This window comes from Mytilus galloprovincialis, chromosome 6, assembly GCF_965363235.1.
Source record: "Mytilus galloprovincialis chromosome 6, xbMytGall1.hap1.1, whole genome shotgun sequence".
NCBI classification, from domain to species: domain Eukaryota; kingdom Metazoa; phylum Mollusca; class Bivalvia; order Mytilida; family Mytilidae; genus Mytilus; species Mytilus galloprovincialis.
Genome location: NC_134843.1, coordinates 63,121,802 through 63,388,400, shown reverse-complemented (window position 1 = coordinate 63,388,400; position 266,599 = coordinate 63,121,802). Strand labels below are relative to the sequence as shown.

The following is a 266,599-nucleotide window of genomic DNA, read 5'->3' as shown; positions in this document are numbered from 1 at the left end:
AAATGCAGGGTTAATTTTCTACAACTGTCAAATCCAAGGAAATATTTTTTTAGACGACCTACTTTCGTATATAACCGGATGTGACGTACCATGATTTGGTGGTATTACACCTGAAGCAGAGTAAAAATATCACAACCTTTTTTTAACTATCTCATTACTAGTTTTCATTCTCGTAGAACATATAGAAAGTGATTTTTTTCAGCTATGAATGACAATTTTGTGGTTGAACTCGAGTAAGAAATTAAAACAATTGCTTGTATTCCAATACTATAAAAAATTGATATATGAAGATGTTTATTTTTCTCGCAATTTTACCCTGTGAGATGCACACACCGTAAGAATAAAATAAAACGTGTTTTATAATCTGTCAAATTAATTTTTACTTATACAGAAAACACAATTTGATTTATTGAAACAAAACTCTTAAATGTGAAGATTGACAAAGTAGTACATGTAAGTCATATATTCGATTTCAATATAGTTTTAAATTACCGATTGTTTGTGCAACGTTGACTGCTCTGGTAGTTTATTACAAACGATAAAGGGAAAATTTAGAACGATCGCAGAATACACCAACAAATACTGATAAGGAGGAAATTTGTTCCGAGCGAGTAACAGCTTTTGGTGCAGGGGAGTATATTATTCGATATGCACTACTATGTGCTGGATTTTATTTAAGATGTTTTATTTGAAAATCTGAACACAAAACTGAACAAGTGAAAAACAACTGACATATTCTTTGCTTGGTACAGATATTTTCCGATGAGAGTTTTTTTAAACCAGTGTAACACCCGATTTCTATGCCAGCAGTTTATATTTCATAAACAATAAACAATAAACAATCACTTCAGATGTAACATGTGTAAATACGTTGTAAATGAAAGCAACAACTCCCCTTATTGATTTGCCGTTTAACACAATTTCTCAGCATAAAAAAAACTTTACCATTGTAAAGTTGCAAACGATGTCGAAAATGAAAAGACAGAAATCGTTTTAAAAGATATGGATGTAGTAAATGCATATGATCAGAGGTTTCTGTATAACACTAGAGCATGCATAGCATTAGAAACAAGAACACGCGATAAGCGAATCGTTTCGCCTCAAGCATAACCGAACAGCTCATATATATCCAAGTGTCTTTAAGATTATAATCCTGATATTGCCCTTCATACTGCAGCTTTTTTGGGTAACAACGCAAAAACTGATTGAAAATTTTAAATAAAATGTAAAGGTACGCAGCTGTTTTATAAGTAGGAACTTCAAAATGTCAGAAAGATCAACTAATACGAGGTATAGTTCTAAGGAATAAATTCCGTCGATGCTTGTGGCGCGAACACTGTCAGTTGTTAGAATTAATCAATTGAATCAAATTTAAAAATCTTAAAAAGGGTCAAAAGATACCAGAGGAAAATTTACACTGATACGTTAACATTTAAACAGAAAAAAGGAAAAATAACATTGGACAAGCAATAGTACACAGAACATAACATGGAAAACTAATGACTGAGAAACTTGTACCTTAAATCAAACTCGGATGATTTGCAGGTGTTCCAGAATTGTGTGCAGATCCTGCTTCACATTTTAAAGGTATTACATGTTTAGGGTTATTGTTTCTTTTGTTAACATTTGTTTCTGGATATAATGTGTGCTTTGTTTTAAAATTAAAGGGGACAATTGATTAAACGGGATCAAAACTTTCGACATTTGTTTTCAGTGACGATACGTCAAAATAACTACTATAATTAAAAGGACTTGGAAGTTTTGAAAATTGACTATTGACTCCAATCAGTGTAGAATGCAAGTCGTAAATATACCAGGGGTTAAAGTAATAAAACTTTACTCAGTGCTAGGAGCACAAAAATCATGCTCGAATCATGAAATTCAGAATTTTAATTGGTTGATTTTCGAGTACGAGTACAAAAACTGACTCGAAAGTTATCTTTAGTAACACCTGGAAATTGACGATGAAGGTCAGTTGAGAACAAACAATTACAACAAAAGTGATGATTTCAGTTTTTCATTGTAAACCTTCCATTTCTATGTAGCAATATATCTACAGCACGTGCATATGGCGTATATATATATCTCTCTCAGTTGATACGATATTTAAGAACTTGTATTTTAAATCATGATCACAAAGATTGATGCTCACAAGCAATATATTGGACTGAGAAGCAGTGAAGTTTCAATCGTTGCTTTGAAAACTTTCACGAGGCCATCAGGACTTCGTTGGTCGTTATAGAATATCATTTTCACAGATGACGGATATGTTCTAATTTGTTTAACCATAATTCTCTCCTCTTTTCCTAAAATATAGATATGTTAATTTTGTATTTGATAGAAATTCAGTGATGATCATTTTAAAGCCGTTTTCGTCTTTATGCCTGAGGGGCATATATACTGACCTTCTATCTGATAAGTGTTATGTGTTTTGCTATTTTTGTTTATAGATTGAATTCAAGTTTAATTTAAAATTCGTGATAAGTTTAATTGATCATTATACGATTTTTGAATCTAGAGATAAGTATATTATTACAAAACAATGTGTTTCCTGTATTGCTATTGTTTAACAGAGACTGCTTAAACATGTTAAAGACAATGAAATGTGAGTTACTGTGTACATATAAGCTGAAATTCAACATATAAATTTCACACAATCTGTATTAAAACTTAACAATGATGGTATGTGTAGAAACAATATCATACCACATAGATGTACATAATTGGTGACAGTGACTCCTTTCTACAAACTTACAAGAAATCAATTCAGTGATGATATAAAATAATAATATGAAACTTGTCATAGACAATTAGAACCTTAAACATGTTAAAATCATTTATTCATTTATAAATAAAACACTCATTCACACCGGGTAACTTACATATAGACATGTTTACCTATACTTCTTTTGTAATTAAACCCTGTTTGAACCCATTGTATGAAATATTTTAATCTACGTGTTATCAAACAATTAAAATTTATTTATTAATCATAAGAAACACATATTCTTACAAAGTTACTCGAGCATTATCGGAGATATCTAACCTCGATAAAATTATCATCTCAAAGACGACTTTAAAACTGATAATTTACCTTTCTTAATTGGATAAATCCGATAATCCACTGACATCAATGTAAGAATCTATATATCTAATCTAACTGTTACAATGCTACCTATTATATTAAATTCAAGCCCTAGTTTTCTTTTAAAATTAAAAAGTTAAACAATATAAATATAAGTTACAATTTCATAAATTTTCAATGTGTCTTGCAATTGTCTGGAGGTCTTGTAGTTCCAGTTTGGCAAGCATATTGGAGACACACTCTTGACTTGAAAGAGGGACGACGAAAGATACCAAAGGGACAGTCAAACTCATAAATCTAAAACAAACTGACAACGCCATGGCTAAAAATGAAAAAGACAAACAGAAAAACAATAGTACACACGACACAACATAGAAAACTAAAGAATAAACAACACGAACCCCACCAAAAACTAGGGGTGATCTCAGGTGCTACGGAAGGGTATGGTAAAACCTATGGTGATAAATCTTGCCGCTTGACCGTGTATCCTTTCTAGCTTATTTATGTTAGTTACCATGTTGGGGTCCCATACTATGGCTCCACATTCCATCGTTGATCAACGAGCGAGATGTAAGCTGCTTTTTGCAATCTTGTGGGCAGTATTTCAAGTTTCTTCTTTGAAAGCCTAGTGTTGAATTTACTTTCTTTGCCACGAATAATATGTGGGTGGTCCATTTGAGGTCTTCCGAATTTGTAGGCTACGGGTTATGCTTGACTTGTTGTAGTATGTGTCCATCTAAACTGTAGATTTTATGGTTTTTGTTTCTGATGCTTAGGATGTAGCATGTTTTGGCATTGAACCGCATTCCCAAGTACATCCGTAATGTACAAGCTTCTGACAAAATGATGAGGCCTTAGAAAGTGTTATTTAAAAGTTATCCTATCTGTCCCTTCGCCATTCAAAAGCGCTTAAACTAGGTATCATAAGAGTCAATTTTAAGCTCGTCCCCCTAAACTGCTGCCTTAGTATATTGCACGTTTTACCCTCAGTTAGTCTTCCCTTTTGCGCAAATAGTTATTTTCTTGATTCGTTAACCATGTTAACCCCATCTGATAAGTTTGTGTGATCTTACAGTTAAGCCTCGGTGATTTAGGCTGATCAATCATCATTCTTTATGTCAAAGTCACATCTTCAATGTTGCTGTCAATGCGGTTTCGCTTTTCAGTGACCTAGGGGCAGACAATCTTTGGCTTGCATTTGGAAGTGGGAAAAGCTTCAGATATATATCTATCCATGACCTTTCAAATACACTAGGCATTGGGATATTACACGTTTTCTGGAAAAGGAACTACGTTGGTGACATGGATGGTGTTTAAAGATGTGACTCTATAATTTAGAATGATGATTGATCAGCCAATATCACCAGATATGGATTTGACAATGTCATTGATAGAACGATACGTTGTTTTGTTGTACGATCGAACAAACTTATCAGATTGGGTTAACGAAGCAAGAAAAATGTGTTTTTGGAAGAGGAAATACTTATTGAGGCTATTCCCACGACTCGGCCTAGTCTATTTCAGCAAGTAAAACGTGCAATATACCATGGCGGATGTGAATGAGTAACAAGCTTGGTATTGGTTCCTTTTCTAACTAGTCCATCCCTTATGAATAGCGAAGGGGAAAATATTATCCATGGCACCCTTTTCAACAACTCTTTTGTGAGGCCTCCTAATCTTATCAGGAACTAGTACATTATAGATGTAGGAACAATACCACGATTTTTGTAAATTTGGAAAATGAGATCTACGACTGTGAGTAAACATGTATATGCAGCCATAAATAAGTCATTCTAAAGATGTTTAACAACTTTAGTGATTTTATTTTGTTTTAATCAATCTATCCAAAACTCTACATCGAATAAATGGATTGAGGACTCATCTTTGTAATTTTCACCATATTGATTTTTTAACGGAAGTGTTAATTTTGTATTGAAACATATGCAGCTGAATAGAATTAGTGGTTTTGACGATGACTTAAAGCCAAAAGTTTAATGACAATTCCAAAGAAATCATTTTATTTACAGATTGAAAAAAATTTAATATAAAAAGGAAAAATTATCAATATTTCTATGTCCGCCATATTAGATATTACCGGAAGTAAGGGTTTTAAAGACATATGTCTTATACATTGTATCCTTGAGAAGCACCAAAGAAAGATTCCTGAACAATATAATGATAGTAGCAATACTTTAAAACACATTTCAATTATCCTCCCTAAAAATAAGCTTATTGTAGTACTATGTCCGCCATGTTTGATTTTACCGGAAGTAGGGTTTGTGAAGACTTCTTATCTATATCACATATCCAAAAGTAGTACAAAACAAAGGTTTGTACCAAATAGTATGAAAGTAGCATGTTAATAACACCTTTTCACATACCAGCCTTCGATATTGGGCTAATTTAAGTATGATGTCCGCCATTTTGAATTTTACCGGAAGTGAGGCATTTTTTTCAAATGCCTCCTTATCTGAAATGAAAGAGAAATAGTTGAGGAAGGTCTATGCCAAATTTCATACTTGTAGCAGGATGTGCACAATTTTTCACAAAGCTGCTGTACTATATGTATATAAAATGTTATTGCAATTTTACGATTTTCAGAAACTTTTTCAGTAGGGCAACGGTCAGAGTTTAATTCACAAGTTGCCTCTAATAATGATCTAAGCAATTTGTTTAACCAGTTACCAGAACACCTTCTTTCATCCAATGCTGAGAGTAGATATGCCTTCAATTCATGGTGTAAGTGGACTAGTCAATATTATTTTTCACCATTGCCGGCATCCGATTTGCATATTTCTATATATTTAATTCATTTGTCTGAAACTTTAAAATCTGTTACAATTTCAATGATGCCTTTTACGCCATAAAATGGGCATATAATTAAGCTGGCGTTGCTAATCCCAGTGAAAAAATCCAGTTGCATCTGTTCTTGAAGGGGCTCATAGAAAAATAGTTCATTCGGTTGTCAAAAGGAACTTATCACACCGTATATTTTGAAAAATGTTGTATGTATAATTGCTAATAATACTTATAATTTTAAAGATGTAAGAATAGCATGTATGTGTTTATTATCCTATGCTGGTTTTTTAAGATTCTTCGAGTTAGCTAACTTTCCCCCTACTTACCTTACACTATATTTAGTCAAAAGTAAAACTGGTGTGTTATCTAAAGTTAGCTAACATTCCGGAAGAATCGAATGAGTTCATCGTTAGATCAACTTGTTATTGTGAATCTTTGAACATGAAAAAAACTTACAAAGAGTAGTCATATTTCTTACACCAGAGCCCGTGAGTTATTTTTATCTGCACTTGACAGTTTAGGTCTTGATAAAAAAAAAACAGTTTGGCTTTAATACACAGTTTGAGGTCTGGAGGAGCTACTGCCGCGGCAGAAGCTGGAATAGATGACCGGTTGTTTGAGAAACATAGGAGATGGAAAAGTGATTAAGCCAAAGATGGTTATATTAAAGAGAGTATAAATAAAACAGATTGTCAGTCTCTAAGAATTAAGGCTTGTAATATATATTGTCCCCCCTTTTTCTATCTATCCCTTTCCTCATCAATCGAAGCTTTCTGTGCTGTCGGGGCGAGCTGATAACCAAATAACGGTGTTGAGTTTTACTTTATAAATGCTTTATGTTCGTTTGAAGTATTGAATAAGAACATAACTGTATTTATAAAGGTTATTCGGGAACACGTGTATTTGTTTATTTTAAGCATGTGTGTTCAAATCAAAACATGTTTAATTTGATTGGACAATCAGTAAGTTATTACCGGTTTAGGTTATATCAATCTTGATAACTTCATCCTTATAGAAAAAAATTCTATTGTAGATTGTATTTATATGTGATGGCAGCGGTCGATGACGGCAAATTGGACATTTGTTTATTAATAAGCTTTCTGTGCTGTCGAGGCGAGCTGATAACCAAATAACGGTGTTGAGTTTTACTTTATAATGCTTTATGTTCGTTTGAAGTATTGAATGAGAACATAAAGCCCGTAACAGAGAAGTGATCGAATTGATGTTTCTTTACCGTCAACATTAGCTACGTTATCGACAAACTTAATTGAGTAGTGACCGAACTATTGGTACTTTAACGTTAATAAGATTGACAATACTGACAAACTTTCATGTGTCGATAATCAAGTTTAATACCGATAATATTGAAAATAATTCAAATAATATGAAACAAAATATGTCCATGCACCATTTCGATTGGGCGAAAAGTAGTCATTTCTTCAAAGTCAGAACAGAAAAAAAAAGATTTATGGAGGGACGTCTTTATAGTATTATTTCCTTTACAATTTTACCCAAAACTAAAAGAAATATACTGGTAAACAATTAAAAAGGTGTTTGATAGGAATGAAGTCCTTTATTTTTTCGGACTACATTGTGTACCGTATGTGTGATGGATTTGAATTCAATCAATAACTTTGAAATGTTTTCTCATAAGTATACACAAAAGGAAGGACTGGTATTTGTACTTCTGTTAGAATGTGTCTTCGTCCGTTTCACATGCCAAACTTTTTTCTAGTACAGTTTAAACGGGAAAATTTTGGTGAGAATTTGTTTTTAATATGACAAAATAACGAGCATGTTTTAGAAGCAGTAAAAGACAGTAAATATTTAGGCGTAACTATAAGCCATGACCTTGATTGTGGAACGCATATAAACAATATTACCTGTAAGTTTTCTTCGTAGGAACTTGAAAAACTGCACACGTAAGGTTAAAAACCTTACGTACACATCACTTGTCCGTCCAGTCGTCGAATACTCTTCCCCTGTCTGGGATCCGTACAAAAACAACACATCACTCAGGTTGAGCAGGTATAGCGTAAGGCAGCCAGGTTTGTCTTCAATGATTATAAAGACAGATCACCTGGAGCAGTTTCAAATTTAATTAAATCATTAGAATGGGAAAATTTAGAGATAAGAAGGAAAAAAGCTAGATTAACTATGGTGTATAAAATAAATTGGGGGTTAGTTGAAGTTCCTAAGGACAATTTAACAATATCTGATAGACGTACTAGGGAGGGGAGAGGACATAAATTTAGGCAAATATCAACAAATACAGATTTCTATAAATTTGTATTCTATCCTCGCACTATTTCGGACTGGAACACACTACCTGAAGCAATAGGTATGTCTGACACCCTGGAATCCTTCAAAAGTGGCATATCCACTCTAACATTTGAAGGATCCACAGCAACTCATTAAACTACAGAGCCACTGTACATAATGTATATATGTTATTGTTAACTATTTTTTTTGTCATATTATTTTTAAATTAAGTCCATATGTACATAGCACACAAGTTCCGGGAAGTTTTACACTCCTACCTAGGAGTCTACTCCCGTATTCGGAAGAAGAAAAAGAAGAAGAAGAAAACTATTTCTTGCAATGGCACACACAGAGAATATTTTTCTTCAAAATATACCATGGCCAGGACCTGACTGATTTTAGCAGTGTACAAATGCAAATCGTCCGGAAAACTGCGCTTACTGTCATTTTAAGGTCGCACCAACTGTTTCTACAACTAAGATCAGTTACATAAAACATGATCTCGTCGATTCGCACGACGAAGACATTGTTTATGACAGAACACACATTCTAGATTATGTATTTTTGTTTCCGTCAGTTCGAAAGTATTTGATCATTTCAACTCCTTTGTATTTCATAATATGTGTCATGAAGAAAGACATATGTTCGATTGAATAATGATTTCCTTGTAACAAATGATAGAAATTTCGGAGATCCCGTATTTGATCCTTTACCGTTAAAATGAAAATGCCAATGATTGATTATAAAAAATGTTTACTGTGTTAAAAAAACTTCGACTTAAACAATGAAAACTAACACGTTGGACATCAAATATTTTGTTGATGAAGAAAATTAAATTATGTCACTTCTGAAATAAGTTTGTCGATAACGTAACTTATTCTGACGGTAAAGAAACGCGAATTCGATCACTAGTTTGTTACGGGCTGTAAGTACATATCTCCCAGTTAATACGATATTCCAGGGCTTTTAAAAAACAGGGATACAACATGTCCGGTAGAAGTACTTCAGCGTTATCTAAAGTTAGCTAACATTCCGGAAGAATCGAATGAGTTCATCGTTAGATCAACTTGTTATTGTAAATCTTTGAACATGAAAAAAACTTAGAAAGAGTAGTCATATTTCTTACACCAGAGCCTGTTGGTTATTTTTATCTGCACTTGACAGTTTAGGTCTTGATAAAAAAAAAAACAGTTTTGCTTTAATACACAGTTTGAGGTCTGGAGGAGCTACTGCCGCGGCAGAGGCTGGAATAGATGATCGGTTGTTTGAGAAACATAGGAGATGGAAAAGTGATTAAGCCAAAGATGGTTATATTAAAGAGAGTATACATAAAACAGATTGTCAGTCTCTAAGAATTAAGGCTTGTAATATATAGTGTCCCCCCTTTTTCTATCAATCCCTTTCCTTATCAATCGAAGCTTTATGTGCTGTCGGGGCGAGCTGATAAAACATGATCGCGTCGATTCGCACGACGAAGACATTGTTTATGACAGAACACACATTCTAGATTATGTATTTTTGTTTCCGTCACTTCGAAAGTATTTGATCATTTCAACTCCTTTGTATTTCATAATATGTGTCATGAAGAAAGACATATGTTTGATTGAATAATGATTTCCTCGTAACAAATGATAGAAATTTCTGAGATCCCGTATTTGATCCTTTACCGTTAAAATGAAAATGTCAATGATTGATTATAAAAAATGTTTACTGTGTTAAAAAAAACTTCGACTTAAACAATGAAAACTAACACGTTGGACATATAATATTTTGTCGATGAAGAAAATTAAATTATGTCACTTCTGAAATAAGTTTGTCAATAACGTTACTTATTCTGACGGTAAAGAAACGCGAATTCGATCACTACTCTGTTACGGGCTGTAAGTACATATCTCCCAGTTAATACGATATTCCAGGGCTTTTAAAAAACAGGATTTCTTTGATAGAGGATTACTGCTCGATAGTAAGCTATTCAACCAAATTACCAAGAGATGAAATATAATCAACAGCCCTGGAATAGTTGTGTCACAGATTACGACAAACATGTTCCAAATAATGCAACTACAACTCCATCACTTTGCCCTGAGTATAATCTGCAGAATTAAATTTATCACCGTATTTGAACTTTTATGAGCCAAAAAAAGTTTTTCATGATTTTGTGAACTTTTGTTTTTCTTTTTTCCTTTCAGTCATGGCATTGTCCGTTTTTGTATCTTTCTCTTTTTTTTATATCAACGATCCTTTTCTGTAAAATTAAATGGTTTTGTTCCCCAAGCAAGTTGTACAACGTATCAATTTTTTTTATCCAAAATAAGCATATTTTGCATTATGCTGCATACATTTTAATTGTCTATATTAACCTATTTATGCTGTTGGCTCAATTATTATGAGTAGGGTTATCGTGATGAGTATTTCCCTTTCAACACATCATTTTTTGTGATTGTAAATATTTTCTTCTTTGCCATACACGTTTGCAACTTTTTTTTTTCACTTCGTCATAGGTACATGTTTAATATCACTTTCATATAATTTATGAACTAATAAAGAAAAAAGATAATACCTACCTATAGGTTATTGTCTTTGTTCAATCTTACCAGATATATATGACAGCTTATAAATTATACAATATTTGCATAATATAACGAATACAACCATAAAAAGTTGACAAGAATTTTTCTTTACTTTTATTTTCACTAAATGAGGAATATCACGAAAGAAAAGGTAAGTAATATTATTTTGTTTATAAATGACTTACAATCGACATACGATTAGGCTGTATTGCTGAACCATATTTGATAGACTAATTAAAATTAATGTCTTTCGAAAAATTGACTCTCATCTCTAAAAAGCCAGTATCATAAGCATAGCGTTTTAATTTTTTACTCTCTCAAAATAAAATTACAATGCAGATCAAATTAATAATCATATGCAGGGCAGTACTAAAAGCGATACCCCGACGTGACTGGACAAATTTAAAGAAAAAACGATCAAGGGCAAAATACAAAATACGGTCTCGATTGTTCAGTGAATCAGTATATGCAATATCAGAGCATGTTTAAATTGCAAACATGTCTCACCAAAAGATGAATTGAATCAATTTACACTTTTGTAAAATGCGTTCTTCACAAACAATTAAATATTAAGTAGATCAAAATTTCTACATAATTTCATGAAAGTTGATACTTGTGTAAAATGTATACTAACCATCTTACAGCCAATTTTTTAACGTGCAGCCTAATATGGTTATATAAATAGTAGTAACTGAAGAGTTCTTAACAGCTGACTGATGAGTCAAGGCAATTCCAAGTTCAATGGTTTGCTTTTATTGTGTGGTGGTTTTTTAACTCCTCAGGACTAGTAGCAAGAATGAAAACTCTTAAATATTTTAACCAACAATAATCTTAAGTGTCTGTCATAAGTCACATGCCGATACATCAGTTGGATGCTTGTTGGCTGTCTTGCATTCCTGTTTTCCGTTATTAATTCTAGCATAGGATGCCTATTTGAGTTAGTCTATATGTGGTCATTCGATGTGTTTTACAGCTCCAAGTATAGTATTTAAAAAAAATTGAAGGCCGTAACGAATCCTATATCTGATTACATTCACTTTCTTTTAGTGTCGAAAATGATAATAATTGTCTCTATAAGCAATTATTTTTTACAGATTATTAAGCTTAATACTAATAAAAATTAATGTGTATTTTGAAACGGAAATCAATAAATGTATTTCGTATTATAATTATTTTACGATTCGTTTTTCGTCGGTGTTTTTTTACGCGTTATAGTGGTAATCCAGACGAACCTAATTACTTTTGCTAGATGTTTTTCAAGTCAAATTCCTCCTGGTGGAGTTATCAAAGTTGTTACTCTTTGCAACTGGACACACGATTCGAACTCAATTAACTACATTATGTACCGTTTGAGCTCATAGTTTCTTTGTGTAGGTGACAGAAACGAAAACAAATTCATTGGTATTTTTGTTTTAATTTCTACATGATTTCTCCAAATAGATGATGATCACTTATGCTCCAGTTGTTGCAAATCAAGCACAACCAGTACAAACGGATGTCCGAATGTCACGAATAAGAGCACTCCGGAACCTTGGGGGAGCACAGATTGGTCTAGGTGTTATATGTGTTATCATCAGTATTGTTGGAGTTATTCTTAGTAACACAGAAAAGAACAGTAATTGTTATAACTACTACTACAGCGATTATGTAACTGATAGTTCGTACTATCGTTGTAGGACTTCAACCGGTGATATTGTACTACTGTATTTGATTACCATGGCTTGTTCAGGTTGGGTAAGTCACACTATGAAATCCAATTGATTCTTCCATTTGATCTTTAAGTATGTTGCAATGCATTTGCAAAATGTTATGGTAACTGTATAATGGAACAGTCTGATTCAAATAATTTAGTTAAACTTTTAAACAAAACAAATCAATACTGGAAGGTCATTTACTTCGTTATTTTACTATCGGTGTTTCTTTAGTCTTGTGTAAAAAAGGAATATATTTAAATCGGAGTGACATTGTCATTAAAATTTCATTTTGATGAAACCGCTTAACACAAGGCTAAATCAAGTTCCATTTGGAGAAATCTCATCTGTTTTCTCTTTAGATCCACTCGTTAAATATTTGTACGTTGTAGTTTCCATAAATAAAGAAAAAAGTCTAGGACGAAGGATTTCTATGTGAGACATGTTTCTTATTCGGTTTTTGAAGTACTGGAAACTGTATAAGACATGTTAAAGAAAGAAAAAAAAACTGTTAGACAAAACTGAATTATATCTTTTAAACACACTTTACAAGTTATGAAGGGTAAACGACAGCGCCTTCCTGTAATGTATTCGGTTACTTGAAGTTCAACATTAAATACAAACACAAGTTAACATTTTATGGTGAATATATTGTACTTAAAAATATATTGTACGTCATAAATTCATTCCTATTTCGTTGATAAAAAGTGACAGTTGAACAAGATTTGAGTAGACGCAATTCATGTAAATGCATTCGGAGATTACCGATTGATGAACATGTCTTTAATGCTTCTGTGATGTCCATGTTATGTTAAAAAAATCAATTATGGACAATGTGATGCTTACAGTTTAATTCGACATCTTAAAGATACTTTTTCATTCAAATTAATAATCAGGTCATCATCAAACGTTTAACTACAAACAGAAAAGTTTTAATGTTCTTAAATCAATTGCTTTATCTTTTTGTGTACTTTTATCTGTTTTCAGTTTTTACTAACTGGTTGTTTTCCGTGTTGTATGTCTGCACAACGTCGATCAAGTTGGAGATGCTTAGTATGTATTTTATATAAATGTATTGTCAATTGTTTTGAGGAACTACATATATTGATTTTTTAAAGATTTTTAGCGAGATCACACATAATGTATTTTACTGCTTGAAGATCATTATCAAAACAGCTTCATGATACAAAACAGTTTTCTCAAACACAGCTCGTATTAATCATTGCTCTCAAAAAAGAAATTGTAGCTTTGTTGCTTCACAAGTACATGTAGTATTGATGAAAATCTATTTTTCTTTAGAATGTTGAAAAATCTCCTGATAATATTACAGAAGAGAATGAACGGCTACATTTCTAAATCAATCTTCATTAAAATACAGGACATCTAAAATAAAGGTCATCAGTGCATAAGCTATAATGTTAGGGAATTTTGCTTAAGATTTATAATCTGTTTCTTCAATCAGCGAATACCACAGATATAAATAGATATTGATTTAACATTAAGGCAAATGAGACAAAAATTCGACAGAGTATAAAGGAATTGGGTTTAAACATTTATACATCGATGCACGACCTTCAGATACAGGTGGAAGCTCTCCCATATTGTATACATAGTCAGCTAAGGGAGACCCTAATATGACGTATGGTGAAACAATGCATCTACTCAATGTCTTTGTTATTAGCAATTACAAATAGTTTGTTATTTATTTATTTGTTTGTATATTTTTCGATCCTATCAAATCAATCTATAAAGTTATATTATATCAAATTTGTAGACCGTAGCGTTTCTGGTTTGTAACATAATATCAGCGGTTGTATTTTCACCCACTGTGCTTACCTTGGCAATTGCCGGAGCAGTTCACGTGAGTATTATGAAACACTATGAAGTAGTCCATGTTATCACAGTGAAAACAGATCACAATATAATACAATCTCCGTACAGCGCTCGTTTCCTTTCCGTATACGTAGTACACTACACTACAATCGTATTAAGTGTAGGTGGCACTGTAGTATTTCCTGGCCCAAGGGAATAATGAAAGCTTTTTTAGATTTTTCACCAATTTCTAACACTGCGAAAAATTCTACATTCACAGTTAACTGAAGTACTTTCATTTTACTATTCAGAAATGAATTTGAATGTGTATCATGACCGTTTACTTTTTTTGCTATTTTTAAAAACCTAAGGCCAATATGGCTTTTAGGTCTTTTATCGTGCAGTGAATACAAAATTTAAAAAAAATTCCAGAAATTCATTTCCATCTGTATGTAAAATTATTTCATATTTTTCTACACCTGATTCATCCCTCAGTTTGGGAAAGTATGTTCAGTTGATACTATATTTTTTGTCCAATCACACTGTTCAGATACATTGACGTAGGTAGGGTACACAAAAGAGCAACCTAAATTTTGTAATGCAAATACTACCGTTCCATCTGTAGTGAAACGAAGTAAGTACGGAACGGATGTGAGCTCTGCGCCGGAGATTGAATATAACATTGCTCTTCCTAAAAACAAAAGAAAAATATGCAGTGTTATATTCATAAATCGGTGTAGAATAAGAGTGGGATGATATTGTAATATTGTCAAAATATCTTATTCTTTTTATCAAATAAAACATTTAACAAGCAAAAACAACAAATAAAAACAAAAACACGCAAGTACATGTATTCCCAGACGAGAGAAATGTCAATTGTCAATCAAAATACACAAGGAATATATTTTAGAAATGATACTTTACGGTTTAAGCGTTTTATGATGTGATTAAATCTTGTACGGAGAGATAATTCTAACTGTATTGTAAAGAATTAATCAATAAGCAGTGAATATTGCAAGTTCTAACTGATGTATACTGTTTATTCAACAAGAATTATTTTATTAAAACTTTTAACTTATACTAATTTGCATTGTACACACTTTGTTTCCATTTCATAAAAAGTATATTAAATAATTCTACTCCGTGAAGTTTGAATCTTTGTTCGACTTGCTTGCGACAACTCTAATCTTTCGAAAAATTGGCAATAGATGCGGGTTTTTTTGTGGCGTTTGTGATATGATTGAAATATTTTGGATTGTGGAAATAAGAAATCGTCGACTACTTTTTACAGAATAATTTATGTTTTGAAATCAAATAGATCATATTGACTTTAAATACAGTTCACGAATCATTGTTATACAATAAAAATATTGATTTTACGTGTTTATATACACTGTGTCCCGAATGATCCGCGATACGTATAAAATTTTGAACATCTCATAAAAACGTTGAAGAGATAAAATAATGAAAAGTACCAAAACTGTAGATAATAAAGACTACAGTCGTATACCGCTACTCAAAAGTCATCAGTTTAATGAGAGAAAATAATCCAAGATACAAATTAAAACCGTGGAAACACATCAACTATAACTATCAGAAACACTGAAGTGCAACAAAAATAAACTCCAACAATAAAATAATCGTACTATTTCATAAAAAATGTCATATTCCTGACTTGGAACAGGACATAACAAGACAATATGGTAGGTCGAACCTTTGTGTTATGGCTAGCCAAACTTCCTGCTCGTATGGCAATGTTAAAACACTACGTCACAAAAACACAGCACAAACAAACATAAGAACACTCATCACAGAGGAACGAAAAAATTGAATTATATAATAGTTGTTAAACATATTTAACATGTTCACCGCTGAATTACAAGGAACATCTTCCATCAACGACAGATATAATAGAACATCACAAACAGTGGCACATATTCGTAACGAATTTACACGTAAAATCTTGAAAGTCATATATTTTATTTTTACAATACTATTCCAAGTAATTATCGTGATAATGGCGTTATTGTAAGGTAATCTTAAATAAATAAAGTGACGAAGTCATACAATACACAATACTTTATCCGTAGAAATTGGATATTAACTCGACTATACTGAAAAAAAACAACAGACGGGAATGAACAGAAAGTACAGAATGCTAAACACAAACGATAAAACATAACACATTATCTAATCGAAACCACAACGGATATAAATACATCAAAAAATGTTGGATGTTTAAAATTACCGAGACATAAAAGTAAAATGACAAACCGTCAACATGATTAAAAGAAGAGGGACAGTCAAACTCCTAAATCTAAAACAAACTGACAACGCCATGGCTAAAAATAAAAAAGACAAACAGAAAAACAATAGTACACATGATACAACATAGAAAACTAAAGAATAAACAACACGAACCCCACCAAAAACTAGGGGTGATCTCAGGTGCTCCGGAAGGGTAAGCAGATCCTGCTCCACATGTGGCACCCGTCGTGTTGCTTATGTGATTACAAATCCGGTTAAATAAGATTAAGATGCGGTATAAATTCTTGTATTCAAAGCTTTTTGTCATTTGTGAATGTTATTCAGAAAAATACCAACATATCAGTACTAAAGTAATAAGCAAATGACTCGACAGGTTAAAATCTCAAGGAATCTAAGTAAACCAACAGAGACACCGACTTTGTATTGATTATAGCATAAAACATTACAATTAAACTGCAGCAGCTGAAATGTTTATAACCCCATGTTTTATTTTTTTTTGTTCTTTTTGACTTATTATTAAGCTATTTATATTATTTATAGCCTGATTTTGATACTGAAGGGTTTTTAACAGTGTGTGTCCTCCTTGCCATATTTTCCTTCTTAGAATTCATCATATCAATTGTTGCTGCATCACACTGCTGTTGTTGCTCACAGCTTAATACGGGAAATGTTAGTATATTTGTTTTTGTAATTTTCTAAGATCACGATGGTATATCCCTGAAAGATGAGTGATTAAATATGTAATTAGGTCTTTCCACTTTTCTGTGGAAAGACCTATTGTTTTTCTTCTGATTATTAGGTCTTTCCACTTTTCTGTGGAAAGACCTATTGTTTTTCTTCTGATTATTTTTTTTTTTTCTTCCGCCTAATTTTGTTCTTGCGATAAACATTTGTTTCGCAATATGTCGCTTAGATATTTGGTATATGATATCGAACAGTTTATGCGCTTTTGAAATTTACCCTGCGTAAACGAATACTTTTCTTTGTAGGAGTTATCTCCCCAAACACTGTTTTCCTTGTTAGCGCATCTCCTTCGCAACCGTAAAAGATTATGACAAATTTATTTTACAAAATTGCTCGTTATATCCTTGGCATGATTTGTCCTATTTTGACCGAAGCGATATGACCGCTCCATATGAGAGTTATTTCCCCTTATGCATCTGATATAAGTGATATGAATTTCTATCTTATAAATCATAAGTGATAGAGACCTAGGATCTTTTGATTTGAGGTCCTTGGTCCCAAAAAATGAAAATTAGGTCAAGGTCAAAGGTCAAGGTCATATTCTAATATTTGAATTTGGCTTATTTTCCCTTATATCCAAAGACTGTATAAGATATCAACAAATTATTTTTACTAAATTGTTAGTTGCGACATGTCGTAAGATGTAAATTTTGATTGCAAGCGTACGTTGAATGTAAAAGGGAGTTTTCTCCCCTCTTGTATTTAAAAATACGCGTTTGGTGATATAACTCATTAACTAAATATAATAAAGACCTATGGTCTTTTGATTTGAGGTCCTTGGTTTATGACCTTGAAATTGATCTCAAGGTCATAGCTTAATTTGACGTTCTAGATTTTGACCTTTGCTTTTATTCTATATGTATACATGATAAAGATATACAACTTTTAGAAAAAGGTATCAAACCATTTAACCTTGTAAAAAACAACCGGAAGTGACCTTTTGTAAACCGGAAATAGCTATTTTTTTGTACTTTATTAATATAAAAGTATATAGAACCAGATATTTTTGGAATCAGTGTCAAGTAAATATTCAAATATAATCGGAAGTAACATTTTTCAAACCGGAAGTAACAAATTATCTCCCTTATTTAAAAAAAATGTATGGAAACAATATATTTTTGGAATCAGCTTACTAGGAGCTATCATTTGACGATTGAAATGACATTTTAAACTTAGTTTCACAACTTTTCATATCAAAATACATTGTTTTGATGGAAAGACCTTCAATTGTTCTCTGAACAATTGGTTTTTAATTTTTTTTTTTTTTTTCTTCCGCCTAATTTTGTTCTTGCGATAAACATTTGTTTCGCAATATGTCGCTTAGATATTTTGTATATGATATCGAACAGTTTATGCGCTTTTGAAATTTACCCTGCGTAAACGAATACTTTTCTTTGTAGGAGTTATCTCCCCAAACACTGTTTTCCTTGTTAGCGCATCTCCTTCGCAACCATTAAAGATTATGACAAATTTATTTTACAAAATTGCTCGTTATATCCTTGGCATGATTTGTCCTGTTTTGACCGAAGCGATATGACCGCTCCATATGAGAGTTATTTCCCCTTATGCATTTGATATAAGTGATATGAATTTCTATCTTATAAATCATAAGTGATAGAGACCTAGGATCTTTTGATTTGAGGTCCTTGGTCCCAAAAAATAAAAATTAGGTCAAGGTCAAAGGTCAAGGTCATATTCTAATATTTGAATTTGGCTTATTTTCACTTATATCCAAAGACTGTATAAGATATCAACAAATTATTTTTACTAAATTGTTAGTTGCGACATGTCGTAAGATGTAAATTTTGATTGCAAGCGTACGTTGAATGTAAAAGGGAGTTTTCTCCCCTCTTCTATTTAAAAATACGCGTTTGGTGATATAACTCATTAACTAAATATAATTAAGACCTATGGTCTTTTGAATTGAGGTCCTTGGTTTATGACCTTGAAATTGATCTCAAGGTCATAGCTTAATTTGGCGTTCTAGATTTTGACCTTTGCTTTTATTCTATATGTATACATGATAAAGATATACAACTTTAGAAAAAGGTATCAAACCATTTAACCTTGAAAAAAACAACCGGAAGTGACCTTTTGTAAACCGGAAGTAGCTATTTTTTTGTACTTTATTAATATAAAAGTATATAGAACCAGATATTTTTGGAATTAGTGTCAAGTAAATATTCAAATATAATCGGAAGTAACATTTTTCAAACCGGAAGTAACAAATTATCTCCCTTATTTAAAAAAAATGTATGGAAACAATATATTTTTGGAATCAGCTTACTAGGAGCTATCATTTGACGATTGAAATGACATTTTAAACTTAGTTTCACAACTTTTCATATCAAAATACATTGTTTTGATGGAAAGACCTTCAATTGTTCTCTGAACAATTGGTTTTTACTTATTATTTTTTTTTTCTTCCGCCAACTTTTTTTTCCTTCACTGTTTTTTTGTTTCGAAAGATGTCGCTTAGATATTTGGTATATGATATCGAACAGTTAAAACGCTTCTGAAACTGACACCGCGTAACAAAAAACTTTACCTTGTAAGAGTTATCTCCCCGAACACTGTTTTTCTTGTGATCTCTAAGGCTTCGCAACCGTATAAGAAACCGACAAATTTATTTTTCCAAATTGCTCGTTATATCCTCAGGATGTTCTGTTTCATTTGGACCGAAGCTATCTGGAGACTCCATATGAGAGTTATCCCCCCTTTTATATATGATATAAGTGATTTGCAGTTCTAAATGGTAAACCATAAGTGATAGAGACCTAGGGTCTTTTGATTCAAGATCCTTGGTTAAAAAAAATGAAAATTAGGTCAAGGTCAAAGGTCAAGGTCAAATTCTAAATTTTGATTTTGGCTTATTTTCACTTATTTTCATTAACCTTATAAGATATTGACAAATTATTTTTACTAAATTGTTAGTTGCGACATGTCGTAACTAATAAATTTTGGTTGCAACAGTGCGTAGACAATAAAAGTGAGTTTTCGCCACTCTTATATTTAGAATTATGCGTAAAGTGATATTACTCATGAACCATACATATTAAGGAACTATTGTCTTTTGATTCGAGATGTTGAGTCTATGACCTTGAAATTGAGGTCAAGGTCAAAGGTTAATTAGACGTTCTAGATTTTGACCTTTTCTTTAAATTCATATTTATACATCATAAAGCCATACAAACTGACATTTTGAACTGAATTTTAATATTTTCATATCAAAATAGATCTTTATTAGTTGAAAGTCCTTCAATTGGTTTTTAATTATTTTTCGTTTGCTTTTGAAACAAAGCCGTGTTCTAATTCTTCCGGAACATAATAAGCTGAGCTTTATTCAAGTCACAGTTGCAATTGAAACGTAAGTTGTATTTTGAACAACGCCGGAACACAAATGTACAGTAGTGTTGGTGCTGCGTCCTAGAAATTTGAATACAACTATTCTAACTGTAACGTTACCTGTATCTGCTCATTTGTTTGTCTTTATCGTGATACGGTTAATTATTTATAACGCTTTGGTTTAATACTATCAAAATCCGGAGCACCTGATTTCACTTTAATTTCACTTTGTTAACTCCTTGGTTTTGATTGTTATTGTCTTTATCGTGATACGGTTAATTATTTATAACGTTTTGGTTTAATAATATCAAAATGAGATCCTTTTGAATGTGAATTTTATGTCTGTTTCGTTGTACAAACGTTATAGATTGTTTGCTATTAGAATCAAAAAAGTTTTATCACACCATGTGCTATGTTCATTTTAACATTGGTAGGCAATACATGTATATTTCACAATATTTTTCAAACGCTCGTTATAAACATACTGATATTTATAATGCTTAAGTACGATCAGAGAGCATGGCTTGACAACGCGCGTCTGGTGTACTAAATTATAATCCTGGTACCTTTGATAACTATTTTAATAAAAAAATTAACATAAGAAGTTTATGAATTAGTATGTTTATTTAAAAATAAAATGTTCACACATACAAATAATCATGTTACATAGTATCAAATCATGTAGAATAATTTCAAATGACATTTCGCAATTATTCAATCACTAAACCATACAAACCGTTATATAATACAATAAATTGTCTTTTCACTAGATACATCTGTTACATGCAATACAATGTATGCATTTATTATTTTCCAGCAACAAAGTGTCATATATATCCACACAGTACAACCTGGACTGATGCATAACATGCCAAACACGCAAATACCTACAAGGAACCAACACGAGTACGATCAATTATGGAAGCCCGAAATGGCGGGATATAATGGTCAACAACCAGCTTATATAACAAATAACCAACAACAACCAGGTCATTTACTAGGAAATCAGTTGCTGATACGAGACTATCATGGACAACAACCTCAACCATTTACAATGGCTAAACAGAAACAAAACATAAACACTCAGCAATTGGTATACTCACCAGAGACTGCTGCGTATACGACAATTCAAGAAGTTAATAATAATATTTAGCAATTCTTAAGTAGCTCAAATATTCCAAGTAACAAGTGCTACTTTTTTGGAAGATGAAATTGTATGACTGTTATGAAACAGAGTGAAAATATCACCACCCTTTTTTTATCTATCTCATTACTAGTTTTCATTCTCTCGTAGTACATGTAGTAAGTGATTTTTTAGGTGCAAGCTATGAGTGGTAATTTTGGGGTTTAATAACAGTATAAAATTAAACAATTATTTGTATTGAAATACCATGATAACATCAACATTAGAGGTTGTTACAGTGAGTTGACTGTTAGTGTTGCTCTCCACCAATTGCAACTCATTCAAAATTTTGACCAAATTGCAATTTGTTTTTTAAAATCAAATTGTTCAACTGGTCAGAAATTTGAACCAACTGCTGTAGAAAACCACAGCCAAGTCATGAAAGTGCAAGGTGATAATATAAAACATACTTACAATCCTATAAGACTTTAACTCCACTTTAATGATGTTGTGACAAAATTAGTTTATCAGTGTGTATAGTTATATTATAGTCATTTCCATGCTGAAGGGGAACTGTTTATTTTGAATTGCTATTAAATTGTCCAAACTAAGCTTTCATATAGTTTTTCTTTCTTAAATTATTCTATATTTATAAGAATCAGATATCATTTTAAATAAAACATCATATATTCAGTAAAATATGTGTGAAATAACAATATGCTATTGATAAGTTTTCAGGGGAGATAACCTAAAATATTATTCTTGAAACTTTGAAACTTTGAAACTTTTTATTTCACTAAAGGCCTCACATAATAGTACAATAAATTTAACAAACAATAAATTTAACAAACAATAGTATGCATGAACTAACATATATACATATGAAGTAGGTGTATGCAGATGAAAGAGTAATATACATATATTATCATTTAAATACAGACATAACAATTTTGCAAAATTTTGCCAACCCAACAAGTACATACTTATCTTGACTACTCATTAAATTTGACAAGCTTACAGTATTTTTGTTTTTATATATATGATCAGGTATAAACTTTAGTCTTTCTTGAGTAAAAAAGTTACAATTAAATATCTTTTGAATAAAGACTTTTTGAAAGAAAAGTTATTATCTCCCCCATGGAAACTTCCTGCAAACATATATTGCAATTTTACACATATTTTATGAGAATCAGACATTATGTGAATTAAAACATTTCATATTCAGTAAAATATGTGTAAAATTGAAGAAAAAAAAATAATATTTTAGGTTATCTCCCCTGAAAACTTATCAATAGCATATTGGTATTTCACACATATTTTACTGAATATATAATGTTTTATTTAAAATGATATCTGATTCTTATAAATATAGAATACTTTTAGAAAGAAAAACTATATGAAAGCTTTGTTTGGACAATTTAATAGTAATTCAAAATAAACAGTTCCCCTTCAGCATGGAAATGAATATAATATAACTATACAAACTGATAAACTAATTTTTGTCACAATATCATTAAAGTGGAGTTAAAGTCTTATAGGATTGTAAGTATATTTTATTTTGTCACCTTGCACTTTCACATTTTGACTGAACAATTTGTTCAATATTCTGACCAGTTGAACAATTTGGTTTAATAAAACAAATTGCAATTTGGTCAAAATTTTGAATGAGTTGCAATTGGTGGAGAGCAACACTAACAGTCAACTCACTGTAAATTTGTCGCCATTTTACCCTGTGAGATGAACACACCGTAACAATAAAATAAAACGTGTTTTATACTCAGTCTTACTTATTCTGAAGACAAAACTTTGTCTATCGATATTCGCTTATCTGTTACGTGTAAAGATTGACAAAGTAGGAAGTCATTTGATTCGTTTTCAATATAGTTTTGAATCACCGATTGTTTGTCCTATCAAGGTTGACAGCTATGGTCGCTTATCATAAACAATTAAGGGAAAATTTTAGACGATTGCAGAATTCACCAACAAATATTGATGAGTAGGAAATTTGCAACAAGTCCCTTTATTGATCTATTTAACACAATTTCTCGAAATAAAAAAAAACTTTACCATTATGAATCTGCAAACGAGGTCGAAAATGAAATAACAAAAAACGGTTTCACAGATATGGATGTAGAAAATGAATATGATCAGCGGTTTCTGTTTTACACTAGTACACGCGGTAAGCGAATCGTTCCGCCTCAAGCAAAAGAACAGCTCATGCATTCTATAGAAACGATACTCGCTTATCTGTTACGTGTGGCGATTGACAAAGTAGGAAGTCATTGATTCGTTTTTGATATAGTTTTACATCAAAGATTGTTAGTGCTATCAACGTTGGTAGCTGTGATCGCTTATCATAAATGATTAAGGGAAAATATTTGACGATCGCGAGATACACCAAGAAATATCGATAAAGTGGAGTTTTTATCGAACTAGTAACTGCGTTTAGTGCAGGGGTATAATATGTTATTCGATCAGCTATACTATGTGCTGGCTTTTGGTTAAGATATTTTATTTGATAATACCGAACTCAAAACTGAACAATTGAAAAACAACTGACATATTCTTTGCTTGGTACAGACATTTTCAAAAGACAGTAGTGACCGAAACTAGGTAGTGACCGACATCGCTTTAACAGGTATAAATGTAATAGACGAATATAATCAGAGGCTCTGTATCACACCAGAGGATGCATAACATTACAAACAAGTGCACGCCTCAGTATCTGCATATCAAAGTGTCTTAAATATTATCATCCTGTTATTGTCCTTCATAATGCAGCTTTCTAGGTTACAAATAAAAACATTTAATGCAAAAGCATCAACCAAATTTAAACAAATGTTTTATAACTATTTTGATCTGAGCGTCACTGATGAGTCTTATGTAGTCGAAACGCGCGTCTGGCGTATTAAATTATACCTGCTACCTTTGATAACTATTAAGGTACGCAGCACCTTTATCAGTGAGAACTTCAAAACATCAGCAAGATCAACAGTCCGTTAGGTAGGACGTTAGATGTGAGATAAAGGTCTTAGGAATAAATTCTGTCAATGAATGCTTGTGGCCCGAACACTTTTGGTAGTAAGAATTAATCAATCCAAACAAGTTTAAAAATCAATGTATTCAAGTGCATTCTAAAAAGGGTCATGATACTAGAGGGATATTCACACTTATATGTCGAAAATAAACAGACAACACCATGGCTAAAAAGGATACATAACATTAGACAAGCAATAGTAAACAAAATACAACATAGAAAACTAATACCTGTGAGACACGTATCCCACATCAAACTGGGGTGATCTCAGGTGTTCTAGAATAGTGATCAGATCATTCTTCCGATTTTAAAGGTATTAAGTTTTTAGGGTTATAATTTTCTTCGGGCAACATTTCTCAGTGACTATGTGTTTCTGAATATAACTTGTGCTTTGTAATGCTCTGCTAATATTATTTGAAAAGGTTAGTCTTCTAATAAGTAAAATGTATATTAGTGACGCATTTTTTAAGGTGTAGGTAATATAATTATTTTAAATTACTCTTTATTTTAGTTTAATCAGGAAGATTGAACTGTCTAAAATTACAGCGGACAATTGTTTAAACAGGATCAATACTTTCGACAATTGTTTTCAGTGACGACGCGTAAAAATAACCACGAGAATGAAAAAAACTTGGAAGTTTTGAAAATTGACTATTGACTCCGATCAATGTATTAGAATGCAAGTCGTATACTAGATGTGTTTGTTATTAGATGAAAATTGCAAATGCCAGAACATCATGAACATAAAGTAGTATGGTATTTAATAATTTTTTGTTCAGAAATAATTTTCGTTGTTAATTTCGGTGATACAGAAACGTGCTATTACTTCTGTTGTTTACATATATGGTCCCAAATTAATATGAACAGTGTATAGCTTGCTAAAATATTTTTTTTTACTTTTTCAATTTTTTTTTTTTTTTTTTTTTTTTTATCTAAACCTTAAATCCTTTTAAGAAGGAAATAGTAAGAAAAAGTATTAATGCATTATGTAGAATGTAAGGAAGTATGAATACATGTTAACATATTTAGATGAAGAAGTGAGTTACTGACCTTCTAAACATATATAATATGAAATAGTCCATATTTTGAGTTTAGGTTAATAGATTTTTGATATATTTTATATTAAATGTCCCAGAAGTGGTACATTAGACTGCTGAACTCTTATTGAGAGACATCAGGCGCTGTTGTTTTTTAATTGCTTTTATTGTCGGAAAAATGATAGTCGACTTTATCCAGCAGCTTCTTATGAAGAGTTAAAAGAAGTTGGAAATATCCTGATACTTCAGAATCCGCTATATAGATGATATCCTCTCTCTTGATAATTCAAAGTTTGGTGACTATGTTTAACGCATCTATTCCATCTAAATTAAACTAATTAAACTCATCATAGATACAAGATGGACGAGATACAGTTGAATCCGACTTATACATTTATTTTAAGTTACACCTGTAAATTGACAAAGAAAATCAGTTGAGATAAAAAAATTACAACAAAAGTGATGATTTCAGTTTTTCATTGTAAACCTTTCATGTGTATGTAACAATAAATCTACAAAACCTGCATATGGCGTATGTATCTCTTAGTTGATACAATATTTAAGAACTTGCATTTTAAATCATAATCAAGGAAGCTATTGGACCGAGAAGCAGTGACGTTTTAAACATTGCTTTAAAAACTTTCACGACGACATCAGGACTTGGTTGACCGTTATAGAATATCTTTTTTTTTTACATATGACGGATATTTTCTATTTTTATAACCATACTTATCTCCTCTTTTCCTAGAATATAGGTATGCTTCTGCTTATATGAGCAACACGACATATTTCATATGTAGAGCAGGATCTGTTGTACATTGCAGAGTACTTGGGATCCCCTATTCTGTTTTTGGTAAGATTCGTGTTTCTCAGTCTTAATTTTTTCATGTTGTGTTTTGTGTACTGCTGTTTGTCGTTTCGCTTGTTTGAAAGATTATTTCTGTAAATGTGGATTATGATTTGATGGTATCAATTTGTCAATCAGAGAATAATAGGAATTTTTTTTTATAGAAATTCAGCAATGACCATTTTCAAGCCGTTTCCGTCTTTATGCCTGAGGGGCATATATACTTACCTTCTATCTGGTAAGGTTTTTATGTTTTAATATTTTTGTTTATAGATTAAATATAAGTTTAATTTAAAATTTGTGATAAGTTTCATTGATCATTATATGATTTTTGAATCTAGAGATAAGTAGATTATTATAAACAATGTGGTTCATGTGTTGTCATTGTCATTGTATAACCGCCTGTTTAAAGACATTGAAATGTGAGGTACTCTGTACATAAAAGCTTAAATCCCTCATATAAATGTCAAACAATCTGTATTAAAACTTAACAATGATGATATGTGTAGAAACAATGTCATACCATATAGATGTACATAATTGACGACAGTGATTTCTTTCTGTAAACTTACAAGAAATCAATTCACTGATGACGTAAAACCATAACATGAAACTTGTCATAGATAATAAGAACCTTAAATGCATTTATTCATTTATAGATAAAACACTCATTAACACCGGGTAACTTACATATATACATGTTTACCTCTATTTCTTTTGTAATCAAACCCATGTTTGATTACCTTGTATATAAAAAAATTAATCAACGTGTTATCAAAAAATGAAAATTTATTTATTAATCATTCGAAAAACAGATTCTTCCAAAGTTACTCGAGCATTATCGGAGATATCTAACCTCGATAGTTAAATTATCAATTTCAAAGACGACTTTAAAACTGATCATTTAACTTTCTCAATTGGATACATCCGATAATCCACTGGTATCAATGTAAGAATCTATATATCTAAAACAATATATAAATGACCACAATCTTATTCATATTTGATACTTACAAAAAGAGCAAAATACACACTGCATGTTAAATGTTAACAGTTCTTAGCTATCTATTATACTACAAATATTTTTAAATTTCCTAATCTAACTGTTCCAATGCTACTTGACATATTGAATTCAGGCCCTTGTCTTCTTTTAAAATTAAAAGGTTAAACAATATAAGAATAAGATTACAATTTCATGAATTTTCAATGTTTTTGAATCAGTTGTGGTTGTCATTTATACCTATTATTATCACGTCTGTTTGTTTTGATCAAACATTCTTCTCAATATAATGAAATTTTATGAGACTGTCATAAAGCCACCATTTCCTATATACATAAATGCCTGTACCAAGTATAGAATATAACAGTTGTTTAGACTTTTGATTTTGCCATTTGATAAGGATTTTTTTTTTCATTTTCCTTGGTGTTCGGTGTTTTTGTTATTTTACTGTGTATGTCTATAAGAACGAGATTGATAAATCCTAACTTCGCAATTACTTTAAATTTTTCATTTGCACTGACCAATTTATTATAACTATTCCTTAAAGACCAAATGGAAATACATTGTCACGTGCACAAGTACACCTGAGGTCCTACTAGATAAATACAAAATATAAGTTCGTTATAGAATGTCGACAACAGGAAATGATTGATTGATATCTACAAGAGCTGCAGTTATTTTCTCGACAACAGGTAATACATACTCTATAACTGCAGGAGATGTAGTTTAATATACCCAGTGCTTCGAGATTATATTGTCGACAGCGGGAAATGCATACAACATATCTACAGGAGTTGAAATTTAATAGACCCACTGCTGTGAGTTGATATTGTCAAAGACAGGAAATATATACTATATATTTGCAGGAGGTGCAGTTGAATATACCCAGTACTTCGAGATTATATTGTCGACAGCGAGTAATGCATGCAACATATCTACAGGAGTTGAAATTGAATATACCCACTGATTTGAGTTTATACTGTCAACGACAGGAAATATATACTTTATATCTGACTCAGTACTTCCAAATGATATTGTCGACAACGGGAAATGCATACTATATATCGGTATGGGTTTAGTCATTGCTGACGGCTGTACAGTGAAAAAAGTGTTTAATTTCTATGTCATTTGGTCTCTTGTCGAAATGTGTATCATAACAATAATACAACATTTTCTTTTTTATGTATATGTTCTACATATATATAAATAAATAGAAATTGAATACAGAAAAACGAGGATATCAACCATAAGTAAGTAGTCATTCAATATTAAAGTTTTGCAAGGCAATACTATTTTATAACTTTAATCATAAGTAGAAAAATCTGTGAGTTCGCTGCATATTTGGAAATAAGTTATCATGCACGTCTTAAGCTCATGTAAAGTATGCAGGCAAGTCAATTGTTATATATTCACTTCTATTTGTTAACAGCTTATTATGGCTTGTTAATGTGTACATGGGAATACCAAGTAAGTTGATGTATTGTATTATATTTGAATAACTGTATGCTATGTTTACGAGCTTTTGATTGTTACATGTAAATGAAAAGACGATGCATTATACTTAAAGTGGTAATTTTTAAATTTTCCGAGTATTCGAATACTTGAGCGCCACAAAAAACTACAATCCTCAGCACATGTATTATAAAAACTGAATTTCAATTTACCTTGGGCAAAAGCTTCTGATAATTTAAAAAAACATTTATGATTGCACTGAGTTCAACTATTTCCTAAATTGGCATGCAATTTCGTCTCCAAGGACAAGAGATCTATCAATATCATTTTGTTACTTTAAATTTGAAGAATAATTATAATTAGTTTCCTGTAGTATTTTCGGCAACAGAAAATGGTTGATTTAAATCTTCATCAGGTGCACTTGGGGTTACCAGTTGCTGATTAGCCAATGTCCGTGATTGTAGTCGCTGTCCATTGCTTTCTTGAATTGGAATCCACATTTGGATGTATCCTTGCTGGTTCCCTGTTGGGATTCTATACATCAATCCAGATTGTGCTGTATGTATGACACCTTGGTTCTGTAAATATTGAATGTGTACTTATATAATGAATGTTTTACACTAAACTAATGAAAAGCGAAAATGAAGGAAACTTTGTTTAACTATCACTGCATTAGGAATTTTTGGTCCTCAATGCTCTTCAACTTCGTACTTTATTTGGTTTTTTAACATTTTTTTGATTCGAGCGTCACTGATGAGTCTTTTGTAGACGAAACGCGCGTCTGGCGTAAATATAAAATTTCAATCCTGGTATCTATGATGAGTTTATTTAGAGGTAGTTTCTCGATATAAAAAAGATGTGTAAGTCAGTACTAGCTTGTATCTTAAATTCGTACAAAAACGATTGTATGTACCATTTACCCGAGTAAAGGGCATATATACAAATTGGCAATCATCATTATTTATGCAGCATGCCAGATTTATAGTCAAGTCTTTTTTATTTATTCATATCGTTTTGTTAACTGCATTGTATTCATAATCATCTTAGTTTGTCCATGGGAACGCTAGTCCAAGTCACTTATTGCATTTTGTTACTGTTTGTTATAAATAGCAATTTATTTTCAATCTGATGTAATGGACTAATCATGAATGATTCTATACTGAGTAACTTGGTGGTGTTAACGTGTAATCTATTGCAAATTTATGCATTTCATACATAAAAGTAAAAATAATTCGCTTTATTCGTTATAAATTATTTATATACAATGTTTATTTTTTTATATTTACACACAAAATTATAGTCCATGACTTAGAGATGATAATGCATATACTTACAATGTCAGCGGAAACCTTTGAACAGCAACAACAATATGATGCAGCAATAATCGATATGATGAATTCGATGAAGGAAAATATCGCTAGAAGAGAAGACACCTCAAAAACACCACTAGTATTCAAACCAACCTTAAAAATTAATCTCTTAATAGTTAGTGAAAAATGTGCAAAAACATCCTTGTTAAATTTTTCCACTCCACTAACTTTGTACTTCGGTACTGATATAAAAATAACCGTATTTTTTATTTTTTTTAAAATGTACAATTGTAATAAAACTAGGAAAACGATTTAAATTAAAGAATGCATCTCACAAATTAAAATGACTGATTCTTTATTCTGGTCTTGCTTATTTTTTTTTTTATTTTTTTTTTTTTTGTGGTTATATTTAAAATCAGATCTGTACCGTTTTTAAGTTTTCGATTTTCAAATAGTGCTGTCAAATGCATCACTGACGAGACATTAGAAGCAGCCAAGTGCATATATTAACGTAAACATTATATCGTTTGAAGTTATAATATTATATCCAAACTGAACTAACAGTTCATATTATAAGTTTGATACTAAAAAGCTACTAAATGGACGATAAATAGACATATTGGCAACCATATTTGTTATACCTTTACATGATTAACAACTTCGAAACACAAACTAATTCGGGACAGACATTTTGTATGTATGTGCCTGTCCAAAGTCAGGAGACTATAATTCAATGGTTGTCGTTTGTAACTGTGTTACATATTTGTTTTTCGTTCAATGTTTTGTTTTTTACATTAATTAAGTCGTAATTTTTTAGTTTTTTCCTGTGAATTGTTTTACATTTGTGATTTCGGGGCTTTTAAAAGCTGACTATGCGGTTTGGGTTATGTTCATTTTTGAAGGCCGTACGGTGACCTATACTTGTTAATTTCTGTGTCATTTAGTCTCTGGTGGAGAGTTGTCTAATTGGCAATCATACTACATCTTCTTTTATTATATTTGAATAAGAGCGTCATACTATTAAATGCAATGAATATCTGTTACAACTACTCTTTTACAAATAGCAATACTGTTATTGCTGACGGATACCAAAGGATGGCACTCAATTTCCGATAATTTCCATTTATAACATTCGTTGCAAACGAAACAAAATTAATATGTTGTTGACCTTCATGAAACAGTTAATCTTTAATTTTAATGTAGTTTTATTTATTTACAATTAAAACTGACATCCAATAAGACTCAACTCATTTTTCCCAATGGAGTTCGAAGACACTGAATATATTGACTGTTCATTGTTTCTTTTTTTAAGGTGCATTTTTCTAACTAGGGCATTATATTTTTTTATCAATGGAGTTCGAAGACACTGAATACATTGACTGTTCATTGTTTCTTTTTTTAAGGTGCATTTTTCTAACTAGGGCATTATATTTTTTTGTTTGCTTTAGTGGTTTAATTATTAAAAAACAATACATGTACCAATTTGTGTCGTTACTTTTTATATAGTTTGCATGTTAAACGGAATTTGATATTGTTTTTGTCATATGGTTATTTTTTCTGAAATAAATTTGATTTCCCTTCTCGTAATACGTTAACAGATATTGATGACACAACGAACAGCAGAGATCTTCGATCAAAAAACATTAAAAACAGAAAAAAATCAATTTATAACTGAAGTAACAAGTAACTTATTCATTTTATGAAACTCGAAATACTCACAATTAGTGCGCCGGCAATTCCTAAGCCTATCACAGTGGATGAAAACACAGCTGCTGATATTATGTTGCAAACCAAAAATGCAATTTTCTACAAATTTAAAATAATATTCCAAAACTACGTAGGCTTACTCAGTCATTGTTCAAATAGCCACATAAATAACGGACTAAATTTTAGGCCATTCAGTCGCCGATACTTATTCAAACAAAAAGAGATGTGGAAATGCATTATTAAGAATGCTTCGAGGACACAAAATGCTAACGTCACAGTAAAACTGACAAAACCATGGCAAGAGAAAAGACTAGGAAAATACAAACAAGTCCACATTACACCATATACAAACTAAAAAATGCGTACTACGTACCACCTCAAACTAAAGGTAATCTTAGTTGAGATAGGAGTTATCAGATCCATATATCTACGGACAGCTGTCATATTGCTCATAGTAAGTACAGGTTCGCTGATAGGATTCGGAATGTTAAAATCGAGCTATAGAGGACGGGTTTAATTTCAAGAAATCAGAGCTAAGAGTGAAAGAGATATCATTTCGGAAATTGTAGCACTAAATAAGATTTTGATGATATGAAATGTGCAAAACATATGAATAAACGCAGGTGTAGGACAATAAGACAACAACCAAGGAACACAATAGGATTTCACATGAGACCAACATAGTTTCAATAAGTCGACTTTAACATAACCAAAATGTACATAAGTTTTGATTTTTTAAATTAAAAAAAACAGTAAGAAATATCAACAACTGATTAATTAAGGACTTGTCAGTTAAACGTACCTGACATGAAAACAACGAGTTTTATAATATGTAGACGTTCAAACTAATCGATGAGTAGCATGATACATGTCATATTTAGATTGAAAAATCGTAATATTTTCATCAAGGTGAAACACAGAACAGATGGACATGCCTTTGGACTCACTTCGAAACACAGCTATAAGTTAACCCAGCAAATGGTATTAGGGAAGGTGTAGAGAAAGGCGCATCTGGTGTACAAAAGTATAAGCCTGTTATCTTTTATGAGTTAATTAAATAAATCTAACCTGATTTCATGCAATTTGTTATCCAAGATTTATATTCCAGAGTCGATCTTGACGTAATTGACTTCTCAAAGATATAAGAATATGTGATGTGAGAGCCAATGAGACAACTCTCCATCTAAGTCACAATTTGTAAAAGTAAACAATTATAGGTTAAAGTACGGTCTGCAACAAGGAGCCTTGACTCACACTGAACAACAAGCTATAAAGGGCCCCAAAAATTACTAGTGTAAAACCATTCAAACGGGAAAACTGTTTGTTTTGTCATTAAACAGAGCTCCTGCTAATATATAACAGTTTTTATAATGAAATATGCACAAACCAGGTTGATTCCGAGGTCGCGAAAACTAACTACTTAAAACCTTTGCTTTTTCTATTAACAAATTCACCATAGAAGTAGCTATCAATATGCGTAAAAAATTTGTTGGATTTGTAGATTGATAATCAAACAGGCATTAGAAACTTAAAGTGCAGCATTGCTTGCTTGTCTGTTCTTTTGTTTATATGAAGCAACATAAATATAACACACATTTAATGCAATGCGATTTGTTTAAAACATTAGCTAAATCCTATAATTTCACATTCATATCGATGATGTCTTGTAAAGCATTAAATCATTTTTCATAAAATACAAACAACTGCGGCATCTTTGTGAGAGGCACTACTATTTAAAAAAGCATAAGAAACCTGTAAAAGGTAGTGTGGTTGTCTTTCGCCATCGTAGATTGTTAATAACAGAGAACCTAAGGTGCATATTTTCAATCAAGTTAGCAAAATTTGATGCAGGAACGAGATGACTAATGTGAATTTTCAATTAAAAGAACAAATTTATAAGATTCTAACTTTTAAATTTTAATATTTTTTCTAGCTTAGATTATTTTTGCTTGATTTTTAATGTTTTTAAATTAGCATTTTAAGGGAAGTACCTCTGAAATTGTACATTTTATATTTTTGCCGGACAAAACGTTCATGTAGCTTGTGAAAATGCTCGGTGACATATCATTTTTATTATATTTTTGAACATATCACAATATATACTACATTTGGCAAAGTATGAACAACATTTATACTCCCATGTCACCTTAATATCATTTTTTAAGACGTTGATGGACGATTCAAATTAACTTTATTGACACACTAGTTGGTTTAATCAGAGGTCGATCTTAACATTAGGCCAATCAGAATAATCTGTATTATAACCATACTATTTTCTAACATACTTGATGAATTACTGTGTTTAGTGTGATTTCCTAGTTGGTATACATTTTTTAGTTTTTTTTAAAGTATAGAAAATGTGTTTGTACTCTTTACAATTTAATGATTTTTTTATATATAAATCTGTTGTGTTACTATAACATGTATAATTTAAAAATTTGCAATGTAAGATTTATACTTACTAAACACCTCCAGCTTGATTCATGTTTTTCTGTCATGCAAAACGGTAAACAACCTATTAGTACAAACTGAAAGTAAAGAAACATCTATACACACAAACGTGCATTTAAACAAATAAGAGCATTCATTATTTTCTGTCTTTTGTTTATCAATGCAAAATGATGACAACATTACCAAAATTGATAAAACAAACGTAACCTATTGAAATATCGTATAAAAAGTATATTACAACGTTTTTTGGGGTTTTTTAATTTCTAATTATACAACTACCCATACGATTATTGTACACTAATCAAATACAATTTTGATTCAGCACTTGGTTTTTGAAACCACTAGTCAACCCATTCCGTTCTGAAACGGTCATTGTATCAACTATTGAACAAATAAAAGCAACAGTAGTGTACCGCTGTTCAAAAAACTGTTCAGTCATTTTCAGTCATTTAGTTAATTTTCAGACCTATCGACTTCGGCATCCACAGTAAAGATAATTCCCTTGCAGTCAATGCATACATGTTTTGTCTATATTCACATTGTTTAGTAGAAAAAACACTCTAAGACAAAAGAGATGATGTAAATTTTCAATTTTTATGTAACAACATTCCAGCAGCGCCTGAATATGGAGTATATATTCTCCTATATGATACGATATTTTCCAGTGCTTGCGATTCATATCGCGATTTCTTTGATAGAGTGTGGAAGATGACAAGAAAGCTTTTTAACAAAGAGTAACAACTGGTGAAACTCAAATCATTACTATCGAAAACTGTACGGACGCCATCGCAAGCTGGTTGACCGTTATGACATATCTGTTTTACAGATTAGGACGACTATTTTTCAATCGTCGAAACCAGAATTCAGTACTCCTTTTTCCGAGAATGTAACCTTTTGAATAAGACTTATCAGCGGGTTTGTAGTTAGACGAGCTACACGACGGGTGCCATATGTGAAGGAAGATCTGCTCACCCTCCCCGAGCACCTGATATCATCCCGGTTTTGGTGGATTTCGTGTTGCTCAGACTTAAGATTTCTATGTTGTGTTTTGTTTACTGATGTTTGTCGTTTGGTCGTTTTTGCCATGACGTTACAAATTAATTTTCGATTTGTAAGTTTGAGTATCCCTCTATTGAAATATAAAATGAAAGATATTAATGTATATGACTTATATATAGCAGTATTTTTTGATAAATTAGACCTACCCAACCTGAAAAAGCCAGGCTAATTAGATCCATTATAAATATAGTGTTTCCATCTCCACAACGATAGTATGTATAACTATTACTATATGTACTATAATAGTAGCCGCCGCTGTAGTCAAGGTAGTAGTTGATATAGGGAGTACAAAGACTGTCCATTTTAACCTTACTCAGAATAGCTCCGATGATACCAAGGGTACCACATATAACCCCTAGAATAATCTGTAGTACGCCAAATAATCGTAGTATTTTCGTCCGTGATGTGCCAACATTTGGTTGCGCTGTGAGTGTTGTGTCTATATCTGGGTGCACTGGGTTGGATGTGCTTTCATTTGAATGAACTGAGTGTGATGTGCCTATATCAGGTTGTGCTGGATCTGATGTGCCTACAGCAGATGGCACTAAGTATGATGTGTAATTATCTGAACTGCTAACACCTGGTTGCATTGGGTCTGATATCTGTACCTCTGGTTGTACTGGTTGTGTTTGCATAGGACCTATTCTATTCCTTTTCATTTTGACACTATATAAGAAGAATCGTGCAGACATTAACATGTTTTAGTTCGTTTCTGTAGCTTTATATAGAAATTTCTTTTTTTTTGCTGTTAATTTGGTCAGGTTTTCTACCCACATAAGTTTGAAGTCATGTTCATTTTGGTTTTCGGGCTTGATTTCGATTGTTTAATTGCAAAAGTTAACGATCAGATACATTGATACAATTTCGAACACAGATAATGTTTTTAAATGTTTATCATTTCGGCTATAATATTTAAATTTAAACAAACCACGCCAGTGGTTATCACTCAAAATCTGCCAAGTGAAAAGAAAATTTGCTCCGAACCAAAGCGATAATTCCAAATTTTTTTGGTTCCAATATGTCCCGTGATTTTGATGTCTCATGAGATCGGTTGTGAATATTTCATTTTACTTAAAACGTGTTTTCTATTTTTGATTGTAATTGTGTGTATGCCGAGGGATTTGGTTCAAAGTAATGAATACGTTTGCTTACTGTATTTGTGACAGACGAATGAAATTGTTCAAAAGACATTTCCTTTGATAATTTAAAGGAAATTTCCCATTCTTCTCTATGTTCTTGGCCAAGCATAACTAAATAAAGATGTATTAAAAGTTAATGTCCTTTGTAAAAGTAGTACATTGAAAACAAATGTTTAAAGAAGGTCATGCCACAAGATTACACCCATCTCCTTTACAATTGTCCCATATTCCCGTCCCTAACTCTCTATTATGTCGTCTATGAAACAAAATAGCTTTAAATATTTTTTTGATTTTTTTATATTCCTCAGTCAAAGAAAGAAGCGGTCCTTTGTATTTTTGTAAAACAAAAATTGTATAATAAACAAATAATTTTTAATGTTGTAGATTGTCTCGATGTTTTCAACTGTGTATATCAGATATAATTGAAATAATAATTATACTTTTAGTTTAGATTTATGATACAAATTAAATGACAGTGGTAGATAACATATGTATCTATACATTTTCTACTTGAATGAAGTTTTCAAAAATAAAAAGACCATGTTTTCTTTAACATTTCAAAGATTTGTTCAAAACATATTTAAATTAATATTTTTTTTAATTATAGATTACTAGAGAAAACTATATATTTTTTTAAAACGTTCACAAAGGATGTCGCAGTTATAGTTTTGCAGTTGTATACACATAGGAGAAAATTAAAACAAAACTTAAAAACTCTCATGAGTCCGAAGCGCTATTTTCTATTAATCTTCAGCAGGTACACCCAAAGCCAATTATATAAAATCCTATGATTTATCAGAACTGAAATAGTTGAAGAACTATATCAACAAAAATACGCAAAATATAAGCCAATTTTACTCAGATGACATATAGCTGTGGAAGTTGAAACTGTTGTTCTTAATAATTTTTATATATGACAATTTAAGAAAGATTTGTTATAAATCATGTCAGTACTAAAATATTGACTACTGAGATCTATGACTTTTCCAACTGCAGCAGTTTCGACCAAACACTGTAAAAAAGATTAAAAAAAAACCAACACTTTATTTAAACCAGGTTTAATCCACCATTTTCTACATTTGAAAATGCCTGTACCAAGTCAGGAATATGACAGTTCTTATCCATTCGTTTTTGATACGTTTTGGTATTTGATTTTGCCATGTGATTATGGACTTTCCGAATTGATTTTCCTCTAAGTTCAGTATTTTTGTGATTTTACTTTTTAATAATTTCGTGCGTCCAACATTGAGATGTGAAATTGCTTTCAAACTTACAAAAATTATTGTGTTTTCTGCTGGATTAACTCTTATCTGTAAAACCTATAAAAACGCATCAAAGATACAAGCCTTGAATTTTTGCATGCCAGACGCGAGTTAAGATAACAAAAGACTCATCAGTCAGGCTCGAACAAAACAACGTTCAAGTACTAAGTTTAGGGAGGTCATCTGTAAGCATAAAAAATGGGTGGGAAAGTGGTTAAATCCTATATAAAATATTGTTTTGTTTACTTTTGATTATCTTTTTAAGCTCCGGTATGTGATTGTGTCATTTTGAAAATCAAGTTAAATGTCGTATTGTATGCTGTAATGCGCGAAAACATTACTGTATTTATTTCAAAGCGGCTTCTAAAAATTATGTTTTATCAGGGTAGATATGAAATAAGGAGGAATTGGATTATTTATTTGTAACAATATATAATTCATATAGGTTGAGGAACATTTCATGTCATCCACCTTTTCGATTTTACGTCATTGCATCATTCAATGTCTTTTGTTTTGTTCATTTCATTACAATATTTATGATTCAGTAAAAGTCAATAAAAACTTAGCAAATGTATGCTGAACGCTCAGTGTATTCTTCATACAATGTATGTGTATCACGTGTAATCCTACGATTTTTATGGGTTATTAAGTTTTTTAATTAAGAGAAAAATCCGGTTTAAACAATTTCGTTTTATCTAACTGTCTTGAACTGTCTTTTTTCAATATGTGTATAACATTTGTTTAATGATAATTTATAGATATTTAATGACAAATATGTGTAATATTTGCTGTTTAAACGATTCAACATCGAACACTCTGTTATCATATCTGATGTTCAGCGTTTAACCACAAATATTTGTCAGAAACAGTTAAATATGTTAGTTTCCATTATAATGTGAGTGTGTTTAAGAAGATCAATTTGTTAATTTACCAAATTAATCAATTAAAAATGAAACGATATATGTGATGTATTATTAGTAAGTTCTCTAAATAACCCTTTATCGATAAACAGAAGATAAGACATTCTTAACCGAAGACCGAATCTTGCATAAAGTATGTGTATGTTACATTTGAAATATTTTTTTCACTGTACATTGTACTTCACAAATTGAGCAGAGTGGAAATTATAAACTGTCAAATACCAAAAAAAATCAAACACTTACATATTTATTCAACTATTTTCCTATAGTCCTTTAATATTGAATGATGTATATTTGTTGCTTCGGTTATTTGTAAAGAAATCATTTCACAATACTCTGCTTTCATTATTTGGTTGACAAGAACATACATGCGGAAGACGTTTCATGACAATTAAATTTACTATATAACTTGATAATCAACTAACTATATATGAAATATATTTAATGCTTTGCTCTATAGATTTTCACACTTTGAACCAATACCCCGTATCAATCGTCAAATGTAAAGTACGTCAAAACTGTCACGCTTCGCATGCTTCGTGAAGTTGAGTGTATTAATCTAAGTTAATCGTTAAAGATAACTTATAGGGAAAACCTTCTTTTGCTTTCAATGTGACTTATTTTGTACTCACTGCATAACAGTAAATTTAAATGGCTATTTTTTTTTAAAAGAAAGATTCGAACTGTTTGTACTGCAGTAAAAATAGTCCTCGATTTGTGTTAAAATATTATGTCAGAGATGATGCGTCAATGTTATGATTTTGTATTATATAAATAATGCGTTTGGAAGCCATCAAATGCTCCTTATTCCGCTTTACAAAATAATCATAACACTTAATTTTATTAAACAAATATATCCTTATACATTGACATAGTGTTTTTAAAATGTTCTTTCAGTACGTACTTGATAAATATGCACTTTTAGCCTAGGTATTCACATAAGCCTTGAAATTGCTTGGCAAGTCACACATATTCCAACTCGTCGCTATGAAAATGTTTGTGGTAACATCATAAATGGTAATGGTCGTATATATTCCATGTATCACTGGAAATTATAGGTATGGAATTTCGTAACAAAAATACATAAAACCTTTGCTTAACTCTTCATAGATACTTAGATTTCATTATTTACCAAACAAGTCAGAGTTCCTGCACACACTTGTCAAAAACAAAAGATCAGAGAAGCCAGATCATGCTAATTCCCATTCGGATATATTGATGATGTTCTTTCAATTAACAATCCAAACTTGGGTTCCACTAATATATCATTTTAGAACTAGATATTAAAGAAACAATAGACACAGCTTAATCTGTGTTTCATTTTCAGACTTTTTCCTCAAATTTAACATAAGTGGTCATCTATATACCATACTGGTCTTGAAGTATAGATTCTAGTTACTGATGTTGTTTGTCATCTTGAATACGTATAATAGTACTCTTTTTATTTGTCTTTGTATATTTTTAACCTTTACTGTTTTGTCCAATTCTTTTTGGCGTTGCTCGGTATGTTTTTGAGCAATGAAAATAAGAAGATCTAGTATGCTTGAAAATGAGACAACTATCCACAAAAGACTAAGAAGTTAATAATTATATGTCACCAGACTGCCTTCAACAATAAGCAGACCTCATACCGCATAGTCATATATAAAAAGGCCACGAAATGACAAATCTACAACAATTCAAACGAGTAAAACCGTGGATGTGGACGGGTACTTATACATCCCAAAAACAAAAAGACACTAAGTACAGATCTGAGAGTGCTCGAAGTTATTGACAGCCATTTCAAAGTCAATAACAACTTATAAAACAATCATGAATCTAAGACTAAAATATAAATCAGTACACATCCAACATCAAATGAATTTAGTGTAAAGACGTCATAAACATTACAGTCCCTTGTGAAGAGTTGTCTCATTGGCAATCAAATCACATCTTCTTTTATATAGAGAAACACATGACATTATGCAATGCCCAGATACAGGTATCGACAGATGCATTTTGTATTCTTGTCTTTCATTTTTGCTTGTTTGCTTTGTCTATAGAGTGATTTGGCTATATGTAAGGTCCTTTTTGGTTATATAGCTCTTCATCTGTTTAAGTTCTTGGACATCCTGGGCTTTCAAACATTCGTGTTTGAGTGTTCCTGTTTAAGGATAATCCAGAAAAGCGCTTTGGACGCATAAAAATTATACCATGTTTTTTTTCATTGTTTGTGCTTTGTTATTGTTTGGAACATATCATCGAATTAGCGTCATGTTATAAAATTTTACATGAAGTATGCCAACGGGAATCACATATGGAGTAGTAACTGCTCACCTTTCAATACCGACTTAGATGTCAATCTGATTCGTCGTAATAGTTAGTCATTTTCAATGTATGTAACTTGGTGTATTTAAGTACTTTTGAATCATTTCCATTAATCTTATTGTCAAATTTTCAATTATTGATTGTGATGTCACGTTCAACTTTGTTAATCTAAGAAAGTGTACATGTGGCATGAGGTTTAATATGCACAGTTTTGCAGTGACTACTCTGGTTTTGATGAACGTGATTTTATAACCAAAAAATGTTAACAACTTTAACATAAAAAATCAGCCTAATTTATCAATTTTAGGATTTATCAAAAAGTGTTATTTTGCATCAAATTTTTATTTTATTGAAATCGTACACAAAGCTTACACCTTTGTCAGTTTGAGTATAATCGATTAGAGCGTGCTTCGATTCTTCATCGTCAGCGGTTATTTTTCATTATGGTTTTTGTATTATTGTTCATTTCGTTCTTCTTTTAAAACTAATGCTGATTTTATCGGGATGGATATCTTAAATAAACTACTTGAACCCCTCCACATAAATATTCGCCTGCCTTACAAGGAAAATAAAAGGCACCGTAAATTGATTATTTGTTAGAAAATAGAAGAATGCAAATATTGTTCTGATTTTTAGAAAATGCGATAGATCCTAGATAATAGACAACATAGATTAACAGATTATCCTACATGACACGCAGGATTGTATATGTAATGATTGATTTTTTTGGTGACGTACTGCCTCTTGTGTGCATTCTTTAAATGCTTGATACCAACAAAAATGAAATGCTACGTGTTTTTGACGAAGGATTGATACTTCTTTTTGGTACATAACCGGAATGAAGAAAAAAGTAAACAACATATCGCTTGGGTGTTGAGACAAGGACCCGTCGTATTATTAAATCTTATTACTAATGATGACCGTGAAACGAATACAATTTTCATTCGGTCGTAACAGTTTTTGTGTACAGAGCACACCCTTAGTTTTAATGTTAAATAGAATTCCCAAATCGAATAAAATGTATTCCAATATATACCTGTGAGTTGGAATTACAATACTGTATGGAGAACAGTATTAAAAGAGTCATTAAGAAATAAGTTGACAAAGACATATGTTCACGTTAGATTGGAGTTGGGATAACAAAAAAAAGTGGATGAAGTTATTGTTTTTTCCTATTTAGTTTCTCTGTAGATCCTTTTGATTCACAAGTAATTGCATTAAGCCTTTCATTTAAAGAAGACAATAACATGACATGACTTGCGTTGTATATTTGGTAAAATGGGATAGATTGTAATCAATTCAAGCCCACCGAATACACCACTTTCACAAGCAAGTACGAACGGGTCATTGTTTGTATACAGTGATGGAAATTATTAAATCATTTTCAAATTCCATTATCAATTATCAAAGGGATATGTGTTCCTCCTGTACAACGCTTCGCCCAAACGTTAATACACTGTGGTTATGTCTGAATTTGAGAGTGATGTGTAGGAAATTGTAGTGCCCTTAATTAATGCTGCAAACTTGTGGCATGCAAACAAGTTCGGTGAAACCATTTTTTATTTTTATTTTCTTAAAACATATTAATAACCTATCATCTCATATTTTTATTTCAAAAGAATATCTCATAGATTTCTTTTAATGCACAAGATATGTTTTTCCATGATCAATCTAAGCAAATGTTGACAATTTGAACGACTCGTAGTTTGGAAAATAGCACCATGAATCAAACTTTTCATTATGTTATTGAAAAAAACATAGTAAACTCTTCATTTGGCAAGGTATAAGAAAACTCTATCTGCGAACATATATACCGATTATCTACCTTAAACGTAGAGTGTTTAAATATGTAATATTTTCATATAACGTTATTCTTTTACTTTGGATACAAAGCCGGTTTCTAAATCTTCTAGAACATAAGTTAATCGTTATTCTCGTCACAGTTGCAATTGTAACGTTAGTGGTAATTTGAACTACGCCGGGAAACAAATGTACATTGTTGTCGGTGTTGCTTCCTACAAATTTGTATATAACAATTCTGTAATTAAAGTTACATGTATCTGCTCATTTTTAATCGTGAAACGGTTAAATATATATTAAGTTTTGGCTTAATGATATCAAAAAGAGACCCTTTTGAACGTGCATTATACCATATAGCGGGTTATTTTCGCGGGGTGTAAATTGTCGCTTATTTTCCAGGATATATAAAAAATGCCAAAATAAATTCCGCCATTTTAAAAGTGTGCATGCTAAGGCATTGACACGTCCCAATTATTCAGTCATTTAACCACGTGCTAAACATATCAAACGTAACATAATACAATAAATGGTATTTTCACTAGCTATATCTGTTACATGCAATACATATGTATGCATTTATTTTTTTCCAGCAACATAGTAAAATCTTCATTTGGCAAAGTATAAGAAAACTCTATCTGCGAACATATATACCGATGATCTACCTTAAACGTAGAGTGTTTAAATATGTAATATTTTCATATAACGTTATTCTTTTACTTTGGATACAAAGCCGGTTTCTAAATCTTCTAGAACATTTTTTTCCAGCAACCAAGTGTTATCTATATCCACAACCTGGAATGGTGCATAACATGCCAAACACTCGAATACCTACAAGGAACGAACACGAATACGATCAACTATGGAAGCTCAAAATGGCGGGATATAATGGTCAACAGCCGGCTAATATAACAAATAACCAACAACAACCAGGTCATTTACAAGGAAATCAGATGCTAATTCGAGACTACCATGGGCAGCAACCACAATCATTTAAAATGGCTTACCAGCAACAAAACATAAACACTCAGCAATTGGAATACTCACCTGAACTATCTGCGTATACGACAATTCAAGAAGTTAATAATAATATTTAGCAATTATTAATTAATTCCAAAAAGTCCTACATGTTTTGAAGGAAATAAAATTGTATCACTGTAATAATAGCGAAAATATCCCCACATTTTTTTAATTCATCTCATTACTAGCTTGCACTCTCATAGTACCTGTAGTAGGTCAATATTTTGTTGAAGCTATGAATAGCAATTTAGGGTTGAACTGGAGTATAAAATTTAACAATTGCTTGTATTTCAATACCATGAAAAAATCGATATTAGAAGTTGTTCATTTTCTCACCATTTTACCCTGTGATATATTAGAGGTTGTTAAATTTGTCGCTATTTTACCCTGTGAGATGAACACACCGTAAAATAAAATAAAACGTGTTTTATAATCAGTCTTACTTATTCTGAAAACACAACTTTATCTATTGAAACTCGCTTATTTGTTAAGTGTGAAGATTGTCAAAGTAGGAAGTCATTTAATTCGTTTTCAATATAGTTTTGAATCACCGATTGTTTGTGCTATCAACGTTGACAGTTACATGTATTGTCGCTTATCATAAACGATAAAGGGAAAATTATAGACGATCGCAGAGTACACCAACAAATATTGATAAGTTGGAAATTTGCAACAAGTCCCTTTATTAATGTGCCATTTAACACAATTTCTCGAAAAAAAACTTTACCATTATGAATATGCAAACGAGGTCGAAAATTAAATAACAGAAATCGGTTTAAAAGATATGGATGTAGTAAATGAATATGATCAAAGGTTTCTGTATTACACTAGAACAAGTACACGCGGTAAGCGAATCGTTCAGCCTCAAGCAAAAGAACAGCTCATGCATATCATAGTGTCTTTAAGATTATAATCCGGATATTGTCATTCATAATGCAGCTTTTTTTGTTACAAAAGAACAACATTTTATGCAAATGCATAAACTAAATTCAAAACACATGTAAAGGTACGCAGTTGCTTTATAAGTAGGAACTTCAAAACGCCAGAAAAATACACAGTTTGTTAGGTAGGACGTTAAATACGAGGTGTGATTCTGAGGAATAAATTCCGGCGATGAATGCGTGTGGCCCGAACACTGTCGGCTGTTATTATTAATCAATTCAAATAAGTTTAAAATTCTTTAAAAAAAGCAGATACCAGAGGGACATTCACACTTATATTTCGAAAATAAGCACACAACACCATGGCTAAAAAGAAATTAACATTAGACAAGCAATAGTACACAAAACACCACATATAATGACTGAGAGACTCGTATCGTACATCAGACTTGGGTGATCGCAGGTGTTCCAGAATAGTGATCAGATCCTTCTTCACATTCTAAAGGTATTACGTTTTTTGAGTTATTTTTTTCTTTGGTCATCATTTCTCAGTGACTGTGTTTCTGAATGTAACTTGTGCTTTGTTATGCTCTGATAATATTATTTGAAAAGGTTAGTCTTCTCATAAGTAAAATGTACTGACGCATTTTTTTAGGTGAAGGTAATATAATTTGTTTTAAATTACTCTTTATTTTGGTTTAATCAGGAAGATCGAACTGTCTAAAATTAAAGCGGACAATTGTTTTAACTTTAAACGGGATCAATACTTTCGACATAAGTTTTCAGTGACGACGCATAAAAATAATTGCGATGATGAAAATAACTTGAAAGTTTTGAAAATTGACTTTGACTCCGACCAGTGTATTAGAATGCAAGTCGTATACTATATGTGTTTGTTATTAGATGAAAATTTCATATGCCAGAACATCATGAACATAATGTAGTATGATATTTATTAAATTGTTGTTTAGAAATCGTTTTCGTTAACGGCACACAAAAGGCAGCAAATAATTTTGGCTTTAGCTGTCAAACTGAGATACTGGCATTCTGAACATATGTAATATGAAATAGTCAATATGTTGAGTTTAGGTTAATAGACTTCTGATAATTTTTATAATAAATGTTCCAGAAGTAGTACACTAGATTGCTGAACTCTTAATGAGATACAGCAGGTGCGGTTGTTTTTTAATTGCATTTATTGTATGAAAAATAATAGTCGACTTTATCCAGTACCTTCTTATGAAGAGTTAATAGAAGCTGGAAATGCCTTTATACTCCAGAATCCGCTATATAGATGATACCATTTCTCTATATAATTCAAAATTTGGTAACTATGTTTAACGCATCTATCCTATCGAAATTAAACAAAATAATGTTCGAGCTACATTTAAATCCGGTATAGCTGGAAATTGACAATGAAGGTCATTTTATAACAAAAAATTACGACAAAAGTGATGATTTTAGTTTTTCATTGTAAACCTTCCATTTCTATGTAGCAATATATCTACAGCACCTGCATACGGCGTATATATCTCTAAGTTGGTACCATATTTAAGAACTTGTATTTTGAATCATAATCACGAAGATTGAGGCTCACAAGGAAGCTATTGGACCGAGAAGCAGTAATCATGAAGTTTTAATCATTGCTTTAAATCTTTCACGACGCCATCGAGACTTGGTTGACCGTTATAGAAATATTTTTTTTCACAGATGACGGATATGTTCTAATTTGTTTAGCCATAATTCTCTCCTACTTTCCTAGAATTTGAAGCAGGATCTGTTGTACATTCCAAAGTTCTTGGGATCCCCTATCCCGGTTTTGGTAAGGTTCGTGTTTCTCAGTCTTAGCTTTTCCATGTTGTGTTGTTTGCCGGTCTGAAAGATTATTTCACTAAATGTACATTATGTACCTTTTCAACTTTCCTAAATGATTTGATGGTATCAATTTGTCAATCAGAGAAAAAGTAAGAATTTTATTTTTTATTTGATAGAAATTCAGCAATGATAATTGTCAAGCCGTTTCCATCTTTATGCTTTAGGGGATATATACTGACTGATAAGGTTTTTATGTTTTGATAATTTTGTTTATAGATGATGTAGATATAATTCAAGTTGTGTTGTAGAACACACCGTGGGGTGTCGGGGTTGATCAAGTAAAAGAACGATCGTAGGGAGGTCCTTCTTTTTGCAATCCTGACACCCAAAGGTGTTTTCTACGACAAGAAAAATCTTAAAATTTGAATTATCTGACTTATATACCGGAATAACAATTATATCAGTTTTATAAAGATTGGCAAAATCGTGTATCCTATTTTACCGACTACATTCAATTGGGATATTCCTTTCTAATGCGTTCAGATTTTGATAAACCCTACGGCTCATTTTAATAGGATGTGATAAAACTCACTACTTAATCCAGATATATAAACCTTAAAAGTTATTATCAATACTCATATGAAGTAAGACACATGGGAATTGTTACCATACGATTACGGTGTATTGAAAATACAAGACAATTTGTAAGTAATTTATTGTACCAATTTAGATTATTGAAAGTGGCTAGTTGTTATGTTGTTGATTTTTCTATTTGTAAAATATTTGTCTGCCGGAAAAGTGATTATTTTTTTATTAATTTTATTTGGATCGAATGAAATATTTAGAATGATTTGGTTTTGAATAGCAATACATTTTTTACAGATAATCAGAATATGATATATACCCTCCCCAAAACACCCCCACCCACCAACCCCATTGTGAGGTACGTGGGTGTTATTCAATAGAATACAAGAATATTGTATTCGTTGATCATTTTATAGAGTAAACGGTATATATAAATGTTAAAAAGTAAAGAGCTGACGCGAAGGGAGCGTGCAATTGTGACACATGTACTTGTAACACGAAAACGTCAATGTATTTAGGTCAAAGTATGATTTTCTTTTCATTGTGGATCAATTAAAATTTCACAATCTTAAACACAAATATGTTAAACAAGCCTTTTTTAAAGTGTAATTTAATGTATCACATTAAAATTCATCTCATATAGTTGATAATGTCTCTGTATTGAAGCGATAAATTAACAAAACTTCACATGATTTTGTTATAAATTCAATGCAGGCAAGTACGATTTTTTTTTTAAAACTATCATAATTAAACTTTTTTTTTATTACCCCCTATCGGCAGCAAAAAAACTGTCAGACGTTAATAATGTTAAGGTAAATTATAGTTTGCACTTTTATCAATGAAAATAATTACCTCATTCATTTTGTGACTTGGAGCATATTTCGTTAACACATAGTATCGTCCGAAAGAATGTCCTATTGTTAAAAAAAGGAACTCCATTTAGGTATATAAGTAGTGATACAAAATAATAACATGAAACTAGTCATAGATAATCAGAACTTTTAATTAATTTATTCGTTCACAAATAAAGCACTCAATAACACCGGGTAACTTACATGTACATATGTTCCTCTATTTCTTTTGTAGTTTTCGAATCCATCGTTTAGAATTATCCAATCAACGTTACAAAAGAAATATTTATCAACTATCACAGAAACAGATTTTGACAAAGTCACTCGATCATTATCGGAGATATCTAACCTCGATTAAATTATCAATCTCAAAGACGACTTTAAAACTAAAATTTTAACTTTTCAATTGAATAAATCCAATAATCTACTGATATCTGTAATTTGTAATATGAATATAATGATTGATAGCTTGAACTTATATTAGAAATTAATCACGTTACCTCTTATACATTTCAAGGAGATGAAAGCTCTGCGTATATCGTATAATGCCCGAATTACGAGTGGACGTGTTTATTTTGACAACTACAATTGTTCTTCTTATTCAGAACTTACAGAAGAGACCTTTAACATTTTTTTTAACTTTACAACGTTTCTTGTGATGTGGCACAAAGGATTTATTGCTTTTTGTCATGAAATGAGAACAAATAAATGTTCACACCTTATTTATGTTTTTCAATTTTCTTAATATTTTAGAGGCGAACATCTATTTAGAAATGGGGTAGAGCTTGAGCCATGGAATAACATGAAAATAATATGTTGTACCATACCCTAGCTATGCCTTCTTTCATTTGTATCCTAGTTGAGCTGCATAGCTTATTACCAAATTATGATACAACACCAAATTGCAGATATTGTTTTGTAATCATTTTATTTTTCAAGATGAAACCTGTCATATTACCTAATACAAGTTAATCTAGTTGGAATCAGAATACTATATGGAGAACAGAATCAAAAGAGTCATTAAAAAAGAAACCTAAGATGCATTGATTCACATGTTGATCCTGCTGTATGAAAACGAGATAACATATACGTTTAAAATTCCATTATCAAAGGGATATCTATTCCTCCTGTACAAGCCTTGCCCAAACGTTAATACACTGTGGTTATGTCTGATATTGAGTGATGTGTAGAAAAACTGTAGTACCAGTAATTAATGTTGCCAATTGAAAATGAGATGTGGCTGTGATAAATTAAGGTCTTAAACTGTGACTGTCATTATGTATTATTCTTCAAAATTAATATAAATATTTAAAAACTTTATGGTTTTAGTACTGTGTATATACTACACTGGTATAATGGTCGAGAGATTACAAATATTCAAGCATATGCATACATAAAAAGCGTATCAGTTGTTTATTGATATGTGCCTAGATAAGATTGTTTTTGTGATTATTACTAGTTTTTACGTTATAACTTAGTTTGGATTCGCATTTTCGGTGATACATGCATATTTGAAAACACTTACAATGCCGATGAACTTCGTTTGACGTTAATTCGACGTTTGTTAAATTCTCTCAGTTGTTTTTTACTACAAGGAATTGTCACTTTTTAATTGATTTACAAGATTTCAACATTAGGAAACAACTCTGATCACAATAATTCATATATTTGAAGTAATTTGTTTTGTAAGATATGTTCTCCAAAATTTATTTTTTTCTGTTTAATGGCTACGCAAGACATTGAACAAAAGATTTTAGTATAGAAAAACCTTGTATAATTGACAAAATACAACATTTAGCTGTATACGGAAGTTTTAGAGTTAAACTCTGAAAGCAATAAAAAGTCCAACAGATTACTACAAATAATGCTCTTTATCAAAAAGAAAATTGCTAACGAGACTGCTATCTTTGACTTGCATATATGTACATATGTACAATTTCATTTCATTTTTACGTGAAGGAAAACAAATAAAAAGATTTATTTTAATACCTCCTATTTATTTCTAGTAATATGATTGGTAAAAAGCGTACGCGTGGAGACCGTGTATATTCCATATGAGGTTAACTTATTTCATTACACGGTTAGTATTCGAGTTACGACTTTAACACTTAATGTATCAAGTATGTTGATATTGAAATGTTATTATTGACCTTCGTTTTATTTTTTGGTGATATTTGAAGAAAAACAGTGATTTCTAACACCTAACTATACTATGTATACTACAATTCATGTCATAGGACAAGACGATTGTAACATTTACTTTATATTTGACGATAACTATATTTCACTTCTAACAGAATTTTCAGTTAGAGGGAATGGTTGATTTGTATCTACAGCAGGTGCAGTTGGGTGAAGAAACTGCTCATTGTTTATGTTTAGTTGCTGGTTGGCCATCTCAAATGATTGGGGTTGCTGCATATAGTATCCTTGTACTGGTATCTGATTCCCTTGTAAATGACCTGCTTGTTGTTGGTAATTTGGTATATTTGCCGGCTGTTGACCATAGTATCCCTGTATTGGCATCTGATTTCCATTGGAATGATCTGCATGTTGTTGGTTATATGCCATATTTGCCGGCTGTTGAACATAATATCCTTGCATTTGTGGCATCCACATTTGATGGTATCCTTGCTGGTTCCCTGTAGGTATTTGGGTGTTTGGCATGTTATTTATCATTCCAGATTGTGATGTGTTGATAAATATGACTCTTTGTTGCTGAAAAAATTAATAACTACATATATTATGCTGTTTCTAAAAATACAAAGTGCAATTGTTTTTACTTTTATCATATGGTTTATCTTTGGAATGTTTGTGACGAATCTTTGTTTGTTATTCAACAGGATTCAACATTTAGTAAACTGACGATTTTCACGAATGGGTCAACGATTGCTTTTTTAAAGATATTTCATAGAGTAGAAATTTAAGTTGCTTCATCACTTACCAAACATGTTGATATATAACTACCTATTTTTACATTTTAAAGAATATAGCTTGAAAGTATACTAACATTTCCCGTATTGAGCTGTGAACAACAACAGCAATGTGCTGCAGCAACAATTGATATGAGGAATTCTATGAATGAAAATACAGCTTGGAAGCCAGACACTGCAATAACACTTCCGGCGTTTGTATCAAAAGAAGCCTGAAAGAAGAAACATGAAATTATAAATTTTTAAAAATGTTTAATAAAACTTAAGATTATTTTTTTCATCTGATGCAGTGAAATTGGTACTATGTAATGTTATAACCAATACTGAGTGTATGTCTTTGATGGTGTTGAAAGTTCAATCTCAGCCAATACATTAGCATATTACTCTTTAATGCCCTTGTACGAATATGAAAATACGGATATAGTTCTTAGTAAATGTATAATTAGAAAACATAATTCTAACATTCATAACCCTGATTAATTCTCATTAACCTGATTCAAACTTTTCTACCACAGTAAATATTTTGCTTGGATGTATGTGGCAAAACTTTTTTTATTTTTGGTCCTGAATGCTCTCCAACTTCGTACTTCATTTGTCTGTTAATTTTGTTATTGATTTTTACTGACGGGTGTTTTAAAAATCAAATTTGCGTGTAACGTACACAATTATAAACCTGGTGCTTGATAAAATTTGTTTGGTACATAAAGGCAACAGTAGTATACCGCTGTTCAAAACTCATAAATCCATGGACAAAAAACAAAATCGGGGTAACAAACTAAAACCGAGGGAAACGCATTAAATATAAGAGGAAAACAACGACATAACACTAAAATGTAACACACATAGACAAAATCCCACGAGAATAACAAATATAACATATATATATAACATCAAAACCAAATACATGAATTTGGGATAGACAAGTACCGTGACACGTCTTATCGCAATGTGAATTTACACTCAAAAATAAGAGAAAACAAACGACACAACGTTATAATGTAATACACACAGAAACGAACTATAATATAACAATGGCCATATTCCTGACTTGGTACAGGGCATTTTTAAAGGAAAAAATGGTGGGTTGAACCTGGTTTTGTGGCATGCCAAACCTCGCACTTTTATGGCCATGTGAAATATAACATCAAAATGACAACACAGGACTACAATATAAATAAATTGGAGAACACAATTGACAAAGAATCACACGAACAACAGACAACAAAAGGCAACAAGTTCAAAATTTTAATACGCCAGAAGTGTATTTTGTCCACACAAGACCTACGTGTGACGCCCAGATACAAAAGTTTGAGAGCCGAAACGAGTACAAAGTTGAACAGCATCGAGGACCAAAAGATCAAAAAGGTTGTGCCAAAAACGGCAAGGGTTTTCTGTTAGTTACCTGAAAATCCCTATAATTTAGAATGATTTATACTTTTGCAAACAGTAAATTTTATAAAATGAATATTCAAAAGATGTACATGATAAAACTGAAGTATTAACTAATTACAGGAAACAACTGAAATACATTTACATAACCAGACATTTGAAACACAAAAGTAGACACATCCGAACAAGTTTAAACCTCTACGCCAAGTGACGTCCTATTTGAAACTGAAAAATGACGAAAAAATGACGTCATTTGAATTTGTAAAACAGATCATCAAAAAATGAAAAATGACGTCACATAAGAATGAATAAGATAGAATTAGAATTGATTTAAGATTATATAGTTGAACTAAATACTGATATTGCATTTAATAACAAAGCACATTTTAATACTTATTAATATCAAACTAAGGTAGCAATTAACTATATTATAAAACTATGTCCGGTTTGTTTTGAATCTAACTTCAAACGTAAATTATCGTACTGATTACGTTGAACGAAATCAAATCTAATAGATGAAGTCGGTGATTAATTTTCTTTACCATAACACATAAATATAATAGAAAAGACGTCAACACATTTGACAAAATCCGATGAGAATTACAAATATAACATTAAACATTTAAACTAAATACATGAATTTGAGATAGACAAGTACCGTACCACGTCTTATAGTAATGCGAGTTCACACTCGGCAAAACAGTCACAATCGGGAATAAGTCACGTTTGGTAATTAAAAGATTGGACGACATTATGACAAAACACAATCTACCATGTGGTAAAAATGTCCTTAGCTAGTTTGGTCAACGACACATCGTATGGATCCAACAAATCGTGATGGTGTCCATACATTTGTTGCTGTATCAGCTTATCAAAATCGATTATCAAATACATAAGCATCGCGTACCATTTATGGACATGTTAAACTAGAAATGTTACCTTAGTACCTTTTCATCCGAAAACATTTAATTTTAAACCGAAATTTACAGCATTATTAGTTATTCATTTTTATTTGAATCAGACGCACATTAATTTTTTTTTAATATAAACTGTACGAAAGATTTGATATCTTTCTTTTTTTACTTTTTTTACATTAACTCAATACACATCTTTAAAGCAAAATATTTACCGGAAGGGTTAATCAATAAAGGCTGCTTAATCTGTACAAAATTGCTACGAAAAAAGAAAAACACGGAACGACGCGGGAAACAAGAAATTTAAAGTCCCCATAAAACAGCGAAACAAAATGCCCAATCACATTCAACGAATCAAAAACAGCTGTCATAATCCAGACAGAGAACAGAGATTTCTCCACGCATGAAAATGGTGGAAACAACCTTGTTCTATAGCTAGCCAAACTTCTCACTTGTATGACAATCGCATCAAATTCCACAACATTTACAACGATATGCCAGTAAAGCAATCAACTGTTTTTAAAACGAATTAGAAAACAGCACAGAAATAGCTCAAATGAACGTTGCTATTTTTGCTGTACAAAAAATATCAGTCACCCTACCATGTAAAAATACACAAATATAATTCGATTCTATTTTAAAGATTTCATATAAAATTATGATATTCGTCGGAAACAAGCCAAAATAGTATTTGCGTGGCCATCATACGAATTTTAACTTGTTATTTGTAAGTATTAATGTCTTCAATTCCAGGGTTATAATATTTAAAAGTTTAAATTTCAACTTCAAGTTCAATTACGCAAGATTAAATCGTCTAGCAATTTAGATCTGATTACACCATATTTGCATTGATCCCTTTTTTGTCAACTGAAAGAACGAAGTTGCTTTTGTGAACAGACACAATAATTATCTTGCATGGTTCGTTTTCTAACAAGTGTTCATAGCTTAAATATATTCCATTGTTCAAAATAGCAAATGGATCAGACACAGGTTATACAACTTAGGTACGTCTTTTCCAACATAGCAAAAAATATTCACATTAAATAATGAGCACATCAAATAAGTCATACTAACTAATAATTCAAGCAAAAATACATTAAAGTAAAAGGAACCTTGTTGAAGCGAACCAATTAAATGTGATCGATTGCAACTTGTTTACAGTGTAAATTAAAAAAAACAATACACCGAATTTACAGTGTTGAATTATTTATGTGTCAGTTGACCAATGATATCTATGTGTTTTTTATGAAGCAGCTTATTTATTTTAAATTTTATTTGTTTACAGACTTGTAAGACTATAAGGATAAAAACAAATATTTATTTCATTCAAAAAAGAATAAAAATGATATTTTAGAACTTCTAATTGATGTTAAGAACATAACATACTTGTTTGGATTCGAGCGTCACTGATGAGTCTTTTGTAGACGAAACTCGTGTCTGGCGTATATACAAAATTTAGTCATGGTATCTATGATGAGTTTATTTACCGGAATACTGCTTCATGATTTATGCATATACCACTATCATTCATTTACATTTAGTCACATGATATTTTTTTTAGTATTAGCCGTATTATTGTATGTACTACTTCTATTTATTTTTTAAAACTTACAAAAAGGGCTCCGACAACTGCTAAACTAAACACAGTGGATGAAACTACAGCTGCTGATAATATATTACAAACCAGAAACGCTACGGTCTACAAATAAAAAAATCACTAGACTGGTTTATTCTTATCGTTCTTTGTTAGAAAAGTCACAAGGACTATTCTAATAAAAAAAGTGAATTTGATAAATATAATTACTGAAGGTGTCATATATGATTGAAGCTGTCAATTTTCTCTTTGATCACATTTATGTACGATTCGACATATGGTTTATCGATAGATTGTATGTATTGTGGGCACCAATTATTCTCTTGTAATAGCAGACTTGTTCGTGTTCTGTTATGAATCATCCATCATGACCATACTCAGTAAAGACCCGTCTTACCACATTTGATTGATAATTTCAACAACACTTACTGTATTATTGATGATATTTTGACGTTAAGGAATTAAGAATGTTCAAAATGTACACCTGACTTCACCAAAATAAAATGTACTTACAATAAATCAAATTTAAAAGGTAATAACTGTCATTTCCGAGATTGATATATTTCACTTTCACCTGAAAACTCTACACTTAAATTAAAATTGGAACAGTGATGTTCATTTGGCATTTTCTTACGGTGTTGCACTTGTTTGCTATGACTCAGGCTGCTGTGATATTTGGGTTTCATTAATAGTTATCTTACAAGGACGCGGTGTGTTAATGTAAGATCACCCCGATGGCCGGAGATTTAGATTAGACGAAAAACCATTTACAATTCATAAAATATAGTTTAGAACGCCGCACAAACATTACAATATACTGTATATATAACTATATGATGTATACCCTTTATGACCCCCAAACACGATGAGTAGATATCAAACAATGTCAACTCGCCCCACTTGCCAATCGGCAAACACTATATCGCCACTTTATAAAAAATCGTTCAACTCTTGTTTACCCGACTTTTTTGTAAAAGTGTAAAATCAAGTTTATAAATATATATAACCAGTCTGAAAACTCAATTATTAACGAAAAAGGTTTAAACCCATTGAATAAAGGTCTGACAACTAGCCCCACTTATAAAAATATCTTTCTTCCTTTAAGTATGTCAAATTCCAATTAGTTCGTACCCAGTCGTCCTTGTATAGTGGTATGTGTCGTGGCTTGCTATGGTAAAGGTCTTGAGTTCGAATCCCAGCATATACACTGGATTTTTTCTCCATGAATTTTGATAGATAGTCTTTTCCGTATAATTAATTATAAGTTTTATAGGGGATTTGACATGCATAACACAAAAACTCAAACTGGGGTGATCTGGTAGTGGTGATCTGGCTCAGATCCCGCCTGTTAGAACAAAGGAGCTGGAATGTTAATGAACATTACCACAAATTATCTAAGCCTTCATTATATATTTTAACATGTAAAAGTTATGATCTATAAGTTTTTGTTATACCTTTAGAAAACCTCATTCAAAAGTGAAAGCACTTTTATGAGATTTTCTTTATCGAGCTCGGAATTAAATACTATCCAAGTAAAATTATTGATCCTTTAAATTCAACAATATATATTTAACAATTTAGTTGAATAATGTTTTTATTGGTTTTTATATTGACTTTGTATCAGTAAATTAAATTCAAACTAAATATTATTTGTACATACATGTACGTTGCTCACCCATCTGTTGATGTTTACTGCTGTCATATTTTTTTTACATTTTCACCAATTTTCTTTTATACTTTTGTTGACACAGTGAGGTCAATTTAAGGTAGATTTATGATATACCGCCATCTTGGATTGTACAAGCGCTGTTCAAAATCGGTCTAGTTATTTTGGAGCCAGATTTGCAATTTAATGGTTAGACTATATATTTATATCTAAAATAAAAATTGTGATTTATTGTATTATTCAAAACATTTAAAGAAATATCAAATTTTGTGATTTTAGAATATTTTTCTCTTCAAAAAAGCCATTTAAGGGGAGATAACTCTTTAAGTAAAACATTTATACTGGACTGATTGGGAATTGTTTTATTTTTACTTGTAGCAAGAAAATAAGTTCGTTTTATTTTCTTAAAATGTATTATAAAACCTATCTTCTCACTTTTCAAAATCATATCTCATATATTTTTTTTATGCACACAAATGTGTCTTTTCGTGAACAATCTAACCAAATTTGGTCAATTTGCAACGACTCATAGCTTGACAAATAGCACGGTGACCAATACTTTGTATTATATTTTTGAAAAAAGCAAAGTAAAATCTTAATTTTGGCAAAGTATAAGAACATTCTATTTCAAAAAGTATATACTGATGATCTACCTCAATGAAATTGTATGCGACTGTCATACAATTGACTGGTTTTGCTAGCAATTAACGCAGGTATAATCCATTATTTTCTATCTTAAAAATGTTTGTTCAAAGTGACTTGTTTTCCATTCGTTAGCTTTGTCGGAATTTTTAATTTTGTCATAAGATAAGGAATTGTTCTATTTAAATTTTCCAATGGTCCGGTTATTTTGTTATTGTACAAGATACCAAATCATGTCAATGCATTAGTCATGTTTGACTCTGACTATTAATGATGTATTTACATTAAATCCATTAGATGTTTGATGTGCACTGATATACTATTATTCTTAGATGCATGATCTTTTTATAAGTTTCTATTAGTTTAAACTAGTTATCAATTATGTCCTTAGTGTCTATTTGTGGGGATGTTACCTGCCACGTCCACTTTGAGTAGCTGTTAGATGTATAACTGATTCGTACCCGTCTGTTGAGTTCAACTCTTTTCAACTGAATTTTTGTAATTTGTTCTTATGTTGTATTGTAACACAATTGCCCAAGCTATAGGTTAGGAATGAGTTATGTCCTTCAAATTAGTATAACCCCGCCATATTATGTGTGTGCCTTTCCCTGAGTCTGGAGTAGGTCGTTCAGCAGTTTTTGTTTATTGTTGTATTTCATATTTCTTTTTCTTTTATTATTTTGTATAAAAAAAAAATTGACCGTCAGCTTTCTGGTTTTAATTTCTTATCTTATATATACAGACTTCAAATTCAATTCGTTCAAATTTATTTTCTCCATAAAATTAACAATATATTAAATACGTACTAAGCATTTCCAGCTTGATTTACGTTTTTCTGTCATGCATAGCGGTAAACAACCTGTCAGTATAAACTATAAAAAAAAATATGAATAAACAAATGTAAATGAAAACTTAAAACCTGTCTGGCGTATATAATTATAAACCTGGTACTTTTGATAACTATTTGCTTAAGTGGGTCGATATCACTGCTGGTGGACGTTTCATTCCCGCATGTATCACCAGCCTAGTAGTCACCACTTCAGTGTTGGCATATCAATTATGTGTCGTTTTAATAGATTAAGTGTTTGCAAAAGTATGATTAATTCCAATGAATAACGATTTTCTTATCCCAGTCACAAATTACCTTAACCGTATTTGGCACAACTTTTTGGAATTTGAAATCCTCAATGCTCTTCATTTATTTAATTGTTTGGCTTTAAAAGTATTTTGATCTGAGGGTCACTGATGAGTCTTGTAAAGACGAACCCCGCGTCTTGAGTATTAAATTATAGATCTGGTTATTTTCATTACCAATTAATCAAACTGTAAAACTATTATTTATGAAATGTACATCGACATGTTAAAATGTAAAATGACAAATACTCCTGAGTGGGACTTAGAGGCGCTGTGACTGCATACATTTGACACCTACCCAACCTGACAATGTCATGCCAATTAAATTCATTATAAGAACATTGTCTCCATTTCCACAACGATAGTACGAATATTTAGTAATATAACCATTGTAGTTGTCGTAGTAGCCCATTGGTTTGCAACCAATTTCCATGTCAGTATTGCTAAGAATAGCGCCAACAATCCCAAGGATACCACACACAACACCTAAACTTATATGTAGTCCACCCAGTATCGCAGTGCTCTTATCCTTGACGTGCGTACAGCTGGTTGTAATTGATTTGTTTGAATTGGACCAATTCTATTATTGTTGATCAAAAGAAATTATGCAAAATTCAAAATATTTTATTTGAAGATTTTATTATTACATCTAAATACGTGTTTGTCTCTGTCGTAAACCTAAATAGATGTAAGCTTATATCTTATATAATTTTGTGAGTCCGTCCAGTGATCTAGTAGCATAAGGTATTATCTTTGATCAGTTCAGTTACTCGTTTCAGTTTGATATAAAACAAAAGAAACAATATGATATTTGAAATATTCAATTCGTAGCTAGTATTTAGATTTCTTTTCAACTGTCGGTGCTTGTAATCAATTAAAATATATTCTTTTATAACTGCTGTCTGAACAAAAAGCCATACCGTTTGTTTCACCGGATACGTCCTAAATAATAACGCATACATAATTAAGTATTATTATACATATAAGTCTCAGAAAACCTATGGCGTGTGCTTTTATGATTGTTATTGCTGTTGATTTTTTTAATCAGATTACAAGAAGAACTATTACCAATCATTTATCTGCCCATATCCCAAAACTATATTGTGTCAGTAAAGTGTTTTCAATCAAACAAAGCCTCTGGTATTGAGCATTTTTTAATAGCAGTATACAAAGATATTTGATAGTATATGTGCTTAATCTTCAGATAAATTTCTTTCTTGATAATATTTGAATATAAGAAACTCCATACGTCACCCATTGATCCAAGGAATAATTATTGCACTCCTTTTTTGGTCAGGATTTTTCTCGGATTGTGAATAGGTGTTAGCATCCCTACTAGGACGAGAAATAATTTCTTGTTAATACATTCAACAATGCAGAACGAACATCCGAAACATCGTAGTTTTACAATATATAAATAAGGAGATAAGTTAAGATTGTCAATGAGATAACTATCTATCAGAGACTAATCTACGCTGATATTAGAAACTAAAGGTAACCATACGCAATGAGAAAATATCAGACCACAGGGCTTAAAAGGCCATAGCATGAGCATAAATCTAAAAGAAGTCAAAGAAAAAATAATAACGGTCGGTTTTATGCTAATTGACAAACACCAGGTATGACAGACATTGAAAAGCATCCAACTGATTTATAAAAAAGATCAAGCAGATCTTTTTCACGTGTCTTAATATTTTTTATTCTAAAACTTACCCTAAAAATAATGAGAACTATTTCTAATTATATCGTGATTTTGATTTTGCTAAGTGATTTGGGTGCCACGATTTTTGATTCTGTCTTGCATAGAAATCATTGTATTTTTCCTTTTAATTGCTTTTTGAATATTTTAAAATAGGGATTCAGTTCGACAACTATCACGTTATACTTAATTGATGCCAATAAAAACAAAGAACTATACCCACAACTTTTAAGAACTTGTTCTCTATTCACGTTGCCAACCATTGATGCCTATAAACTAGTTTTAAATACCTTTTGTCTTGTTAATCCACAGTTAATGAAAATAACAGCGGAAGGAAAATCTCGTCACTTGCTCACTTTCTGAGTGTGTTTGGTACATTTAAGAAATGGATTGTAATGTATTAGATATTTTCGGTGATATCAACTTTTATAAACTGTTTTAGCTGATATGTTTGAAAAAACATATTCATACTGTGATTTGCTTTTTGTTCTTTAAATCTATACTATAAAAACAAAATGGCATTGGTATATGATACGTTTATTTGGTCTTTGATTAAGAAAATCCTGTGTTGTTGTACATGTGCACCTTTGAATACTGTATGAACTTGATATTGTAACCTATGTTTTACCAATACAATGTCAAATAATCTTTTTAATTTGGCGATGCATTATTGCCATTGAGAGCATTGCAATATTGTCTGTCTAATTTTTAAATTTTTACATTATTATTTTATTTTTTTTACGTATTACAGAGTACAAACTATAACTTGCAAATAATTAGTGTGCAGACAGTTTCATTATTTTTTGGTATTCTCTGAAGTATAAAAATTGACCAATTTCCATGTTTTACCAATACAATGTCAAATAATCTTTTAAATCGGGCGATGCATTATTTTCTTGGGAAGAATTGCAATGTCTATCGGTCATTTAGAAAAAAAATGTACATATTTCGGTTCTTGTCTATTGTCTGTTCAATTTGTAAGTTTTACATTACTTTTTATTGTTTTACGTAAGAGTTAATGTATATTGCAAAACATAACATGCAAATATAAGTGTGCAGAAAGTGTCATTATTTTTCGGTATTCGTTGAATGATAAAAATTGACCAATTTTTATGCGTTCATATAAGACCCCGTTCACACTAGCAATTTTGTTTTGTACCGATCTAATTTGAATCGATCTAAATAAAAACAGTTAGTGTTCACATTATCTTTAATCATAACGATCTCTATCGGTCTAATCGGAACCACTGCGTTTACACTACAATTAAAAACTAAATCGATCTAACCTTTTTACCCGTAAAACTGTAAACATTGTGTATAAATAGAACTGATGTATCAAATTCATGTGTTGATACACTGATAAATACACTTGAAACAAACATTGGATAAAGTTATTGTTTCTCTAAAATTTTTATACTGGTGTTATTATAGTTTCCTTTAATTTTGGAAAAAAATAACAGGAGCAACGAAGTTACAACACGGAGCCGGAAATACTGTGGTTCCTGCAAACAAAATAAATCAACATAAAAAAAAGAAGACACAGATTTCGCAAGTCAATGCTACGGTGAAGACAACATGTTGTCAGTTTGTTTTAAACGTCTTCTGACAGAGAAATATGGGTTAAACAATGAACCTCTGAGATAGAGTTGCCGCTATCCATGCGAATACGTTATTTAAGGGATATAAGCCGATAACAGTCCATTCTGTATAATATTGGACAGAATGGACTGTTAGAGGCTTATAAGCCTGGTACCTTTGATAACTAATTATATCTTACTTAGAACATTGTTTAACGCGTCAAAAAAGGTAAAACCAAAGAAAAAGCAAGCAAAAATTTATTTTCATTGAGTATGAAAATTATTTTGTGAATAAACTTCTCTACATTAAAATATATCCTACATGTTGGCCCCTTTAAACAGTAGCTCAACTTACATTAAAAGACAGAAAAAAAAGTACAGCTAAAGGTGAACAAAATGTATTGTTACATGAAGAATTGACACAGGGTATGCGTATCATGATTTTTACGTGCGCAAAGACAACTCAGTTTCAGCTCATAGTTTCCGTAAATACCTTTCTTTACATGTATTTTGTGTTTCAAAATGGATAAAGTGATGAAATTATATTCTTAAAGCAAAAACGAAGAAAGAGATGTCGTTATTAGATATTGTGTTGTTTCAAACTTTGGATTAAGGTTCCACTAAAGTCAAAATATAGAACACTTCATAAACATCTAAACTTTGCATGTACACACTGTGTAAATTGTAGATAAACTTGAAATTATTATGCGGTTGCCAAAACGGTTCTTGGGATGAGCACTAAATTTTCCCAAAAATCTGGAGATTTGAAGATAAAATAGCATATGAATACAGGTTCTTGTTTAACCATTTCGAGTGCACCACAGTCTATTTCATTTCAAATATATAATTGATATGATATGAACAAATGAAGAGATAACAACATGCAATCAGTGATATATCATTTGTTGGAACTTAATATTTACCAAAACGGTACCAACTGCATACCTGAATACCCCTCCCATAGATACGTATTATATATAACTGTAACATAATTTGTTTAACATAGATTATTTGAACAAAAACCTATCCGTAAAGTACATTTCCTTTTGAAACACATCAATTTAAACTGAAGATAACATAGAAATACTCTAATAAATTACAATTTATTTGTTCAATATAACGAATCTAATCAGCATAACAGGTGAGAGGATTTTACCCCACCTTTATAACAAGTGGCTAGGGAATTTCAAGACAAAAATGTATGTAAAACTATAGTGTAACTCATTGGTGAAATATTCCCGCTTTTCAATCTTTTTTTTTTTTTTTTTTTTTTGTATTTTACTTTGAAACTCTAGATAAAGATTACATATGTTACATGTCTATTCAAAAACTAGTCATACCATGTACTTACCATGCAAATGTCGTTAAATATTGCTTCCTTTCTGTGTTAGTTAATATTTATTTTGTTATTCCTTACTTTATTGTCACATTTGTTCAGATCATAAGAAAATCGTTTGAACAATAGACAAATACATTGAATATAAATATCATTCAGTTATCGCAGATCAAATTTATTTGTTCGTAGTGTGTTACAACTTACGTTTTTTGATTGAGTTAAGCCTGCCAATTGATATTTTATTCTTCAACTTTGCACGTGTTTGGCTTTATAAATATTTTGATATGAGCGTCACTGATGAGTCTTATGTAGATGAAACGCGCGTCTGGCGTACTCAATTATAATCCTGGTACCTTTGATAACCATTTACACAACTGGGTCGATGCCACTGCTGGTGAACGTTTCGTCCCCGAGGGTATCACCAGCGCAGTAGTAAACAATTAAGCGATTAAGTGTTGACATGAATATCAATAATGTGGTCATTTATAAATTTCCTGTTTACTAAACTTTAATTTTTTCGAAAAAAACTGAGGATTTTCTTATCCCAGGCATAGGTTACCTTAGCCGTATTTGGCACAACTTTTTGGAATTTTGAATCATCAATGCTCTTCAACTTTGTACTTGGTTTTATAGATATTTTGATATGAGCGTCACTGATGAGTCTTGTGTAGACGAAACGCGCGTCTGGCGTACTCAATTATAATCCTGGTACCTTGATAACTATTATCGTGTGTTTTCGATGTTGTGATGTTATGCTAATGTTTCAGAAAAAGGGAGAAGGTTTGGGACCGTTAGTTGGTTTTCCAGTTTGAATGGTTTTACACTAGTTGTTTTGGGGCCCTTTATAGCTTGTTGTTCGGTGTGAGCCAAGGCTCCGTATTGAAGGCCGTACATTGACCTATAATGGTTAACTTTTATAAATTGTTATTTGGATAGAGAGTCGTCTCATTGACACTCACATCTCATCTTCCTATATCTATGAAACTGTTCTTCCCTGTAAATACCCCAAGGGTGACTGGGGTATAGAAATATGGTCACTTGGTCTTCTCCCGACCGGCAGTAAAACGCTTGCTGAAGTTGGGCGTCCGTTTGGCTGTGCGGTATGTATCAAGTTCGCAATCACGTCCGGTCAGAAGGGGGACGTAAAATCCGATGCCTCGTGTAAAGAGAGTGCCACGCTCTTTGCACGTTAAGAACCCTTGCAACAACTTTTTTGAGGGGTCCGTAGGTGGCCTGTTGCAAGGCAAAATTTCTGTCCCTATCCAATATACCCTCATTTTCCAGTGGCAGTCCAAATTTCCCCGACCATCATCCTAGATGGCCTCTATTACAACAACCTACCTATTGTATTTATTGTGAACTTGTTCTCGTCCTGAATATGCATGAAATATTTGCCACTGGACGTTAAGCAACCAACAATCAATCAATCTTCCCTGTAAATAAGTTGGATGCATGTCATCTGTATTTTTTTGTTGTTTTTTTTTGTTTTTTTTTTGGTCTAGCATATGAACGACTGTTGTTTTTTGTTTCAATTCAACTTTAAGTTGTTTTAATCATTCTGAAGTGTTCGTAGATAAAAAGTCGATAACATTTTCGCGTGAGTTTTTTTTCTCTCTCTCTGATATCTGTTAAACTTAGTATCCATATTATCAACTGTATCCTTCTTCAATGGTTTGTATACACGTCTTTTGTTTCTATTCATATTATATTATGACGATGTATGAGCTTTTGTAGATCAACTGATTAAGTAAAACTAAAAATGGCTTTTGTACAGAAAAGGTTATGAAAAATTAGTTTTAACTTTTTTCATCCTATAACGTTAAAAATTTTAGAAATATTAGCAACGCATACAATATTTCAAATGTTATGTTACATTTGTTGTTTTAAATGAAACTTGAACAAGCTCATGCATTGATGACAATTGTTACCTTTTTAAACTTTGTCAACAATCCGAACTCGTTACAAAAAGTAAGTTATAGCACATAGGTTTAAAACTTGGTAGGTTGCTGACTAATTGATACAGGCAAAAAAGGAAATGTAAATGTTAAACAAAATGATCGAAATAAAATATTTGTATTTCTGTGGCATTTCATTCATAGATAATGAGAAACAATGCTTGAGTAGGTCCACATCAAACACAACAATCACAACCAGATGTACTCACATCACGAATAAGAAAACTTCGAATACTTGGCGGACTGCAGATCAGTCTAGGTGTTGTGTGTGTTATCCTTGGTATTATTGGTGCTATTCTCAGTAACACCATATTGAATAGCCGTTGCAACAGTTTAGACTACTCCTACTATGACAGCTATTATGGTAGTGTGACTGCATATTCGTATAATCATTGTGGGAATGCAAACACAGTCTTTATAATGGATTTAATAAGCATGACTATGTCAGGTTGGGTAAGTCATAAATATCCAATATTATTGCATAGCAATATAATATTTCACACAGAAAGTAACCAAAAATTAACGTGCAATAAGTTCCAATATTGCACTAGTGCAATAAATCATCAAAATTCATGACGTCATCAACAACAAAATCTTAATTTAAACCAATTTTTACTTTCAAATATTATATTGCTATATAATTAAAGGGTTATTGCGTGAATATTGGGAAATATTGTCCCTCGTAGAACATATATTGCACTCGCAAGCTCTTGCAATATAAAATTCTACTCGGGACAATATCCCCCAATATTCATGCAATAACCATATAATATTGCTTGTAAATCATACGTTGTATTACATATATCTGTCATTTTGTATTTGTATATGGAATAATACTTTTCTGAAATGCTGATGTTACTTAATAATTAGATTACCTCAATCAGCTGCTTTTATACACGTTTCAACGGAAAACAACTAATTTTTAGAGCACCATGCCATAAATTTGTACTTGCCACTTGTTTAGCAGGGTTTTATTACCCTACAGGAACACATGAGGTAACCCCAGACTTTTGTGGGATCCATTTTGCTCGGTCTTTAGTCTTTCAGTTGAGTTATATGTCTTATTGCATGTCTTCTTGTCATTTTCCTGTTAGCCATATCGTTGTCAGTTTATTTTTTTCGACATATGAGTTTTAATGTCTTTTTTTGTATAGTTCGCCTATCTTTCAAGGGTCATCTCTACATTTCTAAATCGAATGAAGTGTGTGAATTGAATTACAAAGGATATGGGGTATCTATCAATGACACAAAATCATAATATGCGCAACAAAAAACAACACATTTTTTTTATTAACAGTACTTTATTTGCTGTTCTTTTTTTTTTCTAGTGAGCATAATGAAAGATAAAAGAACGTTATCTTTTGTTGATTGTAACAACATGTACATATAACAGGTTATCATTTCAACTTGGAATTATTTTTGAATATTGAATTCGCATAATTTCTTGTGCTTGAAATTTTTAGTAAACTCCATGTTTTTTTTTCTGTATGTTCGTGTTTTGTGCGGCGCACAATACTTTGAATTACAAAGATGACAGCCCATTTGCAATATAATGTACTGTGCCGTGCGCACACCATCTTTACGAAAAATATTGGATGGAAAGTGTAATGCACCGCTCAGAACATTTTAATACAAAAGAAACATGAAATTTATCGTAAATATAGATATTATGCAAATTCCATCATTGAAAATAATTCCAATTTGAAATAATAGCCTGTTATATTGTATAAAGTTATGTGAAAAGTTCATACCAAACTTTAGTGATCATTGACCTGAAATAAACCTAAAATATTTATTAAAAAGATATTACTCGATTTATTTCACTTGACTGGGCGGAGTTTATCCAGTTCGCTCATAATAAACCAGTCCATCTATAGATAGGTGTTTTAGGATAAACTCATCAATGAAGTGTCCAGTCATTCTTTTGTAAATTCCTTTGAGGTCACTGATAGGTGATTAGAAATCAGTAATAATTATAACGGCAATCATCGTAATCACACATATCTTCAAATAGACTGTCCTCATGCCAATCAAAACGTAAGCTCCGCCCGATCAGTTGAAATAACATAGGTAATAGCCATATATAATATCAGGACTATAATACGTAATATAATGTGGAAGCTATGGGTTTTTCCACTTGATAATACAGTCAACAATGTTGTCGCTGCTTCAAGTAAATCCTTAAAAAACAATAATTGTAAAATGTGTTTTCCTTCAACTGTATTAGAATACCACGTCTGAAATAAAAATCAATTTATGTGTCATTTTGTCTCTCGTGAATAGCTCGTTCCATATCAAAAATTGGATTTTTGCCCATCCAAAATAGATGTGCCGCTTCGTCGCTTCTGGTGCCAACTAACGGTATTGGAATTATATAAATCGGGTATTAATTTGTTCATTTGTCATTTATCTCTAAATTTATGTAAGCTTCGCCCACCGGCCACCTCATCATAGATACATTGCACCAGGATAAAATTCTATATTACGCCAGATGCGCGTTTCGTCTACAAAAGATCAGTGATGCTCGGATCTAAAAAAAAAGTAACTAACTGCTTGTAGTCCATTGTTCACCCATTTACCATTGTCTCTTTGCTTAGTATTTTCTGTCACATATTCTGATATTGGACTCGGACGTCTTTCAAACATTCATCAACAGACGAAACAATATGAATATTCTGAACTATAATTTTGCAATTACCATTGTTTTCTCACTAGCTGTTATCTGTTTACAGTTCATACTGACAGGCTGTGTACCGCAATGTATGACAGAACAGCGTGAATCAAGTTGGAAATGTTTAGTACGTTGTTCATTGATTTCTATTTCTATAGAACAAGATCAATTTTAAAAGACTTGTATTGAAATTATTAGCATGTATGGTGTAATAAAAACAAAATTGAGGATCATTGTTAATTTTTTTTAACAAAAAGTCGTTATAAAAAAAATGAATTTACCACCTCTTAAAAGTACTGGTAGGTAGTTCGTTTTGAAAGTGCTAAGAATTATAAAACAAAATTAATAGAATTGTATAAAGCAATCAAGAAATCTCCGAATAATGTTCAATTAACATAATTAAAGTTTAAAGTTTGTTTAGAAACAGAAACACTGTAGAAAGTTGGGGGTTTTCGATCGTAATTTTATTTCGTATCGAAGGAAGAAAATAAGCCTGAAATAGAATGATGGGACTTGTTATATGTGAAAATAGGACAAAGTCCAGGCGACGTTGATTTAACAAGTTTGCTTCAAGTACACTTCAGCAATGAGCTAAAGTCTTTCTGTATAAACAGCTAGACTTATGTCAAAAACAAATAAAAGAAAAGAAATTTTAACAGATCTTAATGACGGCGAACTATATTTTATAACCTTTGCAGCATCTACACCTATAGTTCGCTATTTAATGATATGTTTAAATACATTCTAATGAGATCAAAGTTGTCTACTACTTATACTTCTACTTTGTAGACTATAGCGTTTTTGGTTTGTAACATATTATCGGCAGTTGTGTTTTCGTCTACTGTGTTTAGCTTAGCTATCATCGGAGCACTTGTTGTGAGTATAATAAAACAAATGGAAACAGTAGATTTAATAGCAAAGTTAATTATATTTAAAATGTCTCTGGCAAAAACCAATAATAAATGACAGTTTTATTCCCTTTTATGAATGTGACCTACCGAATTAGACTATTTACCAGATTTGTTATCACATAAGCAACACGATGGGTGCCACATGTGGAGCAGTATCTGCTTACCCTTCCGGAGCACCTGAGATCACCCTAGGATTTGGTGGGGCTCGTGTTGCATATTCTTTAGTTTTCTGTGTTGTGTCATGTGTACTTTTGTTGGTCTATTTGTCTTTTTCATTTTTAGCCACGTCGTTGTCAGTTTATTTTCGATTTATGAGTTTGACTTGCTTGGTATCTTTCGTTCCTCTTTTGTATACATGAGTATAATCGCATGCATAAATGGGACTAGAACTCTACAAGGGGTGTTGTGTTTTCAAGACATATGAAATATCACCAAAAAAAAACGATAAAAAATTGTTTTTTTTTAAAAGACGAGATGCATAGGCAGTGTCAATCCACATATTTACACATTTAGAAAACCTTTTATAAATTCAAACAATGTATTTGTTGTTATGACAACATTATGTTACGTTTAGGTTAAAATCTTTCTACATCCTTCATCTATTTTGTGCTAATTTGATTGAAAGACTATACCTTAGGTTCTCTGTTATTTACAATCCAAGATGGCGAAAGACACACATAAACATCTTTCTAAAGTACTGACTACTATTCTTTCTACAGTTAAAGATGGGCTTCAAAAATATTGTGAGGAGATATATTCTACCAGTGGTGTTAACCAGATGTGGATTCTCAAAAATTCCAAAGATCTACTGCTTAACCTTCGATCACAATCTTTGCAATTATGCAGCAACATAAAAACTTTTGATTTTTCTACGCTATATACTACTATTTCCCATGCTCAGTTGAAAGATCGACTTCACCATCTCATAAAACAGAGCTTTTTCTATAAAAATGGGAATCGTAGATACAAATTTCTTGTTTTGGGTTACAATAATTCATATTTTGTGAAGAATCACACTAAATCTTCCAGAAAATATACTGAAGATGATATTATCAAAATGCTGGACTTTTTGATCGACAATATATTTGTTGAGTTTGGAGGATTTATATTTCAACAGACAATCGGTATTCCAATGGGTACTAATTGTGCACCCCTGCTGGCTGATTTGTTTTTGTACTCGTATGAAGCAGAATTCATTCAAAACCTTCTAAAAGACAAAAAGAAAAAGCACCTTGCGAAATTCTTTAATTTTACTTTCCTATATATTGATGATGTTCTATCATTGAATAACCCATACTTCAGCCAATACTTACATCTCATATATCCCAGTGAACTTGAAATTAAGGATACTACTGATACTAGAAGGACTTCTTCATACCTTGATCTTTTCCTCAATATTGACGTAGATGGACGACTTCACACGAAAATCTATGACAAACGGGACGATTTCAACTTCCCAATTATCAATTTCCCATTTCTCAGCAGTAACATACCATCTGCCCCTTCGTATGGTGTTTACATATCACAATTGATACGTTATTCACTTGCTTGTTCGCACTATACGGTCTTCATATACAGGAGTGTGCTACTTACGCAGAAACTTCTCCAACAAAGTTATGAGGAGTACAGATTGAAATTGACAATCCGTAAATTTTATGGACACCATCGCGAATTGGTGGATCCATACGATGTGTGTTTAACCAAACTAGCTAAGGACATTTTTACCACATGGTAGATTGTGGTTTGTCATTATGTCGTCTAATCTTTTAATTACCAAACGTGACTTATTCCCGATTGTGACTGTTTTGCTGAGTGTGAATTCGCAGTACTATAAGACGTGTTACGGTACTTGTCCATCCCAAACTCATGTATTTAGTTTAAATGTTTAATGTTATATTTGTAATTCTCATCGGATTTTGTCAAATGTGTTGACGTCTTTTCTATTATATTTATGTGTTATGGAAACAAAAATTAATCACCGCCGTCATTTATTAGATTTAATTTTGGTCAACATAATCTGTACGATAATTTACGTTTGAATTTGGATACATAACAAACTGCACATATATATTATAGTTAATTGCTATTAATAAGTATTGCAATATGCATTGTTTAAATGCAATATCAGTATTTAGTTCTATTTTAATCTTTAATCAATCCTAATTCTATCTTACTTTTGAGATATAGTTTTTCATATGTGACGTAATTTTTCTGCTGTTTCAGAAATTTCATATATTCAAATGTGACGTAATTTTTCTGCTGTTTCAGAAATTTCATATATTCAAATGTGACGTAATTTTTAATGCCTTTTCACCATCGTATGTGACGTAATTTTTAATGCCTTTTCACCATCGTATGTGACGTCATTTTCATAATTTACTGCGTTGAGGCCTGGACTGAGTCGGGTGTGTCTATTCATTATGTATTCGTGTTTGTTTTATGTAATGAGTTAATACTTCAGTTTCATTATGTATATCTGTTATATTCATTTGATAAAATTTACTGTTTGCAATAGCATTAATTGTTCTAAATAATTAGGATGTTCTTATCCCAAGCATACAAACTTAGCCGTATTTGACAAAACCTTTTTCAACTTTTGATCTTCAGTGCTGTACAACTTTGTACTTTTTTTCGCTTTCGATCTTTTATATCTGGGCGTCACTGGTGAGTCTTGTGTGGAAGAGGCGCGTTTTTGGCGTATTAAATTTTAAACCTGATGCTTTTTGTTATTCGTTAATCATGTGTTTCTTTGTCTAATACGTTTTCCTATTTATTTGTATTGTAGTCCTGTAATATCATGTTGTCATTTCTATGTTATATTTAACATTGCCATTAAAGTGCGAGGTTTGGCATGCCACAAAACCAGGTTCAACCCACCATTTTTTCCTTTAATGTACCAAGTCAGGAATATGGCCATTCTTATATTATAGTTCGTTTCTGTGTGTGTTACAATTTAACGTTGCGTCGTTTGTTTTCTCTTATTTTTTAGTGCAAATTGACATTGCGATAAGACGTGTCACGGTATTTGTCTATCCCAAATTCATGTATTTGGTTTTGATGTTATATTTGTTATTCTCGTGGGATTTTGTCTGATGCTTGGTCCGTTTCTGTGTGTGTTAGTTACATTGTAGTGTTGTGTCGTTGTTCTCCTCTTATATTTATGCGTTTCCCTCAGTTTTAGTTTGTTACCCCGATTTTGTTTTTTGTCCATGGATTTATGAGTTTGAACAGCGGTATACTACTGTTGCCTTTATATATCACCTTAAGGATGTACTTAAGTGATCTATAAAAATATAGCGAGAAAAGGCATACTCGGACTTTTACCTTATATTTGCATTGGTATTATTTGGGTCTCAAATCAAAAGAAAAAAATAAAGAATCTGCTTAAATTTTGTCAAATGACCTTTTATGAGCTATTACATCTTATGTTAAAAGATAAATAGGTGTTATTGGGCAAAATATTATACCTTGTATGGTACGGAAAAACACCAAAGAGTCCGAACATTTAACACTTATTCCAAAATCTCACCTAAGTATACCCGTAAGCAAGTGCATCGATGCATTGTTAAAGTATTCAGATCTTTTATGAATTCAGCTTTTTTAATTGAAACTTTCACATTCTGCTATACTTAAATCAAGACACATAATAAGTACAGATTATAAGTTAACACTAAGGATTGGGGTTGTAAAACTTGTATGGTCTGTTGATCCAAAGGAGATAGAGTATTTAAAATAACATTACGTATACACAGGAATGATGAGATGTATTCAACCAAAATTAGATTTTTAACACTGTATTTAATTTTGCTGTCGGATTTGAGCGTTCATGATGGAAGTAAATCTAAAATACGCTTCGAATGCATAGAATTATAACGTATTGTTTTCACGTAATAACTTTTTTTTAATAATTATTCATCATTATTTTTTAGGCTATGTTTGATACAAACACCGGAGATGCAATTGCAGTTTCTGGCTTCCAAGCTCTTTTTTCTTTCATCGAAATCATCATATCTATTGTTGCTGCAGCACACTGCTGTTATTGTTCACAACTCAATACGGGAAATGTAAGTATATTTATTTATGCTCTTGTACAGCAAAAGTAATGGATTACGATACTTTCTAAAACTGGTGGTAATGGTTTTCGTTTGTGTAAATGCAAAAGCGGTTGCAGCACACCTGAATATAAATGTAAAGATCAACATATGTCGCGCAATATCAGCTGCCATAATTCTCGAACATGTCGCAGTTAAGGATACAGTACCATTTTTGTATTTTGTAATAAGGTTGACTTCTTGGTCCTTGTATACACATGTTATAGTGTAGATCAATGCTTCTTTATAACAAAAATATACTATAAATTAGTGTACGCGGTATAATTTAATTTTTGTCAAATTTTGTACAAGTTGTAATTAGTACATGTACTGTTTGTACAAATCACAATTTGTAAAAAGTCAAAATACAAAAATTATAATATTTGTAATTGTTTGTATAAATTATAACTTTTACGATTTTTTGTACAAATTACAATTTGTACAAAATGGAACCTTGTACACAACATATATATAAATGTTATTTGTCACACGTTAAAACCATATGGTAACTCAATGATAAAACCTGATTACAATTTTTCCGTAATATGTCACAAACATTAAAACGATTGGCAAAGTGCTATAAATAACAAACAATAATATAATACAATGCGTAGACTTTTTCCTAGATATTTGTAGAACATGCATGTATATATGTATTTATCCTATTTTTTCAGCAACAAGGTGTCATATTAATGAACACTGTACAATCTGGAATGAATAATAACATGCCGAACACTCAAATACCTACAGGACACCAGCAAGGATACCATCAAATGTGGATGCCCCAAATGCAAGGATGTGATAGTCAACAGCCTGCAAATATGCCAAATAACCAACATCCACCAGGTCATTCAAATGAAAATCAGATGCCAATGCAAGGAAACGAAGGACAGTTACCACAAACATTTGCAACGGTTAACCAGTAACAAAACATAAGCGCACAGCAATTTATATACCAAGCTACATCTACTGTAGATACCTGTCAACAATTTCCGGTTGCCTACATTTCTATAAAGGGTTTAAAGAGATTATTCGTCAAATGTAGATAACTAAATTATTACATGCGTATTGTCATTAGACATGACATTGTATAACAATACAGCTTAATTAAAACTTACCGAGTAAAACAATCACTGTAAATGTTTTTAGATAGACATTGCTAGTTATCCTTCATATAAAAGAGAAATAAAATGTTGTATTATATTAAGGTCAGATTGAATAGGCTAGTTATTCATTTGTTATTTTTGAAAAGTTATATAGGTTTCAAATTGGATTGTTGATTGATAAACCCCTTTGACTCTGTCACTTCTATAATTATCTAGCTGATTTGCTCTGTTGATTATGCAATATTATTCTGCATTTGTAAAATCTTCTTTACTGTTATCTTTGTAGTCATTTTGCAGAAAACAAAACATTGGGGCAAGCATGTCTTAATTATTACATCAAAGACATAAATTAAGGCTACAGATTACTGGTATACAATCTCGTTAATCGATTGACAAATCAACATTCGGCTGACACATTCGCACGAACACCAAATCGGGTGTATTGACATTGTAAGGGTTACCACTCTGAATAGCTAGTTATCAAAGGTACCAGGATTATAATTTTGTACGCCAGACGCGCGTTTCGTCTACATAAGATTCGTCAGTGACGTTCATATCAAAATATTTATAAAGCCAAACAAGTACAAAGTTGACAAAAACAAACAAAATACATAACTTGTAGTTCATAATATAGTCAAGGGATAGCACTTACATATGCACATATTAACACTAAGATAATTCATTAAAGGATGTTTTATAATCACTAATCCGTCCTTTCTTTGATTTTTATTTATCAAAATATAAAAAAGACAACGAAACTATTCCTTCTTTATGTTGGAGACCACCACTTCAAAAAACTCACGATAAAAACGTAAAGTTTCACTAATTTGTTTTTAAAGGATACTTTTGACAGTCAGACTACAATTAAAATGAAAAAGCTTTACAATGAATTAACGATAAGAATATATTTATGTTATAGTTTATTTGAAAACAAACCGCAAAATCAGACTTATTTTGAAATACACATAAATTATAAAAAGAACAATTTAAATCACTTTATGTTCCCTATAGAAAAGCTGGCCTCTATCGATGTAAAACCTTAAACGTCATTCATAATAACGTCAACGTATATATAGTCTCAAGGGAGTTCGCTTCTCAGTTTCGAAATAATTCACTTTTCAAAACACTAGTTTATATTGAAAGAGCAAAACAAATCCATAGGTCAATGTGCTTGTTTTTGAGATATTATCCATTGAAACTTTGACGGGAAAATATTCTCCCTTGACTTTTCATATACTTATCATTTACAAGTTTAAGTTCTCACAAGCTTTTAAAAATAATTAAAATCTTATAAGACTTTTACAGATGGCTTATCATTAAACATGAAAAAGATTTGTAAAAAAAGAAAAGGTCAAAGGGTCAGTTTTTTTAATGCATTCAAACGGATAAAACCAGAGGATTCCGAAAATCTGACAAAAATCCCATAACATGACAAGCGAACTTCCTTAAGAATAAACTACTTTTAATGCAATCAGTCAATATCTTTATCGCAATAGTCAAGAAATGTTGTAAATGAATTAAACAGATAATAAAAGAGCATGCCATACTATTCAAATTTCCAATTACCTACTCTACCAATGTTTATTTGTTTTTCAGAAAATGCGGAATCGTCGTTTATTTGCACACATATACAAATTATATGCAAATATGCTATACCATACTGCTAGTGTACATTTATCCAAATGAAGATAAAATATACTGGGCAGGGTGCTTTGGGTGAAAAGGAAGGTGTGAGGGGAAGGAATCTGTACCAAAGTTGGTTATGCAAATAATGGATTTGTCGTTCTCTTTCTTTACAAAGAAGAATGAGTTATGTTGGTAGATGTATCCCACTGTAGTCTGATATCGAGTGGGCGCATATCCTACAACAATGTATAGATCGGAGTGCAACTGATCTGGGTACAGCAGTCATAAGAACATCATTTGCACCTAAACTTAAATTCCCTATTTTTTTTCAGATTTTTGACTTCACGAGGAGTTCCAACCGTATCATGTCAACAACTGGTTTTAGAATTAAAGTCTTTATATCCAAAGCAAAGACACTATAAATCAATATTGATACGTAAAAAATATGCCACCGTTTATGATTTGACAACAATATCGCGACTATATCCCTTCTAAATAAGTCTGTTTAAAGGTTTAGTAAGCTTTTGAGGTCATATTTTTTAACTTTCCAATTACTTACTCTCCCAATGTTGAATTGAATTGAATTAAGAAAATGCGAAATTGTCGTTTATTTGCACAAAAATACAAATTATATGCAAACGATCTATATTATACTGCTAGTGTACATTTATCCAAATAAAGGTAAGATGGGGAAACCTGGGCAGGGTGCTTTGGGTGAGAAGGAGGGTGAGGGGGAAGGGAATCTGTACCAAAGTTGGTTATCAGGTGCAAATGTCGTCAAATTAAAGGATTTGTCGTCCTTTTTCTTCAACCAGAAGACTGCGGTATGCTGGTAGAAGTATCCCACTGTAGTATGATACCGAGTGGGCGCATTAACCACAACAGTGGAGATTGGAGTGGAATTGATCCGAGTACAGCAGTCATGAGAAAATCATTTGCACCAAAAACTTGAATTCCCCGATGCTTTTCAGATTTTTTACTTCACAGAGACTTCCAACCGTATCATGCCAACAACTGGTTTTAGAATGTATGTATTTCTCTTTAAAGCAAAGACGCTGTGAATCAATATTAATACTTTAATATGCCATATTGTATGATCTGACAACAGAGTCGGGACTATATCCCTTCTTGATAGGACTGTTTAAAGGTTTGGTTAGCTTTTCAGGTCGACACTTGTGTGCTTTATATAGAATATTACAATAAAAACATTTGATGTCAAGTACCTTTATGTATAAGATGTCTGCCTGTCGATTTATATTTACATATTATATCCTTGTACCGATAATAAAAGTTATTCTTTTTTTAATTGATTTATTTGAGTGTAATAAGGAACAAATTATATTTATAAAGCAAAAATAGAAATGAAAAACAAAGGGAAAATCACCAAGAACCCACTTGAATAATCTTATTTCTAAAACAGGATTTCAATTTAGTTGTACCTTTGTATAAAATGTTCTCCCTTTACATCTCAAAAGTTCATAAAGGACAGTAACAGGAGCATAGCCCTAAAAGCCCCTCGGAAGTTTTCTTTCCTGCCAGAAGTGTGGTGATTCCCTTACACCGTGTAACTCTTTCTCATGATCTATGTCATGTGTATATACGGGATGCTGATATCTGTTTCCTACTCTTCATGTAGTTTAGAATGTAGTGGACGCTTAAATCACAACATTGTTTGATAATTAGATTGGAGTGCAACTGATCTTGGTACAGCAGTCATAAGAATGTCATTTTAAACTTCAAAACTGGAATTCCCGATTTTTGACGTTTTTTTACTTAAAAAGGACTTGCAACCAGAAATAGTAATTCCTTAAGCGTATTATATGCCCTTGAATTTACAATTTTGGAAGTTTTGAGCCTTCGATTTTCAATTTATCACATTATTCTTAGAAGAAATAAAACAAAGTTATACCCTTCGATGATGAGCTTCATTAGACTGATCATTGACCGATCATTAGACGTATTCTTGAACTATGATGTTGTATAATTTCATATTTTTCGGTCTTAAATTGATATCGTGATGTCAGCCTACTATCTATCGTGGTTCTTTTTTCTAGAAATTAAACACTTCCTAAATCTGTTGCAGAAATTTTTAATCCATTGTTATTTGATTTTATCAAATTTGAGTTGGAGCATTTACTAATTTCTGTTCACTCATGGAAGTAATTTTATAACTTATCTTTAACTATGTAATTTGTACAAACCTTCAATAAGAATCGACTCCCTTCATGACGTTTGTTATGTATGACTGACATCACCACATAGAAGAAACCTCTCAGTTACCAATGGGTGGAATTTTAATTGTTTTTTTTTTATATGTTTAAATTAACTAGTGTGTGCAACTTAATATATACATAATCGACAATCACAGTAAAAGTTGGTAGCCAAAAGTTTTAAATGTATAAATTGTAGTCATGTTAGAAGGAAAGATTTTTCGGTTCTGGTTCGAATCCATGTTTTCTCTTTGTTGTCTTTTTTCTTTAGTTGTTTCTTTATTCTCATTTCGTATGTTATTGGGGATATAAGTGTAACAAAAGAGTATTTTCTTAATTTTTTTCTTTCATTAGTACTTATGTCTTGCAAACTGGTATTCTTGATTGAAACTATATGTTAAGATAATTTTATGACAGCTGTTGTAATTTTATGACATCGCTAGTTCATAAAAAACAAACCATAGCCCTTATAGATGATTAAAAACTTCTGTTATCGAAGTTTCGCGATTACTTGAACCAAGTATTCGAGTATAACAAAACATAGTCATTCATAGAATTAACATTTTATTCTGCTTCTACATACAACACCAGTAATGAGTTACTTTGAAAGAAAATCAATTTAATTATTGTCTCACTATTTATAACTTTTCATAAACTATGCTTGGAATATGTTTGCTCTTTACAATTGTCAAATAAATACATTTAACTTCTTATAGAATTGTTGGTAGCATGAAATGGTTGATTAATATAAGCAGCATGTGATAATGGTTGTACCAACTGGTGTGCGTTAATGTTGCGTTGTTGGTTACCCTTTCGCAAATGCTTGTGGTTGTTTTCCATGATATCCCTGTATTGTCATTTGAATTCCTTGTGAGTGGCCTGCAGGTTGATGGCTATTTTGCATGTTTACCAGCTGTTGACCATTATATCTCTGTATTTCGGGTATCCATATTTGATGGTATCCTTGCTGGTTTACTGTAGATGTTTGCGTGCTTGGTAAAGTGTGCATAAATCCAGATTGTGCATTGTTGATATATATAGCACTTTGATGCTGAAAAAGGAATGAATACATATATATTTATAAGTAAGCAGATGTGCTATGATTGCCAATGAGATCACTCTGCACAAGAGACCAAATGACAAACAAATTAACAATTATAGGTCACCGTATTATCTTCCATTAAAAAGTTAATTATACTATGTAAATGTTTGATATAATATGAACAGCACATTTTTAATCTTTTAAATACTATATATATATACAAATATGTTACAGTAAAAATAAAAGTTAAATTATCAATAACCTTTAAATAAGGTAAAATTTTACATATCTTATTTAAACACTTTGATTATTAGGAATATCTTCTAATGTTCACTTCTTCGTACTACATTTGTATGAACATCAAGATTATTCTCCTTAAATCTGTACATTGAAGTTTAAGCTAGCTCTAATTGTATAGTTTTATTGTTGATATTCACCCCAATTTTTATCCAGTGTTAAATTAGGTATTTATATGACATATCTTTCTTGGTATTCCTAATTAATGGAAGAATTTATATCCACAGAAGTTGTATACCTAAAACGACTAAGTTATTTTTCAGTTACCTGTATATATATTATGAAAACATTTTTCAAAAGTGATTACTTTCGAAGGGTTAAATATTTCGCGGTGGTGTCTTGCGATGGCTTTGTTTGTGCTTGTTTGTGTGCTTTTTTGCCTTGAATGTTTGTCCTTAATATTTTATTAACTATGCATTTGCATTCAGGTATCACAGATCAAATTTATTCGTTCATAGTGTGTTAATTTACGTTTTTTGATTGAGTTAAGCCTTCCAATGGATAGTTTATCGTGTGTTTTTCTATGTTGTGATGTTATGCTATTGTTTCAGAAAAAGAGAGAAGGTATGGTACCATTAAAACGTTTAATCCCGCTCCAAATGTTTTCACCTGTCATAAATCAGGAATCTGATGTACAGAAGTTGTCGTTTGTTTATGTAATTTACACTAGTTATTTTAGGCCCTTTATAGCTTGTTGTTTTCGGTTTGAGCCAAGGCTTCGTGTTAAAGGCCGTACATTGACCTATAATTGTTTACTTTTATAAATAGGTATTTGGATGGAGTGTTGTCTCATTGGCACTCACACCACATCTTCCTATATCTATGACTTAGAGAAAAATATAATATACTGACATTTCCAGTATTGAACTGAGAATGGCTGCAGCTATGTTTTGCAGCTACAATGGACAAGATGAATTCGATGAAGGAACATACAGCTAAAAGGGCAGACACTGAAATAATACTTCCGGTATCAAAATCAGCCTGAAAATAAATCGGTTAATAATTAGTCAAGAAATCATCAAATATTACGAAGAGTTTTAACCATATTTTTTAAATTATCCCATCTGTCATCTAAATTGAATTTTTTTTCCAAGTCTCTGCTAGTTTACTTTGATACCCTGAGAGTTTTGCCTTCCGAGTTAGAAGCTTATCTCTTTGGTGTAGATATAAAATAACGGGATTGTTTTAATAAAATTTAAAATTATAAATTTGAATTAAAGAAGGTAGTTTATATATCAATTACTCTGATAACTTGTCTAAGTATGGTACTTTTTTTTATATAAAATCATAGTTTTAACTAAATTTTTAATATGCAGGAATATCATGCTTTTTAAAGGGCATTTTTGTCCACATGTTTATTTAGAACCTTAAGATGTATACCTTTAATTATAGTTAATGATTCCTTGGTCGTATTTTACAGTCTGGGTTAAAAGATATAGACCTAAAGTTTTTTTATGTATAAAAATTTGAAACTTTCATTTTATAACTAAAATATTAATATTTCAATGCGGAATATTTTACGGAAGTGACACCGAATAATGGCCTCATATTCTCTACACAACTGTCTTGGGTGTTTCTATTTCCCCTTTTTGAATTAAATGTGAATCCTCCTACATGTATCACTCAAGGCACCATAGAGTGATACTTCTATTTCCACGATTTTGCTAAGAGATATTCGACGCAAGCCAGCCAAAATACAATGTAGTGTTTTTTCACCTTAAGAAAAAGACTAATTTATAATCTGTTAATGATAAATATATATGTCTTAAATTAAAGTGGATTAGTTTTTAAAGGTTCAATTAAAATGCATGCTTTATAAACTAAAACCGAGGGAAACACATCAAATATAAGAGGAGAACTACGCCACAACAGAAACAAACCATTAAAATGTAACACACACAAAAACGAACTATCATATAACAATGGCCATTTTCCTGACTTCTAAAAAGAATATGTGGTATGATTGCCAATGAGACAACTGTGCACAAGAGACCAAAATGACACAGACATTAACATCTATAGGTCACCGTACGGTCTTCAACAATGAGCAAATCCCATACCGCATAGTCAGCTATAAAAGGCCCCGATATGACAATGAAAACAATTCAAACGAGAAAACTAACGGCCTTATTAATATAAAAAAAAATGAACGAAAAACAAATATGTAACACATAAACAAACGACAACCACTGAAATACAGGCTGCTGACTTGGGACAGACACATACATAAATGATGTGGCAGAGTTAAACATGTTAGCGGGACTCCAACCCTCCCCCTAACCTGGGACAGTGGTATAACAGTACAACATAAGAACGAACTATAAAAATCAGTTGAAAATGCCTTACACCTTAGATGGACAAAAATACAAGTAAAGTTCAGGACATTTTAAGAAAAAAAAAATGGTGGGTTGAACCTGGTTTTGTGGCATGACATACCTCCGACTTTTAAGACAATGTTAAATATAACATTAAAATGACAAGCTTACATGACAGGACTACAATACAAATAAATGGGAGGATATATATAGGACTGACAAAAGGTACCAGGTTTGAAATTTAATACACCAGACGCGCGTTTCGTCCACACAAGACTAACAATGGATGCTCAGATGAAAAAAGTTTGAAAGCAAAAACAAGAACAAAGTAGAAATGCATTGAGGACCAAACGTTCCAAACATTTGTGCCTAATACGGCTAGGGTTTTCTGCCTGGCTTAAGAACATCCTTATTATTTAGAATAATTCATACTTCTGCAAACAGTAATTTTTTATAAAATGACTATATAATATATATACATGATTAAACAAGAAGTGGTGACTAACTACATAATAAAAGCGGATACATAAAACAGCCTAAACTAGCACATACACATTCACAGCCAAAGCGATAAACGCACAAAATAACGTCATATTTGAATTTTCTAAACATTTCCCAAAAATAGGATAAAACTAGGAATATGAAAATGTAACGTTGGTATTAATTAACAAAAAACTATTTCTTTCGTGTTTGTATTATTGCGTAATTTTTTTTTTTAAATGTTTTTGACTTGTTAACAGTTATGAGATTAAGGGAAAACAACATTAATAGGTAGTTTCTATTTGAAAAAATTGTTCATAGATGTTTCGACAGTACGACCAAATTACACTTATATTCTACGACACAGCTGATTTATAAACATACCGCAGCATGTCATTCAATATTGTTTGGTAAATACAGTTATTTTCAATGGTAAATATTTGTGTTCCTGGTTATTACATTTTTTTTTTGCTTACTATGTACTTTGCCTATAGAACGTCTATATTCAATTTCGTTCTTCTTTATTGTTATTTGTTTTCTAGGGATTACGTTTATTAAACAATGTTTACTGCTATATAATGTTTTACAATTTTACCGACTATAATTATTTAATTTCATCACACATTATTTATTGTCAATCATGGAATTATATTCGACTATCATACAAGTTACAAATCAGACCCTTAGCTAGTTTAAAAACCATGTTTAAACCACCATTTGTCCACATAAGTGATTGTTTGTACCAAATCAGGAATTTCACAGTTGTTTTTTCATTCTTTTGATGTGTGTGAGGTTTTGATTTTGCCATTTGATAAGTACTTTTCGTAATGAATTTTCACTACAGTTTTTTTTTTTTTTTTTTTTTTTTTTTTGTTCTATTTAACCCTTACTGTTTAACTATTTTAGTTTAGTTTTCCTTGCACGTATTTCTTCATTTTGTTTAATTATACTTACAATAACAGCTCCGACAATTGCTAAGCCAAACACACTGGATGAAAACACAACTGCTGATAAAATATTACAAACAAGAAACGCTAGGGTCTACAAATTTAAAATAATATTAATGAACAGATTTGACCTGGTTGGAGATTGTTAAAACCGATTTACGAAATAATTTAAAATCGGAGCGAAAGGTAGCAGCTTTCTTCAATGTTTCTGTTAATGGACTGATGAAGTTATTTTTTTACACATCTAGAATTATAATGTAATAATACTACCATGATATCATCTTACATTTAATAAAAATCATAATTAATCGGCACTAAAGAAACGCAATAACTACCATTTCTTTTGAAGAGTATTGAACTATTCTAATTGTGTGTTGCAACGTTTTGTATAATGGGTATTATTTAAACAAAGTTCCTCAAAATATATTTTAACATTATACATGCTAATGATATCATTATAAACATTGATAAATATATTTATTAAAGTTATTGGTCACATGACGTTGTAACGGTCAAGTGATTGTTTACTATAAACACGTGTGTGTGTTTATATCAAACACATGGTGTGTGTTTATGTTCAATTTGATTGGATGAGATATACCCGTAATGCCGGATTTATGGGTATATGCCCTCATGAATTTCGAGAAAAGCATGATTAGGTATTACTTAAGGGGTTAGTTTGAGAATTAAGAGTAATTCGAAGTTTGCCTATAGTTCAACGTAGCAGCATTCGTTATTATGTTAACCCACCCACCCACCCTTTTATGAGATGGTTATCGTTAATAGGAGTATATGCATATATTGTTCCTTTGGTATTTCAACCCACCCACCCACCCTTTTATGAGATGGTTAGCGTTAATAGGAGTATATGCATATATTGTTCCTTTGGTATTTCAACCAAAGATGAAGAACTTGATCTTCCATCACTGTATTGGATACCTAAACTACATAAGTGTCCTTACAAACAACGGTATATTGCTGGGTCTTCCAAGTGCTCCACGAAACCTCTTTCTTAAATTATTAACATCTATTTTATCAGCAATCAAAGACGGGCTTCTAAGTTATTGTGAAACTGCCTATTCTAGAGGTGGCGTGAATCAGATGTGGATACTTAAAAATTCCAAAGATCTTTTAGAGTACATACAATCTAACTCTCTTTCATCTTGTAACAGTATTAAAACATTTGACTTTTCTACTCTTTACACAAGTATTCTACATTCCAAACTAAAAGACAAATTGAAAGAGTTGGTTTTACTTTGCTTCATAAAAAAGAATGGCCAACGTAGATACAAGTATCTTGTCTTAGGGAGGGATAAATCATACTTTGTAAAGAATCACTCTGATTCAAACAAAAAATTCTCTGAAACCGATATCATCAAGATGCTTGATTTCTTGATTGACAACATATTTGTAACGTTCGGAGGACGTGTTTTTCAACAGACTGTCGGCATCCCAATGGGAACAAACTGTGCCCCTCTACTTGCCGACTTGTTTCTTTATTATTATGAGGCTGACTTCATGCAGGAACTTCTTAGGAAGAAAGATAAGAAGTTAGCAATATCCTTTAACTCTACTTTCCGCTATATAGATGACGTTCTTTCACTAAACAATTCAAAATTTGGTGACTATGTGGGACGCATCTATCCAATCGAATTGGAGATAAAGGATACTACAGATACAGTTAAGTCGGCTTCATATCTTGACTTACATCTAGAAATTGACAATGAGGGTCGGTTGAAAACAAAACTTTACGACAAAAGAGATGATTTCAGCTTTCCAATTGTAAAATTTCCATTTCTAAGTAGCAACATTCCAGCAGCACCTGCATACGGGGTATATATCTCCCAATTGATACGATATTCCCGTGCTTGCATTTCCTATCATGATTTTCTTGAAAGAGGGTTACCGCTCACAAGGAAGCTATTAAACCAAGAGTTCCAAATGGTGAAGTTGTAATCACATAAGCAACACGATGGGTGCTACATGTGGAGCAGGATCTGCTTACCCTTCCGGAGCACCTGAGATCACCCTTAGTTTTTGGTAAGGTTCGTGTTGTTTATTCTTTAGTTTTCTATGTTGTGTCATGTGTACTATTGTTTTTCTGTTTGTTTTTTTCATTTTTTAGCCATGGCGTTGTCAGTTTGTTTTAGATTTATGAGTTTGACTGTCCCTTTGGTATCTTTCGTCCCTCTTTTACATTATATTAATATGATTTTTACTCTTTTGTAGATAGTTTTTGATTGTGTTACCGTATATTACTGTGCTATTGTTACTATATGATTGGATTGGTAGTGTGCCTGAATTTATAGTTAAGAACTTTAGTTTGAGAATCATATTGAATGTAAAGTTAATATTAAAGGCTGTTACAGCTGTAGGCACACTTATCCTATTTATGTGTTGTTTTATTTATTAAATAATTTATATTCGTTTGACCTGGCGAATTAGAATATAAGTCCTTTTGTGTTTGTCTATAAAATAAACAATATAAGAAATACGTACTAAGCATCTCCAACTTGATTGACGTTGTTCAGTCATGCATAACGGTAAACAACCTATTAGTATAAACTGAAAATACAAAGATGACAAAACTAACGAAGATGCATGAAAAATGAAAGTTAAAGAATATATACTGTTCTGTACTTTTCTGTTTGCTGTTTAATTTATGAAATTGACCACTCTCCACAGATTATTTATTTGGATAAGTAAAGTAGCATTTGCGACGCCAATTTCCAATATCATCAACCAGTATAATCATAGTATATTTAAAGACGTATTCTAATTTGACGTGCTTCTTTAGCTTTGTAAACAACACTGTGATAAAATTCTCGATAAAATATACTTAGCGCAGACTCAGAGATATGCATAATAATGGCTGCTACAATATACTTCCCACGTAAATCTACATGTATTGGAACCTATTTGCAGATCCTTTGCCGATTTTATTGTTTTTAAAAGTGCAATTAAAAAAGACAAAATAACTTTTATTTTTATTCGTATGCATAATGAAAAGAAGTAATGCACAAGAGCTCGGAGAAATCAACAAAATAAAAATTAAATAAAATTCCGCGAAAGTCTATTAATCTTTTTGGCGCATTTAAGTCATTTCAAAACATGACGTCATACAAATAAAACCGCTAAACTTGAAAGTTTTCTGTTACATGAACCATCGGAATTCGTATGATATTGTATTAAAACTGATTTTTTTAGGTAGGTTTTGTTTTATTTTCTATTCTATTGCATTATTTGCATATTTACCCATTTCAGCAAGTCAACATGGCGGCTCCTTAGTTACAAAATGTCAACTTTTGATTTGACGGAAACTTACGAGAAAAACATGTAAATTAAAAATGGCAAATGTTGGATCCTCGAAATAACCTACGCAAGTTACATATTTATAAAGATATTTGAGATTTATCTAACAGGGAGTAAAAAAGAACAGCCACATACACAGCATACCCACCCTCGCTTCAGTTTTTTAATGACCGTATTTGTCCTATTAGAATCGAAATAATTCATGGAAGCCATAGATTGTTGGAAATTTACACATGGCCTGGGCCGTGATATTCGTTAATTTTATCCCTCGCTAACGCTCAGAATAAAATTCGAATATCACGGCCCAGGCCATGTGTATATTTCCAACAATCTATGGCTTCCATGAATTATTTCTTAATTGAACCACAAAATTATCTGTTCTGCGTAACGGCCATCTATATCATACGACCAAACAAATACATGTCAGTAATTATCTGCAAAATGATGTAATCGTCTTATGCAACTAGACAAGGTGTCGTCATATGTATGCTTTTTGTGTCAAATGTAAACAACGGAAGCTTCCATGCTACTGTAACGCATCATAATGTTATATATATATATTAGATAAAAAAATGTGCTAATTCTTTTATTCTCAAACCCAGCATTGACCATTTCTAATCTACAAGGTTTTCTCGTAAACTACTATCAAATCCAAAGTTGACATTTAAAAGCCGCCATGTTGTCTTTCTGTGAAATCAGCAAATATGCGAAAAATGTAACAGAATAGAAAATAAAGCAACACCTACCTCAAAAATCCATTTTTGATGTAAAATTCTGCGAATTTCGATGGTTCACGTAACAGAAAAACCTTCAACTTTAGCGTTTTCATTTGTATGAAGTCTGGTTTGGAAGAACTTAAACGTGCCAAAAACATTAATTGACTTTCATGGAATTTTATTTTATTTAGATTTTTGTTGATTTCTGCGAGTTTTTGTGCTTTAATTCTTTATTCTATGCATCCGAATAAGAAAAAAAGTTCTATAGTCTTTTTTCAATTGCAATTGTTGAAACAATAAAATTGGTAAAGCGTTTGAAAATAGATTCCGATACATGTGGATTTCCATGGGAGGTATATTGTAACATCCATTATTATGTATCTCTGAGTCTGTGCTTAGTATCAATGTATAGAGAATTGCAGTACGGTGTTGTTTACAAAACGAAAGAAGCACGTCATATTAGAATTGACCCCTAAACTCTTTTCATTCGAGTGTCACGGGTGAATCTTTTTACGCGTCTGGCGTGCACAGTTATAAGACTGATATCTTTGAGTTTATTTCAAACGTTTTCTTTAAAGATACAACCTTCAGCGAAAGTTAAAGTTTCAAACATATGCCTTTTTGTTCGGTTTGGTAAAACTTAACTTATTATTAAATAGTACCTGCTTAATCAAATACACCAGAAATTATGTCCTTTTATTTGACATAACGATGACTAAACATTCAAAATTTGGTGGGTTCGTGTTGCTTTATCTTTAGTTTTCTATGTTGTGTCTTTTGTAATATTATTTGTCTGTTTGTCTTTTTGTTTTTAGACATGACGTTGTCAGTTTATTTTCAATCTATGAGTTTGACTCTGGTATCTTTCGTCCCTCTTTTGCATCAACATATTGTCAATTATATTTGGAACCTTCTAAGCTTGGTGCCTAACTCTTCACACTTATATAAATGTATAAGTTTCAGTTATTTGGAACATTATGTTGCTATAAAATTGCAAAAAAGTGTAACGTCGTGATTAAATAGAAAATGAAAGATACCTCAAGGTGTGGTTTACAAGCAGTACAAAGTGATAAATATGACTTACCCAACCTGAGAATACCACGTTTGTCAAATCCATCAAAAATATAGTGTCCGCAATACCACAATGATGGTTCCAATACCCATACACATAACCTTTGTTATTGTTGTGGTCATAACTTTTGCAATGACTCTCCATTTCGGTGTTACTTAAAATAACCCCAACTATACCGAGGAAACAACACACAACACCTAGACCGACATGTCGTCCACCAAGGATCCGCAGTTTTCTACTCCATGACGTGCGTTTAGCATGTTGCACTGGCTGTGTTTGATTTGGACTTATTGGTGCATTGGTTGCCATTATATATGTTCAGAAATCCTGCTCAAATACAAATATCAAATGTCGATGAAAAGTGTTGTAGTGTTTTCCATGTGATCAACAAAGAAGCTATTATCCTAAACAATACATGATTGTGTTTATAAGTTCAGGTTCTGTTGAAAAATGTAACTACTTTGATGGGTCCGCCAAGAGGCAACTTATATTGGAAATTTCAAATAATGGTATTGCTTTTAACTCGTTTAATACATTCCTTTCTGTAATAATGGTCTTGTCTAGAAAGAAGGTTTTGAGATATCCTTATGACACTTTAAAGAACACCGACAACATCAAAACATAACACCATAATTACCAATGCATTTACTTATTTTCTATCTATATAACAAAATTGATATGTATCGATTAACATATATAACTCATAGCTTAACATTAAGTTTATAAAAAAAAAATGATATAATCAGTAAATTTAATCCTAAAGAAACGAGTTTTTTTTCAATTCTCTTACTGCACAAAAAGCAATATTGAGTATTAGTATCTAAAGAAAAAAATAAAGAAAAATTAAAATAAAAGATGAAACAATGTAGATTTGAAGGCGGTGGTAATTAACAATAGAATTACACCTACACACATTGGGATTTTTCCTTTTTTTACGTTCGCAACCCTCTTTCTTATTGTAGAAAAAAATGCATTACCTTTTCTGTCTGGATATATATCTAGCAGTGAACATGAAAAAAATAAACGCGAAGAATAGTCCTGTCACTTGTTCGTGATTGTAATCGCCATATTTAACAAATATTATATAATGTATTGAATCGTTTCTATGCTATCAATAGTCGTATATATCTCTGATACGTTAAAAAAAAACAAACAATTGTCTTGTGTTTTTAACTTTTTCAATTGTTTTTACACTTCAAAATTTTATAGCAGTGATATATCATATGTAGATATGACTAAATTAATAGAGAAATCATATATGTTGCATTTTTATGCGCATGAACAACCACAATAAACTAAAGTATTCCACGTATATACACATCAAGAAAACACTAAGCCGATATAAAGCCGATATAAGTTATTATAAAAAATCAACATGATATATTTCATGTAATTCAGAGCAAAAGATTCACATTCTGGAAAAATTCTCATCTGATATCTGTAGACGAAAGTTTCTGAAATAAAACTTTTTCTAATAAAAAATATATAAACATATTACTGCACTGATTTCGTAGATTTGAAAGTTGTTATGAGGATTATTTAAGACGTTCTGGCATGTATATTTTTCGAAAAGCCATCCTTTAAATGGACAATGTATGTGTCCGTCCCAAGTCAGGAGCCTGTAATGTACTGCAGTGGTTGTCGTTTGTTTATGTGTTACATATTTGTTTTTCGTTCATTTTTTATACATATATGAGGCCGTTAGTTTTCTCTTTTGAATTGATTTTCATTGTCTTTCTGAGCCTTTTATAGCTGACTATGCGGTATGGGCTTTGGTCATTGTTGAAGGCCGTACGGTAACCTATAGTTGTTAATTTCTGTGTCATTTAGGTCTCTTGTGGAGAGTTGTCTCATTGGCAATCATACCACTTCTTCTTTTTTTTTAAGTCTGCTTGATAAGATTGCATGCCCGTAGTTGTATAGACTACATAGTAGATAAATCATGAATTAGATACGCCAAAGTTGTATGATTTATCATAAAAATCAGGCCTATATTGATTATATTGATGTTTATTTATGATATTTGAGTCTTTTTTTAGCATTGTTTTGAAATATTGCAAACAGAAAATTGATAATCAAGTTATGGTTTACAAATCATTTAATCGGTCGTTCATATTATGGCAACTGCTTTGGTCTATTCGATTTGATTTTGCTGGAAGAAGATGGGGTAGAGGTAGACATTTGGAAGGTTTTCTTAGAATTTTTCTAATTCTTATTTTTACAATATTAATATTAAAATCCTAGTGGTGAAGACAATTCAACATAAGCCTTATCTTTTTTTTTTTAAAGATGAAGTGTTCAAAATTTAAAAAAAAAATTGGGAAAATATTTATGGCCGATTATAACATAAAAAGAAGTATTTCGATATCGATAAACGATAAAGTCTTCATCTTGAAGTATGAATTATATCTTTTGACGAGCACGTAAAATTCATTGATAATATGTTTTCATCTTTTATCTTTAAAGTAAACATATTCAACACCATCGTTTCAATTCTTAAAACAAAATTGACAAAGTTGATGATTTAAACATAATACTAATCTTAAATATTGCAATACCTGTATAAAGTCTATGCTTATAACAAGAATATCGTTCCACTCAATCCTTCTTAGATTGAAGTCATAATTGTTATAAATATGAATCCAGGGCTAGTTGTTGTCATAAGCGGTAGAAACAAAGAGTTTGGGATGTGGATAGAAAACATAGATGTGGGTAAAATTCTTTGGTCTTGACATATATTCTCTTTAAGATATCTTTTTTTAATTTACTTCTTCAAAACAGAACCCTTGGGTTATACGTCGATTGAAAATAACGATAACACGTACAAACCATAAAAATGCCTTAGTATCAACAGCGCTTAATTTATGATTTAATAAATCTTTATTCAATTTGTATTAAGGATGTACTTAGGTGAGGTTTTGGAATTTGTGTTAAACGTTCGGACTCCTTGGTGTTTTTCCATACAATACAATGTAAAATAGTTTGCCCCATAACACCCATTTATTTTTTTATATAAGACTTAATAGCTTAATAGCTTAGGGGCCAGCTGAAGGACGCCTCCGGGTGCGGGAATTTCTCGCTACATTGAAGACCTGTTGGTGACCCTCTGCTGTTGTTTTTTATTTGGTCGGGTTGTTGTCTCTTTGACACATTCCCCATTTCCATTCTCAATTTTATGAAAGGTCATTTACCAAATTTTTAGAAGATTCTTAATTTTCTTTCTTCTGTTTTGAGACCCCAATAATACCAATGCAAATATAAGGTAAAAGTCCGAGTCAGCCTTTTCCCGCCATATTTTAAATCCCGAATATCTCGAAAAGGAGGTCTATGACCTATCAATATTTTAAGCTTATCTTTATCCTTAATTGATGCTGTACCAGCTTATAGTATCAATTTTAATTTCTTGATTTCTTAATTTTTACCTAACCTCACCTAAGTACATCCTTAAACAAAGATGTTTTGTTTATCCTGTTAAATTAACAAGGAAATGTCTCCCAACAAATTTCCCTCTTCCAATATGAACTAAAATATTTCTTAGTAGTTATCAAATGTACCAGGGTTATAATTTAATACGCCAGACGCGCGTTTCGTCTACACAAGACTCATCAGTGACGCTAAGATCAAAATAATAATAAAGCCAAACAAGTCCAAAGTTGAAGAGCATTATGACTTTAAACTAAATTCCTCTTCAAAATTAAAATTGCAATAAATAAAAGAAAACATATTGTAAAGACGATGAAATGTATTGTACAAATACTTGATGTTCTCCTTTATTATAGGGAATATAAATCAGAAACTTTGTAAATGTGTTTTTTTTAATATTTATATGATAAGTAAACAATTGCGGATTTTCCCTTTAAAACTGATAGCATGTGATTTTTTTCAGCTTGTCAATATTTATATAGTACTTTTAAATGCTATGGACACAGCCAGGCTAAATAATAAATCGATGAGTTTGCCTAAATGTTAAGCAATTCCATAATCTTCTTTTTTCTAAAGATGGCACATCAAATACATTTGTAATTGACGTCTTGTTAATATTGTACCCAAAACTGAATGATTTATTTTATATCAAATTTTCAAATTACTTTCCGTTCACCGGAATGGCACATACATTTCATCAACAGAAGAAGAGACGAGTCAGATATAGCCTTAACATATTTCTTAAGTTGGTTTCGTGTTGATTTTCCTTTACCCTGCTGTATTGTGAATTTTTGTGTTGGTGTTGAATTTATCTATAACCTGTTCTAAAACAGCTGAATTGGTCCACTCAGGTTCAACAAATGGAAATTTTTAACGACCTTGACTGGCTATACAGCCCTGGCACTGAGGTATCAGGTGCGGATCTAGGGTAACAATATCTTATTTTACGTTGTTTTAATTGCAGAAATTGTATTTTTATTTCTATTTTATTGTGGCGCATGTACTCTGACCCTCATCCTCAATCGGCTCTTGTGTATTGCAGATATAGAATAACATGTAGAAATAAGTGTTATAGTACGTAAATGTGAAGTGTAAAACTAGGTACAAGGGTATTTCGATTCTTAAAATTTTATTACATGCGTTTAACAGGGGACTACCCAACTTTAACATCATTTCAATTACTCAATAGATTTGACTAGGTGTTACATAAATGGCGTCTTAAATAAAGCATGGAACTGCTTCGCATTTAAAATCCTCGGAGTTTATGAAATATGAAATATGATTGTGATGAAATTTCCATTTGTTGAACCTGAGTGGACCAATTCAGCTGTTTTAGAACAGGTTATAGATAAATTTATGCTCTTCAACTTTGTATTTGTTTGGCTTTTTAACTATTTTGATCTGAGCGTCACTGGTGAGTCTTATGTAGACGAAACGCGCGTCTGGCGTATGAAATTATAATCCTGGTACTTTTGATAACTATTCAATACATTGTTTTATAGGATTTATGATCAATTCTCGACCCTCTGCGTGTCATTTGATACGGGGTGGGTTTTTTCCTCTTTTCGTCATTTTCTCTTTGGACCATGGTATTACAAGAAAGATATTTGGTCCCATTTTTTACATCTTTGAATTTGTCAAATAATGCTAAACATAACAACCATCACAATCCTATTTCATGTTAATGATATTTTGTTCATAATTTTGATTTTTAAAAATCAATCATTATTAATGAATAACATTAAGAAGTTGCAATAATAGTATTTCCTATATTTTAAAATCAGCAACACTGTCATTATGTAATTGTAATTAAGAACTTAAGAGCAAACACAAGTTCTACATTGTTTTAGTTTCTTATGAAACTATCAAGAAATCCCAAAAACGCCTGATAACCTTTACTAGAACAGTGATACAGGTAATCCTCCCTATCTGGTAAATAACAAAATAACAGCTTGCATAATTGTTCTTTTTGAATTTCTGTAGAGGGATTGAGACATAACAAATTACTTGATGTCGTGTTCACTTGTTGCTTGGCTGTCTAACTGAGCAAAATTTGAATTCGCTTTCGTGCAAAATTATTTCCTGCAATTCGCGAAACATGCGAAAGGGACCATATTATTGGGTTTTTTTTTAAGTTACACGACTATCATAATTCTTTCCAAATCCGATTACTCCATTTATTCCAAAGATATCATCGGAGATTCTGAGATCACACCCAGTTTGTGATGGAGTTCTGGTTGCTTAGTCTATATTTTTCTATGTTATGCTTTGTAAACTATTGTTTGACCGTCCTTTTTTAGCCATGTCGTTGTCAGTTTAGTTTCGATTTATGAGTCCCTCTGGTATCTTTCGCCGCTCTTTTTCAGATGTACGTATATACAGAACAAAATACCAGAAATTTAAAGATTTTAATCAATGGTTTGACCATAAGGACATATGTGTAATATGATTTCATACAAAAACAATATTAGAATCCATGACAAAAATAAACTGCTTCATGATTCGTAAGTACCAAAAATGGAAATCAAATTGACCATGTCATTTGTTAGCGTTGATGTACATCAGAAATAGTGAAACTTTTTTTTTAAACATAGACATTATGTTCTCATTCGACGAAGAATAAAACCAATATCAAATGTGTATTACCTAAGAGCAACAAACCTTCCTGCTTAGTTAAATTAAGAAAACAACAGATGCAAATTAGAATCCGTAGAGGTGCAGCAAATATATTTTTATACAAGAACATCATCTAGTGTATGGAACTTTAAAACGTTTAAACCCTCTGCATTCGTTTGCAACTGTCTTTAAGTCATGAACCTGATGTTCAGTGGTTATCGTGTGTTAATGTGGTTAATAAGAGTTTATCGTTATTCGTTTTTTAAAGAAAGATCCTTTGGTTTACTGTTTGATTGTTTAACCCTAGTCATTGTTGTTGCCCTTTCTAGCTTGCTGTTCGATGGGAGCCAAGGCTCTGTGTTGAAGACCGTAATTTGACCTATAATGATGTATTTCAACAAATTGTGACCTGGATAGAGAGCAGTCTTATGGGACTCATATCATGATCACATATTTGTATATATCTATATATTCGATTATAATCTAATATTTACAACTTAACACAGATTTTTAAATGGGTTGGAGTGAGAGAATTCTTACCAAAATATACTACCAAGCTTCGATAAACATCAGATAAGATATTAAAATTTTGAAATAATATTGTAGGATTCTTCTATAAAAGAGGTTAATAATTGACCAGATATATAATCGTTAATTCATCGGCACTAATCAAACTGTTCTAGATGCTCAATCTACAATTAAGATCTTCAAAGTGATACATGGCAAGCTTTTGAATATGAAAATGTAGCTAATTCGAATATCGTATCACCGGATATGTTCCTAATGTCATTACCTTTTCACGAATGTTATCTTCTGAATTTGACTTATTAACAAGTTTGTACTAACATAAGTAACACGGAGGTGCAACATGTGGAGCAGGACCTGCTTATCCCGACGGAGCAACTAAGATCCCCACTCAGTTGTTGGTGAAGTTCGGTTTTACGACTTAAGTTTTTTATATTGTGTGGTGTGTACTTAAAGTAGTCTGTCGGTTTTTTCTTTTTTAGCCATGGTGTTGTCTGTTTATTTTCGACCAATAAAAGTTTGATTGTCCCTCTTGTTTCTTTTAACTCTTTTCTGATGCAGTGGCAGATCCTATATATGAGCAGAAAGCTAATATGAACTAAGCATATATTTATTTTTAGTGTATAAAAGGCTACTGGTTATACCTTGATACCTTGCTGTATTCAATTTTAAAACTTAATCTGTCACATTTCTGTTACTTTCCGTTCAGACTTAGTATTTTCTATGTCTAATCGGCAAAGTATGTACGGTTATTAAAACCACAAACTCTATTTTGTTACTAAATGATTCTTAAACAGGCATGCATTGATTTGTTTTAACTTAAATCGGTGTTCCAAATGGTACATGGCTATCAGTTATTTACCATTATTTACATAATTTTTTTTATATTGGAATATGCCTTGAAGTCATCTATCATAAGATTAAGAAAATCTGGCACAGAATGAATAAAGCAAAACTTAAACGAAGTCTTACTTTTACATGCTTCCATTGTACAACATCTTGTGCTTGTCCTTAAATCATAACACGGGTTTCTGTTGTTCTCAGGTACTTTGGGTGAATTTGTTTTGATAGCTTTTCTTCGAAAGTCCCTGTGTAATCATTTTAATAGAAAAATACAGTTAATTTTATTTCATACAGTTTATTAATCAATTATGTAAGATTGACTGCGATTTTTTTAAGTACAATTATTGTTTGAATGGTCTTTTCTTTACAACTTTTCTCCTTCAATATGCTAAGCTTAGGATATTTCAAAGATGTCAAATAAGTTCTCAAATAAACTATTGAACTTGACTCGTCAATAAAACATCAGCTGTGGCCAAATTGACCTCCAGTTATACGTCTAGCAAAGTTCAACAAAATTTCATAAACTTTGACCTACACCTGTCAAAATTATAGGACACAAACTAGTTACCATAGTCACACTTTTAATTTAGATCTAAATTGATATTTATAATGTTATTTTAAACTATTATAAATATTTTAAGTTGTATGTTGTTTTACATATTCTAATATGACGTGCTTCTTTCGCAAACAAATTGTAAACAACACCGTGATCAAATTCTCGACGACGTTGGCTGTTACTATTTATCTCCCACGTAAATTTACTTGCATTGTGTATGTGCAGACGCTATGACAATTCTGTTGTTTTCAAATTGAAATTCTAATATAAAGTGCTTCTATCGCTTTGTAAACAACACCGTGATAAAACTCGCGATATATCTATACTTAGTGCAAATACCGAAATGTACATAATAATGGCTGTTAAAACTGTACCTCCCGCGTAGATCCACATGTATCGCAACTAATGTACCACAGCTATGCCGATTTGCCGTGTTAAAAATTGCAATTGAAAAAAAAAATACAGAGCTTTCATTCTAATTCTGAGATATAATAAAAAGAATTTAAATTAATGCATAAGAGTTAAGTAAAATGTACAAAATCAAAATAATATGAAATTCCGAAAAAAAAATATTAATATTTTTGGCGCATTAACGTCATTACAAAATATGATGTCATACGCACAAAAACACCAAAGCTGAACATTTATCACCCAATTTCGGATAAAATTGCATTAAGTTTTGAGGTAGGCGAGGTTTTTTTTCTCCTATTCTTTTGAATTATATGCAAATTTACAGATTTACATGTTTTGATTTATGCACGCTCCTCAACATTGTTTTCAATTAATAGACCGAAGATTAAATAATGGGATATTTTCTTCAATAGGTCCCAAATGTAACGGTCAGTATGGGGTTTAGATGTATTTAAACAGAGGGTAAAATATATAAGCATACCCACCCTTGCTTCAGTTTTTAAATGTCGCATGTGTCCTATGTGGATCGAAATAATTCATAGAAGTCATAGATTTGTTGTAAATTTACACTTACGCTCAGGATAACATTCTTATATCACGGTCAAGACCATGTGAAAATTGTCAACAAATCTCTGGCTTCCATAAATTATTCCCTAATTGAAAAAAAAATACATAGCCAGTATTCCTATTCTGATGCGTAACGAAAAGAATTAATGCACAAGAGCTTCTAAAATGTATAAAATCAAAATGAAATAAAAGTCAATTTCATGAAAGATCGTTGCGCATTAACGACATGTATTATGATCTTTTATCATGCATCTGTCATACGATCGAAAAGGCTGAAGCTGAAGTTTTCCGTTATTTGTATAAAATCAAAGTTCGGATAAAATTGCATACAAATTGAGTTGGTGTTGTTTCATTTTCCATTTTGTTGCATTATCAGCATATTTTTGAATTTCACATTTTTCTAGTGGTTATTTAAAAATAATTCATGCAAGGCTTATATTTCATTTAGAATATGTAGCTTTTATCTTACATGGGGTAAATTAGAACAGCCATACCTACGACAATCTTACATTCGGTTCAGTACCTATAAGTTGTCCTATCAGTTATCAAAGGTACCAGGATTATAATTTAAAACGCCAGACGCGCGTTTCGTCTTTATAAGACTCATCAGTGACGCTCATATCAAAACATTTATAAAGCCAAACAAGTACAAAGTTTAAGAGCATTTAGGATTCAAAATTCCAAAATGTTGTACCAGATACTGTTAAGGTAATATATGCCTGGGATCCTTAGTTTTTCAAAAAATTCAAAGTTTAGTTCACAGAACATTTATCAAAATTACCGCATTATTATTCGTGTCAACACCGAAGTGCTTACTACTGGGCTGATGATACCCTCGGAGACAAAACGTCTCCCAATAGTGGCATTGACCCAGTGGTGTAAATAGTTATCAAAGGTACCAGGATTATAATTTAGCAATCGTAATAATTCATTGATTTGTATGATATTTTCGCAATATTTATAAAGCCAAACAAGTACAAAGTTGAAGAGCATTGAGGATCCAAAATTCCAAAAAGTTGTGCCAAATATGGCTAAGGTAATCTATGCCTGGAATAAGAAAATCCTTAGTTTTTTGAAAAATTCAAAGTTTTGAAAACAGGAAATTTATAAATATAAAACAAAAATTGCGGGAAATGGAAAATCACTAGGAAAATTCAAAACGGAAAGTCCATAAATAAATGACAAATCAAACAAAAATTAAAAAGCAGAAATACATCAAACGAATGGATAAAAACTGTCGTATTCCCGACTTGGTGCAGGCATTTTTTAAGTAGAAAATAGTGGATTGAACCTGGTTTGATTGCTAGCTAAACCTCTCACTTGTATGAGAGTTGCATCGAATTCCATTATACTAGTATTGACACCGATGCGTGAACAAAATAAACATACATAATAGGTAAAAATTACAAAATTACAGCAGTCAATATTGTATTATAATTTTAGTCACTAAAACAAGATACAAATATAAACAAAGTAGCACAAAATGGCATATAGACCAAACATATTACAGAAAATTAAAGACAAGCATACACAGCTTTACCATAGTACAACAACACAATGACGGGATGTAAAAGTACAGATATATATATTTGTAACAAAGAAACTTAAAAAGGCATATACAAGACATCATTCGTAAATATAACTTTACATGCAGACGTCTTATACGTTCAGGTATTTCACATCCAATCTTCTATGGTTATATTCTTTATAAAGCACAAAATGTCAGTATTCACCTCAGAAGCTAACAAACCCTTTAAATAGACTTATTAAGAAGGGATATAGTTACGATACTGTTGTCCGGTTATTAAATATTGCATATTTTGGCTTTAATATTGATTCACTTATAGGGGCTTTGCACGTTTACTTAAAAACCATTTGTTGGCATGACACAGGTTGTGTTCTTCTCATATGTGTTATGATGGTATGATATTAAACCCCTAATGGGAGGGATTGTGCCTGATATTCGTATGATGAAGACATAATCTTTCAAACAGTGTAATTGAAGTCTGGAGCTGGCATGTCAGTTAACTGCTAGTAGTCTGTTGTTATTTATGTATTATTGTCATTTTGTTTAGTTTCTTTTGTTACATCTTCTGACATCAGACTCGGACTTCTCTTGAACTGGATTTTAATGTGCGTATTGTTATGCGTTTAATTTTCTACATTGGCTAGAGGTATAGGGGGAGGGTTGAGATATCATAAACATGTTTAACCTCGTCGCATTTTTGCGCCTGTCCCAAGTCAGGAGCGTCTGGACTCTGTTAGTCTTGTATTATTTTAACTTTAGTTTCTTGTGTATAATTTGGAGTTTAGTATGGCGTTCATTATCACTGAACAAGTATATATATTTATAAAGGTGCGGGAATTTCTCGCTGCATTGAAGACATATTGGTGGCCTTCTGCTGTTGTCTGTTATATGGTCGGGTTGTTGTCTCTTTGACACATTCCCCATTTCCATTCTCAATTTTATATAGACAAAGCATAATGCAAAACATGAAAGACAAGCAACAAACACGTTTTCGAAGTAACACCAAAAGGCATATAGACAAAGCACATAAGCAAAAAGAAAAGACAAGAATGCGATAATATCATAAACAATAATGACAGGCTGTGCAAGTGCCTCAAGTATCTTAATAACAACTAGATGTGTCAAAGCGACACGAATGGCTCCGTCCCAAAAAGTTGAAAAATCTGCAATTTCACTTTAAACACATGTGGACACAAACATGATGGTAGTCTCACATATCAAAAATCAGCTCAAAATCTGGAGGCGTATAGAAAAAAATCTGTATAACTGTGATTTTCAATAATCAAAGTCCAAAGCCCGTAATTTCAGCAAAAAATAGCGGAGCGGAACGAAACTTAAACTTGACCTGTAACTCATCATGGTTAACTCACATACCAAAAATCAGCCCAATATCTGAAGGTATTTAGAAAAAAAGTCCGTATAATTGTGATTTTCAAAAATTTCTCAAAGTCCAAAGCCTGTAATTTCGTCCAAATTAGACCGTTTGTTGCGGAATGATGGAATGACGGAATTACGGAATTATGGAATTTCGGAATATCGGACAAGGGTAAAACTATATGGCACCGACAACTTCGTTGCGGGGCCATAATAAAAACAATCAAATATTTAACAAAGAAGCACACAAAGGCAGATATCAAATTTAACAACCTCATGCACAGTGTATGTAAAGTGCGGATCCTTAAATATCATTTTCACTGTATATGCCAGACATTTTTGATGTAGAATGATAAATAAACAGACGACTTTTTTTTTATTTATGATAGAACAGGGTTTCATTGATCTCATTTAAGCAGTATATCTAATGCGTAAGGTTATGTAAATTACACCCAAGTTCATACGCCGTATCGAGAAAGGAATTTACTGTCTGTTTAAAAATAGCATTATATAGAAATGTCCTTTTAGTTTTATTTGCTTTTAAACATAATTCGGACAAGAAGGACAAAGTGAGGACAACTTAATAATGTTTCTTTATTTAATAATAACGAAATCTGATTGTCTTCTTGAACGTTTCAAGCCAAAAGACGTAAGAAACGTTACTTTTGATTGGACGATTAGATGTTTACTCTAACGTCATAGTAAGTGCCAAAAGACATAAATAGGAGCCTGTAGAACAACATGTCATTCTGAATCAATCTCTTGAACCGTCAACTACCTTTTATATTGACCACCCGATTTATTGCTTTATCTGTTGAATGATGAATGTGTATTTGATGTTTATTATATTGAAAGAAGAAGTCAAAATACTGTTGAAATAAATATCATTGTTATGTTTATTACAAATCTGTTTCTTCACACTGCCGTCGATTCCACTCCTCCTGAATGATGGTTAAACAGTTTATAGTAACCCTAGGTTTGTTACAGTTTGGTGTCAGAAGTGGGATGACAAAAAAAATAATTGTCATCCAGTGATCGAATACCTCGCCTGTGATTTTTAAGTTTGATTAGAATATTAAATTTTCAACGATTTTAGTGAACTGGTAATAATTTTCAATGTCTGACGAATCTGATTCAGAAATCGAGTTTAATATGGATAAACGTGAAACAGTTGAGAAAAATAATGAAGACTCTGCATTAAATACAGTAAAACAAGGTCAAGGTGATATGGAAAGTGAATTTAATGACAACGTACGAGACGATATGGTTAGACAGAGAAATACAGTCGAGACGGAACGAAATTTTGAAGTTAATCCGGGTGTTTCGTATTTTGAAAATAATAACAGTCAAGAACGAAAATGGGGAAATGCACCACGATTTTGCCGTGAACAGTTGCCGATTGCTGGACATCCTGCTACAATTCGTCCAGATGCTTATAGTGGATCAGATGACTGGGAAGAATATTTTTCGCATTTTCAAGATTGTGCAGAACTTGGCAGATGGAGTACGGAAGATCGAGTATTGACACTTGCTGCAAGTTTAAAGGGCCCTGCGAGAACTTTTTATATGAGCCTTCCTATACATGAACGCCGACCTTACAGTATTCTTGTCCGACACTTAGAAGAAAGATTCGGAAGTGCCCGTCAACAAAACAGATGGTTATCTCGTTTTGAAATGAGAACAAGAAATTCTGGTGAAACAGTTGCTGCTCTCGGTGATGACCTCCGCCAGATGGTACAAAAAGCTTATTGTAATTTAGATTCATTGGCACAAGAAGTGTTAGCGCTCAATCAGTTATACAAGTCGATTCCTATAGAAATGAAATGTCGATGTGTAGATCGAGAATGTAAAACGGTCGCTGACGCTGTGGATATAATTAAAAGATATGAGGCTCTTTTAGGGGAGTCAAGTCAAAAGAAAACTAGTGTCCGCTCAGTTTCTTATGAAAATTGTAGTGAAAATGAATTAGATATGGAATGGCAAAATAATGGTGACCAAAATGTCAGATTAATTTCCCAACAGCCAAATAATGACAGAATCATTCAAATGCTTCTAAGTAGAATGGATCAGTTAGAAAATCAGATTCGGAATACGAACAACCGATCCAACTTTAAATTTGGCCGCAACAATTACCAAAACGGGAGTAATACACAGAATCAACGGACCTGCTTCATTTGTGACTCACCTGATCATTTTTATAGACAATGTTCTATGTCTAATGATCATGAATTTAGAGAGAATAAACCCCCGAATTCACAGAATTTAAGAAATTTCAGACCAAATACAACTATGGAAACGGTTCAGGGAGACAACCTTCCGTTTATTCGATAGGTCGGGAGTTGACGGTTACAGAAGTCGTATTTTATGTTAATTAAATGATTTTAAAGATGTTGGAAATGAAATTCAGACTGCAATTATAAATAGCAGAATAGATAAAATAGGGGGTCAAGAAAAATAACAGATAATGGATTTTATATGCATGGTTCAGTTTATGGACAAACATAAGAGAACTTTGGCAAAATATGTTTTATGAAAATAATGTGATTATTTGTGATATTACCTTGATAAAATTTTAGAACAAGATTCATTATTTAAATTCGTGCAGTACCAGTAAATTATCGGATATTGAAGTGACTAAGAAACCAGGAAAAGTCTTTCACATAGATAGACTCGCCGAATATAACGGAAACAGTAGAAAGTGACAAGAGAAGGTGTCTCATATTCTAGCAAGAAGTAAAGTTAAAACCAAAGAAGAGGACAAGACGCCATTCAAAATTTATTGTGCTTATGTGTTTCAATGTGTATCACTCGTTATTTTTATTTTTTTATGAATAAGATTATTCATGTGTTGAGATATAGTGTATATGAAGAAGTATTGGTGCAGTGTTGTGAATGCATCCAGTTGTTATGTGATATTTCTAGAAACGTAGCCCAGATTTGCCTATAGGGACTGATCACCCCAGAGTTGGTTGAAAAGAGGGGGTTTTCTAGAAAATTTGGTGGAATATTGTGATATTTCCAAGGTAGTTAATAATTATAGTTGCAGCGTCAACAGAAATTATTATTTGATGTTAAAGTGATACTGTGTTTTTGTAGATAAGCTGAAGAAATTCGTGAATGGCTCTAGTGTTTCTCTATGGTTTTTTAAATGTGTCCGATGTCTTATCAGAAATTGCTATGAGTGTAATAGTGAAAATTATCTACAGATGACAGAAAGATGAATTCTCTGAAGACACAGAAGTGTGGATGATATAATTAAACAGTGTGAATATATTCCATTAAAGATTAAAGAATCCAGAGTCTGAGTAAAGAATAAAAGTACTGGTATACTGTAACCTCCAGAAAATACAGGAGTATTTTAAGACTTGGGTGGGGGAAATTGTGACAAATCTGGACTTATTATTGTTATTATTTAGCGTATTATTTATTGTATATGACATATATTTATTTGAATATTGCCGGGTGGTCAACTTCTCGGGTGTGCACAAACACTGATAAATGCATTGACTTTCATACTCATGATTTAAACTATTTGTACTTTGCAAGTGATAAGGGCCAGTTTTATATGTATATCTTGGTAATGTTTACCTATGTAATACTTTGATTATCCTGTCATATAGTGATTTATTTTGACAAATATCGTCGTGAGATTCAACTTGTTTACATCTGCCATGACACCGTTTTGTACTTTCACTTTGCGATCTCATTTTCTTATTTGTTTAAGTTAACACTTTACCAATGCAGGTAAATTGCGTATTTATTATGTTTGTGCCTCCCTTTTCATTAACATGGTGTTTATTTATGATAGAACAGGGTTTTCATTGATCTCATTTAAGCAGTATATCTAATGCGTAAGGTTATGTAAATTACACCCAAGTTCATACGCCGTATCGAGAAAGGAATTTACTGTCTGTTTAAAAATAGCATTATATAGAAATGTCCTTTTAGTTTTATTTGCTTTTAAACATAATTCGGACAAGAAGGACAAAGTGAGGACAACTTAATAATGTTTCTTTATTTAATAATAACGAAATCTGATTGTCTTCTTGAACGTTTCAAGCCAAAAGACGTAAGAAACGTTACTTTTGATTGGACGATTAGATGTTTACTCTAACGTCATAGTAAGTGCCAAAAGACATAAATAGGAGCCTGTAGAACAACATGTCATTCTGAATCAATCTCTTGAACCGTCAACTACCTTTTATATTGACCACCCGATTTATTGCTTTATCTGTTGAATGATGAATGTGTATTTGATGTTTATTATATTGAAAGAAGAAGTCAAAATACTGTTGAAATAAATATCATTGTTATGTTTATTACAAATCTGTTTCTTCACACTGCCGTCGATTCCACTCCTCCTGAATGATGGTTAAACAGTTTATAGTAACCCTAGGTTTGTTACAGTTTGGTGTCAGAAGTGGGATGACAAAAAAAATAATTGTCATCCAGTGATCGAATACCTCGCCTGTGATTTTTAAGTTTGATTAGAATATTAAATTTTCAACGATTTTAGTGAACTGGTAATAATTTTCAATGTCTGACGAATCTGATTCAGAAATCGAGTTTAATATGGATAAACGTGAAACAGTTGAGAAAAATAATGAAGACTCTGCATTAAATACAATAAAACAAGGTCAAGGTGATATGGAAAGTGAATTTAATGACAACGTACGAGACGATATGGTTAGACAGAGAAATACAGTCGAGACGGAACGAAATTTTGAAGTTAATCCGGGTGTTTCGTATTTTGAAAATAATAACAGTCAAGAACGAAAATGGGGAAATGCACCACGATTTTGCCGTGAACAGTTGCCGATTGCTGGACATCCTGCTACAATTCGTCCAGATGCTTATAGTGGATCAGATGACTGGGAAGAATATTTTTCGCATTTTCAAGATTGTGCAGAACTTGGCAGATGGAGTACGGAAGATCGAGTATTGACACTTGCTGCAAGTTTAAAGGGCCCTGCGAGAACTTTTTATATGAGCCTTCCTATACATGAACGCCGACCTTACAGTATTCTTGTCCGACACTTAGAAGAAAGATTCGGAAGTGCCCGTCAACAAAACAGATGGTTATATCGTTTTGAAATGAGAACAAGAAATTCTGGTGAAACAGTTGCTGCTCTCGGTGATGACCTCCGCCAGATGGTACAAAAAGCTTATTGTAATTTAGATTCATTGGCACAAGAAGTGTTAGCGCTCAATCAGTTATACAAGTCGATTCCTATAGAAATGAAATGTCGATGTGTAGATCGAGAATGTAAAACGGTCGCTGACGCTGTGGATATAATTAAAAGATATGAGGCTCTTTTAGGGGAGTCAAGTCAAAAGAAAACTAGTGTCCGCTCAGTTTCTTATGAAAATTGTAGTGAAAATGAATTAGATATGGAATGGCAAAATAATGGTGACCAAAATGTCAGATTAATTTCCCAACAGCCAAATAATGACAGAATCATTCAAATGCTTCTAAGTAGAATGGATCAGTTAGAAAATCAGATTCGGAATACGAACAACCGATCCAACTTTAAATTTGGCCGCAACAATTACCAAAACGGGAGTAATACACAGAATCAACGGACCTGCTTCATTTGTGACTCACCTGATCATTTTTATAGACAATGTTCTATGTCTAATGATCATGAATTTAGAGAGAATAAACCCCCGAATTCACAGAATTTAAGAAATTTCAGACCAAATACAACTATGGAAACGGTTCAGGGAGACAACCTTCCGTTTATTCGATAGGTCGGGAGTTGACGGTTACAGAAGTCGTATTTTATGTTAATTAAATGATTTTAAAGATGTTGGAAATGAAATTCAGACTGCAATTATAAATAGCAGAATAGATAAAATAGGGGGTCAAGAAAAATAACAGATAATGGATTTTATATGCATGGTTCAGTTTATGGACAAACATAAGAGAACTTTGGCAAAATATGTTTTATGAAAATAATGTGATTATTTGTGATATTACCTTGATAAAATTTTAGAACAAGATTCATTATTTAAATTCGTGCAGTACCAGTAAATTATCGGATATTGAAGTGACTAAGAAACCAGGAAAAGTCTTTCACATAGATAGACTCGCCGAATATAACGGAAACAGTAGAAAGTGACAAGAGAAGGTGTCTCATATTCTAGCAAGAAGTAAAGTTAAAACCAAAGAAGAGGACAAGACGCCATTCAAAATTTATTGTGCTTATGTGTTTCAATGTGTATCACTCGTTATTTTTATTTTTTTATGAATAAGATTATTCATGTGTTAAGATATAGTGTATATGAAGAAGTATTGGTGCAGTGTTGTGAATGCATCCAGTTGTTATGTGATATTTCTAGAAACGTAGCCCAGATTTGCCTATAGGGACTGATCACCCCAGAGTTGGTTGAAAAGAGGGGGTTTTCTAGAAAATTTGGTGGAATATTGTGATATTTCCAAGGTAGTTAATAATTATAGTTGCAGCGTCAACAGAAATTATTATTTGATGTTAAAGTGATACTGTGTTTTTGTAGATAAGCTGAAGAAATTCGTGAATGGCTCTAGTGTTTCTCTATGGTTTTTTAAATGTGTCCGATGTCTTATCAGAAATTGCTATGAGTGTAATAGTGAAAATTATCTACAGATGACAGAAAGATGAATTCTCTGAAGACACAGAAGTGTGGATGATATAATTAAACAGTGTGAATATATTCCATTAAAGATTAAAGAATCCAGAGTCTGAGTAAAGAATAAAAGTACTGGTATACTGTTACCTCCAGAAAATACAGGAGTATTTTAAGACTTGGGTGGGGGAAATTGTGACAAATCTGGACTTATTATTGTTATTATTTAGCGTATTATTTATTGTATATGACATATATTTATTTGAATATTGCCGGGTGGTCAACTTCTCGGGTGTGCACAAACACTGATAAATGCATTGACTTTCATACTCATGATTTAAACTATTTGTACTTTGCAAGTGATAAGGGCCAGTTTTATATGTATATCTTGGTAATGTTTACCTATGTAATACTTTGATTATCCTGTCATATAGTGATTTATTTTGACAAATATCGTCGTGAGATTCAACTTGTTTACATCTGCCATGACACCGTTTTGTACTTTCACTTTGCGATCTCATTTTCTTATTTGTTTAAGTTAACACTTTACCAATGCAGGTAAATTGCGTATTTATTATGTTTGTGCCTCCCTTTTCATTAACATGGTGTTTATTTATGATAGAACAGGGTTTTCATTGATCTCATTTAAGCAGTATATCTAATGCGTAAGGTTATGTAAATTACACCCAAGTTCATACGCCGTATCGAGAAAGGAATTTACTGTCTGTTTAAAAATAGCATTATATAGAAATGTCCTTTTAGTTTTATTTGCTTTTAAACATAATTCGGACAAGAAGGACAAAGTGAGGACAACTTAATAATGTTTCTTTATTTAATAATAACGAAATCTGATTGTCTTCTTGAACGTTTCAAGCCAAAAGACGTAAGAAACGTTACTTTTGATTGGACGATTAGATGTTTACTCTAACGTCATAGTAAGTGCCAAAAGACATAAATAGGAGCCTGTAGAACAACATGTCATTCTGAATCAATCTCTTTAACCGTCAACTACCTTTTATATTGACCACCCGATTTATTGCTTTATCTGTTGAATGATGAATGTGTATTTGATGTTTATTATATTGAAAGAAGAAGTCAAAATACTGTTGAAATAAATATCATTGTGATGTTTATTACAAATCTGTTTCTTCACACTGCCGTCGATTCCACTCCTCCTGAATGATGGTTAAACAGTTTATAGTAACCCTAGGTTTGTTACAGTATGATATATTAATTTTTTTATCTATTACGGCGTATTTTTTTAAGCATGTAAAGCAAGACTTTAGTTAGCGTGCTTGCTTTGTTTTTTTTTTGTACAATCATTATGATAACACCCAATTTAATTCAAATATAATAATTATATAAATACAGGTTAAACTATGCCGATACATATTGTTTAAAGATGTCAATCTTATTTACAAAGTTTGTATAAACAATTATACGAACTAAGCAATCAAGTCAACCAAGGTTTTGCTTTACATGCATTAGGAAATTAGCTGTAAAGCCTTAGTTTAAACAATATTTATTCAGATAAATCAACATTAAACATATTATACAATGAAATAATATTAGGGATTCAGAAACAAGCAATTTGCTTTTACAAATCTGTCTCCCTTTACAGACATAATACACTTATTGAACAATACATAAATATAAATACTGGCATGCTCTGTAATAAATATATGAATATGAAAAAGGTGAAAAAGGAAGAAAAAAAAATATCATGAGAAAAATAAAATAAAAATAATAATAAATAAAAGTGAATAATTGTAATTTATACAGTGTGAAATGCTTGGGTTCCTATTGAGCGATGAGGCATTAACATCAAGGGTTAAAACGTTTACTTTTAATAATATATTTTTGCACCAAACTGAATAAAATACTATTTTGCTCATCTGAGAGTACCGTTGATCCAAAAAGCAAAGTTTTTGTGTTTACTTGGACAGGAAGAACTGAAATAGAATCTAATAGTTCATGTCTTAAATTAATGTATATAGGACAAGATAACAGAAAGTGAGTATTTGTTTCTACATCACCACAACGACAATTTGGAGAGTCTACTAAATTACGAACGAAAAGGTGAGAATTCAAAGAACTTGAATCCATTCTTAAGCGAGCATGAAGAATTTGACCAAAACGATGTCCTATATAATAATACGTTGGGACCTTACTATTTTGGGTACTAATTTGTTTTTTGAATAATGATAGAGATTCACATTTTCTTATGTTTAAGTTAAGAGTGTTCCATAGTTTTGTTGTTGAAGGGATGAAATATTCAGAATATAAACGGGTCCGTGTGTTGACTTGGGTAATATTATTTCTTTGTCTTGTAATATGATCATGCCTACTTCCTACTGAATCAGGCAATAAGTCTCTTAAATACTCTGGAGTTTTATTATTCAAAATTTTGTGATAATGAATTAGTCTATGATTGCGTCGTCTTTCAGATAATTTTTCCCATCGAGTTTCAAAAAGAAATTGTTTATACTGGTAAGTTTAGTACCCCCCCGTGACGATACGCGCTGCGTCAAGCCTTAATTTAGCCGACTTGCTCAAACAATAGATAAAGTAAGAGACGGATTTGATAAAATTTAACTTACGGAGGAAAGTTTGGTTTTAAAACACTCTAAATAAATTCAATAGAAATAACATTTATTTCAAATGTATTCCATTTTTAAAATTTCTTATGAATCGTATAGGGATCTTTATCCTTGTTTTTTTTTATCCATTATCATATCCTTGTTTTTTTTTATCCATTTCCATGACACTTCACCACTAATTACGTACATCTTGATAAAGATTGAATCGTTGGTTTTCCCGTTTAAAAGGTTTTACACTGGGGCCCTTTATAACTTGCTGTTCGGTGTGAGCCAAGACTCCATGTTGAAGACCGTATTTTGACGTCTAAAGGTATACTTTTATAAATTGTGACTCATTTTGAGAGTTGTCTCATTGTCACATATGACATCTTTTCTATCTGTGGCTCAACCCGAAACGAGACGGGATAAAAAGGGATAAAAAACACACTTTTTTAATATATTTACAGTTGGAAAGCAAGTCCTTGGAAACGTCCGTTGTCGTCAAGCTTTATCAGCAACAATAGCAGGGGGAATTAATTAGATGGCGCTACAGTCGTCCGTAACGTCAAAAAGTCCGCCAAATCAATCGGCTAAAAGATTGACGTTTAAAGTATTTTTTGCAACTTGTCATGCTTTTATTACAATTAAATTTTAAAATTTGTAGGTTTTGTGACCAATATAATTTCTTTACGACATACAAACATTACAAAAAATAGCTTGTTATTGCTATTCCTTTATCCTGTCCGTTCTAAAAAAATATAGCCATCTTTTTTGTTCGCCAAAAAAAATCGATTTTTCCTAATTTGACCTTTGCGTATCCAAATACAGAAAAGAACGGTTATAATCTTAAATGAAACCGGGTTACCTATTTCAAATTTATACACTGTTTTGAAGCCATCATTTTTTACTTTTATACATCAATTTTAGTGACCACCAGCCATGTCAATTTTTATCTGGTTTTAGCTACGTTTCTACTTCAAAACAGTAAAGTTTAGTTTCTTTTCATTGTACAAAATACTGATTTTATTAAAGACATGAATGAAATTTTGATTAAAAGTTGTGGATTTTCATAATTCCATACGATACTTGTATTTCAAAGTAACTAAAACCCCTTTTGATCCCCTACACAAATTGACGGTGACATTGTTTTCTTTTTTCAACATACGTCAAGTAACGTTTTTAACAAAATATGTGTCAGGGTCATGTGCATAGTAAAAATTTACACATTGTTATAATGGGCTTAATATGAGTCAGAAAGAGTAGAATAGTGGGTCGCGTTGGGGTATAAGCGTGACGCGGAATTGCCGATGTTTTTGTAAGCGTGACACGTGATAGTCAAATGATTGTATCGTGAAAACGAGAAATAAAGTATAGCGGGACACGGAAAATTTAAAAAAAATGAGAACTGCATAGTATAAGCGGGATACGGGAATCTGATAAAGCAGTAAGCGGGATCAGGGATCAGACCCCCCCCCCCCCCCCCCCATGAGACCCCAGAATAAGATATTTTTTTTTATCTTCATCCTATTGTTACAGTCATGCCTTCAATAGCAAATGTATCCCATGCATGCATTTTTATAGACAAAAGACCTTATGGATATTTGGGGTTCTTTGACATGCTGAATCTAACCTTGTATCCAGTTTGGGAATTTTTACCAAGTTACCGAAATAGCCCACATAGATGTCCAAAGGGTCTAAGATCATCAAACATGAATTGTAGCATGCATGTTGTGTACAATTACCCAAATGTGCATTGTTTGACCTCTGTGGTAGTATCCACTCGCGGATCCAAGTAGGGGTCCAATGACTACCTAAGAGGGGGCCCGCTCCAGTGATTCCATATAAAAGTAACCAAATGTTTTCCCAAAAAGGGGGCAACCCCCTGTCCCCCTAAATCCTCCTCTGGTATCGAGCTGTTCATTACGGATAAAAAATTTTGTATCAAGGGTGCTCTACTTCACGTACCAATGCATGTCACATACCGTTTCACCTTATACAGTTAAAATCATGCAAGCAACAATCGAGTCAAGAACATTTGTTCTACCAAAACCGTCTTTTTCAGAATATGGAAATTGAAGCAGTTGAGGGTACAACTGGGGAAAGTTAATCTTTTATAAGCTTTTCTGTCACCATTGCGTTTCAAGATGCATATTTCTCTGTTCGCAAGTGTATTTATTGCGTGGAAGATAACGTCCTCAAATGTACTCGTATCTATTTTACACAGACTGCACTTAAACTCCGCAATATCAATCTTTGACTTAAAAAAATACAGAAATATCTTTTAATTTTTTTTTTAAATCAAGGAAAAACGTAATTTGAAGAATACAATATTTTGAGAAGCGTTTTTGTTACATGTTTGAAAAGCTATATATATTTGATAAAGAATGAATGAGGAGTTTGTATTTCAATTTGAAAATACATTTATTATAAATTCTAAAGTCATCCACTAAGTTTTTCATTTGTTTTAAGTGCATTTATCACATAATTCTACAATAAAAATTCCTCGCATCTTCGAAAATTCCACATCAGAAATGACTGCACTATAACAGTGATATTTCATCGCATCTATAGTTAAAATGGATCGCTTTCAAAAATCGATATGCTACATTATGTTGCTTTTATAACACTTATTTGAACTTTAATGCTATGTTTGTACATATTAAAGACATATCACAATGAAAATATGTAAAAACTTTCCTTCAAATCAATTAATTTGGTATTTTCAAAACGTAAACAAATACAGTTTTCCCATGATCCTTTATTCTACAATAGACATACCCGCATATGACAGTGAAAATGAACTAGCTGGATTCGCACTTTATATACACTGATGCATTGCTTTTTTTTATTTTGGAATTTGATTTATGTATGTTTAATCCACCTATAAACGATTAGAAGAGTTTAAGCATTGGGATCGAATTGTCAAATCAACATGGCTCATAAGTAGAATCGCCCGTTTGACGTCAGAATGTAAACGTCACACAGAGAGAGATATAAAATAAAAAAGCTTACTTTAATGCATATACTTTTAGTTTTGAAAGCTGGAGCGAATGAAAAATTAATGCATCTTGATTCAGGTAAAGAGCGTGGCATTGGGTGTTGTACTATTTTACAAACTATATTGAAAAATTGTCTGATTGGCACATTACAAAGTGTTACCTGATTTTATTAATTCTTCTTCATTTTCTTTATGTCTAAAGCTGACAAGTTTTTACCAACATTAAAAATAAACAAACAATTTGTCAGATTTCCTGTAATATTTGTATGTTTCAGTCTAAAGTAGTTGATGTTACATCATATGATTATAATCATTGGTAATATTGCTGTATTTTAATGTAGAGTCATTCAATTTTGATAATTAATCAATGTAAATAATAAGATACCTGCTACTGCTGGAAAAAAACAAGAACAAACAAAAAAACAGAGTTAACATGCACATGTTGAGTGTTCTGTGTCTCTGTTAAAACATATTTCAAGGAATAATGCATTGTTGTGTCCTAAGTGTTGCTTATGAATTTAAGTCATCGTCTCTTTCTATCAGCTGTGGCAAGTACATGTATTATTTTTCTTTAATTTTTAAAGTCAACCTCCTGTTTCGTGGGTCAAAAAGGGCGTCAAATATTGTGTCCGCTCTATGACATCGTCTTTTTTAACTAACTGTCATTAGTTCGTTTACACTAAAATGTGTCATTCTTTCTTTGTTTTTAGATTAAGATCAACTGTTTGTTATAAACTGATTTCGAATGAGATTTTATGCCATCAACATATGTTCACACTATGCCTTTTTAAACCGGGCTCGACCGGATTAGTTAATCAGAGTTTTGAATTAAATAATACGTGTATGCACTCAAATACGTATGATATGAAATAGTAGCATTTTCACTTATAAATGTATGCTTTTGGGTTTGTGTTTGTGTGTGTTAGGTTGCAGTTTCATTGCTGTCTTCATTTATTCATAATGTTAATACTTTTGAAATGTTAACATCTTATTTTTTAATATGAAAATGTACACTAATAGTTATCAAAGGTACCAGGATTATAATTTAATACGCCAGACGCGCGTTTCGTCTACATAAGCCTCATCCGTGACGCTCAGGTCAAAATAGTTATTAAAGCAAACAAGTACAAAGTTAAAGAGCATTGAGGACCCAAAATTCAAATACGTTGTGTCAAATACGGATAAAGTAATCTATGCCTGGGATAAGAAAATCCTTAGTATTTCGAAAAATTCATACTTTTGTAAACAGGAAATTTATAGATGACCACATACATGATATTCATGTCAACATCATAGTGTTGACTACTGAGCTGTTGATACCCTCGGGTACGAAACTTCCTCCAGCAGGGGCATCGACCCAGTGGTGGACATAGTTATCAAAGGTACCAGGATTATAATTGCATACACAAGACGCGCGTTTCGTCTACATAAGACTCATTCGCCTAAAATAAGCCTATGACAAAAAACTCCAATTTCGTAAACAAAAATATATCATGATAGGACAAGTTTTAAATTCAAAGAAGTTCCCATGTCTGTTAATCTGTCAGTATCTGATAATGCATTCTCTGTTGTGTTTTTTTTTTTTTCAATTAATACGGTACTGAAAGCCTTTCTAAAGGGACAGGGTCGTTAGGCATAGATCGTTTAGCTTTTGTGTTTTATATGTATATTTTATTATCGCTATTTTGTGCATTTTTCCTTTGATCTTTTTTTGTGATAATTTTCATATCATGCTTCTCGCTTGAGATGGAAAAATTATCGCTAGAAACTAAGGAGGCCACGTGGCGTTGCTAACGAAATTGACATGAAATTGACAACGTCGTCATAGGTAAAATAGCGATAAACAGATTATCATTGGTCATCTCAACTCGATTGCTTTTCTCACTTTCGCTGTACCAGCTCAAGCGAGAAAATCAATCTCGTTTAGATGATCAACGATAATCTATAATTATCAACTTCGTACAGAAGTAAGATTTTTGTTTTTTATCTCAATTCTATTTTTCCTCATTAAATGAAAACAAACTATTTTTCCAAAAAAAATTTGTCTGCACGAAAAAATTAAATAACATGCATTAATAAAACGATAAATAATTGACTTAGAATATTTATTCAATGTTGAATAACGTAAATAAAGGCAAAAGTAGTATACCGTGGTTCAAAAGTCACAAATCGATTGTGAGAAAACAAATCCGGGTTACAAACTAAAACCGAGGGGAACACATCAACTATAAGAGGAAAACAACGTAACAACAAACACTATGAAGTGTAACTAAAATCAAACGACAATACAGCATACATAGAAATGAAGTATTAGATAACAAATGCCATATACCTAACTTGGTACAGGTTATTTTAAGAAATGTATCACACAATCAAACTGTGAAAAACAAATAAATCATGTTCACATAATTGATTTACAAATAAAATAATACAAATGAACTTGGTGTTTAATTATCTTTACTTTTACATACGAATAGAAAATAAAAGATAGAATTACAACTACAAACGGGTCATGTGTCAAAGAGACAACATCCCGACCAAAGGGTAGAACACTTGTATACATCTGGGGGAAAATGTATGTTTTTTATAAAGCTAAAGAACTGTGTTGCAAAATATATATATCATGAATTACAATGTCGTCAGGCGTTTCATATTTCTATTTGATAAATGTTATTAGTTATATTTGAACTTATAACATTATTGATCATTATTGATTGAAAAGGACGACACATACATATAATAAAACTAGGAAGATGTCACAGTTGGAAAACAAATTGCCGTACTGTAAATGTCAACAGTAGCAAGTTGTCATAGGATGGATTCATTTTTATCGATATTCTTTAGAAAACGTGTTTTTGAGAGCGAATTTCAGTGAATATAAAGTCTGACAATCATAATCAAAAGATTTGTCAAGAAAAAGCATGAAAAACATGCAGTTGAGTATCTGGACATGCGATTGGCCTCGACATTTTCTGGTACCAAGAGCACAGTTTTGGAGCCACGACAACATAAAATCTAGGCTTTGTTTGATACTTGTTGGTACAAAAAAGCAAAGCTTTATACATCAGTAAATCTTTCCAAAAAGCAATAACCTTATCAAAACAGCAGAAATGGTTTAAATTACTGGAATTCTTATTTATTTATTTTTTTTTTTCATTTCTCTCCGCTTCATTAGAATCCAATTTCCGGTACCGATACACAGTGTTGAAGTGTCGAAACAAAATCAGACGTCGAGAACAATAACATTGCCACTGTTTCGGACTTTGCGAAACTATATTGGTATGAGCAGAGGCATGTATATATACAAATGTGTATATAAGGGTAGTAATGCCCTTTACTCTCAGGCGCCAAACGGCCATTTTAGGCTACCGTTAGCGTCAAATGTGTCAAAATTTGATTCGTCAGAGGGTTTCAAATAATTACCGTTCGCGTCATTTTTGAAAAAAAAGTTAACACGATGCGTCAAAATTAGTCGATTTTAGAAAGTGCACCAAAATACCGTTTATAGCGTCATTTGGCAAGAACTTTTACTCGTCATGTAACATTTTTAAAAGTTACCCATTACTATCCTCGTATATATGTCTCTTGTGTGAGTTGACTATTCAAATGAAGATACTTTAGAGAGAAACAAGGATGCTAAAGGTATTTTGTACAGTGAGAATACTCAATCAATAATTTGATAGATTTAGTTGACATTTTTTTTTAAACCCCTCACACAAAACTTGTAGATTTGAGGCACAGTATAAGAAAGCTTACGATATTTCTGATTTTAATGATTGTTTTTATGCCTTGAAAACCCGATGAACTGCATCTATATATATTCTATGCGGATTGATAAATTCAAAGATACAACAAAATAAAAGATTAATAATAGTACATGTATATGAAGTTGTTTTTTTTTTATGAAAATATGTCCGTAAATCCAAACAAATAATCGGTGCGGACTTTTTTATGATTTGTAACTCCACCTTATAGAGACTAATCGGGAAAAAATAACAGAATAAAAGAAAATAAAAGATAAAGGCAAACAAATTAAGAATAGAATTTGAAAAAAAAAGAATAAAGAAAAATAAAAGAACACAGAAATGAAAGACCCTCATACAAACCATTTGAAAGTTATCACACTTTGTCTCGTGAAATGTTACAAACAAAAAGTATTGGTTTTTGGGTGTGTTCAACTCGCAACATTACTGTTTAAACTAATACGATTATGCATATATATACCACAATGTATTTCGTATTTAGAAGAGGTTACATAAATAGCATAGATTAGTTATTACAATCCATGGCATTGTCGACCAGGAAAAAGAATGTAAGTATAGACTAATAGTAAGGTAGATTTTAACCCTATATTTTTTCCATGTACTAAATATTGCACATTCTCGGTTTTTAAAGAACCGTTTTTATCATCCTTAAGGATTTAAGCTTCAAATTGGCTTTCAAACGATAATGGTATTTCTAAGACCTTAGACATTTGTTTCAAGCATTCTAGTATACATCTGGACTGGGAACAGCATTAATTTATTGTAAATATATATGTTCCTGATCTGGAACATAATATAGACAATAGACAATTAGACAATATTTTATTTGCACAAACACATTTACATTAAATGGTTATGGCATACAAAATTAAGACAGTAAACTGACAATAGTTAAATTGATTATAATTATATTAGAGTGACAGTGGTATTCACAGCGAAGAAGAAAAAGGCTATAAATATCAACAGTTAACACATTGTTAATGTTCATGAACAATTAAAAAAAGAACACAAACAAAAATTAGGTTGCATATTAAAAAAAGTTATACAGATGTTCTTAATAAAAGACAATCATTAATATACTTTATGGTGATTTTTATAATGACTGGTAGACTGCTATTTAAAAGTACAGTCAAATGATTTAGTGTTATAGTGGACTGCAATTTAATAAAATTGAAATTAAGATTTTTATTAATATTTTGTATATAGGTATCCCTTAATGATTTATAGCATGGACAGATTGAGAAGAAATGGTATTCATCCTCAATTTCTTGTCTGTTACAGGATAAGCAAATGCGTTTACTTCTATTAGTGTTGGTATAACGCCCTCTTTCAATTGCTATGGAATGCGCACTTAGTTTAAATTTACTGAGAACTGATCGGTCGGTTTTGAATTTACATATATCAATATATGGGGGCCTTCTTCTAATTCTTTTAGTATGACAAAAGAAATTTAATTTTTCACATTTATTGATAGAACAATTCATAATTTGATAAGCCTGGTCATAAATTCTTTGTTAGATACTATTTATGTGATATTTTATATTAAATGTATTAAAAGTGAGATGACCAAAACCTAATTTATTTAACCAGTCTTTTACAATGTTAACCCATTTACTTGTTTTCTCTACATTATTATATATTTTATGGACTAAAGTTTTAGGCGAGTTTACAATGTGGTTTCGAAATTTTATAGCTGAAAGGTGAATTTTAAAGTACAAAGGGATTCTGTTTGTCTCCGTTAAACAGGCTACATTTGTTGTTTTGCACTGTACTCCTAAAATTTCTTTAATAAATTTAATATGTAAATGTTCAAATGGATCTGAATCTTTAAACACTTGGCTTACACCCCAAACTTCACTTCCATAAAGAGTTATTGGAACAACTAAAGTATCAAATAATTTTTCAAGCATACTGCAGGAATTATCTAAAGAGACTGTTTTTTTAATTTTCAACCAAGCTTTTCTTCCTTTTTCCATAAGATTTTTTTTTTGAATGATTTAAACTTCCTGAACAATTTATAGTTATTCCAAGGTAACAAATAGATTTAACAGTCTCAAGATGTTCTTTTTCTACTTTGAAATAATTACTTGTTGAGATTTTCCATTAGAATTGAATATTATAATTTTTGATTTTTGTTTGTTAACATCAAGTTTCCATAGGGAACAAAATTTAGTTAACTCATTTAGTGCATTTTGTAACCCTTCTTGGGTTTCAGACAATAAAATAATGTCATCTGCATATAATAATGATGTTAGTTTAACATCTCCTATAATAATTGGTTGAGTATTTGCATGATCAAGGTCATTTACAAGGCCATTTATATAAATATTAAACAAAGTGGGGCTAAGTACATCCCCTTGTTTTACTCCGCAATTTGATATAAATTCATGGCTAATACCATTTTGAAATTTAATTCTGCATTTGTTGTCATTATACATTGATTGGATGACGTTAAAAAGTTTGCCTGGAAGTCTGTTTTGGAGTAGAATGTAGAATAAACCCTCCCTCCAGACAGTATCAAAGGCTTTTCGCAGATCTATAAATGCTGCAAAAATTTTCTTTTTTTAAAATTTTAGTTTTATATTTGTCTACAATAGACTTTAATGAGAAGATATGATCTGCTGTTCTAGATTTTTCTTTGAAGCCAATCCGATTTTCACTTATCAAATTATTGGTGTTAATAAACTTCATTAGTCTAGTGTGTATAATTTTATTGAATAATTTTCCCAAATTAGAAGTCAATGAGATACCTCTATAATTAGAGGGGTCAGATTTGTTCCCCTTTTTATGAATTAAAGTAATCAGACTTTTGTTCCATAATTTTGGGAAGCTGCCTTTCATAAATACTAGGTTAAAAAGTTTTAATAGGGGTTCTAATAATACTGGCATACCGCATTTAATCATTTCGTTAGAAATTAAGTCTTCAGCTGATGATTTACCATTTTTAAGTGTTTTATGGCATGTCTGGTTAGATATACCAGAGACATATGTACACATTGTGTATATATTTCTCTTGATATACAATAGGTCTCTGGATATATACGTTCGGTTCCACCAAATCAATCAATCAATCAATCAATATTTTATTGGAAAGAGCACAATAGAGGCGTGATCCAAATACAGACAATTATAATATTAAAACAACACATAAATGAAATAAAGATGCATGTAACAAGTCATGAGCCAATTCTATGTACATGATGTATACAAATACATTATAAACTGATATTGATACCATAAACTTATATTTCAGTATTATTCTAGATTTTCATATATTTACTTAAAACACACAATATAAGATTTATATATATATATATATATATATATGCATATGCACAAACTAAGTACTGTAAAAGATGATTATCTGATGAAACGGTATGGTGGTCTCTCAAATCAAGAGCTTCTTCAATATACATACAAATAGATTTTAATTCCTTTTCAGACATAGGATTTAACATTTTGGTAAAATTTTCATTCAAATTATTTGAATTAATATCATTAATTTTATATTTAGATCTAATTTTGTTATATTGCGGACATTCAATCAAGAAATGAATCTCATTTTCAATTTTTCCTGTGCAAAATTTACAAAATCTCTCATTAGATGGTATTTTTGGTCTTGCATACGGTATTACCTCCCAGTTTCTATTGCTAATGAGTGTGCACTTATTCTTAATTTAGTGAGGTTTTTTCTGAGGTATTTAGGAATATTAAAATTTAAATATTCTTGTTGTTTAAATTTAGTATAGACTTTACTAAAAAATAAAAGTTTACCGCAGTTTCCATCTTTTATCTTAGAAAGTTCAAATGAGGGCCCTCATGGGGTTTTTGATTATGTGATTACTTGGCCGTTTTTTTAATGATTATTTGATTATTAAGCCAAATATTTCATGATTATTTGATTACCTAGGACTGTATTTTTAGTTTATGATTATTTGATTACTAAAGATAAGCAAATATTTAATGATTATGTGATTATATTGGCAAAAAATGGTGATTATGTGATTACTAGGACCCCCCCCCATGAGGGGCCTCTCAAATATAATTTTATTCTTGTAGAAATCTTCTAGTTTCTGTTTGAAATTGATTACAATGCTTGTTAAAGGGTATTCCAATATATTTCATTAATTCAGATAGTTTATAAGACCATGAATTTTCTCTATTTGTGAGAGTTTTGCATGTTTTGTCCACTTAAAAAACAGCCTTGAGAATTTCATGCAGACCACCAGACCGTTCACCAATATCACTGAGACGCTCATAATATTTATACATAAGTTGATAACATTTAATGCTAATGGGTAAAGTGCCCAATTAGTATCTCTAAAGATCATAACAAGTCAACCACTTTTACTGCGCTCCTTTCCCTTATCCAAAGATGGTCCTCTGTATTCACTGGGGTAAAGCTGATGACCGTAACTGCATTCACGGTCATCCCAAGATGTCGGATGAAAAATTAGGTCAGTTTCTGTATTGTCTGTTAACGTGTTTCTATATCATTTTCTTTACAAATCATACATTGAAACGATGTAAATTTATAAAAGAATCACTCGGAAATCACTAATTACTTCTGAGAAATGTGCATGAAACGGGAAATTCGATTTGAAAAAATCGCCAAGATGACCGTAAATCACAATCGAGATGACCGTAACAGAATCAGCGATTCATAACAAGGCTGACCGTAACTGCTTTTAAGATGACCGTAATTTGTAAATGATGACCGTAACTTTTAAAGGATGACCCTCAATTCTAAGAAATACCTGTATTTATATAACTATCTTTTTGTATCAAATGATTAATCGTGTTGGTATACACATATTAATATGAGAGTTTTATCCTATAGGTAAAAGAAAATAAGACGTGCTTCAAATGCAAAGATTACCATATGTATCTCTTTTACAGTAGAGGGTTTAATTTTTAAAATGAATTTGCCAAAAGACATGCAAATGAACAGGAAGGGAAAACATGCTACAAAAGCGCGATAAAATGACACCTTACACGCATAAAGAAAAAAATGCGGTGCACAGCCTTCAACTGCTCGACAAAAGATTTTTTGTTTGTTTCTGGGATTCCTTTTAATGACATATAATAAATACACATTTTTAAAAATGCCAAAAAATTGCATGTACATCCATTGATATTATATCGTCTTTCATTTTGTCGTGCAAATAAAATAACAGAAATATTTTGAAAATATCATTCGAACAAACTAGTGAAGGTGAGCTCCAGCAAAGCAGATCCTTAAAATAGTATTGTATGAAAAGCGTATCACAAGGCGGAACGTTGTCAATTTGTATATATACAGAAATGTTATTCATACAGTCAGGATTCTACTTCTTCAAAATTATCTCCCCATTACGCCAGTTCATGCTCACAATCGTAGAAATGGAAGCCATTGTAGGGATGACGCTATGCCAATTTTGCACTAATTGAAAACTGATAAATTTATCCACATAGCACCATTACGATCGATCGTTATATGTCAGTTATATTTTAAAAGACAAATGCATCTACTAGCTAATGAGCATTAGTTAATGATCTTGTCTGCATTGATTCAACTTAAAAATATTGTCTGTTCGGATGTCAGATGGATTTTATGAAAATTCTTAAGCATTTAAAAAAATTCTAATTAAAATATTTCGTGGAAGGGCAGACTAAACATTTTCAGTGGTTGAAGATTATAAACCCTAGTTATCACACACAAGAAAATCATATTTTTTCGAAGATATCCATTTTCATCATCCAAATTAAAAGACTGTCGTCAAGTACTTTTAGAAAAAAATAGCTATTCGAACACACCTACTCTGTTTTTGTGATTCATTAGATAGGTATCTCACTTGACCCATATATTTCATCTTTTCGTACTGTCATGTTTTTACGTTATAAAGTCAACCTGTAGCTTTGATAGAATCTGAGGCGAGATGCTATATAAAATACTCTTGCTTTGTACGTTTTTAAGACAAAATATACACCCCAAACATGCCCTAACATAAAAAGGTGCACTCGATTTTTCTCTTTTCGATACAATCGTTACCTGTTTTGGGAAATGTTTACTTGATTCACATAATGGAAGTGCAGACACGAAAATTTCTGAACTAAAAGATTGATATGTTCTCCGTCCGTGATAAAAAAAATCGGAGGTTATGCATTTTCTACATCCAACTTATAGATACTATATATAAAAAAGAAGATGTGGTATTATTACCAATGAGACAACTATCCAGAAAAGACCAAAATGACACAAACATTAACAACTATAGGTGACCGTAAGGCCTTCAACAATGAGCAAAGCCCATACCGCATAGTCAGCTATAAAAGGCCCCGATAAGAACCATGTCGTCGACTTGATATCTTATTGTTTTGCATCACTATGTAATAGATACATTGAAAACTTATGCAAATGGTGTTTTTAAAATAAGAAAATTGTCGTTTTATTTGTTTCTATTAACTTTTTAAAATTTTGATACTATATCAAACATTACAGTTTCTCGATAAACACAGAGCTTCGATTCTTTTTGTCTATTTCAAAAGTGTTTCCGCCTGCATATATCAAGACAAATTAAGATTTTAATCTGCTTCCTCTGGAACCAAACACATGGGCTCGATTACCAAATATTCGTATGTGTATTATTAATGTTTTTAATGCTCCATTTATTGGCATTATGTTTTTCTGGTCTGTGCGTACGTTCGTCCGTTCGTCTGTTTGTTTGTCCGTTTGTCCAGCTTCAAGTTAAATAAAATTGAAACTTAGTACACATTTTCCCTATGGTATGATCTTTTTAATTCTAATGCCAAATTACAGTTTCATCCCATTTTCATAGTCCACTAAACATAGAAAATGATAGTGTAGATGAGGCATCCGTGTACTAGGGACACATTCATGTTTCTTCAAATTTTCGTCGTATCGCTGCCAATTTGTGTTAAAATTTTAACGTCGATATCAATAAATATTTCATTGTTTACGAGAAATATGCAATTTACTATCATTGTTATAAATCCTAAATATGACCAATTATAGTATAGTTTAAAAAAAGAAATTTATGAAACATATTTATATCCGCTAACCGAGCCCCTATTGAGATCGTGACAAACTCAACAAAAAAGCTTTGAATACAATACGGATATTTCTTAGAATTGATGGTCATCCTATAAAAGTTACGGTCGCCTATATAAATTACAGTCAGTCTTTACAAATTACGGTCATCTTTTACAAGTTACGGTCATCTTTTTATCAATCACGGTCATCCTTGTTTTATGGTACGGTCATCTTGAAAATATTTTGATTATGATTTACGGTCATCTTAACGATTTTTTCAAATCGAATTTCCCGTTTAATGCACATTTCTCGGAAGTAATTAGTGATTTTCGAGTGATTCTTTTATAAATTTACATCGTTTCAATGTATGATTTGTAAAGAAAATGATTCAGAAACACTTTAACAGACAATACAGAAACTGACCTAATTTTTCATCCGACATCTTGGGATGACCGTGAATGCAGTTACGGTCATCAGCTTTACCCCAGTGGTATTGAGATTATTCAAATCCTAATAATTTTGAATGGCTGGGTCGTCAGGGGCGTATAGTACTAGCTAGATATTCAATCAACTATAGGCAAAAATTTCTGCAGTGGGTCTGGGAGCTACAGGCCACTTAAAGTCCACAACAAGTCTAGGGCAGAGCTGGTAGGGGTGAACTAGAATTTTGGTACTAAAATATTGGTGTACACTGAGCACGCCACAGGCACTCGTCTCAGAATTTTTTCCCCCATATACCTATATATAAAGGTATATAGGGAAAAAAAATCTGAGACGAGTGCCTGTGACACTGAGGGTGCAAATAAATTTTCAATCTCGAGTTTTCAATTGTCTGGCTATTTTTTCTTGGTAATCTGTGACAACTTATAGTCATAGTCTCTTGAACTGATTTTTAATGTGCGTATTGTTTGCGTTTACTTTTCTACATTGGCTAGAGGTATAGGGGGATGGTTGAGATCTCATAAACATGTTTAACCTCGCCGCAATTTTGCGCCTGTCCCAAGTCAGGAGCCTCTGGCCTTTGTTAGTCTTGTATGATTTTTAATTTTAGTTTCTTGTGTTTAATTCAGAGTTTAGTATGACGTCCATTATCACTGTACTAGTATACATATTTTTAGGGGCCAGCTGAAGGACACCTACGGGTGCTGGAATTCTCGCTACATTGAAGAGCCATAATGGTGGCCTTCGGCTGTTGTCTGCTCTATGGTCGGGTTGTTGTCGCTTTGACACATTCCCCATTTCCTTTCTCAATTTTATTAGTGATAATATACATGAAGAAACTTTTGAAAAAGTATGAATTAATATATACAATAATATCTGATTGGTAAATTAACAGATTAGCGCAGTACAATCGGAAAACTTAAAAAATAAAAACATTTACAAAATACATTGCCCAGTGTAGATCAGTGTAGCCCTTTAATTATTTCTGTTCTTCATCTTGATAGTTGCTAGAGGGTCTTCAACAATAAACAAACCCTACAACAAAGGTCAATACAGTTGGGTACAAGTCAAATCAATACCAGGTCAAATTGGCAACTTTAGATAAAAGTCAAATCGGCATCCTGCTATATCTGCATCTTGTCGAATCAGCACCTATTAAAAGTCAAATCGGCATCCTGCTATATCTGCATCTTGTCGAATCAGCACCTATTAAAAGTCCATTTGGCATCCAATAGTATTTATATTGATGTTAATTTTCGAAGCTGGAAAGTTGCAAAAATAAATCACTGGCGAAAATTAGTTGGTTTAAACAGTAATTTTAACATTTAATTTAAAAATAACATGACTAGTAAAAATATGCTTTTCTGCAGGCCGAAACTCAAAACCAGCAGCCACACACTGCATGCACTAATTAACTATGTAAATTATGAATTTTACTTTATCCTACATATCTGTCTTATGATGTTGTCCCTAATATTAAATGTCTTACAATGAATCTATATTTTTTCCTGTGAGATCAGAACATTGTCGAATACATAATTAAACCATGTTTAAACCAAACTTCCATTTTAGATCAAGAAAGGGTTCAGGGTAATTTTTTCCCAAGCTTTTGGGGGCCTTGACCCATTAGCCTTAACCCAAGAGCCCTTACCTAAAGAAAAATTTGCCTGGACTGCCCATGAAAATATATATTTAGCCTCATTATTAAAAGAGGCTAGTTACAGCCCTGAATTAATTGACTTCTTTTGAAATTTCAATGAATTTGAATATTTTGTTATATTCTCCTCTTTGCTGATGTGATATCATTGTGTATCTTACAATATCATTACTTACTGGGTGCAATAGCCTTCATTGAGACTATAAGCAAGAGACCCATAAACATCAATATAAGTATATATATATGTCTCTGCTCAGACTTACATGAATTGGAACAATGAGAGCAAGAATAGTTGATGTCATTCAAACCCAGCAAATATGAAATCATGCAAAAAATCAGCAAATAATCTAACTATCTTGGGGTTACCATTTTTGACCTACAATCTTAGCATGAAACTCATTTCATGTATATATAATAACATCACAAATGCATCTCTATGATTTACTAAAAGAAATGTAAAAACAAACAGTGCATAAAACAAAAGAACTTACCTACTCATCATATGGCTGACCAAAATTAAAATATTGTGCTGTGTCTGGGATCCCTGGCAGAAACAACAAAGCCATAAAATTGAAATGATCCAGAGAAAAAGTGCCAAGTACAAATGTATTTACAAGAATGCAATACAGCTACCTAACCATATGGTAGTGTAACAGTGGCATACTTGATCATCAGTAAGACGGCCAACACTATAACAAAGAAGAAATACTGAACTTGTCACCATGCTCTACAAAATCCAACATTAATTTGCATCCATCTCAAATAAGCAATCCTTTGTACCATTTAAAGTATATGAATTCTTACAGCCTTGCATTTTCTCACACATTTTAATTACCATTTATATTCATTATTGACCCTACAACAATAAGGTTGTTAAATTCCTAACAAACCAGAAAGCAAGTTGCCAAGACTTAGAAGCATTTAAGTATGGGTGCAAAATATGGTTTATTTCAAGCTATCTAGAACAAATATAAAAAAAATTTATCACTTATTTCAGCAATTTATTAATAATCAAACATACAGAATAGAATCTCCGGAATAGTTATAACTACAGAGCTAATAATAATATGATTAAAATGAGATGTTGGAGATGTATATATCAATGGTACAGACGTATCCCAACATAAATAGCTAAAAGACCCATACCAGTCTTCAATGACAGACAGATCTAGATACCTGTGTCCCCAGGTTGTTAGAGTTTTGCAATTCTAATCAATTGATTTCCATATATTTCTATTTTTAAATCACAGTTATCTCTCTTTGGTAATTTTCTGTCTAACAGTATCTGACTCCAAAAAACATGAACATTCTAAAGTATATATATATATTAAATATATTTATTTGGCACTTGCTTTTAAATTGAAAAAGTCTATGAAATTACAATAGTTAAAAGTTAAATTATTTACCTATGAAAATGTTTTTATGCCCCACCGACGATAGTAGAGGGGCATTATGTTTTCTGGTCTGTGCGTCCGTCCGTCCGTCCGTCTGTCTGTCTATCTGTCTGTCTGTCCGTTCGTCCGTCTGTCCCGCTCCAGGTTAAAGTTTTTGGTCAAGGTAGTTTTTGATGAAGTTGAAGTCCAATCGACTTCAAACTTAGTACACATGTTCCCTATGATATGATCTTTCTAATTTTAATGTCAAATTAGAGTTTTTACCCCAATTTCACGGTCCACTTAACATGGAAAATGATAGTGCGAGTGGGGCATTCGTGTACTGAGGACACATTCTTGTTTATTTTTGTTTTTGTAAGGGGGGGAGGGGAGGTAGGATGAAATCAAACAAGGTACATGTATTTTCCAACTTGCATGTAAGATATCAATTTTGAATTCTTGATTTATTTAATTTTACCTTAGATCACCTAAGTACATCCTTAATGTATTTTGATGCGTACATCATAATGGAATCCGTCAAATACGCGTAATTGGACTTTTGTATTTGCTGCATTTTAATGAGGTAGTTACATCGTCATAGAGCTTTCATGTCACAATCAAGTTGTGTTGATTTATGCATTTTAACAATAGGCTGTTTGGTCTTTAACCTCATTTGCATGGATCATTGACATATATATATAGATTAGGTTAAGTTTATGTGATACTTGACTGTCCCTCTGGTATCTTTCTCTCTAGTAACGTAGTTAAATATTTATCTCAAAGACTTCAAATTCAATTATGATCTGTTCAGCAGGAACATTTCAGTGCATGCATTTTTGTTATTTAATCAATCCTACTGCAACATTAGATACATGTACAAATATTTTTATGTATGATATTAAAAAAAAGCTGTCATTTCAGATTTTAAAAACAGCATGTGGAAAGTCTGTTGCCAACCATTTACAGCAAGTGTATTCATCAAGTAAAACTAAAGAGAGAAGGAGAAGAAGTAACTCCTGCTGTGGTCTCCAGCTCCCAGAATGCATTGTTAAGTGTTCATCTGATGATAAAGATCACCCAGGGTAAGTTAATTAACCCTTTCCTTCATAATGACGCCTGTGTAGTACCTCAGTTGAAAAGATTTGACTATGAAATGTCTGCATAAAAAATTTGTATCCAATATGAAAAGGATAATTCATCAGAATATCTGACTTAAATTTATTTGTTAAATATTTGTTTTTCCCAATGCATTAATACTTCTAAGCATATTTTCAGCATTTTATTAAAAAATCCTATGCGAATCAAGTATGCAAAAAAAAAAATCTCCATTGAGAAAAGGGTTAAATACAATATAAAGAGTTTCTGGTTTATAACTTCTACGCCATATTGTCTCTGGTGGAGTTTGGATGACTGTAAACATGGTAAACCAACTAATTTTCACGGATAATTTATTTTGCGTTTTACCCTTTTTAGACCACTTCGCGGCTATTTAATTTTGTGATTTTCTGATTAACTTGATGTAGTTTAATAAGGAAAGATTCAAGTTTTACACATTCATTTGATATTCGCGACGATTTATATTCGTGTTATTTTTCTACTCGCAAAAGTCGCGAAACTAAATCGCTCGTGAAAATAAGTTGGTTTACAGTATAATTGGCATTTATATTATACCATGTTTTCTTATTTTCATATTGAATCTTTCATTAAATATTGATCTGCTGGGGACATGGAAATACCAGGTGTCCATCCCTCTGACCGGTCTTGTTAGTCTTTCACAGGTACAATTTTTGACAGCTTTTATTAAACTATTACAATAGGTTAGGATCAGTGATATCTTGTATGTACAAGTTCTGTAATGTTGGACGATCATGACTTTCTTTTAAAAAGAGTAATGCACTTGGAAATATTATATTTATGGAAATTGGCCTCATTGGTGCTCTCACAGGTGCATTTTTGCCTCTTTTTTATAGTACATGTATAAGCAATATCTCAGATAATTTCTATACTGGTGGACAATGGACTTTTTTATAAGAATTATGCCCCTTCAAAATAACAAATATCAAACATTAGAACTCTTTTTTTAAGAATTATTAAACCCATATCGAAATACTGCAAAATTGTTTATCTGTGAAATATAATTATCCTAATTAGGCTTTAAAACCCAAAATATAATATTCTTTTAAAGATCGATGCTATAAAAAAAATGAAAGAAGTGGCTGAAAATAGAATCTGGCTTTGAAAGATGAATTGCAGTAGAACACAATTTTAAACGTAAATATATTTGATTACCTACTATAGATTTTTCACATATTGAAGTCTATTAACCAAGAATGATTTTTCATAAGTATTTTTACTGACGTAATTTTGTTTTCAAATATCATGCGAGACTTACACACGTATTATATTATTACATTATAATAAGATCAAGTTTTCTACAAATGAAAATGAGAATATTTCTCTGCATTATTACTTTCCAATCACCTTGAATATGACTTCTATTATAACTTAAATTTAATGACGGTGTCGGAAATAAAAGATTTTTTGATGTATGGATGATTTGGTATTGTACGATTTTCAGAGGATTTAATCGTATATAGATACAATCTAAATGGGGTTTCCATATTAAGTTTTAAAAGTGAAAGCTATTAACAGTTTTTAACTTAAATGTATTTTGAAAAAATATTGCTGCTAATTCATGACATATAAGGTACCAATAGGGTAAAACGATTTCCATATTTGATTAATTGAATTTGTTTGCTTGCATTTAATGAAAGCTTATATTTTTGTATTTTAATTGAAGAAAAAATAAAATTTGACAACATATTAACCCAGTCATACATATTAATATCCAAATATTTGAAAGTTATTTGAAAATTAGAAGTTAAACAGTAATTCGGAAGCGTTTGAAATAATCCGTTCATAACCAAACAATGGAAATGTCAATAAAATCTCGATATGAATTTGCTTGTAAATTTAAATTTTGTTTAATTATTTACACTTAGATATGTTCCAATAATTGGAACCTGGCGTGAATTGTTAGTTAAACAAATAAAATATCTAACGAAAAATTTCACCTTTTATTTTCTTTCAAATGTTTGTATTTAAATTTGTGGCATTCTACCGAGTTCCTTAGCAATAGTTGTATTTGACATTATCAATTCCATTATTCCACCTGTTTATCAGAATTGTATAATGAATTGTACATTTTCTTTAGTATAGCCAAAAAATCAAATACATTTTAAATCACTTGTTATCCTAAATGATCACATTTGAAGAAAATTAATAGTTTTGAAGTGATGTATATTCAGTCAAAATATATTGATTATATATATGTAAAATTAGAAAATTGATTAAAGAGCAAGCTTTATTCGGTGAGTGACTTAAAAAGGTGTGCAGTTTTAGGATCTCTTATCTAATGTAAAGTGACAAAAAACAGCATATTATATATTTAACGATGGAAATGGAAGAATGTCTGCCAACGGAGGAGGAAATTTGGTAAGTCTTTTCATTGATATGTTTTAGACCCTATGCAGGACATTTAGTGTCTACATTCTTTTAGATTTGTTGGGAATACAATTTTGTTCAATAGTAGAAAAATATCCTTTAGGCTTGTTGCAGAATTTCTTCAAGTCACCACAATACAATTTATCAACACAAGTACAAAATTTCTTCAACTACAAAAATATTGAATACACTGTAGTTGAAAACTTTTTAACAATTTAACTGCCACTCAAATAAATATTATAAACTCTCAAAAGAATAATGAAAATTAAAAAAAATATTTTTTTTTAGTGGATTTTAAATGTATTCAAAGACTGTATCACAAGAATTGTTTGTCATTTTAAAACAGTAATACATGGTTACTAGTGTATTGATGTGACAGTGCAGACTCAAACTGCAACATATTAGTAGCTGTAATATCAGGCAGTATTTAAAGCATTTGTTCATAAGAAAATTGATATTTATTTTGTTATTGTAATAAGCCCTACATTTGCAACCCTTATATATAAGAATTAAACATTTGAACGTTTGTGTTAAAAAAAATAATTATTATATTTATTTCTAAAGATTGATAGGTCTTGTATTACTTTGATATATAACTCAGATAGTTTTGGGAGTATTGATATATAACTCAGATAGTTTTGGGAATCCTTGTTTGTATGATTGTTTGTTATTATGTCTGTCCGTATGTCAAACTTTTGGTCATCAGTTTATCTACTTTATGATTGTATTTCAAACTTTTGATTTGTACATTTGGACCTAATTTGCTTTTAAATCATTTTGATTGTTAAGAGTTTTTGTATAAAATTAAGTATCACCAATCCAAAGACTTAAAAATAATTATAGTTTATTGTTGGTCATCTCAATGAGATTGATTTTCCCTGTTTGAGCCGATAAGGCTAAAGTGAGAAAAGCAATCGAGTTGAGATGACCAATGATAATCTGTTTAAAGCTATTTTACCTAATACAGTGTTGTTGATTTCATTGACAATGGCATGTGCACCCTTAGTTTTTGAGCGATAATGTTTCATATCACTCTACTGTGTTGAAAAAGGAAATTATCAGTCAGTAAGATCAAAGGAAAATTTCGTAAAAATAGTGATAAATCATTTTATTCACAGAAAGATAAAATTGTGACTTGACATTTATTTGTTGTAATTTGTATTTGGATAGTAGTAAAACTAAGAGTTTTCCAAATGTTTTGAAACTATTCCATGGTTTCTTGGTCTAGTAAAAACAGTATATAGATCAGTTTTGGCTAATATTACTGAAATAACAATTTTTTATGCCCCACCTACGATAGTTGAGGGGCATTATGTTTTCTGGTTTGTGCCTCCGTTCGTCCGTCTGCTTCAGGTTAAAGTTTTTGGTCAAGGTAGTTTTTGAAGAAGTTGAAGTCCAATCAACTTGAAACTTAGTACACTTGTTCCCCATGATATGATCTTTCTAATTTTAATGCCAAATTATAGTTTTGACCCCAATTTCATGGTCCACTGAACATAGAAAATGATAGCCTGGCATCCCGGCCCAATCTAGCTGCACGTCGTACTGACAAGATTAGCCAGGACCCCAGGCTAAGAAAATGATAGTGCGAAGTTCATGTTAAAGTTTTTGGTCAAGGTAGTTTTTGATGAAGTTAAAGTTACATCAACTTGAAACTTAGTACACATGTTCCCTATGATATTATCTTTCTAATTGTAATTCCAAATTAAAGTTTTGACCCCAATTTCACGGTCCACTGAACATAGAAAATGATAGTGCGAGTGGAGCATTCGTGTACTTATTGGACACATTCTTGTTTCTAGATGTTTGACGCTTAATTATCAGGTATTCAGCCGCTTCAATAGTATTTCTTACCAAGTACCTTCAAAGTATCTTCAAATATTTGTTGTAAATGACTAAATTACAGTTATTCCTTTCCAGCTAAGCTGTAGGTCCCATCTATATTTTGACCTCTTTTGTAATGAAACAATGACAAGAATTTTAAAACATATTTCATAAAATAAAAATGAACAAAAATGAGAACACTTTAAGTTGTAGTGTTGATTTGCGTTTTTAATTAATTTGATCTTTTTTTGGTGAAACATTAAAGATCATGTCTGGTACTCTCGAATTCTTAAATCAAGATATCTGGATCTTTGTTGAAGTGTTGTTAAATTGATCTTGAAAAATTGGCAACAGTATAAATAAGTATTTAAACTCTGAAATACCCAGGTGTATATGATACATGAAATAGAACTTTTTTTGTCGTGCGAAAATAAACCTGAATTTACCATCCTGCTGAATGCTGAAGAGGACTTGGAAAATAAAAGCTTTAATTGTCTGCTTCAAGAGGCCCACCTCCTCTATTAAATGCACAATAACAAGAGTCCCTTAAATTTGGACTTAAAAGTTTAAAGAAAAGAACTGTCTAATCGGTTGGAAAGGTCTTTACTCATACATGTACACAAAATCAAAGTGACAAAAAAGAAAAAAGACTCAAAGCACAATTCTAAGAGTGCTCACAGTTATTTAATACTTAAATCTAGCTCAAAGCTGACTTTCATTAAGTAACTAAAGTCATGCATACCTGCCAACTGTCACTATTTGTGGGTGATTTCCCCCATGGACAGTGATGGAAGCTCTCAAATGGAAATTTTGTAAGAGCATTTTTGTCTACAATTTTTAAACAAAACAGTAGTTTTATAATTGCTTTAGGCTTTTATAAGTATGAAGAAGCCAAAAAACCACATTAAAATACATTTGAAGGCCCGTTTTAAGGTTTTGTAGGACTACAAGAGGCATCAAATATGATAAAAGCATAAGAGACCATGTGCAATGTTATGATCTATTAGTATCAACAGGATTTAGAATCACATATTTCAGGCCAGCCAATTCTGTACATATTTTTTTTTTCATTGTAATTAACTTTAATATGATTTGATTAAATGCCTAGCTCATCTCAGCAAGTCTTGAATACTTTGAAAATGTATATTTCGTAACACAGAAAAAAGCATTTGAATTAATCAACTCATTTAATTTTGTTAATTTTCTGATTGGCTATAATTAACATGGAACATGCATCGTATAACTATAAAACTTTTGAGCTTATAAAGTTTTATATGGTTTTTTTCTGTCATTATTAAGTCAAATTACAAGGTCAAATTTTTGATGAACCCCTATAGACATGATAGATGAGCCCTGAACCTGGCTTTAAACTTTTTCAGTCCTTTTCCACTGGTAGTTTTCTGTGATTATAATATATAGAAAATGTAATAATGGTCCATATTTGATCAATAATTCATAGAATTGTTTATGGAAATAAAAGTGTTTAATAAACAGTGAAACTAATATAAATCAGACTGTAAATGAATGAATTCTTTGGATTCTATTTAAGGACAATTTTATAATCAATTTTAACAAGTATGTATTATTCAGAGAAGCAAATATGATGACTTTGTGAGTAAATAAGTTGTTTTTGAAGATGAAGTGTATAAAGAAATGATTTACATTAATTAATCAAATTATTGAATGGAGCATGTACTAAGATTTGATTTCAATAGTAATTACATAAAACCAATACCAAAACTTCAAAGGTAAAGAAATATATAATGTTTGATTTGTCATAATTTTTAAATACATCCAGAGCTGTATGTTGGTGCATTGATAAGGTTTTGCATAGAACATAATTAATACAGCTACCTATGTGTTTCTTTTGTGTTATAGGAAACAATCAGTCAATTTTAACAAATGCATAAAACATTATTTTTTCAATTACTCATGTAAAATAGCAGATATAACAAGGGGAAATAGGGTGGGGGGATTTGTTTTGATATTCTTGTAGCAGTATCTTGTACTTCAAATGTAAGCAAGAATGAACTCTTTTTGATTTTATGTATGAATCTATCATAAATAATCAATAAGACTTCTGTTGTTACTATACATTTACAATGAGTTGTTTCCCTTTACAGATGGCATTTTATTCATGTTATTTGTAATATTTTGTGTACTGTGGATTCATCTATTATAGTGGGGTACCATTAATTATTGTGGATTCATCTATTATAGTGGGGTACCATTAATTATTGTGGATTTCATGGGTACAGATAAAACACGAATTTAAATGTTCAACTAAATACAAATTTTCTATAAGGTTGTATGAAGACTGTGACTGTGAGTTGGCAAAACCACCAAATTAAATATCCACCAAAAATGCAAGTTTTTATCAGTCCACGAAAATTGGTTCACATGAAAATAAATGAATCTACAGTATGTGGAATCTCTTGTCATTTTATTTTTGGATAACTTACTCTTTTTTGTCGAGCCTTCAACTTAAGTGGAAGAAGCGAAACATAGGGATCCTACATTCCGTCAGCTGCATCCACCCGGGGGGGGGGGGGGGGGGGGGGGGGGCTACTGACTTTCCTTCTGTGTATAACTGTGCCGACAGCACTTGCCAAATCCTACCCTGTTCTAACCAGTAAACATTGAAAACGATACCCTGTTCTAAACAGGAATGTTGAAAAACATAACATGTTCTAGACCTGCTCAGAAAATTTTTACCCTGTTCTAGACACGTTTTTTACTACAGTTGACCAAGGATTAAGAACAAAGCAAAACAAAAGATTTCTGATCAACTCATTTTGCTCCTATAAACAGTTAAATAATGACCTGTTCTAGACAAATACTCTGTTTAAAAAAGACCCTGTTTTCACCAGCAGGGCATGAAAAAGCGACCCTGTTCTAACCAGCAGGACATGAAAAAGGGACCCTGTTCTAACCAACAGGGCATGAAAAAGAGACCCTGTTTTGCAGCACACTCATACCACATAAAATATAGGAAGTAACCCCCCCCCCCCCCCGGGGGGGCTTCCACAAATAATTCACTCTGTGATTAAAGTTTTTGAAATTTTAATAACTTTCTTAAACTATCCTGGGTTTCTACCAAACTTTGACAGAAGCTTGTTTATGATTATAAGATAGTATCCAGAAGAAAGTTTTGTAAAAATGAAATTCCATTTTTCCGTATTTTACTTATAAATGGACTGATTTTTTTTCTGCCAGGAAACATTACATTCACTCTGTGGTTAAAGTTTTTAAAATTTTAATAACTTTCTTAAACTATCCTGGGTTTCTACCAAACTTGGACAGAAACTTGTTTATGATTATAAGGTCTGAGAACACAATTATTTCGTAGTGCATTTCTTTTAGAACATAAATGAAAATAAAAAAAATCCCACCTGCGCTTTCTCAAAGAAACTTTTACAGTGTGTTGTACTACTTTTGGGACAAATTATATCAAAATAGAAAACTTCATCGGCTCTAACTCAAAATATGGACAATTTTATGTTTGGGGCGTCTTGAAATCTTTTGACAGCTTCCGAAGTGCTAATTTTGAACCTTTTTCACCTAGACCAAATCACTACTTTCCTTTAAAATTCTGGACCCAAATTTTTTTACAGTGTAATTTCACCCCCATACTTGCAATTTGAGGCAATAAACATGGAGAAATAAATATGGAAGGGGTATAAAAATTAATGGCAAGTAACCCACTGTCAACACTAGGGACTAATTGTGGTCTCGGACCATAAGATAGTATCCAGAAGAAAGTTTTGTAAAAATAAAATTCCATTTTTCCGTATTTTACTTATAAATGGATTGCCAGGAAATATTACATTCACTCTGTGGTTAAAGTTTTTAAAATTTTAATAACTTTCTTAAACTATTCTGGGTTTCTACCAAACTTAGACAGAAGCTTGTTTATGATTATAAGATAGTATACAGAAGAAAGTTTTGTAAAAATAAAATTCCATTTTTCCGTATTTTACTTATAAATGGATTGCCAGGAAATATTACATGTTTCACTCTGTGGTTAAAGTTTTTAAAATTTTAATAACTTTCTTAAACTATTCTGGGTTTCTACCAAACTTAGACAGAAGCTTGTTTATGATTATAAGATAGTATCCAGAAGAAAGTTTTGTAAAAATAAAATTCCATTTTTCCGTATTTTACTTATAAATGGACTGAGTTTTTTCTGCCAGGAAACATTACATTCACTCTGTGGTTAAAGTTTTTAAAATTTTAATAACTTTCTTAAACTATTCTGGGTTTCTACCAAACTTTGACAGAAGCTTGTTTATGATCATAAGATAGTATCCAGAAGTAAATTTTGTAAAAAAATAAATCCATTTTTTGGGGAAGACGGCTTCAAGCCGTCAATCCCCAATGGGGTTGACCAGAGTGACATTCCCTCACATCATTCATTTTGTTTTTATAGTGTGGAAAACCCCCCAACAAATCTTACTGAGATTGATGAGAAGGGGAGACACAAATGAATAGATTGACTGTAAACACTTTTTTACACATTTCCCTTCTGTTTCTCTTGAAATTATCGTATATTGAGCTCTCCTTTACACTATTTACGTTTCTTTTACAATCCGGAAAAATCAGTATGACGAGATATTCTAAATATATCCAACCTACATAATATTTTATAGTGACGTCATTGTTGGAATGCCACACTACGTTGAAGCAGGGATATCCTTCACTGGTTATTTAAATCATTGAATGATTACATGTGATTCTTCCGGCGGGAGTCAAAATCTCCCGCTTTTAAAACCCTCTTCTGTCCCTCCCGTTAAAATTTGAAATCTTCCTCTTTTTGAGAATGCCAACCTCGAAAAATCTTCAGTAGAAATTTTTGTTTACAAAATTGATACTGACAGGGAAAAAGTCCGAGAAACTCAAAATTCATATTGGAAAAGTCCGAGAAAAACGGAAGTTTCCTTTAACTGTTTTGATGTCAAAAGGTAAATAGCCTCGAGTTATCTATGAAGGTGTTAAAAGGATTAGACTTTATAAACAGCAATAAAAGAGTATTGGCAATTACCTGGTGATCAACTAGCAAGTTTAGGACACATGTCTGGATGATTAAAAGTGAAATACTGACAATGGATTAATTCAAGTTGTATAAACAACGACTTTTTTGTGTACTGTTAAAAACATTGAACAGTTATATTACTTAACCTCAAGACAAATATGTCTTAATGATCTCAAATATGATATGTATGCCTACTACACTTGTTGCAAAGCTGATTATGGTGACCATAATGACTTGACCAAACATATGGATACAGCAAACCCACCAGAAAGCTCACAACTCTATCAAGTCAACACCACTGTTTAGTTAGTGGTACCAAAATTGACAATGTAGCTTAAGCAGAGATACTTTTTACCAACTATATATGATGGCTAATCACTCTATCTTGAACTTTATATATAATAAATAAATATTTAAAAAACCCTTATCTTCTATTTCTATCAAGTAAAAATGGCTATGGAGTTATAGAATCATTAACAAAAAAGGAAAATATGCAGTTTAAACACCAAAAAACCATTGCTTACGTCGATAAAAATGTTGATAAAAAATCTCTAGTTATGAGGCACAAACTCCAGCTGAAAATTTCTAAATCTCCAGTTGTGACTTGAGAGAGAAACGATTTTTTTCATTTTTTTCTGCAAAACTTTGTTTTGAGAATCTTCCTCCAAATCAGGAGCACCTCAATTTATGAGGAATTGTCCACTAAAATAAACACTTAAAATGTAACATTTAGTATATGATAAGTAACTATATATAGTCTTCCATTAAAACTTAATTGTGTGTACCAACATAATCATTGTAATGGTAACAAGAAAAAATTAAATTCCAAATGTTGCATTTTGTTGTTTAAACCTATTCATTCATGAAATTTTACAAATATTTCAAAATGTAGTATTTGGAAACAAGCTTCACACAGTTTACATTAATCATATTGTTTTTTTTTATTAGTACCTGTTCCCGTGTGATGAGAGTTTCAACTGGGAACTTTATCACTGGAAATTTAAATCTGAATAGATTTTTCAGTCCTAACTTTTCTTAAGAAATAAAATAAAAATCTCAAGAGTACTGTCACAAAAAATGGAAAATGGCCCTAGCCTGCAGTTCAGTCGTACACTATTAAGATTTCAAAAAATATTGTAGTTGTTGTTAAATGACCAAATTCAACTAGTTGAATTTTAGATAATTAACTATCAACTTTAATTGAATGTTTAGATTTAGAAGATGCAGATCTCTTCCATTGGTCTAAATTGAATTCTAAACTAAAGAAACGAAATTACATTAAACAACAATTGATTTCAATATTGTCAACCTTTCTACATGTTTCTAGCTGTTCTTTTTTTCATTCTTTATATGAAAACTATCAAACGATACCACACACCCCTCTCTCCAAAAAAAATGAAATAGAAACAAGGGCCGCCTTTCCCCTCAGAGCTATTCAGCTCTTTGATTCCGTATTTACTTTTAAATGGACTTAGATTTTCTGCCAGGAAACAAAACATTCACTCTGTGGTTAAAGTTTTTTAAATTTTTATAACTTTCTTATACTATTTTAAATTTGTACCAAACTTCAACAGAAGCTTGTTTATGAACTAAAGCTTATTAAGTATCAAGAAGGAATTTTTGTTAAAATTTTGTACCAATGTATCTGAATTTTCTTATAAATGGACTTAGTTTTTCTTCCAGTTAACAACTACAACAATATAAACTGCAGCTATTATGTTTCTAAGAAGTGACGTCATCCATGTTTTGATGTATTTATTTAAGACTTAAACATGTTAGATAAATTGTATGTTGTGGACCTTCTTCAAACATTTTATTTGCTTTAAATATGTTCCTTTAATGCAATGGTGTACATACTTAGATAGTAGAATTATATGCAAGTGAACCTAAGTGTTCTCAATTATCAAGGAAAGTTTCTAACGGACTTTCTGTCACCACAATATCATGAGGCTTGAAAACTGAAGTACTGGTAATGTTTAAACTGTCATAATCTTTTCATTGATTATACTTATAATAAATACAACATAATTGAAAGTTTTTTCTTGAATGATCAGTTCCTGTCACCTGAATTCCTCTCAAGTTGTTAGTTGTTTGTTAATAAAGGATTTTTTATGAAGTAACTGTGCGTCAAATAAGATTTTCTTATCTGACACTATGTAAATTTAAACCATGTCGGGATCTCTTTATAATATTACAAAGTGATGAGCTTATAATCTTGTTAGGTATCAAAATAAGCCAAAATTTTACATAGGGGGTACATTTAAATTGCTGACAGTTTAAAAAAGACATATTATGACTGTGTTGAAAGAAAGATAATTTGTTTAATGGAAGATAAATTTGTTTGCAGTGATTTACTAGTCTGACATAAGTATATGCTAATATGTTTCTGTATGTCCATAGAAACAATCTTTACGGAAATAACAGGAGTAATTTTATTAAAACTTTAAAAACAAGACCAATTAATGGTTCTGCCTAGCTATTACTGCCTTATATACTATTTTTTTCTTTAATTGTCTTTCAAAATGGAATCATTAATACTTTCTTTCTTAGCTATATAGTATATATAAGAATAAGGAGATGTGGTATGATTGCCAATGAGACACCTTATAATCCATCTGATTACAAATTACTTGGATGTTAGCAATTCTAGGCAACCATATGGCCTTCGATAATGAGAAAACCCAAACTGTATTGTCAGCTATAAAAGCCCCAACATGTAAAATGTGAAATGATTCAAACAGTTAACTAACAAAATAATTTACGAAAAAAATATGACTACAGGTTCCTGACTTGCAACAGGTACATTACAGTGTGGTGCAGGGTAAAACATGTTTGTGAGCACTAAAATTTTCTCTAACCTTGGATAGTGCCAAACAACACAACATAAAGAACAAACTGTAAAAATAAGACACAATTGGTTTAACTAGATATGTTAGACGAGACACAAAAGCAACTATACAAAAACAAAGACCCTTAAGCACAGTAATAGGGGTACTCACAGTAAACCTGTTTAAAATCTTTTAGGTTAAAGGATTAAAGGTTCAAACTTTATTAGACAAAGATGAATTTGTTGAAGTTATAAATATAAAAAAGAAGATGTGGTATGATTGCCAATGAGACAACTGTCCACAAGAGACCAAAATGACACAGACATAAACAACTATAGGTCACCGTACGGCCTAATCAACAATGAGCAAAGCCCATACCGCATAGTCAGCTATAAAAGGCCCCGATAAGACAATATAAAACAATTCAAACGAGAAAACTAACAGCCTTATTTATATAAGAAAATAAAGTTGCCTATTCTTTTAAGGTCCCTTATTGTCGTGTTGTTCCCTAATATTTAAAGAATCTATCCATCAAATTTTGGGTTTGATCATTCCTGATGAATGTAAATTCAGAAAAGTACTTAGGATGAATCAAGATTAAAAAGTGCTATTTAATTTCTTTCAATTTAGCTTGTATAGTCTTTTATAGCTGACTATAGTCGGTAAGGTTTATTAATTCTCATTATTGAAGGACAGACAGTTATGCCTATAATTCAGCATGCTAACAACCACTTTATCTGAAAATTGGTGAACAGTTGTTTCATTGGCAATCATACCAAAGATCCTCTTCTTATTTTTATATTGTGTAAAAACATTTTACTCTGGAAAGCAGAGACCAATATATAAATTATTAATGTGTGCCAGAAAAGTGATGAAAAAAATATTCTGAAATGTTACTTCATGTCTTTATTATATCTACAGATATTTGTTTTGCCTATATTTATTTAAAATTATTCTTTGTGAAAGATGTATATTGATATGTTTTTTATGCAGTTATTATTCAATAAGCATACAAAATTTAGGTCAATAAATATTTGATATTCAATGGTAAACATTAGCTTTTATAGTTTTTTATGAAAGAAGAGTTGAAATTTTTAAAAGCACTTATGCATTTGTGGTTTCAATTTCTATAAATAAACAACCATAATTGAAAAAATCTTAACAGAAAATTTTATTACTTTGAACATCATATATTGATAATAAATTTGAGTGCTTAGAAAACTTCAAAGTTTCAATGTACTCAAACATAATAAAAAGTTTGATTGAAGTATAAGTAATTATTCATAATTAAAAATTAAACACAAGGATATGATATGTCTGTACTAAGAATATATTAGAATATTTTTTATTATTCCAATCAAGGGCCCTTGATGGGCAGCATAACATGTACACATAGAACAATACATCATGATTTGTAACAGAAAAACATTTTCATATAATAAAAGGAAACATTAAAAAAGTTCAGATAGGTGTTATTATCTTCATTCTATAAAAATCAAATACATTTAGTTCCAGGCAGGATGAGAACCATAAAATCATTACAATTATCATTGTTACTAGAACACACCCGCGAAATCGCGGGCATTCAGAGCGTAGTTTAAAGTATGTAAAGTGTTGTTGGAAGAATTTTATAAAATACAGAATGACTGGAGAATTTCAGCAAAAGTATCATAAGTCATAGGTTATTGGGGACAGAAAAATGTTTTTTTACCCTCCACCTTTATTTCCAAAGTTCTCAATTTTTGGTTTTCTATCAATTTCAATATGAACATACATTTAGTATGGTTTAAGTAAGGAGCCTGTAATTCAGTGGTTGTCGTTTGTTTATGTGTTACATATTTGTTTTTCGTTCATTTTTTGTACATAAATAAGGCCGCTAGTTTCCTCGATTGCATTGTTTTACATTGTCATTTCGGGCCTTTTGAAGCTGAGTATGCGGTATGGGCTTTGCTCTTTGTTGAAGGCCGTACGGTGACCTATAGTTGTTAATTTCTGTGTCATTTTGGTCTCTTGTGGAGAGTTGTCTTAACATGGCAATCATACCACATTTTCTTTTTTTTATGTAATCAATGAATTTTGTAAAAGATTTAATGACTGGAGAATTTCAGAAAAAGTATCAAAAGTTCACATGAATAATTTAAGCGCTTATCTGTATATTATGAACATTCATTACTATATAAATAAAGCGTATTTACTTTCAATTCTAAGTTTACTAATCGATCCATGGTGATCATTGATATAGTATACAGACCCTCTCTATTTAATAAACTCTGTGACCGCCGTGGATAGTAAACTTGAAAATGATAGAAAATTCTGAAAATACACTTTATTCGTAGTATATGTATGTTCAAAGTATACAGAAAAACGCAAACCGGAAGTCTAATCTGACTTAAAATTTCGTACAATGACGGGACAATATCCGGATGCCTTTTTTCTGTTTTTTCTCCTAAAATAACTCAATCTGAATAATCATATGAATGGATGCCAAATGCGGCTATGCACTGTACCTATAGGACACAGAGGCATGTTGATTAATTTATTCTGGAAAGAAGAGAAGCGACACCAAAAATGAGGTCTTCTCGTTTAATAGTATAGATTACATACATTAATTAACATTTCGTCTAACTTCTAGACATGTAATAATATAGCTCCCTAAATATTTAAGTATAGACAAATTTTCATTAGTAAATAACCAAACAAATTTTGCCTCATTTGAAAGATGTATAAAATTAGGACAAATACAGTTTATCTCCTCGAAAAATATCTCCCTATCATTTTTGTATGCTGGACAACTAGTTATAAAATGTTGTTCATCTTCAACCAGATTTAGAGTACATTTCTTACAAAGCCTTTGATTTCTTTCTATATATAATGTTTTATACCTGTCTCTTTCTATTTTGAGATCATGTGCACTGATTCTAATTTTACATATGGCACTAGACAACCTTAAGGTTTTGGAAAAAGCTAAGGAAATTTCTATTTTTCCATTTCCTAAATTTGTGAATTGACATCCATCCATGTAAAGTTAAAATTTGGATAGATCCAAAAATGGTCTAGTAAATTTGCAATAAAAATTTGTATTTGAGAATATTCACTTTATACATTTTTATTATTTTTGTCTTATTACCTAATGAAATGTGCTTGTCAATTTCACATCCACTTCATTTATTTCTGACAGTGATGGTCAATATAAATGTTTTAATTCTAATTCGTAAACTTAAACGAACATAAAATATTAATCAAATAACCACAAACTCTTACATGAGAGACGCCACTTGCAGAGACAAGCGCACATTTTATTATAAATATGAGTAAATATTGTGGAAAGTTCATATAAATACACATGTATTAAGCAGCTTTTACTGGTTTCCCCATACTTAGTGGTATACAAATCTGAAATAAATAAAATAATTAATAATATTATTTATTTGGCAAAATATGCTACTAGATATAGGAAGATGTGGTGTGAGTGCCAATGAGATAACTCTCCTTCCAAATAACAATTTATAAAAGTAAACCATTATAGGTCAGTGTACGGCCTTCAACACGGAGCCTTGGACTGCAATGGCTTAAATGACTTTAAACCACATGAGTTCACACATGCATGAACTCCATATCCCAATCGAAATTGACCTTACTATAATAAACTAAACAGTCGTGTCAACTATAAACAAACATCACCTTTACTTGTTCGACTTTTGTACAACTTTGATAAATACATAAATTTAGCCTAAGAACGTTCAGTTTCAGGAAATTGAAAATCATTAAGTCTTTATGAAATTTGAAAAAGTACTTTGACAAAATAAATATTTGCAGTTTTAACTTTTCCAAAACTGTCTCATGTACTGGTCAGTCAATTGGTTTAATTGGTTAAATTATTGTACATTATTCAAGATATGTTTGAATATTGGAAGTATGAAAAATAACACTTGACATAATCTTTATTTCAAATATAGCCTCTTTACACAATTTTCATGTAATCAATACAAACAAAATCAAATGTGTTAAAAACAATATTTAAAAGGTTAACTTGTTCAGAAAATTAAATTTCCTATATAGTTCAATGCTTTAAAGTTCTTGTGTAAAAATACTGAATAAAAGTACTGTTGACAAAAGTATGTAAAGTACATTAAGTCTATTTATTTTGTTTCATTTCTAACATTGTCCTTCAATTATTTTATACTGTCCATTATTAAGATAACTACTGCCATGACTTTGAAATTCAACTGTCTGAAAACAAGCTTACAGAAATGGATTGGATGGGGCTTGACCCTAAACTGGGGGCCTTATGGAACTACATATATATTAAATGCAAAGACTTTTTACAATTATCACTTCAAACATTTTCAGAGATGGATTAGAAGGGGACTTGGGGTCAAGCCCCTTATGGACCTATAAATATAATTTTTAAAAGTGTCACTTCAAACATTGGCTTATCATGGGGTCCCAGATACCCCCTCAATTTTTTTTGAAAATCCTGGATCTGCTATTGGCTGCACAAACAGCTTCAATTCAACCTACAGACAGTTCTCACTGAAAGTTACCTCTTTTGCCTATTCTTTTATTTCTCAATCTCATTTTCTCAAAAAAGAAAACATGACTTATATAGTAAAAGTTTAGATACTCAGGTTCATGCGAACCTTAATTATCATTAAAATAACAGTTGTCTAATGCGAACTGTGGAACTTTCTAAGCAAGATTGTAACGGCTCTACAAAATTGTCCAAATTCCTGCATTATATTGTCCAAGTTTAAAGTGAATGAGTGCCCATTATAAAAAAAGTGTGTTTGGGCAAAACCCACAAAAACAATTTAAGACAAATACAAACCAATTGTAAAAAGCCAATTTCTACCTGACTTCTAATAGGGTTCAAAACAAAGGTAATTTGTCAGCAAAAATAACAGTACTTATTAAGTGTTATCAACTCGTACAGTTTGCAACCAAGATCCTGAAACTTCTAAAGGGGGGGGCAATAGGGGGTCCGTTAACATGTTAACAATACCTCGATTTTGGCAAAAACAGTTAACAAAAAAGGCAAAAATGCTGATAACAGTTAACAAAGTGGGTTGAAAACAGTTAAAAGCTTAAATCTATCTCAGATAACAGTTAACAACACCTTAAAAAGGGCCAAAACAGGTTAACATAAAAAGGTATTCTCCCCACCCCACCTCCCCTCTTCTAAGTGGAAGATTTTTATCTACCTGTGATAAGAGATTTCCAATTATTTGAAATATCAACTCCTGTGCAACTTTGATTACCATTTTGAGCTATTAGCAAGGAAGATAGAGTTGTCCTTCTTCTAACATATTTGTAATTATTTCTGTGTTAGTCTCTAGGTGCAATGAAACTTAAGTTTTTCAAAAAATTATACATGTGAACAATTTTGAAATAAGTAATGTATTAGAGAAATAACAGTTAATTTAGAGTTGAAATATTTCAGCATTTGTTACTGTTACATGTTCCATGGTAATTATGAGGTTTTAGCCCTCACAGACAAGTTAAACGGTTTTCCCTAGCACATTCTTTATGTGCCTTTCCCATCTATGGTCTCCAATCCTAATTTTAATTTACAAGGGTTGCAACTTTTCTAACCAAAGGTATGTTACTGTGAGGATCATACAGGTATTCTTGCTTCAACCCAGGGCTTCCAAAATATACTTGAGCCAGCCGGACATTTTTTGTTTTATACCTATTTCAGGGGAGGATTCAGCCATTCTTAAAAAGGGGGGTCCAACTATATGTCCCCATTCAAATGCATTGATCGTCCCCAAAAAAATGGTTCAAACTCCCGGAACCCTCACCCTGGATTCGCCACTGAATTTCTATCCCTGAATAATTCTAATAAAAGGGAAACAATATGTTTTACTTATATAAAAAATAATTTAGTTGACATGGTAGTTAATGAAGTTAGAAAGTAGCATCGTCATACCCTTATGAGCAAAGCCCAGACTTTAGGTGTGTAATTAAATCAAATTGGGTATGTATGTCAGAGCAAACAAGTGTAGGCCGGTTGGAAGCTTCAAGTACATGTATTAATTATAATAATAAATGTTTTTAAAACAGATTTACCAAAGTTTACTAAACCAATATTAGGCTTTAAGATATCAGAGAAATATTTTGTACTTTTATAAGGAGATTATTAAAGGATTCATATATTGATTTTTAGGCAACAATTTTTGCCTTTCATCTTTAAAGTAGAACATTAATATATTACTCTTTTAAATCTTACAAAACTCATCTGGTATTACAGAGGTATAGATGAGTCCTTGAAGACGTTATTTAACTGTTATCTTTATAAGTTATGTCATTATCTTCTATTCATTACCTGTATATTTAAGCACCTCATTTTTCTCTGTTTGTATTTTTGTTTTTTGCCCTATTTTTCTCTATTCTTAAATTTTTTTGGTATATTTTTGTAGATTTTACCAATTATTTGCTGTTCTGTCAACCCAAGTAATACCCTTGTTGCAGTGTATTTTTAGGTATTTAAAACTATATTACATCTCGTGCATAGATCTTCCAGTTTTAATTGGAAATATTTTACTGAGGCATTATAATTTACAAGTTATACATTTTAAGATCAGATAGTAGTTGAATAAGATATTAAAAAAAAGATAAAGACTAAGTGCATTACAGGAAATTTTTACTAGATCAGAGTTCATGGCATTTATATTTGTAAATGTAAGCTTAAGAAGATCAGTTAAAGTTTTCTGACACACAAAGTTTTATATTATTTGATAATTATCACAAGGTGAGAATTCTAAAATAAAATTTTAATCACAATCATGTATTGCATAATTCTTATGATCTTTAATAATTATTCTTCATGAACTTCTTGAACTTTAAGTTGCTATTTGAATTCACTGAGTTTGTATGAAATATACTGTCTCTGTTAAAACTTATTATGATTATGGGAAATTTACACTCCTGAGCTTTTTCATGAGATTAAAAAATATTTGCCTTAATTAAACTCTATAAATCACAAAATAAGCAGTATATATCTTTATAACTTTAAAAAAAAAATCAATTCTAAATACTGTGAATTCATTTATTTTCGTGGATTGCTGAAAACTTGTATATTCGTGTATATTTGATTTCGTGGTTTTGCCCATCTCTTAATTATACAAAGCATTTTGAAATATGTTCTTTTTTGAATATTTGTATTCGTGGTTCACCTGTACCGATTAATGAAACCAATGAAAGTTGGTATCCAATGAATACTGGGTAATCATGAATCCACAGTATCTCAAAACCATAGGCGGATCCAGTGGGAGGCCCTGGGGGCCCGGGCCCCCCCCCTTCGTGGGAAAAATTTGGTTGATTATATAGGGAATCACTGAAGCATGACTGGAGTGGGCCACAATCATACCACATCTTTATTTTATAATCAGCCGCTTACAAGTACAGTCAATAAACTGTAATTGTTTGAGTAGTTTGATCTAACATTTCAGCATTTCTTATAGCAATGATATATAGCTTAAAATTTACATGCTTGTTAATTTGTTGTACTTAAAGGACCTGTCTTTGCTTGAAAAAAATAATTCTGAGAAAAAATTAACACTAAAAAATGCATTGAGTTATCTTTCTTTATTTATACATTTATTTAAAATTATATATTATAAAGTTATACTAGAACACACCCGCGAAATCGCGGGCATTCAGAGCGTAGTTTAAAGTATGTAAAGTGTTGTTGGAAGAATTTTGTAAAATACAGAATGACTGGAGAATTTCAGCAAAAGTATCATAAGTCATAGGTTATTGGGGACAGGAAAATGTTTTTTTACCCTCCACCTTTATTTCCAAAGTTCCGAATTTTTGGTTTTCTATCAATTTCAATATGAACATACATTTAGTATGTTATGAACATTTATTTAAGTAAGGAGCCTGTAATTCAGTGGTTGTCGTTTGTTTATGTGTTACATATTTGTTTTTCGTTCATTTTTTGTACATAAATAAGGCCGCTAGTTTTCTTGTTTGCATTGTTTTACATTGTCATTTCGGGCCTTTTGAAGCTGAGTATGCGGTATGGGCTTTGCTCTTTGTTGAAGGCCGTACGGTGACCTATAGTTGTTAATATCTGTGTCATTTTGGATTCTTGTGGAGAGTTGTCTTAACATGGCAATCATACCACATCTTCTTTTTTTTTCATCAATGAATTTTGTAAAAGATTTAATGACTGGAGAATTTCAGAAAAAGTATTAAAAGTTCACATGAATAATTTAAGCGCTTATCTGTATATTATGAACATTCATTACTATATAAATAAAGCGTATTTACTTTCAATTCTAAGTTTTCTAATCGATCCATGGTGATCATTGATATAGTATACAGACCCTCTCTATTTAATAAACTCTGTGACTGCCGTGGATAGTAAACTTAAATATGATAGAAGATAAAATTCTGAAAATACACTTTATTCGTAGTATATGTATGTTCAAAGTATACAGAAAAACGCAAACCGGAAGTCTAATCTGACTTAAAATTTCGTACAATGACGGGACAATATCCAGATGCCTTTTTTCTCGTTTTTCTCCTAAAATAACTCAATCTGAATAATCATATGAATGGATGACAAATGCGACTATGCACTGTACCTATAGGACACAGAGGCGTGTTGATTAATTTATTCTGGAAAGAAGAGAAGCGACACCAAAAATGAGGTCTTCTCGTTTAATAGTATAGATTTGAAATATTTTTAACTTGAAATATGTTTATAAATACATATCATTTGATTATTACAGGACTTAATCCATAATTGCCATTAGGCAATGAGGTTTAGAAGTCAAATTTCAGTCTATGGAAATGCTTCAATAAATTTTATACATGAAATGATTGACAAGCAATATTATGATCAAGAATATTAAAGTGACTGGCCTTCATCTCACAAAAAAATCTTACAACTACAATTGATTGTAAGCATACTAGTTTGTTCATGCCTTATGGTTGATTTGAATCGGAAGATTTTCTATGTATTGCAGGACTGGGCATTTAAGCTAAGATAAAGTAAAAAACAAATATAAAAACTAATGTGCATTCAATAAATAAGATATTTAAATTTATAAAGAGATCAGAGATCATGGCATAAAATGACTTCAGATGTCACTTTTAATATATAGACTTAATTGTTTGAAAGTAGAACTTCTTGTTTCAAACATTACTAGAAGTGATGTAAATGAAACACTGCCCTTTTGGTGTAATTTTGTACAAATATGTTTGAAACCATTTATATATGTCTCATGCCAAATAATAATGTGATCTCATTTTTAGTTTTTCCAGTTTTACGATTGCATGTTTTATTTTTCTTTCACTTTCTAGTTTTTATTCATGACCCTCAGAACATATTGTCTCTGGTCTTTGCTTCACAGGCCAATGTACCATAATAGGATTGATTTTGTGTCATTTAATTTATAACTAATTATCATGTAACTGAAATCCAAATGATAGTATCCCAAAAAGTTAAAAGAATTTAGCTATTAAGTTATTTTGATATAAAAAGTTAAACCTCCTCTTTTCCATAAAAAAATCTCACAGTTATAAAAAAAAACAAAAAAAACTGAGAAAACAGATGCACTCTGTAGCTTTTCAGAAAAGTTAAATTTGTTGGCAATGGTTATTGTGCATATTCTGAGACATGATATGATCTGATATGACAGGAGAACTCCTTGTAGGACATTTTTATTGAACAAATAGTGCAAACTTATCAATTTGTTTTCTCATAGGCAAGATACTGAAGAAGAATTTTTATTTAAGATTGCTACTCACAGTTGGAAATTTTTGATTGCACACAAAAGTGCATGCATACATACTAAAATTGATCTGAGACATTCAAATTTTGAAAAATACAATAACATCTCCATGGGACATATTTAATGGCAGAAAAGTGCATGCCTCGTAATGACAGGATATTTGCAACATAAATATTTATTTTCAAATAAATGTTTTATATCCTTAACGCTTTATTAGTGACAGAAGCAATAATATTCATCTTTAAATAAAAAAAATTATGAAATATAATAAATTTGATTCAGATAAATTAACAAAAGATAATTTATATCCCAGGAAAGTGTTTCTTTTGGATCTTTTATCAAGCCTTAAATTGATGTTTTCTTGCGCTTTGACGGACATAATTTTAATAAGATTTAGAATTATTAAAATTTAAGTCATGCTGCTTTTGTGATAAAAGAAATGATGGCTTTACATATGAAATATACATGATAAAGTCAAACAAAATAATGATGCTTGGCAACTGTGGTTTATCATGAAAGAATTTGTCCAAGGGTGCTATAGAAATCTTGTTCAATTATTGCTGTCTGCTGGCAAGACCTTTCTATATGTTTATCTTACCAAATTTTATTTGAAAGGTTTTATTTTCTATTAAAAACTGATTTATAACTATTTTTATTTCTCTATATTTTATTTCATCTAACATGGCATGTTAAGCAATAGTAAAAGCCAGTTTTATGACTAAAATACAAGGCAAAGATTTAATTGGACTATTGTCAATAGTCAGTCATAGAGGCATCAGTTTTCCGTTAGAAACTGATATTGATCTTAAACAAGTATATGATTTGTAAATATTTTTGTGGATTAATTGACTTTTTAAATGGAACTATTTCCTAATTAGTGATGGAAAATTGCTTTTTAGACGAATATTGAATTTTGTTACATTTCTCATTGTTACATTTTTCCGTAGTTAAACAACTATGGAAGCAGGGGGATTTTCAAGTGTTGTTCAGTCTGTTCATGCTAAACATAAATGGCTAAACTTCTATAATTCATCCAAGTAAGTTAACTTTTTATAAATATTTGTTAATTTATTATATTTTTGTTAAGTATCATATTTTTTAAAGTTTTTCAATTAGATTCTTTGAATATTTGCTTGCCCAAGTTTTGATAAGACAAGATGGACATCAATTTCACATATTTGAATTGAAGTTGCAATTTTCTCGTGACTGTTTAGCTCTCCTGGCCCACAGTGCCAAATGAGCTTTTATCATCAATTGGCTTCTGTTAATCCTTGTCCATTGTCATTAACTTTTACAAAAATCTTCTCCTCTGGAACGTCTTGGCCAGATTTAACAAAAAAAAAACTTCATTGGAGTACCGGTATATCTAGTTCAAAAAATATGTCCAATGACCCAACTTCAGCCAACCAAGATGGCAGACATGGCAAATTTAGAACATTAGGGTAAAATGTCAGTTTAATGTCTATAATTTAAAAACATTTATAAATAGAGAAAAAACTGAGCTACACCAATTGTCCATAGATGTCTTAACTGTCATGCGACTTCTTTTAGGAGTTATTGCCCTTACTTGACAAATTTTACCATTTCTTTTTATTTTGCTTATTATTTTAAAAACTATAAAAGACAATAAAAAAAACTTGAAATTACAAGAATAATCAGCATGACAAATTCTAAGTTGAGTGGTTGAAAGTCGACTCATTATAAAAGTTATTGCCATTGGAGGATGATTTTTACCAATCTGTCGTCTGTCATCCAAGACAGACACCAAGTGATGAGAAAAGCTCATTTGACCAGATTTTCAACTTCACATCAAAAAATGTGAAATTGACGTCCGTTCTCAATTTTATTATTCATTGCGCTTTTGACTTATATCTTAAAAAGTGATGATAGCTTCTATTAGATATATATGAACTTGAAAATGCAAAAAATTATCAGCAAGACTAGATATACTAACAAGAAAGAAATGTTCTAATATAGTTGAGACTCACTCTTTATCAGAGTGATTGACCTTAATAAATAAGGATTTTTGTTTACATTCTTTTGTGTTTTGAGCAAAAAATTAAAGAAGATGGAGAGAAACTTTACAAACAAAATGATTAGCATCATCAAACAAATTCACAACACATTCTATTATAAAAGTTACTTTATCCAGGGGTTTCATTATCTTGACTGGTACTTTCCACGTTTCTAGGTGGTACTTTTCAATTTATTCCATGTTTAGTTTAAACATATTTATTTATAGTAGATTGGGAAACAAGTTTTGCAACTTATATTAATCCCTTTCCACTTTGCGGGTGCGAGTGCTGCCTTGTAGCGGCATTAGCCTACTCTTTTTTTCGAAATCTACAAGGGTGTCTTTAACGTGCAAGAGATATGGCTCTCTCTTAACACGGGTCAGCCATTTATCGTCCCCTTCCGATGGACTATCATCGTTTTCTCAAGACCATACTCGCAGATGGTGTCAAGGGAGAGCCGAAAATTGAGTTCCTGAAATTTTCATCCCAAACGGGAATCGAACCAGGAACCTTTATGTTAGTAGTCCAATGCACTAACCATTACACCACGGCATTTATTCCATGAATATCTTATATAAAAATTCCTACATTTAGGCGGTACTTGTCAATAGCATAGGAGGGTAAAAGTACCGGGTATCGACTCCTAATGAATGGCCTGTTTATCTGAGTTATCTCCCCTTATATCTGTGTTATCTCCCCTTACATGGCAAAGTTAAAAAAAAATGTATCAAACAAAAATATTCTGTTTTTTTATGCCCCATCTACAATAGTAGAGGGGCATTATGTTTTCTGGTCTGTGCCTCCATGCGTCCGTTCGCTTCAGGTTAAAGTTTTTTCGTCAAGGTAGTTTTTGATGAAGTTGAAGTCCAATCAACTTGAGACTTAGTACACTTGTTCCCCATGATATGATCTTTCTAATTTTAATGCCAAATTATAGTTGGGTCAACATTTACAATTAATTCTCCATAGGCGGTAATGGTAACGTTTTCCTCCGTTGCTCAGTCCATATCGTTTATTGAACATGTATGATGGCTCATATCGAAGCTGGTACATTTATACATGTCTGGTTAAATTTTCGGGGTGGCAAGTGAGATTACTTTTTTGCAAATTGCTGGACCCCGGAAGATGGTGAAAAATGTCACGCTCCTCATGAAATAATCCCAAAATTCTGATCATAAAATTCAATAAAAAAATGTCCTTTCTAATAATTTATTTCAGGTAAAATCTACATATTTCTTTTCTCATCACATCAGCTCTATAAAACAGTTCTTATTGTTCATTTATGTCCATTTTTAAAATCACAGCATCCACAATTGTATGGCGGACTAATATTTTTTTTAATTACGTCATCCGAGTTCTTCATCTCAAGGTCTATTAGGGATCCTGACCCAGTTTTGACCCCAATTTCATGGTCCAATGAACATAGAAAATTATAGTGCGAAGTTTAGGTTAAAGTTTTTGGTCAAGGTAGTTTTTGATGAAGTTAAAGTTACATCAACTTCAAACTTAGTACACATACTCCCTATGATATGATCCTTCTAATTTTAATTCCAAATTAAAGTTTTGAACCTAATTTCACGGTCCACTGAACATAGAAAATGATAGTGCGAGTGAGGCATCCACATACTATGGACACATTCTTGTTTTTTTAATGCAGCTGTAAATATGATAAAAGACACTTAATTTTCTATATTTATAACATGATAAGTCTTACACAACAATAACATACAGTTGAATTAACTACCCTCAAAATTTGCACATTTCATTAAAAATCTAGACTGATTGTTATCTGCTATTTTCAAAAAACAAGTTGGAGGAAGACACCAAACTACCTTAGAAAGGATTATTATATTTTATACACAAAATTAATATATACTGGTACTCAGTTACTAGTTATTTACAGACATCTCGTCATTGGTATTAGTCAGTCATAAGTATCAGTCACGGTTGCACAGACTTTACAAAAGAAGTATCAAATTCTTAGTCTGGTTTACATCATTTCACATGAAAAAATATTCACGTTTGTTTTACTTGCGGTACATAGATATTATAAGTTCTATGGTTCGCTACTGACCCCCTACAGATCCATAGGGGGTCAGTAGTTAGCTGTATAACAAATTTATCACACGCTAGACTTTTTCTGCTGCATTTTGTTGAAAAATAAACAATGAAACACAACAACATAAATAGATGATGTCACCATTAACACGTCATGAACCCCCTATGAAATTTACTATAGGGGGTCACCACATGACGGCATTAAACCAATCACAATGTGATAATTTACCCACGGTGCAATAAAAGAATATTTGGTATAAGTGCCAATGTATATTATACAGCTTATATATGATATGGCATTTTCCATGACATATACACACTGTAACTAATATAATAATCCTCTCACCAGATAAGGGTGGGATATTGAAAAAAAGCCATATGATATTCTCTATATATCACATGTATCCTTTTGATACTTAAATATAAGTCAGTATAATGAGAGTATTAAAGGAATTCTTGTCAACCAAGAACATTTATATGTAAAGGTAATCATGTCAAAGTTTTGACATTTTAATTTTACTAAATGTTATTGAAACTTGAGGAAAATAAGTTTAAATATTATTTAATCAGGTGACTTCAGTACTGATCTGTAGTCTTTCATCTATTGAAAATTAAACCTATAAATAAAAATATTCTTACATCACAGAAATAATATTAGTTGATCCTTTGAACTTGTGGTTTATTTCAGCCTACAGGTAGAACCTATCTAAAATTAAAATTTTTGATTTGGCAGATTTTAACATCTTAAATTACTAAACACCATGTAGTGCGGATTCAATGAAAGAGTTCAGTTTTTCCTAGTTTCTGGCTTAGCACTGGGTTTGTTTCTGACATGTTTCACAGATAATGTAAAACCGTTGAACTTTGAGTTAGTATTCTCCTCAGTATTTCGAACAGCACCTTCAAGTTGGTGAATGAAAAAGCTAAAAAAATAACCTGGCTTATAACTATGCTTGTCAGATGATCATTTTGTGACATTAAAGGCACTAAAATTAAAATATTTTTATAAGGCCAAATGAAATTAGAATAGCACTGTGTTTCCCTAAAATTATATCTCAACATTTATTAAATATTCTATTTTAAAATTTGGTCAGATAGCAAATGATCTAAGGGCCTAATTAACCATAATTCTGTATTATTGATGTGTATATCTGAAAGTAATAATTTAAAAGTGGCAGATCCAGAAATCTTCATAAAAGGGGAGGGGTACTGACTGCCATGAGAGAGTACCCATTCCAATCATGCTTCAATGGTCCCTAAATAATCAACCAATTTTTTTCCATAAAAGGGGGAGGCCAGGCACCCTTTGCACTCCCCCTAAATTTGCCTCTGTATCATGACTGTCACTTAAGATCACAACTTGATTTGTATGGTTGATATATTATTTGGTTCAAGGTTTTATTCAGAAATTGGTCATGGGGTAGCATAGTGTCATGTGAACTGTGTTCCTTTCTTTATGTGCGGTGTTTGTAACTGGAAATAAAATGTTACTGATATCATTGCCTGGAGTTATCTACCTTTAAGCACTTAAAAAATAATCATTTGCTTTCTTTTAAGTCAATTATAATTTGAAAAAAACTATATAAATAAACAAAGTGTTTTATATTATACTTTTAGTTGCATGCTGTGAACCCATTAACTTTATAATTTATATGAACATTTTGTAAATGATTTGGTATAATCATGCTTCAAAATTATAATTTATTTTTTAGTCTTCAAATTTTGACAAAGTCACGACTTATTTTAATAACCTGGTACGGATGTGTATTGACAAATATTATAAACACCTTTAAAGAGTTGGCCTTTTTTGTTCAATGTAACATACTTCAATAAGACTTATTAATCTTTAAGTGTCTATGTGGTCAATGACAAAGACGATCTGAAAGAAAACCTTAATATCTGTGTATCCTTGGGCTTAAACTTAGGGTCGTATTTGTCAACATTGATTAAGTCTTTATGATCATGAAATGGCGAGGGATAATTGGTATGTAAAAAGGTAAGAAATCTTTTATCAAATTAATAATTTCTATAATGGAGGTAGCAAGAAGTCACAGTGATTTAAGGTAATTTTCTTTTATAGTAAAATTTCTGCAAGCATTTTTCTAAAATATTTTATGCAGTTTTTTATAGTCTTGCCGAATAGGTTTAATTGATCTAAATTGCTGAGGTCTGCTTTATCTTGAATTTGATAGTTTTGAATTAAAAACAAAATATATGGAATAGACCTAGAGAGTAGTTGGAGTCTTTGTACAGGAATTTGATGGATTGTTTTCCCCTATGTCAATTTTATGATTACTTCTTCTTGCATGTTACTTATGAATAAAACAAAAATGTTCATAGTGTCAAAGCTTCTTAATTAAGATGCTTAATTCATCTGCTTAGGTTTGTCACGCACCACAGTTGCTGCAGCCTTGTTGATATTTTTTTTTATTTATTTGACATCAGATATTAAAATAAAAGTTGTTCTTCCAAGCACATTGAAACATTTGGTTTTCTTTTTATTTTGCTTATTATTTTAAAAACTATAAAAGACAATAAAAAACTTGAAATTACAAGAATAATCACCATGACAAGTTCAACAAATAAGTTGAGTGGTTGAAAGTCGACTCATTATAAGAGTTATTGCCCTTGGAGGATGCTTTTTACCAATCTGTCGTCAGTCATCCAAGACAGACACCAAGTGGTGAGAAAAGCTCATTTGACCAGATTTTCAACTTCACATCTATATATAAATAGACAAAAAACTGAGCTCCACCAATTGTCCATAGATGTCTTAACTGTCATGCGACTTCTTTTAGGAGTTATTGCCCTTACTTGACAAATTTTACCATTTCTTTTTATTTTGCTTATTATTTGAAAAACTATAAAAGACAATAAAAAACTTGAAATTACAAGAATAATCAGCATGACAAATTCTAAGTTGAGTGGTTGAAAGTCGACTCGTTATAAGAGTTATTGCCATTGGAGGATGATTTTTACCAATTTGTCGTTTGTCATCCAAGACACATGTTCATCATATTTTATTTTATTTGTTTGTTGATAAGTGACATAGAAGTCTCTGTCTGAATATCTCCTTGCTCTTGTAGATCACCACACTTTGGTTTGCTTGTCTGGTTTAAGTCTGTACCATGATTTTTTTCTGAAATATTGGTAATACAGAAACAAACTGAAAATCAGTTTTTTTAGTAAAGATTTTGTTACCCAAGAGTTTATGGTTTTTGTCGAGCCTGCAACTTTTGTTGCAGAAAAGCTTGACATAGGGATAGTGATCCGGCGGCGGCGGCGTTAGCTAACTTCTTAAAAGCTTTATATTTTAGAAGGTGGAAAACCTGGATGCTTCATACTTTATATATAGATGCCTCATGTTACGAAGTTTCCGTCAGTCACATGTCCAATGTCCTTGACCTCATTTTCATGGTTTAGTGACCACTTGAAAAATAAGTTCAGATTTTTTGTAATGTTGAATTCTCTCTTATTATAAGTAATAGGATAACTATATTTGATATGTGAGTACCTTGCAAGGTCCTCATGTCTGTCAGACAGTTTTCACTTGACCTCGACCTCATTTCATGGATCAGTGAACAAGGTTAAGTTTTGGTGGTCAAGTCCATATCTCAGATACTATAAGCAATAGGGCTAGTATATTCGGTGTATGGAAGGACTGTAAGGTGTACATGTCCAACTGGCAGGTGTCATCTGACCTTGACCTCATTTTCATGGTTCAGTGGTTATAGTTAAATTTTTGTGTTTTGGTCTGTTTTTTTTATACTATATGCAATAGGTCTGCTGTATTTATTGTATGGAATGATTGTAAGGTGTACATGTCTAGTGGGCAGATGTCATGTGACCTTGACCTCATTTTCATGGTTCAGTGGTTATAGTTAAATTTTTGTGTTTTGGTCTGTTTATTCATACTATATGCAATAGGTCTACTATATTTGTTGTATGGAATAATTGTAAGGTGTACATGTCTAGTGGGCGGATGTCATGTGACCTTGACCTCATTTTCATGGTTCAGTGGTCAAAGTTAAGATTTTTGAGTTTTGGTCTTTTTATCTAATACTATATGCCATAGGTCAACTATATTTGGTGTATGGAAATATTTTATGATCTTTATGTCAGTAGCGCAGGTTTCTTTTGACCATGACCTCATTTTCACAGTTCATTGCACAGTGTTAAGTTTTTGTGTTTTGGTCTATTTTTCTTAAACTATAAGTAATAGGTCAACTATATATGTTTTATAGAAGCATTGTTTGCTGTACATGTCGGCCTGGCATGGTTCATCTGACCTTGACCTCATTTTCAAGGTTCATTGGTCTTTGTTTAGTTATCTTGGTTAATGTTAAGTTTATGAGACAGTTGTAATAAAGCTTTATACTTAGGACTATCAACATAATATCAATGATTAGTATAGAAGGCGAGACATTTCAGCGTGTGCACTCTTGTATTGGCCTGTGCATGTACTAACATAGTTACTTTTAAAAAAGAAGAAATTAAAGGTACTAGGGGTAATTTGACATTTTATGGACCAACTAGCAATCTTTAGCAACCTTAACTACTCACCACCTAGCAGTCTTCATAACAACTTGAACTACACACTTTAAGTAAAGATACTGAAATGGAATGCCAAGATTTCTTTATTTGAAACAAGGATAAATTCTGCACAATTTTTTTAAAAGTACAAATATAGCCAAGACTAATAGGGGAAATACAATTGGTGGTTTAACACCTTATAATGGAGGCTTAAAAGGTCGAATTTCTAAATATTTGACTTATAAAATTGAAATCTGTGATACAACTAGGTCTGGAGGAGACCCTTTAAGTGAACTAGATCTTAGTGATGAATCAAGTAAGGCCTTTAGAAGATAAAATTGTTAAGAAATACTTTTTTCTCAGTCTTGCAGTCATTGTATTAATTAGGCTCAAGGAAGTTGTGAACATAGACCTCTAATAAACATAGTTACACTAGGGAAGTAATTCTCACTCAAATTAAGTCAATAAAAACCTATCTTTTGGTTTCAAAACAATAAAAACTAGCATTTTAAATTTTGATTGCATCATTTCTATTGAATGCAGCATTTTTTTAAATCGCCATATTTGATCTCTAAACTATGTTCATTGTTCAATGATAGAAATAATAACTGCATGCAATAATTTCTGAATTTACAGTAAAAGTTTCCTTTATATGATACCAAAAATTTCAAAATTAATCAGAAAAAGTTTTGTGCTAAAGAAGGATTTCGTGTTACAAACTTCCTATGATTTAGGTAATCTCAAGGACACACATTTTTGAAAACTTTGTCTGTTAAATGTCTGGTAAAGTTTGAACATCAAAAGTCTATATATTTTATGAAAACTGGTGTTGACAAAAGAAAATGTTCCATATGCACATGTGCTACTTAGTATTCCCGTGCTTGCATTTCCTATCATAAAATTTTGACAAAATATATACTTTGACAAAAAATATAAAAATTTCCAAAAATTTGAACCACACACTTTATCAGAAAAATTTAATTGGGTATATACAATGTAGTAGGTTGATAAACAACGATTTTGATCATTGTGATGCTTCATATTTACCCAACAGTAGATTTTGATTAAAACGTTCAGCTGATTTTTTACAGAGTTATCTCCCTGTAGTATTAGGTTTCCATTAACATTGTCTATTTGGTTCTGACTAAAGGTCATTACTAATTAAGCCCACAAACATCCCACTCTGTCATGCAGCTGAGACAAAAAATTGTGGTATCTCTGTTGAAACAATGTTCATGAATATCAATAGAATAAAGTATAAATTTCAAAAAGAGCTTTAACGTTTGCATATATTTGTGGGAAGTTGATATATTATGACAATAGAATGTTAATCTACCCATTTTTTCTATCTTTTTTTATTGAAAATTGTATTCCAGATTTAAGTGAAAGGGAGATAACTCCAGAATATATTGAAAGTAGTTTTTTAATAAGCCTTTTCCACTCATGATTTATAAATGTCTTTTTTTCACTATATATTCAGCTATATAAAGATTCCACAACTGCAAATTAAGTGTATTACGATTTTTCTCCACTGGAGCTTTTTAAATAATTAAAATTTAACTGTTGAGAGTGGAGAAATATCGTAATACACGAGTTACAGTGGTGGAATCTGTTTCTCTAATAAATTTTGTCCTTCCTTTTCAAAGATTTGAGGAAAGTGTGTAATTTTGATGTTGAATGATGCAGATCGGACATATTTTGACTTTATATACTAACTACCTTTGTATGGGATTAATTGTAGTTATAACATTATAATGAGATTGAAAAACGTTTTTTTTTTGTTTGTTTGTTGTTGAGATGATCGGTACACAATAAATTTACATAGCCATGTTTGTAATGTTTGTAATGGAAAAAAGTGTCTGATTTGTAAACTTTTTCTTTTTTTTCGGAATAGCTTAGGGCTATTAAAAATACCTTATCTTAAATGTCACACATTTTGTGAAAATATAAGAAGCGGCAATTTTTTCCTTTCATACCTTTAGTTTCATTGATAAAAAAAAAAAAAAATAAGCTCATCCAGTGTCCAGTTTGAAAGTCAATTGAACTGTACACATTCATGTTGAAGACCAATGACAGTATTACTTTGACCTATAATAGTTTTCTTTTACAAATTGTGTCTTTGATGGTGAGTTGTCTCATTGGCACTCATACCACATCTTCCTATGTCTATATAATCTGAATAAATCAATACACATGTATAAAAAAAACCTAAATAGTTTGAACTAATAATAACTTAATGCAACCAAATTGCATAAGATTCAATAACAATTGGTCAACATCATAATAAGTAATAGGGGTAAACTCAGGTAGGGAGAAAATGACACATATTTCAAGTTAAATTTTTGCAATAACAAATAAAGATTTGTCAACCAAAAGATTTGCTATTATTTTAAAAACAAGTCAGTCTGTATTGGTATAGTATTTGGAACTCTTATTTGTGTATTTAAGGCAGTAGAAAGTTAAGGCTTCAAAAGTCTACATAATTATTGACTTTATTCAGAAAATACGCCCTTTTAAAACATTTATTTCTTTACAAATAATGCATGAATACAAAGACATTTCTCAAAACTGCAAATAAAATTCTGTATGATAGGTATATTGGTATTGTCATGGAGTGTGTTGAAATGAACAGTGGTATGTACTGTACAGCAAATATTGAATTTCCTCACAAAATGTTATCAAGCGCTGCACTATATATTCTGGCCATACTATGATATTGCTTGGCTGAGCTTGAGTGATTTTCAATTAAGTTTAAAATTAATTACACCCTGCAGTGATTAAAAAACATTTAGATCTGTGATTAAATCAAATATTTGAAGTTGGTAAAAAAATGATGAGGTGCACTTATATTTTAATTTAGAGTTACGCCCCTTTGAATTTAGATTTAGAGTATTATAGGTACAAATTATTAAATGTTTCTATATAAAGGAAAATCTGTGAATCATAATAAGTAAATATAGGTTGATTGCTGGAATAGCTTGTACTTATGTCGACAATTAACAATTATAATATTTTCTTACATAATATAGCTGTAAAGGTCTTTAGAAAATTCAACAGAAAATGGGTGAAAATAATATGTTATTATACACTTAAGATTTAATAATGTTATCAAAGTCTGCAAATTCAATTGGTTGTTGCGACACTGTTCAAAAAAAAGAAATAATATGTATTGGGCGTCTTTAGGCTCCAGACTTGTTTGAATTTTGACAATGCTTTGGTTGGTTATATTTTGGGATTTTCTGTTGAGCAGAAATTTATCCCCTTATCTGGGATCAATATTTTGTAATGCTGATTTGTTGACGTAATAAAAATCATATTCATAATTCAACGCCTGTCAACATAGATATGAGATTAATTTTTTACATGATTTTAAAAAAATTTGAATAAACAGTCCAATAAAACTTGACTTGATATTTTAATTCGAGCAGTTGTGGACTATGAAAAGTGTCATATAAATTCTGGATTTGATTTACAACAAGGACTTAATATATCATTTGAAGATGAAAAACTAAAGAAACTCCAAAGAAAGGGTCACACCCAAGGAAAACATGATAGCGATACCTTTTACATTCTTCATTTGATTGTAAATTTTAAAATTGCGTGCCAAATTGGATGCAATAACTTAGAATTAGATGTGAAACTTTGACATTATCACTCTGTTACTATTTGGTTTGAGGATTTAATAAACTAAGTTCAATGTAAGATAGATGTTTATATCAGCCGAAAAAGTCATTTAAGTCATCTTAAAATTTAAATCGTAAATTTGAATGTTGTCTATGGCTTCATGTGTTGACTTATATCAACTATTTATATGAGGATTGTATATACCTATTAGCTAAATCAAGAAGTTTGAATGATAGACCCTCTACGAGTCCTGAACCTATTGAAGTTTTAAATGTTTTAACGGCAATATTGTGAAGATTGCAGAGCTCATTGCATGACATATATTGGATTTTAAAAAGAAACTTAATAGTTTTATAAGATATGTTTTTACAATTTGTTTGCCTGAGATTAGAAACTTTTGTGTAGTAGACGATTTAATTTCTGATTTTTAATGGGCTAGGATTTAAAAATTAAAAATTGAAATTGTGACTATTTAGGGTCACTTCAATGGACCATTAGGCAAATGTGGAACAATTAAAGAAGAATTTCAATTTTTTTAATATAAAAATATCGCTTCATCAACAGTGCATTGCATTTCACAGTTGTTCTCAAGGATACACTGGTTTGAAATCTGAACATTTTTGTGAATTTAGCAAGCTTTATTTACTATTTGGATATAAATTTTAAGATCTGAATCGTTGGACAGACAAAACAATCAATAGGATTTACAGATGCTTTGGATTTTGTTCATTCCTCGGAGGATTAATAAAAATGGTTCTTTTTTCTGACATCATTGATTTCTGATGAAAAAGGAAAGTTATTGATATATGGAACAAAAACATTCATTAATGACATTAATAGTAATATAAAAATATATAGAAATAAAAAAATTCCCCAAAATATTCAATATATATTGAATCATGTCTGTAAGTGCGAGTGAAACTTGTAGGCCTGAGTCTCCTGGACCTGTAAAAGTTAATCCCATGAAAAAGTTCAATATTGCTAGCTTAGCACGGCATCTTATGGATCAGAAAAAGCAGGACGAGAAAAAAGTGCAGGAAAACAGGTAATTAATCTTCCTTTCTATTGAAATATTTTTAAATAATGATTTTGTAGTGTCTTTGATATTCTCTTTTTTTTTTTTGGAGGGAAAAGGGGGGGATTAATACTTGGTTCTTGTAAAATCTGATCAATTAGCTTTTTGTTTTATGAGGAAGTTGCATTAATTTCACCCATTAAGGTTGCAGAATATTGATAACCTGATTGAAAGGTGCACTTAAATTTATTTTCCAATTTTAATATCAATCTGACAATCATGAAAGGATCATTCAGAACTTCTTTGTTGTCATACATTATTGTCTCCATGGTGATGAATAACTAAGATCATGCATGCAATATCATTCTGTTTCCATGGAAATAAGTGAGAATATTTTGAGGGTCACAATTAGTCTTCAATAATGAACAAATGTGATTACCATATTGCAAACACTAACTCACAAAGTTTAAACAACTTCTGAATAATTTTAACAGAGACCACTGACTCTTTCCAAAAAACTCAAATAAGTTTCATTTATTAGTATCATTAACTATTATCATTAGGTAACTTTCTATGCTCCTTCTATTTTCATTTTTTCTTTACCAGAAAAGGTCACAGATGTGTTTTAATGATTCTGATATCTGTCCTTGCACCAAACTTTGGCTGCTATTAAAATCTGATGAAATTTGAAATAACTTTCTCAAGTTTTCATTGCTGAAAAGCTGTCTGTAGAAAAATGTACTTTGCATTTAGAGTGAAAACTGTTTATTCCTTTTAAATTTACCAGTACTTTACAGTGGACAATGGTCTGCTGATAAAAATACATGCAATAAAATTAGCAACAAAAAATCTGTTACTCTTTTTGGGAAAAGGTATAAGCAAAAGATTTGGTATAAATGGTACCCAGCTGGTATTTTTTCTACTGGTATGAAAGTAGACACATTGGCTGGTACCCATTTCAACACAAGTATATGAGTTAAACATTTTAATCTATCTGGTACCCCTTTAAGTCTAGGTGTGAATTGAGACTTTTATCACTGGACAATTTACCTGTTGTCTTAAGTAGTCGTTTGAACCACTGAACAAACATATTCACATTGTCCTTATAAATTTCCTTATAGGAACATATGATCTTTATCTTTAACAAATCTATCTTAATGTGGATAATTTGTGAGTTTTTATATACCAGTATAATTTTTCTTGGTTATTTCAAGGATTTGTATAGTATACTACATAAATCATCTGTTTCTTATTACAAATTGGTGTAACACAATCATGGGTGTTCTTCACATAAAATTCGTACATTTCTTTTCAAACAAATATACTTCATTATATATAGTAATGATTATCTACTATTACAGTGATATGAACAGTTCTTTTCAAAGTAGAAATCTATAATTTTTATAGCAATAATCAATTTGTCTATCTTAATGTTGTCTGTGCCCTCCTTAGACAGATCTGCAAACGTTAGCTATTTTGGGATTTCTACCATGAGAGAGCATAACCTTTCAATATATAAACAGAATACATGGAAACAGTCATTTAAAGGAGTAAAAATTGCATTTAATATAAGTTAAAAGATATAGTATGTCTCAGTGCCAATGAGACAACTCTCTATCTAAGTCACAATGTTTGAAAAGTTAATAGTTATAGGTCAAAGAACAGCCTTCAAATCAGAACCTTGGCACACAACACTTAATCAACAAAAAGCTTTATGTTGTGACTCGTAGCTGATATTTTACAATATCAACACGCAAACAACCTGATAATCAGAACATATAACCACCGATACTTTCACTCAAAACCAATGCTTGTTTTTGAAACAGCACATGCTATTACATGTGTTAGAGAAAACCTTAGGTTTGCTGTGTTTCAAACCCCTTGTGGAGATTTTGAGAAGCTGACAGGGGCCTGTACCACACCTGTAGCCTTGAAAACAAATAATGAATGTTAAAGTCAACGTTCTGTTCGAATTGTGACTGTTAAAGTCGAGTTTTTGAGACAAATAACTCTCCTTTGAAAATTCCTGGCTACGGGCCTGTGTACTATGCCATTTTCACCAAGATCATGAACATCGTCATCTCTTTCACTGTCCATTCAGCTTATTGATCCTGGTTGTCAAGGTTGATTTTTGACCATCATTTATTGTCATCATTTTCATAATCATCATAAGAAAGTGAAAACGTATAGTATCTATTAGCTAAGAGTTTACAGCAACACCTTATGTAGAGTTCACATTTTTGTTTAGGGGCCAACTGAAGCATGCCTCAGGGTGCACAATTTTCATGCTGTGTAATGAAGACCCATTGGCTGTGTTCTGATGTTTGGTCAGGTTGTCATTTCTTTGACACATTCCTCATTTGCATTCTCAATTTTTTTATGCTAAACTGAGAAATGTAACAGTTAAATGTCAGGAATAAATTTTGTTAGATATTGACCCAAACGTCTCCTCCTTTTTTTCTTTTTTTTTTAAAGATTTGGCCTTTAACTTATTTTGATTTCAATGACAATGATGGAGTCTAAATATGTGCACAAAATGTGCTACAGTGCATCTAATTAGTTATCAAAGGTACCAGGATTATAATTTAGTACGCCAGACGCGCGTTTCGTCTACATAAGACTCATCAGTGACGCTCATATCAAAATATTTATAAAGCCAAACAATTACAAAGTTGAAGAGCATTGAGGATCCAAAATTCCAAAAAGTTGTGCCAAATACCGCTAAGGAAATCTATGCCTGGAATAAGAAAATCCTTAGTTTTTCGAAAAAATTAAACTTTTATTAACAGGAAATTTATAAAAACAAATGACCACATTATTGATATTCATGTCAACACCGAAGTGTTGACTACTGGGCTGGTGATACCCTCGGGGACGAAACGTCCACCAGCAGTGGCATCGACCCAGTGGTGTAAATAGTTATCAAAGGTACCAGGATTATAATTTAGTACGCCAGACGCGCGTTTCGTCTACATAAGACTCATCAGTGACGCTCATATCAAAATATTTATAAAGCCAAACAATTACAAAGTTGAAGAGCATTGAGGATCCAAAATTCCAAAAAGTTGTGCCAAATACCGCTAAGGAAATCTATGCCTGGAATAAGAAAATCCTTAGTTTTTCGAAAAAATTAAACTTTTATTAACAGGAAATTTATAAAAACAAATGACCACATTATTGATATTCATGTCAACACCGAAGTGTTGACTACTGGGCTGGTGATACCCTCGGGGACGAAACGTCCACTTAAAATACTAAACTATAAGCCTGGTATCTTTGATGAGATTTTTTTGACTTAATATAAAAAAGAAGATGTGGTATGATTGCCAATGAGACAACTATCCACAAAAGACCAAAATGACACAGACATTAACAACTATAGGTCACCGTATGGCCTTCAACAATGAGCAAAGCCCATACCGCATAGTCAGCTATAAAAGGCCCCGATAAGACAATGTAAAACAATTCAAACGAGAAAACTAACGGCCTTATTTATACATGTAAAAAAATGAAAGAATGTTTTTTCGTTATGTATGAATTTTACAAAAAAGTGGACGTTAACATTGCTAATAAATTCAAGATTTATAATATATATTATTTTTTTCAGTGAGCTTTGGTAAGATAACAGTATACTGTAACTGTGTTTGAATAGTGAATTTTAATGTGATTTACTTCCTCGTCTTTTAACTTCTGTCAAAGATAAGAGTAGTCTTATAACTTTATTACGATCTTGTGTCAATCTGTGCTTGACTTTTTTTCTAAATTTAACAAAAGCTTATCTGTTTATTGCACTTAGTCTTATTTTTTCCAAGCTGAAATACTGAAAAACATTTTAAAAATGTCAAGGACAGTATAGAATTTCAATTTTAACTCACCACATTGACAGTACGTGTGCCTATTGAAACTATAAGTGAACCAGTAAGATTAGATTGTTTTTACAATGAAACACATGCTTATTTGGTATGAAAATATGAATATGAAATAATCTTCAACTCTTTGAGTACATGTGGAAAAAAATAATAAGCTGATAGTCAGGTTTCATAGTGGTGGAACTCATGTCTTATATTAAATATATATTTAAGCTACTTAAAGGTAACTGCATCAGCTGAGAAGTGTTTTTGCTTTGTTTGCATGGCACACGCTTAATGAAAAAACAGTTTATATGAACTATGTGCAATTGTATTATTAGTGCTGTTTTGGGTTACCTTTATTATATTTAGTAGGCTCAAACCCAAGCATTTGGAAGTCAAGGATTTGTAACTTCGCTGAAAAGTTAGTAATGACTAAAAGGAACCTAAAAAAAATGTTCAACTATGGTCAACTTAATATAAGGGTGGTAATGGGGGTACTTTCATGACATAATACTGGTAAAAAAAATTGCCAAATGATGTTTATGGTATTTTCGGTGCATGACGATATAATGTGCACTTTCTTTTATATGATGAAAAAATGGACTGATTTTGACAATTCACTTTAATTTATTCCAAAAATAATGGTAATGATAAATATTTGAGACCCATTCTAATCACAGTTTGATGCCTAATCATAAAGGACATTACTACCCTTCAAAATCTGAGGAAGTTGGAACCTTGAATTCTTAATAATATCTTGATTTATCAATAAAGAATTTAAGAATAAACCAAAATCCATACCCAAGTGAAGTTCTGACCAGGTGTCATACTGGCTGACTTACCATTTGTAACCCAATCATACAAGAAGTTAAATGATTAAAGAATAATGCCCTTTAAAAATGAAGATTAGAGAATAACGGACAAAAAAATGAAGATTAGAGAAATGCGTAGTCTAATTTTTTGAAGATTAGAGAAAAAGGGGTTAATTTTTTGAAGACTAGAGAAAAGGGGGTGAAAATTAAATGTTTACAGAATAACAGACCCCCCGTCCCCCATCACATAAGGTTCTGGATGTGCATAGAGTACAGAATAAAGGACAAAAAAATATATATACTGTGGATTCATGCATTTTTCGTGGGTACTAATTTTCTGGATTTATGAAAACTTGTACTTTTTGTGGATATTTGTTTTTGAGGTTTTGCTGAAGTCTTAACATACAAGTCTATATAAAATTTGTTCTTCATCAAACATTTAATTTCGTAGTTAACCTGTTCTCACAAAATTAACAAATATTGGTATCCACAAATGATAATGTATCCACAGTAGAGAAAAACAGAGCAAAAAAATAAAATAAAGAATAGCCACAAATATAGCAGAAAAAAAACAAAGAATAAAGAAAAATAGACCAAAAAATAAAGAATAGAGAACAATTTGATGCTAAAATATAAAGAATACAGAAATACTGCTTAAAAAATTAAAAAATATAGAAATGAAAGACCCCCATTGTTCCCCAAACTAGACACTCATAGTGTACAACATTGGCGGATCCAGGGGGAGGGGGTCCTGGGGTTGGAACCCCCCTTTTTTTGGCAATCAACGCATTTGAATAGGGTAGTTGGAACCCCCCCTTTGTCCTGGGTTGGGAACCCCCCTTTTTAAAATGGCTGGATCCGCCCCTGTACAAGTAAAGTGGATTCAAATGATTTACATGATAACCAACCAAAGTCTTTGAAGTGAAGTTTCAGTTTCAAAATCCATATATAATATAGATATGGATCATACCATTATATGCCTAATTTCTTTTTATTATATGCGGTTTTGGTCTTTTTAATCTGATATTATATTGTGTTAATTGAAGTAATACTTAAAAACAATATTTACAAGCCTTGATCAAAACGTTATAATATTTTTCATTGCAAAGTGACCAAATGTTTGATATAGTTTAATTGCTGATTTGACTTTTAAAACTTAGGACTAGATTTTTTTTGTAAATTCTAAGCGATTATCAGCTACTTGTCTGAAATATGTTTACTTTAGAAAATCCTTGATCTATTTTCAGTTTTGAACTTGATTATGGGTAATCTCAAGATCAATAAATATGTTTCAATATATGACACCAAGGGTATTCTGAAAGGACTGTGTAAAAAGAAGATAATTATTTCTTTTGATATGAAATAAAACTGTGTAATTATGAATATTATTGACAAGTTTTCAAATTAACTCATTTTCTTACTACTATTTAATTATCTAACAGTTATATATAAATTGAATTTTTTTCAAGTATTTGACTATACTTAGAATTTTTGACATAGTTATCATACTATAATTACAATGTTGCACAAAAATTCTGTTTTCATTTTAATAATTATTGGTGTTTTGAACCAAAGTGTAGATCTAGAGTAAATAAGCTACTCAGGAACTCACAAGCAAAACCACACATCTGCCTAGTCCGAGATTACTCTGACGGATGTTTTGCTAGACAAACTGGGGCTGTGGCGTCCGACGGCTGTTTTGCCAGACAAGCTGGGGCCAACAGCCGTCGGAAGTTGGAGTAATCTCGGACTAACATCTGCCAACCATGTTTTACAGTTGTTATAGCTTTGTCCAAATTGAATTTAATGAGATGCTATTTATATAATTGTTAGATGTTGAAAGCAGCTGGTACATGTACAACTATAACAATAAGTTAAATTTTGTTCCACTGGAATGATTTTGCTTTATTTTTTAAAACAGATCTTTGAGAAATTCAAATACAAATCTTGGGTAGAAAATCCAACAACGGGAACATATTTTACATTATTGTACTATTTAAACCATTTTTTAGTAAATTTGACCCCTGACTTTCTTCAGTTTCTCTGTTATCTTTCTAACCTACTTTTCATATAGCATTTAGATGTTATTGATTTTAAACAGATGTGACAATTTTGGGTAATAAATTGGTGAGCACATGTACTGCTTTGTGCTTATGTTCATTAGGCACTATTGAGGAAACCTAAAGCAAAGGAACAGCACATTTATTGATATTCTTCATCTCAAATTTGCAGTGAGCACTTTTTGACATTATATAATATTTTATATGAACACGTATAAGATTTCTTTTTTACATTTATCCATTATCTTTCATTCTTGCTTGCATTTTATTATAGTCCACTTGCACCTTTAAATGTCTTAAATTCTTTCAAAACGATCAATGCCCAATTTAATTATTTAAAAGAGTTATATGCCCTTTTATTTTTTTATTGTATTGCAAATTATATTTGATGAAGTGCTCTCTCACAAGCCTACATTTTTCCAAGATATTTCTAAAAGGTTTAAAAAATAACAAAAAAACAGAGTTATTGCCCTTGGAAAGTAAATATGTGCGACCTTTTAAAGGGGACATTGAAACTCGTCCATTTAACAATTTTATTTACATCATTTGGTCATTTTGAGAGACTTATTTAGTTTAATTGTCAGTATTACAGAAAATTTAAAGTTTTTATAGCCTTTTAAATGTAGGTTGAAATTAGTTAATGGATTTTACACAATGTTTTGATTGTGCCGATTTATTTCTGAAAACAAATTTCATTCATCAATGGCTAACATATAGTTAGCATTCTGTTCTATTTTAACGAACTAATTACATGTTATTAATTAACGTGTTTGACAGTTAACATTAACAATAGTGAAATTATATTATAATTTCTAGATCTCATAACCACCTCATTTATCATTTTAGAATTTAACTCTTTGATCCCTTTTCCATTTAGAATTATTTGAAAATGTTTGGTGCATTGATTTATAACACTTAACATTGTCATTAGGGTTACAAATTTGTACTCAACCCATTTACCTACGCTTCTGAATAAATAAAAATTTCATGCAAAAAAATTCCGAGACTGATCGCTATCTCAAAAGGAAAAGTGACAATAAATAATAGAAAGCAATTCATAAGCAGTCATTCATTTCGTTGATTTCACTGTTGCTAATTTCGTCATTAAGTTTTTAACATATTATTTACGAGTTCATGTTAGGAGTGTACACAATAAGTTTATTGGTGAAATCGTTCTTAAACTTTTATATACGATTTCCGATCTTATTATCTGGATACCATAATCAGAAACTAAAGGAACGTTGCATTTGTTAGATTTATTATGAATATTTCTATCACCTTGTCCCGTTGAGTGCAAGCTGATATGAACAGTATTGAGATTTTGAAGTGATATGTCGTTTTGAGAGCAATAGATTAGGATACAAAATGTTCTGTTTCTTTGTATCATCCCTGAATTATTAATTTTACATTTAACATGATGGATGGTGTTTGAATTACATATAATGTAAAGCCTACAACGATTTGAATGATGTTGAATAAATAGATATAGGATTTATATATTCAACTGGAAAATTCGTTATTTGAATTTAAAAAGTAGGATTGATAAAAAAAAAAAGATAAGTTTTAAGTACGCTACATGATGGAAAATGAACGTTTGGTACACGAAAACAAAGACGAGTCACAGGATATAGAATCGGAGAGTAGGGATAGTTTTAGTAGTCCTAGATTGCGCAGTCCTTCTGTTGAGTCCTCACTATCCACCGATCCACTTGATGATAGCAGTGCTGTTTCTCCGGACAAAAATCATGTGTCTAATCAAAAGCGTAATTCTGTTTTTAAATTGGCCAATGATCATATCATGAGGAGGGGTAGCAGTACTGCTAATTTAAGTTTAAAAATGGATTTAAAAACTAGGTAATTATATTTAATGTATTTTTTTTTTAAAACTTGTAAACTTAATGTATGCTTAATATATATTGTAATGAACCTGTATGTCATATCTATTGTATTAATTTCTTCTACAGGGAAAGAGAGAAGAATGAACTGAAGTTAAAAGTAGAAGAACTTGAAGGGTTCAAAGCAAAATATGATGTCCAAAAAAGCGAAAATGAGGTAATTAAGAAATAAAAAGATGTGGATAGTAATGTTTAAGTCTAAAATTTTCATTGTTTCTTTATGTGTATGTCCCAATTAGTTAAGTGGTTGTTGTTGGTTCATGTCTGTCATAAATGATTTTTTGGTACATGTGTTGTAAATTGTTTTATTTTAAGTCAGCTAGGTTGTTAGTTTCTCTTGTTTAAATTGTTTCCTACTTTTTCATGTCAGGGTCTTTTATAGCTGACTATAAGGTATGTGTTGTTCTCATTGTTGAAGGCTGTACCATGATATATTAATTACTGATACTACAATAATTTTAACTCTAGGGGTCTCATTGGCAATAATACCTCTCTTTTTTTTTTTTTTTTTTTTTTTTTTATAATGTTTAAGAAATTTCAACAAAATTCAAACCTAAAGGCATTTTGTTATTTCTAAAAAAATAATTAGGAGCAATCACATTAGCTTTGCTTAGCAGGACAAAGTTTAGACTTCGTTGGTATTTGAATGTTCTCCACTCAGCCAACAAAATGTAGGAATAAGAGCATATTTGAGAGTGATCTAGTACAAATCTATACAAAACAACGTTCATATTCATTCACATTACCATGGCAAATATAAGATATTAAAGGAGGCAACTTCCCAGCATCACATCCTCCTTAAGTAGAACTATGCATGTTAACCAATGGTTGCTGCAGCTTTAACCAGCTTATACATGTACTTTTACATATATCCTCTCATCTCTGAATGTAGGAGAGCAAAACAATCCATGATAGGTATATAGATAGTCTGAAGTTACTGTTTGGTTGTCAGTTGGCCTTTATTAAATTGTTTTGCACTATTATCAGGTACTTTTTGTCAAGTCCTGCGACTTATGTCACATACTTATAGCAAGACATAGCAATCCTACATTCCCATGTTGGCATCGTCGTTTGCGGATTCCTACAATATTCACTCTGTTTTTAAAGTTTTTTAAATTTTAATAACTTTCTTAAACTATACTGGATTTCTACCAAACTTTGGACTGAAGCTTGTTTATGATCATAAGATAGTGAAAAGTAAATTTTGTAAAAATGTATTTCCTGTTTTTCCGCATATTACTTATAAATCAACTTACTTTTTCTTCCACTTTACCAAACTTGGACAGAAGCTTCTTACAATTAAAAGACATTATCTCGAGGAAAATTTTTAATAATTTTTTCACCATTTTTGTTGAGCCTACGACTTACAGCAAAAGTAGGCGAGACACTCAAGAAACCCTCACGTATTTTTCAAATCGACATAGGGTTCTTCAGTTATTAGTTACTTTAATAAGTCAATTGTATTTGTTCTTTTTTAATTAATATTTGATTAAATTCATGTATTATTATAACCTTCCTTCTACCTGAATTTCATCTTTTAATGATAAATTTTTTTCAGTTACAGTATCTAAGCTCATTCAACTGAATCCTATAGGGGATAACTTTCAGTTGTTATCCATTTATTTGACGTGTTTAAGCCTTTAATTTTGCCATTTGATTAGGGACTTTCCGACTTTTTCCCAGAGTTCAGTATTTTTGTGATTTTACATTTTTACTTTATGATTAGTGTGCCACTATTAACATTTTATTCTACCTCTTACAAAGGTCCATAAAGGCCTGAATACAGTCAAGTTTTTTTTGAAGCATTAACAGGCTCTGTAAATTATGTGTTTTGGCATTTCCTACTTTTAATAAAACTTGACATCTAGTTTTATTCATATTCAATAGATTGTTCTATAACTATATATATTAGTTAGGGATAGCTCTTGCCTCACCAGGATGTTAAAATTTCAATATCTTATTTGATTCAATAACTTATATTTCAATGTAATTAAGATTTATGGTTGCATTTAAGTTGTAATGATTGGGGGAAAAGTGAGAATTAAAAAGAAAAAAAATTGTAATAAAATTTATTGTCGACATAGATTAAATGTTTAAATATCTCCTATAAATAAGTAAAAAATGTCTTTGTATTGAAAAGGAGAGGTGATAAAAATGTTTGTTTAGGTAACATTTATAACACTCAAATTAAAATTGAATTTGTGGAGATCAAATTGAGTTTGGTATTCAAAGATTTTGTGCCTTTGATTATTTGTAAATATCACTATTTTGATTTATTCAAATGGAAAAAGTGTGAGTTCTTTTTTTTATTTCAAATTAAAAAGCTTTACAAAAATGGATTAAACGAATATTTGTATAGATTTTTTAAAATTTAAACAATTAAGTACAAAACCTATAATGTCAAACATTTTAAAAAGTTTGAGGACAAAATACTTTAAACTTTTAAAGGGAAATTGATCCAGGATATTCAAGGGTCACCAAAAAAGAGTATTATTACAAACTGACATATGATATCTTTTTGTATATTGAAAAGTTCAATGTTAATTGAATAAATTTCACCTTCAGTGTTTTTGAAATTTATATTATCTAAAAGAGTGATCAAAACGAATTTAACCATGGCTGCAAGACAAATAACTTGCACAATCATATCACAAATTTCCAAACAATTTTCTAACGAGCATTACTTAAGATATCTCTTCCAAAATGAAACACTTAATACTTTCAAAAGAAATTTATTATTTTTTGACATGCAATTTCATCCTGAAGTTTGTCATGGAGAGCTCAGTTTAATTAAATGTTAAGACACTGGAGTGTCTGACAGGATTTATATGAAATTAATTTTTTTTTCTAGTAGTTTACGAGATGTACTTTAAAATCCAATTGGCCCCTACTGAGAAAGATTAAAAATATTTTTAAAGTCTATATATTATCTTATCAATGTTTGGTAAGCTATAATAGCCTATATTGTGGGGGAGCTTGTTGTTAGAGTATTGTAATTAGCTGTTTGACATCTTACTGTTGTGTTTGGACAGCTATATATTGTGGGGGGCTTGTTGCCCAAGTATTCTTATTAGCTTGTCGACATCTAACCCCTTGATTTTGATTCTACAGATATCTATGACAATTAATGTTCACCTGATCTGTTTAGTTTATTGAAACAATTGAACTACTGAAATGTTACTGAATTTTTCATCTTCTCTTTAAAAGTCTGTCTATCATATTGCTAATTTTAGAAATCTATCTAGTACCATGCTAAATAGAATGTTAGACCATCTTTAGCTGTTTGTATGTCAGCTAACTTTATGTTTGATTTCACTAATTTTGACAATAGGCATTTCTCGGATCATGTTTTTCACCGGAAAATATTGTCAATTTTGCACACCTTTATGATGTTATTTACCATGATAGAAGGTGTGCCTGTATCCCTGCTCTATTACAGTGTCAAGCGCTTTCAGAATCGTCAATCTGCAGGGTAGTTAAGAATTAATTTATGAAAACTTACCTTTTCAGGGAGGGTGCATAACTTCTTTGATTTTTATTTTACAATTATTTGGGAATTATATAAAATCAACCTTTTTCACATGTTTGCTTAACATGTGTTTTGAAAGTGACAATGCCTACATTTTAGTCTTATGATGTTGGAAGTCACATGACAAATTCAACTAACTACCGTATACCGGAACTGGCCTATTGGTTGGTGAATGTATATCTTTAATTGTTTCTGATTTATTTATTCACATACAAATATACTCTGGAGAATTAAGAGCTTGACATATTGTATAAAACATGTGCATGTCTATCAATATTGAAGATTGTTTAATGAATCCCTGTTAATGTTGGCTACTTTAGTCATTGGATTGCAGCGTTTCATTCCCCTATACTCACCTTTTTTTCTTATTAATACTGTTGTTAAAATGGATGTAATAGTAATAGAAGTGATATTATGACCTGAGTGGACCAATTGAGCCCTATAAGACAAGCTATAGAAACAGCACTTATTTATTGATTACAATATTATGTATATAGTTTATGTTTTGAACAAACTTGCTAATGCAGCTATAGTTCAGATACCTTAAAAATCTTGAAATGCCTCAGTGATGTGTAGTGTGCAAGCGTGAATTGTGAAAAATTGTGGGTTGGATCCAAGGGCAGGTCACATCAAAAACAAAACAAAAAAACAGTATTTACTGCCTTAACCCTCAGAGCATGCAGTATTTAGAAACTAACAAAATTGACCTCTCAAAACCCTTGGTGAATATGTACATAAATTAAAAAAAGAAAGCCATACCTGCCAACAGTCAGTACTTGGGTGGGATTTCCCCCATGAAAGCTTCAAGATGGAAATTTTGTATGAGCAATTTTGTCACAATTTTAAAACAAACAGATAATTTTTCAATTGCTTATTATAGGCTTTGCCCCCTAGAAGATACTTTAGGACTAAAAGAGCCATCTTGCACACATAACCCCCATTATGGCACTATGAAAAGTTGGCAGGTTTTGAAAGCAGTTCTATCATATCAACCAAACAGTACTGTTATGGAGTCCTGATTAAAGTAATCTTTCAGAAATTGTATAAATAACTTACACATGAATGGAATTTCTTTTAGTAATATAATGTATGTGCAATCATATTTTGTTATTCAAATTAGTTATATATTGTATTTTACTTTTTTTCTTCAGAAACTACAAAAGAAAGTCGATCAAATGCTCATGGGACAAAGTGATACAACAAAAAAACTCATCAAGACACAGGAATTGTTTGAAAAACTGTCCCAGGATAATAAAAAGAAATCAGATCAGATTGAGAAATACCAGAGAGACGTCAAATTTATGGAGGATAGAATTAGAAACTTGGAAATTAGAGGTAAAATTGTAGTTTGACTTGACATTATAATCTTCACAATAAGGTTTTGCTACTCTTTCCAATTTTGGTATTTTCTGTTCTTAGATTGAAGAAGATGTGGTAATGAGACAACTCTCCATCCAAGTCACAATTTATAAAAGTACCCAGTAAACCATTATAGGTCAAAGTACGGTCTTCAACACAGATCCTTAGCTCACACTAAGCAAGCTATAAAGGGCCCTAAAAATTAATAGTTTAAAACCATTCAAACAGGAAAACCAATGGTCTAATCTATATAAAATAACGAGAAACAGGAAACACTTCTGAACCACAATAACAAACAACAACTACTGAAGCTAAGGTAACAGTCAGCAAGATGACACACTACCCTACTAACACACATTATTCTGACACCAAACTCAGGTGCATTTCTAAATACTTGGCAGAGAAACTGAACATATCAATTTTAAACTCTTTGCTTTTTTAACCTTCACTGACCTTGAACACCTGAGTTGGGATGCATCATTCTGCCATATATATTTTAGGATAAATTCTTATTGATGCCCCAAAAGGAATACAATATGCAAACATACTTCCACTAAAGCTCTACATAATTACCATAACCTTGTGGTGTTTCAGAAATAATTCTCTTAAACTTTCGGTGATTAAATACCTAATTGACAGTCACAACACATTTTGTTCTTTTAAAAGAACATTTATGCTTAATATTGCGTAATAACATCTTACTTTGATTAAAACTTGTGACATTTATATACAGTGATTGATGCAGGTAATGTGCAAATCAATCTTATATGGTAAAGTCACATGCAGGTATTGTGCATATATCCATGTTGTAAGAGTTTAAGGAAAATACAGATGTAGAAATGGTCCCTATTGTTGTAAGATAATGGAAATTTAATGGATTTAGAATGTATGCCAGGTGCAATTGATAGGTTTGGTGCACAAAAATAGAATTTATTTGGCATATATTAATGAATTGTTATTGAATGACTTATTTGTACTCATACAAATGAATTGTTGGGGATATATATAGAAATCACCTAATCCTTCTGTTAAAGATTTCTAATGACAACACCTGCTACTGCAGCAAACACTAGATTGGTGTGAAGTTTTATTAAAATCCATCAGATGTTAAAAGAAAAAATGCCCTAGAAAAAATAACTCATGCAAGGTCAAGATGTAGGACAGACATTCACTTGTTTCAGAATCTAATTCATTCTGGGCAATACTTCCAAAAAACTATATAAGATAAAAAATATATTTGGAGTACAAAATGTACAAACAATGAAATATTAATTAAGCATAGTACTTAAGCTTCTGAAAGTATGAATTGTTGCTGTTCATCTTGAGCTTTTCTTAAGGAATAATCAATCAGTTACAGAACCTACATCTCAAAATAGAACATGAGACAACTCCTGGTGTTATTTTTTTGTATTATTCCAAACAACAGTGCATTTCTCTAAGCATGCTTTTAATAAGATCTGTTTTTGGTTTGCATTTTAAGAATTTTAAGGATGTTCGCTTGTCATGTTTTGGGATTTTTGTCAGATTTTCGGAAGCCTCTGGTTTCATCCACTTGAATGCCTTAAAAAATTTTGCCCATTGACCCCCACTTTTTATTTTATAAATCTTTTACATGTATAATTATAAGCCATCTGTAAAAGTCTTATAAAATCCTTGTTATTTTTAGATAGTTTTTGAGAACTTAAACCTGTCAATGATAAAGCTATGAAAAATAAAGAGAGAACATTTTCACGTCTAATTTTCAATGGCTATTATCTCGAAAACAAGCACATTGACCTATATATTTTTGTTGCTTATTTTGTTCCTTTATTAACCATTTATTAATATATACTAGTGTTATGAAAAGCTTGTTATATTTTGAAACTGAGTAGTGAACTTCCTTAAACCATGAAACAGTACAAATGTACTCTCGTTAATTGTGATGAAAAAATATTAAATGATATATTTCAATTAAATATTTGTATTGTTTAGTAATACAAAATCTTGAAATAAAACTGCAAAAACATTTTCTTATAGAAACATACAAAGATGAAGAACAATATTTTATAGATAATCTTTTGTAAATGGTCAGATGTTTGTTTTTCATTTTTAGCCTCTGAAGTGGAGAAAGCTGAATTAATTCTAGAGACAACAAAACAGACCTTGGAATATACTCAGTGAGTACATACTAATATTTGTTAGTACTGCGGTAGTACCAGCCGGAGGTGTATTGTTCACGCTTTGATTTTAATTTCATTTATGTTATGGACGTCATATTTACAAGTGGTTTGTTTAAACAAATCTGAGGATTAGTAGTATATTGTCTTTCTATGTAAATTATTATTTTGGTGATTGACATCAATTATACTTGAATTTTTATAGGACTTGTTAAGCTAAAATATAAAAGGCAATTTTGTGTGTGATCCATTGTCATAACATATAGTAGTAATGCTTGCTTGGTCACTGTTTTATATTTTGAACTATAAGTAGGACAGTCTCATGATAAAGCATCTTTTGATGTTGGTTTCAACTTTTAAAAAAAAATACAAAGCATAGTTATCAATTGTATTCTAACGATGATTCTTATAAAAAAAATAGCTAGTGCTGTCTCTCAATATTCTAGAGTTATGTCCCTTTATAAATGGAAAAAATACTGAAATTACCTTTTCTGCACTCTAACTTGAGTTTGTTTCAACCAAATATTATATATATTCATGCACATGCAGTGCTTGTGACCACCATACACAGATCAATTTTCAATTTTGGGTCAAATATTGGTGTTGTCACTCACCATTCTTGAGTCATGTCCCTTTGAGAATTGAAAAATTGTTGAATTTTCCATATATTTTCAAGTGGCCATTTGTGTTACTTCATCTATTAATAAAAATTCTGAATTATAGATCATTAGCTAATGAAATGGTGTATGATTTTAGGGTAGAGGTTCGGCAACGTGAAGGGGATACACGTAGGATGACAGCAAAGTATGAAGATACATGTAAACAGTTACAGGTAATGTAACATGATTACATCTTAAAAGATTGTAAGGTGTCATTCTTAGTGAAAATAAAGGATTGGTTAATAAGTTTGAATTTTCAAAAATGTAGAGTTTATATATAAAGCTTTCTCCTGTCTACAAGGTTGTAATGCTTTATAAAGATCATTAATTATAATTTTAGAGTAAAATTCCTTATCCCAGAAATGATTTTCTTTAAAAGGCTTTATATAAACAATTGAAAAAGGGGAGATAAATCTTTAATGCAACTCAAAATAATTAATAACTTGGTGAACAAATTCTGGAATCAGAAGTAACTATTTATAAATGTTTTATTTCAGGCTGCCAATAATAAAATCATAGAAATGGGAGAAAAGTTAACAGATTTGAAATATCAAGTCAGACATGAACTTATGAGGAATGAAAATATTGAAAAGGTACCAATGTATTTTAGATATCATCTATTTTTTTCTTAGCCTGGCTTACTTATGATTTCTCTAGGTTTTTCTCTCAGTCTTATTTTTTGGATAAAGGTACTTAAGTGGTTTTGGCCTGGTCACCTAACTGTAATTGGACCAAGTTTTCTCTCAGCTACCAATATATTAGCAATTGACAAAAACCAAAGTGAACAATAAATTTAAAAGACTTGTTAATGAAAAACACAAACGCTAAAGATTATTTTTTCAAGTGCCATTTATTATCAAAGTCCAACAGTTTAATGACAGGGGAAAGGTGTATGAATTATAGTACATATCTTTCACATTATAGGTTAAGTCTTCGTTGTGAATTAAATTGGTCCTATCTTGAGGTTTGCCATAAATGATTTTGACTAAAAATATTGGTAAATTATGAGTAATTGACACTTGTTTGAACTATTGAATTATCTCTACTTCTCTAAGTTCCTATTCGTGAAAATATGGACTAGTTGTTAAGATTTTTCAAATAAGTTTAAAGTAAAACACATTAAAAGATATTACTAAAACCACTGAGCATGCATATGTCAATAAGACAGCAAACTAACAACACATAGATTTAAAACATGATCATCTATAGCAAATTATATACCATAATTAAATGTTACAAATTTTATGAGAAACTTGTTTATACATATTTACTTTTAGAACTTGTAACTTGGATGGAGAGTTGTCTCATTGGCACTCATACCACATCTTCTTTTATCTACGATTAAGTCTTTGTCTTAGTATTGAAATTCAATATAAAATGATTGATTGATTGGATGATGGTGTTTAATGACACATTAAGCACATTTGGCTTTGTTATACTGTAGTCATTATTTATTAGCATTGAGAACCACTGACCTTTTGCAGGAAAGTTGGCAACCATGTCAATTAAGGTCATAGTCAAGGGCACCTTGACTATGAGTGGTTTTGGCAGATTTGTGATAACTAGATGGACTACTTAAACCATTTTGCCACCTAGGCTTCCACTATGCATGCTTTTAAAATTAATTGTTTATAACTAAAAAAAAATAAATGCTAAAATACCATGTTGATTTCTTGGCATTTCTCCAACAAGGTTAAGGGAATTTGTATGATCAGACAAATTGTAGAAGACAAAACAAAATTTTAAGTAATTTTCAATTTGGCTAAAATGAAATTAAAATATTTTCAAATCAGAAATCCTTTTAATTGTAATTGAAACTACTAAGGTAAATAGAAGAGCATTGAGTGGTAAATACATTGATACATTTACAATTCTACGGTCTGCTTAGGTTTAAATCACTTTATTAATCTCTCCATAAACATTGGATATTCTAAGTTTTGACTATGTTTCATATAGAAGGACTTGTGGTTGAAATGAACATTCATAACAAATGTAAACATAGTCTAATTTGCAATTATTAGTGAAGATTTTAGGTCATTAAAGCCTAAATTTTAAAGGACAACATGCATTCTTTTCTTTTTTTTATACTGCAATCTAGAAAAAAAACATTTTTGATTGTTGTTTGATGTGTTAATATTATTTATTTGATTTAAATATTGGGAAAATCCCCCTTTAAAAAGGCCTCGGGCGTAAAAATATACAACACAATGAAATGTACATAACCTGTTGCAGCCGGCAATCGATGGTGAACGAATTAGTTTGACAGCCTAGCCAAGATCAGATGTGCATTTTGTGTTTCACATGAGGTCAAAAATGAGTATCACCTCAGGGAAAAACTCTTTTGATATTTTGGTTCAAAAATGGTTTAAATTATGAAAAATTGCTATCGTTAGGCTAACACTGGAAGCATTTATATAATTACATGCAGTTTTTGGAAGAAATATTTAATATTTTTATTAAATAAATGGTGTTTAAAAACTGTATAATTTTCTTTAATGGTTGGCTTCAAGACATGGTCACCAGTGTCAGATTTTTGGTCAATGACAAAGACAACAAAATATGTTTAGAATTATTGAATATCAAACATTTTAATTGAAAAAAAAATGACAAGAACATGTTTAACTCACAGTTATTTCAAACAACAGTAGCTTTCTTTGATCATTAATCTTATCTGATAAAACTGTATCTAAAATTATCTATAAATAACAAAACTTCCAAAAAAACCCTTTCTTTTGGTGTATAGAACATTAAAATAACTTGATGCATATTCTTACAATAAACAATCAAACTTAGCAATACAATTTATATGTTTTGTCTACGGACAAGACATTGTATTCATATTTAATGAAATGCATTATTAAAACCTAATTTTGATACAGCTGAAAGTGTTCTCTTAAAAAAAAACCATACATTTTATAAGGTTTATCTATCAAATGATGCTTAACTTCGAGGAAAATGGAAACACATACATTTTGATAATGTCTACGGACAAGACATTTTATTGATATTCAATTAAATGCTTTCAAAGATGATTGTTAAAGTTAAGATTAAAAGTTACTATTTAAATTTTAAGCTGTGTTTTTTAAATTTTGGAAAATACAAAAATGTACCCATAATTCTTTACATATCTCAATAATTTATTGATTAAGCCAAACTGAAGACACATTCTTTTAACTGAAATACATATATCTGACTGTTTAAAACAATCAAACTATTATTAAAACTCAATTTTGACATAGTTGAATGTGTTCTCTTAAAAGAATAACATACATTTTATCTATCAAATTAGGCTGAAATCAAGGAAATTGGATACAAATATATTGTGGTAATGTCTACGGACAAGACAATTTCAGTTAAAAAAAAAATCTGTTAGAATTAATTGTGACTATATTCATGTTGAAAATACTGAGTTTTAATTTGAATAGATAACTTTTATCACCTATAAATAAGATTTAAGTTCCATAGCAGACAAATAATTGAATTTAATACTTGTTATGTACAAGTGTCTTGTCCGTAGACACTTCCTCATCTGCTGTTAATACTGAAATGCAAAAGATAAAGTTAGAGAGAGAGAAATACTTTTTCTTCATTTGATTTAGTTAATCTTTTAAGGTATGCATCAACTGGAATAAACAATATTGAAGTAAAATAAGGTATGCTTTTTATGACTGATAATCTGACACTTTTTAAAATCCACTCCCGTAAAGTCATTTTACAAAAATTGAGAACACTTAAATTACCATTCATTTATTAAAAATAAGATATTTCTAAGTTTAAACAACACATAGGACTAATTAAGACCCATAAAGCCAAGCAATATTGATAAAAAGACATGTCTACGGACAAGACATGTGTCTACGGACAAGACATTCTGACATATTTTTGAATTTTTTCCTCTATTAATAGATGGTAGAAAAAAATGTTAGTAGTGTTTTCATATCTACAAAAGAACAGGAACTTAGCAATGCAACATAAATGTAATTATGCTTCCAGTTTACTAGGGAATGCATGTCTACGGACAAGACATTTTTTCACTTTATTTGTATATCCAACTTTGATGGCATATATCTCCAGCTAGGGTACTGCAATTTTGATAAATGAGGTAGTTTCTGATAATGTATATACTAGAAGAGAAAATAAAAGACATAATAGCATAAATTTAATTTATTTTTCTCTTTTATCACTACACTGAGCAAGCTAAAAACAAAAGTACAAAATTGCATAACGAGCGCATAGTATTCAACATTTTATCATAACTTTGTAACCACTGAAGATTTTTTGTTGCAACAACCAGTAAAAGAAAGAAGAATAAATTGTCTATAACAGTGAACCAATAATGTAGTTCAAATTAAGTTCAATTATTAACTATCAATAGATAAAAAAAGGTAAATTTTAAATGAAACAACATAACGTGTAATTTTGCCCATTTTCAGCGTGTATTTTAGTGTTTTTTTTCAAAACGGTAACACCTATACATGATATTTGATATTCATTGTGAAACCCTACATCCTCTTCTTCAGTTCAAAGATGTATTACTTATGTAAAGTTTATCTTCTTGTCTTTACAAGCCTATAACATAGACCCAATATGAAATGCACATCTGATCTTGGCTAGGCCGTTGAGTATAGTGACTATAATATCATTAATAAGCATAAAACACATTCATTTATAGGTTTTAGACAAGAAATATTAACAAGTAAAATATTTTTTTCCAAAAATTGTAAAAGAAATAAGTTAGAGTCCTTGTATATGTCGGAAACAAGGACAGGTTGAAGAGGTCATATGAATAGTTAAACAAAGTTTCAGGATCTTCTATTTAATTATTCATGAGGAAAAGTGATATTGGGTCAGTGACTGTATATGACATAGAAATATATAGTCAACACATTTTGACTGCTCAAATAGAACAAGTGCAGTATAAATATGTATATATCCCTCATATGTTAAATTGTCCTATAAGGCTTTAATAACTGGTTAATTATTTTTGCAGTACTAAATTTTACAGCATGCTAAGTCTACTTAATGTGTGACAGCCACCCGACAACAAGAATATCGTCTAAGTAGAACCTGCATGTAATATTTTTTCATAACCATGAATCAATTGGCAAATTATAAATTAAAACCAAATATTTGAAACTTGGAATTTTCAACTGATGAAGAGAGTTCACCAAAAGTAATACCAAAAAGGGATATGAAATAATTTGGAAAGAAAACCTATAAATGAAACCTTATGATTAAGTTTTACTTTTTTGTGTCAACTGAAAATTTTCTTAAGAATCAATTTCAAAGGAATTATTTATGCTAGCATAAAAGAACTGTCATCCTGGCTTAGAAGATAAGTGGTCCATGGTCAGACCTCTTAGATATCTAATAGTATACAGTTAAATGTCAGCTTGTTTATAATTTTCCAAATGTGTGAAAGGTTAAATTATTCCAGTTGATCTGATACATGCGTGATATAGATCAGGGCACATTAAATCTTTAAATGGAGATGTAAAATGTAATCTTTAAAAAGCCATTAGATTTTGAGATGTAAAATGTAATCTTTAAAAAGCCATTAGATTTTACAGCTGGGTGACATTATTGACATGTAAAGAATCAATAAACACCATGAACTAGTCCAAAAATATTAATCATATATAATGTTTTCTTCTGTGAATTCATTTGCTTTTGTATGAAAAATTAATATGGGTTTTAATTTTAATTTTTTTTTATTTTTTGGGGTTTTAATATTTAATTTTGAACTTCATATGAAACTGTGACCCATAATGAACTGCATCTATTGGTTTTCATTTGTATAAATGTTAGATTTTTGTTTAAATTTTTCCAACTGATGCTTAATTCATCTTTGATATATAGAACTGGTTTGACTACTTATAAATACAATTGATGATAATGATTTAAAAAATAACAGAAAGTAATTGAATAATTTTCAGCTTCATGTATTATAAAATAAACTGAAAGGACACTCAGAAATTGTAAAAAAAAAAAAAACTTTGATTGTAGTCTCTTTTTATGAATGTTCCAATTTATATTTCTGTCAATTATCTGTCATACATTTCAGTACACATATCATTTATGAACACAAATCTCTAATGGCTAAAAAAAACTTTCTGTTGATGAGAAGAGGCCTTGGCACCTATTATATAATGTTCCTTAAAGGGAAACTTCGCAAAAAAATCAAAAATTGATATTATGTTCATTCTGTATAAAAATGTTCAAATTCATAGATATTAAAGTTTTATTCCGCTAGATAAGCGATCACCATCGATTTTAAATTTAGAGTATCAATTCTCCGAGATCCGCCATCTTGCCTTCTTTCCCGATGAATAAAAACGATATGTCTATAAACCACAAAGAAACAAAACTACAGTAACCGATGTAGTCGTAATTGCGTGTCGATATCTTGTCAATCGTACGGTTGTTTAATACGACTAACTAACTTGATACGGAAAATATTCTTACTTTTTTTTAAATTACCATGGTCTGTTGTTTTTAAACTGTTGATATTGGAATTAGGTGAAAAGTCAAAGTTGAAATCATAAATAAGTGTTCCGTGAAAATTGTTTTCGAAAATCTAATTTGTTCATAATTCTTTAAAGTAATAAACTTTTTTCAAATATATTTTGATCTTCCCTTATCTGATCACCAGCATGGCTAAAGGTATTACTTCCAAAGGTATTGTGAGGGGTGTGAGGTGACACGTCCAGGTATTCAAGCGATTTCCTGTCGGGCTTGCAAGTTCATGCATCGTTTCACTTCTGCAGGTATTGATCAGTGTACACGGCTGATAACTTATAACTTATAACTTTCCATTTTGAACTATCAGATGTATAATATACAACTCTGTCTTACTTGTCATTACTAAACTCATACGCTTGTTTATAAATAACATTTCTGGTGTAAAGAATATAATAATAGATTATCGTTGGTCATCTCAACGAGATTGATTTTCTCGCTTGAGCTGGTACAGCGAAAGTGAGAAAAGCAATCGAGTTGAGATGACCAATGATAATCTGTTTATCGCTATTTTACCTATGAGGACGTTGTCAATTTCATGTCAATTTCGTTATCAACGCCACGTGGCCTCCTTAGTTTCTAGCGATAATATGTCCATCTCAAGCGAGAAGCATGATATGAAAATTATCACAAAAAAAGATCAAAAGAAAAATGCACAAAATAGCGATAATTCATAATATATAAATAATACCCAAAAAATAAGATTTGATGAAATTAAAATCTATTTAAATATTTTTTCCAAGGGTGAATTTGGGAAAATGTAATATATAGTCATTGTCAATAGTGAAGGACAGATTGGAACAGACCAGAAATATTGATTTTAAAAAATGTACGCACTTGCCGACGATTCGTTTATACGACTGGATATAAAGTTACGGAACTATAGCGCAATTTAAAATATATACGTGTATACATTGAACATAAGAAAAAAACATATATTTTGAATAAATAGGGGTAAAAGTGTTGTAAATAGACTAGCCAACGTATGCCAACAGTATGTAATCATTGAATGTCGATAGACTACAGTTGTATACCAAAAGAAGAAGAGAACCAATTTGATTTAAATACAGGTCGCTGTATAACTTTTGCTTTGGTTCATTGAAGCTGTGGACCTAGGAAAATCACAGATTTATATTTCAATAGGATTGTTCTCAAACAAAGGAAGGAATTCGTCATCACAATTGTTATATATGCCACTGGACGAACACTAATTATCCCCAGGGGATGTGAATATTTTGCTGGGAAACTTTTGAGTATCAAAGTTTCAAATTAATTTCGGGATTTATTTTCTTTCTTGGTATTCAATAACCGAAAAAAGAATAAATTACTTGTTCGCTAAATAGGGATATTCTTGTCAGATAAAAGAATTTTAGTTATATTTAAAAAATAGGGAAATATGACATTAAATTGGTTCTGTCTTTTTTTAAACATCGTTAAAACGATGTGTGTCTAAGGTGAACGCCACAAGAACCCTGTAATACTAGTACTAATACGAGAGTATAGCATGTAAACATTCCTTCTCAATAATATGGTTGTATTGGAAAACTTTTCATACAGATTGACAACTCATTGTCCGATATGCATGTAATATTTGCCACATGACGCCCATAGTTCTTTCTACCATCATCACCTTATTCCTTGATATTGCTGTAAACATCGATGGTTCACACCCAAACAAAATGGGAGTAATGAACCTTCAGAGCTTCTCCGTGTTATACACTTGTGAAATATATAGACGAAATTTCTGTATTGAAATGAATCTACATCTCACAAACAGGATTTTCAAATAACGATTTTGAGTAATCACCTTACAAACCAATATAAACGTATGGCAAGATATAACCATGAAGGAATTTAGTTTTTGTTAGAACTCATCACTATATCATAAACGTATACGTATATATATGCATACAGTTTCAAATATCAAGAACAAGCGTTCGATGTCGATAGTCTGTTCTCTAACTGTTCAGAGTTAGACATGTCACTTGTTCATTCTTGGAAGCCTTCATATTCCCCGTCTAACGATGGGAACTCTTTCTGATTGTGTTGACTATAAATGCTTGTATGGTAATTCTGTCGTTTATCTGTACAAGCGGTTGCATTTCCTCTCCTTTCCCAACAAACAAACGAACGAAACGCAACTAGTCTGATTTCTCTGGAGCTCATCCTCAATGGCTCTTATACGTCAGGAAACTTACATGTATACTAATAATGATTGTTTCATGAACAACGATGTATGAACGAACTATTATAAATTCGTCAATATCTGTAATGCATGACTAAAGTATAACTTTTATTACAACTACTGTATTACTTATTTGGATTAATGACGGCTATCATGTTCAACATTGCACAACTATTATCATAGAATTTTAAAAAAAATCCTCAAAAATCCTCAAAAGATATAATGCCTTAGCTTAGATAATTAGTATTCTTTTCACAAAAAGTTCGTGTAAATGATTGTCAAATGAATTTAATTATGTAAGAATAAAATGTTAAAAAGAAACTAAAAAAAAATTATGCATGTTGTATGTTGTATTTTTTTGTCAATTAAAAACTTTAAAATTGCAATAGTTTTATTAGCATTTAAACACAGCCAGATTTGAATACAAGTTAAGAAATTCCGGTAAAGTCAATGATATCAAACAGATGTACAATGGTATATCAAATTGGGTAATATTGCATTTAGTTTTTATTAAAGATTAAAACTACTATTTTTTGCTTCATATTTGAATCTTTACGCCAATTGCCGCTAAGAAAGTAATCAAAAATTGTTTCCTTTTATTTTTATACACTTTCGGAATTACGAATCTGAATTTTAATTTCAATTAATTTACACAATTTAATTATTGTATCTTTATTCTCATCGTGTATTTAATCTTAGTGTATTAACATCATGACAGCATACACTCTAATCCTTTCTATTTATCCTTTCCAAATAACAACATTTATACCTGTGTACGCTTGAACTCACACCTGCGGCTAAATAGCTACAAGGTAAACGAATTGACCTCAAGCCGAGAAATATACAGTGACCTTTACAAAATAATATACACACTCTGCTCACACATTAGTTGCATTGAAATGATTATCAAAACAATAACGGTAAATAGAACTGAAATATTTTCAGTTCAATATCAGTAAAAATGTTCAATAAATATTTTATGAAAAAAATCTCAACAATAATTAATTAAATTTATTCAAAAACATTTACTAGAGATAATTTTATAGGAGTTTAATTCAATCAATACAAAACGGTATATATATGCATATTCACTTTCGTTCATTCTTATATTGTGGTTTATAACTTCGACCATTCGTCAGCTGTGCGCTTTTAATTACGTATATTGTCGATAAGCTATAAGAGTTAAACAGATTTTATTTTTTCCCAGAATTCAATAAATCGGGCTAATACGTCACGACCCACTCGAGAATTCAACCAAAAAAGTTACAAATACTTGATTTTCTCCGTTATTAGAAGGAATATAAATTTAAAACTTTGCAAATGTGTTTTTTATGTTAAGATGAACATAATTAGATGATAAGTAAAAAATCGCGGAATTTCCCTTTAATTAGAGTTGATAATAAAAAACACTTATGAAAGTATTCCTACATGAATGTGTATTTGATGTTAAAGTAGCATGCTTCAACCTATATTATTTCATTCTGATTTATTTAATTGTACATTTATTGCTTTCTGATAGTGAGGAAATGAGTTTTGTGGTCCATTTTTTAAAAGGTTGCACATTAAAACTATTTCATTGTTCAGTTCAAATGTATCGATGAATGTTATTGTCAAGAAAACAATTATTTTTCTAAACTTAGCCATATTGTACATGCATTAACTATAATTATAGACATTGCATGGTTTTTTCAGAATGTTTATTAGGGCTTTTCTAGAAACTATATCATGTGGCAATTTAAAGATAAGTAAAATGATAGGAGGCTTATATGTGACAATAGGCACACAACCCAAATATGTTACAACGAAATTGACGAAAGAAATCTACAGAATTTGAGAAATACGATTTTTCTCTGAAAATTAGAAACACTAGCCCCCTCCCAAAAAATAGACAATATATAATCAATGAAATAGAATCCTTACAACAACAAATATATACAGAAACAACATGGAGAAATCTATGAAAATTCTTTGTATGTGCCTGTCCCAAGTCAGAGCCTGTATATCAGTGGTTGTTAGTTGCTGTAAATCATACTTGTTTTGTGTCTATTGTTTCGTGTTTAAATAAGACCAATAGAATTCCAGTTTCAGTTGTTTTACATTTATCATTTCTTGGACTTTTACAGCTTACTCTTCAGTTTGGGTTTTGCTCATTGTTGAAGACTGTATGGTGACCTATAGTTACTTCTGCATCTTTTGGTCTCTGGTAAAGAGTTGTCTCATTGGCATTCATGCAACATTTTCTTGGATTTATATTAAATGATTACAATCACTTTATTATTTGCAAATGAAAAGCAAAGGAACAGTGCTAAAATTATTTGTTTTTGGTACTGAGGTTTGAAGGAAGTACAACAAAGCAATCATAAACAGGTTTTTTATAACTACAAACTTATTTTTCAGAACTTAGAAACAATACCAAGGTTAAAAGATGAAATAAAGGAATTGAAGGAAGAAATAGATGCTTACAAACAGGAATCCAATGAGAAAACAGCTTTACTGGTGGCTGCTAGAAAGGCCGTCAGGGAATACAAAGATAAACTTAGGGTAAGTCAATTACATACCTGCTGGGTTGGCTGATGAAAGAATTCAAAGCTTAGGATGAATGACATTGGTTTTCATGGCCCTAAAGGGCTGAGGGGGAATACATGGATAAAATTAGGGTTCCTGGGATATGTCATGAAACTTACTTAGTACTCAAGAGTTAAAAATTAGTTCTTGAAACACCAAATTAAGTATTTCATTGGTTGAATTCTGAGTGAGTACTATACATGACTTAAAATGCAAGGGCTATTATAGAATTTGGTTATAACACGAGGATAAGTAACATTGCCATTTGAGATTGCAATGATAAAAAGCTATGGGTTAAATAAAATGGCAATGGATGTTAAGAAGGCTGTGCTAGAATACATTGAAAAAAATAAGGTAAAAAGTAAAATAACAAAAATTACCAAACTTCAAAGAAATTTAAAAAGCTCAAACACATCAAACCACTGGAAAACAACTGTCATATTCCTGACTTGGTACAGGTATTTTTTCATGTAGAAAATTGTGGATTAAACCTGATTTTAATGCTAGGAAATTGGTTATAATATAAATTAAATAATTTTTATTGAATTGAATAATCATATTCAAACTGATTTACGATTTTTTTTATTTCATTTGTGATTTCAGGATGTAGAACAAGATGTGGAACAAACAGAAAGATTAAGAGAAGATATAGTGACAGCTCACAATGAGAATGTGGCTTTAAAAAGGATTATGTTAGGAAAGGATTGTTTGGTGATACAGAAATCTAAAGCATTAGACTTAGCAAAGGTAAATTAAAAAAAAACATATTAGAGTTATTCTTCAAAAGAGAACAAAAGAGGGACAAAAGATACCAGAGGGACAGTCAAACTCATAAATCGAAAATGAACTAACAACCTCATGGCTAAAAATGAAAAAGACCAACAGACAAACAATAGTACACATGACACAACATAGAAAACTAAAGACTAAGCAACACGAACCTCACCAAAAACTAGGGGTGATCTCAGGTGCTTTGGAAAGGTAAGCAGATCCTGCTTCACATGTGGCACCCATCGTGTTGCTCATGTTATCACAAACCCGTAAATAGTCTAATTGCCATTGGTAGATCACATTCATGAAAAAGGAAGGGGATTGTAGTTACAATTTAAGGAACATATCCGATATCATCTGTGAAACGGTTATTCCATAACAGTCAACAAACTCGTGATGGTGTACGTAAATTTACGAAGGGATGATTTAAACTTCACCATTTGGAACTCTTGGTTTAATAGCTTCCTTGTGAGCAGCACTCTATCAAGAAAATCATGATAGGAAATACAAGCATGGAAATATCGTAGCAATTGGGAGATATATACCCCGTATGCAGGTGCTGCTGGAATGTTGCAACTTAGAAATGGAAGGTTCACAATTGGAAAGCTGAAATCATCTCTTTTGTAGTAAAGATTTTGGTGTAAATGATAATTATAAAGGTGCCTCTTCTTGCAAGGTAATCTTGTGGTCCTAAAACATCTTGTTTTCCTTTCTGTAATGACCTAGCATAAATTTCTTGAAAATATTGAAGTTAATCATCAATAAAAATTGATATGCATTATGCAAATAATGCTGATTTACATCAGGATTCATAAATAGTCCTTTTGCATTTGTATGTTGTGATGTACAGCTGTGTACTATCCTATTCAATATTATTGCAATAATTTAGTATTTTCAATAGCAGTGTCAACTATTCAAAAGCATTAAATTTAGTACTAACCAAAGATTTGTAATTTCTGTAGATATTACTGTATACATGCAGATGCAAGTATGCATGACTAGTTAATAAGTATACTCGTCTGATTTTTTTACGTCAATTTATAATTTATGCTTACAAATTGATTTGTATTTATTTTTCAAACTTTAATTTTCTATATTTATCTTATCTATTTATAACTCTGTATTGCTACTTTCACTTTTCATTGTTTCTCTCACCATGACGACGTCAAATTCAATGCACCACTTTGGAGTACTTCAGGGGCTCAATTTCTGTATAAAAATTGTCCTGATGAAGCCTGCCTTGCAGGCGAAACATGTAGACATAGATAATAAAATTGCAGATCTTTTGAAGTGTTGTTGTCAATTTTAATTATTATTTTTCAAAACAATTTAAATTTTTCCTTTTTTCAGGATGTCATCTCTACAATGAAGAATTCTAAAGAACATGATAAACTAGACAGGATTGCTGGACTTCTTAAAAAAATTGGTTCCACGAAACCTAATCTAAAGTAATATTCATTATTCATAGTTATTTATTAAGAAAAATCTTTTTTTCATAATATTGGTAAAAAAAATCATCTACAAATAGCACTTTTAATTTTGTACCTCAGACTTGTGTTTTATCTACAAAAGACCCATCAGTGACATTTAAAGTAAATAAATAAAAAGGCCAAATAAAGTACAAAAGAAGAGCAGATTCAGAACAAGCACAAATCAACAATAATATAGGGTTATTGCATGAATATTGGGGAATATTGTCCCGAGTAGAATTTAATATTGCACGAGCTTGCGAGTGCAATATATGTTCTACGAGGGATAATATTCACCAATATTCATGCAATAACCCTTTTATTGTATAGCAATATAATATTTGAAAATAAAAACGGGATTAAACTAAGATTTTGTCGTTGATGACGTCATGAATTTTGAAGATTTATTGCACTAGTGCAATATTAGAATTTATTGCACGCTAACTTTTGGTTACTTTCTGTGGGAAATATTATATTGCTATACAATAATATAGCATGGAGTTTTATAATATATAAATAACTTAATTCACATGCTTTTTTTATCATCATACATAGCTTAAATTATGGATAAATGGCATCAGATGTGCATGGTTCCTAATTCATAGCCTAATATTTTACTTATTGACTAAGTAACATCTATATGTAGGAACTGTTTTGGTTAAAATATGTAACACAAAATAAAAATGTATTTTCTTTCTGACTGCACAGAATTAGCGGCTCTATAATCCTTTAACTTACTTGTCTATGGCCTGGTTACTGGTTGTGCTGACTTTTAAGATGAATTAAGAGTTATCTTTCCTTTTTTCTTTTGATAGTGATTCCTGGTCAGAAGACACTGACAGTCAGTTAGGCAGATCAATAGCTGCTGTACATCACAGAAATAAACCACTGTCTTCTCATGTAAGTTATATAAACTAAAATGTTAGGGTGGTATGCTTGCCATTTGAAACAACTATTTACCAGAGTCCAAATGATAGTAGTAGCTGACCATGCAAGACCTCATGGGTAGTCAAAGTTGATAAAAACCACCCTCATTGTCAAATGATATGAATTTTAGAAAATAAACATCACTGTACAGCCTTCAACAACAACTTAAAACCATACTGTAGTCTAGTCAGCTGTAAAAGGGCTTGATATGACAAAATGTTTAACAGTTCAAACGAAAATACCAAGGGCCTGATTTATGTAGAAACAAGAAATTAAAAAACCTAATATGACAAACAGCAAACAACAACAACCTCTGAATGACAGGCTCCTGGATTATGACTTACACAAATGTAATATAGCAGGTATAAACATGTTTGTGAGCACTCAACTCTCTCTCTCTAACCTTAGAAGACTGGTGTAACAGTTTAATATAAAAATAAACTGTATTAAAGAATCTTGTTTAAAATTGTTGTTCTCATCAGATTGGCTCAAAGCACCAAAAAAAATGTTTTGAAGAGTACTCACAGTTTGACAAGTTTAACATCATATATGAGTAATAAACAAATCATGTCCTCCAAGACTAGTGCACATCCAACAGATTTAGTGTAAAGAGGTTTCAAAAATTTTGAGTCATTATGACCTTGTGCAATGCCAAAAGTACATTCTATCAACATGATTTAAGCTCATTTAATTATTCTTGAAAATAAACAATATTGTCATAAAATTTAATATTAGAACACATTTGTACAAAAGCTCTGATCAAGTTGCGTGAAGCCCACAAAATGGAAATTCTTTAGATGACGCTTTGGTTAATTGTGAATCAGTGAATTGATGAAAAAAAATTCAAAATTGGGAATGGAAATGGGAAATAAGTCGTCAAAGAGACAACAACCTAACCAAAGAGCAGAAAACAGCAGAAGGCCACCAATGGGTCTTCAACACAGTAAGAAAATTAAACGAAATCTATTTCTGGACACTTTGACTCTCTTTAATTTCCTTTTTTTTTCATCTATCATTGATCTTATTAAATTAAAAAGAATGAATTTGAAATCAAAAGTTTTATTTTTGCAGACCAGGGAGATACACATTAATTCAACACCAACTGTTTATGATACAAGGAATTCTGGGACACCAACATCAAGGATTTCAATATTAGATGAAGTTAATAATGACACAGGAAGCTGTGAGGATTTACGTCCAAAAACTGCTATTGTTCATCCAAACATTAGAAGGACTTCATCATATAAGGAGCCACCAACATATTTACAAAAAACTTCAGGGACTAGATCATCCAATCAAAATGAACATATACATTTTAGGAAACAAACTCCTCTCTCCCCTAGATCCCAAGGAGACAAAAAAATTAGTTCAAAATTTCAACCTTTAGTGGATTATAAAATAAATGTAAAAGAAAATGGACATCAAGATTCAGGATTTGTGGACCGTGGATCTTCACGGTCATCTTCTGCATGGGTACGACATTCTTTTAGTGATACCGTTGATTCTGGATCAGAATCAGAGGATTTAGATGAAATACCATTATTTAGATCAAAAATGCCAGGGAAGGAAAAAGATGAAATTTTAAAACAGTATGTTAAGCTTGGCAGTCGTATAGTCATTACTGTTCCTCAGAAACCACCTAAATATGGCAGAAAAATCAGTAAGTCTTGTTCTAAATCATTTATATACATCATAAAATACTATAAATTGTTGGGGGTTTTTACGTCAGGATTTGTTTGTGTTTTGAGCCTTTAAGATTGTATACCATAGGTATGCAGATTGTATACCATAGGTATGCATGTACGAAAGGAACAGCCCTACATTCCTCGTAAACTTGATTTTGATATCAAATGAGCATGTAAGAATTTCAGGTGATCAGAAAATACTTGCAAGAAACATGTGTTCTAAAAATAAACTTCAGAGTGACGGAATTATAATTAGCACATATGCTGAGCATTGCATGCATTTAGGCTCTACATTAAGTCTTGTCTTTTTTCATATGTATGATATTTAATTGATACTGAGGAAAGGGAGATAATCAACATTTTTACTAATGCAGAAGAGATAATTTAAGATGTCTTATAAATTTCATAATTTATGGGAATAAATTTGCCTTTCTGCATTACCTTTCTCTAGAAATGTTCAAAATATTGACTGTTCCAGAAAAAGATAAATGGGGTCTTTGAAGGAACTTTTTCTGAAGCTCTTTTCAACCACAGATTTTTTTTCACATATTTAATGAGGGGGGATAGGACCTTTATCGGGACTCCGGATTGGGTGTTTTTAAGCTTTTTAAGTCCAGGATTTTGGGATCAAGACCCCTCCTATCCCCCCTCTTTAATTCCAAAAGTACAAATGTTTGTTCTAGATTCAACCACAAATAGAGATGCAATTACCTTTCAAATTCATAGAGTGAAATCATTTAGAAACCACATATAAACTAAAACATTTAGAAGCTAGATACCTACATCAAGAAGGGTTTAAAAAATTTGAGTTGAACTCCCCATTTTAAAAAAATGTTAAGAGTTTATTAGAGGTATTAATACTGAACTAGAGTAATTTGATGCAAGAATGGAAACATAAGAATTTTTTTTAAATGCTTTTTTCAGCTCCAAAACCAAAGGTGTATACAGGCATAGTAAAATATGTTGGAGTCCTAGACAGACATGATTATTCTAAGAGAGTTTATGTTGGAGTAAGATTGGATGCTCCAGGTATGTTTAAATTTAACCATGATGAATTATGCATGTTATTGTATACACTGTTTGCATTGATGATGCTGAAATAATACAGTTTCTTTTTAAATCTCCTGTTTAGCTCACCTGGCCCGAAGGGCCAAGTGAGCTTTTCTCATCACCCGGCGTCTGGCGTTGGCGTCGTTAACTTTTACAAAAATCTTCTCCTCTGAAACTACTGGACCAAATTTAACCAAACTTGGCCACAATCATCATTGGGGTATCTTGTTTGAAAAATGTGTGGCGTGACCCGGCCAACCAACCAAGATGGCCGCCATGGCTAAAAATAGAACATAGGGGTAAAATGTAGTTTTTGGCTTATAACTCTGAAACCAAAGCATTTAGAGCAAATCTGACATGGGGTAAAATTGTTTATTACATCAAAATCTATCTGCCCTGAAATTTTCAGACAAATCGGACAACCTGTTGTTGGGTTGCTGCCCTGGAATAAGTAATTTGACGAAATTTTGCAGATTTTGGTTATTATCTTGAATATTATTATAGATAGAGATGAACTGTAAACAGCAATAATGTTCAGCAAAGTAAGATTTACAAATAAGTCAACATGAATGAAATGGTCAGTTGACCCCTTTAGGAGTTATTGCCCTTTATAGTCAATTTTTAACCATTTTTCGTAAATCTTAGTAATCTATTACAAAAATCTTCTCCTCTGAAACTAATGGGCCAAATTAATCCAAACTTGGCCACAATCATCTTTGGGGTATCTAGTTTAAAAAACGTGTGTGGTGACCCAACCAACCAAGATGGCCACCATGGCTAAAAATAGAACATAGGGATGAAATGTAGATTTTGGCTTATACCTCTGAAACCAAAGCATTTAGAGCAAATCTGACAAGGGGTAAAATTGTTCATCAAATGAATCCTACAACCGGTTGTTGGGTGGCTGCCCCGAAATAAGTAATTTGAAGGAAATTTTGCAGATTTTGGTTATTATCTTGAATATTATTATAGATAGAGATAAACTGTAAACAGCAATAATGTACAGCAAAGTAAGATCTACAAATAAGTCAACATGACCAAAATGGTCAGTTAACCCCCTAAGGAGTTATTGTCCTTTATAGTCAATTTTTAACAATTTTCATAAAATTTGTAAATTTTTACTAACATTTTCCATTGAAACTACTGGGCCAAGTTCATTATAGATAAAGATAATTGTAAGCAGCTAGAATGTTCAGTAAAGTAAGATGTACAAACCCATCACCATCACCAAAACACAATTTTGTCATGAATCCATCTGCGTCCTTTGTTTAATATTCACATAGACCAAGGTAAGCGACACAGGCTCTTTAGAGCCTCTAGTTGTGTATTCTTTTTGTGGGTTGAGCCAATATTGACCATAATACATTCTGATTAAAACACAATGCAGTTCATACCAAAATAAAATTCCAGAGTCAATGTTTTTACAACTTTCAGGAGATTCAAACAAACTTTTAAGTTTTTTATGAATCTTATATAGATAGGCATTTTTTTCTGTTTTATCTGGCTCTCTTTTCATGCAAAACATAAGAACAATAAACATTTTGAAATGTATCATCAAGTATGACCTAAAAACATTTCCCTTGATTTAAAAAAGAAGATGTGGTATGATTGCAAATGAAATAATTCTGCACAAGAGACCAAATGACTCATAAGTTAACAATTATAGGTCACTGTGTGGCCTTCAACAATGAGCAAAACCCATACTGCACAGTTAAATGTGAAACAATTCAAAAGAAAAAAACTTATGGCCTTATTTATGTAAAAAAATATTAACAAAAAACAAATATGTAACCATCAACAAACAACAACCACTGAATTACAAACTCATGACTTCGTACAGGCACATACAATATGAGAGTTTGTTAAGTAAAAATGGACTAACATTTTGAACGAAAATAACCTTATACCATCACAGGGAGTTTTGTTTGTCTTTATAGAGATACATCCCTTTACTCACAAAGCATTTGAAAGTATTGAATTGAATTTGAAGATTTGCAACAGGCAGAAAAGGTTCTTCCATATTGCAATTAATTTATGAAGCTTTTGTCCAGGTTAAGTTAATATCCAAAGTCAATTCTCCATATAATTCTTATTTGCAGTATTGTTATTTTTCACAGCATTATAGTGTACATGTTGCAATTTTTTCTAGCTATGTAAAATATGTATGGGTATGTGTTTTTCTATTTCTTTAAATCAGTAAAGCTTCTTTGAATTTGCTAATACTTTTCATTCAAACTTGCCATTGTTTGTTAGCTTACTTTGTTTATGTATTTTAGCTGGTAGTACAGATGGAATGTATAATGGGAAGAGATACATGTATACACCACCAGATCTGGGAAAGTTCTTCAAGCTTTGTGATGTAACATCAGTACTCAATGTTCAGGTCAAGTATATTATGTTTTTTTAGTTACCTGGCCCAAAGGGCCAAGTGAGCTTTTCTCATCACTTGGCGTCCGGCGTCGTTAACTTTTACAAAAATCTTCTCCTCTGAAACTTCTTGGCCAAATTTAACCAAACTTGGCCACAATCATCATTGGGGTATCTAGTTTAGAAAATGTGTCCAGTGACCCAATCAACAAACACAAACACATCACCATCACCAAAACACAATTTTGTCATGAATCCATCTGTGTCCTTTGTTTGATATGCACATAGACCAAGGTGAGCGACACAGGCTCTTAAGAGCTCTAGTTTTATTACTCTGTATTTATATGAGAAAAAGATGTGGTTAATTGCCAATGAGACAACTTTCCACCAATGACTAAAGGACAAGGATAAAACGCACTATAGGTCAGGCTTTGAGGAAGTTTTCTTAGGAATCTTTTATTTCTGACGAAGAAAATATCTAAAAATAGAATTACATATATCCTTATTTAAAAGAATTGGCATGCAATACCTTCACTTTTGGCTTAAAAACAGTATGTATTTTAAATTTTATGAGTGATGATTCTAACATTTTTATGGGGATTTCTTCCTAACCTTGACCAATTGGTAACATTACATTTTGGAATCTTTTAACTTATTTCATCAAACACAACAGAATTGGAAAAAAAGTAAATGACAAATCCCAGATTTGGATGGTATATCTTCTGGAATAGCTGTATATATAATCATACTAAAACCAGACTTACATTTTCTTGATTGCGACAAAAAACAAAATCCCTACCAAACCTATAAATTTGGAAAGGAAAATGTAAGCTAGCCTATTTTTTATGCATTAGTAAATAATTTGAGCCAGGCAATCTGACTCGTGTAACCACTTCAGATTTTAATATTAGACAGAATCATTCAGTAACGGCATATAAACATTTGATGTGTCTAATTAATTAAATTTATTTAAGAATGAAATGCTTCTTTTATATCCAATCAAACTTAAGGATTCTTAAATGATGCATACATGTAAAGGATTCTTAAATGATGCATACATGTAACATCAGGCTCATAGCCAGGAATTTCCAAGGGGGGTTATTTGAACTCACGAACTTGACTTAAACAGTCATAACTCGTACAGAATGTTGACTTTAACAATGCTTATTTGTTTTCAAGGGGGGAGGGGGGTCTTCCGAACCACCCAAACCCCCCTGGCTATGGGTATGAACATAATTATTATGGTTTGAGTTTAATGATTAGTTTGCCTGTCCCTAATCTATGTGACCTGTCATCATTTTATATAACAATATTTTTCTTATTTTAACAGAAAGGACATTATGTTATGATTGATGCCTTACTGTCCAAGCATTTACGATCCTCCTCTCCAGAACGACCGCAGAGTACTTCGATAGGACGACCACAGAGTACCTCAACAAGCTGATACCTGACATTCATTCATGTTAAAACAAACTGACAACATATGTACAAAAAAGAATTTCTAGCCAGATCTATGTACCGTCTTCTACTTAAAAGCTGCCTTGTAGATCATTTCCTCTTTTCATTATACAACCAGTTATAATGTAGTCAAGTTTGGTTAAATAACTAATATACTTTCTGTTGAGATATTAATGAGAGAGCATCATTTGAGTTATAAATTTGCCCTTAAAAGATCAAGCATGTCTAGTATGACCTTAGAAATTTTAATCTACATCATAGAATAACAGACCTGTGAAGGTTAACTCAAGATTGATACATACATTTTCTGTAGAAAATGCATTTATAGGAAACCAGGCATGATCATGAAAATTTCAATCACTACATTACATGTCTAGCATAAAGTGTACAAATTTTAATTTTATCATGGCTGTTGCATTTAAATATGACCATGTTTCTAAGAAAAGTACATAATATATATTGTTCCAAATTGTTCAATTTGAAAGTGAACTTGTAACAGAAATTATATGAATTTTATGTTCTGACACTTGTTTAAAAGTATGTAGTAATCAACACTTAATAATTACCAGCAATATATCAAATAGATTTCAATATAGTGTCTCAGAGAAATGTTAATTCATATTTTGGTCCAAATAATACTATTTAAAAGGATAATAAATTATTTCCATAAAATTTGCTGATCTAAGGTTGACGTGACATCTTTCTGACCCACATATCTTCATGTAGTTCTAGTCGAAATAAAACTGTGATATAGTAGGTTAGATAGGTTCATGTTAATTATGTTTTTATTATTTATTTAATTGTTATGTTGAGTCAGTTGATAGTTGACTTCCCTTGAAGATTCAAAAGGGAGATAATAAGTAAAGTATGTCAGCAGTTGAAAAAATGAATTATCTCCCCTTTACACATCTATGATTAAAGGATTACCATTAACTTTTGATATTTCTTTGTCTAATGAATATCCTAATGTGTGTCCCACTCAGAAATTAGAAAACAACAAATATTTAATATTTAACAAAAAAATAAAAGTACAATATAGTTCTCACTCATGCTAATTGTCAGGATACAAGATTTTTTTTTTAAATAAATCCTCACAAGACTTTCAAGGGGCTTTTTTTTACTTTGTGGTATGTTTAATGCAGTATAAATATCATAGATATAGGAAGATGTGGTATAAGTACCAATGAGACAACTCTTTATCCAAGTAACAATTTATAAAAGTACCAAACCATTATAGGTCAAGTTACAGCCTTCAACAAGGAGCCTATGCTCACACCGAACAGCAAGCTATAAAGGGCCCTAAACTTTACTAGTGTAATACCATTCAATTGGGAAAACCAACGGTTTAATCTACATAAAAACGAAAAACAGCACGTTTTAATCAGATTAAAATATTATTTATCTATGTAATTTTGTATTCCTGATACAAATAGTGCGTTTATGTCTTTCTTGTCTATGTGTAATACATGATTCATTGTATACCAAAGATTACATCATTGCCAAGTTATCAACAAGACTGAACTTCTCTAGCATTCATTGTACAAAGTCATTTTATTAAGGCATTTGAATTAAGATTAAATTTTAATCAGCTGGAATTCCCGAAAAGTTACTGTTACAAACTTAGTTCAAGTGTAAATGCTGATTATCTCCCTTTACAATGTTTGATTTTTAATCATTGAACCAGTAGTAATTCTGAAAATATAATCAAGAATAGCACATTTTCACCTAGGAAGCAATCATTTATAACCATCAACATATTTTTTTTTAATTAATGCATAAAGTGACTGATGACCAGAGGCAATACTTAAAAGTGACAGAAGGGGAAAAAGGAGGCGATAATTTTGGATATCAGCTCTTAACTGGAAGGATCATGCTTGTTTTTTTAATATGTCAACATTGAGCATGTATTTTATATTTTATTTCATGTCTAGTAATATTTTTCCCTTATAAAATCAAAGTGAGGATGCACTGTCCATAGCATTAAGTAATATTTTCACCGTAATATTTTTATTAGACTGAACTTAGACAAAGATATTTGAAAATTTATCAATACATGTATTTCTAAATTATAATATTTTTTATTTATTTTAATTATGAGGATATTAGGATATCAGCATGTATATCTTATATTAAATCATTGAAAGACACTGTGAATAACCACAGAAATAATTGTAATGTTGCAATAGTTTGTAACTTAAATTTATGTCTGATTCATGGTGCAGTCAGAACCTTGAAAGATGCATTTTTCAAGTCATAAAATATAACTTTAATTTCTCAGTAGTTAGGGTAGAAATTAATTTAACACTTAAAGTTATCTATAATCTGACCCATTTACATGCCTTTTATATATAATTTATGGCTTCATGTATGTTATTTGTTCTGTGACTGTTATATATAGTTTTTGTTGCATTAAAAAATGACCTTGTTCATTGCAATAAATTTGACACAATAAAAAATGTCTTCCCTGAACAAACATGTTGTAGATTTGTTACTCTTTAGTATTATAATATCAAATCTCTGATGGATTGTATAATAAAAACTATAAGACAATTTTCCAAATTTACAACATTGAAACAACAATTACATCCCTAGAATACATGACACTAATACTATGACGTTCATTTGCTGCATTTTGTACACTTTTTATAAATATTTTCACTAGCGTTCATACACAGTGTTGAGTCAATCAGGTTCTAAAGTTTACTTTTTTATCCAAAATAAACATAGCCTTTTTAACTTTGGTTGATTCAAGCGTTACTGATGAGTCTTTTGTAGACAAACCGTCCTTGGGGTCCACTTCCTATATATACAATGTGATAAGACGTGCTGCTGGAATAGGTCACCTTTTCAAGCTTGAAAATATGTGAATAGGTCGGGAAAACTATCAGAAATATATGATAAGGTCAATAAAGTTCCCATTACTTTGCATTTCATCTTTCTTGGTGTTCCTAGCTGTGTTTTATCAACCAATTTTCTCTCTTTTGGCACTTAGGTATACCACTATTCCATTACAAATTTACAAACCAAACGAAACCCAAACAATATGGGAAAAGGTAACTTTCTAACTGAAGCAATATGTGAAAAGGTATACTTTTTTCAAATCGATTAACAATTAGGTATTGAAGTGCCCCCCCTCCAGAGGAAACATGTGTCTGGCGCAAATACAAATTTCAATACTGGTTTCTATGATGAGTTTATTTATATTTATAACTTGATCAAATGTATTTGCGAAAAAAAGCTATGGACCACTCATCTTCACAACATATGGACGATGTTTTCTCATGGCCGATATATCTTTTCAAGGTATGGCCGACACATCTAATGGAGTAAGGACAAAATGGCAGTATGGACGTCATGTCCTGCATAGAAAGTAAAACCCAAGCATGACAGGATCAAAACCAATGATGTAGCATTTATTCTTTATTTCAAACTATCTTTTAGTTTGCTGATGTTTTCTGTTTTCTCATGTTTTTAATGCCATAATTCAGTTCAGCTCCTGCAGTAAGATTCAGTTCTATTCCGGTACAGAATGTTGCGTCAGAAGCTAAAAATAAGCATGCTTTTCCAACTTCCTCTATTGTTCCTATTCGTCCCAGTAACTGAAATAAAACATAGAATATTAAGATAACAATTAGAATATGTGGTATTATTACCTGTCAGATGACTTTGATGAGAGACCAAATGACATAGAATTTAACAACTAAATGGATAATGTACAGCCTTCAATAATGAGCAACAGTTGTGTAAGCGACTTTACCTTAGAAAAATGACATATACACAATAAACAAATTACAAATAAAACTAGAGGCTCTAAAGAGCCTGTGTCGCTCACCTTGGTCTATGTGCATATTAAACAAAGGACACAAATGGATTCATGACAAAATTGTATTTTGGTGATGGTGATGTGTTTGAAGTTCTTACTTTACTGAACATTCTTGCTTCTTACAATTATATCTATAATGAACTTTGCCCATTAGTAACAGAGAAAAATATTTGGTAAAAATTTACATAAATTTACCAAATTAATGAAAATTGTTAAAAATTGACTATAAAGGGCAATAACTCCTTAAGGGGTCAATTGACCATTTAGGTCATGTGGACCTATTTGTAGATCTTACTTTGATGAACATTATCGCTGTTTACAGTTTATCGCTATCTATAATAGTATTCAAGATAATAACCAAAAACAGCAAAATTTCTTTAAAAATTACCAATTGGAGGGCAGCAACCCAACAACCGGTTGTCCAATTCATTTGAATATTTCAGGGCAGATATATATTGACTTGATTAACAATTTAACTCCTTGTCAGATTTCCTCTAAATGATTTGGTTTCAGAGTTGTAAGCAAAAAACTACATTTTACCCCTGTTCTATTTTTAGCCGTGGTGGCCATCTTGGTTGGATGGCCAGGTCATCGGACACATTTTTCAAAGAAGGTACCTCAAAGATGATTGTGGCCAAGTTTGAAATAATTTGGCCCAGTAGTTTCAGAGGAGAAGATTTTTGTAAAAGATAACTAAGATTTACGAAAAATGGTTAAAAATTGACTATAAAGGGCAATAACTCCTAAAGGGGTCAACTGACCATTTCGGTCATGTTGACTTATTTGTAAATCTTACTTTGATGAACATTATTGCTGTTTACAGTTTATCTCTATCTATAATAATATTCAAGATAATAACCAAAAACGGCAAAATTTCCTCAAAATTACCAATTCAGGGGCAGTAATCCAACAACAGGTTGACCGATTCATCTGAAAATTTCAGGGCAGATAGATCTTTACCTGATAAACATTTTTACTCCTGTCAGATTTCCTCTAAATGTTTTGGTTTTTGAGTTATAAGCCAAAAACTGCATTTTACCCCTATGTTCTATTTTTAGCCGTGGCGGCCATCTTGGTTGGTTGACCGGGTCACGCCACACATTTTTTAAACTAGATACCCCAAAGATGATTGTGGCCAACTTTGGATTAATTTGGCCCATTAGTTTCAGAGGAGAAGAGTTTTGTAAAAGATTACTTAGATTTATGAAAAATGGTTAAAAATTGACTATAAAGGGCAATAACTCCTTAAGGGGTCAACTGACCATTTCGGTCATGTTGACTTATTTGTAAATCTAACTTTGCTGAACATTATTGCTGTTTACAGTTTATCTCTATCTATAATAATATTCAAGATAATAACCAAAAACGGCAAAATTTCCTCAAAATTACCAATTCAGGGGCAGCAACCCAACAACAGGTTGACCGATTCATCTGAAAATTTCAGGGCAGATAGATCTTGACCTGATAAACATTTTTACCCCCATCAGATTTCCTCTAAATGCTTTGGTTTTTGAGTTATAAGCCAAAAACTGCATTTTACCCCTATGTTCTATTTTTAGCCGTGGCGGCCATCTTGGTTGGTTGACCGGGTCACGCCACACATTTTTTAAACTAGATACCCCAATGATGATTGTGGCCAAGTTTGGTTCAATTTGGCCCAGTAGTTTCAGAGGAGAAGATTTTTGTAAAAGTTAACGACGACGGACGACGGACGCCGGACGCAAAGTGATGGGAATAGCTCACTTGGCCCTTCGGGCCAGGTGAGCTAAAAATAAGTTAGCAACCAGCAGACACTGTCAGGAAGGAACATACCTGTAACAATGATTTTATAAATAAATGTGGTGACCTTTAACCTTACGAATGATGAGAATCTGGAAAATGAATGTTAGTTAATGTACCACAAAAATAATGCCAAAGTCAGGTTAACCATGTCAGATAACCTTCAGTTGGCAATGATGAATAGAATAGTTGACCTGGTACTAAAGTATGTGAGTCTTAATCAAGAAGATCAACCAGAAAAAAATGATGTAAAGTTTAGGTGAACTGGTTCCTATGCATTTTTATGCATTCATTGAACAAAAAGGTTACCATGCTGGGACAATAGACTTATGTTGGATGTCCACTTTTAGAACAAATGGCATCATCATAATCAGCTCTTCTGCTCTTTAAAATGTAAAACTGTACAGTTTACGCTGAATAAGCATGCATACTTCTTTTTAACCACTGGTCAGATTCTATTGTTGGCATTAATTTAAAGGTGTAGAGTAAAAGAAGTTTTTTTTTAAAAATGCAATGGAAATAAATTAAAATTGTCCTGAGTGATCCTTTCTATAATAAGTTTAATGGAATTTAGTGTGTAAAAACAATCGCATATAATTGCTAAGCTTTTAATTGTCAAAAAAAGTATATACCTGACTGTTTGCACACATTTGTTTAGCTTCTAATGGGTTTGGAACAGATTTCAGTACATCGTCTAAAAGTGGTGTCCATATAGATGATGGTGCTACCCTAATATCAAATAAAAGATATATCACATAACAAAACATTGTGAAAGACGCTATAAAAAACTAAATAAAAAAAATATCATGTACGGTTGTTTAATGCGTGGTTTTAAGATAAAACAGAATAACATTTTGAAGAAAAATAAAAGTAATGGTTTTTATCAGCAGTTTAAATAGCTGAGTCAATAAACCAACATAGTTTGATATCCAGGAATATAAACTTCCATTAAAATGGTAGCAATATTAAGTGCTCTGGAAGAGTCAGCATTTTCTACATGGCTTTTGTTGTTTGATTTGATTGTTTGATTGTTTGAGCTTCAACTCACCAAGGATGTGTCAGAGACATGTATACTAAAGAGATTAGCGACTTGTAAATCTCGCTGACTTCACGCGTGTAAACTCGTACCCAGCATCCTCTAATCATATGATAACGAGATTAGCGGTAGTCTAGACAATCGATAATAATCACTCGGAACACCCTGTTGTTTTTCTTTGTATTAAGGACCAGGACAAAGACTTTCAGAATTAAAATCTTGTATTGTAAACAAATTCGCAGGTGAATAATAATGACGCTGTTTACATGTAGCATCAATCGGTCTGTTAATTAGGGGGTTCCATGATTAGGAGTATGTGGGAAATTATTATCTTTGCAGGAAATAACTGTGTAATGTCGAGAAAAAAAAATTAAAAAAAATTATAAAACTTTATAATTAACTTTCATCTCAATATTTATATCTATATTAAAATTGATGCTTGGTGGCTGTTGTGATATTCACGATGTCCAAGACAGATTTTTTTTATCATGGGACGACAATTTAGATTTAGATATATTGTTCGGGGAATACACAGACACTGACCCAATTGTAGATAGTGACGACGACTTTGTTCTAGCGACAGGTGTGCAACCCCCCCCCCCCCCCCCAAAAAAAAAGGTCAAGGAAATTGACAAGAGTTTAAGTGCAGATGTTACTGCTACTGATGGTTACAAATGTCTTGACTGTGACAAGATTCTGAAATCTATCTCTGGGTTCCGTGGACACACATCAAGACAACATGGAAAACAATTGAAAGGTAATTTAGGCGAAAATGTTATTTTTTTTCTCCATCCTTTTAACAAGGACGCATTTGTTAAAAAAAAAAATATGCAAAAGTACATGTCCTTTAAAAGTATTTAAGGTCCTGTCCATGCATGCTATGTTAATTTTGTAATACTTCCCTAAGAAAAACTTTTAAGAATCATCAATTCCGCCAAGATTGAATAATTATTATGAAAACAAAATGTCAAAGTGGCTTGGTACTTAATTAAATGGCTTCGTGGTGCATATATGAACAACTTGACAAGATATGTTGGGCTACTTTACACTGTGATAAAAAGTTTCAAGTTTTAACACCACTGAGGGGTTCACACTACCTTGTTTATGATGTTAATAATTAATCTAGAAAGACTTCATCAATTTGTTAACAACAGGTGACATTTCTGCATGTCCAAGTGGTTTAATTACATGAGTTACTAACTTATTAAGAGGAAGAATCATACAGCTACTGATAACCTAACATGTTTGATCTTTACTTCATGTACCTTACAGGATGTTTACTTATTAATAGGTGTCAAATTATAAACAGTTTTATTACCATGATCAAGATTTTTAATTAGCAACATTAAAACCTGAATCAATGGCGCTTAACAACAAGAACATTAGCATGTGTTTAGTAATTTAATTATCATTGCTTTAATTTTCAAGTAAAAGAACATTATGACTCTGAAGCCATTTTGAGACCATTCAAGTAGTTTTGTTATCCAAGGATCATTTTATTCAGGATTATCCTAGTCCAACTATAATACAAGAAACCGTTTTATAAACCTTATATGTCATTGTTTAAACAAGCACAACCTCGAAATATTGCTTCGTTTTATTTATTTTTGTTCCAAAAGTCGGGAGCCTTATCGAGTACTGAATCTAAAATTTGGGCTTCTTCTTCTTGAATCGGGATATAAATTCGCCTATAATTTTATTAGCTATTACTAAAGAAAGCTTAAAATTACAAATAAACTACGCCTCTACATAAATTTAAGTTATTCTTAACTGAATTGTGTTGATATAGATTGTATTTTATTATAATTTGGTTGTTTTCTGTACGTTAAAGCTGTTTGTAAATAATCAATATGGCGGATTGTTTGGCGAATTTTCTACTCTCGAGAAATCTCGTGCACACGCGTGAAGTTGGCCGCTGGTTATAGCCGTAACGATAAGTTGCCAATCTCTGTATTAATATGTCTCTGGATGTGTATAGTAATAATGTAGCGGAATCGGTTTTTATATATTTAAAATTATATGTAGGATGGCTTATTTCAATTTACAATTCATTTTCATTGTTATTATTTTGCTTACATGTTCGTATCCAGGGTAAACTAAAAAGTGTAGTTGATTTCTATTGGTTAATCAGTAAGGATTCTCGGTGTTTTACATAAGATAAATGATTAAAAGCTTTTCTTTTCTTCTCGGTAGTAATCAATAGTTGTTTAGAATAAAATATTTTCGAGTGCACCTTTATATACAAGTTTGTATCGAAGTACGCGGTTGGTTAAAGTTGTTATTTCTTTACCTGTAATTAGTATATAAAGTAGATATTTTATTAATTCGGCCGCTTGATCGTATAAAGCCAAGGTCTGTATAAGACATAATCGACATTTGGTTTGAATAAAACCGCCGTTGTTTATCTTTATTATTAAGGGCTTACGGGTGTATTATACCCCGATGTCTGAATAAGACACTGCAACTTGGTTTGAATAAAACCGATATGCTTTATTTCTCAGGGTGATTCTTTGTTGCTTTATTTGGTCCGGTTTTAGTCCATAGCGTGTTCTAGTAAGAATTTAGTAAAGTATCTTTTATATTTTGGGGGTTTGAATTTAATATTTAATGAGATTACGATAGAGTTTAATAGTTTAGGGTATTTACGGTAAAATTCCATTTGTTTAGAAGCCGAAACTTAATATTCATTTTACATTTTTGACAAGAGCTTTTACATTATTTTACAATGTAATATTTTATGTGACTTTGATACTTTGTATTGTTATTGCAATATTATTTACATCTGTTGATATTTTGAGAGACCTTATTAAATTATATAAACTTACTTATCTCGATCTCTTCAGCTAAGGAGACTCAGGGCCAAGTGGTTCGAATCTTTACATGAGGTTAACAGACGGTTTTATACAATTTATAGTCGGAAATATCAAGTAGACTTGTGCTTCGGGAATTAATTATTTCCGAGCCATAAGATCAATTACGCTTGATTTAATATAATTGTCCGATTACAGGTGTGTCAATTTGTAGTTAAAACTTTGGGATATTGAGGTCAATGTCAAGTATTGATTTGTCGGCGTACGTATAGGTAAAGGTGGGTTCGAAGAGTAGACACATGTATTCACGGTATTGTTGATGTATACCCACGATAAAAAGGAACTCGTCATTACAATGTAGAAATACCTGTAGCTTTAGAGGCTGAGTTAACATTATAGCTGACTTTAACAAATAAAACACACAGATAATAAAAGAAAGATATTTTATACATAGAAAAATACTGAGATCAAACCGTCTCCTGTTACATTTTGGCGCCCAACGTGGGGCCCTGTTGTAAAACATCCAAGGCTGAGAGATAAGAATATTGCATTTTTTTTTTAAGAATTTTTTTTTTTAAGATTTTTTTTTTTTTATTTATTGAAACTCAAAGCTCGTACATAGAGTTTATTTAAGAATATATATAATTTCAAAATGGCAGAAGGGGGCAAAAATATTAGTTCTGAAGTTAACATACCCGTTGAAATGGCAAATAATAGAGTCTTGAGCTTTATTAGTGAAATTGAAAGGGATTTGGAGGATATGAGACACAAGACATTTAAAGATTATGAGGATCATAGGGGTCTGTCTAATCCTGGTCTTGGAGCAAGTCGATTTTTGATAGGTTCTAGTGAGAAGGTTGATTCTGTGGATAGGTCTGATTGTAATAAGTTAGGTTCATTTGAATTATATTCACGGGAGGGGGATAAGCATAAAAGTAGTACTCCGAATGAAAACTTGCGATCCGGCTTTATCGTTAAAAGGGATAGCAGTCGCGATTCGAATGTTAAATTTAACTTAGAGCATGGTTACTCGACGGATTGTTCTGACTCGAATAACCCCGTCCGCGAATAAGACAAGGGAGAAAATCCGAAGAAACTCTTCCAAATAGGCGTGAAGGGTTGCATGCTTACAACCTGCCCAGTCGCGAGGAGGCGTCCCGAGATACGGTTGGAATGTACAACCGATTATATAATCCTCCAACAACTGCTACCCCTCGTCCGATATCGCGTTCGAGTATAGGTACAAGACCGATTTCTAAGCGTGAAAAGGAACCAGAAAAGTTTGACGGGAAGTCAACCAACTACAAAGATTATATGGTACACTTTGAGCAAACGGCGACATGGAATGGTTGGTCCGATGACGAAAAGGCTCAGCAATTAACAATGAGTTTGCGAGGCTCAGCGCAAAAGATTTTGGGTGATTTAAAAGCGGAACAGCTTAAAAATTATGAAGAATTAAAGAAAATTCTATGTCAGCGTTTTAACCCAAAAGAACGCGTCGCTGTATACAGATGCGAATTTAGAACGCGAATACGTAGACAAAATGAAAGTCTTCAAGATTACGGTTACGCATTACGTAGGCTTGTCTGTCTTGCGTATCCAGACAGTGATTTCAACTATGTACTTGAAGAACTAGCTATAAATCAATTTACAAATGGACTTGGAAATTTCGAAATGCAAAAGCAAGTACAATTTTCGCACCCGAAGACGATCGAGTCAGCAATAGCGTATGCTGTTGAATATGAAGCATTTGTCGGGACACAGGCTGATATAAGAAAACCGAAAGATAAGGAAGCCGAATTTAATGTAAAATATCCGGTACAGGCTGTTAAAAAGCAAGACATAGACAAACCGAAGCCTGAAGAATGCAAAACTCAAACTAATGCATCGGAAGAAGCGTTGATGAAGGTCCTTGACTATTTTAAGGAAATTAGCCAAAAACTTACACAAATGAGCCTTCCACGAAATCAAGAGCGTCACAATTTTCGAACTCCAATTCGTTGTTATAACTGTGGAGAACTGGGTCATATTGCAGTGCGTTGTAGGTAACCTCCAAAAGTTAAGAACGATGTAAATGAAAACAACGGTGATTTAAACAAGTAAGGGTTGATCCTGTTCCCAAAGGTTCGGCCCCACAGTTGAAAGGGAATATGAAAATCAGAATAAACCATATTACTCCAAATTGTTTATATTTGCCCGCTAAAGTAAATAGCATTGATGTTAAACTTTTATTAGATACCGGTTCTGCTGTCAGCATTTTAAATAAATCTATATTTGAAAAATTAGGCATTGCTGAAACGCAATTAGGTGCGTTCGGAGTTGAGCTTATCGCTGCCGACGGTAAGCCGATACCAGTACTAGGGAAATTTAAGTTACAACTTTTGCTAGATTGCTGTGTTTTAACACATGATTTTGTGATTGCTGACATTGGTGAAATGGCAGGATTAATAGGCATGGATTTACTCGAGACGAATAGTGCCTCTATAGATATAGCAAACGCAGAGATTAAAATTTCTGATCACTCTATTAAGCTCGAAAAGGAAAATAGTAGACTTTGTGCTTTTGTAAGGACAGTTAGTAAGGAAAGAATACCCCCTTTTACTGAACGAATTTTTGAAGGGAAGATAAACGGGTTTCAAAGTGTGGAAAGTGAAATTTTGTTTGAGCCAATTAGGTTTCCTGACAATAAAGGAATTTTGTTAGCTAGAGCCCTTATTAACCCCCAACAAGGCAAAGTTCAAGTGCCTGCACTAAATAGTTCTTCTGCGGTAGTTACTTTGTCAAGGAACTCTATAGTAGGGTGTATACAGCCAATAAAAGCTGCTACAAAAGTGAATGTCGGGATAAATGATAAACATGAACAAGCTTTACCCGAACATTTAACCCCGATACTTGATAAAATATCTCCTAAAGTAACGGAAAGTCAAAAGCAGTCTATTAAGGAGCTTTTGATCGAATTTCAAGATATATTTGTGGGACCTGACGGAAAGCTAGGCCGTACTAATTTAGCAAAACATGTCATTAACACTGGTGATGCGAAACCCATTAAATTGCCCCCTCGTAGAGCTCATATTACGCAACGAAAGGTAATAGAAACTGAAATTCAGAAAATGTTAGACCAAGATATCATAGAGCCTAGTGAAAGCCCTTGGGCTACCCCTATTTTGCTTGTAAAAAAGAAGGATAACTCCGTTCGCTTCTGTCTAGATTTTAGGAGGATTAATTCCGTTACAAAAAAGGACGCATATCCACTCCCTAGAATTGACACTTGTTTGGACTCCCTAGGGGGTTCCGAATGGTATAATACGCTAGATATGGCTAGTGGTTATTGGCAAGTGGAGATGGATGAACAAAGTAAAGAAAAGACCGCATTTACATCTCATATGGGGCTATTTCAGTTCAATGTGCTTCCGTTTGGTTTGACAAATGCTGGTGCTTGTTTTGAGAGACTGATGGAGTTCGTACTTAAGGGATATCAGTGGAAGAGATGTTTATGCTATATCGATGATGTTATAGTATTTGGCAATACTTTTGAAAATAAATTGACAAATTTGAGATTAGTCTTTCAAAGATTTCGTGAAGCAAATTTAAAGTTAAAACCTAGCAAGTGTTCTCTTTTTCAAGATCACGTTTTATTTTTGGGTCATATGATATCTTCAGAAGGAATAACATGTGATCCTTCCAAAATAGAAACGGTTCAAAATGGCCCGTACCGACAAACGTCCACGAAATTCGAAGTTTTCTGGGTTTGGCTGGTTATTATCGGCGATTCATACCTCAGTTTTCAGAAATTGCATCTCCTTTAACCGAACTGACGAAAAAGGGTAGAAAGTTTACATGGAGCCTTGAATGTCAAGAAGCTTTTGAAAAATTAAAAGATAAATTAACTTCAGCCCCAATTTTGAGTTACCCAAATGAAGAGGGGATGTTTATTATAGATACTGACGCTAGCAATAATGCTATTGGAGCCGTTTTGTCCCAAAAGCAGGGGAACGAAGAAAAAGTTATTGCATACGCTAGTAAGATGTTGAGCAACACACAGAAACGCTATTGCACTACGTATCGAGAATTACTGGCTGTGGTTCATTTTGTACAGAACTTTAGACATTTCTTATGGGGTCAAAAATTCTTGATAAGAACTGATCCTGCATCGCTTGTATGGCTTAAAATTTTTAAAGAACCAGAAGGCATTGTTGCCCGATGGATATCAGTTTTGGATACGTATAATTTTGTTATTCAACATAGAAGAGGTTGTCTTCATGGTAACGCTGACGCCCTTTCCAGAATTCCCTATAGTAGGTGTAAACGTTCTAAATGTCCTGGTTGTGAGGGTCTTAATGAGGGAAATGTAGAGCTAGAGGGATGTTGTTTTCATGATTTTGAAAAACAAGCTGTTTTACCAATACAGTATGGGGAAAATACAAGCACTATTGACACTTTAAGTACAGATTCAGATATTGATTCTGACCCAGAAAATGACATTCAGTCAAATTGGTTAGTGAGTTGGGCTGATGAACAAATAAGGGAATGGCAAAATAATGATTCTAATATTTCTAAAATTTTACAACTCAAATCTGAATTTGAACATAAGCCTCCCCGTGTACATGTATCAGATTGTAATTTCGAAGTGAGGTCGTTATGGTCTAATTGGGAGCTTCTTGAAATTCAAAATGAAATCTTGTATTATAGATATGAACTTGAACAGGGCATGTCTTTGGTTCTAGTTGCGCCTTACAATATTCGGTCAGATATCATGCATCAGTTGCATACCCAGAGAATTGCTGGTCACTTAGGTAGAGACAAAACTCTTAAGGCAGTGAAATTTAGGTTTTTCTGGCCAGGCATGTCTACCGATGTAATGAACTGGTGTAGGGAATGCTGGGATTGTGCTAAAGGTAAACCCGGACCAGGAGCTGGAAAAGCCCCTCTCCAACAGTCAAAAGTTGGAGCTCCTTTTGATCGTATTGGAATAGATATTGTAGGACATTGTCCAATTACTGCCAATAATAATGAATACATTATAGTGATACAAGATTATTTTACAAAATGGGTCGAAGCTTTCGCCGTTCCCAATCACACGGCTCAAACGGTTGCCGATAAATTAGTAACTGAGTTATTCTGTAGGTTTGGTATTCCCAAACAAATTCATTCAGATCAGGGTAGAGAATTTTGTTCAGAGTTAATGGCCGAAGTATGTAAATTACTTGAAATCGATAAAACCAGAACCACTCCTTATAGGCCTCAAAGTGATGGTTTAGTAGAACGACAAAACCGATCATTAAAAAAAATGCTCTCCAATTTTGTTAACGAAAATAGAAACGATTGGGATGATCATTTGCCGTTTTTACTCATGGCTTATAGAAACTCAAATCATGATAGTACTGGTTTATCACCCCATAAAATGATGATGGGAAGGGAAATGACATACCCCATTGATATTTTAGCTGGTAGCCCTCCTAATACTCCAGAGAGTAGTTGCCCTATTGAGTATGTACAGTGGTTGAAACATGTACTTGATAAATCACATTGTTTTGCAAGGATGAGCCTTGATAAGGCAGCTCAGCGCCAAAAACAGAATTATGATAGGGTAGTTAAAGCACGGTCTTTTGAGACAAATGATTTTGTTTGGAGGTGGAGTCCTTCTGTGGCCGGCGTTAAATTTGGTAGAGGTTGGATAGGTCCTTTTGTAGTTTTAGAAAAACTATCAGATGTTCTTTATCGTATTCAAAAGTTACCTCAGACAAAGCCCATAGTTATACATGTTGATCATTTGAAATTGTATTATGGAGAAACCCCTCTAGCATGGCAGATTGACGATGTTTCTGATGATGAAATATCACATGTTTCACTTAATGGAGATGTTGAAATGTTTGAAACTGATGTACATAATGATAGTAATGATATAGATGTAAATATAGAATCTGATATAAATGATAATGAAAATGAAAGGGGAGAAATTTTGAAAACTCCGCCACGCAGAACACGCTGTTGACGTCCTGTTAATAGGCCATTAAAGTATTCACCCGATTAAATGTATATATGTTTTATTTTAAAGGTCTCTCATTTTATCGTTTTTATTATATAAGTATTGATAGTTATGTAAAAAAAAAAACCACACACACACAGAAATTCTCTTTCACATTTCAGAGGCATAATATGTTGCGTTTACATTATCGCTGCATACTGATTAAACAACACATCATATATATATATATATATATATATATATATATATATATATATATATATATATATATATATATATATATATATATATATATATATATATATATTTTATTTTTTTGTTTGCGTTATTATTATTTTTTTTGTTTTGTTTTTGTTTATACTTATATCAAAACTAGTAAAATTTCATACACTGATATATATATACGGCATGGATCTTAGGAGCCAGTTTATAGAAATGACAGAATTTCCCATGAAACTGTATTTATGATATTTCGGAGCAGTGTATCGTGTGTCATGTCTATAAACGCGTGCATAATATTGATTGATACTCGCTCTGACACTGGGTCAAAGAACTCTGCTCGTCAAAGCTTTATGTTTCGATAAGGCCGAAGTGACTAAAAATCGTATTATTGCACTACACACTTTAGGTATATATTGCAAGTAAGATTGCCTTAACTAAGGTTTAAAACTATATAGATTTGAAGGATTTAGGTTTAGAGAACCTCCCAAGTTTTTATAGACCTTAGGAGTTTATTAGAGGAAAGTTTTGCTTGTACAAGACTAGAATCCTGGTGTTTGGTTATAGTATTGTGGGTACAGGATTTAAATCACGCGCATGATGTAGTAGAGTCGCGCCACGTCAGTTTTAATTATCATCTTTATGATTTAAATGAACTATATTTTCAAAATCTATATTCAGAATTATTTTACCACGTATCTATATATGTAGATAAGTATACATCCACACAAATAAAAGAAGAAAAAAAAGAACAGCACATAGTTAGTTTCATTTTTTTTTTTTTATTCATTTCGTAATTGTGTTCTTTTCTTTTGGTTTTGTTTTTACTGATGATTGTTGTTCAATTTTAGCAATGGATTACACTGTATCTACGAGAGAAATGGCTTGTTTAGACATGGACACAAGAGCATTAAGACCTGGTTGTCCAGTTGGTGGCATGCCTTGTCCAGTGGCATCCTGCAGTACAGGACACCTCAATTTCAGACAGCTTGTCCGCCACTGGAAAAAGTATCATGAATTAGAAATACATGCCCATAAGTGTCCGTTATGTGGGATAACAGACACCAGACGGAATGACCTTAAGCGGCATATCAGAGTTATGCATTGGGTCACGGGTGGGAACATGGAACATCTAATGAAGTCAGTTGTCGCCGTGACTGTCATTAACGCACAGTACAAGGAACCTGGAACTGCTGTCTTGCCTAAGTATGTTCGTCAGAATCAATGTAGTACGGAAGACGCATTAGTAGAAGACGCAGTAGTAGAAGCCGATTGCCGCATTACTGGTGTAACCCCCGCCGATGATGAAGAAGTAGTTGAAGACGTAGTTGAAGAAATAGTCGAAGTCGATGAGGTGTATTATGAGGCCCTCACACCTAGGGAAATGGCACAACGACAACGGGAGGAGTATGTCAGGCAACACACCATTCATTTGAATGAACTAGAGACTCCGGATGTTCTTGTCTCACGTGACCAGGTGGCAACATTTGCTGATGTCAACGGGAAGACTCGCATGGTGGTTAAAACCAACTCGAACTTTAAAATGTGACTTTAATTATTTTTTTATATATATGTTCAAATGTAAACATTTGCTTTTTAAGTTGGGGGGAATGTAGCGGAATCGGTTTTTATATATTTAAAATTATATGTAGGATGGCTTATTTCAATTTACAATTCATTTTCATTGTTATTATTTTGCTTACATGTTCGTATCCAGGGTAAACTAAAAAGTGTAGTTGATTTCTATTGGTTAATCAGTAAGGATTCTCGGTGTTTTACATAAGAAAAATGATTAAAAGCTTTTCTTTTCTTCTCGGTAGTAATCAATAGTTGTTTAGAATAAAATATTTTCGAGTGCACCTTTATATACAAGTTTGTATCGAAGTACGCGGTTGGTTAAAGTTGTTATTTCTTTACCTGTAATTAGTATATAAAGTAGATATTTTATTAATTCGGCCGCTTGATCGTATAAAGCCAAGGTCTGTATAAGACATAATCGACATTTGGTTTGAATAAAACCGTCGTTGTTTATCTTTATTATTAAGGGCTTACGGGTGTATTATACCCCGATGTCTGAATAAGACACTGCAACTTGGTTTGAATAAAACCGATATGCTTTATTTCTCAGGGTGATTCTTTGTTGCTTTATTTGGTCCGGTTTTAGTCCATAGCGTGTTCTAGTAAGAATTTAGTAAAGTATCTTTTATATTTTGGGGGTTTGAATTTAATATTTAATGAGATTACGATAGAGTTTAATAGTTTAGGGTATTTACGGTAAAATTCCATTTGTTTAGAAGCCGAAACTTAATATTCATTTTACATTTTTGACAAGAGCTTTTACATTATTTTACAATGTAATATTTTATGTGACTTTGATACTTTGTATTGTTATTGCAATATTATTTACATCTGTTGATATTTTGAGAGACCTTATTAAATTATAAACTTACTTATCTCGATCTCTTCAGCTAAGGAGACTCAGGGCCCAGTGGTTCGAACCTTTACATGAGGTTAACAGACGGTTTTATACAATTTATAGTCGGAAATATCAAGTAGACTTGTGTTTCGGGAATTAATTATTTCCGAGCCATAAGATCAATTACGCTTGATTTAATATAATTGTCCGATTACAGGTGTGTCAATTTGTAGTTAAAACTTAGGGATATTGAGGTCAATGTCAAGTATTGATTTGTCGGCGTACGTATAGGTAAAGGTGGGTTCGAAGAGTAGACACACGTATTCACGGTATTGTTGATTTATACCCACGATAAAAAGGAACTTGTCATTACAATGTAGAAATACCTGTAGCTTTAGAGGCTGAGTTAACATTATAGCTGACTTTAACAAATAAAACACACAGATAATAAAAGAAAGATATTTTATACATAGAAAAATACTGAGATCAAACCGTCTCCTGTTACAATATAATACAAATCCTTGAACTCACCATTTTCTTCAAAAAGAAACAACTGTTCTTTTACTTTTTGCTTAACCAAGGGGGAGAATCTACGTCATCACGCAGGGTGTCGGCGATTGAAATTGGACCACCATTTTGTCGCTTCAAGGTAAGAATTTGACTTATTATTCCAGTTATATGAGGGTTATGTTTATACAAAATAGTCCACCAAAGACTATATAAAGTAGGAAAATAAATGAGCCATCGCTCAATATTATTGGTTATCTCAATTTTGCAAACACTTCGATACCAGTTTTAGGAATTAGGTCAACATGCAGGATATCGGCAAAATTTTTCATAACAACATCTTGATTATCAAGAACCGCCTACTTTATCAACAAATGAACATGTCCGAATTCTTTATTGTACTCGGGAAAATACTTGTTACTCACAAATATCCGTCATTATGGTCGAAAAACGTCTTATTTTTAAAAAATTGAAAAAGGATGTCGGCAACACATCGAATATCGAAGGATGTCGGGGACACACTAATATATTAACAATGTAAGTGTCCTTTGATTATATCAACCATAATAAAGATACGAAAAAAAAAAACAAAGCAGGATTAGTGTTCCTTGCTTGCTTCCATTTCATGCACTCAATTTCAGGATTCAATTTTTGTAAATAATCGAGAGAAAAAAAGTTTTAGAAGGTGAAAGTCAGAGTCGGATCGTTTCAGCTAACAAAAAGTATCAGGTTTAAAATTTTATACGCCAGACGTGCGTTTCGTTACATTTTTACTTGCATATGATACCGTAGTTAATTTGGCTTTTTAATCGAACTTTCATGTCTCTACAGTACAAAAAAATCTCACGGGAAACTATGCTGGTAAAGGCATTCCACCCAGACAATTATGCAATGTCATCCCAGACATCAGATTAAAAAAACAATCTTATATAACTACACGTTGTTCAACCACACATTATAATACGGAAGAACTGCAGGAGCAAGTGCTATCAATTCTTGCAGTTTGTCATTTTTGGGGGATCCTTTATTTCATGTTCCATTTCATGTAACATGTCGTTTTGAAGTTGATCTGCAAACAATCGTATGCATGGCCCTGTTGGTCCTCTATCGTGACATTTGCGCAAGTCTACTGGCGGTTTTGTTGAAATTTCTTCAGTAATTGGCATTGGGGAAACTTAACATTTTTGCCAGGCGTTTTTATTTTGATGACAAATGAGGACTTGCATTGTTTTGATTTTTTTTACGGGTGGCGATTTAGTGGGCGATCTGGTCGGCTGTTCAACATCAGATTGTATTCGCGATCGTTTCCGCCTGCACAAGTTTAAATTTGATTTGCGGCTTGTCATGACCATTAGTTTTAAATTAGATCTAGTCACATGTTGAATAACATATGTGTTAAAAATAGTATATATTAATGTGTCCCCGACATCCTTCGATATTCGATGTGTTGCCGACATCCTTTTTCAATTTTTTAAAAATAAGACGTTTTTCGACCATAATGACGGATATTTGTGAGTAACAAGTATTTTCCCGAGTACAATAAAGAATTCGGACATGTTCATTTGTTGATAAAGTAGGCGGTTCTTGATAATCAAGATGTTGTTATGAAAAATTTTGCCGATATCCTGCATGTTGACCCAATTCCTAAAACTGGTATCGAAGTGTTTGCAAAATTGAGATAACCAATAGTATTGAGCGATGGCTCATTTATTTTCCTACTTTATATAGTCTTTGGTGGACTATCTTGTATAATCATAAGCCTCATATAACTGGCATAATAAGTCAAATTCTTACCTTGAAGCGACAAAATGGTGGTCCAATTTCAATCGCCGACACCCTGCGTGATGACGTAGATTCCTCCCCTTGTTAACGTCCAGTGGCAAACATTTCATGAAAGTTAAAAGTTGAAAATTGATCAATATTGGGAAATATGTCTACGATTACAAATTTGTATTCAAATTAAAAATATACCCCAGATAATATTAAAATAAATTCGAATTACAGATTGTGCCACCAAACCTAATTGAATTTATCCTTTTTTCAACTGTCAACGTATAATCTACAATCCACTGAAGTGCATTTAAAAGAATACTGAATAAGCCTTTTACTTTCTGCTTTGTAAAAGAAACATTATACCCAGTCCATTATACTTTAAACAGCTGAATCAAAATTATAAGAGAGATACTAGTAGACAACACAATGGCCAAGAGAAACCCTAAACATATATAACAAACGGCTAAAATTTACTACACAAACAACTACCGGCCAAACAACACTATGATCCCGTCAAAACAAGGTTAAATAGGGTCATGCTCAAGTTTATTTGGGTCATACACTGTCGAGATTTCCATAAATTTTCACGTAAGTATGAGGGATCGAATAGAATCGTTTTCATAACAGTGTGGACGACACTATTTCTTGGCGCGCTCAGATATCACTTGACTGAATCAGATTAGGTTACATTCATCTGTAACACGGAATTATCACATCGACCTTTACACCGTGGGGTTGCCAAATGTTCTTAGCGCATAATCAAATAACACAAATAACTAGCAGATGACTAAACCTTGTGTGTTGATTTTAATGTTAAATACGAAACTATCTTTTTTCTTCTTCTCATGCACATGCATGAATTTTACTCCTTTATTCTACTTAAATTCCATCTGGGAGTCCTCTGACAGACTGAGTGAGCGTAAAATTAAGAAATAATTGATGCAAGCTATACTTTATTGTAGGTTTAACATGGGTATTATATTCGTGATTATTTTTGCCCGAGCGATAGTGATAAAATAACACGAATATAATGCCTACCCATGTTAAAACTACAATAAAGTATAGCTTGCATCAATTTATTTCAATTCCGAATGTAATTCCTATGTCCGATGTATATAAGTGTAAAAGCGTTTGTGTAGGCTCTTCCATTAACTTCCCTTTTTTGTTTGTAAAGAAGCAATCGGCTGGCACTGTGATTTTTCAGAGTGAGGAGTTTAAACAGCCAGCAGGAACGGTTGTCGTATATAGGTTAAATACGTCAATTTCGGAATGCAACACATTACAGTCATAATAAATGAATTAGTAACATCATTTATTTCTTATGAAGCAAAAATACTGCAATCTGATTGGTTGACTACCCCGGTGTAAATAACACCCCACCCTTGTTCCCCCGGGGATAAATAAAATTTTGACAAATTTTTCTAAAAAATTAAAAAATAAAATTTTGCCAAAATAAAGAAAAATATAAAATTTAGAAATTTTTTTTTAAGAAAATGCTAAAAAAAAAATTTTTTTTTTAAAAATTAAAAAAAAATTAAAAAAATATTAAGCTGCGCCTCATTGTGTATGAATTTTCAACAACGGTGTAAAATTCTGTACACTCCTGATTACACCAAGATAACTAATAGTGCACCATTTAAGAGTTTTAAAGTGTTTTAAAATTAAGGAAATAAATAAAAGTGCATGATAATTTGATAAAATTCATTAATCTGAAGAAGTCAATATACGCATGTGCAAACAAATTTTATTGGATTTAGAGCATGGGTTTGTTCACAAAGCGAAAGAAGCACGTCATATTAGAATCATTGTTTTGATAGCCGAATCCAAACAAGTTAAAGGCAGATACATATATACTAGTATATATACATATATACTAGTATATATATACATATGTGTAATGTCTAAAAATAGCAACAATCAACATTCAATCTAATTAAGCGTGGATCAGCTTGTGAAAATAAACTGATACAGTAACTGAATTAAAATTATATAAATGTCTAAGAATATAACTTAAACACGATAATTTTCTAATAGATTTTAAATAGAATCTGAAATACGCAATATTTCGCTAAACAAATTAGCTTCATCAGGCGTGTTCATCTCTCAAGGTGAAATTGGATGCATGACAAAAAAAAAATATTTTTGTAGCTTCATCTCTACAAGAGTTGAGGAAAAGTGTAACATATTGATTGATGTTGCATAAAATATGTTTGTAGCTACAACTACATGAAGTTGGAATAAAAGTTTAACACATTAATAGATGTTCGATTAATTGTATGAATTTCTATAAATTAATTTGTATGATTTCAAGATAATCATGGTTTTGATTTGCTTTTAAATCTTTTTTCATCTCTCTCATTGAGTCCATCAGGTTCAAGAGTTCGTAACTGGTGCATCCAAAATCTATCTCTTTTTTGTCTTCCTTGTGTATCCTAATTTTGATTTTTCTCAATATTTGAAATGTGACGTTTTCAAAATCATGTCCTGCTCTTAAAAGGTGTCTTGTAATTGGGCAGTTCCTTTCTTTTGTATAAAATGACCGATGGTTATTTAGTCGGATGTTAAATGGTGTTTCTGTTTCACCAACATATTGTAATTTGCAAGTTCCACACGTTAGAACATAAATGCAATTTTGCGTTTTGCAATTTGATGTTATAAATATGTTGTATTTTTTCTTTGTGACTGTGATGACGAATTGGGTTTCGATGTTGGCGACTTTGCAGCACTTACAATTGCCCCTTCCGCATGGTTTATAACCTCCGATTGTTGATATCTCCTGTTTAGATACTTTGGATGTTACCAGAATATCTTTAAGGTTTTTGGGTCTGCGGTAAGCCATAACGGGAGGTGATGGAAAAAATCTATTTTAAGGAAGGATCATTTTCAATAAGACGCCATGGCAGTGTTTGTGGTCAATTGATGAAAGATTTGTCAGGTGAGGATAAGCTAACAACAAACGGGATTTTATTTGTCTGGGCCGTCTTTTCTTTGTATTCAAGTAGGTATGTTTGGTCTTTTTCTTTTGCTTTACCGAAAGCTTCTGAAATATTTTTGTTCTTATAACCTCTTGACTTGAGTTGCTGTCTGAGTTGCCCAAACGATGGTTTAATTTTGATTCCGATGAACAAATCCGTTTTAACCTGATGGCTTGGCTGTACGGAATGCTCCGGGAGCAGTGTTTCGGGTGACAACTCTTCGGAGAGAGAAATTGGTGTTTATCAGTTTTTTTGGTGTGAAGGTCGGTTGTCATAACTCCGTTTTTTAAAGTTATGTGCATATATCATGTATATATGTCTCTGTTAAAGGTAAACGATTCAGTATTATTACCAACATAAGTATTGCGGTTGTTACACTGTTACTGGAATGCCTCTAAAAAATGGATACTATTGTCGATGATGATAGTCCAGCTAGGTCTAAGTAACACCAACGCAGGAACACTATATACCCTAATATTTATTTTAGCAACATGATTCATCATATACTTACGAGTTGACTCGAACATTGTATTTAGCCTCATCTATCGCAAGAGCTTTTGTCATAGATGTGATTGCACCCTACAAATATTAAAGAAATCAAAAAGTATTTCTTTCTCTCATTCTATTTCCTATAATCAATATGAAAAATCAATATTTGGGCGTTTGCATTGCTGACATTGACTAAATTTATCATTTGAATGTTTGCAGCAGTTGCTTTTTAATTTATAGTATGATGTTACTATATATTCATTGAATCACAAGATACTTTAAATTAACTGGTATAGATACAAATGCATCAGATTTTGCAAAATCAATTTATTCATTTAAAAAAAGACTATGACTAACAAAACTGCTTTGTTTTACGGATACATATGATACTATTGAAAATTAACGTACTTTAGTAGCTACGTATGTCACTGCCTGAGCCTGTCCAATTTGATTCACAAGACTACTTATATTTATTATGCTTCCTTCTGTTTTGCGAAGATGTGGCAATGAATACTAAACAAACAGAAAATAAGACAATAAAATTATAAAAAATATATTCAGGATTTTGTGGCGATGGTACAAAAGGCTAATTACACAAAACTTAAGTCTACAATCAAGAACTTCTCCTAATCATAGAACAGTTATTGCAGCACATGCCCTGCATGCCTTTGTTTCTGTTTTTTTTTTTTATCTTCAACATTTTATGAATTTACCATTAATTTTGTAATTTCTTAAAAAAATAATCAAACGGGAACTTTGTATCATAAATTCCACCACCTAGATAAGACACTAGATTGCTAATCAAATTATTTTTTTAGAGCACGGTTGCCAGTAGCAATTATACCTCTTCTCCTTATTTGTAAATTCATGCATGCAACCACATGTAACCAATTTAATCCAATCAAATTACCTTTGAGAATAGGAAGTAGTTAATAAGGTTCAAATCTAGAAGCTTTCGAAAATCCTCGGCTGAAAATTCATCTATAGTATGCGACAGAGGATCTAAAAATAAATTAGTTATAACTGAGACATACAACCATTGCCAATTTGTATAACACTTTATATTGACGAATATCTATCGTTTACTTATATTCGTTAAGGTTACAACCCCTCTATCCTTTAAAGAATTAAACCTACATGCAGTAAAATGTGAAATGAATACCGACCAACCCCTAAATCCAGATATTTTACAAACATATATAACACATGTTTAAAACATATTCTAATGTGCAAAAACATTGACAATAGGATTAGACACATGCAACTTAAAACGTCTTCTCCAATATATAACACATTGGTTTGTAGGTTCCCTACGATGCAAAATATTCGGACATAATAAACTGGTTTATTATATACTTTGTAGTAAATACAGATAAATTGTAGGTGTAATACAATCATTGGCAAGCGTGCTGTATCAGCCACCCGTGGTGATATCGATATCAGCATGGTTGCAAAGGCTTTATCACACCTTTAAGGGCATACGATAAAGTTACAGGGGAGGAAATGACGTTACTAACGTAAAATGTTATTTTCGCCACGTCAAACTGTGACATATCGGGAAAAGATGCATTTTTCGACTGATTTTTATCATTCAAACTGATTTAATTTGAAAACGAGTGCATGGACCCCTATTTTTTAAAACGACATTTTGTTTCATTTTCCAGGGAGATTATGTGGACCAAATTTTATAAAACTGTAAATAGTGCAATTTTTTTTAAATTTGATAAATATACAGCAAAATATGACGTTTTTTTTTTTTTTTTTCTCAATTCATGACCATTTGATAAATATGAGTTATTTCTGAATAAAAAAATACATAAATATTTAGGATACTTATAAAATACAGAAATTACAAATTATTTAACAAAAAACAATTTGTGTTTATCTTTTAAAACAAAAAAGTAATGTCTTTCTTTCGAAAGAAAAAATACGGCCACAAATCTGAATTTTGAGCAAATATACAAAATTTCGACCTCATTTAACTCAAAAAGTAGCACATGGAGGTATATTTTTTATTACATATTTGATTTAATCAGGCAAAAAATAGCCTATATGGAAAATTTCATCAAACTGTAAATACAGGATCAAAACTGTATCGTATGCCCTTAATCTGTATGACGTCACGTTATCGATTGCAGTCACTGTTGCAAAGGCTTTATCAAAACCCTAATCTGTATGACGTCATGTCAAACCTATAATATGTATGACGTCATTTCGAACCTCCTTATCTGTATGACGTCATGTCACATAAAAAAATCTACGTGAAGTATAGTATATAATAAAGTGTATATGATATATGGCGTTTTCAATATCACACACCGTATCAACCCTCAACCAATATAATCCCTCGAGCAGAGCTCTTTTGAGCACATAGATTTTCCTTTACTACAGAAAAGGCCATGACACAATTCATCATGGACATGGCATCCTCTGTAAGTGTCAACGATCTATCATTACCACGTTTTTATCTTAACCAGTTTAATAGAAGATTCTTTTGCATTACTGACGTGAAAAATTGCCTGACCATTGAACGAAAGTTTTTTTTCATCTTTTGTTTTAAAAGTATTCAAATCAATTTATCAGCATCTTCTTGAACAAGACCCTCAACCTGGAAAACATTATACGGGAAGTACACACCATATTGAATTTAATCAATGGTTGGCAATACTTGTGAGATAGAGTTCCGGGATACGGTTTTCAGACGAATCTGTCATGTGACTTCCATCACCACGTGACAAAAATGTATGCATAGAAAATTCCTACACATGTTGAGCAAACGGGTGAAAAAGTTTTATCTTATACTGCACTAAATATTTGGGAAATTAAAATCTAAAAGGATGGTCACCCTCCCTCAGTCATACGACAATCACGATTATGTACTTACGGAACATTAATTATTTCTATACTACCCTACAATGAAAGTGCTGGAAACTTTCAATACAGCAGGCAGGGATACAGGCACGCCTTCTATCTGGTAAATGACGTCATAAAGGCGTGCGAAATTGACGATCTTTTCCGGTGAAAGATATGATTCCAGAAAAGGTGTCTCGGGTTGATACGGATGTGATATTGAAAAAGCCATATATGATATTCTCTATTTAAAATATTTTATTTCGAATATATACCTTATATTCAAATTCTTTTTAAAGAATATCTTTTTTCTAAGCCCTCACATATATGGAAATTATTCAACAAAAGAAATAGTTTTTTTATCACCTTGTAAATGATACAAATTATTTAAAAAAAATCTAATACCTTAAGAGTTATATATATGCAAATTATTTGAATACTTTTTTTAAGGAAAACAAGAGGTCAGTATTTATACCGGTGTGTAAAACAAATAAATGACCACAAAAACTCACGTGTCCCTGCGTTGTTAATCAAACAATCTATTCTACCAAACTTCTCAACTGTTTTCTCTACTATTTTCTTGAAAATAAGTAATAAAATGGTTCGTAAATACAGTTATTTCCGTAAGATACCTTCATTAATTAAAAAAAATGAAGTTACAGGTTTTATCCTAATATCGATCGACTGGAACAGATTATGTCAATATATATATTCTCGCGACAATGTCACATGCTTTTATATCGGAATAGCATTGGTAATTCATAGGCATTAATGATTCTTCTTTGTGTTCTCTTTTTTGTATTTTAAACAGAATTAAAGTTCTTTAAAAAAACGCCTATAAACAAATATATATTGAAATTAATCAAATACATCCAAAACTATTTTACAGCTGTTTACATCCACGTCATTTTGGTCTATGGTGAATAGTTTTCTCATTTGAACCCATACTATGTTTCCTCATTTTTGTATATATGAACAATTGTTCGTATTGTTGTGTGTTTGTTTTTTCTACATTGGCTAGATGTATGAGGGGAGGGTTGAGATCTCAATAAAACATGTTTAACTCAGCCGCATGTTTGCGCCCGTCCCAAGTCAGGAGCATCTGGCATTTGTTAGTCTTGTATAGATTTTAAGTTTCTGGTGTATATTGCGGAGTTTAGTATGACGTTCATCATCACTGAACTAGTCAATATAGAAACAGGCAGATATTAGGGATGACATCAAAAGATCGATGTAGGATAAAAAAACTTAAATCAAATAGTTTGGGGTGGGGGGGTCAACATTGCTGCAAGTTTTGTTAACCTAAAATCGATTTTACATATATCCCTATTGGTCAATCAATTTTTCCCAAATTAAGTTAAGAAGGGGGGTGTGGGGGTCAGTGAAAAAACTATGTGAATTAAGTTTTTTATCCTTCATTGAACTTTTGATGTCGTCCCTTACAATGTAGATAAAGAAAATATATTATGTACTATGTGCTATAACAATATTGTAGAAGATGAATACCATGTTGTTCTAGAATGTAATAGATATAGTGATGTAAGAAAACTATACATTAAGAAATATTATTGGCAATATCCATCCACTTTTAAACTTATACAGTTGTTATCAATTCACAATGTGAAAGAACTTAATAATTTAGGTAAATTCTTGTTTAATATTGAACAAATTCGTAATATGTAGATGTATTAATTATTTATCATATGAATTTATTTTCATTCTCCGCCATACATGTATTGTGTATAATTATTGTATTTATATTTCACTGATGCATTCAAAAAACTATTGTAAAATTCTATATTCTATAAGCTGTATTGCTTCTGAATAAAGTATTATTATTATTATTAGTAGTAGTAGTATACATTTTTGTTTATGGGCCAGCTGAAGCATGACTCCGGGTGCGGGAGTTTCTCGCTGCATTGAAGACCTAATGATAAACTATACTTAATTTGTTGTATTCACCTTGATATGTGATTCTTGTGTAACGTCGCCATATATGAACAACGCTTCTCCTGGTCCTTTTGAGTTTAACTTACTCTCCAAGTCCTGACCCTCCGTATCTACAATTCATAATCTTTATATTCAAAATGTTTTGTTTGGTCACTGTACGTGTGTAAATGTGAATGTGAAATAGTGGCTTTATATACCACTAGTCACATAACAAATCACAAAGTATCTTTATCCACATCCTTTATCAAAGTTACTTCTCAATGATTAAATTGTATTGACTGAGCGCTGTTTTTATTTTGTATGTCACGGTACTGCTTTTTAATGATCTTTAAAAAATGAAAATTTTGAGAAACCTGTTCTACCGATTTGTTAATAAGCTAGATATTAACGATCAGTTTGGTTTTCTTGCCATTTTTCATTTTAGCAACCTCTTTTGGTCAATACTACGAAAGCCTTTTAATTAGGGTCACTAAAAAAGAAATATTTATCTAGTAATTGCGAGAAAAACTAGCGCGTAATTACGAGATAATCATTGTTTAATCTCGTAATTACGAGATACTTACCGCGTAATTACGAGATAATTATCGCGTAATTACGAGAAAATCTATCACGTAATTACGAGATAAAAATCGTGTAATTACTTACCAATATTACCCGCCCCCCCCTCATGTTCTATCTTTAACCAGGGTGGCCATCTTGGTTGGTGGGCGGGGTCTTTGGATACATTTTTAAAATTAGAAACCCTAAGGGTGATTAAGGCCAAGTTTGGTTCAATCAGTTGACCCAGTGGTTTCAGAGGAGAAGATTTTAGTAAAAGTTCACGGACGACGACGGACGACGGACGCCAAGTGATGGGAAAAGGTCACTTGATCCTTTGGGTCAGTTGAGCTAATAAAAACGGGCGTTTCATTAGGTGTCCCGGAAGGGTAATCATGATCTGTATATCTATGGCCGAGTTCACTTGAAACTCTCGAGTTAAACTTTACTTACTCGGGTTTCAACAAAACGATTTTACTTGAACCACTCGAGTTAACCCCTCGCACTCTGGTTCAAACCCTCACCGAGCCAGGATTAAACTCGAGAAACTCTTGATTGACGTCAAACCAATGAGAATATTTTATTTTTTATGCTTGGTCAGGGCCTTACCCTAGAGTTACTTAGAGTTGTTCCGAATATCAACTCGAGTGCGTTCACGTGATAATCTATTAACTCTGAAGTCGATTGTAGAGTTTCAAGTGAACTCGGCCTTTATATATATGTTATGTTATCTCGTAGTTACGTGATATTTTTTTCGTATTTACGCGATAGTTATCTCGTATTTACGCGATAATTATCTCGTAATTACGCGACAATTATCTCGTAATTACGTGATAAAAAAAATCTTAACTCGTAATTATGCGAAAGTTTTCGCGTAATTAATTTACGAGATAAAAAATGATTATCTCGAAATTACGCGATAGTTTTCTCGTAATTAAGAGATAAATTAATTTTTTGTGACCCTATTAGGCTTTCGTACAATACACATAGTTATGTAACAATAAATATAATTCTAATATTTCAGCCGATTCCGCTAGTAAAGTCCTGTCTAAGATTAGGATGACACTGGCTTGACTTACTATGTGCAAATTATGATGTGTACCCGAGTTCAGTTATATGTATATCACTGAAATGCAATACGGGCATTTAAATGTGTACCATGATCATGATTATCATAATGATTAATACCGGCGTTTTGTTTTGCCATATTCAACTCTTCTAGCTATATATGATGCTATATAATCTAATATAACAGGAAAGCAGGCCCTACATATTAACATGTTTTATTATACGAACCGTCATTCGAACAGAAGATGACTTTTGCACCATTCTCAACTGAAAAATTAAATAGAGTTCAATTAAAAGTAGGATCATGTATTACTTTTACAAAGATCTATGAGTCTATACACACAAAATCATCTCGGCCTAGCCACAATCAGATGTTCATTTCATATTGGGTCTATGTTATAGGCGTGTAAAGACAAGAAGATAAACTTAACATAAGTAATACATCTTTGAACTGAAGAAGAGAATGTAGGGCTTCACAATGAATACCAAAAATGTATAGGTGTTACCGTTTTGAAAAAAAAACCACTTAAATACACGCTAAAAATGGGCAAAATTTCATGTTATGTTGTTTCATTGAAAATTACACTGTTTTTTTTCAATTGATAGTTAATAAGTGAACTTAATTTGAACTACATTATTGGTTCACTGTTATAGACAATTTATTCATCTTTCTTTTACTGGTTGTTGCAACAAAAAATCTTTAGTGGTTACAAAGTTATGATAAAAAGTGGAATACTATGCGTTTGTTATGAAATTTTGTATTTTTGTTTTTAGCTTGTTCAGTGTAGGGATAAAAGAGAAAAATAAATCAAATTTATGCTATTATGTGTTTTGTTTTCTCTTCTAGTATATAAATAATCAAAAACTACCTCATATATCAATATTGCAGTACCCTATCTGGAGATATATATGCCATCAAAGTTGAATATACAAATAAAGTGAAAAAAATGTCTTGTCCGTAGACATGCATTCCCTGGTAAACTGGAAGTGTAATAACATTAAATAATGTTGCATTGCTAAATTCCTGTTCTTTTGTAGATATGAAAACACCACTAAAAATTTTTTCTACCATCTATTAATAGAGGAAAAATTTGAAAAATATGTCAGAATGTCTTGTCCGTAGACACATGTCTTGTCCGTAGACTGATAATGACGGCTTTATATCAATATTGCTTGGCTTTATGGGTTTTAATTAGTCCTATGTGTTGTTTAAACTTAGAGAAGCTTATTTTAATTAATAAATGGTAATTGAAGTGTTCTAATTTTTTGTCAAATTTTAAAAAAGTGGCAAATTATCAGTCATAAAAACCATACCATATTTTACTTCAATATTGTTTATTCCAGTTGCTGCATACCTTAAAAGATTAACTAAATCAAATGAAGAAAAAGTATTTCTCTCTCTCTGACTTTATCTTTTGCATTTCGGTATTACCAGCAGATGAGGAAGTGTCTACGGACAAGACACTTGTACATAACAAGTATTAAATTCAATTATTTGTCTGCTTTGGAACTTAAATCTTATTTATAGGTGATGAAAGTTATCTATTCAAATTAAAACTCAGTATTTTCAACATAAATATAGTCACAATTAATTCTAACAGATTGTTTTTTCAACTGAAATTGTCTTGTCCGTAGACATTACCACACTATATTTGTATCCAATTTCCTTGAGTTCAGCCTAATTTGATAGATAAAATGTATGTTATTTTTTCAAGAGAACACATTCAACTATGTCAAAATTTGAGTTTTAATAAAAAGTAAAAACACAAAAATACTGAACTCTGAGGAAAATTCAAAAAGGAAAATCAAAAATCAAAAGGCAAAATCAAAAGTCCAAACACATCAAACGAATGAATAACAACTGTCATATTCCTGACTTGGTACAGGCATTTTTAATAATAGTTTGATTGTTTTAAACAGTCAGATGTACGGATTTCAGTTAAAATAGTGTGTCTTTATTTTGGCTTAATCAATAAATTATTGAGATATTAAAGAATTATGGGTACATTTTTATATTTTCCAAAATTTAAAAAACACAGCTTAAAATTTAATTGGTAACTTTTAATCTTAACTTTAACAATCATCTTTGAAAGCATTTAATTAAATATCAATAAAATGTCTTGTCCGTAGACATTATCACAATGATTTGTTTCCATTTTTTGAAGTTCAGCATCATTTGATAGATAAACCTGATAAAATGTTTGTTTTTTTATTCAAGAGAACACTTTCAACTATGTCAAAATTAGGTTTTAATAATGCATTAAATATGAATACAATGTCTTGTCCGTAGACAAAACATATAAATTGTATTGCTAAGTTTGATTGTTTATTGTAAGAATATGCATCAAGTTATTTTTTAAATGTTCTATACACCAAAAGAAAGGTTTTTTTTGGAAGTTTTGTTATTTATAGATTAGGTTAGGTATAGTTTGATCAGATAAGATTAATGATAAAAAAAAAAAGCTACTGTTGTTTGAAATCACTGTGAGTTAAACACATTTGTTTTCAAATAAAATGTTTGATATTCAATAATTCTAAACATATTTTGTTGTCTTTGTCATTGACCAAAAATCTGAGACTAATGACCATACCATGTCTTAAAGGCAACCATTTAAGAAAATTAGACAGTTTTTAAACACCATTTATTTAATAAAAATATTAAATATTTCTTCCAAAAACTGCATGTAATTATATAAATGCTTCCAGTGTTAGTCTAACGATGGCTATTTTTCATAATTTAAACCATTTCTGTACCATAATATCAAAAGAGTTTTTTCCTGAAGTGATAGTCATTTTTGAATTCATGTGACTCAATGACGTATAACTAACATAATATACGTCCTTGTGTGACTGAACACAAAATGTACACCTGATTGTGGCTAGGCCGAGATATGATCATATATAGTATTGGTTTAATAAAAATTTAAAGATCTTTAAATGTAAATTTTGTAAAGCTTACCGAATACATCTACACATCCTTTACCGATACCTCTGGATCCGCCTGTAACTAATGCAACTTTGTCCTTATATCGCAGACTTGTCATTCTTTATTTAGTAAATATTGTACATGTTGTATACATACACAAATGTATGGCAAGCCGTTTTATATACAATCAATTTCAAGATATATTTTAAAGTTACTAAGATATCTTATAAAGTATATAAGATATCGTATAATGTTTATAACATATCTTATTTAATTTTAAGTAATAAAGATATCTAATTCAATTTATAAGATATCTTATTTATTTTATAAGATATGTTATATACTTTTAAAGATATCTTATATACTTTTAAAGACATCTTATATCTTTTCAAAGATATCTTTTAAACAAATACTTTATAAGATATCTTGTATAGTTTATAAGATATCTTTAAAAGTAAATAAGACATCTTATTCACTTTATAAAATATCTTATTAACTATATAAAATATCTTATTAACTATATAAGATATCTTATATGTTTAATAATATATCTTTATAACCAGTTTAATAAGATATCTTATTTAGTTTATAAGATATCTTATTTACTATATAAGATATCTTATTTAAAACATAAGTAAATAAAGTCAACAATGAAGGCTCCCTCTGGAACTACGCAGCAGTAAATAGATCATGTGACAGCAGTTTCAAATTGGCAGTTATTAATAAATGTTCGTGATGTTTATATATCAAGAAAGCCTAATGACAAACTGCAACATGCATTAATTCTTGGCCTTGAGATTAATCACGCTACAGACACGTTAGCTGTATCAAAGCCTTTAAGAGTTTATACGAACTTTCACAATCAGAATAAAAATGATTTTTTGGCGTCCTAAAAGTATTTTGTATAGTTTGATGTGTTTGAGCTTTTAATTTTGCCATTTGATTAGGGACTTTTCATTTTGAATTTTCCTTGGAGTTCCTTTTTTTTTGGGGGGGGGGGGGGGTTTAAGGTTTTTTGTCTACAGTAAAACGTTTAAAGTAAAACACGTGTGATTTACGAAAAACAGGGGAAATTTGTCAAAAGCAGATATGTTTAATCTAAAACATTTACGTTTAAAATAAAACATATGCGATTTTCCCACAAGTGTTTCGTATGTTTTAAAAATTACACTTGTTTTTACAGTGTAATAGAGATATCTTATTTAATAATAGAGATATCTTATTTATTTTATCTCTATTATTAAATAAGATATCTCTATTATTAAATAAGATACCTTATTCATTTAATAAGATATCTCTATTATTAAATAAGATATCTCTATTATTAAATAAGATATCTCTATATTAAATTAAATAAGATATCTCTATTATTAAATAAGATATCTCAATTATTAAATAAGATTTTTATTTATTTAATAAGATATCTCTATAATAAAATAAGATATCTTATTTATTAAATAAGATATCTCTATTATTAAATAAGATATCTCTATATTAAATAAAATATCTCAATTATTAAATAAGATATCTCTATTATTAAATAAGATATCTCTATATTAAATAAAATATCTCAATTATTAAATAAGATATCTCTTTTATTAAATAAGATATCTCAATTATTAAATAAGATATCTCTATTTATTAAATAAAATATCTCAATTATTAAATGAGATCTCTTATATATTTTTCATATATTGAATAAGAATCTATAAATTTAAACAATAAACAATTACAATTAAACAAATGTCATTCATATTGATAGGAAGCAAGGGATTGCCTTTTTTTCTTTCGTTAATCGTGAAATAATCATTTAAAACTTTCGTGGTAATGCACATACCCCCCCCCTTTTTCCCATTTTAGTAATTTGTATGTCAACAACATAGATCGAGGAAGATGTGGTATGAGTGACAATGAGACAACTCTCCATTCAAGTAAAAATCTATAAAAGTAAACCATTATAGACCAAGGTACGGCCTTCAACCCGGAGCTTTGGCTCACACCGAACATTGAACATTGAAAGTGAATAAATATAAAAACGGCTTGCCATACAAATGTGGATGTACACTCATCGTCATGCATATTGATTTATATATATATAGACAGCACGCATACAAAACACACACAATACAGGTAACTTCTTATTTAGTTATTATATCAGACTGATATATATAGCCGAGCTATTTCCCTGTTTCGGGCCGAATCCTTATATCGTTGATATGTCAAGTCAATGCACTATTATTGTCTTTATACTGCAATCTAAAAAAAAAAAAAAACATTTTTAATTGTTGTTTAATGCGTTAAGGTTTATGTACCCTTCTGTAGCCATTTTTGTACGAATTTTTCAAACCTCAATTGTATCAAAACTAAAGATATAATAAATAATAGAGATAGGCCATTTACTACATGTTCTAAGGGGAAACTTGATGTAAAGCATTATTTTTTACTGTTTCATTGCATTTGATAGAAAAAGAGGACTTTGTGGCAAATAAATCAAGATTTTTATAGAAAATCCACAGCCTTTAATACAGAGATTTTTGTTATAAAATTTGAAACATAAATTACTCACTTGATTTTCTATGATGTGCTAGTGTTTATTTTTTACAAAAAGTTCTAAGTAACCTGTAAATTCCAAAACACCTCGTGCTGAGTCACTAAAGTCGAGCGCACCCTAAAAGGTGTACTTGATTTTGGCCATATTTATACTTGTCTTTACCAATAACTACATTTATAAACTTGTTTTAAGGAAATCAATGCTAGCACTGCATGCAATAATCCTATATCTATCAGTCATCAAATTGCCAAATATGAGAGTACAAGGATAAAGGCTGTGGATTTTCTATAAAAATCTTGATTTATTTGCCACAAAGTCCTCTTTTTCTATTAAATGCAATGGAACAGTAAAAAATAATGCTTTGCATCAAGTTTCCCCTTGGAATATGTACAAAATGGCCTATCTCTATTATTCATTATATCTGTAGTTTTGATACAATTGAAGTTTGAAAAGTTCGTACAAAAATGGCTACAGAAGGGTACATAAACCTTAAGGTTATTTATTTGATTTAAATATTAGGGGAAACACCCTTTAAAAAGACCTCACATCATGCTCGCGGAGAAATATACAACACAATGAAATTTACATTTTCCTGTTGAAACCAACACTCGATGGTGAACGAAATCGTTTGAGTATGGACTTAAATATCAACCATAAGCATAAAACATAATGATTTATAGGTTGAAAACAAAAAATATTAGCAAATTAAATATGTTTTTCCAATAATTGCAAAAGAAACAATGTTGAGTCTTTCCACCCACGTTGTATGCATTTGAAACAAGAACAGGTTGAAGAGGTCGTATGAATAATTCAATATTATTTCGGCAATTTCTATTTAAATATTCATGAGGAAAAGTGATATCGGGTCAGTGACTGTATATAACATAGAAATATACAGTCAACGCATTTTAACTGCTCAAATAGAACGAGTGCAGTATATATATATATATATACAGTCGAAATAAAAGAACAGAATTCCAATGACTGATTGATTGTTGATTACTTAACGTCCAGAGGCAAATATTTCATGCATATTCAGGACGATCAGTGTTTCTATGTCCCCCGCGTTTAATACACGGCACATTTTATCTATCCAATGTTCAAGCATGATGATGTGTGTAATGATTGTCATTGACATTTAATAGGGGATGTTTGATTTTAGAACTTTTAACTTCTCTTTACATTCTTTAAAATCAAGTATTCAAATATATTAAAGTTAGCAAAGAATGATATTTGAAAGTTCTTCTACAAATTATTATTACTGTGATATGATGATAAACATGGCAATATAAAAAAGAAGATGTGGTATGATTGCCAATGAGACAACTATCCACAAAAAATCAAAATGACACAGACATTAACAACTATAGGTCACCGTACGGCCTTCAACAATGAGCAAAGCCCATACCACATACTCAGCTATAATAGGCCCCGATAAGACAATGTAAAACAATTCAAACGAGAAAACTAACGGCCTTATTTATGTAAAAAAAATGAACGAAAAATGTAACATATAAACAAACGACAACCACTGAATTACAGGCTCCTGACTTGGGACAGGCACATACATAAATAATGTGGCGGGGTTAAAAATGGCAACTTTAGACAATATTTGATTTTAAATGTAAGACTCTTACTAAGAGAGACACACAAAAAATACAGTACGACATTTCAGATGAAAAAAACACACAAAATATACAGTACAACATTTCAGATGAAAAAACACACAAAATATACAGTACAACATTTCAGATGAAAAAAACACACAAAAAATACAGTACAACATTTCAGATGAAAAAAACAATCTATTCTGTCAGAGTGCTCTGTTATTTGGGTAGCCGACAACGGTTTTGTTTCAATATTTGTATCGCGTTCCATCGTATATAGATGCCGTTTAATTCGGTCGGTTGTTTGCCAATATGTGCCTATCCTAATAGTATGTGTTTCACTGAACTTGCAATCTTGCAAAAGAGGGGCGAAATATACCATGCCAGGGGCGAATCCAGCCATTTGAAAAAGGGGGGTTCCAACTATATGTCCCCATTCAAATGCATTGATCGTCCAAAAAAAAGGGGGGGTCCACGGCCCCGGAACCCGCCCCCTGGATCCGCCAATGCATATAGAGGGATATTAAACTCATAGATCGAAAATAAACTGACAGCACCATGGCTAAAAAAAAAGGACAATCAGACAATTAATAGTACACAAGACACAACAAAGAAAACTAAAGGCTTAGCAACCAAAAACTGGGGTTGATCTGACATATTACAAACACTTAGAAATGCTTGAATAATTGGAAGGAGACAAATAATATTAATTGTAAATCATCAGGATAAGCTGCATATAGCAAATATTATGTTGGTATCAGGCCACCAGACTCTAAATAGCATGAATGTAAGCAATTGCAGGTCACCCTTACTATCGGCCTTTGTCAATTTACAAAACCCATGACGTATAGATAAACTATGAGGAAAAAAATAACCGACATGGCAAAATGTGAAAACTAACGACCAGATTTATCATAATACATTTAATAGTAACAAAAATCTAATATGACAGACATCACCCAACGACAACCGAAGTATTAGAACATTTGTACACTCAGGCAAATAGAAAATGTCTGTGAATGCCCAACCTTTCCCATAACTTTGGAACGTGGCGTAACAGCACAACTTTAGAACCAACCTGCATGTACATCTGCTTTTCCACTATATAATGAGTATACACGCTATCAAAATGTGTACGAGTGCAGACATCTTTCTGTAGACTACCCTGTTGAGAATTTGAATCTACAGTCGGAGGGGTCATGATCGCGAAATTCCGGTCTTAAAATTATGAAATCCCGAGGTCCCGAATTTAAAGAAATTTAAATCCCGACATTCCGAAATTCGAAAAAAGAATTCCAGGATCAATACCGAAATCCCGGGCTTAAAAACACCGATCCCGACGTCCTGATAAAGGTCCGACCCACTCCCCCCTCACATCATATGCAGGAATATGAACACTGGACTTAAATAAAACAACAACAAATTATTCAGAACATACTATTTCTTATCTAAAGTTAGAACTTATGAAAGCAGGTCCGTGATATAAGCATTGAATCTTTTTAACTGATCCTTTTATTCTTATGTCGGATAAGGATAATAAAGTGAATCAATGTCAACAGCATCGCCAAACAGCCTCAGACCCATGCCCATTTCTACTTCGGCTTCACTTTACTTGTGTTGCATAAATCAGGAACACATAAATATATAGAGCGGATGTGGTCGAGTGGTCTAGAGGATGTGGTCGAGTGGTATAGAGCGCTGGACATGAGGCTAAGCGATTGTTGCACAGGCACTTTTCTCAGAAAAAAATTCCTATTTATACCTTAATATAACATAGGAATTTTTTTTCTGAGGCAAGTGCCTGTGGATTGGTGCTATAGTGTATCAAAGATGTGAGTTCGAATCCCGCTGAGGGACGGACAAAGAATAGTCAGCATAACAATTTTAACACTGTTGGGTGTCATTTTAAGAGATTCCAAGGTTTTATGATTTTACAAGACATAATGTCGGATCTATCGGACTTACATATACCCGTTTTTGTCTAGTTACCGACAGCATTTCCTAGCTATCATATATATTTCTCGTTCAAAGTATGCATAACATATTTGGTGTTCCCCCATAACACAAGAAATTAGTTAAACGAGGTCGCAAGATTACGAATACTACTATCTTTAATGTATCTTCATGCAATAAAGACTAAGCTAAGGTCATATGCATATCTTGTAATTTCTGATCATACTTGGAGGGAATTTAATTATACAGACAGATTGATCAAACTTGGGGCATGTTTGCTTTAATTTAAAAAAAAAAAAAAAAAAAAAAAAGCAATTTACAAGTTTCTTAAACGTAGTTTTAGATAGATATTGATTTTGAATTTATTTTTAAATCTGCATGATTTTACATTTGATTTCAATGACAATGTTTTATGCTATGGTTAGTATATTATAATGAAAATTATTTTCGACGTCCGGTTGACCACATAAATAGAAATTCGATTGATATCTACATTATCTTGATTATTAAGTACATAGTACGTTTGTAGCACCTATAACGGATAAGTATCATGAAATTGGTCTCATTTTTGACTTGGTCAACAATCGAAGATTAAATAATAAACGTTATACATGTACATGTAAACATTTTACGGTTCATTTATCTCAATTGTAAACAAGAATCAGTTTACAAAACTTCTCTCGTTTAAATAGAACACTGAGGACACTTTTGAATTAATATGTTATAGTTTCATTTCAACATCAAGGAATACATCTTAGTTTTAAAAATGGAACGAAGAGAAAAAGAAGAAAGCACTGACCTGAATGTGAGAACAATAGAAACGATTCAGATGAAAAAATCTATCAATCTGTTAAAATGTACATCCATTTTGGTAGCTGTTACCGGACATGTTTCAATATTTATCAATTCATCACTGATTTTAGCCAATGCTGGGTCTATTGGCCTGACGTTAATTATGTGGGCCGTTGGTGGATTTATCAATCTGTGTCTGGCTATGTGTTTCACGGAACTTTCAGCGATGTTTCCATTTGCAGGAGGATCATATACATATGTATTTCATGTTTTTGGACCATTACCTGCATTTCTTGTATTATGGGGAACGTATCTACTTGTTCAAGGTCCATTCTGGGCCTTTGTTTCTTATGGCGCGTCAATGTACATTCTTCAGCCATTCTTTCCAACTTGCAGACCGCCGGAAATATGTGTAAAACTCCTGGGAGGATGGATATTAGGTACTTAAGTTTTTGTTATAACAATGCAAAGAAGCTTGACGTAGTTTCCTTGAGGTATTCTTTAGTTTTTGTATTTTTATTCATTTCATTTGTTTTTGTTTTGTGGTATTTTCATTTTTGTTTTATGTTTGCAAACATCAGTTCTGCCAAGGATTACATTTTGAATATTATTATTTGTACTCGTATTAACTAATATCTTTATTTCAAAACTTGTTTTAGGGTAATCATTGCTAGCACTGCATTCATTAATTATATAATAGTTCTTGCAAAACTGGTCATTATCGTGATATATGGACTGCCCACAGAACAGTGGTATTGACTAAGATAGTGATAATGACTGAGCCGAAGGCGAGGTCATTATCGCTGTCGCAGTCAATACCACTGTCCTACGGGCAGTCCATGTATCACGATAATGAACAGTTTTCCCAGAACTATTATATAATTAATGAATGCAGTGCTAGCAATGATTACCCTAAAACAAGTTTTGAAATAAAGATATTAGTTAATACGAGTACAAATAATAATACCATTGAGAAACCATGTTTTGGAAAATTCTCATAAATTCAAAATGCCTACAGTGAACTCGAGTAGTTGTACGATTTCAATGGCAAAGAGTGAAGACCAGTCGTAGTAATACTGCCATTCATTTAAGTGCAATTTTTCAGTATATAAATACTTATTAATCAAGTTATCTTTAATTATATAATTAACGAAAACATAATAAACAATTCAACAACTTAAATATAATCATATATAAACAGGAACATATTTTATAAAAGGTTCATCTCTCTAAAAAGAGAAACCACGCCCCACCGGTCATTAACAGAGAAACCACGCCCCAACGGTCATTATCAGACGGAAACCACGCCCCAACGGTCATTATCAGACGGAAACCACGCCCCACCGGTCATTATCATGTAAAAGTTTGTTAACGACCGGTTTTCTGGTCCGTTTTTTTTCTGTTAATGGCCGATGGAATTTATTACTGAAGAATAATGAATGTCATGTGACCCCTTTTAATCCAATAAGAAAATCTTATTCTCAACCGATATGAAATAATCCACTTTCCATTTTGTGTATAATTGTCAAATATAAGAGTATACGGGGAAAGGCTGTGGATTTTCGATAAAATTGCCATAGCGGGTTTAGCATTGGAAAAAAAGGGTACATAATCCTTAAGACACGAATTTATTAGTTGCTGCCATTGACAAGTCTTGATTGCAATCTTCACTTAAAGTCACACGCGTTTAATGCACCATCAGTTATAGACTTGATAGAACAGAAGACTGCATTTATAGATAATAACATGCACAGCGAAACAAGAACGCCTGTGTCCGAGCCTGTGTCATAAGGAATAAATTATTTAGGGGATGGGGTTGGCGCCATTAAACTAGTTCAACTCTGCCACCTTCTGTATTGAGTCTCTGGTAGAGAGTTGTTTTAATGGCAGTCATAAACATTTTCTTATAATGCCCCACCTACGATATCGTACATGTAATGCCCCTCTACTATCGTACATAATGCCCCTCTACTAGCCCCTCTACTATCGTACATCATGCCCCTCTACTATCGTAGGTGGGGCATTTTGTTTTCTGGTCTGTGCGTCTGTTCTTTCGTCCGTCAGTCCGTCCACCGTTCCGTCTGTCCACTTCAGGTTAAACTGTTTTTGGTCGAGATAGTTTTTGATTAAGTTGAAGTCCAATCAACTTGAAACTTGGTACACATGTTCCCTATGATAATATGATCTTTGTAATTGTAATGCCAAACTAAAGTTTTGACCCCAATTTCACGGCCCACTGAACATAGAAAATGATAGTGCAAGTGGGGCATCCGTGTACTAGGGACACATTCTTGTCTTTTTATTTATAAATCGAGTGGTGAGAGTGATAAAGTTTTGTACATATTGAAATTGTTGGGATGGGTTAAAGGAAGCTATCTTCTTTAATTTAATCCATTTCCTGCCCCTATTCGATCAACTTGAAAAGTAAGCTAATATCCGGAATATTAATGTATCTAGATCGGTATGATTTAGATTTTAGTTTAGTAATTTCCGGTTTCTTAAAAAAAATGAAACACAAACATGAGGTTTCCTTTTCTATATTTAATGCACATAGGACAGAAAATGCATTGAACCAAATATTCTATCTAACACTTACATATCAGATCATCAAAATCCAGGTGTCTGTTTGAGTTGTCATCAAATCAGATTCCAATGGAGCGACCCCAAAGTGATATCTCGGTTGACGAGGATGCAGTGGGAATACACATAGAAAAAATCCAGATGAAGAAATCCATTAATCTTTTACACTGCACGGCTATTTTGGTAGCCGTAACTGGACATGTGTCAATATTCATATCTCCAACAATGATTTTAGCCAATACAGGATCTGTTGGTCTGACGTTGATCATGTGGATAGTGGGTGGTTTTATTAATTTAAGTCTGGCATTGTGTTTCACTGAACTTGGCACAATGTTTCCTTTTTCTGGAGGTCCTTATGTTTACATTCTCAATGTATTTGGGCCACTTCCTGCGTTCATGTTGTTATGGGGATATTTTCTTCTTATAAATGGACCTTTCTGGGCCTTTGTCTCCTATGGTGCTTCTGTTTACATTCTACAGCCATTCTTTCCCACATGTAGGCCACCAGAGATAGGTGTTAAAATCTTAGGAGGATGGATATTAGGTAATTTTTACAATTTTTATTTTTATTTTTTACATGTTTTATAAACATTGATATACATGATAAACTATCAGATTATCCATGATTGTGTATCATTGTTTTTAATTTGAGTAAAGTAGACATGTACAATTTTCATAAATTGCAATTTAAAATATTTATAACATCCAATTTCAATGCAAGGCTATTATTGATATTTTTCCTGAATGTTTTTTTTTCTTCTGCATATTGAATAAGATTGATTGATTGTTTGGTCTTGAACACCACTTTCAGGACTGTTGTGTGGGTCTTGTAAGGTCTGTAGTCAGTTAAGATTGAAGTCATACACACTTAATAAATAAGAGTGGTACAAACTAATATTGTTGGATCAAATTAAGGAGGTCAAATCCAGAATAAAAAATGGCATTCAAGTTATGACATTATACATTTTACATGCATAGAAAGGCTGCCAGCAAAACACATATGAGATCCTTACTAGCAGATCTAGACATTCTTATTAGAACTAATGAATTGCATACACAGTTTATATTAAAGTCTAAAGATCAAAATGTTGGATTTCATGATTGAGGGTAGCTGTCACAACTGTCAGAGAATTAAAATGTTTCTGATGTACATGCATTGACAATATTCAATGTTTATTAGCTCAAATCAAAATGCAATTTATTTTTTTTTAGATTGAGATAACTATCCATTGTTGCAAGCTGTAATGTTGCCATCTATTTGTCATGTATGCTTTTTGGTTATATTTTTGTTGTTGGGTTGCTGTCTCATTGTTGAAAACTGCTATGAAAACCCAACATCACGTTTTTTTTTCATATTGCATAGATTGCACTGCCTAGATTTAAACAAAAAAATACCAAGATCATGACAATACTTTTATACTACCATTTTTTTTAGCAGTTCAATATGTTATGTAAACGTTTTTATATGATGTATTTGTTTATTTCCTACAGTGACATTTGTGGCCTTAAATGGTGTCTATATGAAGTATGTTACCAAAGTACAGACATTTCTATCATCAACCAAGGTGATAGGACTTCTCTTAATTGTCGTCTGTGGGGTTATACAGCTGGTACGAGGTAACTTTATTAACATTTTATTAATTTATGTGGTATTTAACTAAAAAGAAATTATATATACACAATCTGTTAACTCATTGACCTTGATGAATTGATTTATACTAGGTTTGGAAATACCATTGAAAATTTAATGTGAAAATTAGATATAAATGTAAGCATGTAAGGAGACAAGTCTGTTAGCCCATTGCCTGACAAAAAGAATACTTCAAAAGCTCTGATGTATGTAAATTAGATTCTTCTTCCGTTAACACCCGTATATCTAAACCACAAATAATAATCATACTAATAAATAACATGAAAGAGTAAAGTGTAATACCACACGACAGAGCCGAGGGCTGGTTTAATAACAACCATTTAATAATATTTATCAGATACAAATTACGAATCAACTCAAATTGTCATCATACATATATTTTAAATATGAACATTATCGGGGCCTTTTATAGCTGACTATGCGGAATGGGCTTTGCTCATTGTTGAAGGCCGTACGGTGATCTATAGTTGTTAATGTCTGTGTCATTTTGGTCTCTTGTGGACAGTTGTCTCATTGGCAATAATACCACATCTTCTTTTTTATATAATAGTTTGTGAATCAATCAATCTCTTAACATGCTTAATACATGATACAAAAGATCAAATAGCATGGATATAAAAATTAGTGTGACCTATCGAGTACACCCTGTTGTGCCGAATGATTTAACTGCCAAATCACACAAAACACCTTACCTAAAAATGCCATCTATGGGCAGACAATTCAGAAGAAAATAATTTCATTCTAATTCATAAAATCAACTGACTGAATTTATATAAAATTGAGAATGGAAATGGGGAATGTGTCAAAGAGACAACAACCCGACCAAATAAAAAACAACAGCAGAGGGTCACCAACAGGTCTTCAATGTAGCGAGAAATTCCCGCACCCGGAGGCGTCCTTCAGCTGGCCCCTAAAAAAATATATACTAGTCCAGTGATAATGAACGCCATACTAATTTCCAAATAGTACACAAGAAACTAAAATTAAAATAATACAAGACTAACAAAGGCCAGAGGCTCCTGACTTGGGACAGGCGCAAAAATGCGGCGGGGTTAAACATGTTTGTGAGATCTCAACCCTCCCCCTATACCTCTAACCAATGTAGTAAAGTAAACGCATAACAATACGCACATTAAAATTCAGTTCAAGAGAAATCCGAGAATAACTTATTTAGGTTACTTACTTTAATCACCAATGGCATGGGTACTATTAATTCAGAAATTATTGTGTGCATTTGTTTTTGCGATTTTTGAAGTGTGGACAAAAATGGCAGATTAATCATTGTGATTCAATGAAAATTTGTATATAGATATATGTATCAGATATATCAGAATGCATAATTTTATTATTGCGATACTAACCCAGTCACATTATTGATGTTAATTAAAACTTTTCAATAATTTCTGAATTTACAGTATTTAGTGAGTACTCCAGTAGTTTAACATGTTTAACCTGTATCATGTGTATGATACCAGTTGAATCCAAACTGTCAGAATCCTAATAAGTCAGTGGGTTCAGTTGGGACAGACTTCATTGTAGCCAAATGACCATGATAGAATTGTTTTTATTTTTGACTAGGTGAAACAGATAATTTTGAGAACATCATGGCCAACTCTAAGACAGACTTGGGAAGTATATCATTTGCTGCATTCTTCTCTACATTTTCATATGGAGGTTGGTTAGTATTTTGAAACATATTTGATCTTGAAACAATCCAAAAGATGTATTTGTGGATGTCAGAATGTTCATAATAATTTTTGTATACAATGCATTAACAGGTTGAAATTTGTCTTCAATCCATTTATCTGGATGATACTTCCTGTCTACTGAAAGGGGTTGAATAAAATCTAAGATTAGTTTTTTTTGGCATTTCAAAAACTGTTAATAAGTTTATTTTTCTGATATCTATCAAGCTTTTAATGCTTGGTACCTATTTCTGTCAAAATAAAATTGTGTGAAGACTTCAAGTTTAAAAGGTAGAGTGTTGACTGATAAAGGAAAAAATAAGCCAGAAAAAATAAGCAACTTTTGTAATTCTCTCTCAATAAATTTTTGCCTATAATGATTTTTTTTTCAGCATAATTTGTTTTTTTGGCAAATGATAATGCACCAGTGGAAACCCTGCATTAGAATAAACGAAACTGTAACTTCATATTAATCCTTCCAAAAAAGACATACAGTAACTGTTAAGAATGCTATTAATTTATAGTTGATCAAGTTTTCTGAAAATTATACCATCTTAGACTGACAGATTGTTGGTTGCTTAACATCAGGTAGCAAATAGTGTATGCTTGTTCAAGATGTGCCTGCTTAGAAATACATAGTTTAAGTGATAACCTCAGAATTTTTGTTTCATTTTCAGCATTTTCAGCCTTTTTCTAAGCTTATTTCATAATTCTTAATATGTTTTTAATTTCAGGCAGGTTATTAGTAGTCTTATGGAAGAGACTAAAAATCCAGCAAGGTAAGTTTTTATATAAGTTTTATACATGTTCTTCAGATGTTTGCAGAGTCAATATTAAGGACTTTTGCTTGAATCACTTCTTTGGCTAGATCTATGTTATTTAACGATGGATATTTATGGTTAGTTTTATTTCCACCCCAGTTTGAATGAATATAATTGAGAATCACATCTTTAGAAAATTGTTCAGCCTGACATACAGTTACTGTAATAATAACATAACATGCATGTTTCATTCAGAATCCACATTTTTGATTGTCTGACAACAATCTTGATGAACTCCCATATCAAATTTGATTTCCATGAAATAATAACTTGTATATCATATTTTTGTTTTCACAGGGATTTACCCAGAGCAGTTTATATCACATTTTTTATTGTGATGACAGTGTATATATTAACCAATGTGGCCTTCTTTACTGTTCTGAGTCCAACAGAATTACTGAGATCTGATGCTGTTGCTGTTGTAAGTTATATATACCAAAATAGTTATATAAAACAACAGCTCTAGGATCAATTTGCCTGTAAGAAAATCTATGATACTATTATCATTTTTTGCTGATTTTTGGTAACATCCTTCCAGCTTTATTCAAAATTTCTAAAAAATAGACTTACTTTAAGATTATTTTAATATAATAGTCTGCAGAAATCATTACTCACATTATTTTACTGTAGCCTAGCTAATTATACACTTCCTGATTGAATATCTTTTCTCTGGCACTATGGTTGTGTTTTATATTTTTTCTCTTTATATATATACCAGTTTTACTATACTAATTGCAAAATGGAAATGTTTAAAAAAAAAATGTAAGTCAAATTTAAAAAGTCAATGATTTAAAGTAACCAAAAAAAAGCAAAAATTAAAGATATGTTTAATTTAAAGAGCCAATTTGGTCCCAATTGTAACCTTCACCTTTATTTTTTAAGTCAATTATCATTTTAAGCAATATTTTCTTGTATTTTAGTTATTTATGCAGAATTTTTATGGACCTCTCACTCCAGTGATAACAATATTGGTAGGATTATGTTGTATTGGAGTACTTAATGCATCAATAATGGGACATTCAAGGTAGGTATTGAAGTTCTAAGCCATATATAAGCATTTCATTAAGCAGGTTTAGAGATGATATGAATTAATCTAAATGGGCATTGTAATGTTAAAGTTATCATTGATAACCTTCATATAAAATCATTTTTGAAATTTTTATGACTTATTCATTTTTTTTAAAATTTACAAAGAGACATGCTTTTTCATTTTAGAACACAATGCATTTTAAAAAAACCATTTAAAGGTTCTAACAGATATTTAACAGACTAAACACTTACTACTTAAATATTGATAAACATCAGCCTTAACAACAATATCCTATCAAGACATATTATTTTCTATTTGACCATCCAGAACATGCATGAAATATGTGTCTGGACATAAAGTAAACATCAATCCATAATTTCATTTTGATGTACTTTAATTTTATAAGATGTAACTTTTCTGACAGGGTTTTGTTTGCTGGAGCTAGAAATGGACATTTTCCCTCTATATTTGGGACATTACAAACTACTTTTCTAACACCATGGGCAGCTATCTTAGCAATAGTAAGTTTTGGTAATCAATTAGAATATACTCTGTTGTATGGACAGAGATGAACTGGTAAAATTTGACAACACAACATATGATATTGTAATTTGTTGCAATTTTAATATGTATATATGATTGTCAAAAAGATCAGAATTCAATAAACACAATTTATGACTGCAAATTCATTTAATAAACGAGAACTGAATAAAACAATTAACAAGATTTTTGTATAATAATTAAAATGACTTTTTACATGTTTTTCTTAAATTGAAACTTTAATTGAAACAGCCACTCTTAAGTGACTGTTTGTGAAATTTTGAAACATCTTTAATAAGGGCTTGCATGTACAGCCTTTTGTACTGAGCACAAACACACACATAATGTTGATCCTGGAAGCTAGGGGTGCACTCGGTTGGCTAGTTCCAGACGATCGGAATGCACAGAATCAGCCAGAAGTTCAATAAAACAAAACATAATTGTGTTCTGAACGCGTTCCAAGAGTACCAAAAAGATATTAGGTGCAGACAGAATTCAAAATGGCGGAGAAGGGAACTGAAAGATAAAGATACAATAATCTTTAGCTTTCAGTGAAATAAAAACTGCAAAATAATAATCTGTTCAATCAAGGATTTGTATAGTACAACTAAACAAATCATTGGTTCAATGTATTTCAACGTACTTGATCATACAAGCATTATTTTTAGGGAAATATGCAATAAAACTCCCTTTTTCTGTAAGAATAACACTTTATAGTGACCGTCTGATGTCTTTTTCTTATAATGATAATCTGACAACTTTGAAGTCAGTCTTTTTTATTTGGACACTAAAAAATGTAATGTTTTGTTCGGAAAGGACAAAAGATTCAGCCTACGGAAAAGTGAAGCCAGTTGCCACTGGAAAATTAAAATTATTTATTATTATTTCTTAATTTTTTTCATATTGTTATAAATTAAGTAAAATAAAATAAAAGATTAAATGAAATCAATAAGAAACGCAATCTACAATGCTGACATGTTCACTTCATTTTATATATATATATATATATAAATAAATACTAGCAGGCAGAGTTTGTTATGATCCGAGTTTTCGATATGCCGAGTTTGTTTCTTTATGCCAAGTTTACCAGCAATGAGATACATTCAGTTCCAATTTGTTCCATTGACGTCTGGATTCAAAACAGGCGGGACCTGTTCAGAACACGCCAACTGAGCGCACAGATGTATTCCCCTTCTAGTCTTGAAAAAGGAGATGCCTAAAAGTTGAAATTGAATAGAAATATATAAAAAGAACATCATTACCAAGAAAATTGACAGAACCAGAATTAGTGCTGATTAAAAAAAACAGGACAAAAAAGCACAAACGAACACAAAAGACATTTACATGTAGCTTAGTTAGGCTTACATCATTTTAATGATTTATTTGAATGGCTTAATAAGTTATGACTGCTTAAGTCCTTCTACCGAAGGTGAACCAGTGTAGTATCTATTTTGTTTGCATTTTACTTCCAACATCTTGTATCCATTGATTTTATGACATATTTTTTTCCAGACATTTCTAGCATTATTTCTACTGTTTAGTGGAGGATTAGTGCTGTTTATTGAGTACATACAAGTATTCTCTATTATAATGACTTTAATGGTCTTGTCAGCATTACTGTATCTGCGAAGATACCGTCCTGATATGAAAAGGCCTTATAAAGTAAGTACCTTAAAGTTTGTAATGTTTAATTGATAAGATTAATAGAAGAAGTATAGGAAATCATTTCTACCAAGTTTCTCTCTCAAATATTGATTATAATAGATTACACCAACAAATTTAACCTGCAACCTATAAACATTTATTTAAGGTATTGTCTTAGGGGACAATATATAATAGGATAATAATTTGCTTTACACTGTCAAACACCTAGTACTTAAATTCATGTTTGTTGATATTTTAAATTAGGAGTGGGGATATGCTTAGCATGATCATTCAATCATTCTTTTTATTTGCTTCAAAGGTGCCCTGTCCGTTGGAGACTGGTGAAGTTTACGTCAATATTGAAAACAACTCTCATGCAAAAAAACAATTGTTTTTTATTATTATAATTTCAGGTGAACATTGCTCTTCCTATTGTTATGTTTGTGATAAACTTTGTGATGTTACTAATCTGTGTTATAACAGAGCCCACCAGGACAGGAATGGCTCTGGTATTATTTTTCACTGGTGTACCAGTATATCTGTTTGGTGTTATATGGAAATCTAAACCTAAATCGTTCAACGATATAATGTGTAAGTACCAGTACCTGTTATAATGATGGTATAAGAATACCAGTAGAAGGTCTAGACCATTTTGTGATAAAACTATAACCATGATCCGAATTACTTTTTGAGAAAAATGCTTCAGTTTGCCAGTAAAATTTTGAATGGATATTGTTGCAAGAGATTTTTTAATATCTTTTTATGTTAGTTACTTTTTTTTCAAAAGTATTAGCATAATTCAAAAAGTAAAATCACAAAAATACTGAACTTAGAGGAAAATCAATTCGGAAAGTCCATAATCACATGGCAAAATCAAATAACAAAACGCATCAAAAACGAATGCACAAGAACTGTCATATTCCTGACTTGGTACAGGCATTTTCAAATGTAGAAAATGGTGGATTAAACCTGGTTTTATAGCGCTAACCCTCTCACTTTAGTGACAGTCTCATCAAATTCTGTTATATTTACATCAAATAGATCACTGCATCAATTGCTCAAAAGTTCTAAAAAAAAATATGGTTTTGATCATTTTCAGTATACAAACCAGAAGATGTGGTATGATTGTCAATGAGGCCTCTCCACAAGAGACCAAATGATGTAAAAGCTAGCATTAATTATTATAATTTAAAACCATAAAATATTTATAAGTTAATGAAAGAAAATACTAAAATGTACAATTATTAGAAATGGAATAAGTAAAATATGCGATTAAGATAATTGAACCAATCAATGACTGCTGTACATAATATTTCTGTTATCTACCGATATTTATATTTCCAGATAAAACAACAGTGATATTACAGAAGACATTTTTACTAGGGAAGGCAGAGTGAAGTGCCAAATTTTTACAGCGATATGTCATTCAGGTTATGGCAACATATGCGTAAAGTTACATATCATTCAGAGTATAGCTACATGTGTCTATAGCCATGTGTCATTCAAAGTATGGCTACACATGTTATGGATATGTGTAATTCATACAAGGACACCATATGTTTACTGAGATGTGTCATTCAGATAAGGGCATCACAATTATGTTTACTTTGATGTAAAATTCAGATTAGGGCATCATATGTTTACATATGTAATTCGGTTTAGGGCATGTGTTTTTTTTTTCTGAGTAGGCTATTATCCAGGAGGTCTCTCCCTATATAGAGGTTATGCCACTGGAATGGGTCTCTTTTTTGATACATCAAATATATATATATCAATGGGTTGCTATTTTACTCATGTAAAATTTCAATAGGTCAGTTTTTTTCATATTTCAATTAGATTTTTGTTTAAATGTTGTTTTATTGTGTTTATATCAAATTAAGATGTCAAAAATTGTATATGTGATAAATGAGCAATATATGAATGGGTTATGATTTCTCCATGGAAATATATATATTTAGATCTTGATTTAACAAGTCTTTCATATAAGAATGAAGGGGATTGAAATCCTAGCTGCTAGTGTTGTCTCAAAATCCCATGTTACCATCCCCCCTCTGTGTGCATTATTTGTTTACAATGACATATCATTTAGAAAAACATTGCTTTACATGCAATGAAACATGTATCAGTATATAAAAATGTGATGTCTTTTTCTCAGTCAAAAAATACTGAAAAATAATAGAATTTTTTGCAATATTTGTTTTTGAATTTTGAAAAAGTGTGAGCTGATAAGTTTTTAATAAGTTAGCAAAGATAAAAATTTGCAGATTTAGATATGTTGTTTCCTGTATGTGACAGTCAGGTCAAGTTCAATTTTCCTGTTCTTGAATTTGATACCCTTTCAGAAATTAAGTTTATAATTATAATGTGATTGAGTTATTGCCCTTTGAACAGAAATTGATAATTTGATAAGAAGATGTGGTATAAATGCCAATGAGACAACTTGCCAAACCTATGCTGTAACAAATATTCAAACACAATCCAAATTCAGAGAGAGCTGTTTTAAGCTGAAAATGTTGTGTCCATACTTGCTCAAATGTTCAGGGTTTGACTTCTGCAGGAAAATCCAGTTTGCTGTCAGTGATATTGTTTGCCTTAAATTACTGGAGAATAAAGGCTTTTTCCCCTGGAGAATAATCCCCATTTGAAAAAAAAATGGCTTCAAATTATTCCCAAAAAGGCAACTTTTTTCCCACACAGTGCAGTCTCAGTAGTAATTGTGCATGAATACAAACTGAAAAACAGTCATTTAAACATTTTTAATGCATAAAATGACTATATGTTCAGATTTGAGAGTCTATTTATGTATTATCACTTACAATAAGGAGTCTTATTTCAAATGAGGGTTTACCTCTTGAAAGGGGTCTGCAAATTGAAGTTCCAGTCAAATTCATGGTTCGTTATAACTTTCCCAATTTGAGAAAAATGACGCATATTTTCCCAATAAAAAGGGGTAGAGGTAATTTTGAAAAAAGCCAACAATATCACTGGCTGTCACTGTGACAGCCTCTTGTTAATGTTTATTCAGTATTAATTTACAGATATGAGACATTAAGAGTATTGTGCCATTTTTAAAGTGATGTTTTATACTTATGATATATTTTTTATACATCATAATAGTAATTTGAATAAATGTGTTATGTATTTTAATTGTTGTGTTAATCTATTGCAATATTAGTCACCATGTGACTGTTCTTCTTGTCATGACATTTTTTATATTGATTTTTAAACATTTTATTATTAAAAGATACATTTTTGTTAAATATATTTATATATATTATGTATACAGTTGTGCAAATCTTTAGACATTTATAATTTGTTCCTTAATATCAGTGCAGTATTGCCTTTTCAGACTATCCAGTACTATTTAAAGGAGAAGGTTCATGAAGGGTTGAAATTGGCCCTATATTTTTGATGTTTTCAAAATCTGACCAAAAAATTACAAATGTCACATAGAAATACTTGTAATAATACTATTTAGACAAAAATATATTTTTTGGCACTTTCCTTTAAAATTTATGAAGCCCTTAAATAAACATCATTTTTGTTTAAAGGTCAATTTTGGTCATTTTTATGCCCCATTTAGGGGCATTATGTTTTCTGGTCTGTGCGTCCGTCCGTCCGTCTGTTCGTTCGTCCGTCCGTCCGTCCGTCCGTCTGTCCCGCTTCAGGTTAAAGTTTTTGGTCGAGGTAGTTTTTGATGAAGTTGAAGTCTAATCAACTTGAAACTTAGTATATATGTTCTGTATGATATGATCTTTCTAATTTTAATTCCAAATTAGAGATTTAACCCCATTTTCATGGTCCACTGAACATAGAAAATGATAGTGCGGATGGGGCATCCGTGTACTGGGGACACATTCTTGTTTCCCTATATTTTAATTGTTTTTGGCATCATTAACCTTGGCCTTGGCTGATGAATACTATATCAAAATTTTAATCTTTTGATTATTAAACATGTTGGATTGAGATGGCAGCCAAGGTTTTTCTAAAGCTTTTAAGTATGAAATTTGCACAAAATCATCATATTTTGACCAAATGGGCTTTTATGAAAAGAACTGATTTATTTGAACTAGGCCCATTTACAAACAAATTCCTTTTTGGTGTTCTATGATAAATTTGATATTTTAGGCCATTTTATCAAAATTGCAGTAGACTAGCTGGAGATATATGCCATCAAAGTTGGATATACAAATAAAGTGAAAAAATGTCTTGTCCATAGACATGCATTCCCTAGTAAACTGGAAGCATAATTACATTTATGTTGCATTGCTAAGTTCCTGTTCTTTTGTAGATATGAAAACACTACTAACATTTTTTTCTACCATCTATTAATAGAGGGAAAAATTCAAAAATATGTCAGAATGTCTTGTCTGTAGACACATGTCTTGTCCGTAGACATGTCTTTTTATCAATATTGCTTAGATTTATGGGTCTTAATTAGTCCTATGTGTTGTTTAAACTTAGAAATATCTTATTTTTAATAAATAAATGGTAATTTAAGTGTTCTCAATTTTTGTAAAATTACTTTACGGGAGTGGATTTTAAAAAGTGTCAGATTATCAGTCATAAAAAGCATACCTTATTTTACTTCAATATTGTTTATTCCAGTTGATGCATACCTTAAAAGATTAACTAAATCAAATGAAGAAAAAGTATTTCTCTCTTTCTAACTTTATCTTTTGCATTTCAGTATTAACAGCAGATGAAGAGGTGTCTACGGACAAGACACTTGTACATAACAAGTATTAAATTCAATTATTTGTCTACTATGGAACTTAAATCTTATTTATAGGTGATGAAAGTTATCTATTCAAATTAAAACTCAGTATTTTCAACATGAATATAGTCACAATTAATTCTAACAGATTTTTTTTTAACTGAAATTGTCTTGTCCGTAGACATTACCACAATATATTTGTATCCCATTTCCTTGATTTCAGCCTAATTTGATAGGTAAAATGTATGTTATTCTTTTAAGAGAACACATTCAACTATGTCAAAATTGAGTTTTAATAATAGTTTGATTGTTTTAAACAATCAGATATATGGATTTCAGTTAAAAGAATGTGTCTTCAGTTTGGCTTAATCAATAAATTATTGAGATATGTAAAGAATTATGGGTACATTTTTATATTTTCAAAAATTTAAAAAACACAGCTTAAAATTTAAATAGTAACTTTTAATCTTAACTTTAACAATCATCTTTGAAAGCATTTAATTGAATATCAATAAAATGTCTTGTCCGTAGACATTATCAAAATGTATTTGTTTCCATTTTCCTGGAAGTTAAGCATCCTCTGATAGATAAACCTGATAAAATGTATGGTTTTTTTTTCAAGAGAACACTTTCAGCTATATCAAAATTAGGTTTTAATAATGCATTTCATTAAATATGAATACAATGTCTTGTCCGTAGACAAAACATATAAATTGTATTGCTAAGTTTGATTGTTTATTGTAAGAATATGCATCAAGTTATTTTAATGTTCTATACACCAAAAGAAAGGTTTTTTTTGGAAGTTTTGTTATTTATAGATAATTTTAGATACAGTTTTATCAGATAAGATTAATGATCAAAGAAAGCTACTGTTGTTTGAAATAACTGCGAGTTAAACATGTTCTTGTCATTTTTTTTTCAATTAAAATGTTAGATATTCAATAATTCTAAACATATTTTGTTGTCTTTGTCATTGACCAAAAATCTGACACTGGTGACCATGTCTTGAAGCCAACCATTAAAGAATATTATACAGCTTTTAAACACCATTTATTTAATAAAAATATTAAATATTTCTTCCAAAAACTGCATGTAATTATATAAATGCTTCCAGTGTTAGCCTAACGATAGCAATTTTTCATAATTTAAACCCTTTTTGAACCAAAATATCAAAAGAGTTTTTCCCTGAGGTGATACTCATTTTTGACTTCATGTGAAACACAAAATGCACATCTGATCTTGGCTAGGCCGATAGTGTTTTTATAAATTTAGGAACACGTCAGAGGGAATTCCCCAGTTTTGATAAATGCGAGAGTTCTTTGAATTTCGATAATTCTATTTCTGTCATATAAGAACTGAAGTGGAGTTTTCTATATTTTACCGTTATGAAACTGATACTGTACTCTCATATAGAAATTGAGACTCATTCATCATATCATAAATTAAATAAACGTTCTTGTTCCAAATCGCAAATCGCGGGTTTGTTTATGTATTAATGCGCATGCGTATAGTTTTCTTGATTTCAAGGGGTATCAGATTACTTACTTATAGTTACTTATAGTTGATTTCCAATACAGGATCCCTCAAGGTTCCTCTTCACCAGACTCGTAATTTAATGTGTTTCTTATACTATTTTGACCGTGACTTCCGGATATTTCTGCTCTATAGTCATTATAGTATAATTCTTCGTCTGACCAATATTTGTTTAGTCGATTTTTGAATGAATTTATCGATGGTGACTTTGTTATTTTATCTGGTAGTTTGTTCCAGGTTTTAGCAATTCTAACAGAGAAAGAGTGTTTACGGATATTAGATTGGAATCTTTGATGGACTACTTTATTGCTGTTGGTCCTACTACTACATCTTTGTTGAGAATCTTCTGCCTTTCTTAAAAATGAGCTAACTTCTTTGTCGTAGTATCCGTTCATTGTTTTGAAGGTTTCGATCATGTCTCCTCTTATTCTCCTATAGGATAATGTAGGTAAGCCTAGTTTTTTTAGTCTCTCTGGGTAGCTCATGTCTTTTAGCCCTGGTAGTTGTTTTGTTACCCTTCTTTGAACACCTTCTATTTTGTCTATATCTTTCTTTTTGTATGGGGACCAGACTGAGCTGGCATAATCTAGGTGTGTTCTAACCATGGTTTTGTATAGTGGCATGAATGTTTCTATTCCCAGGTATTTAAATGTTCTTCTAAGAACTGCGAATATGGAGTTTGCTTTATTCACTTTTTCACTAATGAGGGCCCTCATGGGGTTTTTGATTATGTGATTACTTGGCCGTTTTTTTAATGATTATTTGATTATTAAGCCAAATATTTCATGATTATTTGATTACCTAGGACTGTATTTTTAGTTTATGATTATTTGATTACTAAAGATAAGCAAATATTTAATGATTATGTGATTATATTGGCAAAAAAATGGTGATTATGTGATTACTAGGACCCCCCCATGAGGGGCCTCACTAATGTGGTTTTCGAATGTGAGTTCTGCATCAATGAGTACTCCAATATCTTTTTCCTCTTTAACTTGTGCTATAGGATGATTTAGTAGGTTATAGATTGGTGGATGGTCAGTGCTATTAGATTTCTTAGTTATTTTCATATATTTACATTTTTCTGGGTAAAATTTTAGTAGCCATTTGTCACTCCAGATTGAGTGGTTGTTCTGCATTCCCCGCTTATTAATTAATTTGAAACTCATTCTATGTCTTCTATGTCTGCCTGCTACTGAGGGTTTAATATTGTTGTTGCATAATTTAAAATCATATGCATCATTTAAATTAAAATCAATGAAGTTTTACCTATAACACCCCTTTAGCCGAAATGGAGTCTTCCATATTATCGTTTCGAGTTGTCTCCCTTTCAGAAGTATTTCCCGTCAAAATCGTCTCAATTTAAACAGAGGAGTGTACGGAAGGATTCATGCCCACTGACCAAAAGGAAATTAATAATTAAAGAGTTAGAAATGGGGTTCCTCCTAGAATTAACGGTGATAAGATACGAAGTAATAGTCCGAGATTACTGGGTACAAGTCAAATCGGCACCTGGTCAAATCGGCACCCATAGAAAAAGTCAAATCGGCACCTATTTAAAAGTCAATTCGGCATCCAATAATATTTGATATAATATATGGGACTGGGAAATGGGGTTCCTCTTAGAATTAACGGTGATAAGATACGAAGTGAATAGTCCCGAGATTACTGGGTACAAGTCAAATCGGCACCCATAGAAAAAGTCAAATCGGCACCTGGTTAAATCGGCATCTAGTCAAATCGGCACCTATTTAAAATTCAATTCGGCATCCAATAATACTTGATATAATATATGGGACTGGGACTATTTAAGTTTGTAATTTAAGTATACTAGCATAAAAGTCCCCCATGGTCCCAGCTTGTCTGGCAAATCAGCCGTCGGACATCAGAGTAATCTCGAACTATGAAGTGAAATACCTTCTCTCTCTCCCAGTGACTGCTGTGGAAAGTAAACTTGGAATTGATAGCACACAAATAAAACACAATTAGTACATTGCTCCTACACTTGTATCCGGGATTAGCTATTTTTAAAGTTGAGTGACTATTCAGATTTATATTACCTTTGCATGTGCAGTTGAATTAGTTTTGAAAATAATACTATCCAGCTGTACCAGGCCTTGCGGTCATAAAACTTTCTAGTCAGTTTTTTTGTACTCATACTAAAAAGTCAACCAATGAAATTGCTTGATTTCTTGTTTCGAGCATGATTTTTGTGCTCCAAGCACTGAGCAAAGTTTTATGCCTTCAAGGCCATAGTCCAAATAATTATGACGTCTTGGAAGGCTATCATATTTTTTTGTCTTTGACGCCTTACTTCGACGTCGAAATAAAGCGTCAAAGAAAAAAAATATAATAGCCTTTCAAGACGTCATAATTATTTGGACTATCAAGGCCAGGGCTGCCAAAAATGCGTGAGACTCACGCATGTTCATGCTTTTTTGCAGCAGTATCTTTGGATCAATTTTTTCCTCTTTTTGGCCAAATCTCACGAATTTGCTTAATGAAAAGTTGGCAGAACTGCTATATATGTGTCAATGAAAACTATATGGCAATCGTATCCCTCAGAGCATTCTGCTCTTTGATTATTTATTAGCTTTAGCTAATTGAATGTAAGTTTTAAATGAATATCATAATTCCAAATTTAATCTGTAATTGTTAATTATCTTTTGACTGAAATTACTTATTGTTCAGTTGCAAGTATTTCATACTCATTTAGAGCGAACCTACACTGAATAATTATAGAGTTGAATTAATCGGTAACTTTGTAAATTATTTTGTACTTATAAACTCCGATGATGCTTTTTATATTTATCCGAATATTGCATGGCGGGCGTTAAGCAGCATTTTTTTTTTCACTTTTGTTACTAGTTCTCCATCTGAATTTGTGTGCATTTCAAAAACTCATCAAATCATAAACTAGTTATCCGTTTTTTCATAAATTTTAGGTTTCCAGCATCATAAAAGACACACGATCAAGAGACATAACTTCCAGTGCCAAATATTTCTTGCATTGATTTTATAGATTCTTTTTATCAATATAAATGTTATGAAAAAACGCCGGTTATTAGTAATTACCGTAATTGCAAATTTAATTTGTACTGTATAAATTAACTTTCTAGACTATCTATCTATCTTCATATTTCCGCACTCAGTCACAACTTTGACTATTACAGGACTATTGATAGCGTATTCTCCAGTTGCAAGTACTCTATGCATATTTAGAGCGAAATAGTTTTACATTTGTCGTATAAATTAACTTTAGACTGTTGGTGGCGTATTTCCAGTTGCAAGTATTTCATGCATATTTAGAGAGAACATACATGTTTTAATGTTTTTACTGTTCTATACTGTTTAAATTAATATTTAGATTGTTGATTGCGTATTGTCCAGTTGCCAGTATTTCATGCTTATTAGAGAGAACAAAGTTTACAAGTTTTTAATTGCAGTTTACATTTGTACTGTACAAATTTACTTGAGATTGTTGGTTGTCCAGTTGCCGGTGTTTCACGATATAAATTGTAATGTGCAGAGAAAGGGACATGGCGTTGTCAGTTAATTTTCGATTCATCAGTTTGACTGTCCCTCTAGTATCTTTCGTCCCTCTTTTTTGACCCGTTAACTGTACAGTTTACCGTTTTGGGTTAGTTGAGAAATGGACACGTTTGGGCGTTTATACAAATCACACGCTTTGGCGATGTTTTGATCTAGACATCTTTTGCAGTTCAGTGACGTCAACATAGGCACGTTTGGGGGACAATATTTAAAGAGAACATACAAATTTTAATGTGCAGAGAAAGGGACACTTTCATCCGTTAACTGTAGAGTTTAACTAAACATGTTTGCTTACAATTTACATACGACATAGCCGAAATGACGCCCCAACTTTTACCCAGTTTTTTCGGCCGGTTTAAAAAAGTACCTTATCTATATTTTTAATGAAATGGTAAAATTAGTGTACGTTAATGGAATAGCAAAAACCAAATAACGCTTGATATGGACACGTTTTTGGGATTGGACACGTTTGGGGTTTGTTGAGAAATGGACACGTTTGGGCGTTTATACAAATCACACGCTTTGGCGATGTTTTTAACTAGACATGTTTTGCAGTTCAGTGACGTCAATATGGACACGTTTGGGGGAATCGGACACGTTTGGGGGGAAGGACACGTTTCTGAGTGTTACATATATACATACAAAAAGTGCATATACCATATATTGAAGTCTAAAGATTTGTGCAACAGCACTGATTGAAGATATCTATTTTAGTATGTTGTTTGTGCTGTACAGTCATTTATACATTTCAGTTGTTATGATAAAAAAAAATGTTCTGTTATTGACAGAAGTGGGAAGTTTTTAGAAGTCTTATTATTTTTTATCTTCAGACTTCAATTAGAATATACTCAACTTTGAACATGACAAAACAAATTTGAGTAATTGTAGAAATGCATATCTGGTGCTACAAAAATAAATATCATTATGTTTTGAGTTAATGGTCCCTCAAAAAGGATTTGTATTTTTATACAGTAACTGGTATATTTGATTTTATTGAGTGTACTTTTGTTTCTTTTGTTTTTGAATTAACTGTATTTTTTGTAAACATTGTAAATAACATGAATGTTTTTGATAACTTGTTATTATTTGTTTATATCAGCATCTGGTGCTCTAATGATTTTACTGTTTAGTGCTGATATGTTTACTTGTACATTTCCTTGTTAGTGTACTTGTAAGTTTACTTGTAAGTTTACTTGTATGTTTACTTGTAAGTTTACTTGTACGTTTACTTGTATGTTTACTTGTAAGTTTACTTGTACGTTTACCTTACGTTTACTTGTATGTTTACATTGTATGTTTACTTGTACATTTACTTGTAAGTTTACTTGTACATTTACTTGTACGTTTACTTGTACGTTTACTTGTATGTTTTACTTATAAACAAGCTCAGACTTGACACAAAAATAATAATCTGTTCATTTTCTCCAAAATTTGTTCTAATCACAACAGCTTTTAAGATACTAGTTTCACAATTTAATCATTTATCATTCATTTTTAAGCAAAGAAATATTTACGATAATATCTTTTTATTGATGAAAAAAAATAAATTAATGCTACTCTAAATTAGAAAAAAAAAGAATTGATAAGAATAAAAAAAATAAAAAAATGCAGTTGACTGTTTGATTTTAGACTAGACATGACTTGTTGTATTTATGACAAAGCTTTTGATGACTATTGTGTTTTTAAGTATAGTTTAACATTGCTTTTGTAATAAATTTGTTTGTTTAATTTGTTGATTTTGGAATAATTATTTAACCAGAGGTAGATTTAAATTGATTTGGTTATTAGCTTGATATAATTTATAAACTTTTCCTTTTTGGCTCACATTGGCTGGAAGGCTAAGTGAGTTTTATTTATCACTGTATCAGTCATCTTTTGTTCTCCATAACTTTCAAAAAAATCTTCTCCTTTGAAACTTCTTTGCCAAACTGGTCCAATATTCAAAGGTGGAATCAATATGTTTTTAAATATGTGTCCTGTAAACTTGCTTGCCAACTAAAATGGCTGACAATGCTATAAAAAAAAAACACAGGGTAGAATGCAAATTTTGTATATCATCTTGTAATTTGATTTAGATACATAGAAAATTAAAGGGACAGAAATCTTTAAAATGTCAAGATCAACCTTTTGTTCATTCTGACCAAAACTGTTAAATAACTTTGAATGATTTATCATATTTTTTTTTATATCTATTCCTATTATTTTGGAAACTTTAATAAACAAAGAGAAGAAGTGAAAGCAAACATCAGAACAAGCAAAGCCTTTACAAGTTAATACCCATGAATGATAATTTTTATACGACCGCAAAAATTTTAATTTTTCGTCGTATATTGCTATCACGTTGGCGTCGGTGTCGTCCTGCGTCGTCCGAATACTTTTAGTTTTCACACTCTAACTTTAGTAAAAGTTAATAGAAATCTATGAAATTTTAACACAAGGTTTATGACCACAAAAGGAAGGTTGTGATTGATTTTAGGAGTTTTGGTTCCAACAGTTTAGGAATTAGGGGCCAAAAAAGGGCCCAAATAAGCATTATTCTTGGTTTTCGTACAATAACTTTAGTATAAGTAAATAGAAATCAATGAAATTTAAACACAAGGTTTATGACCACAAAAGGAAGGTTTGGATTGATTTTGGGAGTTTTGGTCCCAACAGTTTAGGAATTAGGGGCCCAAATAAGCATTATTCTTGGTTTTCGCACCACAACTTTAGTATAAGTGAATAGAAATCTATGAAATTTAAACACAAGGTTTATGACCATAGAAGGAAGGTTGGGTTTGATTTTGGGAGGTTTGGTCCCAACAGTTTAGGAATAAGGGGCCCAAAGGGTCCAAAATTGAACTTTGTTTGATTTCATCAAAAATTGAATAATTGGGGTTCTTTGATATGCCGAATCTAACTGTGTATGTAGATTCTTAATTTTTGGTCCCGTTTTCAAATTGGTCTACATTAAGGTCCAAAGGGTCCAAAATCAAACTTAGTTTGATTTTAATAAAAATTGAATCCTTGGGGTTCTTTGATATGCTGAATCTAAAAATGTACTTAGATTTTTGATTATTGACCCAGTTTTCAAGTTGGTCCAAATCGGGGTCCAAAATAAAATTTGTTTGATTTCATCAAAAATTGAATAATTGGGGTTCTTTGATATGCCAAATCTAACTGTGTATGTAGATTCTTAATTTTTGGTCCCGTTTTCAAATTGGTCTACATTAAAGTCCAAAGGGTCCAAAATTAAACTAAGTTTGATTTTAACAAAAATTGAATTCTTGGGCTTTTTTGATATGCTGAATCTAAACATGTACTTAGATTTTTGATTATGGGCCCAGTTTTCAAGTTGGTTCAAATCAGGATCCAAAATTATTATATTAAGTATTGTGCAATAGCAAGAAATTTTCAATTGCACAGTATTCAGCAATAGCAAGAAATCTTCAATTGCACAGTATTGTGCAATAGCAAGAAATTTTCAATTGCACAGTATTGCGCAATAGCAAGAAATCTTCAATTGCACAGTATTGTGCAATAGCAAATATTTTCAATTGCACAGTATTGCGCAATAGCAAAAAATATCTACTTGCACAATATTGTGCAATAGCAAGAAATTTTCAATTGGAGTTATCTCTCTTTGTCCAGAATAGTAGTTGAATCAACTTAAATCATTGTTTTATACAATATACAATGTATATTCACTTTTACTACCAACTGATAAATTAAAACAATCTTTACCATTCAGTGATAACAAGCACTTTATTTTACATTTTAATATTTTATGATGTATTTAAATGAGTAGTTATTGTTGTAATGGAATTTGAATTGAGATCAGTTTTAGAAAAAGGGAAAGGGGGGTGTGAAAAAAAAAGGGGGGGGGGGGGGTTAAATTTTTCTCATTTCAGATTTCAGAAATAAAAAGAAAATTTCTTCAAACATTTTTTTGAGAGGATTAATATTCAACAGCATGGTGAATTGCTCAAAGGCAAAAAAATATTTTAAGTTCATTAGACCACATTCATTCTGTGTCAGAAACCTATGCTGTGTCAACTATTTAATCACAATCCAAATTTAGAGCTGAATCCAGCTTAAATGTTGTGTCCATACTTGCCCCAACTGTTCAGGGTTCAACCTCTGCGGTCGTATATAGCTGTGCCCTACGGAGGATCTGGTTATTTATTTATTTATTCCATTTGGTTTTAAGATTATTGGAATTATTCTTACTACATTGTATGAATTTTATGGGTAAAAAACCCAGGTGAGGCATACAGAAATTTAAACCTGTTATATTTTATTCCTATTTACATTTAGTCAGCATGCCATACCTTTTAAATGTCTCGGTCATATTTTTTTTAAAATTTAGTCTTGTGGTCTGGACATTTTCCCTTGACTTCACACAGATATATACAACTTGTTTTTTGAAGAAAACAAAATGAAGAGAAGTGCCTTAGTTGCTTTTTATGAGGTCACCTTGAGCAATGTTAAAAAAAAATCATATCTGAAATGGTTTGTTTTATACGTAAAATTTTTAATCATCAATATTTTCTTAATAAAGTTTTACATTGTTTTTGTATTCAAATGTATACACATGTTTTTTCTTGAATAAAATTATTTAATCATGACAAAGATCTTCTTTTTTAACCTTAAGATATTGTTTAAATTTCCTGATTTTAAATCACACACCAGTGGTTTATATAGAAGCATGTATACATAAGGAGATCATATATTTGATTATCTTTGGGGATGGCTCACCTGCAACTATTAAAAATCATTACAACTAAGATAACAGAAGAACTACTATTCCTTTCCAGCTGGTTCTATACCCAACTCGTGGAGTGCAATCACCTTGTGAGTCTGTCCATTCTGTCCAAAATTCTCATTTCAAATATGTACATGTGGAACTCATCTTTTTTAGAATTTAGGAATGATTTGATATTTTGTCTGCAACATTATATTGATGAATTGTATTGTGTTCAAATTTACAGGCAGTCACTTATAGTTTGATGATACTTTGAGTACCGGTATAATACCCACTTCACTCTCAATTTTCTGCCATTAACCAATGGGGACTTACATGCTCTACATTGTGTTTTTTAATCCAGGTTCTTGCTGAATTTATAAAGCAACATAAAAACCAGAAATCTATAAGTCCACATCTTTTTTTAACATTAAATGAATGTCTATAATTAGTATCTGCCATCACCTAAATTTGTACAAAAGCATTTATATTCAAAAATAGAGACATCCCAACATAGGAGCCTGTAATTTTTGGATTATGAGGTAGTTAATTGATCATTGTTGAAGGCAGTATGGAACCCTATAGTTGTTAATTCATGTGCAATTTGGTATCTTGTGGAGAGTTGTCTTATTGGCAATCATACCACATCTTCTTCTTTTTCTATTAGTTAAGGTTCCTAGATTTGACAGACAATTGAACCTGTGTTGGGATTGAACTAGTTATGAGAAGTCTAACCTCTTTATATCTCAGCATGACTGAATACTCAAAGGTACATAGAGTTATACAATAAAACATTAGAACAAAACCTTTAGAATGAAATATTCTGGTAGAGATGTAATTGAGCTATTGCTATCACTTGGCTTCCTTTGTCATCGTCTCTAGTTTAAAACTTTAGAAAAAAAGTATGACAGCCTGATGCCATCTGATTTGAATCTGATAAGCCAATTTTCAAAATACAAGGCACTGTTGATGATTAACTGTTGACCAACTGTTGATTTAAGTGGCAAACATGTTGGAATTGGTAGTGCAAAGCAGCCAGTTTTTTTTTTTTAAACAAGGTACGAAACATTGTGATGTAGTATTTACTTGCAAGTGAATACAAATAATTTTACCTCATTGAATCAGTAAATAAATAATGCCCCTTTATACTAACAGATCAATAAGTTTGATAGAACAGACAATCAAGACATCAGGATTTCAATGATTTAATGACCATTTATTTATTCTCTTTAATGCACAACAATATTTACATAACAGAACATATCACATTTTAATATCATTACACATAAATTAATGTTTCTTTCTTAAGATCTGAATAATATGGACTAACTTGCATCTATTTCTATGGTATATTTTTTTTTTTACAACACTTCATAAAAAAAATCTTCTATACTGTGTTTATCTTTGTTATAGCACTTTTACATATTATGTAATATAATGTTAACAGGCGTTATGTGTGATAAAGATTTGTTTTTGTAGAAACAAGTTAGGACTATGAACTATTCATCATTATCTAGCAAGTTATGCACCTAAGGTCAGTCACCTTAGATACATAAAAGAAGATGTGGGTTAAATCATATGTCATATGGAACAACCTCTTGACAACACACAAGAATCTGAAGAAATTCAGAATTCAAACAAACAAATATGTCTATTTCTTAACTATGAGAAAGTTCAATTAACTTATTGAAATTATTTAAAATCATTGAATAGGATTTTTTCTTCTTCAAATTAATCGATTAAATAAATATCAATATTTACACTCTAATGCATCAGGAAAGTCAATAATGGTTTTTATTATTTCACATGTATCTTATAAGGGAAATAATGACTAAATCAGACAAAAAAATTTGTGTAAACCATTAATAGCACTTTATAAAATTAGTTTTTTTCATAACCTATTGTTTTTCTCCAGATAAATATAAAATGTATTCTAAATTTACTCAACCTTCATCTTAAGAGTAATTGTATATCGACTTATAGTATGACTAGATAAATTAACAATCTGTGTAATCGAGATATATTCTTAACATTTCATGATTGTTTTCCAATTAGTCATAAATCCCTTAAACAAAAATAAATAAAACTTTACAAAATAAATAACTTACAATTTTTTATTGAAAAAAGTATCTTTCAGTTAGATTGTACATGTGATCACAATGTTCAACTTAGAAGTAATATAGTTCAATAACCATATTTTATATATATATTTTATTTTAAAGTTATTCTAAATTAATAATTTGTTTTTTGACATCCATGCTATTCAAACAATTTCATTCATTATGAGGAATGTAGGATGAAAAATTGAATTATCTCCCCTGAAATTTATTTTGTTTCAAAAATTGTCTCCCTTGTGTTCAGATCTCATCAAAATATAGGAATGTAACTATCTATTTTGGCCCTGTGTTGTTGTGCTACACATTCTGAAATCCAGATAATGTTACGATTTTCCTGTTCCTTCAGTTTCACATAGGAATA

General features: G+C 31.6%; 7 protein-coding genes and 1 long non-coding RNA gene across 16 annotated transcripts in view; 4 read left to right on the top strand and 4 right to left on the bottom strand.

Moving 5' to 3' along the window:
• Positions 1-10,751: 10,751 nt before the first annotated feature.
• LOC143080079 (uncharacterized) lies at positions 10,752-21,980 on the top strand. 2 transcript variants are annotated; one of them, XM_076255751.1, is made up of 6 exons: positions 10,752-10,867; positions 12,157-12,450; positions 13,395-13,460; positions 14,182-14,268; positions 17,028-17,156; positions 21,394-21,980. In XM_076255751.1, exons 1-6 carry the CDS (start codon positions 10,844-10,846, stop codon positions 21,727-21,729), a joined length of 936 nt encoding a protein of 311 aa, XP_076111866.1. In that variant the 5' UTR covers positions 10,752-10,843; the 3' UTR covers positions 21,730-21,980. The 2 variants fall into 2 exon arrangements, with proteins under 2 accessions (XP_076111866.1, XP_076111867.1); XM_076255752.1 differs by lacking the exon at positions 17,028-17,156.
• A 28,053-nt stretch (positions 21,981-50,033) lies between these two features.
• On the bottom strand, positions 50,034-58,179 carry LOC143078251 (uncharacterized). The gene is made up of 4 exons (XM_076253170.1): positions 58,118-58,179; positions 55,022-55,108; positions 51,184-51,318; positions 50,034-50,891 (listed from the first exon to the last, which is right to left on the bottom strand). The coding sequence occupies exons 1-4, from the start codon at positions 58,151-58,153 to the stop codon at positions 50,454-50,456; spliced, it is 696 nt and encodes a 231-aa protein (XP_076109285.1). The 5' UTR covers positions 58,154-58,179; the 3' UTR covers positions 50,034-50,453.
• A 6,780-nt stretch (positions 58,180-64,959) lies between these two features.
• On the top strand, positions 64,960-68,555 carry LOC143078250 (uncharacterized). The gene is made up of 3 exons (XR_012979132.1): positions 64,960-65,465; positions 67,745-67,810; positions 68,473-68,555. It is a non-coding gene; the product is annotated as an uncharacterized LOC143078250 (long non-coding RNA).
• Positions 68,556-78,204: 9,649 nt separating this feature from the next.
• LOC143078249 (uncharacterized) lies at positions 78,205-88,874 on the bottom strand. The gene is made up of 6 exons (XM_076253169.1): positions 88,786-88,874; positions 87,821-88,135; positions 85,208-85,273; positions 82,716-82,802; positions 79,819-79,947; positions 78,205-78,678 (listed from the first exon to the last, which is right to left on the bottom strand). The coding sequence occupies exons 2-6, from the start codon at positions 88,115-88,117 to the stop codon at positions 78,433-78,435; spliced, it is 825 nt and encodes a 274-aa protein (XP_076109284.1). The 5' UTR covers positions 88,118-88,135; positions 88,786-88,874; the 3' UTR covers positions 78,205-78,432.
• A 27,196-nt stretch (positions 88,875-116,070) lies between these two features.
• LOC143080077 (uncharacterized) lies at positions 116,071-200,124 on the top strand. 7 transcript variants are annotated; one of them, XM_076255742.1, is made up of 15 exons: positions 116,071-116,146; positions 127,024-127,184; positions 170,969-171,056; positions 175,580-175,763; positions 177,880-177,943; positions 178,700-178,775; positions 179,100-179,195; positions 189,704-189,847; positions 190,475-190,618; positions 191,993-192,090; positions 192,927-193,011; positions 194,110-194,698; positions 195,648-195,752; positions 198,050-198,156; positions 199,471-200,124. In XM_076255742.1, the coding sequence occupies exons 1-15, from the start codon at positions 116,120-116,122 to the stop codon at positions 199,582-199,584; spliced, it is 2,082 nt and encodes a 693-aa protein (XP_076111857.1). In that variant the 5' UTR covers positions 116,071-116,119; the 3' UTR covers positions 199,585-200,124. The 7 variants fall into 7 exon arrangements, with proteins under 7 accessions (XP_076111857.1, XP_076111861.1, XP_076111859.1 ...); XM_076255746.1 differs by lacking the exons at positions 116,071-116,146; positions 127,024-127,184 and adding an exon at positions 129,312-129,597; XM_076255744.1 differs by lacking the exons at positions 116,071-116,146; positions 127,024-127,184 and adding an exon at positions 149,979-150,073.
• Positions 200,125-202,774: 2,650 nt separating this feature from the next.
• LOC143080078 (L-fucose dehydrogenase-like) lies at positions 202,775-232,916 on the bottom strand. Of its 2 annotated transcripts, XM_076255749.1 has the most exons (9): positions 232,776-232,916; positions 230,045-230,083; positions 228,224-228,321; positions 226,774-226,840; positions 224,322-224,413; positions 223,820-223,924; positions 223,434-223,501; positions 205,833-205,929; positions 202,775-203,197 (listed from the first exon to the last, which is right to left on the bottom strand). In XM_076255749.1, the coding sequence occupies exons 1-9, from the start codon at positions 232,858-232,860 to the stop codon at positions 203,036-203,038; spliced, it is 813 nt and encodes a 270-aa protein (XP_076111864.1). In that variant the 5' UTR covers positions 232,861-232,916; the 3' UTR covers positions 202,775-203,035. The 2 variants fall into 2 exon arrangements, with proteins under 2 accessions (XP_076111864.1, XP_076111865.1); XM_076255750.1 differs by lacking the exon at positions 223,820-223,924 and having other exon boundaries at positions 232,776-232,909.
• A 9,236-nt stretch (positions 232,917-242,152) lies between these two features.
• Positions 242,153-252,713, top strand: LOC143080075 (cystine/glutamate transporter-like). The gene is made up of 10 exons (XM_076255740.1): positions 242,153-242,769; positions 243,717-243,842; positions 245,455-245,554; positions 246,296-246,340; positions 246,680-246,803; positions 247,303-247,406; positions 247,837-247,933; positions 249,465-249,614; positions 250,010-250,187; positions 250,941-252,713. The coding sequence occupies exons 1-10, from the start codon at positions 242,298-242,300 to the stop codon at positions 250,991-250,993; spliced, it is 1,449 nt and encodes a 482-aa protein (XP_076111855.1). The 5' UTR covers positions 242,153-242,297; the 3' UTR covers positions 250,994-252,713.
• Positions 252,714-265,897: 13,184 nt separating this feature from the next.
• The window catches only part of LOC143080074 (V-type proton ATPase subunit d-like), a 9,773-nt gene continuing 9,071 nt past the window's right edge, over positions 265,898-266,599 (bottom strand). Inside the window, exon 8 of the mRNA XM_076255739.1 lies at positions 265,898-266,599. This exon is cut by the window's right edge and continues 51 nt beyond it. Within this exon, the coding sequence (XP_076111854.1) occupies positions 266,489-266,599 (111 nt within the window). The 3' untranslated portion in view covers positions 265,898-266,488.

Bases quoted from the DNA above. Each gene is read 5' to 3' on its own strand.
- LOC143078249 (XM_076253169.1), bottom strand. From the start codon at position 88,117: ATGGCAACCAATGCACCAATAAGTCCAAATCAAACACAGCCAGTGCAA. The intron at 79,948-82,715 runs GTAAGTATAATT...ATTTATTTTCAG, and splicing joins CAATTGTCGGAGCTGTTATT to GCTGATTTTGATACCGGAAG. The intron at 78,679-79,818 runs GTCAGTATATTA...TTCCTTTTTCAG, and splicing joins CTCAGTTCAATACTGGAAAT to CATCAAAGTGCTATATATAT.
- LOC143080078 (XM_076255749.1), bottom strand. From the start codon at position 232,860: ATGACAAGTCTGCGATATAAGGACAAAGTTGCATTAGTTACAGGCGGA. The intron at 226,841-228,223 runs GTGAATACAACA...CTTATTTTCAAG, and splicing joins CACAAGAATCACATATCAAG to AAAATAGTAGAGAAAACAGT. The intron at 223,925-224,321 runs GTAATTTGATTG...CTGTTTGTTTAG, and splicing joins ACTACTTCCTATTCTCAAAG to TATTCATTGCCACATCTTCG.
- LOC143080079 (XM_076255751.1), top strand. From the start codon at position 10,844: ATGAGGAATATCACGAAAGAAAAG. The intron at 13,461-14,181 runs GTATGTATTTTA...TCAAATTTGTAG, and splicing joins GATCAAGTTGGAGATGCTTA to ACCGTAGCGTTTCTGGTTTG. The intron at 17,157-21,393 runs GTTAGTATATTT...ATTATTTTCCAG, and splicing joins CACAGCTTAATACGGGAAAT to CAACAAAGTGTCATATATAT.
- LOC143078251 (XM_076253170.1), bottom strand. From the start codon at position 58,153: ATGACAGAAAAACGTAAATCAAGCTGGAAATGCTTA. The intron at 55,109-58,117 runs GTACGTATTTAA...TTTTATTTGTAG, and splicing joins AATCAAGCTGGAAATGCTTA to ACCGTAGCGTTTCTGGTTTG. The intron at 51,319-55,021 runs GTAAGTTTTAAA...TTCTTCTTTCAG, and splicing joins CAGTTGTCGGAGCCCTTTTT to GCTTCTTTTGATACAAACGC.
- LOC143080075 (XM_076255740.1), top strand. From the start codon at position 242,298: ATGGAGCGACCCCAAAGTGATATCTCGGTTGACGAGGATGCAGTGGGA. The intron at 245,555-246,295 runs GTTAGTATTTTG...TTTTAATTTCAG, and splicing joins ACATTTTCATATGGAGGTTG to GCAGGTTATTAGTAGTCTTA. The intron at 246,804-247,302 runs GTAAGTTATATA...CTTGTATTTTAG, and splicing joins GATCTGATGCTGTTGCTGTT to TTATTTATGCAGAATTTTTA.
- LOC143080077 (XM_076255741.1), top strand. From the start codon at position 170,581: ATGATGGAAAATGAACGTTTGGTACACGAAAACAAAGACGAGTCACAG. The intron at 178,776-179,099 runs GTAATGTAACAT...GTTTTATTTCAG, and splicing joins ATACATGTAAACAGTTACAG to GCTGCCAATAATAAAATCAT. The intron at 190,619-191,992 runs GTAAATTAAAAA...TCCTTTTTTCAG, and splicing joins AAGCATTAGACTTAGCAAAG to GATGTCATCTCTACAATGAA.